Source organism: Antennarius striatus, chromosome 10 (genome assembly GCF_040054535.1).
Source record: "Antennarius striatus isolate MH-2024 chromosome 10, ASM4005453v1, whole genome shotgun sequence".
Classification (NCBI taxonomy): Eukaryota; Metazoa; Chordata; class Actinopteri; order Lophiiformes; family Antennariidae; genus Antennarius; species Antennarius striatus.
In genome coordinates, this window is record NC_090785.1 from 14,803,943 (window position 1) to 15,066,678 (window position 262,736).

The window sequence follows — 262,736 nt, forward strand, 5'->3', positions numbered from 1 at the left end:
TGTTTCAATGCCTCTCCCAGCCAGATGAACTTGTTTACTTCAACACGAAGCACTTTTCTGTCATGGTGACGGATAGTCATACTGGAGGACATGTATTAGCATGGTTTTAAGATGCGCCCATGAGTGCAGCTCTTGATGAAAATAACCCACGTCTTTTTCTGCCAGCATCACTGAACACACTCAACCTTAAAGTCTGTACTAAACAGTGATAGTTTGGCTCATGTGCAACCCCCCCGTCCATACACACACACACACACACACACACACACACACACACACACACACACACACACACACACACACACACACACACACACACACACACACACACACACACAAATGATGCTAGATTTGATCATTTCATTAATGAGGCTGTCATCAAAAGAGAACAACACATTCATTATTTAAGCGAGACATGAGAAGAATTGAGACGGGAACAAAGTTGTCAAAAACATGGCTTTTTAGGCAAGAGAACAACAAGAACAAGAAGTCAACTTCTGAGCAAATTGCATCTAGATTATTTTCTGCACTGGGGGACTTTGTAGTGATTTCCTGTGCTAACTAGTTCTCTCTGATATAATGGACTCTTAAATTTTGTATAATGCCAAAATGAAAAATATATATTTTATTTTAATTATATAATGATGTTAATAATTTAAAATGTCAGATATTAAAAAATTTATAACACACACTCTCTTCCATTAATCTTTTCCTATCTTCAGAATTATTTCCTCCATTTTTAGGAACAATCACATTCTTTCATCTGTTGAGGTCCAATTTCGGTGATAACCAGCCACACAATTTTGTGCAAATAAGATGAGAACGCTTTCATAGATAATCTCAAAGTTTTGTTCTTAAGCAAAATTCAGCTTTAGATTTTTTTTTTTTATCAAGTGGGTGATTTAGATAGCAAGCAGCGACTATCAGCTCAAAGGGAGAAACTATTCATCAAATGATTTTAATTCCTTATCCTCACTTAAAAATGTCAAACTGACTTTCATTTGAAACATCTTTGTCTGTCAAATGTCAAAAGTGACTCCCATTGTTTGACAGTATCTTCATTCTAGAGCTCTCTGATTAGATTTACTGCGTGTCAAAAAATATACATTCAGCTGAGCAGTGGCGGGCTGTGTTTTTCACACCTGGGCCTTCAGTAGTGCTCCGTCTGAATCAGTCCAACCCTCAATAACTATTTTTTGGCCACAAAACCTTAACTGCAGCTAAAGCTGCGACACAAATAAAAAAGCATCAATAGTAACCTCATAAAATTGCAATATTATTTCGGAATATAACCTCATTTTACTTACCAAAAATCCTTTTTATTTGTACACCAAAACCATTCTCCTTTATTTCCTCAAGAAGATTTTAATTACTCTGTCGTACAGATTATCCGTGCGTTTCAGTTCCATCAAGAAGTCCTTTTCTATCACCATTAAAGCTAATGCTGAGTCGAGCCTGCCCTGTCGTATGGCATTAGTTTTTATTCGATTTAGGGCAGAAAATGTCCGTTCGACAGAAGTAGTGGACATGGGGATGGTCCCCGCCAAACACACAAACGTGTACTGCCGCCCCATGCTCTCAATCAGATTTTTCTGCTGAAGGAGTCAAGGAGATCAGTGGGAGATTTTCATGCAAAATCATACATTGCATACAGTACAGTCATTTCTGTTCTTAGCCGAGGTAGATCAAAGACAGACAAAAAGTGTTCCGTGACTCTGCGTTAAGCTGAAGAAGGCAGCATGTAGGAAAGTTTTCTGGTATTCCCGAAACTTCTGCAGGTCAAAGAGGGAGATAAACATCAGTTTTTCGTGGTCGTGAAATCTGATCTGTGTCTAGCAAATACGTAATATTGTCCAGAACTCTGCCGTGGAGTTGGTGGTGGTAGTGCGCGCGGATCTTATACTTAACCTCTTCGTGCGCTTGCAGCGGCCGCGCTGCGTTCAGTGGCCTCGTATTGGCTCCGTTCTCGTTCAACTGTGTCACAAAACTCCTTTACCCTTGCCAGACCAAACTTTACATCCAGTTTTTTTGTCCTGTAGTATTGAAAAGAGCACGTATGAATGCTCAAAAATGCCATTAAATGTGTGAAGCAAAAAACAAAACTCAAAATCATACAGACGTGCTTTAAATCCATCAGGCCTTGCAGGCCCTGACGGCCCACCACTGCAGCTGAGAGACATTATGATTGAGTGACTCACATATATGGAAAAGCCAGTCCCATCATTAAGCTGTTAGCTCTCAGTGTTTAATGTTACTTTGTCTACTCCTCTCTTTGCTAAATTAAAAAGAAGGATTCAAGTTATTTGGTAAAAAAATAAAATAAAAATCACATTTTAGTTGACCACACCTCATTTTCCTGGAACACCAGCACCACTCATGGGGTGATTAGCCTTCTTTAGGTTTTTTTGTGCATATCTGCTAAGAAAGAAAGCAGCCACAAACAGCCTGGTAAGACTGCCGCTGGGTGAGAGGATGCTCATACAAACAAAGCCTTGTTAAAAAGTAATTATCTTGTATGAAAGTGCAAGGACTTCCCAGTGTGAACAGACTGTACAATGCAAGAAACAAGATAAATATAGAAATATGTGTTAAAATTATCCTAAAATGATATGTCAATTCCGAGGTGTTGTGCCAACGTTCATGGAAAGGTGACATGAGGGAAAACTTGAGCAGCATTTAAGGTCAGTGTGTAATTGAAATTAATTTAAGTTAACAAAAAGTAATTTAGACATTAGGTTGATAAATGAGTGCTGACTGATTGAGGAAATTAACAAGATATGTTAATTCTCTTATCTTTTTGGTGTTTTAAGGAATCATTGATTCCGCTGAGAAATGCTTTAGGGCCTCGCTGTCAATCTACTTGTCCAGAGACCTTGTGTAACTATCATCCCTAAGAAAGTCATTAGAATAGAAATGTTTTCATTAAATTACATATACTTTAGCCTTTTTGCATGAGTTTTGGACGTGGATTTGAACAGACTGCTTGCAATGCCACTAAAGTTGAGGGGTTGTCCTTGGGGCCTCGTACACCATGATATTAAGGTGCCACTAAAACTGGGGAGTAAAAATATTTTTTCCTTTCGCATAACAATTTTAAGGCACCAGTCAAGATGCAAGATAATGGGCAACTCAAGATGACAGAGCATCCCTTCACAGACTGCATGTTTACTCTGAGAGCTATTTTTTGTTATTTAGCTGTGTTTAAAATGATTAAACCTGCACTAGTAGTACTATATATTTAGAGAAATTATATTTTGTGTTTATACATGAGTACAATTCTGCAATGATTTTTGATCTATCTACATTGTTCTATAATGTGTTATTTTATGAGCTTTAAAATAAGCAAAAGTACCTGGGAAAGAGGCTAATAAGGCAATGAGACAGCCAGCAGGGCAGCTACAGATGTGATGGGAGTCCATTATAAAGCCTCAGCAGAGCTCTAACAGGTACCACTGCCAGGCATATGTCAGGTGCTTTTAGATCAATTTTTTGTCTGCATACTCTAATTACGAAATTTCTCCAGGCATAAGGTCTACATGTCATTGCTATGGTGTTACTATGGATGCAAGACAAGGGTAATGGTATACGCTGTCTGCCATTAAAGACTGAAAAGCAGAGATCTGCTGCACGCCTGACATTCCAGCATGATGCATTAAGCTGGAGACTGAAGTCACAATGGCCAGCAGCCCAATAAGGAAACTACAACACAAACCAGGACACAGAGCTACTGAAATCCCAAAATCCGAACCTATTGGATTTTTTTTTTATCTGATGCGTTTCAGGCAGAACCCCATCATTTTGAAGCTCCATCTTTCCTGCCAACTCAGAATGTTTGAAGACTGTGATTGATAGTATTTGATAGGGTGTGTGCCAAAAGAAACATTGTGTGTGAATAACCACCGGGATTTTTTGAGTAAATAGATCCAAGGACAATTAACTTTAAGATCTCTGATGAAAGCAAGAAAAGAAACACAACAATGCGTCACACTTTTATCACTTTAGATTCCTTTCTCATCAGGTGGAATCCAGCTTTCATTCACTGAACTCTTCTTTTATCACGCAAAAACATATACCATAGAAGCATTTAAATTAAACAAAGGTTCCATAAAAATATCAAAGATGACCCACTAACGTAGAAAAATGATAAGTTAACAAACGCACTGGTTGTTGCATGATGAGCAAAGTTAAGTAATTCTGCATTTGAGAACCAGGGCTTCTGTAATTTTGATTACAGTGCTCCAGTAATTTTCATTCTTAATATTCTTCATCATCAGGGGATTAATCATGCTGCTATACAACAAGTCAAAGTTTCACCTTTTCAGCAAAGTTTCATTATTATGAGCTGGGTGGAGCTCTTATCAAAAAATTATGCTAACAAACTGAACTAAGAACAAATGATTCACTGCTTTAATATTTCCTGCAGACTTTTGACTTCAGCTAGCGGCAAGATTTGTTGGAGGGAAGCCAAGTTTAAAACAATATCTTGAACTTAATTCATTAAAGCAGACCCACCTGTTAGGTTGTGGGGGTGCGGTAACTTAAGTAATCAAATAATCAAAGGCTTTAAATACATATTTATGGCCAGAGAGAATTCTATTAGCAGAGGAAGTGTTAGGGTTGTTTGTGTCTGGACCCCAAGGAGCAGAGACTGACTCAAATGAAAAAATTAACAGTTTTATTGCTAAGCCTGAAAAACACAAGTGAGCTAAGATATTCAAAAGCAGCAGAGCAAAAATGACAAAAAGTCCACAAACATGGGAAAGAACTGGCAGCTGAGAGAAAACTAAAAACACTCGCATCACTGGAACAGGACGGAATTATCTGGCACTCTCCTAAGAGAAGGCCAGGCCTTTTGAGCAGAGGCTGATGAGCAGAGTGAGAACTTGTTTGACTCGTCAGCTGCTTAGAGCCAGCCACACCTTCTGCCACAGCTTGACCTGTCAGAAGAAAATGAATTTAACATAAAAACAAACCTGTCGAGCATACAAAACAACAGAACCATGACAGTAAGCAAATATGAAGAGGTAGTATGAAGAAAGGATGGGTGTGATCTCTGGATGAATCATATCCATTGTCTTAGTGGTTTGGCAAAGGAATCATTTACGTCTAAAGCAAAACTTCAAAAGTTAAAACCCACAGAGCAACTAGCAAAGCTGTAATGGTTGTCAATGGAGAGCCGAGTGGTTAGTAACAGGGTCCAAGGATGTACGTGAAAGGTGGAGGAGGAGGCAAACAACTGAACCAACTGAGTGGAAGGGAAAATTTACTTTTTGTTTGACCCCCAAATGGATTCTCGTGTTGGTAGCCTTGTGGGAAAATAGGAAGTATATTTTTCTGTTAGGGCTGTAGTTTCCTTCAGGCCTAGCATTTACAGACACAAGGAGGTTGCTGGTGCCAGTGGGTTTATGTAGGAAAAGGCAGTAATGACGGAGGGACATGGAGGCAGGTGTTGGCTGGGGGACAATCTGAAAAGAGAAGGAGAACAGTGGCACAGGGGTTATGTACTGAAGGAAATATTACCAGAAGTGGAAGGCCCAAGGGGGGCATTGCCGTCCCCAATTTAAGCCCTTGCTGCTGACCAGTCAGCTGAAATTATCTGTCAATACTGCAGTAAACCGCAAGTCTCAGCATACATGTGAAATGACCCAGGGCACAGGGAAACACCCACAGTCAAATAAACTGAACTTCTAATAATGTACCATTATACCATCCTACATACCAATGTATGTAGGATTTCGCTGGCCTGCCTGTCTTAACAGCCCTCAGCCCAGGGAAGGAATTGTTCTAAAATGCCTCTGGACAGAAGAACAGCTGGGTTGGACGACGACATTTAGAGAACAACCAGAGGACTGAATTCCATTTAAACCATCAACAATGAGGTTCTGTGTAATGTTAATTGTTAAATATCAGTCGTTAGATACATATGTTAAATAAAGAAAATGGTGAGAAGTTTGTCATGACCTTGGTTTTAGTGTAATATTGACCTTTGCTGTATTTTGCTGTATTTGCTGTATTTTCATTCAAATCATGAGGTAGAATGCAAAAAAAGTTGTCTGTACCAGTTAAAAAAAAGTTACTTCTCCTCAATTAGTGATCGTAAAAAATCAGCATATACTGTACTGTATTTCTAGCTGTTCTGAAAGGAATCTTTTGTTTTCTGCCAGATGAATGAGTCGGAAGACACCAGAGATCTTGAGCACAGGAGACATTGGTTAAAATAATTGCCGCAAGGAAAAAGCATACCTATAACACTGAGCAGCAGTGTTTGAGCAAAATATTGTTCCTGAAGTGTAAAAAATGTAAAAGACACAATTCGTATAAGTATAATCACGTTACTCACATGTGTAAGTCATTATGTGGTTTCTGTCTGCTACTCATTTGTGAAGTTGTGACCCCTCAGACGTTGTTTTTATCATTTTCTGGTATTTGAAATGAACAGATCGATGCAGCTGCCCTCATTGACAGTTACTGTATCGCACCATGTTCAAGAGCATCCTTATCGCACTCTCGCTCTCAGGCATTAAAATCCACAATCTCAACTTAATTTGAATGTTAAGATGTGCGACAGCATGGGGCTAAAACTGTGACACCTAAAAATCCTGAAAGAGAAGTGACATTACTTTTGTGCACAGACAAACAAATACTCCATCCTCCTATGAGCAGATAACAGAGCGGGTGTACAGTATCTGCAATGCACAGATCACCAAAGAGATTTCAGGGTGATTACCTCCTGTCAGTCATCAATGATTGGCTATTTGTCCTTTTCAAGCAGGTAAAGCACATGTCATGCAAACGTTTGACCCAACCGGGGTTCTCACAAAAATTTAAAAATTTAGCAGAACAACTTGCTGCTTCATGAGCAGCAAATTTACTGCTGTTGCATCAGTTATGTTGACTTGCTTGGTGAGCAAAGATGCTTGCTGGTTCATCATGCAGCACTTATTCAGCTGAGGAGAATAATTTAGACATGGATTCCTGTAAGAAGAGCTGAATGGTGAAAAATAAGACATAATACAGGATCAGGTGGTTCCTTCGCTGAGGGGCAGCTGTGAGTTTCTATTTTAAGGAGTATAAATTAATCTAAATATGAATTTGGCCAAATACAGGTAAATGAACACACCCACCTCCACAAACAGGCACACACACACACACACACACACACACACACACACACACACACACACACACACACACACACACACACACACACACACACACTGCATTTCTAGAAGTAATCTTACCCAGGAGCACATTATCATTTGACTCAATTGGAATGTTTTTCTGACCTACTTATAGGGTTTATCCTCTGGGGTTTGGTCTCCTTGCACTTGTTAAGTGTGTACAATGGCATGCTCCTTTGATGTGCAAGTATTGATTGTACTGATACAAGAATCTTGGCTGACCTATAGACTATTGATTTGAGAGAGCTGTCTGTATTCGGCTCTCTAAGTTGATGAAACCATTTTTCTCTGAGCTCGCAGAGTAAACCTGAATCTCCACGGTACCTTTAGCAAATTACGAGTGGAGACATTAAATGTCACATATGACCAGAATGTTTAGACCCTCATTAGTCCCCACATCTGTTATTTTCAGTGTCACCATTCCTGATCGTTTTTCACCCAAATCTGAAAGCTGTGATTACCATTGCGGCCGGGTTTCTAAGCGATATGCTGGATTTAAACCTGCTGACTCATTTGTAGTTTATTATGTCATTGCAAATCAGCAGGTAATAGAGTTGAGTTCATCTGAGCTGTGTTCTTACAGCCTCAGGGACCCCGAGCCAGTCTGCGAGCGTCACATTGTAACAGCCTGGTGGTTTACAGAACACATGCAAAGAACATTATTGTGGGTGTGGGCTTCTAAAATTCAGCATCTGCATTATATTACAAATCTTATTAACTAAATGGTGGGAATTCTGGTGTGAAAAAATCCTCCAATTCAAGCATAGATATTATGAAATTGTGAGAGATTACTAACCCACTACAAAAAGAAAATATATCTGTGCAATCTGGAGTCTAGCCACTTAGATAGGAGCTGTCCTCAAAATATGAGTCCTATATTTTTCAATAAAAAGATTTTTTTTACACAGACTCCCAGCACTCTCAAGTTCATGGAACACAGTGGGGAGTGGGCATTCTGAGTTCAAATTAGAACCTGATGAGAGATTATAATGATGCTGCGCCATGGTTCACTCAACATCCAGAGGGGCCGAATAGCCAATTAAAACTCTCTCTCTCTCTCTCTCTCTCTCTCTCTCTCTCTCTCTCTCTCTCTCTCTCTCTCTCTCTCTCTCTCTCTCTCTCTCTCTCTCTCTCTCTCTCTCTCTCTCTCTCTCTCTCTCTCTCTCTCTCTCTCTCTCTCTCTCTCTCTCTCTCTCTCTCTCTCTCTCTCTCTCTCTCTCTCTCTCTCTCTCTCTCTCTCTCTCTCTCTCTCTCTCTCCCCCTCCTCTCTCTCGGCAAGGTAATTACTGGGATCCCTGCATGTAAATTCAATTCAAGATAATACGGCCACAACAACCCACCAACAGTCATCCCTGCTCTGTAATTGACATTATTCTAATCCAAATATAATCAATCAGTGTGTATTTGATATCCAGTGATAGATTTCAAATACACAGAACACAGATACTACAGAACACAAAATCTGTTTGGCTTTCAAATAATAACACAAAAAAGCTTGTGTGTGCCAGCAAATTCACAACTTGAAAGGTTGTTGTATCAAAACGAAGCTGAATCCACAACTGACAGCTGGGAAAGGGCAGCTGAGCTAAGTTGATAGGTAGTACAATAAGAGTGAGAGCTATATTCTATTTCTTGACCTTTTGCCGCTCGCTTTCATGCCCTCTCTCCTCTGTCAGTATCAGTGATCGGCTGCACAGCTGTGTGCAGGCCTGGTCTTGCATCCAGTGATCTCAACACACAAATCTGTCTCTGTAATATTCCCAGCCCCACACCCTACCTTTTCGTCTTCACACTAAGATAATTCATTGGATGTGGCAGGGCAACCAAGCAGTTCCGACACTTCCTTTCATGACTGTACTGTAGCTATCATTATGTATGTGCTGCAGCCGCAGAGCACGGACGGACAGCTTTGTAAATGCACTTTCATTTATTGGTTTATGACAATGGACAGGTAGGTCACCGTGCTAAGAATCTTTGTACAATGGTGGCCTTTCATATCATCATATTTGCATTGTACTTAATATTTTGTAGTTGCTATTGTTTGTGAGACACCTTCGTGTTATTTGCCTTCACGTGAATCAGTCTACCCCTCTAGCTCACTCTGGCAAATTAGCATCTTTTTTAATTGAATGACCTGAAATAACCAGAGTCAATGGCAGAGTTAAGATTATTTTAACACGTGTTTTGCACACTATAATTATACTTGGCAAGGTTTTGTTTGATGATTAGTCTGCAGGACTGCAGAAAAATTCCAAATTTAATTGCAAAGCCTTTTCACTTTAATGATATACAGTTGGATGAAACTATCTCCATGCAGATTTACTTCTTAGGTTGCAGAGAAACCTGAGAAACCTTAGAAAGACGCCTGGTTGAATAGAAAGCTGAAAGTGTGTTTATTCTGATTTGAAAATGGCACAGAACCACCTGCTGGAAGTCAATTAACGTAACCCTGACATACACCACTACAGCACAGAGATACAAACAACAAATTTAAATGTAGGGAACCTGCAGGCATTGAGATAAAACTGGTTTCAGAAGCTGCACAATTTACCTGCAAATAGGAAAAGTATGGATGAAGACATCCTTGAGACATTTCTACTTTAGGTTAGGGAGAAGTTGATCTGTATTCAAAATAATTTGAAATATGACTCTCAGTGAAGAACTTCTTAAACTTTTGGGGCATGTGATGTTTTGTGCACTTGGAGGGAAACAAATTTAAAAGGACCTAATGATAAATCATTCACTCAGCATCACAATGACACAAACTAAATAATCATTGATAATATGCCTGATATCTGTACAAAGTCAGATGGTAATAAAACTGTCAGCGCCTTAGCCTTGTAGCTTGAGTGATTCACTATCACTCTCTCAGGTACATCCTATAAAGACTGCCATTATTGTGTTTATACAGTGACAGAGACAAGGCCCTTGACTGTAATGGTTAGCTGGACAGCAGAATAGGCTACCTTTCAAGGCTTAATTGCTGCCGAACAGTCCTCTCAGTGTTTCCTTTATGTGCATCCACTGTTATTACAGTAGAGTACAGGTAAAATGGAGCCATTGTGTCCTTGGAAGGCCCTTTCAGCTCCAGTGTAAATGGAATTCAGTGTTCGCTGCAGATCATTCATTTTGAAGTGTGGTGACCAAACCTACTTTCAAAAATAGGTATTTCAGATTTAAATTTCACGACCAAACCATTGACCTGTTTGGCAGATGAACCGGTTGGTTCCTCTTTTCACTTCTGACCAAAGTTTTTGAGACTAAACAAATGTTGAACTCAGGATTCTGTGTCAATTTATTTCTTTATAATGATCAAATAAAGTATTTAGAAGAGGCAAAAGCTCATCACGAAAGAAAAATAATTTTAATGCTTTCTGACCAAATTATAATGTACCACTGTCCATTTGTTTTTTTTGGGGGGGGAGAACTTGCCCCACACAGTTCATCTGGACAGTGATGGTAATGTCCTCTGGCTGCTTTTCTGTTCATATAAATGGAGTTGGATTTTGTGGTCGATGTTAAAAGACCCTTTTACTTAAATGAAGCACATTCTGCAAAGGTCAGAAAATCATAGAAGCATGGCCTGAATATGCAGTTTGACAAGTGTTGCGGCTCCACGGATAACACTTCATGACATGATAAAGTAACTAAGCAGATTTGCCATGTGCCTCGCAGTCCTGTCCAACAGACAGTGTGAAAAGCCTGTACGTGTCATGTGCTCCCTATTGGAACCAAGAGCCAAGGCTACAGACTATAGACCATGAATTTGTCGGTTGAGATGGAATCCTATAGCTGCTGCTACTGTTCTTTTGTTGTCACAAAGCAGCTGATTGCGCCCTGCTGCTGTTAATCATGAGGACATTATGGAGAGAAGCGGGGTGGTAAGAATGCCAGAAATACAAACACATAGGCAGAGATACATCACACTTCACCCGGAACCTGCAGAATGACTAAACCTGTTAAATCTGTCATGCTGCTATAGTGTGAAATCCTTAAAAGTCTTCTTCTGCTTATTTTCTATATCACTAGTTGATGAGAAGATGATGAGTTTTCTCTTAATTTAGGCATAATTCATAAACTCATTATAAAACCTAAATCTGTCAAATGCATTCTCGAGAATTGAAAGGAAATTTCGACTTTTGTAAATTCAGTGATAGTAACATATAAGACGTGTGTCGTTGTGGGTATTTTATGATGCAACTATTTCATGTTGTATTTTTATTTCATTCTCTATATTTCTATTATATTACTGTTGTCATCAAAGGCGTAGATTTGGTTTCATATGTGAAGAGAGGAATTTAGTCAGCAATCCTATAATGTCAGAAATCAACATATAGATAGCATTTTTACAGCATTTATGACACATGAAGACAGCATGAAGAGGACAAGTCATTGCCTGGACCCCCCTCAGCAGCAACAAATTTCCTGAAGACTGTTTTGTCTTCTGTCTGCCATTCTCTTCAGTATCAGAATCATGTTATTATGCATCTCTTTCAATTAACACCACAACAATCATTGTGCACCTGTTGTAATTGAGGAATAAGTAACAGAATTTTCACTCTGATTGGATAAATTACAGGATAATAGTTTGTCAAAATTGAACTGCTTCATCAGAGACTTGTGTTACCTTCCATGAAGAGATGAATTTCAAGTAATTGCGTGAGAACTGTGATGTTGAAAAGAGAGCTGTACTGAAACTTTTGGTGTGAAATGAAAGTGCTGTGTCCTATAGCTGATTTTTGCACCTTTTATTGTTGTGAACACATTTTATGTGCCTGAAAACACAAAATCTGCTCATGTGGGCACTAAAAATGTTACGACTATACCTGAAGGATAATGCTGATATTATCTAAGTTTGGGTGAGCTCTGTGAAAAAGGAAGGTGAATAAAGTGGTGCAAGAGGTAGCGGTAGCAGCAACTGTGCTGGAAAAAGTGACCTGAACTTTAACAGGATGGAGCCAATCCAATTCCCTGAGGAGTAAACATTCAGTAAAAGCTGAGCAGCCCATATCTGTGGAGTAAATGAGCAGTGGAGAAGAGCATGTCCTTCCCAAGCCAGGCTATACAGCCAGGGGATCTGAACTTGGAATTCCCCTTCACTGTTTTATGTGTCGTTTGCCATAAAATAAGACCAAGTGTCTGGTATGGATTTCCACTATCAGATTGAAACCATGGCTGCACGTCCCCTGTGCTTTACAGCTAGTATAAATGCCACTTATAGTTTATTTGCCATATACATATTTTCTCTAACTTGTTTGCATTATTGATGTTCCATTAAAGTAATTTTTTTTTTCCAAAGACATTTATTAGGTATTAAATAGCGGTCTTAACTCTTCTTGAAGATACTCTCTTTTGGTCACAGCTGTTGTTACCTGATGTATTTTGAGTTGTTGCCTGGTCTTAATTCGCATAAAGTGTGTGAATATGAAGCTATATACCTCTTGATAATTGCAATTCTCTCAGGGAAGCTGAGGGCAGCCATCTGTGAATGGATGAAGAAATAATGGCTTGGCTAAGAGCTGCTTGGGGGAACCAAACACATTTACTTGTGTGAAGTGTCATGTTTTGAAAGCCAGAAGTGAGTCAGGGACCTCTCTTGTGCATGCATCTATTTAAAAGTGTGGTAACAAGGAGAAGCAATTCAAATATTTTTCTGTAAAAAATAGTAGTTTGTATATTCTATGGGGTTAAATATAGTCAGTGAATCCAGCAGGATTTGATACTCTGTGTGTGTAATGATGAAACTTTCCACATTTCATGATGCAGGGGTGTCTCACTGTTTTGGAGCAGGTGCATTTCCATCTGCCTTTCTCTGTGACACTCTGACAGTACCAATCCCGGCTTATCTGTCCTCTCTTTCTTCGCCTCCCTCCCCACTTACCCTTTTCCCCACACACCTTCCCCTTCAATCATGTCTGTTTGTGCCAGTTTCAAAGCCCCGCTGTGATAAGCACGCTGAATTAAAAATGATTTCTTTTTAATTACTTTCCATATTAAGTGCAATCTGAGGTGCATGCATTATATATGTACGTTTCCCTCCGCTCTGTATTTGGATTAAACTGTGGCAGGTAAACCTTGCTTGAGGGTAAAATACACCAATGCAATTAAATTCATTTCAATGGAAAAAAAAATACGCTTTTTTCCCACAGTAGACAGTTTTGGGAGAAAGAGGGAAAAAATCTATGTGAGGAAGTCAAATTTATTATTCCCAAAATAATGAGTAGAAACACACTCTTCACTTTAATTAGGGTGAGGCTTGTTTTGTACCTGTGCTTATAAGAGTCCTAAAAGGGATTGAAGCCAGCTGAGGAAAGCTATATACAGTAATTGTTATTGCAGCAGCTTATGGAGCCATTTGGCCACCTTGTTTTCATATTTAATTTCATAATAAATTAGTATGCAGGTCGTTTTCTCAGTTTCCTCAGAGGAATGAGCCGACTGTGATGCTTAACAAGAATCACCTATACGGCTGCCAATGTGCTCATACTGTGTGCTGTCTTTCTATTGCTAATTTCTATGTCCTTTATATCTTTAAAGCACAGTTCAGTCATTTGTCTGTTTGCTGTCAAGAAACTGGCAGAAAATAAACAAGAAAGTACGCAGAACAGCGATCAATTACAGAAGGCAGACCTTATGTCTACTAAGAGGGCAGTCTGCTCACCTACATATACCTGCCACTCCAGGCCTACGCTGTCTCGCTATCTGCACATCAAAAGCGCACTGCTTGAACTTGAAACTTGCTTATTTTCAGTCCCACAGACTTGTGTGTTTGAGTCTTTCTACACAAGAAGGGAAGAGAGCCAATCCACACACAGGGACCCACCTGACCCACAAAGCATTGCATGAAGTCGCCCTCTAATCTGTCATGCTCTGTTCTGACAGAAAAGATACAAAGACAGCAGGACGTGTATGGATTTTCTTTTAATGACAATAAAGCTGTCAGGGGGGATGAAAAGTTTGTGTGAAGATTTGCAGCCGCAGACGGTGGTATTTGAAACTGACAGGGAGTTGAGCACAATGACTCTGTGGATAACAACAATCATAACCCTTGTAAATCATTGCAGCAGCCCGTACAAAGTCTGTGTATAAACAAAAATTACCTGGGCCACAAAAATGTTATATTTTCCCACCCTCAATTATTGTTTAAGCTTTTTTGAGGCCTCGCCTGTACACCCACAAGTCCTGAGCTAGAAGTGTGGCATCTCCCCACCTACTGTATATATTTTAATAAGCTCACTCACCTCACGGTGTCACGCTTTAACTCCACCCACTTAAGTGCTCAACCAATCACAGCACATCTGCCAGAAGGAATCACGTGAACAAGAGCTCCTGAGAGCATGGTGGAATTAAATAAACAGCTGTCACCACAAAAATACTCTATTTTCTGTTTAATGTCTATTGTTATATAATGCAAACACACTGTACACAAGAAAACAAACGTTTCTCGTGTAGAAGAGTTAGCTCCGGTCTTCACATTTGTCCATGTCTCTCACTTACGGAGCCTTTTTGGGTTCGTCAAACATAGCTGTTTATATTCTCTGATTGTGACGGACCTCATTCACTAGAATCGAACTCACGAAGCCGGCGTCTACCCGGATAGTGGGACCGTAACGCCGAAGCGACCTTCGTCTTCATGTTTGTTCATCCCACACACACGGAGCCGTTACGGCTTCGTTGGACGCAGCGGTTTGTTTTCTTGTGACAGCGAAGAAAAACGAGAAAACAAATGAAGTCGGATATTTTTATTTTATCGTGGAATTTCCACGGGTCCCCGCTAATGATATTTAACGCCTTTATCTCCAAACCCTTCTGGTCAGCAGTGCTGTGTATTTGGAGACACGTCTATAATTGGAATATGGTTAACTCAGTAATAGATTTGACAGAATGAAGGTCAGTACTATTTAGGTTTAAGAAAGGGTAAAAAAATTGCAATATTCACTGATATTTTTATTTCTTCTTCCAGGTGTGAACATGAATTCTTTACCTTGAATTTAATGACTCGAGGATCTGTTGAGCTCTCAGGTTTTCTCGGATGTGGACCTTCCCAGTAGTAAAAACTAATTTCCTAGCTGGAATTACAAGGATTTGTCTGAGAGGATTTGAGAATTCAAACATTTTAATGAACTTCTTTTCCTCAGGTATTCGTTACTGAAGGGAATTAAGATTAAACTGGTGGAAGTCAAATTAGCTTAATTTTTGATTGTTACAAAAACACATTTGCTCTTTTGACTAATTCACACCTTGCCTTAAACTAATAATACAGTACAAATGAGGAGGAACAACTGTGTTGTGCAGTTTTTCTGCTTGCTAATGTCTCTCTGCCTGATGATCTCTTCTGCCCCCAGGGTTATTTCTTTTATACCTGAACATGACTGTTGGCGTCTGAGCTCTGAATAGACCCACTTTTTTTCAGTAACGTGCGAGGCAGTCGCAGAACCCAAATTAGAAGCTATAAAAATGACAAAAAGCCAGAAGCAGATCACTGAAATATTAAAGCACCAGTAGTAGGTGAAAATTTTCTTTTACTGCTGGTTGCATTTTTAAAGAATTACGGAAATTTTAAGAATTAATAAAATTGTTATTTGCAAATAGCATTAACATGAGCTGTCATTAACCTAAGCATTGCGAAGCATGCTAATCATCAATAAATAAATATTTGCTTTTCAAACAAGATTAAAATGGGATCCCATCTGGTTCAAGGGGTCAGATATCAAAACATTAAGTAAAAAACAACAACAGATGAGCGTAAAGTACACGTCTAAAGAGGTAATTCGAGAAGCACAAAACCACAAGAAAACAATGGTAAAAGCATTAGCAACTAAATTGCATTTAGTATTAAATCATTAAAAACAAAAACAAAAAGCAAATCAGGAGAAGAAAATTCACAACCTGGAACCTGAAGACAGAAATATAGACAAGTCAGTAATAAAAGAGGGAGGAGATAAAAAAATGCAAGTGAACTCAATCAGGGCAACCAGATGAAGGTGGAACCATTAATCACTGGAAAAACGACTGGTGAGTGACAACATAAAAAAAAATCCCAGTGGTCAGACATGAAAAGGGAGAAACGAGAAAAACAACAGAAAACATGAAGTCTAAACAGAGATAGAGGAGAAAAGGAAAACGTGACATGGAAAATAAATTACAAAATAGAACAGTGAACTAAAAACTCTGATAAATGAGTCAATAAACTACAAAATAAAACTGGGAAAACATCATCTGAAACCAAAGCAATCATCATATTGCTGTCATTGATAAGGTTTTTGATGAAGCGTCAATTGTTGGACTGGAACTCAGCAAGATTTCATGATTTTATTTCTGAGACTTTAGAGAGTAGAAAGATGGCAGATTGATGATGCAGGATATAATTGGCTGTCATGTGAACATTCTGAGCAGTGATTGGTGTAGGTAGAATCAGGTTTAAGTGTAACATTGCTACCAGCGGCTCTCCTTTTGTGTATTCAACTCAACTCAATTCTGTTTTTTCTTTGTTGTTGTTTTATTCATACAGATGTTACAATAATAAAATGCTGCAACATTGTTTGCTCTTATGTTAGCAATTATAGTTATTACATCATTGATATTTTAAAGCAATTGCAGCAACATTTTTTACACCACATTAATTCATATGAAAGTTGTTCTGTGCAAAGGAGTCAGTCATGCCTGCCTACAATTATGAAACATACACACTGCATTTGCGAAAGGAAAACAGCCTCTTTTCCACATTTCACTTTCAATTAATTCTTCGTTTTCATGAAGTCAAAAACTAATTGCATGTGATTCAGAGCAAACATCTGTCCTCATCATTTTCAATAAGTGAAAGCTGTCAGGCATGTAATCAGAAGATCATGTGCTGTCAGTCATTTTCCATTACAGTCAATGCAGCTCAATATTTGTAAAGATGTGGGTATTGAACGTTCCGTGATTGTTTCCTTGTGTGAGGAGACAGAAAAACATCCTGATTTTTTTGTCTGGTCTAACCAGCTGTTAATTTGTTTGTAGCAGTGGCAAGACAAGATACAAAGCTAACTTTATTTTTACTGCAAAGGGCTGTCTGTTTTTATTTTTCATTTAATCATATGAGATGTCCACAATTTATTTTTCTGTAGATGTGAAAATCCACAGGAAACTGTTGAGAATATCAACAGCATTCTGCTGGAAACAAAGTTAACAGCATCACAGCTTGATGTCGACAGATGAAAGAGGTGTTGAAATGTTATTATGGCTTGAGTGTGTTTGAAGGTGTGCAATGGATGGACACTCAAGGGTCAACTCTACTCACTTCACCTCTGTAGGCGAAATGTACAACTGAAGTGTCACATGCTTTGATATAGGGATGATTGTTGAGCCTCTGACACACCCACCCACCCACACACACACACAGACACACACACACACACACACACACACACACACACACACACACACACACACACACACACACACACACACACACACACACACACACACACACACACACACAAACATAGGTGTATGGACAAATGAGTAGTTTTTCCTGATCATTAAAACAATTACTTCATTTTTTTTTTTACATGAGTCTGTTTGTTTTACATGCTTAAAATGATAGTTTTTTGAATGCATTAAAATAATCAAATAAAAACATTATTGCCAAAACTTGTCATGCATTTAATCTGAGCAATACCACACTGACGTATACAGACAAAGTAGAATCCTGGGGAGATGTCACAGTTTCTGGATGCAGTGAAGTTGACTGCGGGCTAAAAGTCAACTTCGTAAGTAATGCGGAGTTATTCAAGTTACTTCTGTGGTTGGTGGTAAGATTCCAGACCCTAACCAAACCCCTCCAGTTGTTTCTAGGTCTCATTAGCCAGAGTAGAAGTGAAGACAAATGGTGAGAAATGAAATGGATACGCTTTAAAGTCCCTGTAATGGGTTCATGCAATGTCATGAACGCAGCTAATTAAGGTCAGGGGAGTTTTCTTCACAGCCATTCCTGCTGTTGTATATGTTTTCATCAAGGGCATTTATTATGCAGCTCTGATGAGGGCTGGGCTGCCTTGCTTCACCAGAGTGAGGAAAATGGTTTCAGCCCCTTATACGCCCAGCATTATTATCTCCCAATAACAGTGATACATATTTTCTCCAAATTTTGTTCAGACTTTTCTATGCCAATGTAACCTCTTTATTGTCACCTGTTTCATACAATTCAAAAAACACCTATGTATGGACTTACAAGGCCATGGATTATGCCGAATAGCCGTGTTTGTCCTCCGGATCATCTGTGAGCTCATCTGTAATTCCTGTCGGCGCAGAACAGGACATTGTCTGTAATTAATTTTACAAGGGTTTTATTGGTCGATTAGGAAAAAGCCACCTTAAAATACTTCAATGCCGAGGCAACTAACAGCATACATGATTAAATATTAGCCTGTACATCGACAAGTATAATCTTTATCTTAATAACAGATAGAGGAGACAGTATATTCTAGGACACTGCTGCAGAGGCAGTTAAAATTTTCGTAACATCACAACCTTCCCATGACTGAATAATATTTGATTTGAAATCAAGAGAGGTTAATGTTTTTGCAATAGATGCTGCAGTCATTTACGTGACTTAAATTGTTGGAAGGAAGTAAAAGCAAATAAACTCTTGCTGACACCACTGTGAACACACCTCTTAAAAGTTGCAGTTAATGGTAATGGTGTGCTCAAATAAAATACAGCAAGTACTGTAAATCAGGCCCTCTAAATTTCATATAATTATTTTATATTCTAAGTAATTTGTGATTACTACATACTGCAGGTCAGCTATAGTAATTGTTTAAGCAATCAATCACAAATTGTTGTACTTGCGGAATCTCCATGCTCTACGGGTGCATTACAGTGATGCATCGACACAAAAAGAAGTTTCTGGGTTTTATGATTTGGTGCCTCTGTTTGGCATCGGTATGTTTTCCATGTGTTTCCTGTGGAATTGTCTGTCCAGAGTGTATCTCTGTTTCTAAGAGAGGTGGAGGTACAAGTAGGATGTGCTAAAAGGACAAGCAGCTGGATGGATGGATGGATGGATGCTGAAGGCTGTAGCCATTCATTTTCTAAAAATGAGAGTGGAGTTCAAAATACAGTTTTATTTACCATTCAAATAATACAGGGCTGAACTAACGCATGACATGTTCAGATGGAGACTCTTGCGGTTTTTCACATACACTATGTTAGCAAAAGTACTCACTTGCCTGCCTTCACACGCATATGAACTTGAGTGGCATCTCATTCTTAAACCAAAGGCTTTAATATGATGCAGCTCCACCTTTTGCAGCTATAACAGCGTCGACTCTTCTAGGATAGCTTTCCACAAGGTTGAGGAGTGCATTCATGGGAATTTTTTACCAGAAGGGCATCTATGAGGTCAGACATGGATGATGGACTAGAAAGCCTGGCTCACAGTCTCCACTCTAATTTATCCCAAAGGTGTTCTATCGGGTTGAGGTCAGGACTGTTTGCAGGCCAGTCATGTTCTTCATCACCAAACATCATCCATCTTTATGGGTCTTGCTCTGTGTACAGTACTAGTGAACAGTCATGTTAGAAGAGGAAGGGGCCAGCTCCAAACTACTGGGAGTAGGAAATTGTCCAAAATGTCTTGGTATGCTTGAGCATTAAATGTTCCTTTCACTGAAACGAAGGGGCAAAGCCCAACTCCGCAAATTAGCCACACACCATCATCCACCACACCAACTTTACATGTATCACAATGCAGTCAGTCAAGAACCATTCACCTGGAGGCCATTAAATGCAGACTCGACCATCAGACTGCCAGATGGAGAAGCATGATTCATCACTCCAGAGAGCACATGCTTTACACCACTGTATCTGACATTCTGCTTGGGGATGTAAGGCTTGGATGCAGCTGCTCAGCCATGGAAACCCCTTCCACGAAGCTCTTTACACACTGTTCTTGAGCTAATCTCAAGATGACATGAAGTGTGAGATGTACAGCGACTGACTCTGCAGAAAATTGGCGACCTTTGTGCACTATGTATCTCAGCATTTGCTGACCCGCTTGATTAGTTTATGTGGCTTATCACTTTGTGGCTGAGTTGCAGTTGTTCCCACTGGCTTCCATTTTGTTATAGAACTACTAACAGTTAATTGTAATATGTTAAGTAGCGAGGAAATTTCATGGGCTTATTGCATAGGTCGCATCCTATCACTGTACCACACTGGAATTCACTGAGCTCCTGAGAGAGATTCATTCTTTCACAAAAGATTGTAGAAACAATCTTCATGCCTAGATGTGTGATATTATTTCTGTGGCCATGGAAGTGATTGGCGCACCTGAATTCAATGATTTGAATAGCTGAGCAAATACTGAAAAAAAGAGTATGTCTTCAGACTTGTATGTTGTATGTGATGAAAATGTACTTTGGAATGGTAGAGATTTTGAAAAACAATGTATTCACTTTCATTGTGAATGAGAAAAAAGATTCAAGACCAGTTTCATGCTTGTAATACTATTCAACTGGAACCAATAGTCAGTTCTAGTTCTAAGATTGAGATTATCTGTAACACTGTACTGACTTTGCATTATTTTAATAAGCTGGTTCATTGGATTCTGCCATGGTGTCATTCCACAGACCGTCTACACCTTGTGATTTTTCACTATGTGATGAAGCAACACTAAAGCTGAGACAGGTACTCTGTGCAACTTTCACACCATTATGGTTTGAAGAGGTTTGCAGGTAAAAATGTCAGAATATTGTGGTATGTAATGTTATTATCAACTTCATTTGAGTCCTCAATGCATTTAAGAGTGTTTTGATACCACAATAAGTTGAATAAATATTTTATGAGTAGATATTTGACATTGACTAACCACAAGAAACTCCGTGAACTGAAGCCATTACTCATCTTCTTATCACAGGCGTATCAACATCCATTTAAAATGCAAAGATGAGTCGATAAGAATATTTATAAAAGTATCGCTATGAGAATTGTAGATAGTTTAAATTACCTCCTTTGGTGGAATTTAATCCAGTTGATTCCCATCCTCAAATTGCAAGAGCTAGATATGCAAAAGTGTCTGTCATTGTGATATATCATATTTCCTGGAGGAGTTTTTGAAAGAGTTCAGCATCATTTACTTTGCTAGGGTCAGCAGGTGGCAGGTAACAGCTACACTGCACAACATGACAATCAAGATGAGCACATACTGTCAGTTCCATCCACAAAAAGTTTTCTTAAGTGTCATCTACAATTTATACACCTTTGGAATCAAGGAATTAGCTCTTTATTAACAAGCCTCTTAACCTCTTTTTTTCATTTGTTTCCCTGCTATGTCCATGGCACTCATCTCACTCTTTGGAAATCACCTCTTTCATCGAGAAAGAGAAAGAACCTCACACTCAAGTTGATTTAACACAGATTCCCCAAAATTATTTATTCCGAGCTCAAAGATCACAGTGTGGATATTTTGTAAAGTAATCCTCCATATCTTGTTTTCTGTTGAGCAAAACATGAATGTCAGACAACTTGAGATGTGGGGGGAGGGGGGGTCCCCCAGTTAACCAATGTTTCTGCATTTTCTTGTCTGTCTTGTGTCAAAAACTTGAAAACAACATCTAATGAGTTTGTGCTCTGCTCTTGTTTCAGGACGTTTGTGTGATATCTCAGCCTGTGCGGTCCTTTCGGTGACATCTTTTATATAATTTCATGTCTTGTGCAGTAAGTCAGATTTAGACTGCACATCAATAGAAATCCCTTTAGAAGTTGTCTCACATGTCATTTGAACTCTGCACAAGGATTTACCGTTTCCTCGTGTAACACAGTGATGGAGCAGCTCTGTTGCTGCGAGCAACGCACACACATACACACAGACTGCACGCACCGAACATATCCACACACGCTCAACAAAAACACTGCTGTTTTCTCTTTGCGCACACTCAAACACACACGTCACAATCACAGATAAAACAAAAAACAGCAAGGTTTTTACATTATGCAATCCCTCTAGACTTGCTCCAAATCTTCATCCTTATTATTGCTGTTGTCAGTTTAACACTGATCATCACAGATAATTTGTTGCCATCTTGCTTGCAGTCTCCTGGTGATATACATCTGAGAGACTTATTTTCATGTTCACAATCGAAGCTCGTATTATGTCTAATCTTGTGCTCTAAGAAGTAAAGCTAGATGAAGATCTGTGATTTTTTTTTTTTCTTTTTTCAATCCAGTCATTAAGATTGCTGTATTTGGTATTTTTTTGAATGCTCCTCACTTCTGATTTTCAACACTCTAGTGAGGGAGCCCAGCAGAAAGAATTTGGCTCCAGATAGGCATTAGTTCCTTTTGAGTCAGTTGTGTGCAGTGCTTAGAGGGCTTATAATACGTAAAGGAAATAATGCAGTGTGCTGGTTAGGCTTCAGTTGAATCACATATCAAGAAGTTTCTTAGTGCTTTTTAGACAAAGTCAAGTGGAATCATGAATTAGATGTTTTGATTTGCAGGTCTTATTGTTAACAACACACTGCTGCTACAGCGGTTTGAATCGTCAAAAATGTATAAAAGTGTTAGGAAATGCTTCAGATTTATGGATGTTAGAAATAAGACAAAAGCGGAAAAACAAATCAAACCAAGAGAAAACAAAAGCAAGAAAACAAAAAAAAAAAGTATTTCTAATCAATAGCCATAGACTCAATGATTTTGTGATAGCAGTTGGAGACAAAGGTCCTTTGGAGAAACCAACATACCTGCCCAAACAATGTGTTTTGAAATGTGCATGACACATTGTTCATATATTTTTAAGAAAAAGATAATAACTATTATAATAGAGACTATTATTATCCCCTTACTTGAGAAGTGACCTCATCATTGCCGATTAGTGGTTGGGGGGTAATAGCAAAGGAGGCTCCGTGGTTTGATTAGAACTACTATCGTGCATAAGGTCTAAGGGTCTGTGGGCTTCAGCTTTGTCACGGAGCTGTTCCTGTTTGCAACACTGAATAATATGATAGGAAAAAATAAGAGCAGTTTGTGACTTGTACTTCAATGAAGCTTGCTGTGCTTTGAAGCCTTTATGATGATAAAAAGATAAGTAAATATCATTCCATGAAAATATTCTGGCACCCAGCAGTTCAAGATTAAATGGATGAGGGGGGGGTTGCCCACAGATATTTTCTAAATAAACTCACAATGGAAAACAGGCAAGAGGAACAGACCAATTCTTCCCTCATTTATAACCACTGTGCGCACATGAAAGTAGTGTGTCACATTCCACGCAAAAGCCGTGATCTGTACAAACAGACTGGAGAATGTGCACACCATTTGTAAACCTGATCGACGCATGAAAATGTTTTTGAGACTTTGGTGAAGCAGATAGTGAAGTGGTGAAGTGAAGGCAGCTTTCATTGTGATGTCTATGATATATTTGCTTCACTTTCATTCTAATACATGGGTCCATGTTGCCATAATTATTGAAATGGGCAGCTCTGTTTGTGATTGTTGTAGTGAGGTTTAATTATTTCATGAGCTCCCCTCTTAAAGTCTGCATCAGGACTGTCTCACCATCAGGAGAGAGGAGAAGGTGGCACTGTGTGATAACCGATGTAATTTCCATCAACCATTGTAAATACTCATCATAAAACCAAAAAGAATCAACGAATTGCAGAATAGAGTTCATACTATACATGCATACTTAAGGGTTTGTCTGTAAATTAATGTCGTGAACATGTGTGTGTTGATGTGTTGCACATGCTGTACTCTACATATCAACACCAAAATAAAATTAACTTGTATGAATTTGTCAAACTTCCATTTCCCAAAGATTTCCCAGTGCATGGGACACCATTTTTTGGAAGGCGTAGCTTATACATACATGAGGCTGCATGGTTCTGGCTATGGTCACCCTCATTTCATTAGTTGGCTGCGAAAAATACCAATGTCGCTCTGTAAAAACTAGTCCTTGAATCGTTTACCCTGAGCTACTGTTGAAACGTTGTAGTGCAACACAACAGACTGGAGGAGGACTCACTCCCACTGTTGCTACTTTTTTCTTTCTGAGGTAACAAAAACAAAACAGTTCTTTGGTTTAGGTTATTATATAGTAATGAACACACGATCACGGAGGAACCTGGGGTCCCCACCTGGAGTCCTCGGAAGCACAGGTTCATTTGGGCTTCCGCTGCATGTCATCTCCGGTAAATCTGAGATGCCTTAAGATGCCCAAATATAATGTATATATACCTTATATACTGTATATATATAGTTCAGAAACGCTCACTGCTGGGCATCATGAGTCATGTGGGGTTTTGGTAAAATTAATTGACATTTATATATTTTCTACAGTGGAAAAATCTTTGATAAATAAAACAAGCAGTTGACTTTAATCAAAGCAATCATGTTATAAGTATTTTTAGATTCAATCCAAGCTTACCAAATATAAGGCCTTATTTTTAAATGTGAGTTAGCTTTAAATATTATAATAAATGTATTGGTTTCTTTCAAAGCACATACAGTATATACTGCCCCAGACAACAACACTAATATTTCACAGTAAATTATTGCAGAACAGGATGGATGCGTCTTAATGATCCCCCTATGCAAATAACCCTGTTCCCATTTTTGCATCTCATCTCTTTGTTTTCCTGCACACCCAAAGCTCATCAGCAGCAATGACCATGAGACTTCCCACAGTGAGAAAAAAATCTGACTATGTTTAGAAACTCCATGGCAGTGTTGGAAGGTATCTTACCAGGGGGTCTTTATAATTAAACTGGTGACCAAACGAAGGCTGTGGGAGATGGTGCATCTGCTATGCAAAGTGACTAATATTCTCCAGCTTCCCATCTGTAGAACTTTTCATCTGACATCCATCGAAGGAGGATGTATATTTGGAGAAAGCCTTTATTTTTCATAATCCCCCTTCTCTCAGTTTCCTTTCTTATCCATATTTCATGAAGAGCTTCGTCATGAAATTGTGTTAAACTAATCTGCTACTGTATATTTAGTTCCAGATTAAAATCACTTGCCTTTTTACCTGAAAGATCTACTCCTACTGATCGGCCAGGACCAAATATATCCAGATTGTACAGTAAATATTTCCTGACACTTTCTACTGTCTTATACTGTATATTAATATTCAGTCTGGACTAAATCTATGCAAATGATGTCAATCAGAGTGAGCATTTGTTTGGCTTTGCGCTGACTATATACTGCTCCCGGTTTTTTGAGGCACATGTTTACATTTTAAAGATATTCTGAACTCACTCTAACCCCCCAGAGGTTCAAGAAACACAGCTGCACACAAATGCATCATTCAAAAGATAAATCAACACATCAATGCTTTCATTCTTGACTGTTTTGTAAAGATGGTGATCATGTAAGTGTTTGGACATGGAAGGCACACTCAAGGATAAATCGATCCACAGAGTATAAATATAGAATATGTGTTATCAGTGTAGAATGTACAGTTTCATCATTTAAAATCCATCCCCTGTGATGTGCACATTGTTTTATGGTACATTTGTCACATTAGATACTGTCCCGAGGTTGAGACGTTATTTCAGTCACAGTTTAACATCCTATAAATCCTGGTGTTGACAAATCATTGAGAAACATTTCTCTAAAGTTTAACATTTATATGAAGTTTGAAGCGATCTGATTTGATAAATAAGAGGAGGGTCCACTGAAGGCGTGCTGTCAGGAGGGAGCGCTTTCCCACCTGGTGGTGTTTTCCTGTAAGACCTTCTCCAAGACTGTCCACAGCATTAAAGTTGGAGTTGACCTGATTTATGCTTGCAAATCACTTACCTTTTGAGTCACTGTCAAAATCCACATGCAGTTCAGGTGAAGAACTGATTGAAACTGTAAACCTCTGCAATTTGGTGCCAATATGTTACTTTGTTTATTTCATGAATCTTCTGAATTATCATTGAAACCATATTAACCTAACGGCATGATTCTTGGAACATACTTATTTCCATAATTAATAATAATATTTCTATAATGTTTTATGTTATGTTATGTTATGTTATGTTATGTTATGTTATGTTATGATATGTTATGTTATGTTATGTTATGTTATGTTATGTTATGTTATGTTATGTTATGTTATGTTATGTTATGTTATGTTATATGTGTACTTGATTAAGTATGGGAATAAGTATTTTAGTTTCTCTAAGACTTTGGTGCAATACAGTTTTATTCAGTCGCTAACAAGCGTTTTTCCAAACAGCAGCCACATTTTCAAAACTCTAAACACAATTATAACAGCATCGGCCTTTTGTGGCCATACCATTCTCGCATTTCACGTTGCTTTTACTCAATATGCAGTCAGTGAACATATTACCACAATGCTTTCATTGTCTTAACAGACAAGCTATACCCCCCAACAAAATGATGGATTGTTTTTTCATTATTTACGAATGTTAACATACAACATTCCACAATAGCAACAACAATATTCCAAACCTTAGATACAGTATAAAAATCTCTGCTTCTGCAATGATATCAGTTCAAAAACAACATATCACAACTGATAAACAAACAATTGAATATTTTGTTTTAATTTTTTTTTTTTAAATTTAATTTTATATACTCAATTAATCCTGAAAGGGAAATTAGTGGCACACTCTAGTGTTAGTAATTCATACGTGCATATATTAGTGTGCACAGGCCCTGAACACACACTCACACATACAAGGGTCGTACACACGCAGGGGGATGTAGGGTGGTGGGCAGCCCCTTTATGGTGCGTCCAACGTGTAAGGATGACGGCGCCTTGCTCAAGGGCGCCTCGGCAGTGCTCCGGAGGTGAGCTGACACCTCCCACTGTCAGCTCACACTCCGGGTATTTTTGGGTGGGAGCGGGAATCGAATTGCCGATCTTGGAACATTGGACGACCCGCTCTACCACTGAGTCACTGCCCCCCCCCCCCCCCCCCATTGACACACAGATCATTACCAAGGGTGGATCCGGCGTACCAAGCGGTTCTATCCCAGGTGCATCGCCTTGGATGATATCAGATCGTAGAGATTAGAGACATTAATTTTGTGTTTTTTTACGTTCCCCCCCCCGCCCCCTTTTTTTCTGGGCTTTTTGCTGTTGTTGTTGTTTTTTTTGTTCAGAATGCTCTTGTGTGTTTCATGGCAATTTTGTTCACTGTAAGCTTTTTCTGTTCTATCTTATTGTAAACAGTATTTTTACTGTACCTCCTGTAATAAACTGTAAAGGAAAAAAATGATTTGCTCTTTACTGGAATGCTTTTGAATGTGAACCTTACATGTGGACATAAAGTTCCCAAACAAGAAATTTTGTGTGTATTTTGCATGCAAATACCTGTAAAACTGAAACATAAAAGTCTATGCAATCTTTATAATGTCAACAATACCCAGTATTTTGAAACCTAGTGTACTTTGATTGACTGCATGAACCTTATGAAGTGAAAACAAGAATTACTGTTTGACACAGTAATTTCCTTTTGAGTCAAATATCCAGTGTTTTGGTAAAGTGTGTGTACAGAAAAAGATGTACAGTCAACCCCTCGGTTTTCAAACATAATCCATTCCAGAAGGCTGTTCGAAAAGTGAGTTGTTCGAAATCCAAAACTATTTTTCCCATTATAATTAATGTAAATAATTTTAATCCGTTCCAAGTCTAAAAGAAAACTTTTTCTATTTTTTTTTTTTTTTTACTGTTTTAAACCATAAACTGCACTGTATACTGTTTACCATAAATAAAAAAGGGGTAGAAATGGACACTGTGTTTTATTTTAATAAAAGATATCCAATCGAACTTTGAACACGAATGCGCTATGGAGGAAGCATCCTGGGCATTCGAGTTCGCTTGGCTCCCAAGTGAGTCGCGTTCAGGTACGCTCGGCTTCTTTCGGTTTGGTCGAGAGCCGAATTTTGGTCGAGTTCAGAGATGTAAGATTCTCTGATTTTCTGGTCGAAAACCGATTTGGTCGAGAACAGAAGCATTCGAAAACCGAGGTTTGACTGTATTCTATTTTGAAATGAAGAGTTAGTGTTTAACAAAATGTGTTTTTGAGAAGAAAATTAACCATTTGGTCAATTGTGCTTTCTAGGTGTTAGTCTGTGTTAAGAGTTTAGAAAAAGTATTTGAAGTATGGGTAAGCGCTTGCTAGCGACTGAAAAAAACTATAATCTGGCTGCAAATTGATTTTCAACAGGTGGTAGCTGGACTACCCCGTCTGGTACAGTATAGTACAATCCCTCATGTCTCCCAGGAGAATTCAATCTACAGTATGAAGATCCTGGCTGGTAAATAAAGCAACAGGCGGCTGGCAGCCGCAGAAGCACAAAGATAGGCCTAATACCACATCAGTACGTGGATCCATGTTTGTTTGTTGTTCTGAGCTCTCAAGTCACTGAGTCTGTGGCTGACAGTTATTAGCTGTCTTTCAAAGAAGTGCTGTTGTGGTCGTAAATTGTATTTTCCTGTTTCTTTTCAATATTATGGTTATTCCAGACTCCTTTACAAAACAGTAACCTGATTTTAAAAAATATTTGGTTTGTTTTTTTGGGAAACATACTTAAAGACATTCTGCCTTGAGCTAGAAGACAAGATCAATTCCTCATCTGTCTGCTAGGATATAACCTAGACAAGACTTTTATCATAGCTTTGCCTGAAGACTCACGTAAATTGTTTAAGTGTAGAATTATGCTTACACTTAGACTTAATTTAGCCAGTGAGCACTGGAGGAGGTTATGTCTTCTGTTCATTTATTTGTCAGCAATATCTATCTGTCTAATGGATTGTGATGGGTGAATCGTTGACCAGGAAAGAGATCATTAAAATATGAGGTGGGGATTCAGCTGTGAATTCTGGATGCTTTGTGACTTACCTCGACATTGCCAAATATCTTTGTTTTCACCATTGACATAAAATATAATAATAATAGACAAGTAATGAATTTGTCGGTTTAAACTTAGTCTTACATCCAATTAATAACAGTTGCATAGTTTTAAAAACCATTCATATGAATGTTATAAGTTATTTATCAAAGTGTACTCCCCAAACCACAAATCAACTTACGAGTGATTTGGCACAATTATTGGTGAGGAATCCATGGCCCAGAAGTGAAGAACAAGTTGTTTTGGAAGATAATAGTTAATACCTGGAGAGTTGAAATTTATATTTCTTGTATATGGTGAACTGAAAAGTGGGTCGGGAAACAAAGTCAAACATGCTGCCGGAACAATTGAAATAAATTACAAGGAAATAGTCACAAATAGCCACGTATTAATTCATCATTTCCATCACATTGTTCATAAGTTCATGTAAAGTTCACTGCAGGATTAGATGCAGAATTTTGCAAAACTGCAATCCCTTCACAACCAGCCAGAAAATCGTTTAAGTAGAAGCTGGAATTTTGTTTTGTGATGCAGTCATTTCCATGCCAAATTCATGATGTCAGTCATTATCTCTGAAGCATGACTTTCCACATAAGGCATGCTTAAGATCAAAATTAATTGTAAATTTGTTTTAGAAATGAGCCCCCTGGCCTACATATTCCAGAGGCTCCAAGCTGCTGCAGCACACAACCCTGAATAAATGAATTCAGATAGGAGAGCAAATAGCTGCTGTGTGTTCCTGTTGATTCCCTAAAGAGGAATGTTTTTAATGAGCACCCCAGTGAAGACCCCAGTCTCACAGCCCTATTTTTCACAAATCTTGGACTTTTTCCTGAGGCCAATCATTTCACCTTCATATTGGAAATTCCCCAGACAACCATGACTTTTCCTGAACCTGTGCTTCACTGAAAAAAATTACACTTCCCCTGCCACCATATTTCGGGGTGGTGGGATGGTGTGTGTGTGTGGGGGGGGGGGGGGGACTAATCTGAATTTGAAAAACAGCGTCTTGTGAGAAAAGAATTCCCAGGTGTCGTGAGCTTACCCTGGAATTCAGATGCATCAGCTTCTATTCCAAACACAACTCGTATCAAAGAGGGAGTGTGGATTATTTGCCAAACAGTAAGGAGTTGAAACGCGTCCAAGAAGCTCCAGCATTCCTCTAAAATCTCACAAAATAAAAAGATAAAAGATTGAAACAACATCAAATATCTCTAAGATCACTAAGATCTCTTTAGCCTTCAAAATAGACTTGACAGTATTTATTGATTTTTTTTGAAGTACTTCAATAATGAAGTGAAACACAGCTGCTGATAGGCTATATTTTTTATTTGTTTTCATACATTATCATAAATTAAAATCCAGTTTAAATAGAAAAATATGCATTCAGGAAATATCAGTTACTTACTTTTGGCAGCTGTCTCTACTGTTTTATCTTTCCAGTTAGTAGAAATGTCTGTGAATGCTAAAATGATGCATGCCTAGGGAAACATACCATTTATTACATTTATTTTCAAAGGTCAGCCTCTTATAACTTTTTTAGCCTCAGGGTTGTATGAGTTTGAGTTTCAGAAAGGATATTTATTTTTCTACCCAAAAACTAAGATTCATATTTGTTTTTAAGCATTATTGAATCCAATAATGTAATAACAGCCGATAACATAATAAATTGGCCTTTTTGAAGAGTAATGGGCAAATAATGTCATAACTTGAGTTCGGGTTAGGCTAAGGTTTTAGTTTATTTTACCAGGCCAATAACATGATTAATTATTACCTCATATATCCAAAAATTATTGCATAAATTTTATTTTTTATTGGCCTATGACATTTTAAAAAAAGTCAAATTTATCACATAATCATCTGTTATTACATTATTGGCTTTAACAAATATTTTCACTATAAAGGAATCCCTGATCGTTAGGAAGCAAAATCTAAATATGTCTAATATATCTCAATGTAATGAACTAACTATTTGTGGCTGAGGGTAAATTGATTTGAATGGGTTTTTTTTCCATTTGCAGGAATGATACAAACATCCACTGAAGAATTTCTTTTTTAAGCAACATAAACAATGACACTTGTCTAATAAATAAAGCAATTTTAACAGCAATTTAAAACACTGCAAAATGTTACAGTACAGATATCCGAATGTTGTTGTTTTTTTTGTTGAAAGTGTGAAGAAATATCAACAACTGAATCTTTCTGTTATAGTAAAGCACCATATTATATCCCTCATTTTGTGTCACAATGGCTGCCTCTAAAACGCTACATTGATCTCACAAGACATAGTTCCAATTTGGAAATTTTCAAGGTTTGCTTTTCATAATGGGGTTAAGTGACCTGTATCTAGCTGTAATGTGAATATATCTGTTTCTTCTATCCAGGTCACCAACTACGAAAAACTACTTTGTTTGTGAAACAATTTGTGGCACTCACAGCAAGAAAGCACACTGGTATTAAACATATGCATGACATCTTTCTCTGAAGCATGGCAAGTACCTCTGTACACTTCACACAACCTCCCCCTGAACAGGATATGATCTACCATAATGTCAACTCTTTACTGTAATGTGGTCGTTCCACTTCTTCCATTTGGCTAATGCTGGCTAATGATGAAAGCAAACCATTGATGCCTGTATGCAAAAAGGCACATTCATGTTGATTGGTCCCAATATAGAATATGTATCACGTCAAAGACCCCATATGAAAGTGACTCAAATCAGATCTGAAATAAACTTCTTCATTCATATAGACCAAAGACAAAACAACATACAAAAAAACAACACGCATATACACACCTTCTCATTCAATATGTTTGTTTCTATTTATTTTATTACGGACAAATATCATGAAAGACATATGTTTTATATTTTAGATTCCTCCAAGTAGCCACCCTTTGCTTTGAACCACTTTGCAAGCCCTTGGCCATCTCACTGAGCATCTTGAGGTGGTCTCTTGAAGTGGATTTTACTTCACAGGTGAGGTTGTCAAGGCCATTTGTGGACTTTCTTGCCTTCTTAATGTTGCTGGAGCCATCGTTTGTTTTGTGCAGAAGTCAGTTTGGTTACACAGTATACCCTTCTTCTAACATATCCTTGTCTTCTTCTAACATCTTCTTTTCTTTAAAGTTATTTTACTCTATCCTGATTCGGTATCTGTTGCTCACTTGCACCTGCCAGGACGCCTTTGCTATCAATAAATGTCTGAAATCCTCCATCTGCGCAGTGGTCTCTTCCCCTTTCTACTTTCTCACACTTTTGTAACTTTTTGATTTTATTTAATGGTGTATTTAATGGTCTAGTCCTAGATTATGATCAGCAATAGACTGAAAATGAAAATTGCCAATATCCTCTAGACTTACTTACCAAAGGCCTCTAATAGAAAGAGAATTGATAAGATGAAGTGATGGGAATAGTAACACGTCTCAATATGCTTTCTGCACAATTCTGTGTTTCCCCTATTTTTGCAGGATCTGCTGCCCACTCACTTGGGCCAGTTGTCAGACACAAACCCAGTGACTGTTTGTCCAATTTGTATGTCTGTTCAAATTAACCAGGCGGTAGAAAACAGAACACAGAATGTTATGGAATCCTCCAGATGGCCTCTGGGTGACACAGTGTCAAGATCAAATGTCTCCGGTGTAGCTACAGTGTTGTTAATAGCAGAAACATTCAACTACAGGGTTGAATGTCCTTTCTGATGTTTGAACTGCTGATAGTTGCTGCAGTCCTCTGTTAGTCCAAACTTGAACAAATCTTAGCTTGGGGCTTTCAGGAGTCAGCTATAAAGTGCTGAAATTCCATGGGTTTGTCACAAAACAAGGGTCACCAATGTCTGTTGGTGCCCCAGTATGAAAAAAGTAATACATAAAGTTGTCAACAGTTCATGTGCTGTTGAAAAAAAAAACAAGCCTTAAGTCAGGGGACAAATTTTGCCGTCAGACCAAGATATGAAACTAGGATACATTCGAGTTTTTAGAAAAAATCCTTCTTGACTTACTTGGTAGATTTTTATCCTGAAACAAAGACAGTGACTACTGGACTGCATGCTGAATCCACTTATGTATGAAATTCATTCTTGTCAGGTAAAGACAAAACACAATACTTCATTAATCTTTGCTACTTAACAAGAAAATATGACTCCACTTTAGTCTTAATCAATCATCTGTTTCTTTGTAATCAATATTTTTACGGTGGAAAGATTCTTGCAAAAACGAAAGGTTGAATTTAGGTAATAGATAATGGCAGCATAAATAACACAAATCACCCACAGTGTTTGTTTTTCATATAGTGTTTAGAGCCACTTGCAAACTACTGCGTTATTCTTTAACAAAGAAAACTGCTAGAGTGGACTTTTCGAGAGCTAATACATAATAATAAACCTGGTATTGTGGCACTGTACAGTTCATTCGTCATGAAAACATTTTCCACTTATTTTACTTTTTTTTTAATACTTTTTTTAATATACTTTTCAATTTTTACAGGGGATACAATGTCTTATTTTTAATGCAGGCTTTAACTATTCCTGGGCTCAATGTGAGTCCTGATGGATTGACCACAAGCTCAGGTCTGATCCCTTCATATCTGCCAGAATATATTTATGAAAACTGTACTGTATATAGTCATAGTCATAGTCATAGTCGCAGTCATAGTCAACTTTATTATCAAATGTACCATACATACATACTGTACGTACGACATACAGCACAGATCAAAACTGAGATGTGCAACTGAAGAGCACAGGAGTGTTGGAACTCCAATACAGGGAACATTTCAAAACTCAACCATTCTTGAATCAGATATTACAGAATGTTCTTATCCACATAAAAAAAACCCGCTTAAACTGTACAATCAGTCATAATGAGAAAGAAAGAAAGAAGAAATCAACTTTATTAATCCCCCATAGAGAAATGATTTGTCCACTCTAGCGTTAGTTAAATATGTTGTTAATCACATGTTTACAGACCCGTAACACACACATACACACACACACACACACACACACACACACACACACACACACACACACACACACACACACACACACACACACACACACACAGACCTGTAGGCATGCAGATGATGGAAGGTAGAGTAGTGGACAGCTCTGCAATGATGTGCCCCAAGTGCAACTTCTAAAGGGGACAGTGCCTTGCTGAAGGGCACCTTGACAGTGCTCAGTTAACAATCCCAATTTTTTGCTCCACTTGGGCCTTGAACCAACCACCCTCCAGTCCCCAGCCCAAGTGGATCTAGTGGACTGAACTACTGACGCCCCAACGTGGACACATGTTCACCTTACTTCCGTTAATTCATGAAGACTGTTCAGAAGAAGAAATACATACATACATGGGCGGCAGTGGCTCAGCGGTAGAGCAGAGGTCTTGAAGACAGATCGCCCAGCCATCGGTGGATCGATTCCCGCTCCCGCCAGAACATCTCCGGAGTGTGAGCTGACGGTGGGAGGCGTCAGCTCACCTCCCAGCCACTGCCGAGGCACCCTTGAGCAAGGTGCCGTCCCCCTTACAAGCTGCTCTATTGGGGCGCACTCCAGGAAGCTGCTGCCCGTCACTCTGCCTCCCAATGTACAGCTTGATGTTGTGTTGTGTTGTGTTTGTATACTAACTGCATGATTACAGGCCCCTTTGTGTGCTGTGGTTGTTTCAGGGGCCTGTACATACATAGTGTGAAAAACTAACACAAAAAAAATGTAACAAACACCTGAGTGACAAATGTAATTTCCCCTAGGGGATCAATAAAGTGTATCTTCTTCTTCTTCTTCTTCTTAAATATGTTGAATGATAGAAAGATTCAGTGTATGTGTGAGTGTGTGTGTGTGTGTGTGTGTGTGTGTGTGTGTGTGTGTGTGTGTGTGTGTGTGTGTGTGTGTGTGTGACTGTGTGCGTGCGTGCGTGCGTGCCTGTGTGTGTGTGTGTGTGTGAGTGTGTGTATAATTGACATGTTAAACACAAGAGATGTTCTCTTTTTATTTTGCGTATAATTTCATGTACATAAAATTTAGACCAACCATTGTCTTAACTAATTTATGACTCATTGTTATTGTCTGGATAAAGGATTGTGGGACTGAAACATCAGAAACATCACATGTAACATGTACATATAGTACATGCCACACATGCTGTCTATTCATCTAATAAAAATAATTCATTGGTTAACAAGGTGGCACATGTTATTATTCATGCTCAAACCCCCTCAGTCTGTGTACCAATATTTAAATAGCTGTTTTGTAATGTATGACAGCTGCTAAAACAGAGCTATCCTCATATACACATTGTGTGGCTCTGCTACCCCTGACTGCTTTGAGGTTAACAAGGTTAATGCAGGATGTGTTAGCTTGTGTTCTGAAGGGAGAATGATTATTTCTGGTGAAATATTGCTCAGAAAAACTGAAAAGATTTAGAAATTCTCATCTGACTAGTTTTGCCACCTGATTTTCATCAGCAAGTTTGACATCATGTGTGTCGTCCGGTTATTTATTGTGAAGCTGCCTCGCTGATGATGACTAAAACAAATCCATTAATGTTAGGCATCATACTGGGAATTCTAAAAAGTGATTTTCCTCTGGGAACTTTGAGTGAGGTGTGTACAATCAACTGATGGATGTCTGCCTCTGCTGATGGCCCTAAAAAGCTAACCTGAGTTTGTCCTAATGGCATCACGGTCTGATGAATACATATCCAGTAATAGCGTGTGTGTGTGTGTGTGTGTGTTGTGTGTGTGTGTGTGTGTGTGTGTGTGTGTGTGTGTGTGTGTGTGTGTGTGTGTGTGTGTGTGTGACAGAGAGAGAGATAGAGAGAGAGAGAGTGAGAGAGAGAGAGAGAGAGAGAGAGAGAGAGAGAGAGAGAGAGAGAGAGAGAGAGAGAGAAAAAGGGAGGGGTGCCGCATGAGAAATCCTCCACAGGGATGGGTTCCAGCAGGATGGGATACTGTTAGGGGAACCGTTGCTACATCCAAGAATTTAGTTCAGAGCCTAAATTTCCTCTCTGGGCGTGTGTTGGTGTTTGTTTTAAATCAACATTGTTTACTTTCTGGCTTGTTTGTTCACATTTGTGCTAATATTACATTTTCACTGATGAAACACTAAACCTGGGTGCCTGGCAGTAGTATAAATTAAATTCCTGTCAGCCTTCCATGAAAAATAGATCAACCTCGAGGTGGCTAACCAACAAAGTTTATGTCAGACATTTTTATTTCAGGTAATGTTGGAAATATTGACAGCCTGTACCAAACGTTGCAAACAACAAATGCATGCCAAGGCTACTGTTCCTAGGTTATTACCTGCGTGCAGAGGAGTAATTAATGCCATTCACCCTCATACCATATGAATAGCATGTAGTGAGTCATGTAGAAGATGCTGGATAATTACTTAGAGCCCATTATGTCAAGGTCAAAAGGCCATCCGAGGTTGTTTGTGTTCAAGGCTGCCAGCTCTGTTTGTTCACGTTTTCAAATATTTGCTTTTCAAACACTTGCCTCGTTCTCTGCCTGTGATGCCACTTTCTTCTTTGGCCTCATCAGCAAATATGAAAAAATAAAGAAGGAAAAAAATCAGCCCCACTGGGTTTGAAGTAGGTCAGACTGTTACTAGTTACTTTGGGTTAGGCTCAGACAGGCTTGAAACAGCACTTATGTTTCTATTCTTTTAACATGCTCTTTCTGGATAATAGATGATGCTGTCCCATGACCATATCTTTACTTTTGAAAATTCAAAACTTATATTTAAGGCACACACAACTTAATCGCAGAATGTGTAGTTCCTGGAACGCATTAACAGCAAGTAACGAGGGCGCACTGTATATGCACATTTTGAATGGACAAAACATGAGTTATTTGCCTTGTTTAAATGTCAAAGTTTAAACCTGTCTGAATATTCCCTCACCAATGAGCTACTTGACCAGTTTGAATCCTATCAACTAAGCTTCACAATACATAATTACTAGTATTAAGGCTAGACCCAAGTCCTCAGCCCAGAGATTTCCTTGGATAAATATTAATATTCACAGCTTTGCGGAGGAATGTAAGAAAGCAGAGCACATAATGAAATCCAAGTTTACTACATACATATACTACAATTTTAAGGTCTCATTATTACACTATTACACATAATTATGGGAACATAACCGCATAATCTCAGTAAAACTGATTTTTTTTTATTGAAGACAATTAACAATGAAAATCCAGCCTCTCCCAATGACTGAGCTGAAAGAAATACATTTTTAATGAATAGAACTCAGAACTTCTAACCCGATGGAACTTGCTTTGATGTAATTTAACCACAACACAATTTAGTTCAAACTTGAACTCATTAAACATCTTAATCTTTTGAACATATACGATCATGTGGTATTAGAATGTCGTCAAGACCCCCTGGTGTGATACTAACAAAGCTTTTGCTGAAAGCATTGGATTCTGTTGGGCTGTCTTTACTTTATGATTTTATAATACTTTTTCCAATCAGGGAATACTAATTATTTAATACCTTGCTTATATACTTGTAAATGTAAATATAGAATCAGCCTCTCTGCGAGGGGAAAACAGCATTTTGCAAAAGTCTCATCCTGTTTACCAGACATAAGACAGAACTCAGACAGCTTCATTCAGTGGTTGTTGATGAGTACATCGTCCTAACTTCTGGACCTCAACACAACCTTTGGTATTGATCACACCATCATTAGAAACGTTGTCGTGCCGATTTGCATATCTGTAGTAATCGTACAGAGTTTCATTGTAGCTGTCAAAGAAGAAGTTCTGAACAACATCCCTTAATAGGCTTCTTCTTGGACACATTCTTTGGATGCGTTTTATCCTTTAATTAACATGCAAATGACATGAAATTCTCTATTTTTAGATCCACAGGTGCTGGAGTTCACAAAACAGCAGCTTTTGTAATGTGCAACATTATATGTCAAATGATATGATTGCTAAATCTTTGTTGGAGTAAAAAAAAAAAGAGATATTGCAAAGCTGTTCCAATCTTGGTCTGTCAATTGACAGTAACAGAAGTTTAAAGCAGCACATCACAAAGTAAAACCAGCCTTTTTATCATATTAAAAATACTTTGGAAATCTGATCTATTTCAATTTTAAAAGCCACAGAGACCACTTTATCCCATCATGCCTGCATTACTGCAGCAGCCATTTTACTTACTGTTCATGAACCAAAAGTCTATTATCAACTCCAGTCTGTGCAGAACTCAGAAACCAGGCTTTTATTCAGAGGCAGGATCTCATCACTGTTTAAGTCTCTTTGGATTCTGGCATAATTTGGAGCAGATTTTTTTCTTTTAGGTTTCAGTGGTTGAAGAGTGGTTACTTTTCATCTCCAACCCTACTTTTCATGATTGTATTTCTGATCCATTTGTACGATATATATATGCATGTGCATTATGAGATCCCTTGGTCGAGGTTTTGTCTCAGTATTTGCAGTCAGATCCCAGTGCTCGGGAGTGATATTAGTTCCAATCACTACTAACACGAGGATATTTAATATCTCCACAAACTTAATTCAGCATGTGAACTTTGTAATGCATGACAAGACAGGGCAAGACACTGGAATAACACTAATGTTAAGGGACAAGTTAAATAGAAGCTTTAAAAAGGCTAGAAACAGCCACCCCACGCTGCTGCTGATTTTGCGTCACTGACTCCACAAATATGTTGGGTTTACTGGGAAAATGGAATATGATTACAATTTTATGTCATAAAATTCTTAACCAAGAGTAATATAACCAGAAGTGTATCCATACTCTGGAAGACTCAAAAACTATTCCATATAATATATTGTGCACTAATCTTGCCCTATCTGAACTACTTTGCTGAAGTATGGGGAAACACATATAAAAGTGGCTTGCAACCTTTATTTCTGACCCAGAAAAGAGCCTTGAGAATTATTCACAATGAACATTATAGAGCTCACACAAACCACTTATTTATTAAGTCTAAACTACTGAAAATACATGACATCATAAGCTATAAAACTGTACAACTTATGTATAAAGCAGCCAATAACAATTTACCTCAAAATATACAATCACAAATACAAATTAATGAATCCAATTACCAACTGAGAGAAAACACAGCATTTGTACAGAAAAAAGCAAGAACAACATTAAAAATATTTTCATTATCGTTCACTGGTGTCAAACATTGGAATAAACTGGATAATGAAATTAGGAGTGTGGGAACTCTATCTGCCTTCAAAAAAGCTTTTAAAAACATGATTTTGCAGGGCTATATTTCTGACATGAATGATGGTTAAAGGACTGCACTGTTATGGCGAATTAAAATTCATGTTGTCAATCCTGTGAAACAAATGTCACTGTAACCTTTGTGCAGTAACTGAGCACATGCAAGATGTTATGATGTTATGCTCCAACGGCGCTTGAATCATAAAATTGACCAGAAACAACCCTTGAAAGGAATAACAAAATGAACATTAACTAAATTTGGACGGATTAAAACAACAATGTAAAAGAAAAAATAATAATTGAAATTGATTTGTGACATGCAAAGTATGAATTGGCTGACAATGTGCTGCAATGAGAGAGATGTTGTTGATTTAGGAGACGGGGACCTTACAAACCAATGGCTTCTACCGTCAACCCTTTTTTTCTTTTCGGATGTTGTTGCTGATGTCTCAACACTGATGAAAGTAAAATCTGTTGTAATAACATGTATGGAAAGAAGAAAATAAACTGAATTTAAAAAAAATATATATATGTATATATATATGTGTATATATATATATGTATGTATATATGTATATATATACTGTATATATATACTGTATATATATATATATATATACTGTATATATACTGTATATATATATATATATAACCATGACCCCTACATTGTAAAATATGTCATTTTCAAAGTCAGAAGTTGTAGTGAGGACCATCGATAGCCTACTCACGTAGCAATGTCATTTAATGGAATTTTTCATGTTTTCACCACAATTTTGGATACTAGAAATGTGCTACAGCCATTTAACATTCAAACTGTTCAAACTGTTCGTAATTAATTTTACTAAACATAAATTGACTCAAGTTCTCCTAGAGGAAGAGGAATCTGCAAATAATTGAATGTGAATGAATTGAGAAATATGATTAAAATAATAATTTGCTCCTATTTTGATACAAAAAAGTCACAATTAGCAAATTGTGAAGATACGGCATTCATTTTACATTTACTAGAAGTAAAATTCGAACTTCAAATACAGTATATGTATTGAATGATTTGTCTTTTTTCTGCATACATTATACAGTAAATAATAATAAGTACTGTAAATTGGTTTCAATGCTTCATATTTTATGCAGTTTTTACATAAGACACACAAAACTATATACAAAACCATACGTTTATAGCTGTAAGGTGAATAGAGCTGTTTCATAAGGATTATCAAAACCAATTCAAATGACATCAGAACAAAGATCAGTTGCTTTCTGAAAACAGTTTGGTTGGTCATGATTATTTCCGGATTTAGGTAAATCAACAAGAACAAAGAGGAATCAACTGGACTTGCTTTAAGCTTGTCAAAGTCATTTCACCACTCTGGGCTTGCACCAGGAGGTAGTATGACTAAGCCACTGTGGCTCAGTGTAAACGAATTGAGTAAGCCGCAAAAAGCCACATTGCGTGTCCCAGAGAGCGCTGTAATAGAAAGTAAAACTTACAAGAAAACATTGGGTAATATTTTGTATGACTGTATCTTCACTTAGTGAATACAAGTTTTCAATTGTTGGGTGGTGTAAAACCACACCTGTTGTGGAGTGTGTGTGGGGGGAAAACCCCCCACAGGGGGGGTCCGGGGGGTATCCCCCTAGAAATTTTTTAGAAAGTGGAAACTGCATTCTGGTGCATTCTGAGGGCAAAATCTTCTGTTCAGTTTACCTACAAAAATACACTAAAGTCAGTAGTTCAAACTTAACTATCTTTATTTCTATCCTACTTTATGCAGGTATAAATGTGAGATTCAACATTTGGACGAGAGGAGGTTATGATCGGGAGCGTTCGGGTCACTTGGGCTATTTCCGCGGCGCCGGCGGAAATAGCGGCGCTAGTGAGCGACAAAGTTGTAAGTTTTAGCCTTTTTTCCGTAAAAGTAAGAACGCAACAGTGGCTACACAGTCTAAAAGCCTTGTAGCCAATCTGGAATTTACTTCGCCTATGCCGAAGAGGCGAATGGCTAGCGCAAGCTCAGCCACTCATTAAGGAGGTTGCCTACGTCTAGGACAAAGAAAACTAGCACAGATACAAACATGGTTATACCATGGGCTCACCTCTACCTCCTATAGTAGCCGAAGTGTATGTGGAAGAAGTGGAAAGCAAAGACTCTGTCACAGGGACAACACCTAGCCATTAGTTCAGATATGCAGATGACATCTGGGTAAAAATCCCGACCCAAGAAGTTCACTCCAACTTAGACAAACCCTTTGAATAGAGGAGGAGCATTAAGACACCACCCATCAACTATAGGTGCATTGACCTCCATCCCCAGAATCCACCACAAGCATTCACACCTGAGTGCAGCTCACCATCACAGCTGACATGAGGGCAGGTGGGACAACGATTTTGTTATGAATGGTAATAACTCCTAACAAGGTTAACTGGTTATCAATGGTCTCAGTCCTTTGTTTTCAGCTCCAACAGAATCAGTATCTGGATTCTACCAGTCAGTCAAAACTGAAAAAGCCTCTTGGATGAGAGGTGAAACATGTCCAACTCACTGAAAGCAAGTCAATTCCTTTTTTGCTCTTCTTGATTTACCTTCTGATTAGTTAAGTCATTCAGATAACGGCTTACCAAACCCTAACCCTTTTCATGTCCAGCTTTAATCAATAAGACACAACATACACTGAGGTGTATGGCACAGTGGTGTAGTGGTTAGCACTGTCGCCTCACAGCAAGAAGGTCGTGGGTTGGAATCTACCTGGGGACCTTTCTGTGTGGAGTTTGCATGCTCTCCCCGTGTCTGCGTGGGTTCTTTCCGTGTTCTCCGGCTTCCTCCCACCTCCAAAAACATGCACCATAGGTGAATTGGTCAGCCTAAATTGCCCGTAGGTGTGAATGTGACCGTGAATATGGCCAAGGCTCCCTTGCAAAAGAGGTCTGTAATCGCTATGGGACTCACCTGGATAAATAAAGGTTAAATAAATAAAATAAAAATTTGAATTCATCAAGACAAAAAAATAACTCGTTCTTCCAAAACACATTTATTTAATAACAAGTAGAATTCATTCAGTCTTCAATCATCTTCTTGAATACGAGATGACCGTAACCGTTTTGTCTTCAGCCTGTGGGTCAGATGTTTTGGTTGGGGCCCAACCCAGGTGGCAAAGGGCAAAGGCACATGACGGGGCCGCATATAGACAAACAAAGCTCTCTCTCACACACACACGCACGCACGCACACGCACACACACACACACACACACACACACACACACACACGCACGCACGCACACTTACACAAACGCACACACACACACACACATCTAGGTGTGATCAGTTCACCTTAATTGGATGTTTTTAGAGGTGGGAAGAAGCAGGAGAATCTGAAAAGAACCCACGCAGACATGGCACAAACAACACAAAACTCCACACAGAATGAAATTAAACCCAGAGCCTTCTTGCTGTGCAGCAGCACTACCTACTACTGTGTGTTACTGTGACCACCAGTGAATTCCAGTGAGGTACAAAACTTAAAAATCACACAGTTGAAGTTTTATGTAAGCACCAACTATATTTTAGAAATTCTATTGCATTTCAGAACCAGTTTTATTGGCCAATTTAATGCACACAAAAAAAATTTAACTCTGGTTTATGTCGCAAAGTATGAGTTGTTTGGAATTTGAAGATAACAAAAAAATCCAATCAATATATCAAATCAAACACACCACTTTTCACAGGTTTTTTTCCTCAACTTCAGTTGACTGACAGTAGAAAATGGTATTGGACTGCCTAAAGTAGTATTAAAATCAACATTTATTTCACAAGCATAACAACCCTGTGTCACAGATTTTTAGTGACACCTGACAGCAAGTAAAGACAGCATTATAATGAATGGAAAAAGACATAGCCTGATTATACCGTAGCTACAACAATGCAATACAGTAGGTGTTAGTGTGTGTGAACATATCCTATCACACAATATGTAGACAAATTATAGCAGTGCGCAATGTTTTCACTATAAACCATTTGAATCAACGTGATACGCTGCATACACAATAAAGTTTGAATCACCTCTAAAATCTGTCAGCTACATTGAAGTCAGAATGGTATTGATGTGATTTATGGGATACCAAGTTAATGCAGGCACCAGGGAAGCTACACAGATGGGCAGTAACTTAAACTTTAAGTGGCAGGTATTGGTTTTAATAGACATAGAAGTGTCTCTAACGGTTGAATCCTTTGATTTAGGGCCTTTTACTGCTCCAGGCCTCAGGTGTCGGTGTCTTCACAGTCAACATTAGTGAGGATGAATTAGACATTTATTTCTTCTTTTTCACAATGACATCAAAGACGACTTGTACAAACAGTTGTACAGTTTATTAACTTGCTAAAGGTGAAGAGGTAAAGCATTTCTTCCGCTTGTTTTCTACTGTACTTGGGAATACATTGTGTGCTATCATGTTCCATGCCAATGCTGCATGCAAAGACTACTAGTGAGATTAATTTAACCAGGACGTTAATTAGAGGCAGAACATGCATGGACATAATGTAAGTGATATTACCAAAGATACATTAATAAATCTTCAGTTGAAAATTTGGTAACACTTAAATTTTCAAATGTCCTTAAATCATTATGATTATGGAAGAATGAATGAATGAAAAAATGAAATGAATGAATGAATGAATGAATGAATGAATGAATGAATGAATGAATGAATGAATGAATGAATGAATGAAAGAAAAACATCTCTGGCACACAAAAGGCTTTTTTGTATTACTACTACAATTATTTTTCATTTTTGTTAATTTTGGTGATTCACATGTAATACCTTTGGTACAGTTTCTTCATGTTCATCCTTTGGAGCATGCAGAACAATAAGGTATCTAATCTGTGGTAATGTAACATTTATATACTGTAATATTAACATTGTAAAAAGAAAAAGGTCAACTTTGTTCCATTACATTCATACACCGGGTCAAATTCAACCCACAGATTTATTTAAGTTCCAACAGTGATGTGTTGTGAAAGCTACAGTTACCATTCTATGTATTATATACTCGGTTCTGGGAGGAGGAGACAGACCCTATCAGGACCAGTTCTGAAACCTTTGAAATCTCCAATTCTCTGCCACTGTTGATAGAACACAGCTCCTGATTTAAAATTTCATTATTCCTCATTTTTAAAAACCATTGTTTTTGTCCATGTCTTATCTCTTCCCCTTTTAGAATTCTGTGGTAAATTGTTTTCTTTTTCTCCGTACTGGACCCAATACCAGCCATGACCATGACAGAGAGGCCTCATTAAATTGAAAGTCTTTCATGACGATTTTCAAAAAAAAGTCTCATGCCAAGTATTGTTATGCTTTTTGCATTGCATTTAAAACCATCTGCATTAAGCTTTTTCATGTATTTTAGTCATAAATGTTGCAGAGAAAGAAAATGTAATGGGATGCAGTTGCAGGAGAACAAAAGTCCACACATGAAGGAGGCCAGCGGGGTGCATAAGTGAAAGAAATGCAATACTCTGAGGAGTTAAAAACAACTTAAGGTTAATGTTGGCTGTCCTTTACTTTGAAACCAATTATTAATATACAGTATTATTAAAGAAGAGAGATTTTGTTTTTTCCCAGGTGAAAAGCTTAAAATGCATGCATTTGGTTGTGCCATTTATGTCATACATAACATTGTTTGAGGGAAGTTGGTAGTTCACATGCATAGTAATATATGCCCGCTTTGAAAGTACAGTACAGTACTTAATATAACAGTCCTATATAAAGGCTGCATAAAATGTGAGTTGACAGTAGCATTGAGTTTGTGTAGTTTTACAAATGATGATCTAATAGTGCTGTTTCTTTACACTGCATGACATTGTGCAAGGGTTTTATTTTATTTCACTCAATCTTAATTATGTCTGTTTAATGCATCATAATGTAGACCTGTGAAACACAGTCACGCACATATACTACAACATTGTGTAACTTTGTTTTACTCCTGAGCAGTATAAAATGCGGCTGTAATTTTCATCCTGATACGTCACCCCCTCTCATAAATTCCCCAGCCCTATAAAGGGGTGTAGAATAGAGGCATGAGGGAGAAAAATGAACCCCATCAGGAAGCCGGATAAAATTTCTCTGACGCATACAACCTTGGTCCAGTAAGAATATCTCTGTATCCTGCTGACATGTGATCTTCAGAATCTATTCAGGACAGCTTGTCTCACTGAACTCTAAACAAGTCCCTTCAAGTTGCATCATTTATCAATTTCAGTCCCGTTTGTGGGCTACAGATGATACTCCACAAGTTCAATAGCTGCCAGACATTTAACAATATGTCATACAGGCATTCTCACACAAACCACACTTCAGGCTTTTACTAAACCAACCCTTCAGGTTTTGCTGACATTGAATGCCTATAGAATTGAGGAAGGCTTATAACATACCATTGTTACTATGACAACATGTAATCGACATCCTTCATTGGTGAGTTGAAAAGAATTGCCATCATAATTCCTGTGTACTGAGCCTACTGGCAAAAGCATACTGTTTCCTTTTTTTTAAGGCTAAATTTGTCTGAGTTTGTGATGATGGTACTGTACCACCAAGGCACTTTCCACTGATTGAGAGGTTCAGCAGGTAAATGATGAAAGGATTCTCTGAGAACTGCTGTTATGGCTCTTTTAACTATTTTTGCTGCCTTATTTTCCATGATTGCTTGAAGCGACAGCTCTTCTAAGACAACCTCTCTGAACCTGCTTACAAAATCTTGAGGCTTGTTTACATTAGAATGTCGATGCGGTGTAGTACTTGCACCTGTCCAACAGTTTTCTGATTCTGACTTGTTAACATATTTACTCTGAATTGCTATTCCCAAATCCACACTTCATTAATCCAATAAATCTGATAAAGTGTGATTTATTTGTTGAAAGATTGAACTGAATGTTTTAGGTGTTGAACTACTGTATTTTAATTGAATGGTATTCCATTTCTGCCTCCACAAACAGATGGGAACTGATAAGTCACCCAAGTCTGACAAAATTGTACACATGTTTCCGTTAATTTGTGATTGCTGTTTAATTATTTCAGAACTATTAAAAGTACCCATGTAACATAAATGAAAATAATTTTCCGGTACCTACCTGGAACAAAAGTTCTTTACCATGCCAACAGTCATGTAAAACGTAATTACAGTTAGACTTTGTAAAGACAGACCAAATATACCTAAATATTCATAATCTACATTTGCATGTTTTGGGCTGCTCCTCGACTACTGCTACATTTATTTGTCAGTAAGAACATGCTCTTTCTAGTCACCAGAAATTATTTCTGGCATACATGCTATTTCAATATGTTTTGTTGACAATGTTTACTTCTTTGTTGTTTTGGGTGCACAGATCTCATGGCAGAATGTGTAAAAACAGTTATAGTAATGACAAAATATATCTTATTAATTTTCTGACCCTGTCAGATTAAATACAGTGCGATGCAGTATATCTATGATGAAGTGGTTGAAGTGGTAACCCTTCAGTTTCCTAGTAAATATGCACATTAGATTAGATTAGTACAACATGTTGAAATTACACAATGATATAAAATTATAGGTATAATGAGTCCATTTTTCAAAAAGTTTGTTGCAGAAACTGCTGAATGTTACCGTACTGAGCAGTGTTACCTTTGTTGGGTCTCACTCCATGTTAGACCATCTTTTATTAAAAATGAAAACACAATTGAAAAAAAATAATGCTAACCTGTTTATTAGTTTTTGTGTAATCAAAATCAAACCAAACCATAAATTTTTCAATACAGACTTGGATCCAAAAGCTGGACTCAGATGAATCAAAACATGTGTAAGCGGAGAATCGCTGGGCCGACTCTGCAGAGAGGAGAGTAGAGCAGGCAGGTGAATATCTTGGGCAGACAGATGACCAACTCACAGACAACAGACTGATATCCAGGGCGTGACCGAAACAGACGGGGATGAGTGGATCTGTGGCAGAGACGAGCAGTATCAGCAACAGACGACCTAACTCACAAAGGACTCCACTCAGGTCTAACGCTGTTACCACGGAGCGTAACAGACGATAGAATGGATACTGGATGAGAGGCCCGGGCCTCAATGTGTCTCAGGTGGAGCTGATGAGGCGATCGTCTGCAGATGATCAGGAAAGGAGGAGGCAGGAATTCAGTCCAACCCTGGAGACACATAGTCACTCAGGTGGGTGGGGGTGGGGGTGGGGGCCTCCGACAGGAAGATGCTGTACAGGGAGGAACAGAGGAAACACATAGGGAGAATAATGGCCGACCTTCGCACTAAATCTGTACATATGTTCTCCAACCCTCCACATATTTCTGTAGAAATCAGTGCAAACAATCAAAACAACAAAATAGCCTTTATTTGTTACAGTGGTGCGGCAGGGGGAAAAATCTCACAAAACAGATAATCAAACAATAATTTTGGTGCTTCTTAATTTTTATTTGCATGTGTTTACTCTGCAAGACATGAGCTCTACAAAATGTGTCCCAATTTTTTCACCAGGATTCATGCATTCTTGCCTCAGTGCTTGGAGTACTTTAGTTTTCTGTGAATGTGCAAATTAACAAATAAACACTGATGAAAACCTCCCAGAAGGAGGTAATTTTGCTTTTTTGCTGTAACTGTAGTTTTTCACAAAAAAAATCGTCTTGATTTTAGCACTTTTATTATAAATTTTATTTGTTTCTTAGACCATTATGTGTTAATGGTCTAACATTACCGTTTAACAATAAGATAAGATAAAATAAGATATTCCTTTATTGTCCCACAGCGGGGAAATTGAGACAGTTTTTGCTGTGCTTCTGCAATGATACTGAGAATTCAGAAATAAGAATCAATAATCAGGTAAGACGTCCTCTACCCTTCACAGCTGAATCCAATGCTTTTTTTTTTAAATGACTTGATCAGTAATGCAGCCATCTGTCATTTTGGCAGCTACAGCGCAGGATTCATGAGTGCAGCACTCAAACGAATCTGTGGTTGTTTTATGAAAGATGCCATCCATACACAGTTAATAGCTCTTGCCACACAGGATAAAGATAATCACATGGCCTTGAGAACATCCTCAAGTCAGATATTTTCCCACACCACAGGAATGACGTGAAAACATGTGGTTTGTGTGAAAAGAGGAAATGGTGATCATTAGAAGCATTTAAAATTACCCTACAGAAAACAAATGCAATTTGGATTCTCTATTAGTTTATAAATGTAATTTTTCTATAGCAGTTCACGTTTATGTAGTGCAACTGAAGAAAGTGAGTTTGTCTACTTTCATTAGACTAAGAGCTTCAATCATATAACATTCCGTGTTTTAGAAAACATTTGGGGGTTTGCTTCATGGGAAAACATAACTTCATTTTTTCTCTATCTTTTTTAACTGGTGAGGTTGTTTGCTATAAATGTCACCTGGGATGCTGAGTGACAAAATAATGACAACTTTTTGAGGCAGAGCAATTTCCCAGAATTGAATGAGCAGGATGTGTGCTGCCTGAACAATACGTGTACTCGCCTCCTGATTTCCAGTCTCTGTCAATACCATTCTGACATCTCTCCAAGAATGTGTTCAGACAAACAGATTGGACAAATAGATGCTAAAAGACAAAGTAAAATTTTGAACTCACATTTGATTTGGGCACAGATGACAGTTTCCTTTGATGCTTCCTTTGGATAAATGTAATCAGAGGTAAATCGTGGACAACATTTAGGCAATGTCATAATATGATGAAGGCTTCAAAGACATGAATTTCTGCTGGAACATAATGTAATTGCTGCACAAATCTGATCACTTGTTAAAATTGTACACATTGAGAAAATAGTTAATTAATGTGTCATTGAACCAGGCTGACTGCCTGACAGAAAAATCCATTCATTCCATTAACATAGTAACTGTATCTACTTGCATGTCAAATGTCAGAGCATATTGAGTTGTGATGAGAATAATGTGTGTCTCATTTTTGTTATTTGACCCTTATTTTTGTTAATTGACCCTTGGACAACAAGCTGGACTGGACCAGCAACACGAGGCAGCTGTACAAGAAAGCACAGAGCAGGATGTACTTTCTGAGGAGGCTGAGGGCATTCAACATCTGCAGGAAGCTCCTTTGGATGTTCTATCAGTCTGTGGTCACCAGCGTCCTGTCGTTCGCTGTGGTGTGTTGGGGAGGGAGTGTGACCCAGGCGGATCTCTCCAGGATGGAGAGCTGATCACGCGGGCCAGCTCAGTGGTCGGGATGAAGCTGGACCCTCTGGCAACAGTGGCAGAGAAGAGAACCTTGGACAAACTGCTGGACATCATGGACAATGTCAGCCACCCTCTGCACACCGTTACCAACAACCTGAGAAGCCTGACCAGCCAGAGGCTGCGCCTTCCAACATGCAGGAGAAACAGACTGAGGAACTCCTTCATCCTCGAGCCACTAAACCGCTCAACTCCTCTCTGGGGGAGTTGAAGAAGAAGAAAGTCCACACGAGAGCTGTGGGATGACAGAGACAATACAGCAAAAACAATACAAACACTATAGACATTTCACTATACCCATACTTAACCAGGCCTGTTTATTTTATATTTCTATGCCTATTTATGATTTTCTATTTATATATTCTTGATGGGTTATTTATTACTCTTTCTATTTGGTGTTGTACTACTTTCTATGTGCTGGTACTTTCTGTGTGCTTTTTCTGTGTTTTGTGTACTTACTGTGCTGTGTGCGACGGAGGAATTAATCTCCCTGGCGGAACCTCCTTAAGGGATAAATAAAGTTATACTCTACTCTACTCTACTCTAAAGTAGAGTAGATTCATCTAAGCACTGAAAGTTTTGAAGTTGAAGAAAAATTAAGTTATTTTTTAGCAGGTATTTTTTTATATGTTTGCACCATTTTTGACATGTTCTTTTTTTAAGGGGGATGTGACTCTTCTCCCTTGATGGTTTTGGAGGGTTGACGTTGGTGCAGGTGTGTTTGGAGTCTACAACTCCGGTGTTAATTAAACATTTCACTGGGTTTTTTTAAAATGAATTTCAATTTAAGTGTCATGCTGGCTTTGCAGAACACCTTGGTTTGTGTGGAAAGTTACAAAATAATTGCAGCACCAATATATTTGCAGCATACAATAAATTATTTTATTCAAAGATATCTGATCATATCTCTACTTCAAAGTCTGGTCCAAACTAAATTAGCTTATTAAATAAACCATTTGGCAACTATATTGACAAATGATTAATTCTTTTGCAACAGAGAAGCCGATGCACCGCATCTTTGTCGTGATAAGCACACTTATGTCTCTATTTTATGTAATTCCAAGAGTATTATATTCAGAATTTGAATTGATCTCAGAAGAAATTTTTTTTTTAAGACATCACTTTATGTCTGGGTAATTACAATTATTCTGTGAATATTCTCTTTCATAATAGACTGAAATTACTGTCATTTCAGAAAGACTGCAAGATTGTTTTTATATAGGAGCAACTAAAATAAATATTACAAAACAAGCAAGTATAACCTAGATGTACTGGAGTAGAAGAAAAGGTCAGAATAAAATGAAAGCATTACAACGTAAACTGTGTTTAAATAGAGTAATCTGGTGACTGTATCATTTCTATTGATAATAATAGAAGACAGATGGCCTGTCTCTCTTTGGCATAAACAATACACAGTATATTGTTATGGACCGTTTGGCATTTCCTGAATATTTCAAGTTTTATGGGGCTACATAGAAGTACAAAAAACATTAAAGAGACAGGAGTATTACAAAAAACTGTTGTCATCAATTCAAACTTTAATACGATCCAGTTGACAGTTTCCTGGGAAAGACCTCCATGATGTGAAGTGTTGCTTTCCCATGTGTTGCTCCTCCTCTGCCCCCGGAGTTTCTGGTGAAGGTCTTGTCTGAGAGTCTCAGAGCAGCATGGGAAGAACTGACACAAAAGAAAAGAGTCATAAAACAGTCATCATCATTCAAAGTCCTCTCTCCCATGAATGCTCATGTGACAGTCAAAACAAGAAAATGTCGGTCCAGGTTTCAGCATTTTTTTCCTTAAAAAAATGAAATGTGGGAGGAAGAATGTGTGGGAAAAATTTGTGAGTTTATATATCTACAGTGTATATATATATATATATATATATATATATATATATATATATATATATATATATATATATAGAGAGAGAGAGAGAGAGAGAGAGAGAGAGAGAGAGAGAGAGAGAGAGAGAGAGGGGGGGGGGGGGGGCGTTGATTTTGATTTTTAATAACGTGTTTATTCATAAAAGCCAAATTACAAGAAAACGCGTTGACACAAAATCCAAAAGAGATGCACGTAAAAAGGAATTCACATCAAAAAAACAAACAATGGTAGGATTTGCAACAGTACTTTGGTCATTAGTTTCTTCAACATAAAAACCTATTTGTCCGAAAAACTGGTTGGTCACTTCCTCCTGGATTTTTTAAATAAAAACTGATGCTAACCAGAAACTTGTTGGGGTCAGGAAAGAAATTTTCTACTTTAGCCCCCGAACCCTTTATGTCTTGCAGGAATGTTTTTATCTTTTGCAAATCATATTTTTCTGTTATGGCTTCTTTCAAACTGTTGTCATTTTCATTCTCAGTGCAACTTGTATCTGTAGGTGTCTCAGGTGTTTCTTCAGCAATTTTCTTCGCTTTATTTATTCTTGTGTTAGTTGGCACCGGTCGTCGGCCCAACCGCGGTCACAGTCGCTCGCCCCCCAGCAGCCAAAGGCCGGCACTCATCCGCCTCCTCCAGACAGTGGCGGATGAGATGCCCCCCCCCCCCACACACACACACACACACACACCAAAAACATGTCATGGTCTCAGTAGTGACATAAACCTTGTAATCCCAGTAATTAATTTTAAAACTCAGCTTGATGTTCAGCTCTTCATTGATCCGTTTAGGAATCATCATAACCTGTCTCCGCAAGGCGAACAAATCCTGGTGTGGGTCACTGGTACCACCGACCAGAAACGTTTTTATATGACCCAGGAGCCGACCATGTCACGACAGCTCCCTCTCTAGGACCTTGTTGCTGAGGTCAGGTGGCGTGGTCGTTATGATCACCTTTCTAGAAGGGTTAGCCAGGGGGGGACTGGGGTCGAGGTGCCCTTAATCACCACACCGCTCGCAACTACCAGATGTACATTTTCAATTTCATCTAGAAAAATCACCACTCCTTTGTCCATTCGGGAGCCTATCTAAACACTGTTGTATCCGACCTTCTCTCCCACCGCCAAACACACCTCCCTCACTGAGCAGCTGACAGTCGGTGTGAGCCTTGTCCCGTGCTCGTGAGTGAGCTTTTCTCTTCGGTTGCCCATCTCGGGGCTACAATATTACCTCCTAATCCCTGCAAACGCTCCACAAATTACCGAATGTCACCGCAAAGTAACTGTAGGTGACTGAAACGTGAACATTCGAGCAGAAAAGAAAAGAATAAAGTATATAAACACAATAAGGCACCACACTCATGTCATGTCCACTTACCAACTCCCGGGACGTGACCGTGGTTAAATTATAGGATACAAAAGCGTGTTTAAACATATAAAAAAAGCAAAAAATAGGGTGATTAGATGCACAACGATGCCACGCACTCCTTCCTCTTTTCAGATCAAAGCAAGAGAGTTCAGTTTGGTGAAGATAGTTAGTTCCATTCATTTGAGTAATATTATTAATTTATTTTTGTCAGGCGTACACAATTTTGAATGTATAGGGTTCATTAATAGGATCTGGTGAAAATATTTTTTTAGCTTCTCTGGAAATAGAGTGCAAGAAAACATTTATTAATTTTCTTGTTTAATAAAGTCTTAAAAACCTAAATGCTTTTTATCCCCCCTCCTCACCGATTAGATCAGGTTTCCGGTGTTGAACTTTCATGCTAAATAGTGAGTTTGATGAATTACACATCAGTTAGTTTGCTGTCGCTGACACAACATAAATTTATTTATGACCCTGGGACAGGAAGAAAATGAAATCATCATATATTTCCAAACATTCGCACAGTGTTTTAGATTAGGGGAATCTATTTAGGGTGGAAACACATCCTATGAATAAATTGTTTAAAATTCCCACTCGAAACATCTCACAGAGTACCACACCTCGCCTGGATGAACAAGGTGAAGAATCTGAGCAAAAGAAATTTTTCATTTGAGGTTATGGGAGGACAGGCCTTCTTCCTCCCACTCAGGAGAGTTACCCTTTGAATCAACTGCACGAAATCAACTTTAATTTTTAGAGCGACTACTTTTGATTTATAGCATGGAATAAAAGGCAGTCCATTTCATGTGATTTTGTGGTTATCCCATTTTTACATTTTCATCAAATCACGTTCTCGGGCCATATCTGTAAAATTGAGAAACCGTCAGAGCTGAAGTGGTGGGATATTGGAAGTTCAGCTTCATCAGCAGTCTGTGCTGGTGAAAAGAGAACCCTTCAGTGGGCTCCTTCATCTACCCCCATCCTGCTCTCAACTGTCTCCTTTTCTGTTTTTTAAACCCTCTATCTCTCATTCTCATTTGGTTTTGCTCTTCACTCATCTGCACAAGCGAGCTCACTCTTGTTTTATCTCGGATGTGCAACATAATTAAATTAAAGTCATAGGGATTCCCAGAATATCCATTTTAAAGCGCATTGAGCGCTACGGATACAATGACCTGGAGTTAAAGATGAAAATAAGTTCTAACAAGACTCATCTGAAAGTTACACACCCACCAACCACCACCACAGCAAAAAACTACAACAAATCAAATTCATCGGTATATGACACATCCTCTATGGCTGTTATGAATATATGAGAACCTTCAAACTAACTGTAGAAACATTTCAGAATGACAAACCAAGGGAGATGGATTTTGTGAGATGTGATGTTTACACACATACAATATAAGATCAAACTCATGTAATATTCACAAAACCAAAAGGCACAGTGATTTATCATGTATGTGTAAAGTTTGATGAAGTTTGTAGGTTGTTTTCTGAGATGTGCTCTGGACAAAAAACGATGGACAGACGAACATACCGATGAAAATATCACCCTATCTTTGAACGATCAGAGCATACAAGTTGTGTACATACAGTGATAACATGTGTGTCTGTCATCTTCAGAGAGTCAGAGTATATATATAAAGCAACATTCAGTGCTCAGGTACAGATAAAGGATCTATTATGCTCTATAACAGAGAGTGGAGGGCACACTAGATATACTCAGGATGCCACCCCTCCTTCTTATAGCTCCTAATTAATTTTTCTAACCCCATATCAATAATGTTTAATTAAATTGATACACTATTGACGATCGTACAGTCATTTTTGCATGGTCTTTAATGAAAAAAAATGCTGCCTCATGCAAATCTGAACCTCAATTTCATTCTCATTGGACTGCGTCCTCATAAGTGGTTTGAAATGTAATATGCAATCCGCTGATGGCTTATTAAAATCTTTACAGTCATTTAATCTGAGACTGTGGTCAATTATATCTCTCTGGAGTAGCATTGCAGTTTAATTTGATATAAACAAAACAAAGAGCTGTGAAGCTGTGGTCATGGTGGAAGTTGATACACACTCTCTCCTTCACCCTCAAGTCTGTGCTGGAATGCAGACCGTCAGAGGCTGCACTGCATCCTCCTCAAGGGACAGTCTGTGTTGTTTGTAAACAATAAATAATATTAATTTCATCCCGGACACCTCCGCTGGATCAATATTTATCGACCCGATGAATCCGTTGTCTTTATAGGTTGCATATGTCATGAGTGTAATTGTGCTGCTTATGAAAGGACACAGGAACACAAACACCACCATGTGTAACATACAAATGAGCCTCATGTTTTCTTAATACTCATCGGTCACCGAGTCCAGTCTCTCTGGATCATAGCCGGTGTGAATAATTCAAGATGATACAAGAGAAAGGCTTTGGCTCTGTCTTAGTTTCATGATTGATTGCAGGAGAACAAGCTGCATCAAGTCTCGGGATATTGTGACTCAAGCCAATGAAGGAGAGAAAATTAATTACAACACTACCAATCGATGAACAACTGAATGTGTCAACTCCCCAAAGAGCTGTGATTGTTCATTGTAGTCTGATTGAGGGAGCAGAAGCTGAGCAGGATGATGGACCCAGAAGAATCAGTGGCAGACAAGGTTGTTGAAGAGGTTGCGCCCTTCTTTGACTCAGCAAACACATTGCAGCAGAAACATACTGAGGCCATTCATTTAGAGACTGCTGAACTAAACTCCCTCCTAACAGAATATAATTTAACTATGCATCTAACACACACATTCTCAGTTCCTCATTTGTAATGTAAATACCTTGTTTGCTATTGCAATAAAATACATACTGTGACTGGAGACCAGCTTCCACTTCCTGATAGCACATAGAGCAGATTAACAGAATGACAGCGGCCATTAAGCAAACCTCACAAGTGACCATGACTGAGTCATTCTCTGGTGTTTTGTGGATGCGTGTCTGCCTCATGTACCACTTCACATCCACACACATCGGATCATCAAGTATATGGCCGTGGGGTTGTGCTTTGTCTGCATGTGCGCTTGTGCATGCATGTGTCTGCATTCGAGCTGTCATTGTGACGGTGACTTTGACCTTTCGCAGGGGATGCTGAATGGGGGGAAGAGTTAATGAGTTTGCGTAATAGCCGGGCTCCATGTGAGGAATCACTCATCTACACGAGCCCCATAATTAGCTGGTAAGTCCACTTCTTATTGTGTCTCAGACTGTGGGAGTGGAGAAACGGATAAACAAAGACACCCCCCCAGTGAAGTGTATTAATAATCTACTGTCGATTCAGGCTGTTGTAAAAGGCATGGCTGAACAGTCTGGAAATCACTCCACTGACACTCCCAGAAAATGAGTGGAAGCTATCTGCAGCATAAGTCACATCATGGTCTGAGTTTGCTGACAGGTGTACACTCCCGTGGGAGCGCTAATCCTCATGCTTCTTCCTCTGTGTTTGTCCATCACTGATGTGCTGCAGCAGACAACCAAGAGCACCAGACAAAGCAGAGGCATATCCAACAGAAACACAATGACATGCAGATGTGATCTGAGTGAATCTGTATGCAAAGCACCAATCTGATTCCTATCATACAGGCCTGAATGTCATATCAATCATTTTCATGTAAAGAAGAGAATATGAAAAGCACATTTACAAGAGTACGGATTAAATTATTTCCATTTTCTCGTGCATTACCAATATGTGGTAAGTTATGCTTATTCAAGATATGTAAATTTTTGTCTGGGGGAAAAAAAAGAAAAGAAGAGGAAGGATATAACAGCAGGACGCGCTAAGGGCGCTCCATTCCAACTCAAGGATCCGCTCCTGGTTTTGCTGCTCCGCTCATCGCAGTGTATCCCGACTCCCTGAACACTCCAGCACTGCTGTGCAAGCAGATGTTCTTTCTCTGGTGCCAATTCTTACAATTTTCTCATTTGGAGATAGTATTCTTTCGCGGGAAGACTGCAAAGTGCCAAGAAGCTGCAGAAACTGCGTCCGTTATCTGTCCAGTGAGAGAGGTGAGACTTGTGAGCAGGTAGCGGCTTTTTTGGAGAGATATAGTGAAGCCGCCGACGAGCAGAGGAAGCAGTTTATTAGACTACCACACCTGTGATGCGTTGTTCTGAGCAACGAAGACGCACGACCAGGATACTGATGTCCGTGGTACGGCGGGAGGATATGTGCTGAGGAAAAAAGAAGGGGGACTGTGAAAAAAGGCTGTAAGTGCTACTGAGGACACTCTGCGGAGCTCTACAAGCCCAGTGTGTCAGTGTTTCGTTCCCGATCCTTACCTTTTTTTTTAAAGTTAAGTGATAAAAAAAACGTGAAGATGCCCTCACTTCTGGGCCCCTTTGTCCGCTGTGGGTTCAGCGCTGCGCTCCTTGTGCTCTGGCTGTTCGCTGGCTTCACCCGCACTGGTGAGTTTCACAATATTATCATCTCTTTTAATTAAGATGTTAAAATATATGTGTGTGGGAAAAATCAAGGATGGAGCTTAAATTTCCTGAAATACCGTCGCCAAGTGACAGAGCACGTTGTCTGCTGGCGTTCTTGTCTTTTAATTTGGGCGCACTTAAAGTAGTCATCAATTGGCCGCAACCTCACGGTTACGCACGGGGGTATTTTCCTCACACAAGGTTAAAACTTGAGGCAAACGTCCCCCAGTGTTCGGGTGCTTTTATATTTGATGTAATTCGTCTCCAGCGTGCGTTCATCTCCACAATGTGAGGGAAGTTGAGGCTGCACTTGATGCGGTTTTCTCCTTAGGTACCGACTCGGACAATCTCCAGCGCATCAAAAATCAAATCGGTTAATCCTTTAGATTTTAAATCAGTGAACATTTACGGGAGCGGACCGGATTCATTCATTCATTCATAGTGTGTGTTCATCCATCTGGCTCCGAGCAGGATCGTTGAACTCCACGTTTCCCACCGTGGACTCGTTCCTGCTGCATTTGCAGGATGCTGACAGCTTTACGGAGTTGCGAGACGAGTTGCTCCACCGTGGAGTTGCGTTTGAGTTATAGATCGTGCCGACTGCATGCAAATGGAGTACAAAACAACCTCAGACTGTGTGGTGAGCTGATACTCTGGACTGGGGATAAGTTTTCCTCTGCTGGTCCAAATAAACCATTTGTAAAACGGCCTAAAAGGAAGTATCGGATTATTAGTAGAGATCCTCACTCTATTGGATAAAGCATGCACAAATCGAATATCCTAATTACTCAAGTGGAAACTAAATAATTTCCATTATTGGTTATCTTATTTTGACGACCAATAAATTAATCGTTCGGTCTTTAAAAGTAGAAAATACACTTGGCGCCATTGATTCTGAGCACTGCTTCTTTTTTTTTTGCGCGATAATCTGTCAAAAGTCTCTTCATAAATCTTCACGCAATCTTAAAAGGCGTTCTTAATATAAGAACAAGCAAATGTTCTACAGCGTTCCCCGCGTCAGTAATCTCCCATATTACAAAGATAAATAACTTTTTTATTTTTATTTGTAGGCTTATTCAACAATACACTGCCGTCCAATTACCCGTAAAAATGCAGGTTACTCTCATGCCAAGTAAATCCCATTTAATGAGAACAATCATTTGTCCCGTTTCACACAAGGTCTCTACTTCACAATTCAGCCGTTTGACTATTTTCAAAACACCTTTCTCATTTTCCCTGATTTGAAATATCACTCTGACAAAACCACGCTGCTGAATTCCACACACCATTTGCCTTTCACTTGTTTTCAAAGTGTTAACCTTGCTTTGGACTGAAGGCGAACGTGTTAGAGTTGGTGTAATTGTGTCTCTTGCTTAAGGATACTGAGATGATGAATTAAGGGCCTTTCCTTTGCATGAATGAGTATATAATTATGAATATATTAGGATTAATTTAAAAAAAAAATCATGCTCCAGGGAAGTTGTAAGTACGCAGCATTGGGGTGGTATTTACAACTCATTTTGTGATGCATGTTGAAACTGGTGTACTTTGATTGGGTTTCTGTTATACGGGTGGCCTTGTGGATTAGTGGGTAGTAGCTGTTTCCTCCTTGCAGGAAGTTACTCAGTTCTGGAGTGTTCGTCCTGTCATTGTGTCAAGTGTAGATTCTCATGGGTGTGATATTGTTCCTTTCATTGGTCTGTGATGGATGCAGACTCGGCCCAAGGTGTCCCCTTTGCTTTTCAAACCAGTGCTTGCTGGGAGGAAGCTTCCCATCCTTCTTTGACCCTGGGTTACGAAAAGGAGTTCAGATCTGTTTTCTTTTTCTTTCTTCCAGCTTCTGTCCCTGTTTGCAGTTTGTCCCTCTGTCATATACAGTAGATCAATACATGCATCTTCATAGGGTTCCTTCACAGTATGCAGGCCTCTTTAAAGGACACAGTGAGACCCATAAATGGATCACTAAGGTAATTTGGTACCCGTTTCTTTCTACATCAGCGCTGATACAGTCTTGGCTGAGATCAGTCGAGCTACCCTTCGTTGAGAGGCAAGGCGCTGACTCGGCATTTGTCAGTATCAAAAGCCGACTTGTCTTTTTTGCAGAGAAACATAACGCAGTCGGTAATAAAGGTAGGCCTGTCAATCAAGATTTGAACTAGCAGAGCACTTTTCCTTTCACTGTGTTGTGAGTGATCTGACGGCTGGACGGAGGGGGTAGGTAAGCTTTCAGCCTCAGGAACAAAGAACTGTACTGCTTTGCCTGCTTATGTGCATGCCCCTGTATGTGTGTGTGTGTGTGTGTGTGTGTGTGTGTGTGTGTGTGTGTGTGTGTGTGTTTGTGTGTGTGTGTGTGTGTGTGTGTGTGTGTGTTTGTGTGTGTGTGTGTGTGTGATAAAGAGAGAGAGACAGAGAGAGCGTGTGTTTTTCCATAAGTATTCCCATATATACGTGTGTCAGACGGTATATGTTCCCTAATTCAAACATGCTTGTTGGTCTTTTGCCAGTTCTTAGTCCCTCATTAAGTCCTTGTGAAAAGGACTTCGGAAACCTGCTTATACATGTGGAGAGAATAAGAAATCAGGATTTTATTCTTTGTTTGTCCGTCTGCCAAATTAGTGTTGCCAAGCAATTGTTGTCTGGTTAAGCTGGGGAGCATGGGAATTGGTGTGAGGCGCCTTCTTACTTGTGTGCACAGTCACCTTTTCCGTGAGTTGTACACCATGTGATGAAGGAAGGAGTTGGTCATCAAATGACAGCAGGTAAAATGGTATTGCATAATACAGTAATTTGTGAGGTCCCATTTCTTATTAAAGAAACATTCATGTTTTTTTCTTTCCAAATGCCCCATCATTGTAATGTGAATCATCCCAGAGTTGTCTTTCTCGCAGCCAGTTTTGTCTCTCCTCATTGACTCATTAAAGGATGCGATAAGGAAAGTGAAAGCTGAAATTAACATAATTTATTGGGAGAAATTGCCTTCTGGTCAAAGGAGTTTAAAACCACTTCATATCTGTCCTATTGCTAATGCATGGCACATGATCACCATGTATTTGTGGAGATATGGTCTTTTACAGAGAACTGATATAATTTATTACTAGAAACAGTTATTGTTCCCTGTAGTCCTGAGAGATGAACTGAAATGACACAGACAACAGGAAGAATTGTAGACTGGGGGCAGGGAAATAAAAAAAGTATTTTCCCTACTACTAACACTCACAGAGTGAATAAGTAAGATGTGCAAATAAGGATTATATGTAAGGAGGAGACATACTAGTGGGGAGGGATCACTTCTCTCAAGCATAAATGAATATGAATTTTTATCGCTTACAGAATTAGAATTGGACATGCAGAATATAAAGAGCTAAAATTATTTAGTTACAGGACAGACTGGATAAATGTGTTACTTTTTTTTTATAAAATTGACTTTCGTTCATGTTAATTTCTGAGAAGAACAAACACAGACAAACTGAATGAATCATCTGCCTGCCTTAGGCTGGCAAAATGTAATTTCTTCAGTATGTGTTACTATGATTAATGAAGGCAGAGGTAATAGTTGAGCATAAATGAATAAAAGGTAAACAGTGCATGTCAACACTGGTCAGCTTTAAACAATGGAGAAACACGCTCCATTTGGTGACAAATGTTCAGGCACCTTATCTCTTAGAAGGCTATGTCCCTTCGCTTATCATTTGCAAATGGCAATCTTGAGGAGTAAAGAAGGACACGGGCGATGTCGAGGACACGTGGAGGGTGAACCTTACTGAAGGGAGGAGTTGAGTCTTTTTTTCCTGCAGTCTGTGCCGAGGACTCACAAAGGTACTACATCTCTGTCAAAGCCTGCCCTTTTATTTCAATTACTGCATTCTATGATTTGGTTCTATGTGAGAGCTCTTACGGGTTTAAGGCTGGATGTTCCCCCCTTGAAATGTTGTTCAAGGAAGCCTCAATCTGTGCTTCTCTATACAGGTATTACAAAACTGACCTTTCTTCTCTGACGTAGGATGAGATTAGCCTATGTTACAATGAGAACCTGGGTCGTAATTCATAGAAGACCTGCATTATCTGATGTTACATTACCAGTTGGGAGATTGCCATCGGTTTCTACTGTTGTTTCTGTTGCTAGCAGCCATCATGTGCCAGCACTCCTGTATCATCTCTTCTCGTATGGCCTCTCCACTGATGAGTCTGGATGAGCTTGTTGGCCTGAACGCTGAGTCTTTTCCTGGAGGGCCTAATCGAATGTTCTTTTTCCTGGGATAATCTCTCTCCTGCTCTTACACTGTCATGGAGAGAGGGAACATGCAATGCTGACCTTGGACCTTGGATGCCACTGCGTTCTCTTGCCAGGAAAAAAAAATCATCTCAGCAAAATATGTGAAGGTTTAGGATGATATCTTGAACGTCAGTTGCAGACGAGTGTACTAATGATGCCAAAAGGCACATTGCTGTAGTTTTCCTCCCCAGTGGTGTTTGTTTTTATTACACATGATGTGCTGTCTAGCCATTCACTTCGTACAGTGAGAATCGTGGTGTGTGAGGAGATGTTTCCAGATTCCTCCTGTTCTCCAGGTGATCAATACTCCTCTCCAAATGGTTAATTGGCCATCAGTCACTGTCAGAGGAAGAGCTTAGAAACCCAGAAGTGTCTCAGTGCAGCTCATAATAAGAGAGAGTATCTAGTCCTCTGGGTCCCCTCCTGGCCTTTACTTCATGCCGGTTGGTAGCTGGGGGGAAGCAGATCTGAATGCAATATAGACGGGCATAGATTAATAGTTCCTTAGTAAGGCCACCAGGGAGCGATGTGATGGCCACTTCCACTTAATCATAGAGTGGACCGGATGGAAAGTACACACTGCATTTTGTAGGACCTGGAACCTGGAACCTGGAAATACTCGTGCATTCGCACATCAACACTCGCAACTTCATTGTAGATTTTTGGTAGGCAGTCATGTGATACTGTACGCGCATTCTATTGGCTGACGGCATCTGGAAGTCCGCTTCGTTTCTTGAGTCTCGGACTTCCGTGAGACACAAAAGTACTTTAAACAGTCGATAAGAGAGTGGGAAAAGGTAATACAGGTAGAAAGTGGTTTAATATCAGTATGGGGAGGGTCTATAAACGTTTAAATTACCGTAAATTATAAGATATATAGTTTGTTAACCGCATGTGGTTCCTGAAACGCATTAACCACGAGGAACGAATGCGCACTGTAGTTTGAAGGTCATTTAATGTGAACAATCTTTGGCAATGTCTTGTCAATTTTTTGTGAATAATATATTTATGTATTCTTCATTAAAACATTTTGCTCTCCAAAGACGACAGTCTGGTACCTTTCAATGCTTTGATGAAATATTCTGGAGAAATAGTTTTGCTCTAATTTTCACAAGGCCATTTTTTAACAGCTTGTAGTCTAAAGTTACGAGATAATTACACTTTTGTCTGTTACCTCAACCTTGAAGAGAAAACACACCTCCAACCAATTATATGGCTCATTGTCATGCTCAGCCCTGTTTAGTATGGCATGTAAAAGACATAATTAGAAATCACCTAAGGCTACCCAGGCAGCCCTGCTGGCGCTTGATTGGCAAGGGTGTCTAAGAAAGGTCTGGCTCAGCCTGAGCCAGAATTTGTCATCTTGAAGTGATTTTGTTGACGAGACAGGAGGCACAGTGACCTTTCCTAATTATGTGTATGTGTCCAGGCACTGATGCCTTAGGCGAGCAATTCAACTGAGTCAACAGAGCAGTGACTCTCAGTGAACATTCAAGCCCAGACAGCATGTTATGTGATGTAAGGTTAGAATATGCTGGGTTTAGCTGCAAGCTTGTTAATAATTCACTATTGATACAACATTACGAATGTCACTGGTGTTACTTTATGCTTTCTAAATATTTAAAGGAATAAATTTTAAGGTCAGGTTGGAACCTCTTTGTGTCATCGTATTTTTCAAACCCAAAATCATCATCAAAAATAACTCCAATGTTGTGCAATGCTCGTCGATTCCCACAAAACACAAACCATTTATCTTTCACCCCAAAATGCGTAGCAGTGAGGGAACAGCCTCTCTGATCTATGTAGGTCCCTGTGTTATTGTTTTCTCCAAATAAACCATTTCCAGATTTGAAATGAGGTCTGAACATTACTGATTCAAAGCTTAAAGCTAAGCAAGACATTTTCTTGGCAAAGCCATCAGAAACACTGAGCTCACGGAAAACACATTCAAGTCCTTACTGCAATAGAATTAATCATGACAAATTCAGCTCAACATTTCCTTTTTTGCAGCGCACCTTACACTTCATTATGGCTTTTACAGATTCAAACATCCACTGACAATGTATTCATGTTGAATCAATGTGTATTATCATACAGGCATTTTCACCAGTGCTTGAACTTTGAATTTCAAATGACGAGCCTGTCCTGGTATGGTTTTAGTTTAGTCAAACATAATTAATATTGAATGTGTATAAAAGGAATATTCGCTTATGATTTGAAGTAATTACATGTAGAAGGGAAAAAAAATTGGTATAACAATGTCAAAAGCCATTTCCGACCATTGGTGTATGTTTTCAAAAAATGCCTCTCTAAATATAGGGTTTATTGTGCGCATTAGTAACTAAAGAATAATCCCAAACACTTTTAGTAATATATTGCACATGTAGATGCCATGATGTCACAAATGATGAATGCGAACACTATAACTAAGAACTCTGTGAATAAGTTCTGAGCAATTATTGCTTCTCCAATCAAGAGATATTTAAAGTGTTTTTCCCTGCTGTTTGTTCCTTACATGTTATCTAACTCTCGCACCATTCAGCATCCATCGAGTTATCTTTACATGTTGCTCAGTATTCAGGTAGGGAAGAATGTTCAAGTGTTAGATCAAGCACTTTTTATTTCATCATTAGATGCACATATTGGATATCTTCAGTTAAGCATTGGCAGGAAAATAGTTCTTAATATCATCCACATTTTTCTAACCATAGAGTGAAATTAGGTGAAATGAAATGCTGCCTTGTGAACTGTTTGTATGCCCATTTTCTTGCAGCAATTTGTGATATGACACTGCAGCAATTCAGGACTATTTTCTCTAATCAACAGTGAACTTAAGGCAACAAGCACACAAACAAGTTAGGTCTATGTCTTTGCAATATGTTTTTACATACAGTTGCTATAGTTTATTTGTTGCGCTCACTCTCACACAAGCTTTCCAGATATTTATCGTAGATATGTTGGATATATATGCAGATCCCTCAGATCTTCTCCAGCCAGCTTTTTTTTTTTCCAAGGATTAAAAAAATTTAGGGAGCCAGCCATAAGCCACTGTTGCCATAGTCTCCTGAACAGCTTGCCTGAGGATCTGAGAGAATCCTCCCCTGAGGACAGTTTTTTAAAAAAACCCCAAGACATATCTTTTTTTAGGTGGCTTTTACTTCAGGTGCCTTGTCATTTGTTGCCTTAGTCCTAACATTCGGTTTCACAGTTTTTAAAAAATTTTTTTTTATTGTTATTATTATTTTGACTTCCTGTTTTAATTTTGGTCTAGGAAGCCCTTTGGTCTGCATTTTTTTTTATGAAGACCCCAATGCAGTTGGGTTGAAAAGATTCCTTTAAGAATACGAACATAAACACATTTTAATTTTTGCTGAGAAACATTGATTTAAAGTCACATTACTCCATATTAGGATTTTGAGCAAAAGCTCTTTGTTAGTCAGTGAATGAGGCTATATTTTCAAGTGCTTCTTTCTTTTTTGATTTGTCAGCAGGACTACAAAATAAAAAATGCAAAACTTGTCTCCACGACAAGCCCAATCGAATTTGGGCCAGGATAGACTCCATTGAAATCTGGTGTGGATCCAGATCTTGCATTAGAACCAGAATTTTACAAAATATGGAATTTTTATGAATCTTCTTTAATTACTCAAAGAAACATCTAGAACTTTGGAAGAAACAGGGTTATTTAAGAGGTTGCTATCTATGAGTGCATGTAATTCGGGCCGGATCAAATGAAAATCCAAATCCAATATTGAATATGTTTTTGTTGGTGACACTCTATCAAATTATGCTAGCAGGATTTTTGGTTTTTGGATTAGGCCTGATTAAATTAGGATTGTTGATCCTTGGCTCTACTGAGTGCCGTTCTAGTTTTTTTGTGTGTGTCATTGTAATCGTCCTTCATATCTTATTATTTTGGGTGGTTGTAACCTTGTCTCAGGGTGTTGCTTTCACTATATACAAATTATTTTTCTAAAACGCTGGCTTGTAGTTGTCTGTGTACAGGCTGATCCTGTGCTGATAACAGATACAAAGTGCTGCTCATTAGGGAAGACATTCACATGTTCAGGAAACTTTGTTTCTCATTTCTTTTTAATTAAACAGCCCCAGTCATGTACACAGCATGTTGATATACCTTTCATTAGTACATAACAGGTTTTGGGTTAGGTCTGCTGTGTGCAGCAAATTGACGGATATGAACTGACATTTGCATAAAATTTGGTGTGAGTGTAAAGAAGATATGTTGTAGTTCTTGTTAGCGTTCAGGCCTCTTATGTCAAAAAGACAGTGTGATGTCATCATACTGCAGCGCCTCCACTCTGGTCGAACAGATGCTGCCTTAGTTCAATTATGTATTTGCTGGTCTAAGATTTACAGACTTGAAAGTGTCTTTACAAATTATTGATCGTATTTGTGTCTTTTGGGAGGCGGTATTCTTCTACTAATTCAGTAAAAACAAATAGCTCAGTCTAATGTGGTAATTTTAATTAATTTATCTAACATGTGGGCAGACATCTGGTTACCAATAAAAAGCACTGTATGAAGCTATTTGTTTGATGTGCCTGTCATCTAATGAATCGGAGTTGGTGTCCAATTTCAAGCGGTGATTGAATGGATGCTGGCCTCCGACCGGGCTTGGCTCACAGAGTATTGTTAACAGCTCCACTAATGACTGCCCCCATCCTTTATTTCAGTCGCTGTGCAAAATGTTGCTTGCAATTCAGAATATTTCAGAACTCATAAACTGAAGATGCTGAGAGAATTATTCAGCTCAGTAACTTCAGATTTGACGACACAAGTGTTACTGAAAAGCTGATTATGAAGGTGTTCTCAACAATGATGTAATTTCTGGCCAATCAGCAGGCAATGAATCTAGTTTTTCCGTCTGGATTCTTTCATATTAACATTCATTTACAATTAATGCTCTCTGTCTGCTTACTCATGTGTTACCAGAGTTATCAGGCATTATACTGTACTACCTGTATGAATCGAGGGGTGTACAAAATATTTTATTTGTTTAATTAAACATTCATATATTCATGCTGGAATCTATGCCAACTGACTTTGGGCAGGATGAGGGGTACATCCCAGACAAATTGCCAGTTTATTGCAGGGCCAGTTGAAAGACCTACAACCAGTCACTTATATTAACGTCTAAAGGCACCTATAAAACTAATCTCTGAGAAACACAATCTACGTTTACCTTGAAATATACTCCCACGCTCCAATCTAGATGAATTTCCAGCAAACTAAACTTCTTTGAAGAGAGACTCTGTCCTGTTCTAATTTATTAGCTCCATTAGCCTCATTAGGCTGGGACTGCAGAAGTGTCCTACTCGATGGCTAGTAACATTTAACTAATCTTATTTCACCAGTATAACAAACTACCAGCAAGCTATTTACAACTTAACGGATAAATTTAGCAGTAAACAGCAGTATTTCAGACTTTTTTAAATAGATCTCTCATTGAATAGTTCACCAATGATAGTAACTAGTTAGTGTTTCTGTTATTTTGCTGACAGACACATTTTTTCTCATTTCCGACTGAAGGATTATGGGGAAGTGTTCAAGTGAAAATCAATGTCTGAGATATAATGCTCTAGTCTAGTGTTTCTGATGTGTGCATGGCTTGGATAAGTCCTATGGATTCACAGATGATTCTAAGTTAACCCAAACTAACTGTGTTAGTTTTTATCATGGATGGTGAATGGCATTGTGAGCCAGTCTGCATAAGAGTTCCTGCCAAATTTTATAAATGTAATTGTGATGACAATGCCCAGTGGAGTTTTAAAAGGAATCATGTCCAGCTATTTTTCTTTTAGACAAGGTCAAGCAATGAAATCTGTGATCTTTTATGTTAGTCAGGAGTCAGCAGCTTACAGTATTTTCTGTTTTATCACATGCAACCACTTCATAAGGCTTTGTCCTTGCTTTAAAAAATTCAAAAGTAAGGACATTACTCACAGACGGTTCGATTTTTGAATTTCAAAGGTCCATTGTATCCACAACTGTACGGTCATCAAATAGGAAAATATGAGCCATGTTCTGTCAGAAACCACCAAACCAGAGATATTCTTACCATAACGGCTCTCAGAATATCTCTGTCGCACAGATACACACATTTCAGACATCAAGGAAAACCAGATCCTGACATTCTTGTCAGTATTACTGAGTTCTACTGTGTTGATTCTGGTATTCTTGTTTGGATTAGGATTATTAACATTTAAATAAATGTTTTAACATTAACATCTTGCCTCTGCCAGAGATTTTTGCTGGCATTCCCACCTGGTCCACTTTCTGTGGCACCAAGGGGTTTCACTGGTCAATGCTGCTGCAGCGCTACATGAGGAGTGAGGGAGATCCAAGCCCTTTAATTCTCCGCTGACATGAAAACTTTATGAAAGCACATTAATCCACAATGATCGGTCAATTTTTGTAGTTTGGAACATAATTTTTTTGAGTTGGAAGCAGTGTCAAACTTCCACTGGGGCTCCACCCTCCTGAGAGTGAGCCAGAGATTTGTCTTTTGCTTTCCTCATTAGTATCCAATGAGGGCCCAAAAGGAGGAAACTAAAAAATAATAAGGCAAGAGGGAATATTTAAAGAGTAAGGGGAGAGAGGGAGTGTTATTTCATTTTGTTATTTAGATTGATCCGAATGGACCTATCTGGGATGAGCCCCCACGCTCCCACTATGTAACTGTATTTGGGCCTCGATTAACTTACCTCCAGAGCCTCACCTTCATTTACCCTTTTTATTTTTCTGATATCATCACATCTATATACCTGCTACTAAGAAAGATTTCTGTATTTCATCCTTATTATTTTGTAAACCATAATCCACTTCTCTTACTGTTATTATTCACATATGTAAACACAATAAATCCATACATATATCCCTTTCAGAAAAAACTGTAGATTTTGTAAATTACTTGAATTAAAATGAAAGAAGGTAAGAGTTTCAGGTAGTTCTAGTCTGTGAGTAACCATTTCCTCTGGTGCAGTCTCAGTTCCTTGGTTGAACTCAGTGAATCATCTTATTTTCTGTCTTTCAGAGCTAGTCTTCAGACCACGTCCCTGAATCACCCTTATACTGTGTGATGAAGTGGGTATGGACTTGTGATATTTTTGTAGATTTCTTTTTTTTTTTTTTAATCACCTGACTGAAAATGAGGACAGATGTTTTCAGGCTGAAGCATGACATTAGGACTGAAATGATCCACAGAAAGTTAAATGCTGCAGGCAATTCATTAAACCATGAGCTTCTCACAGACATGCGCTGACAGTTGGACCCTGAAATGTTCCAGTTAATACAACAGGTCTGTGTTAATCCGATCACAGTGAGTAGGGTTTGTGCAGTCTTTAAAACCAACGAAATTGACCACATGAATGTCCTAAATGAGTTTTTTTTGTTTATATGAGTACAATATACTGTATGAGTAAGAGTAACATGAATATTTTTATAAAAACTTTTTTAGATAAATTAAATTTAGTCATTCATTCATACATTCATTCTTGGCTTCTTATCTGCTTCTTCTGGTTTCGTGGGTGGTATCACAGCAGACTCAGTGGCGAGAGGTGGGGGTCACCTTGGGCACCTCGGAAACTAAATACATGTTATTAGTTCATTTAAGAGACTCTTATTCCTTTATTCCATTAATCATCAAAAAACCTGTTAGAATAACTGATTACTGAAATACAGTAATTCATTACGGAAGCCTCATACCACACAGCCCGTGGCGTGTGGTATGAGGCTGAAATATGATTTTCTAATATCTCAGTTGGCAAACTATGTTCCATTATTTTCTCTCAATTAATTATTAATAACCACAAAACATTACTGGCTGAGTCAAACAATATTTTTGCTTAAATAATTGTCCTATAATGTTGCTCTGTGAAATCATGTGCTTCTTCATACAAGATCCTTTTAAAACCATTTGCTACACAAAAAATCTGTTATCTTTGTGTTGCGCACCACAGAAGTCATTCAGGCCCTGTGCAGAATTTAAAAAGAGGATTTGTCCCACTCGTGTTCTAAGGATGGAGATAAAATGAGGTGAAACAAACCAGTAAGATGTGTAAGAAAGGGACTTCTTACTTCTCGGATGACATTTCTTAGATCTCCCAAAGGCACATTTTACTTCCTGCCTCAGAGGCTTTCTCTTTATCAAGCTTTTTTTGTCTTACCTTTCAGTTTTCATTATATTAATCAATGTCTCTTCACTCATTAGAGGAGACTGAGAAGCTGACAGTACATCACTTGGAACTATGAATTTTGTCCACTCCTCTATGTCAGCTTTATCTCTGTAAAATTACAACTCAGATTTCAGATAGATAATGAAACACATTTTAGTGGAGATTCATGCGTCCCTTTTTTTCCCAACGCAAACATTATCTATGCCCATCCTCTGTAACAGGCTGCCATTTTGTGTTAAGCCAGCACTGATGCATTGAGCCTCCACAGCCTGGTGGAAATCGTCAGTGCCTAAAGCAAACAGCAGGGCCCAAGGTCCCACAAGTTTGATGCTGCCAAGTAAAGCTATTAACTGCCTATAGAGTGGTTTGTGGTGTTGTCTCCACATGACGCTCTCCACAAATGAACCACAAGCTGATTTATTGTTTGTTTTGGCTATGTTAGAATAACCACAGGAGAGCAGTGGCACCATTTCGCTCATTTTGCACCTACTGGTGGAAGAAATAAAATGTGTTGAAAATGCATGATTTCCATATTTGTGAATGGAAAATCCTTAGGGAAGTTAGAGACTCTGCAGTTGCACTTAATTTATACTGTAGAAATGTGCTGAATATTATGCAGTAATGCTGGTAAATCACAGCTTAAGTATTTCACATGGAAGATATAATTTGATAAGTCTTCAGCATTTCATTTCAGAGCATTGAGGCATGATACGTTTTTAACTCTGGGCTCTTCTAGTACTTCTCAAACACGTGACACCAAACTGTACAAAATATGTGAATCACCAGAAAGGGTTTTATTTATGCTGAGTCTAAGTTATCACCTCCAAACAGACCGTGCCGATGCTCTCTTATCATCCCACCCAGATGCTTGCAGAATTTCTGCATGTTTTAGAGCACAGCCCTAAATGTGACAAAAGTCGTGAACAGAGCACAAAGACAAAAAAAAACCTGCCAGTCACAGCAAAACTAGGGCCTTTGCCTCTCGCCTAATTTTTTGTGTCGGATTCTCCTACAGTATGTTTGACAAGCAGGCCTGGCAGCTCTACACAGTGGCACAGCTCGGGCTGTCGTGGGTGCTGCCCACCCCGACCTCTGTCACACAATTAGCTTCCTGCTTTTCACATAGCTGGAACAAAGGTGAACTTGGGGGGGGGGGGGGGGTTGAGGTTGTGTTCAGTCAGAATGGAGGGGTGTGTGTGACACTCTGATGACTTGAGGGCACTTCCTTGACCAGAGGAGTCGTTGACTGTCACTAAACATCACTGTCTCTGTCCTCACTAATGGCATCTCCAGATTGTGCCATGAGGACACAATCTGGAGATACTGAGGCAAAAATAGAGCGTCCCCATTTGGGCTGCAGGCTAAGGTCTGTGACAGTGGCTGCAGACCTATAGAAGTGTCATGACAGATATGAACCAAGGAACAATTATTGGGTGATGTGCTTGAAGCTAAGCTGCTAGTTTCTTCAACAATGGGGAGGAGAAAAGTGTCAAATGAATAGCAGAGTAAAGGCACTCCTGCACGCACAGACACACACAGACTGTACACACACATGGATGTAGCCATGTCTTTTTGCCTTAGGTTGCTAAAGCAATTAGGCAAGAATAAGGCTGTAAATGTTAATGTATTGTGGTTCTCAACTTTGTTGTTTTGTTCACGCTAAATATGAAGCAGTCAGCACATTAACAAAACAGTATTAAGAATGACAACAAATACAAATCTTCCTAGGAGGATTTTTTTTTTTTAGCTACGATTATAGATAAATGGAATTAATGGAGCAAACTATTTTTCCTGCTATTGATTCACATTTAAATTATTTTTCCATAAGGGTGAATTTGCTTTATCTTGCCAGTTGTCATTCTACAATAGCATTTTAAACACCATTTGGTAATGCATAATAAAATACAATTAAGTGCAGCCTTTTGTTTTTTTGTTTGCTTTTGATCCTAATGGTAAGAATGGCCATTGTTTGACAGATCCAAAACTAATTGGATTGAAAGACAAGCTCATTCAGAAAAATAATTCATTATCGTTCAATTTGATTATTACAAACAACACGTATAGACCGAAGCTAAGAGGAGAGAAGTGTCTGACAGATAAGCACCATTTTTACTGTCAGTCTCTACAGGATGTAGTCAGACTCCTGTCTACTAACCTCTCTGTGTTTTTGTCCGAGGCTGACTCATAAAACAAAAAAGTGTTTTTGTTTGTCGTTCTTCTCTGATGTGTGAAGACAGTGCTGTGTTTCTGCAAAGCATTGCAGGAGTACAACACTTGGCATCAGTGTTGTCACACTAAATCTCTGTCTCCATGACACCCTGAGTCAAAACATGAGCCTTGAAAAGCAAGGCCTCCCTGTGTCACGAAATAGTTGTTTTTTCCAGGATGCAGTTGCTTCTGATTAAAATGGAATTCAAAGTCACTTACATGCATCTTGTAAGAATGCACCACAGATATTTAGAAGTTTAAGGTTTTGATCTGTTTGCTTTAACAACACAGGAGTATTATCTCTCCACCCTCCCTGTTTCCCAGGTTGCAGCATGTGCGTCGGTCAAAGATCCCCTACAGAAGCTGCAAAGTCCCACAGGTTCAGCCGTAACACTCTGGTTAATTCTCCTGCATGATGGCTTATTGCTATCAGAGCTCCTGTGTCAGGCTTCATTGGTCTGTGTTACTAAGAACGCACACACATGCACACACACAAACACAGACACGCTGTTGTGTTTTCTATCCTTTGTAGCTCTATACCTTCAATAATTTTATCACCTCTGCAAGATTCCATTTGTTTTTCCACCTCAGCACTGTGCTCTTTTGGTAAAGATGCAAATGCACCTACCAAGTCTAAAAACATTTTAAGTCTTCTCTATATTTGTCAGTTCAAAGTCGTGTTCCTTATAGAAAGTGGATTGTTCACAGTCCACACCCACGCATGTTGTTATTCACCATCAACAGTTGGTCGTGCAGCAATAGAAATAGATGTTTCTCAGTTTAACTTTATCACCACAGTCATCCAAGTCTGCTGGCTTGAATGTCAGCTGTTGCTTTGTGAACCACCTCTTTAGTCATGTGACGACTGAAACACTTTTAACTGAAGTGGTTTATCTGGAGAAGAGACAATGTCAAAAGTGGGCTTTCTTTCTTTCTTTCTTTCTTTCTTTGATTTTTTTTTTCTTCATTTCTTTCTTTCTTTCTTTCTTTCTTTCTTTCTGTCTTTGTTAATGTAACTAATGTAACTCTTGTAATACCGACTTCATGAATAAATGTGATTTTAAAAATCAAAATCAAATCTTTCTTTCTTTCTTTCTTTCTGTTTGGCTTGATTCAAGTATATTTTGCCCACATTTCAAATGACAGTTTTTTTAAGAGTGTGTTCGTGTTTGATAGAATCTCTCTTAGATGTTGTTAATGGTTAGATGTTTATTAACCTAACTATCTTGTAATACCGACTTCATGAATAAATGTGATATTAAAAAAAATCACAAAATTCAAAATCTTTCTTTCTTTCTTTCCAATTTATTAATTATTTCTTTATAGTTTATGTGGTTGCTTAGATATTGAGGTTCATGGTCATTACGCCCAACATTTATGTGGCCCCAAGGTGCTAATAAATCAAAAATAATCAAAAATACAAAAAACCATGAGATTTACTAACAAAGGATGAGAAATGGCAGCTGACGCAGCTAAAATCTGCTCCTAGGTTGAGAGGCATCACAATCAGCAGTCCCCATTCTATAAGCCTCTCCCCAAGGTGAACTGGTGAGTTTGAACTGTCGACTCAGGCCAGGTGCCCCTCACTCAAGAACACCTGAGCAGAACTAGAGCGGAGGGAGCGGAGAAGAAACCAGAACAGAACATGCATCCATAACAGTGTTAACATCCATAATCATTGTTAATGACTGTTGTTACAAATAATTACATTCATTCAAATGCCATTTAAATGAATGCAGGCAGTATTCATATGACGTGTCCATTAAAATAAACGTCATCATGTGTTAACAGAATGGAGCGAACCTTGCTGATATGATTCATCAAATAAACCCTTGACCCCGGAGATGCCGTGTTGATATATTTCCTTCATGTTCCTTTACTTAACCAGAAAATGAGATCCCAGGCAGATATTTTGTCTGCACTATCTCCCCATCTTTAATTTAGAAATGACGGAGGACTGCACGCCTAAGATGGTTATCCACTTGTCTGTCTTGTTACTCCATGCATGTTCGCGCTGCAAAAGCCTCTTTTGGGAGAATATAACTTGCTGCTGGCTGTGTTGGGAGTAGTTTAAAATAGTTTTCTTTGTCTGTCCATTCCCCAGTGAACATTGACAGTTGTGATGATGTCAGAGATATTTTCTAAAGTCTTCCATCTTGATGCATCTGAGCCATCTGAGACAAGACGTTGGAGGCCTAACGAACCAAGAGAACAGTTGTGAGATTGCAACAAGAGTTTGGTGTTGTTTTGAAGTAAGCTTTTTTTGTGTGCATATTTTCCTCAGAGAGCATTGTGTTTGCATTGCAGCAAAGTGGTGAACACGCAGGGGCAGCCAGGAGCACCTCCCCTGTAGCTACATCTTGATCAAGGACACGTCTGCAGGGGTGTTGGTAGAACAAAGCAAAGATGATTTCTCTTGCCACGAGGCCTCCCTTGCCTGCACAATTATGTAGGAGGATGGGGGGCCTCTCATTCTGGATGACGGTGAATTATGTATTTGACATTTGCAGGAAGAACCACTTTTAATAGACCAGCACAGGCTGTACTCATTATCTTAACAACCTGTTTCTGCAGGTTTTTCCTGACTTAAATCAAGTACATGCTGCATCGTAATGTTGATTGACCAAGTTACTCACTGAATATGATAAGTAGCATTTTGTGTGTGCTAATTTTTGCCTAAAATCTTGGGCTCTTGGATCTGCAGAATGCTGAGTGTGTGGCTAAAGTTGATACAGGGTTCACGAAACATGATGGAGCATTCACGATGATATCTCCAGGGATTTCATCTTTGCTCTCCATGATGCCTCCAAAGCAGTTGAAAGGCAGAGAAAACAGTCCAATTTGTCTAAAGGGAAGTGACTCCGATCAATAGGATTTTCCTTACAGTTATGTTTTCACATTCCGGTTGAGGCAGGGTGCAGAGCTCTGATGAATGATGCATTAATGCTACCATCTTGTCTCCACCATGTCAGTCCTCGGCTCCTGAGTCCTGTCACTGCAATGATGCGGGAGCGCTGGGACAAGCATGTGCACTGGGACCTGATTCTCCTCAATGCCACGTCCCTAGTCAACAGCTGTCAGTTTTGTCATTGTAGATTTCAGGCAGTAGTGTAGCGTTGCAAGGGGGGATACCAGACTGCATTATGACTCCAAGAACTGCACTTTATTGAATTATCCCTCTGTCTGTAGTCTCACCATGAGAGGTGGAGTTAAGCAGCTTACCTTTGGCCCTGAAAAATATGAAACTACAGTTCAGTCCAGCGAGGCATGTAATTCTTCATTTGTAAATAAAAATATTAATATTAAATATGCGCAAATGCTCATTAATTTTTTTCTGAATCTGTTTTTCAGACATTTTGCAATTGATGCTTTTTGACTTCTAATATGTTGATAGATAGATAGATAGATAGATAGATAGATAGATAGATAGATAGATAGATAGATAGATAGATAGATAGATAGATAGATAGATAGATAGATAGATAGATAGATAGATAGATAGATAGATAGATAGATAGATAGAATAAATACTGGATAAACACCAGGAGAAAAAGAAACACTGACATCACAGGACATACCGTAAGACATACACTACACTAACAGACACATGCAGCACTAACAGGACTTATATACTAAACTATAACTAAAATATAAACAGTATAAAATTAAAATATAAACAGTTTAAAATTAAAATATAAAACAGTATAAAATTAAAATATAAACAGTATAAAATTAAATTAAATCCATTCAACCGCGTGCTGACCTCGCCACCTCCCCCCCGCTCCTCCTGAGAGAGTCATTGTACCCCCTGATGGCACGGGGCACGAAGGAGGACCTCAGCCTCTCTGTGGAGGCGCTGTGTGACAGCAGTCTGCCGCTGAAGGTGCTCTTCTGCTGGGAGAAGGGGGTGTGTAGGGGGTGGCTGGTGTTGTTCATGATAGCCTTAACTTTAGACATGGTCCTGCTCTCCAGAAGCGTATCCACAGAGTCCAGGCTCAGCCCGACCACCGAGCTCGCTCTGCGAATGAGTCTGTTCAGACGGTCCATATCTCTTTTCCTGGCGCCCCAACCCCAGCGAATAACCAGCGAAGCATGTAAATATGTATTCACCTCGCTTGCTATTTTTCATGCCTTTTTAAATTGAAATGAAAAATCATGTGATTGAATTAAAAAAAATTTAAAATAAAATAAACTATGGCATACCAATGGTGTTGGTGGTGGTCAAAGTTGAAATGTCTTCTAGTCTAAGTAAAACTTACAAGTAAACATTGAGCAATATTTTGTAAGACTATCTTCACATAGTGAATGGAAGTTTTCAATTGTTGAATCTCACATTCATACCTGCATAAAGTAGGACAGAAATAAAGATAGTTCAGCTTGAACTGTTGACTTTAGTGTTTTTTTGTCGGTAAACTGAACAGAAGATTTTGCCCTCAGAATGCAGGAAAACAACCCCATTCCCGGGGGAGCCCCCACCCCAATGAGCATTGGTCGTCCGCCCGTGCGCCACTGTCTTGGACGCAGAGTGTGGCTTTTTGTGGCTTGCTCAATTCTTTTACACTGAGCCACAGTGGCTTAGTCATACTAGCTCCTAGTGCAAACCCAGCTTTGGTGAAGACCTTTACTGACAATATGCCCGGTCATGGTGTAAACCTTTGGAATGAGCTTGAACCAACTGCGAACCAGATTTACATCAGCGACTGACTCTCGTGATTGAATGGGAGTACATCCCTGTCACTGGCTTCATGGTGTTGATGTGATAATGGAATGATTCATTCATCAAACCATTTAATGTTCATAAAAAATGTCCCAGTTTATTATTTTCACTTGCATTTGCTTATTAACTGGCCCACTGCATCACCATAATTGCATTGCATATACGTTCTCTATCCTAACAGACTGGATTTAAAGTGAGACACAAGAGAGGATACTGTGTAACCTGCACATACCAGACAGGACATGCCGATCATTGTCTGTGATGGCAGACGGTGTAGGTGCAAAGTGTGACAGGCTGGTCTCTGAATCCAATAAACCTCCTGTGATAAAACTTTGACAGGTCAGACAGATAGCACAACGCAAAGGGCAAAGTAGACTTACTCACACAGGGTGCCTATTACTCATGCCCTTGGCAATCACAAAACAAATGACCGCAGGGCCTGCAGGTGTAACTGATGTACTCTTTTGGCATACAGTCATTTACATTATCATCATTTATCATGTATGGTGTGGCAGTCCAATACATTGGTGTTTGGTTCGTGCGTTACACATTTAGAGTAAAGGGAAATTGCACTCTAATCAGTTTGTGGGCCACCACAGAGGTTTTGTTACTGTCAGTGCTACAGTACATTAGCAAGCTACCAACAAAATCTGAACACATTTAACATTAATAGTAAAATAGTTGTTAAGATTTACTTATTACTTACTCAGTTATTAATTAATTAAAAGTGGGAAAATATGTTTGGAGAACATTACAGCACATATGCATCCAAGCAGTTTCCTTGGAACTTAGCCAATCACCGGCCAAGCCACTGGTGATTGGTTAAGAGAAAAGGTTACATGATAAGAATCACTTGACTATCTTTTCCTGAACACCTAAATCTTGGACGATGTCAAATGACACACACTGAAAATTTAGATAGGACAAAATGAACAACTCTCAGGTATCACTTTGAGAATTGACATTCGACAGCGCACTAGTATTTTACAAGATCCAATGGGCCAATATTCGATCAATTGAAAAAACAACTGACAGCTTAAACAACAATTATGTGCACCGTTGTATGGTTGTGAGGCTGTTAGGGGTTGGTTATGAGGATGTCTCACGTACTGGGTGAACCACACAGCTCATAGTAGTATTGGCTAACGGAGCTTATTAGTTACAGAAAATATAATATAATATAATTTGTTTTGCAACATACTTAACTAGAATGGTTCCTCTGAGGCGATCAGTCATCAGCCCCTACATCTCATGTTCCCCTTGTCAATAACTCTGCCGTTGCTCATCTTCAGTGATTAATCATAACAAGCAGCTGTGTTTAAAGAGCGTTGTGATCCACATCCTGTCTCCGGAATGGTCTCATGCTCTATGGGATGTAGTGATAGACAGTTCCGTTACAGCAATACTTCATTTCCCCCTTCATCTAAAGACAGGTGAAACAGAAAGCTGATGGAAACACACATTTTTCATCACTGTCTCTTGGTGAAGTTTCTCTCCTTCAGCTCATTGCTGGTCAGACAGGAACCCAACTTCAAGAGACATTTAGTTTAGCAGTTATTATTAAGTGCTCAGTTTTTGTCCTTTTCCTGACAATAATTGATGAAACCTGAAAAATGCAAAAAACTACTGCAAAAAAGAGAATGTGTTTTATGCAAACTTCCCACTTATTCCCTATGAAATTAGCAGTGATTACTCTGAAGTACACTCTTAACATTCAATCCAAGATTTGAATGACAGCTTTTTTTTATTTCTAATGAAATCAGATTTGGATTTCATGGTCTGTGCAGACTAAACATTTGACTGTTTTAATGATGAACCAAACGTCTGCATTTTCTTTTTATTGCCCTCATCAGTTATTTATTTACCTTTTATTGTGGCGACTCGTCCTCGACTCAAAAGAGACATTACCACATTGTCACATTCTCAAAGACCCTGACAATAACTTATTTTCAGAAAGGATACAAGGTCTATTTTGCTTTTCCGCCACCAATCACCCATTCTGTGACTTTCTTCTACTGTATTTTGATGTCATTTAAATTAAAAAATCCGAATTGAATCCTCTTTAGCCTTTTATCTGGTTTTTTATTTTTTAATGGAATGCTTTGTCAAGATGTCTGTCTACTGAGTGCACGCTCATACAACATAAATATGCTGAGAAATTCACCTGAGTTGAGTTTAAGGAGTTGTCAATGTTTATTATGGTCACAGTGAAATGACTTCACACTGAATATGAAGGAAGAATATGAAAACCAAGAGTCCCATTTGAACACACTGAACACTGTAAAATGGTTTGTAGACTCCAGCATTACATCAAGTCATTTATCCAAATCTTTAAGAATTTTTTTATCCGCTGCATAAAATACTCAAAAGTTTGAAATGCATCAAAATGATAATCAGGTGCTCAGTTGTAATGACTTCTAAGCACATATCATTTAAAGACTCCTAGAAACACTAATCGGGATGTCATAATTTTCACCTTTTGTCATCACTGTGTCTCATTATCATTGCAATCACTTTTCTTCACTTTAATTTGCTTCGTGAATGATTATTAAAACTGTTGATCCAGTCTTTCAGTGTCATGTTTAAGACTTCAATATTAAATTAGTGACTAGCTCTTGTGCGTTAAATAATTTGCCAATCAGTTAAGTTTTAGTGCATAATTCACCTACAAAACTAAAATGAATTTTCGACTAATTGACTTGAGAACTACAGAAAATCTTTTGTATGTTAAGTCCTTTTATAATCTAGAATTTTGCATTCATTAATTCATTTCCATAACCCTGAGAGAACCCATGCAGACATGGGTTGGATGGGTAAATTCCACACAGAGAAGTCCTGGGGGGACTTTAGTCTTCTTGCTGTGAGGCAACAGTCTCACTCGTTTCGTCATCAATGCTACCCAAGGCTTTACTTTATTGTTTAAGCAAAGAATCCAGTGTCTGTTGTGGTTTTAGGAAATTGTAATCATCACTTTTCCTTTTTTTTTCTTCTGCACTGAGAGGTCTTGACTGCTGGTTGGTTTCGTCAGCAGGCGTACTGAAAAATAAATACTGAACAAATTTTCATAAAACTTGGTGGGCGGGTGGATCTCGGGAATGATCTGACATCATTAAATTACAAATTTGTTGGGGTGGATCAGCATTTAAGCCTTTTAACCTTTTCAACCTTGAGATGAGGTGTTTACTACGTGATCTTTAACTCCACAGAGAATAATGCATGGATTGAAAGAAAGATGTAATTATAGAGTTTTCTATCTGTGAATGTGTACAACTTGATGCCAATCCAAATGATGCCAATGATGCCAAGTTTTAGATGGATGCCAATCTAAAACTCACACTCCACCAAACTGAAATGTGATTTTAGGGAGTGTTCTACTCTTAAATTCTGTTTTTTATAATTTGACTCAGGGTACCATTGAATCAAGGACCTTAACAGAGGTATAACACTGAATGCCTTTGCTTCCCTAACAGCTAATTGAAAAAAGTAGACAGTTTGACCTAACTATAGGTCATATTGCAACAATCACAATGTGTAACAATCGTGAATGATTATTATATTTACTTTGCTATTCCAGATATTTATTTGAATTAAAAATTTCATGATTCCACAAGCAAAAGTCACCACAGTGTGCCGAACACTGCCTGAATTATCTGGTGCTAAGACATGAAATGAGCAGATAAAACAATTCTGAAGGGGAAATGATTCTGTCTGTAATCAGATTTATTTACGCAACCCAGTGAGGAAGATTGATGTCTTATCTTTGGCTGAGGATTTCAATTCTGTACCCTACGATGCAGATAAACAATCAGTCTGCCGTCTCTAGAGTTTTTTTTAATTGTGTGTGTGTTTGTGTGTGTGTGTGTGTATGTGTGTGTGTGTGTGTGTCTTCCTACTTGTAGGCTTTGCCTATCAGCATGTCTTTGACAACTGAGACAGTGACGTTGCAGACTGAAGTCAGTCTCTCCTTTCAGAACTATAGGTCGTGGCTGATAAATGCCAAACATATACTCTTACAGCTCACAGCTTATGATTGGAACTCGAGCAGACATAAACCTGTTGCTGCTGCTCCTGTCTCACTGAGACACATTTTTTCCTTTCTTTGCTAAAATCTATGTATTTCTCACCGTTAAATGTATCGTTTTTAATTCACCATCTTGAGCTTCCTCTGTACAGTGACTAACTGATCTGCTGATACGGTTTGTCAGTGAACAACTGTGGAGTACACTGTATCTGTTCACTAAGGGACAAAGAACTCATTACTTGTATGTAAGCCTATTATTCATGTGGCACATTATGTAAATGACTCAGTGAGCCTAGTATATCGACTATTTTAGTGTTTTCACTACCTGCTGCTTAATATAGTGTATGTATGCTGAAGTTTTGGGGAGTTTCCATGGTAGAAACTATATTTGATAGCAGTGGCTGTAATTTGTTGCACTGGGACTTACTATGTTGTTTTGGTTTTGGAAAGGAGAAGCTCTCCACATCTTAAAATAGACCAGTCAAAGAACAGAGATGTGAAAGCAGAAACTTGGCATCACCTGCTCAGGCTGTTACACAGAAGCTTACAAATTGCGCAAATTTTTTTTTTTGGCATCTCTTCCTTAAAGCAAAAGTTTGATCGACAGCTTTCACATTTTTCTAGGAATAAAGGATTTTGTGATTTGTTATGAAGTTGAATTGTTATTCGTGATGAATAGACTACAATAGCAGTAAGAGAGATCTGAGAACGCTCGCTGCTCTTCCTCTCCCCACTTCGACAGCTCATCTTATTATCTCTTGAAATGGCAAGGTTACAGCACCTACAGGTGCACAGGAAGGTGACTGTGTTAGCTTTTTATCTTTAAACCAGTCAAGCTTAACATAAAATCATAGCCGCTGAAGTCACATCAGACTCTGCAAGGAGTAAACATTCTCTTGTGCTCCAGTTTTGGCAATTCAGCTGAGCTAGTTAAATGAGGAAATGGGAGAATGTTGAAATATATTAGGTGTGTTTAATGGACCTGGAGAAATACTGGGAAAAACAACCTTGGTTACCTCTGGCATTAATATAAAATTTATGAGAAGGATTTAGGCCGATCTCCTACAGAGCCTTGGGAAGACGTTGCTTTGTCAGTCAGCTCACGTTTAGCATAAATCTCTCACTTCTCTTTTTATTCTGCAGCCACTTTGAATCTTGCTGCATTCGCTCTTCCCCACTAAGTTGCACTAAGGTTGAATTGTTTCCATTTTCTTTCTGTTGAGGCTTAAGAAGTATTAGTACATGTTTTTTGGAGCTTGATAAAAGGACACACATGTCTTTTAATCTTTTGTAATAGTGATACTGTTGTAGGTGATTGTTGTGCCTGTAAGTGAGAAGAAAGGGGGACAAAAGTTTCAAATATGTCAATCCTTAAAACACTCCGTGAGAGTGGTGCTTTCTCCTGTTGGTCATATTTGCTGCCCATGTCTGATTATTTTTCCCATTTACATTCTTTAGTGCTTGTATTATATTATTGCTTATGTTACTTTTTTCTTAGGCCACCAGTAAATGACTTCATGTAAATTGGACTTGCTGATTTCGGCCCATTTGCATTCATATGAAGACGGCCTTAAATTGAGTAATTTTCCATAATACAATAGTTAGGGTATCTGCTAAGAGAGGGGACCTCTCTATAGGTGAGGCAACTGTCGTCTGTCCTGCTCATGAATTTCGTGAATGGACTCTAATGGGCAGCATATTTCAATCAGCTTAAGGAGCAGGAGCCGGGCCCTCCACTGCTGCTTTTGATGGAAATTTCCATCCCCCTCAATTGGTGTGGAACATTTCCTTTCTTTAAAATTCACAAACCATTTTCAAAGAGGAGTTTTTTTCTCCGTGATTACTTTTGAAGATAAAAATTAGAGATGAAGGAATGCCTCAGATGTGCTACTGGTTTTCAGAGTCACAATCTACGTCACACGACACTAAAAGTAATTAAGAAATAAAAAATGATAGATGATGTGCTGAGATTGAGTGAATTCTCTCTTATTCAGTTATAGGTCTCATGGTCTTTGAATTCATTCAATTTCTTTAAGGCAAACAAGACAAACAGTAATCGTCTCATCTTCAGCCTCTTATCCGGATCCGGGTTTATACTGGAACCTAGCCCAGCTTACAATGGCTGAAAGTGGGGTACACACTGGATAAGTATCACAGGGCTGCATAGACAGACACCCATCCCCGCTCACAGTCATATCTATGGTTAATTTAGACAGACCGACTCATGGTCTTTTGGTGCAGGTTAAAAGGTTAAACATTTGCAAAGTCCACATTGCAGATAATTGTCCTTTCCTGTGGAACCCTCCTCCTATGCTGCCTGAAAGACCTTCTATCTCTTCTTCTTTTCCTTTCGGCTTTTCCCTTCAGGGGTTGCCACAACGGATCAATTGCCTCCATCTAACCCTGTCTTCTGCATCCTCTTCTCTCACACCAACTACCTTCATGTCCTCTTTCACTACATCCATAAATCTCCTCTTTGGTCTTCCTCTAGGCCTCCTGCCTGGCAGTTCAAAACTCAGCATCCGTCTACCAATATATTCACTATCTCCCCTCTGGACATGTCCAAACCATCTCAGTCTGGCCTCTCTGACTTTATCTCCAAAACCTCTAACATGTGCTGTCCCTCTGATGTACTCATTCCTGATCCTATCCATCCTGGTCCCTCCCAGAAAGAACCTCAGCATCTTCATCTCTGCTACCTCCAGCTCTGTCTCCTGTCTTTTTCTCAGTGACACTGTCTCTAGACCAAACAACATCGCTGGTCTCACCACAGTTTTGTACACCTTTCCTTTCATTTTAGCTGACACTCTTTTATCACATATCACACCTGACACTTTTGTCCACCTGTTTCATCCAGCCTGTACACGCTTCTTCCCCTCTTTTCCACACTCTCCATTGCTCTGGACTGTTGACCCTAAGTACTTGAAATCCTCCTCCTTCTTGATCTCTTCTCCCTGTAACCTCACTCTTCCACTTGGGTCCCTCTCATTCACACACATGTATTCTGTCTTACCTTCATTCCTCTCCTTTCCAGGACAAACCTCCACCTCTCTAGCTTGTCCTCCACATCCTCCCTGTTCCCCCTGCAGATCACAATATCATCTGCAAACATCACAGTCCATGGAGATTCCTGTCTAACCTCGTCTGTCAGCCTGTCCATCACCATAGCAAACAAGAAGGGGCTCAGAGCTGATCCCTGATGCACTCCCACCTCCACCTTGAACTCCTCTGTCACACCTACAGCACACCTCACCACTGTCTTACAGTCCTCATACATGTCCTGCACCGCTCTAACATACTTCTCTGCCACTCCAGACTTCCTCATACAATACCACAGTTCCTCTCTGGGCACCCTGTCATAAGCTTTCTCCAGATCTACAAAAACACAATGCAGCTCCCTCTGGCCTTCTCTGTACTTCTCTAACAACATCCTCAAAGCAAATACTGCATCTGTAGTACTCTTTTTTGGCATGAAACCATACTGCTGCTCACAAATGTTCACTTCTGCCCTTAGTCTAGCTTCCACTACTCTCTCCCATAACTTCATTGTATGGCTCATCAGCTTTATTCCTCTGTAGTTGCCACAACTCTGCACATCTCCCTTGCTCTTAAAAATGGGCACCAGCACACTTCTCCTCCATTCTTCAGGCATCTTCTCACTATCTAAGATCCTGTTGAACAACCCAGTCAGAAACTCTACTGCCACCTCTCCTAGACACTTCCAAACCTCTACAGGTACAGTATATCATCAGGACCGACTGCCTTTCCACTCTTCATCTTCCTCACCACCAGAGTCATTCTGCACACCACAGTCCTATGCTGTTTGGCTATACTCTTTGCAGTCACTGATCTCCTTCAGATTACACTGTCTATACAAGATGTAGTCTACCTGTGTGCTCCTACCTCCACTCTTATAGGTCACCCTATGTTCCTGCCTCTCCTGGAAGAAAGTATTCACTATAGCCATTTCCATCCTTTTTGCAAAGTCAACTACCATCTGTCCTTCCGCGTTCCTTTCCTGGATACCAAACGTGCCCATCACCTCCTCATCACCTCTGTTTCCTGCACCAACATGTCCATTGAAGTCTGCACCAATGACAACTCTCTCACTTCTGGGTATGTTCTGCATCACTTCATCAAAGTTCAGCCAGAATTTCTCCTTCTCCTCCAGCTCACATCCTACCTGTGGAGCATACCCACTAACAACATTGAACATCACACCCTCAATTTCTAGCTTCAGACTCATCACTCTATCTGGCACTCTTTTTACCTCCAGGACATTCCTAACAAACTCCTCCTTCAAGATAACTCCTACTCCATTTCTTTTCCTATCTACACCATGATAGAACAACTTGAACACTGCTCCTAAACTTCTAGCCTTGCTACCTTGAAAGACCTTCTATACTCCAGCTTTTCTTTTGTAACCCACCACCTACAGCTAGGGGAGTGTCCTCCACGTAGGTGGCTGCCTCAGGGTCACGAGACACCAATTGAAGGTCATCTAATGATTTCCAGAAATAACAAAAAAAAGGACTATGAAGTTACATATTTCAGCTATTATTGTTGGAAACGATAAACATAGATAAGTAGTTGTTCATCATAAAATAAAACCAGAAATGTTATGAATAAGCCATTAGTATGTGTATTTAATATTCACATGATTTAACTACCTTCAGCAATGTTGGGGGTTGTGACGGTCAGTCAGCGAGGGATGGCAGAGGTTCATTAATGATTGTTATCTTCAAACATGGAAGCTTTAAGTTATGTTACATTGTATGTTTCACAGGATTGTTGGATTTTACAGAATCATATCGTACTTTCCACAAGCTGGTCTTGAGGCTTGATGGGGTCTGTGACAGGGTGATAGGGTTCGTTTGCTGTTTATAATCACTTTTGCGTATTTTACAAATGTTGTACCTGATATGTTCACATAAAGTAATTGTGTTTGCCACTGGCTGGCTCAGGTAGTTATACTTAGATTGTGACAAAATAGGCAAAAGGATCTCAAAAGAGATGAGATTCTTGTTTTATCAGAAACTGTCATTAAAACTCTCTCCTTAATACAGTATTTATGAAACAGTGTATTTACCTTGAAGATTTTTGTATAACATACTTCATTCAAATTAGATATCAATGAATGAATATACAGTAGGAACCTGATTCTGAATGAAGATACAACCGTCCATCCATTCTTGAAGACTAAACGATGGTAATCATCTACAACTAGTATCCTTTTTGTCTGGAGCACATCTTTATAAAATATACAAACACTGACAATTTAATTTATCAAAAAACATGGGATTTAGTTATTTCCATTGAAATTTGTTTTTTTAACTTGACTCTGAAGGCTTATAGTCTTATCTGAGTAATATCTGAGAAACTGCATCACAGTTTCACCAAACTTTTTAAGTAAAAATAAAGTAAAATACCTTATTTTACTTGATGATGTTAACAGTGTAAATATTATTATTATTATTATTATTATTAATAATAATAATAATAATAATAATAATACACTGCAAGAAATATCAGAACACCCATTTGCAACAACATTAGACATTCCTGTGTTTCAATCTTGACCAGAGGTGATAAACTATATACATAATCAATGAGGTTCCAGCAGAGAAGATAGCTCTTAAATCTGAAGAGAACTGCTTTCATTTTTGTTATGTATTGATTTATTGATACGGCTAATGTGTGCTCTGGTTATTCAAGTACTTCAAATGACAAACAGACAGGCAGGGGCGATAACATCTAAAGAACACTCGGGCATGGCACCCGTATGTCAAGTGCGTTATTTTAAATGTATTCTAAATGGAATGTATGTTCAGAAATCAACACTGTTATCCATCGTAGTCATAATTAGCTAATTCAGTTCCATTTATTACCACCATTTGTATTATCCAGAGCACAAAATGGCTGCTGTCTGAGTCTTTGTTTGCACACTGTCTGTGCTGAATGTAATTGCACTCAATGGGTAGTAAATCCAACCTCGTAAATCAGAGACCACAGTTATGAATATGGCCTCTTTGCGTGGCCTCTGTGCACAAACATTTGCCCAGGTCTTGTGGACCATGATACTTCTATCCCGCAAAGACAAAGCAAGGATCAGGACCCCCTGTGGGATCCTCTGAGCTGCTGGAACCGGTTCAAGGGTTTCAGTTTAAAGCTATTATTAGGACCAGGCAGGTATATTCACATACTGTATATATTTACATGGGCTCTCAAAGTCGATGAGTGGATGGAAACAGGTATTAATACAAAATAATGACATGAAATAATGTAACAGTAATAGGAAAACAGTGGTTTAAACCAGGTTATTTTTAGTCTCGGTCTTGTTTCAGTCACCTCAGCTTTGGATATGATTTCTGTAATTTCACCTAAGCAATATGTATTTGTTATCTCATTATGTTTACCATGTCGTATAATAGTTTTTATAAGACAAATTGTGCTCAACTGGGCAGAGAAAGGGACTAGTATGAAACAGAAGTAAAGGTAATTGCTTCAGAATAAACCCATGTCTTTTAATTAACCTATTAATGCAAGCAATCATTTCAGAGTTGAAGGGGAAGCATGTCAAGAGTAAACCGTCAGGTTGAGAATGGAAAAGGGAAATGTAATCACAAGCTAAAGGATATCAAAAACATTGAGTTTATTCACTATAATGCTACCATACATTTTGAGCAGTAAACAAGCATCCAAGAGATGGAGCCATCATTAATTTACATCTATTAGAAAACAAAGAATCGTTTCAGACATCAAGGAAGAGCCTGTCTTTGCACTGAGAAATTGTTTCCAAACGTACATTAATGCATATAAGTCAGCTACATGAAATTACATATAATTAGTATAATAATGGAACGCCACAGTGGGTAGTGGTTTCGCCTGGTAGCATGAAGGTAAAAGGTTCGATATTCCTTCCTGTGTGGAGTTTATATATTCTCCTCGTGTCTGCCTGGGTTCTCTCTGGGTTCTCTGGCTTTCCCTCATATCCACAAACATGCAGCTCAGGTGAATTGGTCCATTAGACAATTTCGATCATCTCAGCGACAAGAAAATGGATGGCTGGATAAAAAAATAATAAAGAAATAAAATAATGAATCAAGGGATTCATCATATACTCTAAATTCAAGCTCAGGTAAATGTTGTTCATTATCATTGTCTTATAGCTGCCCTTTAGCTTGAGGGATGTTGTCTCAAGAGTGGAATACTATATATGGAATCTACCGCAAAATTAAGATTCTTCTCAGCAGCAATTGACAATAGAAAAACTAATAAAATCCGCCATTAGTGCGAAGCATATTAAAAAACTGAGATAATGTACAATGTTGTTGTCAAATACAAGTACAGTGCACCCTCACGCATTCGCACATCAACACGATCCGCGATGACTTCACCTCATCACAGATTTTTGGTAGGCAATCAAATGATACCATGATTGTCAGCCAACAGATGCTGTCAGCATTCTATTGGCTGACAGCATTTGGAAGTGTGCTATGTTCCGTGAGTCTCTGACTTATGTGAGACACAAAAGTGCTTTAAACAGTTTTTTAGAGTGTGGGAAAAGGTAATAGGAAAAGGTTTAATATCAGTATGGGGAGGGTTCATAAACATTTAAATTATCGTAAATAATAAGATAGTTTGTCGTTCTATCGCGGAATTCGTTAATCGCGTGTGGTTCCTGGAATGCATTAACTGCGAAGTTAGAGCGCATTGTAGTACAAAAGTTCACAAAGGATTATTGGAAAGTAGTGTCATACCATTCATGGAACTTAAAGTAGTATTGTGTTAATTATCACAAATGTCTCAGTCACTGTCAGCATTTAGTAGGGTTCATTTCTCAAATCAGGTAGAGCAGCACTGAATTTCATGTCACCCTAATCCTAAAAGCAAATAAAACAGATTACCTTTACTCACGATGATGCAGAACAACACCTCAAAATATTTCACCATGACATAAGGAGGTTTGGAGCTGTGGTTAATTAAATTTATTATTGATTAATCAGAAAAAAATATCTGTTCATTGATTTTTTTGTTGGCATCATCGTATTGCCTGTTTTATCTGACCAACATTCTTAATGACAATCTGTCTACAGCAGATTAGACCGAGCAAAGTACTCATGATGTAAATTTAGAAAATGTACAGCGTTATGTAATCAGTTTCATCATTGATGGTTGGAAATTATTGAAAAAGTTCCTTAAAGCATGTTTAGTTTCTTCCCTCCAACCATCAGTTAAACAACAGACTGTGTTCAGTTTGATGTAGGAGAAATGCTACATATACTGTAGTCACATTGGACGAACTGAAGGCAGGGAAGATTTTGCCCAACTGGTGGGCGATAAAACTGGAAGGGCTGCAAGCCAAGCTGCCGCTAATGTTAGCTCAGCTTTTTTCAAGGTCCTGAGCTTGTTTATAGCATAGTGTTCATCGTTCACAAGGATTTTACCTAGAGCTGAATTATCCAGAACACTTTCCTCCTCTCCTCAAGAAATGGAACTGGTATTTAAAACCAGCTGAAGGAAACAGTTTGACATTAATAATCTGTTTGTCGGACATCTTGTGGGCTGCAGCTAACTAAATATCGAGATACCGATGGCTAAAGGCTTTCATGCAGTTAAAATATGTAGCATTGCTTAAAATGACGCTGGTACTCGTTAAGTGTCTAGCCTTCCAGCAAACACATGGAAACGAATGATATAGCTGAGTTAAAATCTTCAAAATCCAGCAGGTGAATATTCAAGCTGTCTTAAAAAAGATCAATACCTTTCTTTAAAAGGTTAAACTTGGTTGCTTGGTTCCGACCCTCTTAAGTATCTTATCAAATAGTGGAAGAACATAATAAATTGAGTTTGGCCCTAGGGGAAAAAGCAAGCGGGACCTTTATGTGTTATTAAAAATGTAATTCCCACAGTTAAAGTATCTGGAGGTGAAAGGCTGAATTGGCTTTTTTCTGCAAATTTCACGGAAGAGCAATCAGAATTGACAAAACTATTGTCACCAGTGAAATAACCATCTGCTCAGAAAAATAGCTATGCAGAAGTCCGACGTATAGCAGGGACATTCCCTGCATTTCAGTTGTGATATTGCTGAGTTTGCACCTTTTTTTGAAAGTGCAATCTGCTTTGAGATGTTTTGATTACAATGTGGCTTCTGTGAATTAGTTATTCGCAATTATTATTAATTAAAAAATAATGATAGCGTATGGTTACATTTACAAGAGCTTATAAAAGGACATGGTGCCTCAATTCAAGAAACATACCTCTTTATCAAGAATAGAAGAAATATTTAAAGAACTCCAAATAGTCTCCAAATATGATATCTAAATATAAAAAGATTTTGTGGTAGCGACTTAGAAAACAATGATACCTGTGTTAAGCGTGTTACATACAAGAGGAAACAACTTATAAATTTTGCCAGATCATCTCTTTTATGTTCTAACATCTGCAACACTTTCCTTTTTGCTCTCTCATCATCTCTCAATTTTTTGTGATTCTCTCTTTGAGATGCTGGTTTTGATCTATTTTCCTTCCACACTGCCATCAGAGTTCTTCTACACTGGCAGTATGAAGACACTGTTTCAAAACAGAGGGGAAGGGTAAAATAAATGCACAGCATAATACTGGTCACACAGGAGTCACTGAGAAAAAGCATATTTGCTTTACACATCACATCTAGTTTCACTCAATGGGCCCAATCTGTCCCCTACAGATGGCTTGAGTCGAGGTTTGCCCAGTTGAATGGGTGCACAGGGCAGGTGGATTCAATCAATCCAACTAATGGAATGTAAATCTAAAATGATCGAGGCATCACATCCTGGGTTTATTCATAATCTTTGTATGGTGGCTGAGTGCAGGTGCACATGGGATGACACCTCTGTGACATTGGAACACAGAGTGATCCTCTACATGCACAACTGAAGAATCAAGTTAGAAAAACTGTACAGGGAGGTGAGATCGTAATCAAGACATTGCTGGCGGATCAAAAGAACAGCGTTAACTACTTCCTCCCTTTGACCTGTGAGCCCTTCGTTCTTGTTCCTTTGAGGTGAAATGTAATTATGCGATAGAGGTATAGAGGATTCTAGTTTAACAGAGGAGGGAAGTCAGCTTGATGTTGATCAGGCACATCAACCCCAAGCAGGCCTTGGGCCGCTTCAGTCTTTATGTGCTATTGAATATTCCTTCACACTTCAAGCCCAAGGCGATATCTGTTTATCCTGACCTGCTGGCAGCACAGCATCATACAGAGCGATTTGGAGACAGATTGGATTCCTCTCTGATGTTGAAATGCCTTTACTGAAATGTCTATATTTAAGTTGGTATATGTATGGCATGGAGCACCTAATGTGGCATGGTTGAAGAGCTTAGCGGCATAGCTAAATGCACATATCAAGAAGGAGAAGATGTGGAAGCTGAACACGCAAGATATTTCCGAGATAAATATTACATTCTAGACAAGAACTGTGCGTTCTTGAGATGCACGCTGCACAGAATGTTTCACTGTGGCATTTCTGTCAGAAGAATGCCAGGATCATTGTGCATCTCCACAACCACGCTGACACAACTTATCCTGTTTCTGGAAGAGGCAGATTCACTGTATGTGGGATCTTTAGCCATGACTAAACCTCAGTCATATTGAACTGGTGAGAAAATATTATGTCTTTAGATGTTTCCCCCATTTCACTCCTACTATTCTTAACACCAGTAGCTGACTTACTTAAACTGGAAACTAGAGAATGGTTTGAACGAATGCCTTTACCTACACTAACATAATCCTTCCTTGACCTCCAATAATGGTATATAAATGGATGTTTGTGTTTGTTGAGAACAAATGCTTATCATTTAAAAGTAGTGCATTGTTCGCTACTTTCCTAAATTGGTTTCAATCACACTGAATCAGGTCTAGTTGTCTTCCAAATAGAGATTTTGCATGTTCTGCCTCAGACCATGTATTTATCAAACAGACACACCAGGCCGAGGAGAAAATATTAGGAGAATTTGATTATAGTGGGTATATTTTGGATTTACTGGGATGAGACTAAAGCGACTTACATTTTTGTATGGAAAATTCTGATCCAGTGAAAGGGAGGCTGAAACTTTACACTGCTTGGATTTATGAAAACCGTACGTTGTAGTGGGAAAGGAAATATTGCACTGTATTAAATAGATTACTTCTATTAAATTATATTAGACTTCATAAAAACTTGTAGCTAATAATGAAAAAATAATAACATGTATGATAAAGATAAATTTATAAGTAATGTGTCGTGTAATAATCTTCTGAAATCATTAATTTCAGGAGATCATGAAATTTGGATGAGTTGTCAGTTGTGGTCCAGTGCCAGATTGTATCTGGTTGACTCGACCACATTCGGTTTAGCATGCTGACTTGACCGTGAGTTTTTCATTAATAGTTATTTTGAACATAAGAGCTTCCTCTTGTCTGATCTCCTTGAATGCACCTTTTAATTTTTGAGGACAATAATAATTTTCAGTGAAACCACAACTCTGTTGAATTACCATCATAATGAACTGACCAGGGTTTCAAAGAAAGTCTCTGTCTTACAGATATTTGCTTTATTTTATTAACATTGAGGCATTCTATTTGTCTATTTGCTCCAACCTTGAAGGTGGAAGAATTTATTATAATTTTTTTTACTAATAATTTTTTTCTGCGATGACAGCCTGACCAAGAATTATACACCACCTCATGGAAACATTGCTCTTTTAATGCTGGTACTTGTCAGAAAACTTATTTTTTTTAAAGTTTAGAGGTCATGTGGGTTTGTAGGAATAATGGGAGTGGAAACACTTTGTTGTTGTTCAAGCATTTGATGGCAGCTTTTATGTTCGAGAATGAACAGTGTCCCGCTTACTCATTTATTTTTAGTTAAGTGTTCTTTGTCACTCTGCTGTGTGCCGTTACTATACATCAATTAACTGAAGTGTCCACAAATGACCTTGGCTGACATCCAGATTCTTTAGCGATCCAGTCTAAGCTGGACACCTGCCAACTTCTTGTGCTCATTTACCAACCAGAACCGGGAACAACGTCAGGTCGGCCAGTCCCATTGCACATCTTGACAGCGAGCAATACACCAACAGTCTATGCTAATGTCCATATGTTCCTAATCGCACTCAGCGCTGGTCTCTAGACACTGACCTGTATTCAGTCAAATGACATTCAGTAGTCATCAGAACATAGCAGGGAAGGTTGGGCCAGTGATAGTCACCTGTAGAATATACACACCAGTTCTTCTGAGCGTAATGTTAAGTTTTACAACTCTAATTATATATTAAATAAATTTAAGAATGTAGCCACCCATTCTGTTTCCAGACCTTTCTCTCACACAACCCCATGGATGCTTCTTCATCTGCTTGTTCCTATCGGCCGCTCACTCAAGATACTGTTAGAGAACGTCGTTGTCTGCATTCAGTATTCTACCTTCAACTCAGAAAAGGGTAATGAGTTTCTCAGAGTGGTGTGAAAAACTATTGATGGTTATGGCATCTCTGTTCTCCTTCAAATGCCATGCTTGTAACTGTCATTAATTTCCGAACTGTAGATTTTTGTTAAGAAGTGAAGAAGTGGTCCAACTCTTGGTCCATGTACATCCAGATCTCTTATGCTTATAGGTGCATACAGATCTGGATTTGCTGCTCTGTGGCTAATTGCTGAACTTGAGTTGATACATTAGACAGATGTATCTTCCAGGTTGGATGACAATGTGGTGCAGTGGGTTGTTCTACAATAAATAGTTTGTAGGTTTGAGTGTGACTGTGCCTAGACGATCACAATGGATGGGTGTATGAATGTTCCAGGTTCTTGAACTGAACGTGTTCTCTTGGTTTTTGTATTCCTAGTAATTTACGATTCCTGGCACAATCATTTTGAAAAGCAGACAGATCTGATCGAAATGTAAAAAAAAAGATGTTCTAAGTATAATGTCACTGATCAAAGCTTTCTGGAATTTTAATGTCATCGGTATTTCCTTTTTTGTATGTATCCTTTGGTGCACCTCTGTGTGTGTTTGCAGGATCACGTACGTGAAGCCGGCCACAGGTTGGATATTGGTGAATTGCCCTCCTAGGAATAAGAGTTCATTTCTTGGAGAATGAGTCTTATTCTGCTGCTCACATATGGCTTCTCTGCACATATTACTCCCAGAGGCCCAATCAAATTGCACATTCATTCATGTTTGTGGGCTTTATCGCAGAACCCACATGCATTGTTTTTTCCCCTCATTCTGAGTTTACTCCCTCTATGTATGCTTCACTTGGTTGTAAAGTGGTGTCCATAAAGAACACAAATGCACCCGCAACGTCCCCATCCTCAGGTGATAAATAGCTATCATTGTTCTCCATTGTCTTGTATCTCAGTGCCCATTGGAGCTGATCCCTCACTGTTATTCTTACACGAGCAGCCATATGGTTAGCACTTAGTGCCACCTGCCTCTGGTCCTAACCAGGGGAGATGGGGAGCGGGATGCTGGATGGGGAGGGTGAGGGATTGGCAGGTTTGTGTGCCATGATAGCAGGAAATCACAAATTCTCCAAACTGACTTAATGGACTTCCTTTGGATTGGCTGCAGGATGCCACAGGAGAGCTTCGGCTTGAATGCGTGCTTTTCATCAGTAGGACTCTGCAGCGATTCTAATAGGGTTACGTTCTTATCTGTGCCTCTATATAATCCTACCGCTCACCAGTTGGATCTCATCCAACCCATCTCATCTATCCGCATATCTCTAAAATACAAACAATAATAATGATCCTGAAGCACCATATAAGCACAGACTACAGTTTTTTGTATTTGCACTTACGCTTTATACAGAATGATCATTTTACACCTAAGTTCCATCTGTTACGTGGATACGTCTTCTTCTGTGTTGGTATGTTAGTCTTCATTTACTGCACTTGTACTTTTGTTCTCAAAAAATTGCAGCAAAATCTTTATCTCAAAAAACTATTCGTTGGCTTTTAAGATGCAATCATATTAGCTGCTATATGAAACCATAAGTTTTCATATCTTGTATCAGTGTGTTTTTTTGTTAAATGAAGATAAATCTTGTTTTCGGAGTGCAAATGTAGCAGTAAAACAAACGTATTTGCCATTTTCTTTACATTCAACAATGCTCTCTCCAAGTATTTTTTCCACTGCCAATATCAGATTCAGTTAACTTTACAGTACTGTAATGGTCTCACTCCTTTCTGACTGTGTGAGCTTCGTTTTGACTCTATTCAGCAACGTTGCAAGTCTTAATGTGAGCTAAATAAATAAATAATGGGAACAGCAGTTGTCAGTCAAATGGCAATGTCATTGGTGAAGTATTAGTGTGTGTCAGCCCCTTCAGGGGTTATCAGCATTATGTTGACAAATCATGTCTGAAAAAAAGAAAAAGTGTGTCAATTGCAGTGTGCTTTCTATTCATACTAATACAGTAACTGTCATTATCACGGTGATTACAATACAATCTTTGTTTGATTCAAATTGAATGATATAAACCAAATTCTAAGGTGGTCCGGAATGGTATGCCCTCAGTTGTGTGTTACACAGAGCGGCCCTCAATAGTCTGCAGCAGTAATGAGCAGACTCCGGCCTCCTAATTGCTTGCTGGGCCTCTGCATGGCTCATCAGAGAGGGGCTTAATTGGCCATCACTACCCCAGGAAGCATGAGGCTAAGGCTAGCCCTGTTCCTGCCTGCTCACGTTAACAAAGATGCTTGCAGAATAACTAAGCAGCTTCATTCATTCTGCGATGCAGCCGCTAATGAACACAATTTAGCCCAGAGGTCTTGATCATTGTGTCCCACTCCATCTTGGTCTCACTGTTTGGTTTGTTTTAAACATTGGTTGCTGGTATTGTTCCAGCTTCAGATCTTTTTTTTTTTTTAGTTACTGTTAAGAATTGACATAATGAAGTGCTTCCCAGTTTTGGTATTGGGGTCTCCAGTGCAAAACTGACTCACTGGGAGATAAGCGCCTTCATCTGCTAGCAATCAATTTATTTGCCCTCTAATGTTAGGTACGTGTGTGGAATGAATCCTCAAAGATGTAGAAAGATGGAGGAGGGAAAGTGAGTTGAAATTGCCATCCTTGTGCATTCCTGGTCTCTCTGAGAAATGATCCTTTCACAGGGACTACACAACCCTTCATGGATCATTACACAATCCTGAAAAATGCAATCACATGAGAATGAAGAAGAGGTTTTGGAACCAGTTTCAGTAAACACACAATTAATGTTAAAACCTCCACATTTAATGACACAATTTTTGTAAAATTTTCACATTACACAGCATGTTTGTTTGTTTTTGTCATATCTATAAGAGGGTGAGAGTTTGTGGTTACATGACATTATGCATTTTACACCACACATGTTATTTTGAAGGTGAAGGACATTCCTGAACTTGTCCTTGAAAAAATTGCCACAAACCTGAAAGAGGAATGAAACCCAGACATAATGCAGTATTGATTGGTGCTTAAATCAGTTTGATAACAGCTTTGTCAAATCAGCTCTTTTAACAATCAGATTAAGGCTTTTAGTACAATCGATCAGGGAAGGATTTCAAATCTACAAGATGACAGATGCAGAGGAGCACATAGTGAGGGCCTGGCCATCCAATGAGAAGGATCTGAGCCTGCATCCAGTGTTCAAAATCACTTCTCCTACAACCCAGAAAGACAATTTGAAAATTAATTGCTGGAACAGAGGGGCTGTAGCATGAAATGACAACTAGCATTGTGACCTGAACCTCTATACAGCAAACTCTGCCTCTGTAACAAACTGACTGCTCTTTACAGTACATTACACATATGTGGTTGCATATATCAAAGGGGTAAGGGTAACATGATGTCACTCTGCTCCTGGACAACGGAGGATGTGCAGCAGGGATAAACTTGTCACTTTACCACATCTCCTGGAACAACTGCACAATATCGATTTTTACAGCTGAATCTGAATTAACGTCAAGCAGACAGTGTGTGGAGATGAAGCAAATGCCAACTGAAATGTCATGTACAGTAAATACCACAGTAGTTAAATAATTAAAAATAATGCCACTACCATTCACTCTTAAAACACACACTGTTTGTGATGTTGCATGTGTTATTTCGCTATGCCAAGCTAGCTACCATGCATTTGGGATGAAGTTTTAATGGCTATATTAGTCACTGCATCAGTTCATAGAAAATGGAGCTGGAAACGGCAGGTATTCACTGGTAATTGCTGGTATTTTCTTTATTCGATGTTGAAAGGTACTCTCTTGAGCTGTAATTCTGGTTGCCAAGTCAGCGAGAGGCGACTCTGAGGCTGCTTTAGCTTCTCTCCTGGGCTTCTTAATTGGCTTTGTTATTGCAGACCTGTGCAGGGTTAAGGCAGCACAAGACAGTGTGGGCTTTGGTATATAGGATGCAGAGCTTTCGACTGTGAACCTTCTCCCAGGGGCCTCGTGTTCACGGCTGCTCTCTATGGAGAAGGTGACCTGGCTTCGGATCCCTTCCTGCACTTCTCCCAGTGGACCCCACCATCGCTACTACCCCACCCTGACACCAACCATCCTCTTTTGCCTCCCTTATGTTCGCTCCTCTCCTCTCAGAGGTTATTTTTCTCCACCATAATGGAATCCCTCCCACCCCCTCCCACACAACTTTTTCTCCACTCCCATCCGTTTGTCCCAACAGGGAACCACTAATTCTTGCTGCTCTGCAAATTTCCTCACTTTTCCAGCTTGGGATGCCAACACCTCTTCAGCGCCTATAGTGAGTGCCTCTCCTGCCCACACAGACACTCAGGCTCATTAGACCAAATTCTTCACACCGACTCGACCCCGCTCTTATTGGTCTTTTAGAATCAAGAAAACAGGGGTGGTCGGATGTGGCAGTTATAACAGAATAGTCTTGTATTATTTCAGGTCCTGTCACAGAGGCAAGTGACATATTTACTAATAGTGATGTTCACTGAGCAATTCTTCTCCTGGCCAGTCTTTCCAAAAGCCTCAGAATAAATGATACTCTGGCACGAGCAGCGAGCTCTCAGTGAATGATGGGAGTGTTAGAGACAGTTGAATGAGAGAGGAAGCACAAAGCAGGTGCAACATGTGTAGTCAACTCCCTTTTGTATTTTCTGTAACATTTTCAGTGTAAAATCATTAGTGGCCGTTATACTTTATGTAACACATCTGTATATATACAGGGTGTGATTTGTCAAAAAAACAGGAAGGGGTTTAATCATGAAAAAATAAGAAATCAGTAAGAAATTAGTAATTATTTAGTAAAAGCTTTAATGCAAACTTAAAAAGACATGAAACATTTAATTTTCTGCCATGATGCGGAAGATGACCTACAGTAATTGGGCCTCAGGAACATGGACAAGGGCGATCACACGAGCATGGAATGAGGACTTAGCCTGATGCGAACGGTCAACACCCCATTGATTAAGACTTCACATCATGTCAAAATAACTCAGGAAATATCCGATTAAGTGAATAGTTTACTCTGATGTCAGACTTCATGTGGTCTTTTCAGCTTTCCTGTTGGCGCGTCACCTGCATCCTTTTGTCCTTTTTTTATCTTGTTCTATTATTGATGGGCTTTGGGCCCCTGAAGGAGACAATTGATATAGTGCGTCTCCTGGGGATAATTGGTGTACAGGTATATTTAGGAACCAATGTTGGCCGGGTTAGCTTTTAATTTTTTTGACTGCTGAGTATTGAACTCTGACTTTTTTGCTATTTGATGCTAATTATTGGTTGAGATAGCCGAGAAACTTAATGGAAATAAAACAGGATGCAAAAAAAACTGTCCTTCATCTTGTCTCGTTAGGTATGACCACAGCGAGTCATCCCTTTTCCATTGAGATGAACGCTCATACTTGTTTGGCAGTTTGTTGTTGTTGTTTTTTAACCACATGCCCTTTCTACCACAACCCTCTGCATTTATCTGGGCTTGGGACCGGCCTACGGTTAAACTGGCTTGTGCCCCCGTAGGTCTGCAGATGCTGGTCTCGTACTTGCGAAGAATGCTTTTTAACACTGAGCTACATCCCTGTAACAAAAAACTGGTTGAAAAAACATGGCTGGTCAGAGTGGGTAAAAAATTTGTAATGTGGAACCAACCAAACCCCCACATCAAGTGGTTGTACAAATCCATGGTTTTTTTTATTGATCCTGCAAACACACCAAACTAATCACCTAGCCTCCTTGGCAGAACTAAACGATGTATTCCATGTCATGTAGTGTGCTAAATGATACACATGTAGTAATGCATTTTGATCCCATATCTCTGTGGGCTTAAAACAGAGTAATCAAGGATAAAGTGGCATGTTGGACTGTTGATTACAACGATCAGCGCGTCATTAACGTAAATGCGATGGAATTCCTCAGTGGTGTAAAGTCTTAGCCTCTACCACCGAGGATAAAATTAATTCATTCATTCATATAATTAATTATTAATAATTCAGAATTCATAAAGTTTTATACATATATATTTATACATACACACACACACACACACACACACACACACACACACACACACACGCGTATAGAAAACCAGCCACGTTAGATGCATTTTTAATGCAACTTTCACGGACTTCTAAAGAGCTTTCAACAGACGTTAGTGTACATGTGACTTGATTATGCAGCATTAGCCTATTTATTACTAGGAAGCTGCTTTTGAGCTGTCAGAGCTCAGATTGTCTCACCCCTTGTAAACATAGCTTTGAAATCCATTTGTGGAATTAAAGTTGCAAATGAGTGTTCTCAGAACAGACCAAGAAACAAGATATTCATTTAACGTGCACTAATGCTTTTTGTCAAAGGTATTAAGTGAACTTGATGTCTCTTTCAGAGTTCAGAGCACCCTGCATAATGTGTCGTAGAACTTTAAAAGATAGCAGGAGTTGATTCTTATTTATTTTTTTACAGACCCCAAGAAAAAAAAATCACATAATTTTGAGATCTTTTTCAGTGAAAATGAAAGTTACTCCTCACTGAAATCATGAGTCACACTGCCATTTAGTCCATATAATAGGAGTCTTTGATAAAAGTGATATGTACCAGTCACGACGCCATAGTCACATCTCACAAAAAAATTTATTACATTCTAAACACTAAATTTCATCTTTGTCCCAGATGACTTGGCAACAAAAGACTTCAATGTATTGAATGTATTATAGAAACGGTCCGTTTGCAATGTTGAAAGATGGAAAGGAAAGACTGGTGTAGAAATGTGACATTCCAGTTGCATTAACATTCTGTGAGAGCCATCTCACTGGAAAATACAAATCAAATTCACCATACCCACAGAACTGGACAAATATTTCATGGTTTTTAATTATGTATGAATATGTATAGCCTAATCACTAAATTTAAATCAGTACCTCTTGAGCACCAATACCTAAAAACAAGAAGGAAAACATTCTCCGAAGTACTAATACTGCATATACAGTATAAAAGGAGTCTAAGACAAGAGTCAACTCAAGAACAGATAAATAAACAAACATTAGGCATTAAACATGTTAAAACAAGTTTCTGCTGCTTACAAGTTACCCTTTTCACTAACTTGTGATTTAACTAATTAAGTTTGAATGTAATAGAAGAGGTATGAAGGATATTAAAGTAGTTTTCACACTTTTGTTTCATTTATTTTGTTGGTCTGCTGGAGCCGCTGCCAGCTGGCTATGGGCGAGAGGCGAACTACATCCCGGATAAGACGATAGTTTATCAGAGGGCCAAATGAAAGACAAACAAGCACTCATGGTCATTCTCATGCTCACCTTCACATGTACAGAAAATTTAGATTAATCAGTTGACCTAATGCATGTCTGTGGAGGTGGGAGGAAGCTGGAGAACCCGGAGAGAATCCAGGCAGACACGAGGAGAACATACAGACTCCACACAGAAAAGAATCAAACTCAGAACCTTCTTGCTTTGTGGCATCAGTGCTTCCCACTGCACCACCATGCTGCCCTTAATCTAAAAGTATAATACAAATATAGTAGCACTTCATTTCCTCCATTTTTGTGCATGTCATGTCAAAACAAGAATGTTGCAATAAATAGCAATACATATCAGCAGAGGTAACAAGGTTCTGAAAACTTACCAAAAAGAAAAGCCTGCACTCACTAGTTGGTTATAAATCACAAGAGTCATAAGTAGTAATTACTGTACATATGGGTGAAAATGATCTCAGAGTGATGGCCTCTCCAAGTGTGGCTGCAAAGAGGTGCCAGCATTCATTTCCTTCCCCCAGTGAATGTGACTGCATCTGCAGAGTCTGAATACAGACAGATTTTGGCTGAAGGTGTCAGGGTGTTTGACTTTTCATTTGTATGGAGTGCATGCTGCATTATGTTAAAGAGCCAGGATTCTTTTAATGAGATCATCTGGAACAGTTTTGGTACATACCATAATTGTTAGAAATTTTGAAAACTTTATGTGTTTCATGCTTTGGGTCGTGTCATGCTATAAAACTATGCATTATATATTGTATCTGTGTAATAGTACACATTTCAAAGTAATCAGTACATCTAAAACATACTCTTCATTTTTACATCTCCTGTACTTGTTCTGTATAATATTTCAAAAAAATCCTTTTGTAATTAGGTTCTTGTGCTAGAGTTCCCATTTTGTTCTCCATTTCTTCAGCGGCTTCCTCCACCCATACCAATGAAACTGACCACAAAGGGGAAAGCAATCATTTGAAAGCACTCAGCGAGGCCAGAAACTTGATCATGTTTCAGCAAGGACACATTTATTACGAATACAGTATAAGTCTTCATTAATGAGCTGAAAAATGGCAAGCAATCAGATCTATGCGACATATGGAAAGTGATGCTTAGTCGTGCTGATTAGCTGAGTGTATAAGAAGAGGCTTTTGGTGGTGGTGATGGGGGTAGGATTGTTTGTGATATGAGACCTCTAGTTTAAGGCCTTAAAGCTTCATTTTGTTAAGCCTGACCTTTCGTTCACAGTCAGTCTTGCTGTTCAACAGCTTCAATATCACAGCAACATTCATTCATTTAAAAGTCTTCATAAAGATTCGTCATGTTGTGTGGTCGAATCCTTGTGTGAACATTTGGGTGATGTCGAGTGTGTTTTGGTCTTTTATGATAACTTTGAAGAACTACTAAAATTAGAGATTAAAGATCTCCCTGCTCGAATTGTCATCGCAAATTTTACCAAGTAGAGCTTTGTGTTATCACTCTAAAGTTTGATCACATTCATTTGTTCTGAAGTGTCTAAATCCTGAACTGTAGCCTTAACATTAAAGTCCTCACTGTTGTCTGGATTGTTTTTAAAGCAATTATTGAGAGATTTAGCAACATTTGAAGTTTCATCAGATTGACATTATCACTTGAGGTTAAAAAAAAAATTCTACCCTTTTTTGCGTATGGGACAAATTCCATACAGAAAAGTGTGGATAAAACAAACTGATGAACAACGTCACACTTACACTGTTCCCTCTCCAAAACCTATGGTAGTGTCAGAATACAACATAGGTATCTGCTGCTTATTAAATACAGTTTAAACACAGTAGTCTTAAGTTAATTTTAGGTTCATCTTTCATTCTACATATTTACATGCTTACATTTTACATATTAGACACATGTAGCAGTGAACATGTGTTCTTTTGTCAGCCTTTTTTTTTCTTCTTTATTTTGAGTGAAACAAACTGAAACAAGTTGCCAGAGAATCAGAGCGTAACTTTTCTGTCTGGTCGAAGCTGTGTCTAAAGGACAACTGAGCTGGTCCAGGATCAAGTGAGCCACACCATAACACTTTGTTATACATGAAATGTATAAGCTATAAACTATCGAAAAGAGATTTATTAGTCAGACCTACTTTAAGGAGCAGATTCATGCACTCGTATGTAATGCTAAACGCTTCATGAATAATCAAAGGAGTTCTGACATGGGGTTTGGTAATCCACTCAAATGAGAAGTTAAGTATTCTTTTTGTGTGTGTATGTGTGTTTTTTGGTGAACCTCCTGCATATATTTGTTGTGCAGAAAGTAAATTGGTGTGCGTATCACCTCCCAGCTGTGTTGTTGTCCGTATCGGTTGAGAGAAACCGCAGCGGGAGAGCCCATCAACATCATGGTACTAATTTGATTTATGGCACGGGTGTATGCTAATGCTTTTGTTTGAAGAGGATGTTTTTCTCCACCAAAAATGCTGAAAATAAAGCACTGTGTATTTTAACAACAACTTAGCATAATTGAGCATTTTAATTTTATTAGAAATGTTTTCTCACTTTGACATCAGCTGTTTATTTTTCTAATGCCTGAGACTCTTTGTCCCATTGTAGGAAGGACTTTTGTAGATAAGATGGCTGGGATGCACTGCATTGATTGACTGATTGCATTCCTCATTCATACAATGGAGCGCATTGGCCAACCTTCAGCTTTTCCTCAGAAGTATTTAAATTACTGTTTTGATTGTTAATTTCATGTTGGCGGTCTTGTTTTTCCACAAAACTGACATTCGCTGTCAATAAGATTCAATTCTTTATACAGCTGAAGCTGCAAAGAAAGCTGGGGTGCCTCAAGGCAGCGCTACATCAAACACTTACAAGGCTATCAATCTATGTAGACTACTGCTCCATCCTAACATTTATGTGCTTATATTTTTCACAGTCATTTATCTTTTAAGGTATTACTGTTCAATATGTTTAGGTTGACCAGATTTTAAACAAAAGTTAGATAGTTGGTGCACAAGCTGCATTTATTCCAGCAGTAAAGTAATCAATATTGTGTCAGCCAAAGTGCATTCTTGCACTTTAATAGCAGTGATTTTTATATTATATTGCTGTTTTCCGGCGATCCCCTCCATAAAAGTCATGATGAAGGTTCTGGGTCTCATGTCTTTTGATTCATGGTTTTTAATGTTTATAGTCAAAGCGGGGGAGAGAAGCGAGTCTTTTGAACTTTTTGAAGAATTAATTTCATTTCTGTGATTCCACCAAGTTACTGCTCTCAATAAGCGTGAGGATGAGGAGAGGTTTCATCTGCAGCTTCTATTTGGATTACTAGGGGTGTTATGTAAGGAGTTCTAATGTAAAGGTAGTCCAGCTAAACTACTCAGAAACCTCTCTTGAACATGACAAACCTTACTTGAATTACTCGCGTCCTACTTTTAGTTCAGTTACAGTGAAAACCTCTCGTGGTTAGGTTGAGTTTTTATGGATATAGTGTGCATTGATTCCGTTTTCCCAATTCATATGCTAACTTTAAACAGAATAAACAGAATAGTTTCAACCACTGACATTCTTCTGTGTATGATGTACCATATTATTCAGACTACTTATTTTTTAGTTGGGCACATAAATTTAGTTTCAGTTTAATGAGAACATTTTTTGAGAGGGGGGGACTGCTATAAATTGAATTTCAAGGATGGGTTTCAAATTTTAATAACAATAGAGTCGTCCATGCTGCAATTTCGTTAGCACCTCACAGCCCCTCATAGAAAATGGAATAAAAAAGAGGCAGCTTCACCTGTTGTACTTAAAGCAGGACTACAGGTCATCCTTAAGAAGTCAGTACATGGAATTGATTGTAGAGCTTCTTGAAGCATTGCCAGTCGCTCCACATTTTGTTTTGCTATGTTGACTTTGTAGCAGATAAGCTGCATGAAAGAACAATTCCTCTGAGTGATCGTGCCAATACAAAGTTGCTCTCAGTTCTGGACTGTCGATAGCGTCATGCTCGCTGTGAAAGATAAGTTCCTTCATGAAGGAGCAGCAGACTCTCCTGCTCACTGGGCGATGGGGCTGATTCAGGGCAGAGCCGGTGAGTAATACTGCATGCTGGCTCTCATTGCAGCCGATTACTTATCTATTGATTGAAGCCAGCGTTGTGCAGATGGATGCCTTTGGAGTGTGACAAGCGCTTTAACAATCCTGGAACCTAATGCTCCTTAATGTCACTCTGGGTCCATGTTAAATAATGTCCCATCTCTAAGTCACAGGATTCACTCATGGTCAATCCCAACAACGGAAAAAGGAATCTATCTTGATTGGTTGTCCTGAGGCCAAAAGATCTATGGCTGCAATTACATGTAGACACTCCTCACTGCAGCTGGTGAGATGTAATAAATAGCATTAGGGACTGTGAAAATCCTTTAAACACACTTCCCCCTTCTCTTCTGCTGCCGTACAGTTGGACAGAGCAATGAATTTTCAGCGATCGTTGCAGCAGCCAGTGAGAAGCTAAACACCATTTCTACCGCTTATCACTTATCACTTTAGCTGCTCGAGAGATTCAGTCACACATGTCCTCAGATGTGTACAGACACCATAGACACTCAATAACATGGTGCCAGGCTTTTTATTGTTCATACAAGTCTGGTAATAAACCATATAGCAGTGCAGCACCCAGCTCTTTGTCCTGTTAATGGTTGTCTTTACATATAGAAAGTCCGCTTTACATCCTGATGTGCTGGACATGTCCTGCCATTCTGTGACCCAGGTCCATCACAGCCCAGCAGGGAAAGTCAAGTCAATTATGCGGGTAAGCTCAAGTTGTTCAAGGCCAACGCAGCAGAACCCATGATTCAGATGAGTCATGATTCATCTAAAATGCCAGTCGTAATGTTTTTATATCTAGCAGTAAGGCAGCCGGAAGTGCTCTTCATTTTATTGGTATACTCAGACCATTAGTGATGGCTGTGCAGTTTGCGCCAAAAACTGTCTGTAAAGTTCTCCTCTTGGCTGGTGCCTCGGGCCAGTCAGAGGGTCAGACCTGGTCCTCCATGTGGCAGAGTGACCAGGCTACATGATTGGTCCAGCCCATTGCTGTCTGGTTCCTGATTGGCCACTGCGCTCCATGATATCAATGTATTCAATGTCACAGTTAGTTCTGAAATAAAGTCAGGCAGCATATGTCACTTTGATTGCATTGTGTTAAATTCCTATTCACACACATGCACACACCCACAAATATAACATAATATATGAATTATATGTATATATATATATATATATATGTATATGTATATACAGTATATGCATAAGCATATAGTTTATCTGTGTTTACATTATGATAATTTTACAATCCTGTTTTTTTCAATAACTTCTGTTCCAAACGGACCATATTTTCACACTTCCACTGCCATTCTTTTGGATTTGACCTCGTCGTTTCATGATATTGACTGTATCATTCGTATTCATACATAACCGTTTAACTCTTGTCAATCCCACTGCGCTCCGTTTTCCTGTGTTGTCTGAGCAAATAAATTACTTTTTTTTTTTTCATTGCTTTAGTTGGGTGAAAAAAGGCCTAGTGACAAAAGCAACACATTCACATGTCACATGAGAAAGTGTCGATCCACCCATTATCATCTCTGACGCTTTTGGTTCAAAAGCATTTCCATACCACGGGCACCCACACCCAGAACAAGGTGGTTTTTCTTCCTTAATCTTTATCTCCAACTGTCAGCATCACCACAGCCAGACACTTTATTCTCAAGTCTGCATGTTCTGTCATTTCTTGATGTGTTTTCCTCGCAATATTTACAATTTGACATTTGACGTAAAGTGAAAGATTTTTGATTAATTGGACTCCCTGACACCAAGAAATTTTGTTATTCAAGAGTGCGCACATGGCTTCAGATGAGGTATATGTCATCCCACAAAAGCACATTTTCTCTGCACCAAATTATACTTTCATTTGTGTTTGAATAATTATAAACGCAGTGTGAGCTGTTTATTTCACAAGGAAGATGTCACATCTTGCTGTGAAAAAAGACTGTGAATGTAAAATGTTGTGTATTTTAACCGAACTAGTTGTTCGCTCTTAGCCCCTTTATTAAATCTTCTAATTCAAACATTATTGAGTTTCAAAGAATTCATACGGGATTCAAAGGAGTAGCATATTTTTAATCAAACATCAAAGCAAATCCAAACCCACAATATGACTTCTGTTGGTTTAGCATCTTATTGCTTTCTCCTGTCACATTTTTATTTTAGGCAAGACAATTTCTTTCAAAGTCTCTCATACGCAATTTTGCTCATTCAAGGGTGCTTTCCATTTGCACTTCACTAAAGTGCAGGAACAAGCTTTCTCCAAGTGTTACTGGTCTTCACTTAAATACAACTTGAAAATAGCTGGACATTGTGGTCTGTCTATAAAAGGATGCGGTGATAACTGAATATCCTGCTGAACTAGGCCATTTGACATTTCCTCTCTCTCATTTACCTTAGATACGTCTTGATGATTTCCTGCTGAAAATCAATGATTCACTCTCTCCGAATTGCAGCTCCTCTGAGGTTTTTGGCTTGGTTCTCCCTGTGGCAATGATTTCAATCAAGAGCCATGTGAATTCTCAGGCCTTTCACAATGGAATTGAACGCTCTGTAATAAATTGGACAAATAAGTCATTTCTGTGTAGAAGATGGATTTAAATTGATTTATGTTGTGGCCTCTTGACATGCATGCATTTCCAGACACATGCTGCACGCATGAGGATATACAATCATCATTTGCACACATATTTACTCTGCAGATTCAGTCACAACAACATTTCCCTCTGTGCTTACAGCCAGCATTTGTTCTGAGTACAGAGGAGCTGAGGTTCTCTGCAACAAAATAAGGTGATATAATACTAAAGGCTATTTTCACATATATACTGATGATTAACAAGGTTGACCTTTATCAACTTCAGAATCATGTTTGCAGTAGTTGTATTTTATAGCATCACATGGAGAGAAATAGGAGGACAGAGAGCAGAAGCACCAAGAAACCAGCAGCATTTACTGACTGGAGTACAGGCTGTGTAAAAGCCTGCGAAAATCTGTCAGATATGTTGGAGTGGTTTTCTGCAATGGTGCACTGCTCTGCTCGAAATGTTTCAACCCAGTACAAATGTAATCTTATTATTTATTCATCAAATGTCCTTGTTTTTGACATTATATCTTATCACATAACTTCTTTGTAATGAACTCTGCCAGAAGTTCAACTTGTTCTATTGTGCTCTAAACCTTGAGCTACTGTTCCGGTATATGAATCTGTTCATTATGGTTTGATTTTCTCCTGATTCAACAAAGTCCTGAGCCTGAATTTAAAAGATCTCTCTCAAAAACATCTTCTTACAACATGCCAGCATGGTCCATTTTTCAGAAACCAATGATTTTGGATTTAATTCATCTGTCTGACATATTTGTCTAAAGGGCAAACTTGTGCAATTAATTTGACGGCAAAAGGATGACATATAAATGGCTTTTTAATCCTGCTGAACCACATCAAACTGCTTGTAATTTTAATCCCATTCAAAGAAGAATTTGTTATCCAGCAGGACTAATCTTCAGTCATTACCAACGTATTCTACATGTGTTTCTAATAACTAAAGCCTGAATGTTTCCTAGTTGGACTGTGGCGAGCTCACTGCTAGATGACAGATGTTATGTTATAAACATAATATCTACAAAAGATCTGATAGACTGGGATTAGCAATGCAAGTGTCTCTGAACTGTTGAATAGCTTCACTCGAATCAAAGGGGAATCTCATATTGTGCTATGTTTCAGGCAAAATGGTTGCTGACTCTAATTTTTACCAAATAGGTCATGCTGTCTTAACAGTGGATCAAAGCCTGTAGTCTTTGGTTTTGTGGAAATTCTGTTGCAGGCCTGACTTTTCTTATTAATGGGGGACTTAGCTGCTCCTAGCCAGGTGGAAGCGGGGCAGTAATAAATGTGGCCCAATATATCATCTGCAGAACATTACATAGAAGCTGGGGGTGATTATTCATGCCAGCAGGGGTATGAACAGACATTTCAGCGGTTCATAGGCTCATTCTTTGAAAAGGGCGTCTCCCTCATCTTTCTTAACAGGGTGGGTAATGTTTCCACGCGTCTGCTGTTGGATCAATGTGTCTTGTAAAAAAAATAGGACTTGATCAGCCTGGGATAATGGGGAAATTTGCAGTTTTTTTTTCTGTCTGATTACTTGATGAGTCTGGATTGGTTGTCACATTTATTTATCAAGGTCTTTTGTTTGTTTTCATGCACTTACTGTAATCATCATTGAATTCTTTAACCTTAATCATTGGCGTCGAACATCACAGCATTTGGGTTTCTAGTGTTTACTTCACGTTGTCGAATCATTTGACTGTGATCCTGCAGACCATGCTAATAAGCCTTCCTAAATCTTAAATTCTCAAATTAGCTTGAGACGGGTGTAATCAAGACTGCAATTACCGTAGAGCAGTAAATCAACTTTTTCCCCATCAGCCACATTCTTGGACTCAATTAAAGCCGACACTGTAGTCATTTAATCTGGGGCAGGGAAATGAATGCATTGTGAGCAGAGGGACACAGGGTGAAGGCGGATGAAGGGGCATTATATTCGGAGCAGCCTGTGTTTACTGTCTGTGACTATCAGGGCACACACACACAGACAGATGAGGCACAACAGCTGGCACTAATGTGTGTAGTGTTGGCTCAGCCCGGCCCAGTCAAAGCACATCAATAGACCCATACGTTAGCTGACAAGGAGAGCACGAAACTGAGCTCGTCTAGCAGGTGTCACGGGCCAGACCCCAACACAGGTGATAGAAATATAGGCAATCTGTCTTTCCGCTGGTCGTGCACGGGGAGGGGCTGCTGGATTGCCACCGGACATCAATGCTCTGATCCTTCAGAAAAAAAACCTTCTTTATACAATGGCAAACATTCATAACTTGAACCAGCAGCACTTCTTTCTAATAAGTGCAGGAACGACCCATAGATTGCAATGCCTCACCGGATCCCAAACTCTGGATCAGTGCTCATGTTACAGATATATTGAAGATTTTTTTTCTGTATGTGTCTTTTGTAGATCTATTAACGGCGTCAGACGTCACAGTTTCCTCATATATCTAGTCTCTTGTCACATTAGGATTTAATACATCTACTTTTTGGAATTAATCTAGCATAATATCAGATATTTATACTGACAGACTAACTTTGATCTTAATGAAACAAACATTTATTTATAAACAAAGTGCACATAATCAATTACTCACTGATTTGTTTCACAAGAAACAAGATCTGTTAAGCTTGAAGCCAAAAATAATTTTTCAACCTGTTTCCTGCTAGTATCTTAAAAATTAATAGTTAGATAATAAAGATAATAGATGATTTTGTGCATACTAGCACTGCCTTAATAGCAAAGTAGATCGAAGTCTCTTGGTATTTACCCAGGAAACTAAATTTATGCAGCCCAGAAAGGATAATAACTACAGCACCTCAATTATAAATGTAGAAATCGAATTAATTAATTAAGAACTAAAGCAGAAAAATAAAAACAACATTTTTTCATCTGTGAGGTTCATTAACGTTAAATGGAAAAACATTTCAATGGTTTAGGCACAGTGACAAGTGCTCTGAGATGCTGTTATTTGTCCAGAGGCTCTTGTAATTTGTTAAAATTCTGTCTGAAACTATTTTGCACTTTGAACAGGCTTGTTATTGAACAGATTCTTCAGTCAAAGGGTGGTATAAATCAATTCTGAAATTTTGAAGTTACTTCAGCTTATGATTTTTGTTAAATGATGCTTCCTGATTCATTGGTTGATTATACACATTGAAATATTACAATTTTGAATATTGAAATATTGAAATATATGTAGCAAATCATTCCCTCATAGGACTATTCAGAATGATAATAAAATTAATACTAAAAAAGTAATAATTTTATTGTGAAGCCTTTTAGATACACAAAACAAACATTTTGCAGATGACTGAAGATGTGTTGTCATTCAGCAGACATGAGCCAATAGGTTGTTGCTGTATTTGGGCTAAGCAAAGCAGATAAACACACAGCCTCTGAGTTCTTAAACTGGAGGCTATGCAATTAAATTAAAATTGATCAGTTTCTGTAACTTTATTAAGGAAGGGAGTTATTCACCAATTCTTATACTGTTTCTTCATTTACTTAAATGCATTCAGCAATTCTGCCTCTTGATTGTGAGCTTCACTCTTCATTGTTTCGTGGATAATGGCAAAAGGCAATTCAAAAAAATGGCCTCTTGACAAATTAACAGAGTGACGAACAATTTGACTGAAAGCTTTATGAGAGATAGATTTCACTATCAGAAATAAAGTGGATTGTTACAGCCTTTGTCACAGTTCAGTGCTACACATAAAAAAATACTCTGCATGAATTTTGATGCAGAATGTTTCTGTTTCCTTGCTGCCTTAAATCCTGCATAATCTGCTCTCGTTTCCTTTAATGTGTGTGAGGTAGTTACATTGGAATCAAATCGTGGACTACAGAATTTGGACAGGGTATGTATTTCTTAAGGTGAAATATGACCTGTCATTTCAAATTTAATGTGACAAATACATCCTATTCTCCACTGCTGTCATTAAAACGAAATTCACCAGGTGGTTCTTCCGTCTGTGGGTTGTCAGTCGCCACCTTCCATACACTTGAAAGCAGTTCTCAAATAACCTTGAATGCCATCCCATTATTCAAATTACATTAAAATGCTCACAGAGTAAGTCTATAGTTGAGCTCCAATTACAGTCTTTTATGTACCATGTACATGAAAGAATAAATAGACGTGCTGATTCACTTCATGGAAATTGTTCTAAATGAGGTGATTATCATTCTTGTGGTTTCAGAACTTCACACGATTCTTCACTCTTTCATAGCCATTAGTCGATGGGTCTGATAACACATCTCCACAAGCTCTTGCCTAGAACATTTGTTCGTATTTTTTCCTGGGGTCAATGCGCCTCTTTTCATATATTTATTGCCAGTTACCGAATGGTTTGCCTGTGTTATTGGGTTTGATGTGGAAGCCATTTCTGTCTCTGTAATGTAGAATGTGGCCATCAAGGCTTTTTATGGATTTGGAAAAGCAGTGAGGAAGAAAAACCCAGACCTGTTATAGTCGACATTGTTGAAGGAACTCTGGAGGAATGTCTGCTACTCTCAACATGCACATTATTGTAACAAAGAAAACATGCTGAATTTATCCTCAGAGTGTTTTTTTTGGTATTCACAATACACAGATGACAGATTGAAGACTCAAGTCTCCATGGGAGCTCAAGGACGGCTGTGAGAATTTGTGTATTGTTCATGAAGTCATAACTCTGCAGATGTGAGTGAGGTGAAAAAGGAGGTGACCATTGTGTTGATGAATTCCGTTTCCCTCAGCGTCTGACGAGCCAAGTGCGGCTCGACCCCTGTCTTCATCCTGATCTCACCAAATGGCATATAAATAACACCTCATTGTATTTAACTTATTCTGTATTATGATAACACATAAATGGCTCTTGATGTGACATTTGTTGGTCTAAATTGAGTGTTTCTCGTGTTACCTTAAGGTGTAAATATCATGGAGACAATAAGCTCTAATATGGCAGTTTGTGATATAGAAATTCCACTGATGGAAGTTGGAGTGAACTTGTGTAATAAATTCAGTTTTGTCACATACATGACAGAGGTTATGTCACTTACGTAACATAAACAAACCAATTATTCTTATCCAGAAGCCTTCATTTTGTGCGTGCATGGATGATATTAAATTACACAAAACAACAACCCATGAAATCAGTACCGAGGGCTGAAAATTTGTACGTTTCGGTGGAAAACTGACCATCCAAAAGAAAAATAGATTGATAAGGAATTTTTTCATTTTAATTTTACTGACTGCAGTAAAAAGACACATTTTTAATAATCACTATCACCTAATTTAAGTTTATAACGGGGCTAGTCTACTGCTATTGTTATCTGCTATTACTTACATGACAAATTAAAATCAATTTCTGTATATTTAAAAATTCAGCAGAATTTTTATCACCATTCAAGCCAATGACAGAACAAAAAAATTAAGGTTTAAATTAAGGTGTAAGGTTTAAGTTTCTTCAGGATGACTACCAGAGGTATCAAGAGTATGCCTATCATGCCATCTCTTTTCAGAAACATTTTAAAAGGTGACTTAAAATTAAATGAAAGGAAATGAGATTGCTGAGCAGAGAACGAGAAGAGAGACTGAAGATTCTCATACAATGAGAGCAGCTTCCTTGTTATCAGACCGTTCCTATCTTCAGCCTTTATTTGCGGTGAGGTGTTATTAGCAGCATAGCAGCGCTGTCCCACCTCATCACATCATCTGTCAGATGATCATCAGCTGCCGTAGCGGCACGGGAGGACGGTCTTTGTGCTGCTTATCTGCCTCAGAGACACAGGCTGGAAGGAGGACACTACAAAAGAAAAGTGACATACTGTAGTTTGCTTCTCAGGTATGACTGTGTGAAGGTGAGTATTTCAGTGCCTCTTGCTAATCTTGTGAAGAGATTTGTTTCCCTAAACTCCAAGTCTGCTCAATCGTTGCTTTGCAGAATAATCCTATACTGTATCTAAAACACAGTATATGAAAACACAGATATAGCGATTGTTAGAATTTTTAACTATCCAGCAGCATGTGAAATAGCACCAACTGAACCTGTTACATTATTATACTCATTACATAAATAATAAATATCATAAAAGACGCTCGTGTTCAGAATGACTCCAGCTTTCACAGATCATTTAATCTACATTTACCACTTGATTACTTTGCATATTTTCCTATTTTATATTATGTATTTGGTGATCACTCTGGTGATATTGTGAAAATTTCATTCTGCAATGAATTAATTTATCTACTTGTCATCTGCTCCGTTTTTTATCCCACACCTGACACTGTTGCTTTTCTCTCTGTGCTATAGAGATCCTTTGTCGTCAAAACGTATTAAATCCCAGTTTTCAGTCACACCCTGACGCTGTCATGAACGTAGACACTGTATTTGAAGAATCAATCATATAGACACCATATTTGGGTCACAAATACTCACCATTTCATCAAATGTGTTTTAATCCACGTTTAAAAACAATCTCAAACGAATGTCCTGTGAAAGTTATTTTAACCTAAACCTGTAACCTAAACCTGCACTGCCTAACTGTTTCAGGAGAATGCTCAGCAAATTTATAAACTCCATTTAATTATTTGTGACGAATAATTTTAACTTCAGCAGTGACAAGTGTTTGTGCTAATAAGAGGAAAAGGAAGACAGAAAATAAGTGGAGACACACTACCACATTGTTGGTTTTGGTCTTTTAATTTTTTTAATTATTGTATATATAAATAATAAAATATCCACAGCTAGTGCAGCACAATTAATCACAATGTAATCTCCATAATGATTTTGGCTTCCCACAATCAAATAAACCTAATTGAGGAATATTGATGTTGAAGCAAAACATTTCAAAGCAAATCAAGTGCTCCCTTACACCACTGCATGACCACAGCTGCTCCATGGACCACACTGCCTGCAAACATTAGTATTCTGGATGCATTCATGACAAGTGATATTACATTTAAAAGTACTTCTCTTGTATACTTAGGAGATAGGAGGAGCTGAAGGTGACAAGCTCATTCCTCGAAGCAGATCGTCATCCATTGTTTGGAAGTACTGTGTTTCGGATTTTGAGCAAATTTTAAACAAGAACAGATTATATTCAAAGAGCGCTTTAGAGTTGTGTCAAAACAACACAAGTACCTCACTCAGCCACTTGAAAATACACAATAAAGTGCTGCGTGATGCCAAAAAATCAGCCATCTTCGTAACAGCAACCCTTTACTGTACTTCAGTCACACAAACTGAAATCACATTACACTCACAGTCCAAGTGAAGACCTGTACACACAGCAGCAAAGCTTTTCTACAGAAGCCTACATTGATGTGTTCTATTGTATTTTCTTTCTGTGTTAGCATATTTATTTTTCATTACCCTAAATTTTGAACACAAATTTGTTTAGTTCAAGTTCAAAAGTTTGAGTGTCACATCCATCATGCAGGTATGATGATTGGAATGAAAGACTGCTTTTTTTCTGGGACACGACTGAATTAAGGCCATTTAGATCTGCAGAGAATGGAGCTGGAATGTTGCGTGATGTGACAGTGAAAGCAGTACCTCACTGATTTAACTTAGGGTTTACGGTCTGTCTTGAATTCACTGAGTACCGATGAAAATGGATGAGCAGTTTTATTTTGAGGCAATTTGAATATTAGGAGGAATGCAACACAACAGGGATGTGAAAGTGGTAAAACAAAAGTTTGTTATATTTGATTTTGAGTGCAGTTAAGTACTTTTCACTAAATAAATGTGTTGCTAAATAAAAAAATATAAGAATTTATTTTCCCCAGACAAAGTACTTGGAGTTGTTCTGTCACTGGTGTGGGGAATTACATTTTGCAGGCATCAGCAGTCTGAGCCCAAAGTAGCTGAAAGCCTATAACATTACATTTGATCTGCAGGGTTAAGGCAGAACAAGCACTATGCTCAAGTTCCTCTTCTTCTTTTTTTATACCAGCTTCAGTGTTGTTAAGGCAAAGGAAATTAGACTACCTGGGAAGAAAATAAAAAACACCATCAGTTCCATTTTAAGAAGAGGATAATATCTCCACTGAGGAGGTTAATGATCCTTTCCGATTGTTTGTCTCGTATTTTGATTACAGAAAAAAAGCACTTGACAGATTTCAGTGAAACTTGGTGGGAGGATTAGGTATGAGCTGGAGAAGAATTTATTACATTTTAGAGGCAATGTAAATAAAGGGTATGAGTCAGGCATGTATTCCGCATTTTCAAACATTGCTATTCCTTTATATTATTTTATTTTAGTTTACTTTATTTTAATTTAGGTTTATCTTCCTCAATTACACTGACAAAACTACAATTTACACTGGGTGGAAGAATTTGCAGTGTCCCAAAAAAGAAATCAGCGACTTTTAATAAAATCCAGATTGTAGGATGGGACCATGATTTGCTTCTTTTTAACAGCAGTCACTTCAAACTTATGCAATAGATGCAAATTAAAATAAGAAAACTCGTAGGTAAAACAGTTTGGAGGGAATATTTTGCCTTAATGCGTTACATCTTTGTATAATTTTGATCATTAAGTGAGCAACTAGTCTTAGCATCGCACCATTTTTTACAAAAAATGAAGTTTGTTTTTTTTACCTCACTGATATTTGCAGTGATTTGGTGATATTTTATTATGCACAGATATATGTTGTTATGTAGGTTCTAAGGGTACTCAAGTTTTTCTTTACATAGGGATTAGAGTGTTATAATTTGTCATATTTCAGTCCGGACCTGATTGTAAAATAAAATCCAAATCACAAAATGTGATATTGGCTCAATATTAACAGCATCATGAATAAGTAATGATGATGATAATGAGATAGTCTTCATCTTATTTTACAAAGTCCACAAAGACCTTCTTATTCTTGTTTAATTTTCTTCAGGCAATGAGAACCCTAATCACATCAAAATACACTTGGGCCCATTGCAGTCATGTCTCGATGGAGTCCTCAAATGAATTTGCAGCTCCCAACCTTGCCAACATGGAAAGCAGATTGAGTTTTTTCCATGTCTTGGTTGGACATTGTTGAAGTCTTTGTATTTAAACCTTGATACAGTAGCTACAATCATCCTCCTCCATCATTCACTGCAGTGCATCTCCAGCTCTTTATTTGGTATCATTTTTCTTCATACTCTGTTTGTTTGTCCCACACCGAGGAGCAGTAATTCACCTCTGGTACCTTTTCTCTAGCTGCAAGCAACATAACGGCTCTGTTCGTTCCGGTTACTGATGCTTCTTGAGTCAGTATTATAGCACCTTGTGGTATGTGCACCTTGAATTTTCCTCCATCTAGCAGTACTTCAAAGATGTCTCTTTGAATTTGAAGTCAAATTTGTGCTGAACTCTGTTACCGTTTGGTAAAATCGGTCAATAGAACTGAATGAGACACTCATTATGACTGTCAGGTTCAAGGTTGAATTCAAACCTGGGTTCTTCCTGTCCGAGGCTTCCCTGTTTTATCCACTGTGATACTTGGTGACCCTGTGTCTAACTTAAACACAATATGATTATATTGGTATGTGTTTAATAATGACTGGTTATAATATGAGTGATAGAAATGTGCATTATGCTGTACTGAGGAGAACATAATATGAAAGGTGCCAGGACTTTATTCTCCCCTGTTTTTCCTAATTTCGAGCTGACCTTTGTGTCAACCTTTTATAAGACGCCCAGCTTTTAGGAAATATGACACGAAACTTTTATCATTCTTAATATGGATGACTAGGTGAAGAGTCATTTACATATTACTGGCGTTATTACCAATTCACAGATAAAGGCCAAGTAACATTAGTCATTCTAAAGTGAGGAGGCTATGAACTGGTTGTCCTCACTGTCTGGTCACATACTTGTGTCTCATACATCACAGTCAGTCCTTAATGTCTGAATTTGCCTCCTTTAAATTGTGAAGAGAACACATTCCTTTTTAAGACTGATTTACCTGAAATGGAGGAGAAGGTCGGTTTTGAGTAATGAATGAGGTACTTCTCCCAAAACTGATTTGTATTCATGCATAGCTAAATCACATAATCCCATTTGTCTTTGCTTTTTGGTTGTTATGTCAGGAGGAGATGAATTAATAAAATAGATGGGGAGAATAATCCGAAAGCTGTTTAGGTCAAAATTAGTTTCCCACGTCTTCTGCTTCTACCTTTGACTGATACCCATACATATGGAGTTCAGATGTGCTTTGGTTTGCCTGGCAAGGGAAGTCGTATCAGATAGCTATCTCTGTCTTTTATTTCTAGACAGGTTCACTTATCTACATGATCCCAGTTATATTTCTCTTTCAGGTCCAAAGCCTCTGGTCTGATCCGCTTGTCAACATGTTATGTGGGGTAAACGTGCTTGGCTTGCAGTAACTCTTCTTCTATGTTTGCACTTCTTACATTTGCAGAATTTATTAATTTGTTTGTTTTATAATCATAGAGGCGGAACTTGCTATTTCTTGTTTTACTCTGTTGTGTTGAAGATGCAGAAAATGATGTTACAAATTAGTTCACACATGTATTTTTGTTTTCATGGCTTATTGCCTGAGAAAAAATAAATTCAGCCAACAGTGCCATTGCTGATGTGTCCACCACTGCTCTAGACCAAAATACTCTTGCATGTAAAAATTCTTTTCAACATCATTGTCCCTGGGTGGTACACCACAGTGACTTTGGTGATATTCAGATATATCCTCACATCAACCTAAACTGTAAGACATTGCATTTAATACTAATTTGCAGAAATTAGTATTAAATGCAATGTATTATATTGTGGGGTAAATACACCACTTGTGTACTAAATCTGCTCTTTTTTATCATCTGAAATGTCACATGCTGTCTGAGAGCTTTTCATTTAAAACTTTAAATAAGCCTTTTCCTCATCTCAATTATGCCCTCATTATTTGTTATATGTCAGTTTCAAAGTTAGTCATTTGGCGTTCAAAATCTTATTAGCTGCTGTTGGTATTTGTAGATTTTGATAGAATGAGGCGAATTGGAGTGACATCCAACTCTTGAGGCTTTTCTTCTCATGACTGTGGTCATGCACCTGCACCTTTAAACAGATTAATCTGCTAAATTTGATCTGTGTGCACTTACACTTATGTTAAAGCCAGATGTAAATTGTGTTGCAGTTTTGCTTTAAAAAAAAAACTTTCATGTTAAGAAATGTTTGAAATTCTCAGGCAGTGACATTTCTTTTTATACTGTATTTAAACATCTGTTTCCTTTATCTTTCCACCACACTGCTATGAGCCCAGTGGTACAGTGTCAGCACTACTGGAAGTGCTGGTGGCTTGTCATATTAGAAAGTTGGTTCCAGCATTTTGTTACAGTAATTAGAGTTGAACAGGTGATGCTTAATCTCAGCCTTGTTATGGATCATATCTTCATGTTGTGTTCTAATTCTCTGTCTGGTGCTGAGGAGCCTCCTTGCTCCGTCACACTAATTAGATAGAGCGAGTCATCCCCCTTCTCGTTGTACCCAGAACTTTATTGGGAGGAGAATAGATAATGAGATGAGGAGGAGGAGGAGGAGGAGGGGGGGGGAGGAGGGGGAGGAGGAAGAGTGAGAAATTGGCAGGTTGACACGGTTGACAAGTGTTGCAAGGGGGCCTCACGTTTACAACTCTTTGTGTCAAAAGCCTTTGGAATACACTGAAGAACTTTAAGGATTGTCTGCCAACATCAGCAGCCATATATTCCCCCTTTGCTGCTTCGACATTTAGCCAAATTGAGCATGTTTATTTGAACTGAACAGATGTGTATTTTCTGTGATTCTTTGGTTTATTAGCTGCCATGTTGTCGGCTGATAAAGGACGTGTTTTATGTAATTGTAAAACTCTCTAAGAAATAATCTTTATTTATTATGAATAGGATAGAGGTTGACTTTCATTTCAGCTCTAATATGCAATTTGTTGTGTTTTCTAGCATCAAGAGCATATACATTTTATTATTTTAATGATTATGGCTCTTAATCGTTCGGGAGTCTGTCTCACTTCCTTTACTTCAAATTGTTCCACAGCTGTAAAATGCAGTGTGTGAAACGTTTCATTTTAGCTGTAGGCGCATCCGGTAATTAAAGGATTAACGTGGTAATCTAAATTGTATCTTGTCTTTTCCTTCCTCCATCCTCCCATTATTTCCTAAGATCCATTTCAAAGATTTAAGAATACCTTCATTCCAACTCTGTCTTTATTTCTTCTCCCTCCCGTGCCGACTGTGCGTTGTGTAATCAGCTTGCTTTCGGATAACCTTGTTTCCGGCTGAGCGTAAGGGAACAACAAATTCAGGAAGATGTGCGTGCCTTGGGTAGCAAAGACCACAACTGCGTCTGCCCCTCCTGACAGCTCAGCATGTCTTCAGTTCCTTTGAGGATTGCATGTATTTATTAAGTCAAAATGTGTTTAAATCTCTGTGACTCTTGAAAAACGTCATGCACTGAAACGGCAAAAAGGTGAAGCTTTAAAGAATCTGAAGCATTTAAATTGAACTTTTTCTGCAAGGCATTTTGAATCTAGCTCAAAAATAAGCAGACTTTATCGTGTTCCTCATGTCTGCACAAGCTTTACAGGCTCTGTGAATCCTCCTCTTGAGATGAATTCATTTTAAGGACTTATGTGCTAATTATTCTCCATCATGAACGGGATGTAGGGATTTTTTTTTGTGAGTTCATCCATCTGTTTTGTTTCTGGAGCGTAACAGTTTGATGTGTTTTCACAAAAATAGGTACACAGAAGAACTAAGTACTAGAATTTGTGTCGGTGGTCATCTGTTTTGTTTCCAGACTAGATCCCAACTACATACAACAATCATGTACTGAAGACGTGTTTTTTTTTGTTATTTTTGTTATTTTGTTTGATTTTAATAACCTAATGCTGTAATGTTAAATAGCCAAAATAAGCTTTACAAAGCAAAGATGTTATGAAAGCATGAAAGATTCCTCTTCCTCTGCCTAATGCGCTGTTTTGAAGACTAGAAAGTATTTTTAGACCCAAACAAGAGGACACAACATCTCTAACTAATAATGCAGCTCGATCTTTGCCATCCTCTGGAGTTGAATTATGTATTTCAAGTTCAAACGAAGCTCTTAATCTCTTTAGGAGATGCTGGTTCATACAAGACTGTGATCAAAAATTGTTTTATTTTTAAAAAGGCTAAATGCTCTCAAACTTAATTTTTAATGTGGTAACATTCGTAATAAAAATGGACATCAAATATGTAACTTTTGTTAAATATACAAGTTGGTGTCGACATTGAATATTGCAAATCAGGATCCAAAGTTCATTGGAGAGACTCAGCCAGTGATTGAACTGCTGCTATAGAAAACTGATTTGATTTTGAGAGGCTGTTTCAGCCATGAAACTGGATAGCCTCTGGAAGCATCTGGAGGTGAATGAGGACAAAGCATCAGCTGTGGTACTTCACAAGAGATGAATATGCAATTTGTAGACTCTCAGTCCACAAAGTTTTAATGATGCTTCTCAGAATAGGAACACGCTTTTGTTTAATTTCTACCCTATTCTGTCTAATTATATGTGTAGTTTACATGTGTTATGTGGAACATGAGGGGGACAAACTTTTCAAGTTTTTATACAACTCAATGTTACATGAGGTTGAATAAATCCATAAGATCTTTCCATATAATGTCTTAAATCAAAATCTGCTTTGATTCACCCCACAGTGAGGAAATTTTCATGAATCCAGAATCCTAGCTGTTCATCATGTTAACCTTCAGTTTCAGCCATCTATTCGCTACATGTACATCTGCACAGACAAAAATCTTCAGACACACGCAGCACTCATCACTTAATGCATTTTTCAAAATGAGAGCTTTCAGGATGACATAGAACTTAAAATGTTCTCAAAGCAAATGTGCCTTTCAAGATGGCATCATCTTGACAGGCAAGCAAAGGTGTCTGGGAGCGTCAGCGCTGGTGGCAAAGATAGACAGTAAAGAGTCACTTGCCTGCCCGCGCCCCCCTGCTGGTCTGTTGCTTCAAATAGACGACAAAAGAAAATCTATAAAGTTCAGAATAAGCAAAAGTGTAAGCTGATTTTCAAATGTGTCAGGCTCATTAATAGTGGTTCTGTGTATCTATTTACTCAAGTGCTCCAACCTTTTATCTTTAGTTTAACAACATTCAGAAAACCACATTTAATAATTCAAAGTGATGTCAGTTTGTTTAGAGATGATGTTGGCAGCTACTGACATCAACAATGTGACCTGAGTTCTGGGAGAGCATCCATCATTGAGATATTCTCGTCAGGGAACATTGTAGGCTGCATGGCATAAGTATTCTGAATTGATGTGTGTTCACAGATGTACAGCCCTGCATTAATGTACATGCTTAGCAGCCAATTTTCTATTCATTCTAAATTGGAGAACATTGTAATCATGTCACATGTGGCATGTGTGACGCTTTTGTACTTCTTCATCCCATCCTTCCAGGTCCCTCCCCTCCTTCTGCCCTCCATTCCCCATCTCCATCCTTTACCACTGATGTTGACATGAATGTTAAGTTTTGGGTTTCACTGGGTGCCACCTGTCCTCCATGTTTATTTAATGATTCTGTGCTGTTACAAGTGTATCTTCAGTGCCAATGATTTTCGGTTTTCCAGACCAACAGGCAAGGCCAGGTGTGTTGTGTAGAATATGAATTTGTTCGTTTTTGATCATTTTTGATAGACTTTCCATTGATAGAGAGAAAGGCTGTGTATGATCAACTTTTTTTTTTTTGCCTGTGTGCTTATATTTCTCTCAGCTTCTTTTTGCTTGCTTCAGCTCAGTGCACGTATGTACTGTGTGTGTGTGTGTATACTATACAGAATTGTGTGTGTTTAGCAGTGAATGAGTGTGTTAGGTTGAGAGAGTGCTTGGTGAGCTGTGGTTGCCTCATTGAAAAATGTATTGTGAATCTCAGACATGTGAAGGAGTAAATATTTGTCATCTTGGGAGAACCATGCATCAGTCAGCCGTGCTCTGGATTATGTATGAAGGTGGATGGAGGGTTTTTTGTTTGAGCTCATCCAGTTTCTTTCCCTGTGTTAATATCAGAAAGGTATTTCTGACCTATAAAGAACCAATGGTCTTATTTCCAGAATTCTAATTTTAATCATTTATTATTTAAAGTGTAGGGCTGGGTGATTAGAATTAAAAATATTATTGTGCTTAATTATTCATAAATTATCATTTATAAATCATATTTTTTTTACTTATTTTTGCTTTTTGTGCAAAAGCAATTGACACCACCATTGTGCATTGGAACAATTTTAAGAACGGAACAAGAGTATAATTGGCAACAAATAGAAATCCCTAGAAATCTCATGTTATGCTCTCGTCTGTTCATTATGTATGAGGGAGGAGGAGATGGTGCAAAAAAGGACAACACACTTCAACAGCTCCACAATCAACACAGGTGACACAGGATTACATGCATAGAAAAAAACTCCATCTTCCAATTTAGCATATCCAATTTTTTTATTGCAGATTTATGATAGATAATAACATATGCGTAAACAAAAACAATTTCTTCATGACTTTTCCAAGGCAACCACATTGCCAAACAAAAAAACTGTTAACACATTAAAATAAGGGCATATGGAAGGAAATATCAATGAAATGAAAAATTAACCTAAAAGAATAGCCAACAGTCTAACAAAAATGCCATCATTGGGGAGTAGAGCATTAGCTCTGCTGAACATTTTACAAATAATGCTTTTATTATCCAGTAGTCTTGGCAAACAACAATTTCAATATATATATATGAGCAACTGGAGGTTGAAGCTAATGCAATAAGCCTTATCTGGCTTCAAAATGATCGCCAGGTGATGCCCAAAACTATGACATTGCACTTAGATTTGGTCAAATGATATTAATTACCAGCACATGTATCATTTACAGAAAAGCTCCAGTGTCTTGTTTGAGTTCAGAGTGACAGTCAGCTCAAAAGTTACGAGTATGGTAGTAAAGCTTTGGGTCCGACCTGTCGGTCCTGTGGACCTTCAGCTCTGGATGTCGTGAGCCTAGCCTGGTAAATTTCTGGTCTTTATTAATGGTGGCTACATGAGTCATGTGTGTGCTTGTGTCAACCAAGGCGGTTTTGCATGCTTTTTCATTTTGATGGACTAATACTAAACGTGGCTACAATGTGACTTAAATCAAATTATTAATTACACTTCATGTATGCGCACATTTGGAAAAGTATTAATCAAATGTGAGAAAGATCACATCATGACATGTTTGAAGCTGTTTTGGCATTTTTTTTTGTTAATGTTAATTGCCAAACACTGTCAGTGTTTAAACTCATCCAAAACGGATCTCAGTCAAAAACCCAAGAGCTCTGAAGAAAAAGATCAACCAACAAAGTGGTTGTGACATATTTGATCTTGGCTTTGTTGTTAAGGCAGCTAAACATGAAATGGTTTAATATTATGGACAGTAATTTTAATTGAATTTCAGAGGACATTGTAAGGCACTGATGGCATCATAAAACACTTGTTATAGCTGCTGTTCATCACGCTAATGTAAATTATGCCCAGTGATTGCTCAATGATGCTTTCCTTTAGAGACATGACATTGTTAAAAAAATGTAATTGGCTCTAAAGGGCAAGCGATGTGTTGCTGGGGGCGAACACAAAGGAGGGTTATTTACTCTCCAGATACAGAATCTCACTGCTGACAACCTCACACTGAATTATTCTCAAAGAAGACATGAGTGAAATTAAAAATTGAATGTATTTAACAAATGGCAACATACTAAGTCAACAATATTTGTCACCCTGGCACAAGCTTGGCAGAGGGGGGACGAGTGTGAGTATTTCACAACAAGACTTAAAAAAGATATTTACTGCTGTAAAATGATACAGTTAGAGACATTAAAGTAAAAAATCACTATGAAATATTGAAGATGGATGGTAACAAAAGATATTTACAAAGCTGCAACACTTCTGAAAATCTAATCCTGTGTGCTTTTTAACTGCGTTTTGGATATAGTTACAGTGCTTACAGGAAAATAATGTTTTATTTTTAAATGTTTCTTTGGAGATATTTCTGACTGCATCACAAAAGCCTCATCATCTCCTCTCGCGGATGTGCCGGTCTCTGATTTGGGACTTGGGGCGGTCATTTGGGCAGATGAGACATGGGGTCAGCACACAGCAGGAAGTCTGCCCAGGACATCATGGCTCAGCACACTGACACCTGGTGCACTCTTGATGTTCTTATGCATAAGTGTGTGTGTGTGTGTGTGTGTGTATGTGTCTGTGTGTGTGTGTGTGTGTGTGTGTGCGTGCGTGCGTGCGTGCATGCGTGTGTGTGTGTGCGTGTGATGGGGGTTGTTTATGGGTTTTAGGCCACTTGAACAGTCTCTAGAGAAAAAAGCAGCTGCGGAAAAATATTTTTTTGTATCCTGTGATGTGTTTCTGAAAGAGTGAAATCTCCACTTTGGATTCTTTTTCATGAAAATGCACAGGGACAAAGACAGTTACATAATGTGCACTCGACCACAGCAACACATCCAGCTTGATGCATCAATTAAGTTATATTCATTGACCAAATGATAAACAAGAGAGCCATTTAGTGTGTGTGTGTGTGTGTGTGTGTGTGTGTGTGTGTGTGTGTGTGTGTGCGTGTGTGTGTGTGTGTGTGTGTGTGTGTGTGCGCACGCTAACTAATCTTGCACTGACTCAGATGCATTGAACAATTAATGGCAGCTTTAGCCAATTAGGTTCAGTTGATTCTAATGCAGCGCTTATGGTGTTGCTATATGTCTATTTGATCTGTGCACTGACCTGCAAGAAGTCTCTTAAGTGGTTGACACTCCCTGTGAGTGCATGCATGTGTCTACGTCGGTACACGTTGTCATTGAAATACATTGTTGTGACAATAATCTAAGCCAATTTACTACTCATCAGCCCTCCATTAAGGGTTGATATAAAGCAGTGCATGACTAGAATACCCTTCCATTAAACGACAATTTACTTCTCTAAAGAAATTACATGTTTAACCTCATTAACTTGAAGCACATGTACTAAAATGGAAGACTAACTCCCGCCCCTTGTGACACACACACAGAAGCGCGCACACTTACTAACACAAATTGGAAAAACATCATCAAAAGTTGAGAGTTCATGTTGTGCGCGACCTCTGCAAATGAGAAGCCAGCAGCAAGTTAACAACATCAGGAGCTCATCAAGCTAACAACTCGTCAGCGTCTCAGATGGCTTTGTTCCATCGCCGTTAAAGGATCATCCGTCGTCTACGAGATGATTAACCTGGCAGGTGTGAGTTGGATCTCACCCACCGTTTTTGTGATCCATCTCCCTCAGTCTTCTGGGCTGCGTAAGGTCAGAGCAGCCGCGTAATCGCTACAGTCACAAATCTGGCTCATTAGAAGAAGCTTAGGACCAGCACACTTTCAAACAACCTGACCTACTGGTCCCACACTGTTTATTAACAAAGTTTTAGCTCCTCGTTAGAGCAATTATACTCACTATTTATGATGAACTGTGGCCTGTCCTCAACACCATAAGAGAAGAAAATAAACTTGCATCCATTGCGAGTAATGTCAGGCGTTTTGAGTTGAATAGGGAGCTGCCATTTTAATGACATTCTCTCCTTCGCAAATGCGTTGCCATAAAAAATGTGCTTGGAAAATGGAGAAAAGGGGAAAGTGTCAGCAAGTGATCTATGTCGTTCATTGGACACAGAACATTTAGTTTTCATTAACAGTTAAACATGTACACGAAACAGTAATGGGGTTCGGTGGCAGTGGCATGCTTCAACATATCTCATCTGATAAATTAGCAACTCAGCACACAAGGGTAAGAGAAAATCAGGAGAAAAAGCAAGACATTAATATAATGTGTTGTGGGGGTGGAACTGACGGATAATGTCCTTATAACGATTGGTGTTTATGATGCAACGTAATATTATCCGTGACCCGGGCATCAACGGTCTGCAAGGATGAACTAAGGCTGGATAAAAGAGAGGAGAGAAAGGTCAGTGTGATTGTTGCCGTTTCAATATGTGAGATATGGGCTCCCATCCTGTCCTGCTGCCCAGGGAGTGACAGAGACGGCCGTTAATGCCCAGTCTGTCAGCCATATTGGATTGAGGACGATAAATTAATATTACGCTCCTCTTTAGGTGGGTTTCATTTTGGGATTTACAGGCCTATCCTGAGTGTCGGTGTAAAGAGGTTATGTCCGTCTTACAACTCTGTTCTATGTCCTCATGCTGTTTCTCTCACAAGGCTAATATGTTTAGAGAGAGAGAGAAGCTGTGTTCATAGCGGAAGGATGTGTGCACTATGGGCGCCATTGTGTCATTTGGTATTTGTGTTCAGCTTCTTCAGTGGGCGAGAAGTTTTCCTGTAAGTGATTGCATTGTCCCCCCGAAGGACAACCCTTGTGTTCATATATACTGTACATATGAACACACACACACACTATATATTTTTTTTTATTTTGCGTGTGTTTATTTTGCAGGAGATACCGGACAAATAAAACAGCATCCACCATATACTGGGGGTGATTGTAGTTGAATGGCTATCTAGCTGTCGGCTCATCTCTAACCTCTCATCTTGGCTTGTCTGTAGAGTTACAGTCCTGGTTAAAGAGCTGTATAACACAGGGTGAAGTGGTCATTGAAAGGTGATTTATGGCCACAGGTCTATCAGCGGCAATGTTAACGGGCTGTGATTAAGAGCTGGAGTAAAGACATAGAGTCCACGACCACTTAAACCCAGCCAAGAGCTCACAAGGCCAAGCTCTGTGTCTGCCAACTCTCCTCCATACAACCTTTCTCTCTCTTTCATTTTCGGTCTACCTCCTCTAGTCGTCAGTTATGGATGAGACACAATTCACCTAGGAAGTTCAATTTGTGCATCAGTTTCAGCATTTTTTTTAAATTCTATGTGTGTGTGCAATTATTCATCTCCCTGCTACCATGACAACTTGAAAATGTAAAACCATTCATGTTTTTATTTGACATCCCTCTAAAATCCCTGCCATTTTCATTCTCTCAAGGGTCTGAGCACGCCGCGACAGCTACTCTTCCTGCTGCCTTCTCCGACCTATTACCCCACTTCCTTGTGGAACCTGAAGACGAGTACATCGTAAAGAACAAGCCAGTGACGCTGACCTGCCGCTCCACTCCAGCCACACAGATCTACTTCAAGTGCAACGGCGAGTGGGTTCACCAGGACGACCATCTGATTGAGCAAACTGTGGACCCAGCCACAGGTACGTGCAAAATAATGCCGCCTGCTTCCAAATAAAAATAATCAACACATTAACAGCATTTGAATTCTGTTACAAACTTGTGACTTGTTGGACTACATGGATGCTTTATGTATGTCTGCATGCAAAAAGCCATGTTTGAATTTTCCAGTGATTAGCGTGCCCCTGTAGGCTCTTAGCTCATCATCCAGCCTTTCAGGCTGTCAAGCCTGTCAGGCTCATAATAATCACATTGGTTTCAGCATCAGAAAACATCTTGATCACCTTGGAAACCTGTTTGTTTATTTCTTTGTTGAGCTACAATTGCCTGCCTCCACCATCAGTGTCACAAACATGTATGACATTGATGTGTGATTCAGCAGTGCTCAATGAATTCAAACCACCCTTTTGCAGCCTGACAACTGATTGTTGATGAGACCAGTGGAAATTACATGTTTTTCTCGGCACCAGGAACACACATTAGTGAATGATCTAATTTGAAATGACGAAGGCATAAATACATATCACGCCATGCATATGTTAAAAAAAAAGACATAGGGAAGGTGTTTAGAACAGGACAGTGAAATTCAACTAGGAAAGTATCAATTCAAATGCACACCTTGCCCCTTTGTTTAAGATAAAGAGCTCATTGTGCTAACATTTATCCATCTGGTGCTCAGCATTTGGAATTAACATGCAGCTGCTCACCAGGCAACTGGAATAAATAGTGTAGAAAAATTTGGGTAGCTGACAATTCCGCTTACACCTTCATAGGTGAGGAACCCTGATCTATTTTGTGAATGAACACAGAGTCAAGTATCTGTTGAATACACTTGAAAGAATGGTGTTACATCTTGTTGTGGCTCACACACAGTATTCTGTTGTTAGATTTATTATACTTCTTATATTAGGAATTGTTTTAGACTCACACTCTTAAAAATAATAACAATAAAAGATATGAGTTCCACCAATGCTAGTAAGAAAATGTTAATTTATAATGTAATTCTAACAGTTTTTACCTGCATATCGTAGTTGTCAACATGGGTAAAGCAAGGGGTACCAGTATTAACAATCCTTCTCAGAGGATTTATCCAGTGACATTTTTACCATTTGGGGCACCATCCCAGATACATATGCATGATGTGGAAATGAAAATGAATGCAACGACAATTACAATAGACACTGTCTTGTGTGATATGAGATTAATTATTCAAGCTACTGCTATCCAAAGCATTTTGAGGGGCATGTGTCCACGTACCCTCACTCATCTGATTCCACGGGCTGCTTTCCTGCTTAAACACTCATGACTAATATCTGATCCGTGTCACATGGGAGGGAAGAAATCTGAATTGAATTGAATTGCTTTGAATTATAGACACACACACACACACACACATATATATATATATATATATATACATATATATATATATATATATATATATATATATATATACACACACACACACACACACACACACACACACATACAGTAATCCCTCGCTTGTTTGTGCTTTCACTACATCGCAGATTTTTAGTACGTAGTCACATGATGCTATTGGCTGACAGCATCCGGAAGGGCGCTTCATAAATGTTTTAATTACCGTAAATAACAAAATAAACAGTTTGTCGCTATATCGCAAAATTGTATTTTTCATGGGTGGCCCTGGAATGCATTAACCATGAGTAAAGAGGGTTTACTGTGTGTATATATATATATATATATATATATATATATATATATATATATATATATACATATATATATATATATATATATATATATATATATGTATGTATATATATGTATATATGTATATACTGTATATATATCACCAAGACTATTCACATCAAGACTGATCAGATGATATCTCATTACATTTAGGAGTGGATCCAGATCAGTTTGATATGTTTTTCACTTTGTTTAGGACTAAAGGATAGGGTTTTTCCAATATCTTTATTTAGGCACATGAACTGCTCAAGGGATTACTGTGAAACTTGGTTGAAAGGTTGGGCATGTGCCATGAAAGAAAACTGACTAAAAAAAGATACATATACAAGAAAATAATTTCTGTAACTTCCTTTCATTTCATATTGGGCTTTCTCTAGCATTTTTAGTAGTTACACACAAAATGCTTGACAGGCGGTCATGAAACTTTGTGAGAGACGACACTGTTAAAGTTTGGACTGGATTCGGATTAGAGTGAAAACTTTTTTTCTAACCTAACATATACCTTAGTGCATCCATTTTGATACAGCTTGTTTTATTGGAATGTAGATTACAGTTTAATTAAAACTATTAGTGTTGGCAGAGCCATTTGGTCCATTACATGGTCTTTGTGGGGTTTTTTTTTGTTTTTTGCACTATGCAGTGAGGAATTAAGGAGTTGGAATGGATATGAATTGCGTTTTGTTAACAGTAACTTTTGTCAAGAACATGATGTGCTCCATAAACTGTGATGGGGTTTATGAGAACATCACATTGCCAAAACGGTGCTCTGCCAACATTTAATGATGATGGACCATTTGCCATGTGGTTATATTAGCCATTACAATCAACATTTATTTGTCTATGAAACAAATCTGTCATCCCAGAGCGTCTCAAACCGCTGCAGCAGCGAAGGGGCTACATCTTTAGAAACTCTGTAAAGTTCCAAGGCCTTGAATGATGCATATGTGGTGCTATGCAGCTCTGAAGGACACGTGATTGTCTGGAGGTGTAGCTGCTCCAAGGCACCTACATCGATCTCTCAAACACCAGGTGCTGTTTAATGTCAGCGCTGCCCAGAGGAGGTTACTGATGGCAGCCTCTAATATCCCTATTCCTGAAAAAACATATGAGGCACACACACTCAACTGCACTAAAGGTCTATGTGCCCTGATGTGTGTGTGTGTGTGTGTGCGTGTGCGTGTGCGTGTGTGTGTGTTTGTTATAGGAACATACTGTATGTCTGTTTACTTAAGCACACTGTGGGGACTTGTCTTTCTTAGGACACAGGTCCCCCATAAAGTAGTCTTTATAATGCATTTTGATACAATGTCCCCAAAGCCGATAGAAGTAGATGTGATTTCATGTGTTTACATGTCCACTACAGACGTGTCAGGTTGTCCTCGCACTATCATGGTCACTCCTGACTCTGAGTCGTAGCAGTTGCCAAGCAACCCGGACTTATGTCACATCAGAAGCTTCTTGGTATCGACATTGTGTCTTCAAGAGGATGAATTGAAGTTCACAAAAATTGATTGATAAAATATACCTGTGAACAAATATATCTCGTCTTTGTGACCAGCTAATAACAGCCAAAAAAGCATGTGAGATTTATCCATGATTTTAGTGACTGTAGTGTTCAAACTGACAAAGATTTCCATCCAACATCCTTGGTAATTGTGAAAATAAAAGATGAGTTGCTATTAATTCTGACAATAATAAAACAGATTGGCATAAAAGCAGATCAGATTGGATATGCATATTAATCTGGTGTTATCTGTTCAGGATGATGATTTCTTTTTCTTTCCATGTTTGATGGTTAAGTGACTTCAACAATGCAGCATGCAGGTATTTGATCAAACATAAAGCCACATGTCTCATATCTCAAAATGTCATTGCTAAATTTTGCTACATCACAGTTATAATCTTCCAGAAATGCAATCATTTTGTAGGATTGGCCTCTAGGTTATTGCTGCTTTTGTAAGAAATTTGTTTTAGTTAAGAAGGAAAACTATTCTGCAAGCCCTGTAGGGTTTTTTAGTTTGCCTGATTGTTGTTAAAATTGTTTCACAAACCCTGGAGTTGCAGAATTATCTTTGTAATCATCAGAAAAATAAGTCATGCCAAAATAAAAGCAGAGTAGTGTTTGCTTGTATTTGATCTTTTAATTAATCAAGTAAATAAACAAAAAAGGCCAAATAAATAAAAACATACAATTCTTAAACAATGTTTTTGTCAAAGATTTTATCGCAAAAAAAGTTTAATGAAATTGTGACAATAACTCAGACAAAACAATAACAAGGCCAACATTTTGAGAATCTTATAGCTGAAATGTATTATTTCTAGATCCACAGTTACTGTAGATGGTTTCAGGCAGATCGAGCAGCACAAAGAAAAATTACACTCATAGAATAGAATAAGGATCAGTTGATCTAAATCTATTAAATAGAGTAACAATTCAAATTTATTCAAATAATGTGATGCACTATGAGCAATAAGACAATGTGCTGTATAACACGAGGAAGAATAAATTTGTAAAACACATTACTGATACTCACCTGGATGTAAAGACCAATGGTGACGTACATTCATGCAAGTTTTGAATAATTTCATCACAAACTATGTGTGTCAAGGCTTTCTTCAGGTAACAGGATGTTAGGACAGAAGTTGTGGAATACTAATGACGGCAGACCAAACTACGGAGCCTGAAACATCATCATTCCCACCATTTAGTTGAAAAAAAAAATTATTTGAACCTATGCACGGTTTAATACATCAATGGGAAAAAACACATTCCTTCCAAATAATAGTTCTGATTTTTTTTATCACCATTATATCATATTGTATTGCATGTTCTTGATTATTGATTTATTTACGTATGTATGTATGTACAGTATGTATGTATGTATGTATGTATGTATGTATGTAATTATTTATTTATTTATTTATTTACTGGTCCAGTGGCACAAGCAACATTCTCCGTCATCTACCCTTTAAAATATTCTCTAGACATGGACAAACACAAATACTTTAAGTCACACCATGAAGGATTTAAACTATCAAAAATACGACATCTGATAATTTCTTGTGCATGAGGAACAGATTCTGATTCTTTTGTCTGTAACCTGAACTGAAATTCAAACTCTGGCACATTTCTCAATCCCTGCCTGATCACCAGCTCGTTTGTGGACAACCTTCCATCTGCTGCTGTATTACCTATGCTGCACATGTCAACAGATTCCCACCACCCTAATGACATCTGCACATGTTTGCCGTTAGTAATGGATATCAGATGAGTTAAAGCAACCAGTCAAAGAGACTAGTCAAACAACCTGTCAAACTGAGCTGATATCATGAATATGCCTGCTCTTACAGAAGTAATTGGCCCAGTTCTCCAGCGTAAAGGCAATATCCATATTCTTTCCCAGCAGACTCAGTCAAGCATCACAGTAACTAGAAAGTTTGAATTCACAAGTGGCCCAGGTCTGAAGGGCATCAATTAAACAGCTCAATGCATGAAATTCAGGAGGCAGAAAAAAAGATGTGGATAATCATCTACAGTAGACGTCACCTCTGCCGTGACAGGTGTAATGGACAAACACAAGAGCTGCTCCAGGTGTTACTATGCAGTTACATTTTGTGACACCCTTTATATCGTCCTAATACTTCTCACATGAACCATGAAAGATAAAGGAGATGTCACATTTTGCCCTTCCCCTCCTGGTATCAATGTCCGATATTGATCCATCCATACAAGTCTCTGGATTCAAATTACCTGTCCCAAGTAACTTATCTCAATTGCCATGGGTGTGACTGCTTTTTTTAAGTCCTTGCCAGCTCTGTGTCTTTGCCAAGTTATCTCTCATAGAACTGGAAAATAAAGATGTCTGGCAAGGCCTAATAAAGACACATTCCCCTCCGAACAAATCAATGCTGACAGGGTGTTTGCATAGATCAGGAGATTCTCCCACACGATGATTTCTCATCAGACATATGATGAGGAGAAGTGAGATTGGCATTTGAGAGGATTGTTGTATGGGCCAGATTGATTTGATTGTGTTTGCATTTCACCTGCCAGCGATGATGGAAGCGATTTTGATCCATGCGTGGCATTATCACCTCTACAGCAAACCTTCTGAAGTGGAAAATACATGCATTTCACATTTCTATTTCAATAAACCTCAATAAACTGCTTTATAAAGATGGGGGAATTATATTTTTTCATGTTGATTGAAGCAGATGTTGACAATGACAGTGGAAAATGATGACAGAAATAATGCTAAACATTTGCTTTTGACTTGATGAAAGTGAATTCTTATGTTTAGAGTGGAATCAACTGCAACTTATTAAAATCATTATTAGGTTTTTGCACCTTTATATATTTTCAAACCCCTGTAAGGGAAACTAACCCCTTACTTTAACCCGGTTATTCAGTATTAACTCCCATCCTCAATCTCCTGAAGTCTAAATACCACGTATGACGCACTCAGCAAATCTTTAAAGCCATCTATCACTTTCTGAACTAATAATGTGTTACAGCACCATGGGGCTAACCCCAGCATCTGCCAACCAGCGAGGATTCTTTTGTGTAAAATATGTATTTTCTGATTGACTAGATCCTGGATTGTAATGCGATGACATATTTAATTTCTGATCCAAGGGGGAGATAAGCTAGGCTTTGCTGAAATGATCTGCAACCTTTGTTTTAATACCTCAATACTTATCCATGGTATTATAGCAGCCAATCACCTCTCTCACATCAACTTCCACCCCCCTCTGTATGTGGCTGTACTCTAAAAAATTTTCCCTCTGTCAGTCCAGTATAGGTCAGCAGCATGAATGCAGATAAATACCTTTTACCTTTACAGGAGGTCCCTTAACATGACTGACATTTAGTGAAATCTGCAAGTAGTCAAGAGTTCTTTGTCATTTGTTGTCGCCAAATTTCAGGGGATTTGAAGGCATTTTCTTCCTAATAGTTCCGGGCCTAGACAACAGTGATTAAACATGACCTCTAATGGAATATTGAAGAACAGTCCTGCACTCTAAGCCAAACCTGATAGACCTGAGAGCCAGAGACTAATGAACAGACAAAAATAAGAGAATCAGGTGGGAAGAGGACAATGCAGTCCTAAATGAATAAAATGGCCTTGTACCACCTGCTAAGCATTGATCAGTTGCCAAGGTGACTAATTGATGATGCATTATCAGCTGCTTCCACATAATAGAACTTATATATTTTATTCTGTCCTTGATTGCTGGATGGAGAGGAGAATAGTTGAAATGAAGTCCAAAAAGCAGATGGCAAGGTGAATTGTTCCCGTGACACATCTGCCAAAGAGTTCAATTAGGCTTCTCAGGCAGGTCATCACAGTGTGTATATTTGGCTGTGGTTGTGGGTGTCTGTGTGGTGCAAGTAGACCTGTTTCTAAGCAAAGCAACACACCTCGAAGTGAGAGGGGAGCCAAAGTGGATTTAATTGAAACCCATATTTGTACTGGCCTTGAGACAATTGCAAGTGTATTTTAGAGCAGTGGGAGTAAAGTGAGACGAGCAGGTTTTTTTTTTAAAAAAACAGCGGTGTTGATTGGTCTCGAGGACAAACTAATATAAATTCTACACTTCTTAGTTCCTCTAAGTAAGTAAGTTGTATTTTTTATTTTGATATTTCAAGCCCATGAGATCTGTTCCTCTGAAGTTGATTTTGACGTGCAGGAATTAGATTTCAAAATTAACTGCAATTAGAGGAACAAATTGAATGATAATTACCATTTGTCAAACAAGAACGTTGGTGTTCCAATCGCCCACACACTCACTTTGTCCTCCCACCAAAACATATCCTATGTTGCTTTCTCCAGTGTGATTTTCTGTTTGTCAGCCTCAAAAAAACCATGGCGTATCATGAAGTTCACAGAGATTTAAAAAAAAATGTATTATTATTTAACATCCTGACAAGCCTGCATTTGTAATTTATGTAATTTATTATGAAAAAAACCCAAACATGATCATTTTGAATTCCCCCGAGAACTGCCATCTTATCGTGGTGGGGGAGTTTGAGTCCCCAAATTATCCCAGGAACTATGTTGTCAGGGGCTTTATGCTCCTGCTAGGGTCTCCCTTGACAAACAGGTCCTGGGTGACAGGCAAGACAAAGAGCAGTAACAAAAACCCCTATGGAAAGTAAAATAAAAAGGACCGTGATGTCGCCCGTTATGGCGCAACCAGGGCACCACTCTGGAGCCAGGCCCGGGGTTGGGGCTTGTATGTGAGTGCCTGGTGGCTGGGCTTCTGCCCGTGGGGCCTGACCGGGCTCAGCCCGAAAGGGCAACGTGAGTCCAACCTCCGGCGGACTTAATACCCACCAAGGAAACCATAGGGGACGGGTGCAGTGTGGATTGGGTGGCAGTTGTCAGCATGACCCAATCCCCAGACAAAGACTCTAACTCTAGGACATGGAATGTCACCTCGCTGAGGGGAAAAGAGCCAAAGTTTGTGAGGGAGGTTGAGAGGTGCCAACTAGATATAGTCAGGCTCACCTCCACCCACAGCTTGGGCTCTGGAACCCAAACCCTTGAGAGAGGCTTGACTCTCCACTTTTCTGATGTTGCCCAAGGTGAGAGGCAGTGGGCTGGTGTGGGCTTGCTTATAGCCCCACAGCTCAACCGTCACATGTTGGAGTTCACCCCAGTGAGCAAGAGGGTCTGCGCCTTCGGTTTGGGGACAGGTGTCTCACTGTTGTTTCGGCCTCCAGGCCAAACAGCAGTGTGGAATACCCGGCCTTCTTGGAGTCCCTTTGAGGGGTACCGAATAGTGCTCCAACTGGGGACTCCATTGTTCTCCTTGGGGACTTCATCCCAATCACCCCTTTCCAGGGTTGATTGGGATGAATGGCCTCCCCGAACTGAACACGAGTGGTGTTCTGTTATTGGACTTCTGTGCTAGTTACAGTTTGTCCATAACGAGCACCTTGTTCAACCACAGGGATGTCCATAAGTGCACATGGCACCAGGACACCCTAGGACGGAGGTCAATGATCGACTTCCTTGCCGTATCGTCAGACCTCCGACTGCGTGTGTTGAACACTCGGGTGAAGAGAGGGGCAATCACCACCTGGTGGTGAGCTGAGTCTACTGGCAGAGCAGGGGGCTGGACAGACTCGGCAGGCCCAAACGTGTTTTGAGAGTCTGTTGGGAACATCTGGCAGAACCCTCTGTCAGTGAGGTCTTCAACTCCCACCCCCGGGAGAGCTTCTCTCAGATCCCGCCAGAGGCTGGGGACATTGAGTCAGAGTGGATCATGTTCTCCACTTCCATTGTTGAAGGGGCTGCTTGGAGCTGTGATAGCAAAGTCTCTGGTGCCTCTGGTGGTGGTGGTGAACACCGGAAGTAAAGGATGCCATCAAGTTGAAGAAGGAGTCCTATCAAATCATGAATTTGAATTGTGGGACTCCGGAGGCAGCTGACAGGTACAGGCAGGCCAGGCGTACTGCAGCTCGAGTAGTCGCAGAGGCAAAAACACAGGTCTGGGAGGAGTTTGGGGAGGCCATGGAGGAGGACTATCAGTCAGCATCGAAAAAAATCTGGCAAATTATTCGGCGCCTCAGGAGGGAAAGATGTCCACAGCCAACACTGTTTACAGTAGAGGCAGAGAGCTGCTGACCTCGACTGAGGATATTGTCAGGCGGTGAAAAGAATACTTCGAGGATCTCCTCAATCCCACTACCATGTCTTACACAGAGGAAGTAAAGGCTGAGTTCTCAGAGGTGGATTCGTTTATCATCAAAGCAGAAGTCACCAAGATGGTTACCATACTCCTTGCCCTGAGTACCTCAAATCTCTGGATGTGCAGGGACTTTCATGGTTGACACGTCTCTGTAACATCGCATGGCAGTCGGGCACAGTACCTTTGGATTTGCAGACTGGGGCAGTGGTCCTTCTTTTTAAAAAGGGGGACCAGTAGGTGTGTTCCAACTATAGGGGGATCACACTCCTCAGCCTCTTGGGTAAAGTCTTCGAGGGTACTGGTGATGAGGATTAGACGTATAGTAGAACCGCAGATTCAGGAGGAACAATGTGGTTTTCATCCCGGTCGCGGAACACCGGACCAGCTCTACACTCTCCATCAAGGGCTCGAGGGTTCATGGGAGTTTGCCAACCAGTCCAGATGTGTTTTGTGGAACTGGAGAAGGCATTCGACTGTGTCACTCGTGGTATCGGGAGTATGGCGTTTGGGGCCATTTGCTGAGGGCTGTCCGGTCCCTGTATCACCAAAGCCAGAGCTTGGTTCGCATTGCCGGCAGTAAGTCAGACCCGTTCTAGTTGCATGTTGGACTTTTGCAGGGCTGCCCTCTACAACCGGTTATGTTCATAATCTTTATGGACAGAATTTCTTGGCGCACTCAGGATCCGGAGGGAGTCCGGTTTTGGGACCACAGAATTTCATCTCTCCTTTTTGCAGATGATGTTGTCTTGTTGGCCTCATCAAACCTGGACCCTTAGTGTGCAGCTGAGTGGGATGAGGATCAGCACCTCTAAATCCAAGGCCATGGTTCTCGACAGGAATAGGGTGGTGTGTCCTCTTCAAGTCGGTGGAGAGTCTTTGTCCCAAGTGGAGGAGTTTAAGTATCTTGGGGTCTTGTTCACGAGTGAGGGAAGAATGGAATGTGAGATTTACAGACGGATCCGTGCAGCTTCCGCAGCGATGCAGTCACTATATAGGTCTGTCGTGGTGAAGGAGCTGAGTCGCAAGACGACGCTCTCGATTTACCGGTCAATCTACATTCTTACTCTTACCTATGGTCATGAGGTTTGGGTCATGACCCAAAGGACAAGATCCCGGATACAAGCGGCTAAAATGACTTTCCTCCGTAGAGTGGCATGGCATACCCTTAGAGAGGGTGAAGGGTGAAGAGCTTAGTCACCAGGGAGGAGCTCGGAGTACAGCCGCTGCTCCTCTGCCTTGAGCAGAACCAGCTGAGGTGGCTCAGGCATTTGTTCCAGATGCCGTCTGGACGCCTCACTGGGAAGAGGTTCCGGGCATTTCCTACCGCGATGAGACCTCAGGGAAGACCTAGGACACGCTGGAAGGACTATGTCTCTCGGCTGGTCTGGGAACGCCTCGGGATCCCCCCGGAGGAGCTGGAAGAGGTGTCTGGGGAGAGGGAAGTATGGGCATCCCTCCTGAGACTGTTGCCCCCTCAACCCGGCCCCAGATAAGCGGTTGAAGATGGATGGATGGATAGATCATTTTGAAATAATTGTTTATCTTCTTTCTTTCTTACTTGTCCTGATTTTTAGTTTTGCAATAAGAATGATAAGGTAAAGTGTGTTTTCAGCCATATTTCATGAGTCTGTGTGCCTTTTGTGGAAAGAAGCTTTGGCCTCAGAGCTACATGGAAAGATTTGCTTGGATTCAGCTAAAGGTAATTCTAAGCTTTCTGTACCCTGAGCAAAATGTTTGAATCAACTGCTGTCGGCACACTACAATTGAATACAGCAGATGCTTCACTTCCCAATCATTTGTGCTGTCCTTGTGCCGAGAAAATAGAGGCCAAAGTTGCCAATATGCTTAGATTCCTCAGCCTGCCTCCAAATGTGTCGTTTTAGCACTTCAGCGTGGAGTGAAGACAAGATGCTAAGCTTCTTTGGTGTGTTGCTATTTTTTGATTGTAGCCAATGAACTTTGACATTTTTCTCATTTTAAATTCTCTACTGTAATGTAATTTTATCTTTCAACTTACCTTCACCTCCCTTGGAAATGAAAAACTCAAGTGTTCTGCTGACAGACAGAGACGGAGTGGGAGTTTGCAGTGTCAATCAACACCTGCTCTGCTCAAATTCGTTTAAAAATAGTGGAGCTAGGAGATGTAGTGAGGGAGCTGACAGCTAAATAGTCCATGGAGATTTTTGATAGGCAGAGGAACTCGGTTGCTGACAGTTAATACTTTGTGAGTTTAGCCCCAAGGAGACTTTCAGTATAGTATTTTACACACTACTCGAACAAACATCAACTCACTGCTCTTCTCCTTTTAAAGTCGAAGCTGCGGGGTGTCCTGGTATGAGTTGCTGCATCGTGGAAAGACTGTATTATGTAGTGAGGGATGAAGAATAGTTTTAATCTCCTCATGAGTTGCTGTGAGATGTATGAAAGGTGTGCACACCATTTTCTCTGGAAGTGTCACAAATGTGAGTTGCATTTGGGATGCTGATTTTACACCCAAAGTTAAAAACTACTGGTTTGTACACCAAACCCCCCCAAAGTTATTGGGATGTTCCTGCTCACATAAAACTATTCTATATTCAGTATGGTCAGATGCCTCAACATCAAACACAGGAGATAGAAAATGAATAGGTGCCTCTGCACGTGTTTGAGGAAACCTTCCTGTGGAGCTGTTGTGCAGTGAGGCGTGCTGACAACAAGAGCAGCGGTCCCGGTCTGCGAGCCACCGGGCTGCAAACCTGGGGATTTAATGCAATTCAAATTAATAATTCATTTATTCACAGTAGTTTGTTTTCAGAAAATGCTCATCATTTTTTCTTCTGTCTGTCCACGTCTAGATTCAGCCTGTATTATGTTTATATTATATAAGACATGGCATTTAATAGCCATATAATTCAGTGTATTTATATGAAAATTGAATAAAAGTTTGAAATTGTTGCTGTCCTTACAGTCACCTACCCTTAAAGTGGGATATTTTTTAAATTTAATTGAGTCTCTTCAAGGAAAGACGTTTAATATTTGTTGGTAATAGCTTCTGAAATGATGATCTGCCACTTTTCTCTGTGTTATGTGATATACTGAATGGCTTTGAACTCCTATTTGGTTATAAGTTTTGTAACTCTGCACCTTTGATGTTTAAACATTCATGACTGACGTTTTAAAACTTAAAACCAATTAATCAGCAAAAAAAATCATCAGATTAATTAGATATTGTGTAGAATATATATTAAGATTCTTTGTCTTGTTTTTTATAATCCAATATTTCTAATTACCATCTGTGTTGTTAACAATCTCTTTTATATCTCAGCCCTTATATTCCTTCACCACTGTCCGACTTTTGTAACCTCTCATCTCAAAGGAACCTCAGTGGTCCACTCTGTGCTGTCTCGATTTCTTCAGTTTTCCACGTCAAGTTATTTATAAAGTCCACAATTCTGTCTTGCATATGCTGCACAAATAATGAATAGAGTCACTTTGAACAAAGAAATTAATATTTAAAGGCTCAATCCATGTTCAGTCTGCAGCACTTCATCCCCTTGTGCTACAATGTAGATGGACTCAATAGCAAGGCCCATGTCGGAATGGAAACTACACAGTCATCATCATGTGATCCATGCTGACAGCAGGCATATAAACAGATTACATACCAGGGTTATGAACATTTTCCCGGTATTATTGTTTTAGGATCCTGCCATTCTTCCTTTTTTTTCATTAATTACTATTTTATTTCTCTGAGTGATTTCAGTCCTCTTTCAGCTGCTGGAGGACTTCCTGCATGTCATGGTTTGAGAGTTATAGTCAGTAAAGCTTGGGGAGTTGTATTACTTTGTCCTGTATATCTGCAGGAAAGGGTCATTGTGAGGCACACTATACTCCAGCACACAGGTTGTACTTACTACTTGGAGGTTTCTCATGATGCTTGCATGATGTAAACACAGCAAAGATACTCGTTATCCACCATAGGGAGTTAGGTTTTTTTCATTATTTGCAAGGCAAGAATTCACAGTGGTGCTAGAGAACAACTTTTTTTTAGCCAAGCAAGAACTTTTACTTAAAATTTTACTGTGACTTGATGAAATTGTCTGAGATTTTGCAAGATTGTCATTTGTTGCGTACTGCAAATTTTGCATGACTTAGTTATTAAATAAATCAGTGAAGTATAGCTGATACAGATATTATCATATGATGATCACCATGGTATGGCAAAAGCTGCTTATTTTAAACAACACTTAGTCTAACAAGTCTCACAAGTCTTCGTGCTATTTTTTTGGGATGCAAGTAAGGAATTTGCCTATTCATCACCAGGTTTCAGTCAAAGTGCATAGCAGATTTAGTGCCATATATAATATGCTAATTGTAAAGGTAACTGATGTTAATTAAATTCTTCATGCTTTTACAAATTTAATATTTATTTAGGGACAATATGAGTGATTATAATATAATAGCAGTGCATGTAGTTTTAAGAAAAAATGTAAATTGCAGTATGCTGAAATGCTTCCAAAAACAAAGAAAAATCCACTGAGTGTTGTAGAAAGTCTTTCATAGCCTCCATTTTCCTCTAGGATCTTTCCTGAATGTTTGTTGTTGAGCTGAATATTTACATTTGCCCACACTCCTTCATCGGATTACCAAACACCTCTGCCTTCTGACTTGGACCACAGTGTCGGCCAAAGGCCCAAGAGGCATTAAACGATCGTGAGAAGGGAGGGAGTACACCTTAATACAATTTGAATGGTGCACAGCACACTTCAACCAGATGGGAACCAGGCTTACTTACCTAAAGCACTTTTCCTTATTTAGTTTGGAGCCCTAAGCCATGTCAGACAAGCAGGAGAGCAACATGTTAGCCTGAGCAAATTATCAGGGCTTTCATGTGGGTAACTTTCTATCAGATCCTCCCACTCCGCAGAATTTATTGGAGGTAGAGGCGAAGTGCTCGGAGCCCTCACCTCCCATCCCATGTTCCCATCCCACATTGGACAAGGTGTGTGTGTGAGATAAAGAAACAGGTCACAGACACCTCCAGCCTGAAGACCGTGGCATATAGAATGCAGAACTCTTGCCAATCACCGAGGTCAGGATATTGGATACAAAGTAATTACAAGGAGGGCACTTTGGTGAAGGCACTGTGGTAAATCACAAAGCGTGTTTGTGTGTATGCACTATTAAGGAAAGGTTGGCCAAAGTAATTATGGGAAGACAGTGTAAATAGAAAAATCCATTGCTTTGAATTAATGTCCACTTGATGTAATCAGTAGTGACTCTCCCATGGCGGCTGGTGACCAGATATAAACAATATCAATTGAAATACAAGTATACATGAAACCAAGGTAATCGTATGACATCTGCATTCTGCAGCTTAGAGATGCTATTCTAAAGTTTTGTGGAATAATTCATTATCACATTCCACACTTGTGAAAACCTTTGCAAGTGGAACACATGTGCCATTTCTGCATCCGGTGAAATGCATCCTTGTGAATGCTGTGCGTACTTGTGTAGTGTTGTGTCAATGATAAAGCTGGTCGTGATTTTTTTTTTTTTTGATGAGTGAAAATATCAGGATTCAAATTGTGTGTGCACCAATTTTCATTAAGCTCAATTTCCTCTCAAATTTGTATTCAGACATATTTGATGTTTTGAACCTCACATTGTGACATTATTTCTGAAGTTTTAGATTAGCAATTGAATCACTTATTTGGAGGAATTTAAGGCTTCATTTATTGGTGTTATTATCGTTGTTATTGTTGTTACTGTTAGTAGTAATGACAATTATTGTTTTTGTTGTTATTCTTATTGATTTATTGAATAATGTACTATTTTTTTTAACCATGAAATAGGGGCTACTAATGACCATATATTTCCATCTATCGTAAAAGTGTCATTACTCACTGCAGTAGTCATTGCTATTGATGTTTATAAATCACTCCCAATATTATAAAGCTAATATTCGCATAGTTGTTGAAAGATTTATAGAAATTATGCCAGTCTATTTTGCAACATATTGAATACATTTTAATAAAAGTCAATTCATTCCTTCATTCATCTTCTTGAAGACAAGACGAACAAAACCGTTTCGTCCATTTGTCTTATCTGAATCTGGGTCAGGAGTTGTACTGGAAACTATCCCAGCTGGTAACAGGCAAGCAGCGGTGTACACCCTGGATGAAATGAACCTTCATCACAGGTCCACACAGAAAGACAGACACACGGGGTGGAATCAAGCCAAGGACCATCTTGCTGTGGAGCAACAGTTCTACCTAATAATGCCTTTAAAAAATACATTTAAAAGAAATAAAAAAGAAATAAATATAACGGAAAAAATAAAATAAAAAACAATTGAATAGTTGATGTCATGATAAACTATATATGGGGCCATTGAAGAGTAACTGAAATCTGCCAGTCACTTACTAACTGAAGCACAGTTGTCAGGCAATGTTAGTCCACGACTTTCATCAGTATTTCTTCTGTCCCACACCATTTGCTTCCTATGGCTCCACCTGAGTCTCCTTGGAATGGCATTGAACTGAATCTTGCTGGATTGATTGGAGCGCTACCTTCTCGCCTGTTTGTCTGCCATGAATAATCTGTAACGACATTCAGAGCATCAGCAGGGGCCTTGCACTGTGCATTCATTGTGGAAAATGGACAGCTCAATCAAAAGAAGCTTTCGAAAGGCTTGTCATAACCGGAGGCAGAGCCTTGACCCGGAACACTGTCCCACTGACACGAGGCCCAACCTCAACAGCATCTCTGAATGGGAGGCCTGACTGCTGTATTCCCTGTGAACTCTGGGCTTCTGTTTTCCTCCCCCTCACTCTCTTGTTCCCATCTTTTGCTCTGTAATAGAGCCATGCTTCACTCAGAAGGCCACGTTATCCTTGTTTGGAGATAGACGCTCGTGGCGCCACATGCCTTTCGCGGCTTTGTATGTCAGGTACCCATCACCGCACTGCTTGACATGGTAATGGAAATCTGGAGACTTGATGATAAAGCATTTATGCCCTTGGCTCTGTGACCGAGGGTTAACTTTGGATTATTGACACGTGGTAATTCTATGTAGGTTGTTAATACCTACAGTATATTTTTAGACACATTTCAACAGGCTGCTTAGCTTCAAAGTTGCAGAGACATCTTAACATGATATATCGTAACATGAAAGCCCATCTTCATATTAGGGTTTCTTTGAACCAGAGCACATTGAATTGATTTGTTGGTGAAGTGAAAAGAGGCCCCAGATACTTGTGGTGCTGCTCATGACACTAATGCTTTTGGACACAAAGAAGAACCACAAGAGGAAATGAACACTAAGCGCATGCTTTTGACTGGTTGATGGGATGAGCAGACAGTGCATTCATGAAAGTGTTCATTTCTGATGTACCCCTTCAACCATTGTGCACTCTCTCTATGTTGTAATGATGCAATCAGCTGTTGTAGAGTCACCAAACCCTAATCCTCCTCTATCCACCCGTGGATTCGGGCCTCACACACAGTAGGGATGCAGTCTAATTGAATTTCCTTGGTTTCAATGAACACACACTCTGGACCTGCAAGTTCCAGACTTTGCCTTTGATAGGCAAATGACCCCTATGGAATTGAGGTCACAGTCTGCGAAAACAAGAGTGAGGGAGAGAAAAATAAAGTCCCACACTCAGACAAGCCCAATATCGACTCACCCGGGATTGAGTCCAATGATGTTTACCCTGTGCGTGTTGATCCCCTGTTGGCTCGAAAAACTCTTCCTGGACACTCACAAAAACATTGTCTGTGTTCTTGGCTTTTACAATGTGATTTCTTCCCTTTTCATGAAATACTACCCCTCTTTTTCTCAAGTTAGAATAAAGATCTGTATAGTCTATAGAAAAAGTGATAGCTTGTATTATACTTCATTGCCTGAAGATTTTACCATAAGCTCCATCACACCATGCTAAGGTCAGTCAATTCATGAACTCAGCCACTCTGTGTTTCCTGCAGCCTCATTTCGTTCCCTCAATTCAATTTGTTGAAACTCAGTGTGTTTATGACACATAAACTGCTCGAGATTAGCTTAGTTTAGGTGAAACATGCCGCCAAGGATGAGGTATAATGCAAGGAACTTTTTGTGACCTTGTGGGGTACAGAGATGCTTGAGGACATCAGTGCAGTAGTTACACCACTAGTTTGATAGGATATCTATAAAAATGCATAGAAGTAGCACTTGTCTCAGGTATTCTGTGATTCTTCCCCTTCTGTAACTCCAGACCTATAGTCTTACAAGACAAATCACTGAAATTAAACCAGAATTGCTTTTATGAAGCATTATTTTCCTGATTTCACATTTTTAGGGTTTCTGTTTGGTACATATGGGAAAATGGTAATATTCCACGACTATGTGATATGACAAGATATTTACTTTGTTTATCGCCAAAGTGAAGCAGATTTGCTGCAGTGGAGACAAACAGCAAATGCTAGCAGAGACATTTACAGAAAAAATACACAAAATGAAATCTGTCAGTGGCAGGCAGAATTGTGAAAAGGAAGGATGTGGTTTCATTGCAAAGGTAAAAGTCAATGTTATAATCAATAACTGTTACATCAAGAACAAAAAAATAACAAACAAGTGCCAGCATTGCAGTGTGCAACAATGCAAAGTATGAAAGAGTAAATATTAGATAAATATTTGACCTTGCAAGGAATATTGGCAGCTCAAGTATGCCATTAATTCTGCTTGTTTTATTCTCAGGTTTGTGAATATGATGGTTAAACTTTAAGTTAGTCATTGACTAACTCTCTATTAAGTGCATGTTAGGAAAATAAATCTTAAGACAAGGCATTCATACTTGTTGAACTATTTGTATAGTCACAAATATGATAGCAACCACCTCATCCAAAGAGAGAATCTGCAACCATTTGATTAATTAATATTTTTTCAAGGTCTGATTTAATTCTGTATTTTTATTGATGTTCACGTCTTTGACGGAGGCTGCAAGGCTAGGGCTTAATGTCTAACTGGCCACCGTTGTCAGTGGATAAGGAAGCATGCAATGAATATTTATTAGCCCTGACTGAGACTTTGAGTGTCAAAATGGTATCAAATTATCAATATCTAGGAACAAATTTATATGGTATTGGTACGGAGTGTTAACTCTTATGTTTGTCCGAATACAAGCCTGCATCCCTCTGTCAGTTCTGCACCAGAGACGTGTGTTTTCCAATAGCATGGTCAAATGGTTAAACAAAGTTGGCCCGTTGCACTCAAATAAAAATAAATTCACCAGGGTTCCAGCTCTAAGCTTAGGATTCACACGGTGTCAATCACATAATCACCCCTTAAAATTCAGACAAATTTAATGAGATTTGGGATATGAGCTTGTTTATGAACGAGCTGCACATCAAACTGAAAGCTGGGGGAATTGCGTCATGCTTTAATTATCGTTTAACAGGAATGTTAAGTGCAGCATCAGTATCTTGAAGGAAAGTAAGTGCACATTTCCTTCTTCTTTTTAATTCCTCACACCTTGGAGGCAGATATCATTAGCAATCAATACTGATATAATTTAATTATATTTTGAGCGCATCAATTTTCCTGTCTCAAGAAAAGTACTTTAGAATAAACACTGAAGTTGTTTCAGTCTTGTTTTACTTTCCGTGGTCCCGGTGGAATAGAGTTTGCTAAACAACAGTAAACATCCTGCCCGATCATTATTAAGTGCTCTAAAATTACAGTCCTATTTTGCTCACAAAGTGATGATATTATTGTCCTACTTATTAATTGGAGGGAAATTGGACAGAATGACTCACAGCAGTGTAACTGGAAGGTGTCAGGCACAAAAGCAGGTAATTATGGAGACAGGAAGAGATAAGGAAACCGAATGCAATTACTCTGGCAAGCAGAGCTTCAAATTGCTCCTCTTTAGATTTCTCTCCTCGGGTTTCCATTGTTCTCCATACTGATCTTTATTCCTTTCACCCTTTAGCTCAATGAAGACAGTAGATTTTCATTAATCAAACACTTTTCACCTGTACTGTAAATACAGCCACATAAAACACGCGATGCAACTTATTGGCAAATTTCAAATGTATTTTCTCAAATCATTTGTGCATATGAACTGCTGCAAGCCCAGGGGCAAGCAGGGGCATAAATGCTCTTAAGATTTCATGTTTCATTTAACTTTATGTTTGGAGGCAGACTTTAGATTTTTTTCTTCTATTTGTCTTCTAAGCTTCTGTCAGGATTTGTTAATAACTAATAAATAGCATAAAAAATCAATATAAAAGCCATTTAGACATACAGTACTGGAAAATAAAAACAATAGATAGATGCCATTTTTGCAATTCTGTAATGAATGTATAAGAACTGCAAGAATGTGTAAAGAATCTTGATGTTTCTGTTCTTTAAGGTATGTGTTCATGTTTCTGCCAGGAGAAATTCAACAACGCCATATTACAGGGACCAAAGAAGGTTTCTTCTGCTCCATTTGTTCTTCCCCATAAGTGGTTTTTCTGACTCTGACTAGCTATTTGTTTTACCATTTAGGTGTTCTTTCTCTCTGTGCCATAGTCTCACTGTTGAGTGCAGAACAAAGCGTGTTCTACAAGTCAAAGGTATTCCTGATGCTCAGAGTGGTCCCTCAGGGATGGATTGACTTCACATGTACTTGCATTTACCAGGTTGTATATTGAAAAAACCACCAGTTTTATGAACTAATATATGTGGTGTGGGGGTGAGAGGGTGGGGTCTGTCAGTGACCCTCTGTACCACTTATCACTGTATGGCTGTATGACTTCCAGCAGTGGAGCCACTTTGCTTTTCTCCCAGACATTCCATGTTACAGCTGTTAAATCACGCATGCCTCTGCAGACCAATGCACAAATACTTTATGAAAAACATTTTTCGTTTTTGATTTGATGAAGTGCTTTACGTAACTGTGTAGGTTAGATGACTTGATAGGTGGTACTTATTCAAGCTTCAGTCTGAAACTGGAAATGATCATTGTGGATGGATCAAGGGCTTGAGGGAGTGAGATGGTGTCACAAAGTGCCTTTTATGTAAATGCAGTTTGAAGAGAGATTCTCCATTGAGACTTAAATGCACAGCTGTGTCTGTGCTGCACTGTCAGTCTATTGGATGTGTCCTCTGTGACTCTGAGATGTTATGTGTTCATATGAAAGGTTTAACACCTCTCTCCTGAAGACCCCAGACAGACAGAGATGAGAGAGAGCTGAGAGCTGAAGGGAAAACAAGGATCACTCCATCAGAGTGAAGGGAAAGTAGGGCACACGGTCGGCATCAAGGTCGTAACTCATTATATAAAAAAAAGCTGCTGGATTTCATGTTCCCAAATTAAAGGTCAAAGGAAAATAAACATGTGAGCGCTGCTCAAATATCAACACAGAGTCTGACAACACTCCATTGTGTGGAAGGTTTAGAAGAATGGATTTCATCCCGATTATTACTTCGATGATTGTTTAGAAGAGTTATATTTACTCACTTCTTGAAAAGTAATGAAGCTGATTTTGCGTTGCATTACAGCAGCATCATTCATGTGAACAGCGCTGTGAAAATCCTCCATAGATCGTGAACTCCTCCTTCTGGATTTAATACCAGAGAAGGAGGTCGGGCTGGGGATTTTTGTTTGTAGAGCACTTCTTTGTTGCTTCCCAACTGTTGCTGTTTTAAAGCCCTTCAAATTACACAAAGGATAGCTGTAAGGCTCTCTTCTCATTTTCCTCAGTTAACAAGCCCTCTGTTTATATATGATTATGGTTCTCTTTTTATTTATTTTGTCTGTTTTTAAGTTACTTTGCTGGCTTAGTTCAAGGTAGAAAATCTACTGGGGGATTCATTTAAGCTAATGTGTTTTCTTCTTTGTAGAAATATTAATGTTCATTTCACTCGTGGCTTACCATCAAACAAGTTGATGGAGATAATGCTGTGCACACACAGCTCTGGCATTCTCCATTTTAATAGTTATTGTTGTGTTTCCTTTGCAGCGCTGCCAATCATGCAGGTGACAATCGACATCACCAGGCAGCAGGTGGAGAAGATCTTTGGTCTTGATGAGTACTGGTGTCAGTGTGTTGCCTGGAGCACCACCGGTACCCAGAAGAGCCAAAAAGCCTACATCAGAATTGCATGTGAGTGCACAATTACCGCCATTACAACTGCGCTTAACAAGGTGTTTACATAAGGCCTATCAGTTTGTAACAAGAAGATATTGAGGAGACAATTTTTTTCGCATTAGGTGCTTGAGAGGGACTAACTTAGATGCAACAATTAGCCCGCAGGCTGGTGGGGTCTGGTGCATCACAGCATTACTGTGATTACAATTTAGTCAAATCATCCTCCTGTAAAGAAGAAAATACCAGACCCTGGGAGGGAGAAACAGCGAGGTGCTTCTGCCTAAAAGAGGTCTTAAAAAGTGGGACGCTATATTTGAGTATTCATGAACATATTTTTCACTAGATACAATACATTAGCAATGATCCCTATGAAAGTAACTGGAATAAAAACAGATTTTAAATTTATTGCAGTGCTGCAATCATAAATCTGTCTGGGGATTGCAGACAGATCCCTCGCTGCAGCCTAAAAAGCTTTATTAGAAGAAGCCATTTTACATTTGAGTATTTTAAAGCATTCTGCCAATTCATTCCCACATAAATATGCATTATTCTAGATGGAGTCGAATGCAATGCGTCTCCAAACCACCAGGCATTTTGAAAACACACATTCATTATCCAGCCTTGTTTTAAAGCTCCACAAAGTCACAAAGATGTAAGATAAAGACACACACACACACACACACACAAACACACACACACATACACACACACACACGCACACACACACACACACACACACACACACACACACACGTTTCAATAAGAATGCACACATACATGATATTCATGTGCATGCACACACACACACACGTGCACGCACACACACCTTCACAAACACGCACACAGTTGCACTTGAATATGTTTGAACCTTCCATGATTGTTATATCTTAAACCAGTCTCATTGCATCAGCTTAAATTAAATTGAATGTCATGAAATGTTCTTCTTGTCTTAATGTTTCTCTTGCTCTGATTGGTCAGGACAGGCTCAACATATATTTAAAGGATTTCACCAGAGGCTTCCAGAAGCATTCAGCCACCCACAATAAGGCATTGCTTCACTCACTCCTATTCAAAGTCAGGGGTGAACGCATCAAATTTGCACCAACCAGCCAGCCACCCGTCTAGCCTGTCAGATACAAATAGCCCCTTACCTGTAATGCACCGCCTGGGTTTATGGATAAATATATAGCAGTACTTGTGTGGTGGTAAGAGTATTCACCGAAACATAATGTGAAGCCCTATGCAGTCAGCCAAGCTTGCTGGAGCTCTTGTCCAGACGCCTCAGGGCTATGTTTTCGTGTGGCTGCTCCAACCCCTCATACAGATGGAGGCTGGAGGCTGGCGGATGCTGGAGAGTAGGAGGGAGGGGAGGAGTGAGGGATAATGCAATTGCTTTTGCTTGATGCCAGTCCCCTCTGGCAGCAGACAAGCATCTCTGAACCAGCCAGGCAGCCTGTAATAAGCAAGATGGTCGGTGCCACCAATCCCTGTGCAGCTTAGTGGCCAACTGGAGTGCGGCACGTTCAGTGAAGCCATGGGTGGGCATTTCAAGAGTGGAACATTGTATTTAATTTAGGGCAACATCAACAGGTGAAGTTTTGTAGCTAGAAATATTGACATGAAACTTCACGTTTTCTTACAAAAATCCTAAATACGTAGCTGTTTGCACTTCACAATATTTTTCCCCTTCAGACCTGAGGAAGAACTTTGAGGAGGAGCCACAGGGTAAAGAGGTGGCATTGGACCAGGAGGTGTTACTGCGCTGCCATCCCCCCGAGGGAGTGCCACAAGCTGAGGTGAGACACGGATACAGGAGATATTTATGGGTGCACATCCAGCATCCATTTACCCTTTCCTCACCAGCAGGACACAGTGCAAAAAAAAACAAAAACGGAGCAGGATGAGTTTCCCTGCTCCACGAGGGAGCACACAGATAAATTACACCTCTAATTATTAAATGTTATTGATTTATTATCTCTCTTGGAAGTCATATATCACACCGTCTCGTCACATCACTCAGGATAGGCTTGGAGGCTTCACTCCCCGTTTGGCATCTGTAAAGGCCTATCAATAATTAATGGGCGAATTTGCCTCACTCACTCCCAATCTCGTTCTCTATCTCGCTGCCATCTCCGCACGCCTGCGTTTTTCACACACTGTTGTTCTGCATCGCTCTCGCTCATGTCCCTCAGTGGCGTGTGTTTGTGTTTAGAGGACCAGACTGGGGCCAGCTGTTTCACCTTGTCTGCTGCTTCCTCCCGGTCCCAGATAGGCACTAACTGCTCTAATAACAACACAAGAGGTTTGGCCAGCCTTTTTAGACAGCCCAGAGACAGAGATAAGCAGACGACGTCATCACATCTCAACAGTGTAGGGAGTGTTTGAAAAGGAAATAGGAAGTAAAGTGCAGTTCAACAGAAAAGAACTTAAGAGCAGAAGTCACTATGGGTGTATACAAGGATATCATACACAAGAAAGCCCAATTACTTGCAGCATCACTGCTGGCAGTAACACCAACAACAGCGATGCAACACAATACCAACTCTAGATATGGCCCCAGGTCAAAGGAGACCAAGTAAACAAGAAAATGAATGTGAAAGTAAAGTGAAAAGGAATAAAATTAGTTTCAGCTTCTGCAACAGGGTGCGCACACTGCTCAAATCACAATCTGTTTCACTCACAGACTACCAGCAACTAAAAAAAATAAAAATGACACTCCTCGTATGAAAACATAAAATCAGAAGTGCACATAGTTCCTTCCCTGCATCAGTGTCATGCCAAGCCACATTTGGTCCTTTGTGCCACATTGATTGCATCAAAACAGTTGTTTTTTTTTTTCCCCAATAAAAATCCACAGCGTGCAGCACTGCATGGGATGGGGAGACCATTTCATGGAGATGAAATATATTCTGAACGCTGAAACTTATTTTCAGGTGGAGTGGCAGAGAAACGAGGATGTCATCAACCCATCGAGTGACCCCAATTTTTTGATCACAGCTGACTATAATCTCGTCATTGAAAAAGCCCGACTGGCAGACACCGGTAACTACACGTGTGTGGCCAAAAACATCGTTGCTCGCCGCAAAAGCACCTCCGCCACAGTCCTGGTCTATGGTAGGTGATGACTTCTTTCAGCAGGTGTCAAAGCTGCATACAAGCAGGCTATTGAGAGAACTTGATTGGTCAGTAGCTTCAGAATATATACCCAAAATCACATCAATTCTGTTTTGCTGGCATGTTGTGTTTGTTATCCCACAGATTCATGTTAATGAAAGCACACTGTCTTTTATTCAAGGTGACTCGGTGCACGTCTGTCAGGTAGCTATAGTATATATTCAGAGTCTACACATAAATATTCAGTGTTACACACAAGTGACATATGGTTCTATTTTTCATATCATAGATAACATAAAATAGTAGATTGTAGATAGTGGTGTATCTGCACAATAATTAGCACAACTTAAAATGTTACTGGCAGCCGTCGCTGGCAAGTCTCCGATCTCAGGGCTGCCATCCTTCTCCTTTTCTGTACTGGATCCAATATAAGAGAAATTAAATTAACAGCAAACTGTAAATAATGACTTGGCTTGATAAATAGACTGATCTTTATTAAGATGCAGAGGAAGATCATATTTTCTGTGACGGGGTCCTTGGGTTCTAGCACTACTAAGATTTTGGATACATGACAGCCAGTCTTCATTCACAGCTCTGTGTGTGTGTGTGTGTGTGTGTGTGTGTGTGTGTGTGTGTGTGTGTGTGTGTGTGTGTGTGTGTGTGTGTGTGTGTGTGTGTGTGTGTGTGTGTGTGCGTGTGTGAAATGTAAATCATGTTACTGTATATTATTCTGTTCAGCTACTGTATATCTAACATAACAGAGGAGAAAACACACCATATGCCTCAATTATTCAGCACTATGTCATAGTGTACTCTCACTACTTCTTTTTGCACAATTGTATTTGCTGCAGACTTATTTAAGAATGTTTTTGTGTCAGATTCATATAATAAAAACAAGAATTAAATGTAAAATGTAGGCCTTTCTCTGAAGATATTACATGTATAAAACATGGAAGTTACAGTAAAAATTAAGGAACCTTGTGGATTGGATTGTGGTTGAAATATAATTTCTAACGTAGGATAAATTCAACATTAGAACAGCACAGAACCGTGGTGCAGTGGGTAGCGATGTCACCTCACAGTAAGAGTTCTGGGTTGGGGTCCAGTTCTACTCTGAATTTGTATGTTCTCCCCGTGTCACCATGGTTCTCCCCGGGTACTCCGGTTTCCTCTTATCTCCAAAAACACGTACTTCGGCTAGATTGGTCAGTTTCAAATTGTCTGTGGACGTGGGTGTGTGTGTGAGTGATTGTTTGTCTATCGTGCGCTTCCGCGATGCTCTGGCAACGTATCCAGAGTGTCTTGCCGTCTCATGCCCCTACGTCCGCTGGGATAGACTCCAGCAACCCCCGTGACCTGCGAAAGAGGAGGAAGCCGTATGGAAAATGAATGAATGAACAGTGCAGAACATTTATTATTTTATTTTCTTTGCAGCATGCAGTCAAAACACATCAAACACCCCTCTAAGAGTACAGCGAGAGAGAAAAATGCAAAATCATTCTTACTGTTGATTATAATTGATTAGCGTTTTGTTGAAATACTTGTCGAAAGATTGTGGGGGCGAGAGTGTTCACTTTCTAATTATTTGCCTTTCCTTATTGTCAAACAATAGTTTTCACTCTCAGGCCTGAGAAATTGTGAACTGATTTCTGGAGATTTAACATGAGTAATTTTATTCCATCTCCTCCCTCTACCTGCATGGCAAGATGACAAATTCATCACCATTTCTGTAATTGAGGATAAATCACAGTAGAAGCACTCTTATCCAAAAAGACCTTTTATTTCTACTGAGTCTGGAGCACAAGAAAAAAAAAAGTGATTTAACTGAGAGCATCACTTTTCACAGTACTAGCTGATAAAGCTAGCTATAGCGAATAATAATAACCAGTATTTCAAAGCAAGTTCAGCGGGGGGCCAGTGATGTATTTCAGCAAGGCCTGCCTGGTGCGACTGCACTCTGTGCTAAGAGGTAATCAAGGGCCGAGTTGCTTGGCAATTTACCTCACTATGGCAGGCAATCAATCGAATAGACAAGGTAAGGAAATGATTCAGCCACGGGAGAACTGGGGAGAGTTAGAAAGAGGGTATGTTCACAGAAGGAACGACTGCGCCATTATTGTCAATAAATCAGGAATTTTGGTTTCATGTAAGATGAAGCAAACATGGTTGAAACAGGAAATGGGAGCTGATTAGAATTAAAGCAGCCTGATTTGATGTAATCATCAGCCATCACTGAGCAATATAGTGACATTTATGTTCCAGCGGAGTGTGCGGGTTCAGGGCATGGGCAGCAGTACAGCAGGTAGCTGCCATCATATCAATGCAATAGAAATTTGTGTCTGAATGTTATGTTTAAATATGAAAAGGAATAAATTATACACGGTTTTCTCTCTACAATCCAAAGAACTGTTGGCTTTGAAGAATGAAATGCAATAAGTAATGGATACGTGAAAGACATTATCTGAATTTTTGGGACAGCTATTATGGTTTTTTTTTTTAGTATTGAATACATTTTCTAGGAGCAGACATTGTTTTCTTAAGAGGTTTATGCCCTTATGACTGAGAGCATTTTTTTCAAGGATACGTTCTTACTATATTATGAATGCATTTACTAAAATTTGGAGGCATGTTTCAAAAGCGACTGCATCTTCTTCAGAGGTGAGATCAAAGATGGCAAGCTGTCATGTTATTTCTGCTCCTTGTTCAAGTCCTATTTTCTCTGTAGTTGACTGTGAATCCACTTCAGACGCAGGAAGCAGCCTCCTTGTCTCTCTCTTTCATTAGTTTGCTTCGCAGCGCTGGACCATACTCTATAACAGCAGTTATTCACAATTATTCTTGCGCAACACATCAACTTTACGCATTGCATGTCGGGTAATCCTGGCTGCTCTGTTCCTCCATCCCTCCCTCCTTCCCTTCAACCTTCCCCACTTCCTCACCCATTCATCCCCACTGGCGCTGGTCTGACAGTCAACGGCGGCTGGTCCACGTGGACCACCTGGTCGTCCTGCAGTGCCGTGTGTGGGCGTGGCTGGCAGAAGAGGAGTCGAACCTGCACCAATCCCACACCACTGAATGGAGGCACGTCGTGTGAGGGGCAGAACGTCCAGAAAAGTGCCTGCGTGGCCACCTGTCCAGGTAACTCCCAGGCAACCTTGTTTGTCCGGTGGTGCTTGGCTTCATTTGGCTTCCCTTTTGCATTATTTTTGCATCTAGAAGTCATCAGTTCATCTTTATTTTGGCTTCTTTTTGTACCAAACACCTGGGCCTTTTCTTAGATGTCAGTGCTTGTGCTCTTTCTTGCAATTACATCGCTTACTCAGCAATGCCAGAGCCTGTTAGTCTTCACTTTAAGGCATCATTCTGACAGTGATTTTTATTATTGCTTTTTGTTCAAATCTCTTTATCTTCTGGGCTTTGCACAGACCCTGCTTTTATTAGAGACCTGTCTGTTTTAAGAGACAGGGTTCCAGCCATGACATTGTGTCAAACCAGCTAGTACATTTATTATTGTTTGCTGGTCAAGCTCTGCAGTAAATATGTGCAATAAAATGCTGAATTATGGCAGCCTGTGTGTGTCATGTCTACACTGGAGGAGTTGAGAGCATTTCATTTGTCTGTCCCATTCTCCCTCGCGGAGAGAGCATCGGAGTGGCAGAGAGGGTCTGCCCTGATACTGAGCAACACATATCGATTTTTTTTCAGTCTGACATGGAAGTCAAGCTGCTTCATTTGCAGTTCCACATTAGACCAAAGGGAGATGGAAAAGGAGATGGTGGAAGGCAGGAGCGCGGGATTGGGAGGAAAGTTATGTTTAAGGTGAAAGCAGGGGTGGACAGATGAAAATAGATAGTGTGAAGATGGCGGGAACAAAGAATTGAGTGAGAGAGAGGAAAGAACTAGAGAAAGCCAAAGCGTATTCTAAATCTAGCTGTTAGCTCTTAGTGCCAGCAGATCAGTCTGCGTATAGCTAAGGTTCTGCTGCCGTGCTGACCGCAGGAGAAATCTCCCACACTCAGTAAATAGCAAGGAGGGAAATCCAACACCTCTGGCAGTAGCAGCTTCTCCTTGCTTTAAACAGAGGTTATCTTCCTCAGTGAATCCGAGTGTTGCGTTACACATCTCTTGTGTAAAGACATCACTAGATGTCAAGAGTGAATGTAAGTAACATGGCCCGTTGTAATACAGCAGGAGGAAGACCACGAAGGAAACATAGAAATGCATGACGCTCAATAAGGACGCTATCTGAATGGATTTGGAATTATTAGCACCGGAGCAGTGAGTAATGGAATTAGAGGAGGTGTCAAGGGATGCTTGACATTCCCCCATAGCGAAGCAGGATACTGACCTCCATGAGCTTAAAGAGATTAATGTCAGCCCAGGCAGCTATTGTTAGACTGAACCCCGCCCTCCTTTCTCTTTCTCTTACCCCACAAGGAAAGTGAGTGTAATTTAGACTCTTGGGGTGCTGTGACAGAAGTTGCATTGTGCTCTGTGAACACAGTTTGCAGAGACTTTGGGAAAGAAAGAACTCAATTTTTTTCCTTGATGAGAGACAAACAGTGAAGTGACCTCTATCAGTCATGTTCTTTGGCAGCAAGGGGTGGCATGTGGTTCCTTTTCCCACTTGATTTCTACCTCCGACAGAACACTAGAAGTACAATCAGTGCCAGTTTTTGAATCTCTAGAGGTCAGAGTTCACTGCACCACAGCCAGGTGGTGACGACTGCTTTTCCAGTCATAAGTTTCGATAGGTCTATGTAGTGCACACAAAGATATGTCTCTGGAGATGAACCGACTGCCTTGCATAATTTGTCATCACCGGAAAAACAACCTGATGAAATACATCTGAACAATTTAATTTCATCAAATACCTGATGAATGCATTTTTTTAATCATCAGCCTGAATGAGTAGATCTCATATGAATCCTGGTTAGTAAAGGAAGGCAGCCGGGCATCAACACATACCGGATAACAACTTAAATTATCACCGTGCTCAGCCTCTGCTGGTCTAATCCACTAGATGCACAGTAGATGTTGATTTCAGATTATTTTGAAGAAAGAGACTGCAGAATGAATTACATGGGGAGCTGTTATGCTGCAGATAAGGCATCATGTTATTTATTTAGACATGGCTGACATTTAGATTCAAAAGTAGTTGTATTTTTTTTAAAGTCAGCCTTCAGAGACTTTTCTCCTCTGCAGTGCCTTTTGTTTTGGAGCTGCATTTAAAATTGCATGATTCTAATGCTGGTCTTGTTCCAAGACTTCATTAATTATCTAGGCTAGATTCTTTGTTGGTTATTAGCTCTCTTGTGCATTTAACTCAAAGCATTAGATCTTTGAAATGGATTACAGAAAAATTTATTGTATTTTTTGGCTGCTTATTCTTTGTAGTTCACAGTTCCAGTGCTTCTGTTTCATTTCAAACACACTGATGACTCACAGATTTTCTGTGCTCCTCCTTTGAGGAGAAAGAAATCCTGTTGAATGAATATTCCCAAGAAACAAATCGATGCAATTTGGAACCAACAACATGGAAAGGCTATAATTTGTCTCTCTTTGCCTGCTTTAGTCAATATGTATTGCTTGTTGAAATGCCATTGGCCATTTGTTGTTCAACATTAAAAAACATAAGTAACATTATTTCATAGGAGCAGAGCTTGGCTACAGCCACGGAGGCTTATTTTCATGCACACTATTCACGCAGACTTCCACAGACTGACTCTAGCTACAGTCGCTTATTTGGCAGCAGCCTCTTCTATATGTGCTATATATCCACAATGACTCTTGTGTCAAAATGTGAGCTCCCACCTCTCATCTGGAAAGTGTGAAGCTAGAGACTCATCTGTATTTCTGTGTTAGTCTCCAAAGTGTTTAATGAGAGTTGGCAGAGGCCTGTGTGGCAGATCAGATGGGCCCCATGCTGGGAGAGAGGCAGGCAGCTGAGGAGGAGGAGAGGACGCCGAGGCTAAAGCCTGAGGCTCCAAGCAGAGAAGATGAACACCATAGAAGGCCTCAAGACAAACTATGCAAAAGCTCATCTCCATTTCTCTCTCCTGTCTCCGTCTTCTCCTTTTTTCCTTTTGTCTTCACCTCATCATATTCTGTCAAAGTATCCAGGTGAATCTGTAGTCTATCCTTTACCCCTTCATTGACTCTATTCTTGCACTGACTCCAGATCCGAGCCAACAGTTGAGGCAAAATGTCAGCTCCTGCCAACATTAGAGGGGAAAAAAGCACATTACCTGAGTCAACAGCAAATAGCTGCCCATCCTGGAAGTGACAACTAGCCCACACAAATGAAAGGAGATGTTGCTGATGTTTTAAAGAACAGCAAACACCCTGAAAAGACTTCTAACTCATATGAATTATTTAAATAATGTACTGATCCCTCAGGCTTGCCAGAGGAGTCATGAGAATTCTACTAGATGGAAAATAAACAGACTTTGGGCTAGTGTATTTGTGCATGCGTGCTTGTAAGCAAGTGTTTGCTGATGTACGTGCCTCAACGTGCAAGTTATCACCCATATGTCTGCTGCCTGCACTGCAGGCAAGTGTGTGATTCTATTTTGGAAGATATTTGTGAGTCTCTCATAATCAGAAAGACTGTATTTTGTCCACGGAATTAATAAAGTTCATGGATAATAAATAAGACAGAAATAAACATTAATTTAGTGTGAACAGATTCACCCTTCAGTCATTTTGCTTTCTAATTAGTTCTAGTGGTTTAGTTAACATTTAACTAAAAACCAGAGCTTCTTTTACGGCAGTAAAAGAAGCTCCCAGCATGCTAATAAAAAAGTATCAAAATTGTTTATAAATGCAGATTACTGAATTATTACTAGTCTCTATTGCGTCACCTATGTGTTTGGCTAAGTGTTTTACCACTAGCACGAGTCTGTGGCTTCCTGTGTAGCTTTTGAACACGTATTGTGAGTGGTTGTCATGCACACAATGTGTTGGCAGGACAGTAGTGGGAGCAGTGGGCAACCTGCTGGTCTCTACTGCCTTGTATTCCCCACAAGGATGTTAAAATCATAGGTGTATGATGATCCCTGGCAATGTTCGTCAGCAGCCATTGCTGTTTTGAACAGCAAGGCCTCAAACAGACCCACCCACTGACCTGTACAGAATGGTAGGGTTCCCTTTTTTTCTCCCCTTGACAAAATCAAAATGGGGACTTGCCACTGGGCTATTGTATCAGTGTTCCTCCTCAGAGACCTTCCTGACCTAAAACCTGTGGTGCTACATGATTGAAAATCAGCTGTGCACCCTTTTTGCAGCAGCACTAACAATTTCTTTCTGCGAATTTCATAAGGAATACTGTGGCTGTGGATGACAATTTCCTCGTGGGGGTTCTGAAAAAGTAAGAGGATGAGGTTTTGGTTCTGATTTTATCCTTAAATGTGAAAAAAGCAAATCAAGGAAAGTCTTATCTTTTTTTCTTTACTGCCCTGCCTGTGCATTTTGTGGTATATGCTTCTGAGGAAAGGCTGTCTGCTTCTAAATTATTTGCAACATGTGTTCAGAGTCAGACAGGTCATCAGGAACACTTTTTCATCTCCATCTTTTTTTGATTTTCCTTGGCCTCTGGGTCACATTGCTTGCATCTCATACAGTTTTGCTGAGCAGCATCCTTTGTTCCACTGCAGCCTTCTTGTTTGACAATTTTATTTGCATGGTCATTAGTCTTGCCTTGTGGTAGAAGTAGAATTTCATCAGTGCAGATGTTGATCTCATCTCTTTATTTCATAGTGGTGTGGAAAAACTGAGGAGCAAAATAATATATTCATTAGAATGTAATTCGCTATTCAATCATTTTCATACCTATCCTGGATAATCAACCTGCTGGCCCACAGATGGGTCCACTCAATGCCAAACAAGGACACTTATCTGATTGGTTCTTTTCTGTCTGCCAAAAGAATCTGACTACAAAGAGGCATTTGCTGCTTCAGCATTATACCGCACACACAGAGACAAAATCACAGTCATATCCCCAGCAATTGTTTGAGGACATGCAAAATATAATCATGCATTTGTGTGGGGTTAGGGTCATGGTTATGGTTAGAGGTTGGGGTTAGTAGTTTGGGTTAGGATTAGGGTTATACACCTTTGCCTCTGACCTAGTGCCCTCAGGAGCCTTTTAACTCCTATTCCAGTTGGGTCTCACTGTCATACCAAATATCTTCATTACTTAAGAGAGTTGTCCGATGATGGGTGTCCTACCTTCAGAAACGTTTCACTTTTACTAACCAAAGCTGCTGACTTGCAGGAGGTCTCACAAGGTCAGGCCCTCTGCACTCTTCATTGCTAGGATTAATGAACACTAAGGTTTTCTTGGCCCTAGGTCAGTCAGGAGGAGGGTTATTGTGTGTGTGTGTGTGTGTGTGTGTGTGTGTGTGTGTGTGTGTGTGTGTGTGTGTGTGTGTGTGTGTGTGTGTGTGTGTGTGTGTGTGTGTGTGTGTGTGTGTGTGTGTGTGTGTGTGTGTGTGTGTGTGTGTGTGTGTGTGTACATTCTGCTGGTTCTTGTCTGGTCCCCTTCACTCTTACATTTGGGAGAGAGGAAGAGCGAGACGCTGGTGTTTTTCTCCCATGAGAGCTCATTACTGCTCCTTTTCCCATTAGCCCTATGGTAACCTTCCCCAGGCCTGACTGTGTGTCATTGTCAGTATCACTCTCAACCACTGCCCCACCCTGGTCATGGTGCCAAAGTACCCCCATCACTGCAAAATGGCCTCCCTGCTCTGCGTGCGGTAAAGCTGCTGATATTTCTTGCTGCAGGCCCCCTCAGAACTATAACCAGCCCATTTCCATTTGTTTCATTTTGCTCCTGCTGTTGGGGCTAGTGGTGTGTGTTTTTGAAGCGATGGTCAACATAAATGGGCACAAGTGTAATATACAGTAATGTGCAGAGTAATAATACCTGTGCTATGGATTCAGATACAACACAGGCGATGCGATGCCCATGTTTCTATAGTGGCTGATTTGTTTTGACAAACAAATCACAAGAGCGGATTTATTTTCCTCCCACAAAGCTTCCTTTTTTCAGGCAAATGTTCAACTAGAGGTATTTGCGTGAACATCAGTGTTTGACATTAGGGGAGAGGGCCTGGGGTTGAAATTCTCCCTGAACAGATTTGGGGGGTTTTGACAGCTACTAGGCCACAGCGCCCTCCCAATAATGGGCTTTATCTTAGTTGCATCTTATTTCCATGTTGGAAAGAAACACAGAAAGCAGAACAGAGAAAATATGGCTCTCCTCAGCAGTTTTACATGCATTGGTTTCCCTGTGCGTCTGCTGGATTTGAGTGTGTGCAAGTGATTTGCATGTCTTTATGATGCTTTCCCTACCAGGTTTCCATCTGAGAGCGAGTGGATTTGCACATGATGGCAACAGAGTATTGTACCAGTTGTTCTCATCTTGCACGCAAATACACCACTGCTGCTACACTGCTATTACCTCCACACTTGAGAGACTTTTGTTATTAAAATCATGTAGCTTTTATTTAGCATGTTTTCCAATCAGAATATTTTATTGTGAAATAAAATAGAGGGGTGTGGAGTGCATAAGTTTGCTGATATTCATGTATGTGTTCTGAAAGTTGTTGGGGTTTTTTTTGTTTTTGTGTGTCTGCAGTAGACGGAGGCTGGAGCGAGTGGAGTAAGTGGTCGGCATGTGGTGCGGACTGTTCCATGTGGAGGAGCAGGGAGTGTACACAGCCCTCACCTGGCACAGGGGGCAAGGAGTGCCAGGGACTCGACCTCCAGTCGCTCAACTGCACCAGCGAGCAGTGTCCACAGAGTGAGTGCACCACCGCCCACAAACTACAAACCACACACTCGACCGCTCAGCCCACTAAGACAATAGAAAACACAAAGTAGCGTAAGGTGTTTTTTTTACCACTTAATCTGGTGAAGGATTAATGGAATGCATCTTGGGTATATGTCTGCTTATTATAACTTAGTTGATGAGAAGCAATAGGACATTTTTTAAAATCAATATATGTGTTCAAAGCAACACCAGAGCTGTTGTGAGACGAACACGACTTATTTCATTAAAAGACAAGCGAAGCGCTTTCAAGGTCAAGACCTTTATTAAATACAACAAGCAGATATCTAACAATGCATGGGAACGAGTGTACAGGATTAGAATCAATTAGCCTCTGCACTAAGGTGGGGTGAGAGGCTGCAGAGAGGCTTTTCCTACAGCTTTTCCTACGAAGCTTTATGCTATTCTGCTTTTGGAGGATGCATTAGTTCCACTCTCTTCTTTTTGTCAGACCAAGTAAACATTTTTCTCTCAGTAAGACATCAGTCGTCAGTGAAGGATTTTGAATATAACTTAAGAAATGCCTTTCTCAGTGGGGGTGCTGTCTGGCTTTGACAGGAGTACAGCATTAAAAAAAAATGCAGATCCTCACCTGATTCAAATAGGGAAATTATTATGAAAATTGAAATAATTACCTGCTTTGTATTGCGACATTTAACTTTCACCATCTCACATACCAGTGTGGTGGTATTACAACTTTTTTCACACAAAATGATGTGTCACATGACTGCTGTGCCACTAATTTGTGTGGTGCTTTCAAACCAAACAATGACTGACTAAATTTAAGACAACTAATGACAAATGATCCTCCACTCGCTGGCAAGGTTTGTATTTCAAGTACTTAACAAGCTGGCACAACCAAAACAATGGAGCTGATAATGAAGTGTACAAAAGTGTCAGAGAAAAAGTTGCCACTACTGTTGCAGGAGTGCACATTGAAAATAAAATTTAGAGACGTGGCTTCGTACAGCTTCTGGATATCTTTGGAGATGAGCAGCCAACAGTGTCAAGTAATGCATTCTGCAATTCTGCATCTATTCTCGACAATGTCGGCGTTGCCTGTCAGATGCAGAATGAACATCTTTAAGTGCATTTTACTCTGTGCTGGAATGAGGTTTCGCATGCTTTGAATGTTGTCACTGAAAAAAGATAAAGAAATGACTGCCATAGAAAATATTCATGAAAGAAAGATGCCGTTCCCACAGGTCGCTGCTGACTATGTGACCAGTATTCACTTGTCTCTACCCGTGTGACCTTTTTAGTCAATGCAGTCTAATAAACACTGCTGTATCGGATACCTCTATGATTGTCATGTGCTTGTGCTGTGATGCCCTCTGACCTCCTACAGCTTAGTTTAACACTACAGAGTGTTAAACTATTTCTTTTCCGATTAAATGAAACCTGCCAGATAAAGTGATACAGACCAACTCAACCTTACACAAGCATACTCCAAATCTGAATGTGTGTAATTCTTTGTGTTACGGTACTACATGAATGTAGCTGCATTAGTGCATTGCTATGTCGTGTCGTTGTTGGTGCTCCCATGTGTCATTAATAGGTCTGCTGGGTACTATCAGGATAAGAACGCATCAAAGCTCATACAGCCTGACCCAGCAACTGAGTGGAAAGTGATATAGCAGTTTGTTGCTGACCAGATGGACACAAAGGGAGGGCTCCTTCACAAAGACAGAAAGATATTGCAGCTTGCCATGCAGAAATGATGAGTCTCAGGCTGGCATCTTGACGAAAAAATGTTATAAATAAAACACATTTTGGCTGCCATGCAAGGATTATCAATGGGGATTCAGTTGGCATCAGCCATTGAATTAAAAAACTGAATCATGGATTTCTCATCTTATTGACTAGATTACATAGACGGGTGCTGGGCTAGATTGGACTACATTTGTGGTATGTTCATCATGCATATGTGATATTGCTATGCGTGTGTGTGTGTGTGTGTGTGTGTGTGTGTGTGTGTGTGTGTGTGTGTGTGTGTGTGTGTGTGTGTGTGTGTGTGTGTGTGTGTGCATATATATGCATGCATATGCATGGTAGCCATTAGCTGACATTGGCTGGTTTAGTGAACCAGGAACCTCAGTCGGCCCATAATGAAAGGTCAGCAGCTCCTCCCCAGAGAGGTATGATGTATACACAATGATCCCAGTCATTCTTGCACACACAAACACACACACACCACACAACCACACACACACACACACACACACACACACACACACACACACACACACAGTATTTAATACACTGACTGCACAGAGTGAAGCGCTGGCCTCTGAAGAATGCCTGTCCCAATCTGTTGCCAGCAGATGTCTTTCCATAGACAATGGCTGTGCGAAGTATTATAATAAGCAAAATAGAAAGATGCTTTTGGCTTGTCAGCAGCTCTCATACTTCAACCGTGTCTGTAGACTATTAGCTGAGATGAAAAACTTTCCCCTGAAACAAAACACACACTTCCCCTCTCCAGTGTAATTACATCCCATGAAGCGGTGATGTATTGTAATTGTCAGAGTTTGTGTGTTCGTCCGCCCGTCCGTCCGTCCACCAAATATCTTCACAACCGTTGCAGATAGAAAGATGAGAGAAAAAGCACATTACTTGGGCAGCAAAGGGGATTAAATTGAGATGATGACCTTGACCTTGAGAAAACTAGTTCAAGGTCAAATGTGAACTTTTGTACCCTCAGGAATAGAAAGATAGAAAGATGAAGAAGGCCAGTGTGAGTAAGTCCATAGATCAAAGCTAGTTCTTTGATTTACCTATGCACTAGCTTTGATCTATGGTGAAAGCTAGTGCATAGCTTTGACCCACCCTGAAAGGTCAAAGGTATTCACTTGTCAGGTACTACTTTCAGAGTATCCTGACCTACTCTTCGTGGGATATTGCGGACTCTGACTGCCTTGGGGTTGTTGTTGAACTTTACATCTGCACAGAGCGAGTTGTAGTTACTTTGTTGCCACAGAAGATGTCCTCTGTTACAATGTCTAATCGCCCTCATTAAGCTAGAATTGTAATTGTTTTGGCTATTGCTGGAATGAAAATGAGTACTTTGTGCTGCAGCTTAAAAATAAACAGATCTGACCCAGTCAGCATCGTTTTCAGTAAAGCAAATATGTGAAACCGGAGATGGAGCTATGTAAAATCTGTCTGGGGAAATGGTAAATGTGCTGGCAGCGTGCCAGAACCAAAATGGCTGACGGATGTTAGAGGGCACAGAAATGATGAGAAATATATTACTCCCCACGTTATCAGGCACGGGAAATTAGGACAACATAAAACAATTATTTGAATTAATGTGTAATGGAGGCAATGAACTTTCTGCTGATGCATCTTATTTTTAGGGTTTTACAAATGATTCTGCTGAGGCCATCAAACTATTAGCTGTTGAATTAGAGAGCTAATTTAGTGCCGAAGCAGCTTACATTTTTTTTGTCATGAGATTGTTTGTCAGAGCTGGAGTCACAGTCTTTTTGAAAAATGGCTGAACGTTTATTTTGAACTATATTTCACTGGGACCAGCTGAGGGATGGGACGACTGTATTGTGGAGATAGTAATGGTCACGTTCGCTTTGAGAGTTTTAGTAGCTATATTTCCCTGACCTTAAGAACTCCAGTGTTATTCATCTTCGGGCAAGTGACTGGGATTGGCCATGGGATGAAATATATTCTCAGGTCTCTTGATAAATGCCCAGGCAGGAGGCACAGAAGGCTGCAAAGCTTTTATTTATCAATGCGGGTGAGAAAAAGGATCAGGTAGAGAGAGTTGAGAACTTTCAGGTGCAGACATTGTGCTCCAACCTGGTAAAATCGAACAAGACCAAACTAGCTCACCTCAAAGCAAAATCTAGTCCCTAACCAGCAAGGCCTGGAGAGAATCTGAGAACCTCAAACCTCCAGGAGCGAAACAGAGACCATCCCATCTTCAACTCGGAAATCAGCTCATCACAAGAATGGAATCTATGGAGACAGGTGTTAGTCAGGAAGAGAGGTCGCACACAAGTTCCACACCAACAATCACGTCAGGTGGAAATGAATGATGGAGTGATGGGAAAGGAGAGATAAATAGGTCAAGTGTATGCTTAAAAAGAGGAAACAAGAGGAGAGCCAAAGTACAGCCCATCCAATTACAAAACCTGATTAGTTATGCCAGTTAAAGTGTGATGGATGTCCTTTCAATTATCGGCTGGCATCATGAAAATCAATGAGCGAGGGGCAAGGGAAGCCGAGAGCAGCCCTTGGTCAGGTTTGTAACGAGCGTTGGGATCGTTTCGCTGTGACACCTGGTAGGTCAGATGCTTCGATAAGCCACCAGAGATTACACAAAGAAAGGAAGGAGAGAGGGGTAGAGGAAGGATGAAAGAGAAGGAAGGTTGTTTGATTGACTGGCCTTTTTGTCCCGGCTCAAGAACGGCGTGTGCAAAGGAAACTGAAGAGCAGAGATACTGGATCTTTGGATCTGATGATTGCTCAGGTGCCTTTGGTTTGCCCTTAGAAAGTAAACATCAACCAGCCAATCTAGGGCGATGTTTATCCAATTAACAGAATCCGGTAGGCCCGTCTACTTGCTGACGAGTGTTGTTTTGTCTTTAGTCAGCCTGCGCTTCTCTCTGTAGACTGCAATACCAGATATAAGTCCAACAATCGCAGCCTTGCTTGGCCTTTGACTCACTAAGACAATTGGATTTGGAACTTTAATGAGAGGCTCAGCAAAAGTCTCTCCACCTCTTTTTAGAGCTCATTGTGGAAGGTGGAAGGTTTAGCAAGGCTGCTTACAGTTAAGTACCCCTATGGTTCCCAGAGGAGATAAACCGACACAGGTCTTTGAGGGGAGAAGCTCAGGTGAGTAAATTGACAGGATGACAGACGAGTATAAGAAAAGTAAAAAACACTGCTCGTAAATAAACATGGAGCATCTGTCCAAACAAATATGATTCATACAAATGTGTAATAAGTAGGGAGCATACGTAATAAATACCTATACGTAAAGTCACATGTAAGTCAGTAACAGCAATAACAAAGTGTAATAAATTTAACTTACATATAAAGTGTCAGTATGAGATTGTCTTGAGTGTCATTTTATTCTGCATGTGTCTTGCCAGGATGTTCAATTTGTCTGGTTAACGGCAGGCTCTCAGTGGAATGACAACGTTGCCAGCTACACCAAGCATACAATCTGAGGGAGTGCTCATAGCGTTCATATAATTTCTGGCGACCTTTCACAGGCGAAGGAGGGAATCGAACCACCACCACCAGGCAAATGGATCCATGTGTGAACTGAGGGCTTCCTCCTGCTTATATGTCACACATTCAAAGTCTGCACGGTTCTCTTGGGACTGAGAGCAATGTTCTGCTCTTTCAGTTTTCCAAGTAGGTCTGTGTGATTCATTTTTTGAAGAGGAAGAGATATTACACTTGCAGTGGAGGTGCAAGTGTAATATCCAAAAGACGTCTGTCAGATGCATTTCAGGACTCGCTGTGACGGAAGCAGTTTTGGTCGAAAGTACATGTTTATCAAAACCCTGCAGCAGGATGACTAATTCTGAGTGATCTTGAACAAGATAAATTTCCTTGTAGCTTGGTTACTCTGCCCCACACATGGGACATGTTGCTTCATTCAGTTTCAAGAGCTGCCCCTTGCTGTCAGCCACAAAACCAAAATGTGTCCAAATTCCAGACGTTAAATTTAGCTAACGCCAGCTGTACTAAGTCTTTCTGTTTTTATGTCTGTATTTTGGCTGCTTATATAATCAATTGAACATGATCTGTGGTTATCACAAATACTGGAGCCTAGAAGTAGTAATTCATAGCATTGTTCCTCCATGAACATAGTATTGCAGACAATGACTATGAATTACAATGACTAAACAATGACCATTGGGTTTATGTCATAGAACACACCTTATGCATCATATTCAGCTTCCAACGGTATAAAAAGAAACACATTCACAAAAAGTGTGACAACTGTAATGAGCTCAAGCCCAAGCCCATTGTGTTCATCTCATGACTGTTGTATTGCAGTATTGTGGTTATTGTCATATTTTTATTGTATATTGAGCCTTCATGCCATAAGTATGTCTTGCACTTATGTGCAGTGTGATTGCAAGAACAAAACACATGATCTCCTGTTTATCTTCAGCCAGTCATTCACAATTGATTACATGTCAAGAGATCTGGGGCATTACAAAAGCCGCCACAGGGCTTGGATGCATATAATCCTGCTACTTAAGGTATCAGATTGTACTGAGATAATCACCCAGGAAATAGATTCTGGCATTCCTCTTAAAGACTTGGGTATGTTGGAGGGTTTGTACAGAGAAATTGATTTTACGAAGCAAAAGAAGAAGGTAAAACACAAATAATGGTGAGAGTAGACAGAGACACAATGGCTATGTGTTTAGCCATTCTTCCTTTTTTTCCCCAAATTTGATTGTGAGCACTCTGCTAATTTAATTGTGTCATTCACATGTCACAGATTTACTAACACCAATTAAAACCTGTCAAATCTGTTTTTTCAAGGTTGAACACAGTTCCTGTCAAGCGGTAGGCTGGAATGTGGTGTTGAAATAACACCACATACACTCTGGAGATATTCATCAAATTTGTTGAATCCAATGTTAATCAGCTCAATTTTTTGAAACAAACTCTTGGATGTGTTACTTCCATTCTTTGTTGGAATGCAAATGACACAATTTGTCTCCCAATTTTTTCTGTCTTTTTTTTATTTTTAATTCCTCTTGATTTAAAATGTTGCTCCGTAGATGTTTGCGCATTTTTCGCTGCTTCTATTTTATTTTTGTGAACTCAATGCCGCACACCTGCAGCACTGTAACCTTTGCTGCTGTTCTCCGACTCTCAAAGCTCTTCTGCTTGACACGGCTCCTCCTTGGCTGTGTTCAGCTGACAGCACTACACCCCCATGGCTCCCAGGGACAACAACCCCCCCCCCCACACACACACACACACACACACACACACAAATGCCCAAGGATCATCCTCCACCTCCACCACCAAATTCCCACAGTCCTGGTTGACAGCCATGGCAAATTTCATTCTCCTGGGAACACACACGTGCGCAATACATACACAAAAATGTACACACATGTTGGTTTTTGTATGGGCTTCACTCTGAGTTTTTTCTGTACTTTTGGGAGAAATTGTGCTGTTATGCTTCGGAGAGAGAGAGAGATGGAAAAAGAGAGAAAGGCATTCGGTAAGAAGTGTTTGAATTTCATAAGCAAATCCCTCATTTTTCTGCTGTCTCTCATGGGGGTGTTGTGTACATAGAGACAGGGAGAAAAAGGGAGGGGAGTGAAAGGACACGGTAGCACAAGATCTATTTATACAGCACAGAATCAAGTAAGGTAACACTGAAAACCTTCCATTACCATTGCCTACAGGTTGACAATGACTCTCTACTTTAAAAAATCAAGGTTGCTAATAGCATTTGCTAATGTAGCCTCTGCATCGCACAATCAGGGACAAAGCCTGTATGCATTAGTTGCATCCGTTGGCAACAGGAATGTTATTAAAAAGATCCTCAAGAGAGACATTCAGACCAAAGATACTAAAAGATTTCCGAGCAGATTTCATTTGTCACCTGAGAGAGTTTTTTTTTTATTTTTTATGTGATTAATTATCAATCCATTGTTTTCCCTTCTAGCCGTGAGTGGCGCCGAGGACGTAGCTCTCTACGTGGGCATGGTGGCTGTCGCTCTGTGTCTGACGCTGCTGCTCATCGTGGTGGTCCTGGTCTACCGGCGCAAGAAGGACGGCCTGGATGCTGACGTTGCAGACTCCTCCATCCTCACCACTGGCTTCCAGCCCATGGGCATCAAGCCCAGCAAGCCAGGTGTGTGGGCACCACGGCCACGCAGGCCCCCCCCCCACAGCAGTAGGATACTGTTCTTTGTTCTACCCTCCTCTGTGCGTCTGTTGGTCTGTCCGTCTGCCTGCCGTGATCGTGCAGCGCTCATCTACATGTATTGCTGATCCTGTTTTTGTTTGTGGTAGCAGAGGTAGTGTGAATATGTTTATAGTGGTTTGTATTCTAAACGGGACTTATTACATTGTGTGTGTTTGTGTATGTGGTAGGACAGGAGCTGTTTATTTATCTACCTGACAGATTATGTTTAGCCACCACCTCATTGTCAGGAAATTTACCCACTCTGTTTACTGTCTGTGGAGCCTCTGAGCTTCACCAGCAAGTAATAGAAATACAACTGTCTGAGTTGGATGGAGATGGAGAACTGGGTTGCAGTGCCTGTGATTCACCGTGAAGAAAGCCTTTATGCATTCTGAGTGCTAAGCTGCATCCGAGTTCTGTTTGGAATTGATTGTGTGTTTACTAAAGAGACAGAACGTCAAAGATAGAGAGCGGAGAGGAGAATAGACTGGCTTTCACTGGAGGAATTTGTGTATTGTCAAGATTGTGTGTGTGTGTGTGCGTGTGCGTGTGAGTCTTTTTTTCTGCACCATGTGTCTTTTCCTGTTTGTTTCAGTGTTGTGGGTGTGTTGCGACAGCTTTAGAGAGTGTGAGGTCTGTCTCTGATGTCTGTACCACCATGACTGCCACTGATGGAGATTCACACATTTGCTTTTGTGTGTGTTTTTTTTTTCTTCCTCTATCATTTAAACAGAGAATTCCCATTTGCTGACTATTCAGCCTGATCTAACCACCACAACCACTAGTTACCAAGGCACTCTACGCTCTCGCCACGATGCCACGGCAAAGTTTTCCATGACCAACGGACCTCTGCTGGATCCTCTTCCTAACGGCTCACATACGTTGCACAACGGCAAGCTCAACTCAGACCAGAATGAGTTTGTGAGCAGACTGTCCACTCAAAGCTACTTTAAAACGTTGCCTCGCGATGTAGCTAATACATCGTATGGGACCTTCAACTTCTTGGGAGGGAGGCTGACGATCCCTAACACAGGTGGGTTCCTCAATTAGGTTCTGTAAATTTAAGTTGTGACTCCTGTAGTTTAGGTCAGGCGATTTAAGGTTGTGCTGTAACTGTGAGTAAAACCTCTTATGGAACAGTCAGACAGTCAAAGCAGCTTTCACTCAGGTATCATTTTTGTAGACGCAGCATTCTAAGTATGGGGAGATTTTAATTATTCTTTGAAAAATGATCTGTTTGCCCCTGCGCAACAAACAAACAAACAAGAAAAGTTCCGTGTAAACAGGCTAACAGATGCTGCTGAATGTAGGAACAGGGTGTGAACAAAAGTGTCTTTTTTTGTTGCACATATTTCATTCATTGCCCTTGTCTTCGCATAAAGTCTTTATTACACCTTTTTAACGACACGATTAATCTGACTTGACATTAAAAGGATAGTTTATCAGTAGCTAAGAAGTCGCATAAACATCTCTTTGAAACTGACCTGAAATCTTTAAACCCTTAAATCTCATGTATGTGGGTTGCCGAGTAAGTTAGTGCCCTGGTTATACACATAAAAGGGCTTCAGTATTTCATACAAAATGGCTTTGAGCGGACACTTTACTGTTATGGTTTATAAGTGTTGTAACAAACAAAATGAGACGGACAAAAATGCATGAGGAGCTTGTTTTAGCTGAACGATCAGAGAAGATTGCGTGTCAAGTGTTTCTTCATTTATCTGAAAATTAAATCATCCAAAAAAAAAAAAAAGCATTTTGAGATTGTAATGCATAAAAAGAAAAAAAAAAAGAACATATTGATAAGGTGCCTCTACATATGTATTCAGTGCAGTGATGAGATGAATAATTATAAAATCAGGAGTGTGCATTAAATAAATTTAAATTAACAACAAAACCTAAAATAAATTATTACAATACATCTTACCCCCCCCCCACCCCCAAGCCAGCCACCCACCAATCAAACACACACACTCTAGTTGAATAAAGATTGTGTATGATTATGCCCGGACAATTGGATTTTCATTAATTCCAGGTTGTCGTGTTGTGCTAACGACAATACAGGTACAGCAGGACGCAGATTTTTTTATTTATTTTTTTTACTTTCCAACATTTTATTTTTCTGTCTCTCCTCCACCCTCTAAAAGATATTTTCTTGGATTAATTTAAAGCCAACACAAAGATTATACCCCACATCGACTGCCATCTTCTCAACGGGAGACTGCTCTTAAATGCAACCACTCGTTGTCATTTTGCACAGTTTGACAGTTAGCGAAGAAGAAGGCAGAAGGTTGATATATTCAGACGAGGCTGTGAGCATTAATCCTTCAAACTCGTGTGTTCTTGGTGAAAATACTCCATTTACAGTCTAGAGGTTGTTAAGATTGTGTCACTTTATCATTGTTTGTACATTTTTAAATAGGTTTCCAAATGTATCATTTTTGGCATGTGTGTTTCGATACAAAAGCAACAACACTCCATCTACTTCAGTAGCTCGCTCTATTCTCCAAGGTGTGTTCCTACACTCCCCTGGGGTTGCACGATTTTCCTGGAGTAGTCTGTTCGACAGTCTTAATTATCTACTCGGTGGCAGACGGAGGACATTTAAACTGCAACACAGTGTGCGCTTTTGTTTCAGCTAATTGTTGATCGCGGGGACGCGTGCCACCTCAGCTGCCAGTGCAGAGATTTGCATCTACTGTACCTGACGGAGGCTGCCTCTGACCTTCAGCATAAATCTGCTTTTTTGTTTTTGCAGTCACACAGTTTTGTTGAGCGTGCCCGGGTTCTTTTGTGAGACGACAAAAGCGTTGCTCCGTCAGAACAAATGAGCCTGTCCCCTCTCTTCTTCACCCCACCCCCCCCCACCCTTCCCTTTGTTGTTATTTGCATTAGGAATCAGTCTGCTCATTCCTCCCGAGGCCATCCCCAGAGGAAAGATCTATGAGATTTATCTCACTGTTCAGAGGAAGGAAGATTTAAGGTGGGTCTGTTTAACACTGCCAAACTGGCAGTCTTCCCTTGATGCCACTAGGCTGTTTGTTTTGATGCTCTACTGTTCCATTAGGAACGGCTTAAGAGTCTGTGCCAGGGCTGTGGAGGAATGGTGTGAATAAATAACGTAGCCTTTAACCAGGAAGTGCACTATTTAAGTTAAATGAATTGTTTGGAAAACACTGTTTATCTAGACTGCTGCATTCCGACTGAGAAGCCACTGTAGCGTGTTGTGATAGTGTTAGTCATCACAATTTGGTTCCGCTAGTCCGGGAGTCGATCAGGCGGTCTTTTATCCTGATTACAAGGGACCAGTAAATTCTGTGTAATAACTAGGTGAGTAAAACCACAGCATCTCCATTCATCACCGTCTCTCTCTCTCGCTCTCTCTCTCTTTCTATCTCTCTATCTCTATCTCTATCTCTATCTCTCTCTCTCTCTCTCTCTCTCTCTCTCTCTCTCTCTCTCTCTCTCTCTCTCTCTCTCTCTCTCTCGGCGCTCCTTGGTGTAGGTTACCCCTGGCTGGCTGCCAGACCTTGCTCAGCCCCGTTGTGAGTTGTGGCCCTCCAGGGGTGGTCCTGAGCCGGCCAGTTATCCTCAGCGTGGACCACTGCTCTGATGCATGCCTGGATAACTGGGCCATCCGCCTCAAGAAGCAGACCTATGAGGGGACTTGGGAGGTGAGGTCGCACTTTACACAAAATCTCCACAGGAAGACAAAGTTGCCACTCAGTGAGTCTTTTCTGAACTCACTGAGTACAAAGTTGCTCTGCACAGATTTAAAGCACGCACCAGAAAGCATTCGTTGCTGTACTACTGTGGTAGTCGTGGCCCAGCACTCATCGGCATCATGGGGTATCAGAGTATCGATCATCAGGTGTTGTCTCATTGGACATGTACAAAAGTCTGGAAGCAACAATTCTATGCAGCTCAAGAGTTGCTAGGCAACATATGTGCCTCAAAACATAAATTCTCTAAGCAAATTATTGATCCTCAAAGTACCCTTCAGAGTGCTCCTTGACCATTTTTGACCGCTGCTTCCAATTACAAGGCTCCCTCCCCGTTTTCCTTTCCATGAAATTTGAAAGTAGTCACAGCTACCAGACTCCACAGTAGAATAGAGTCTACACACAGACACACACACACACACACACACACACACACACACACACACACACACCCTACTGCAAACAACAAGCTTTGAGGCGCACAATCCACAGAGATTGGAAAAGGTGCTGGTGGGCTTCGGAGTGTTAGTAGGTCTTCTTTCATGTTCGATATTGTGCATAAATTATTCAGCCTCCCCGTGTGTGGCAGCGGTGGGGTGTCTATGGGATGGATTGGCCTGTCGAGGCAGAGGTTAGACCAGCACTTTTAATCATCCGCCGGACCAAATATAGCCTGACGGCCTGACCGCATGTCCACCAAAGGAAAAAGAGCTAGGTGGACGAAACGGTTGGAGACTGGAAGCAACCACTGAGTGAGAAGAGAGGGAAAATGAACAATAACAAAACTGAAAGCAGAGTGGACAAGTAGGACATGCAGCCAAGGAAAGAAGCTCTGACAGATGATAAAAAAAACGGACATTCAGAAGCACTCAGTGGCGTATTGAGCCACTTCATACTGGTTCGTGTCAAAGAGATATTAGGACGAGGAAAAGGTGAGACTGTATTCTGTAAGGCATAGTAAATGAATTGCGTCAATACTAACTGTATCAATGTAGGCGGTTTCTGGTCGAATCGATCCCAGAGTCTTGCTGCGTTTTTGGCAAAATGTTCTCTTCAGCTTGATCGGAAAAGTCAGCACACTGGCATGCTGGGATTTTAGAGAAAACGTTGTCACCTTGGGATCAATTTGTCCCCATCAAACTAGCTGTGAAAGCAGGAGAATTATCTTATGAAGCTATGTCATACTCTGATGGGATAGGATATTGGTACATGTCATTTTTGCTAGAGATGAATTTGTGATACAACAAATCAGCTCTGCAACAAAACAAGTAAAATGAAATGTTTGAATCTTGTCTTTTTCTTCCCTCTGCAAATTAAAGTGCCAATTAATTCTTGCTCTGCTTGTTGAGGTTTTTAACACCTCCCACCATCAGCAGCAGTGTTTTTTGCAGATAAATTGGCAAGTTGTTTTCACCTTTCTCAACAAAATCTCTAAGGCTGAAGCAAAATCTGAAAATCCCAATAATCCAATATTTACTGCACCTCCAGTCTTTTTTCTCCAGAACCATCTGTTCTTGCCAGGAATCTATTCGAGTCTCCTTTCATGTCAATTGAGTACCTCATTCATGCATTATTAAGTAAATTGATGATGTTCTATAGGATGTGTGTCTTTGTATGAGGGAATATGTTTTCATGTCAGCACGAACCAGATTCACTGCACTGAAAGGGGAATTTGAAGCAAGAACAAAGTATTACTTTTTTCTGATAGAAATGATTACGCAGACGCAAATGTAATGTTATTGTAGAGGTTAGAGTTCAGTGTTACTTCGTCTGACCACAGGATACATTAACCACCCTGTCACAAACACAACACACGTACAGATGTCAAGCACTCAAAACTCGAAACATCACTGCTACATAAATGGGTTATTACCATTCCATTCACACTTTGCACCCCCTTTTTCCAACCTTCACCTCCTCCAGGATGTCCTGCTGATGGGGGAGGAGCCAGTGTCGGAGCCCTATTACTGCCAGCTCGAGGCCGAGACGTGCCGGCTCTTCTCGGAACAGCTTGGCACCCTTGCCCTGGTGGGTGAGTCCCTGCACATGGGTGCTGCTAAGCGCCTGAGGCTGGTGCTCTTCTCCGACGCTTACTGCTCCACGCTGGAGTACAACATCAGAGTCTACTGCATGGATGACACACAAGACGTGTTCAAGGTAAATCATGACACAGTTAGCATTGTATTTCCCATTGGAAGGTTAGTGGGGGGTGCCCGTGGTAAAGGCTTTATTAAAGTGTGTGTGGAGCTGATGTGCTCCCTCCAGCATTCATTTTAAGCAATGCACATGTCCACATTAATAATTACATACAGTACAATCTATGATTGTGTTTTTGTGTGAATGGCTACAGAGATTCACTCCTTTCATGCCGTCAGTGGTTATGCTTGTCTGCCGTGGGCAAGAACTTTCCCATCACTTTGTTCAATAGCATATTTCGCTTCTCTTTAAACAGAGCATAATCAAGCACTAATGCTTTCCTCGCTCCCTCGAGGAATGCCTCTGAGTAGCCTGTTAAGATTACATTTGCATGGTTAATTAGTAAATTAAAAGGAGCGTCTTCCCTAATCTTTTCACACCAACCCCTGTGCTCTCGTTCTTTTCTCTCACACCTCTCTTTCTCTCTTCAATCTGTTCCTCTTCATCTGACGCCACCCAAATACCACTCAAGTCCACTTTTGCAGGATGTAATGGCTGACCTTCGTGTGCAGAGATGCTCCACTCGCGCAATCTATGGATAGCAATGGGACATAAACAGTGGAGGTCAATGTGGGCTGAGGGTGAAATTAACGCTCTCACATTTGGGGGGAGCTGCAGATGAAGTGCATGTACTCCAGCTGTGTGAAGAGATTCTCTGGAATACTGTCCCAGCGTACATATATTTTGCGGGTCAGTTTTGCCCCTGCTGCTATATTTCTCAGCTTCTGAAAGCTATTGCATGATAGCAGGTGTGCTCAGAGCAATTGCTGGCTGACATTAAAGTGTTTGTATTGTAGAAATGAATGTAAAAATTTGGCAAAGGGAAGGTGATTCAGGATGTGCGTCCGTGTTGGATGTAGGATTGCTGCTGGTGCCCAAAAAACTCGTTCTGTCTCCGCCCATCCCTGTGCCTAGCTCTTGTTCTGTCATTCTCCCTCTCTCCTAGACTGCAAAAAGGACATCTGAGCTTGTTGACTCCAGCACTTGTGCTGCCACACTCTGCAGCTCCCTCGGCGCCCTAGAGTGCATTAGCTCCCCGCGTCTCGGACAACCTGGTGCTGTGGTAAGCCACGGCATCTCCAGGGCTTTGTAGTTTTTAGTGAGTGATTTAGAATGCGGTCCACACTGTTTAGTAATCTCGACTTCACACTGATCTTGGTGCCATTATGGAGGGAGCAGTTCATTTAGCAAATACATTAACCAGTTTGAGTGGAGATTAAACTTCCCAGGAGAGGTTCAGCATAATCACTAATCGCTGTCTTTAAAATGCACCATTTATGATTAGACTTTCACTATGGCTACCATTAAATTTAATTGTCGAGTGTAACAGTGGTGGAGTAGCAGTAGGTGGTGCAATGGAGTGGCACAGCAGCGTTTTCTATGTGTGTGTTGATGTACAGTATCCCTTTTACTCTGAGGAATTTTATGACAGTATATGCAGCTTGCTAAAGCAAGTGCACCTCATTTTTCCAGACAAGAACTCAACTTTTCATGCTTTAAATAGGCTGTACTTTTGATGGGAGATGGGGAAAATGAAAAAAAAAAAAAAAAGCATTTCCCCACATTTCTGCGGGCTCTTCACTGGCAGGAAGAACTAAAGAAACCAAAAGTGATGCTGAGATTTCCTCCACAGTCCCCTTGCTGACTGTCAGTCTCCTACAAGCTCCCATCAACAAGAAGGATTTGCACATACACAGACATGAGCACACACAAGCCCACACTACATTTATGCATGCTGTACCATGCAATCTCTTATCTCCCAATTAAAGTAGATTAGAACCAGCGTTATTGTCTTTGATCCTAAGTGTGCGGGGGCTCAGGGGAAACAGTGACATTTCCATTTGATGCTTGCCGTATGTTAGCAGGGCTCTGCCGGGACCAATTAAGTTAATATTTAGTGTGTATCCCACTCTTGATGGGCCCAGCCAAGGCTGGCACAACAGCAGAGGGTACATGATCGGCGTTTGCTCGTGCCCTCACTGTGCACTCGATTGTTCCCAACTAGACCTATGGGAGAGAACCACTGATGTTCTGCCATCCCAGAATTGATTGAAACACCTGCAGTGAATCACGTCTCTGACTCCGAACAGAGACAGACATTAAAACGACATCTAATTAAACTGGAGGGGTTCTGACAAAGGTGTCCAGAATTGTCAAATGTGATGCAGCTGTTTTTATGTACCGTGTGTAGCTGAAATAGCCAGCCTGTTTTCCTGGGAGCATAATCTACATTTGAATAGTAAAACAATGGAAAATGATCTGGTTTTTATTGATAACTATTACGCCCACAAGGTTGTGTTTGTTGTACAGTTTTTAAAAAAAAAAACAAGTTAAATGATTTATAATCCACCCACTTCCTTCCACATTTATTTTTGACAGAGGTGGAAAACCAAGCCAGCTTTTATTTGCTGTGTGATTATGGGATTTGAGGACCACCATCATTGCTAGAATAGTTTTTGTTTCTCGGTCCCTAGAGATTGAATAACGTCAGCAATCCCTGATTTTTTTCTGCTGTTAAATTTCAGGTTCCGATTAGGCTTATTAGCTAATCTAAGGATGGTGACATGCATATCATTAACACAGTTAATATTATATCTGCTCAATATAAGTTTGCTGGCGTGTTAATGTGAGCAACACATGAGCATGCTGGTGTTAGCGTTTAGCTCAAAGCTGTAGATGCTTTAATCATACTGTAATGTGTTAAAGTGACATTTTATAGCCATAAAACTTTCCAAATCTAATTTCTTTGCACAAATGGTGAGAAAATGTTTTAGTTAACTACCTTTGTGCTCCCAGTGTTTTACTTCAGACTACAGAATTTATGTTTTCATCAATATTCATGTAACAAGGCCAATACATTCACCTTTTTTTCTCTTGATTGTAAAAATGTATGCTCCAATGTTAAACGGGTGTTAAATTGATGTTGAATTGGTTAAACAGTGGCTCCTGGATTGCTTTGTACATCGTTTGACCTCAAGCTATTATTCTTATTTGCTTTTAAAAGGGCTCATAAACTGTTTATGTGCTTCCTCTACTGTGAAGCTTTTTCGGCAGCTTCCTGAGCAACAAGCAGCATTAGAGAAGAACGTTTTTTACTTTAATTCACCACAGGAGAAAGTCAGTGCATATAAGAGTGCAATACAAACAGGCTACATCAGGATGGTTAATGATAATTGTTGACATTAAGTGAAAGAAGACAGTCAGCTTTATCATTTAGCTCTGTTGAGAAATTGTTTCCTTATTATATTTCTATGTTCCCGGCTGCTGTTTTTTTCCTGGCCTGTACTGTGATTTATTAAGCAGAATTCGCCTCTTTTCCCTGGCAAACACAGTCCCAATTTATAACTGAGCAGACAAGTCCCTTCTATTTGTAGTTATTAATCAGAGTTGACTGTAGCGGGCACGGCCACTGGAGCTCAGACTGATAGACTCTCAGTCAGAGAGGAAAAGCCTGTCACATCCTGCTGACAGATACACAGATTTATGAAGCACACATAGCCAGTCTACTTTCTCTAAACAAATGCGTTTGCCTGAAAAAAGCAAGCCCTGAAGATGGATTGTCGTTATGAATGCATATTTTTAAAAGCAATGTGGACCCAACGTTGCTGAGAGCGGAGGGGTGAAGTTGAGTTTATGAGGAAATTAAAGTCCGCATATCTCTCCCTGTCTCAGATCACATGTAGCTTGACTAATTAACTGATCAAATGCTAGTTATAATCCCCAACAGAGATAGTTAAATTAATCACTTTAATTACATACCAAGATGAAGTCCACATGTAGCAGTTTGACCTTGCTGTTTGTTTGGACTGTGAGACAGTGTTTCTCCCGTGCTTCCGATGGCTGACTGCTGGAGTTTGGTGCAGCCGCTAACCTCTTTCTGTCAGCGCCAGCCAGAAGAGATTAGCTGCACGAGTGTCTCTTGTTTCCCGGTGGAGCCCCCCCACCCTCCCCAGTCCATCATAGTCCCAACTCTGGTCCAAGCTGAGAGGATGGGGGAATGGGCAAGGAGAGGGGTGGATGATGAGTGAGTGTGGGAAGGTGCTTGAAGTCATAAAACTGTGGCCATGATTGCAGTAATCCTGTTATCTCTCCCGCTAAAGCCGACCACTCTGTTGACCTGGACACACAAATGTTAAGCTGCCTCCATCTCTCGTCTGTCCTGCTTCTTTTACTCCTCCCTACTCCTTCTCACTCTCTTTAGCCAGCCTCATTGAATGTCACGGGGTAGTCTTGGCTCAGCCTGACTCTAAATTCACAGTCTTGACACACACACACCACAGGCTATCTGAAATTCCAACAGAACAAAAGGGTTTTTTCTCTAGCAGTGGTTGAACTTTCCCCCATCTCATGCATCTTAATGTTTCCACAGTTGTACAGGGTCAAGGTGTCTCTAGAAGCTGCTCTTGTTATCTCCGCAAAAATGGAAACACAATTTAGCTCAAGGTTGAGATGATTAATATATGATTTGATAAACTAATTCAAAAACTTGCATTGTTTTCCCCCCAGAAAGAGTAAATAATACGGTCAAATTTAGCTTCTCATCCATTAGCTCACTCACACTGTCATTTGTTAACAGGATAATGGGGCGTAAAGAGGGCCATTATTCTCGCAGTCCAGAACATATGCTGAAACCCGGCACAAAAATCACACTCTAATAGACTCACACACAGGCTCTCACACCAGTAACACACACAGACTTTTTCATTCAGAAGTGAGTACACACGGGCGCTTCATTCAATAGTGTCGTTGCAGGTTGTGTAGTTATCAGAGTCCCTGTCAGGTAGTGGGAGTTTCGTGTCCTACACCTTGTTTGATGGTAATCCCATCATGTCAGCTGTGAAACCAGCAAACCGTTAGACGGAGCAGTTAGTATTCATTTGTGTTGCTATATGTTGATAATAAGATAATTGACATTCTGTGCTCTCACTTGCCAGCAGCCTTATAGATTTGCTGTTATAGGTCAAATACCCAATCAAAGACCAACAGCCCCTATTTGCAATGCTAATCACCTTCAGCAAATAATTGTTCTTAGGAACTGTTTTAAATAAACCTCTCTGGAAGCCCTCCTAATGTGACTTTTTGTCTGTGTAACAGAGAAAATAGAGGAGGGCTTTTAATTCTGTGGAGATTGTGTTGCCCCCTGTCATTAACTCATTAGACCTCGACGCTTTGATTCAGCGCCATTGTCTGACCTTCCCACTCTGAATAAGTGGGTTGGGTAGCATCACAGGGCTCTGGGATGGAAGCACAATGGGAATATATATCAAACAGACACACACAGTCAGAGCATCGTACACACTTGATGTTTTGTGGTATTTGGATGGAAGGTAATAAACCAATGTACATGTGGGAATTGAGATGGGTAATGGCACAGGGATATAATATTCATGCTAACAACAAGATAAGCGCTGAGCAAACATGGAAATTCAATTGTCACGCTGAACTGGAAAGCATTCATTCGGCAAAACAGAGAGCATGTCAAATAACAGAAACAGGTAGAGATTCCAAACGGATAATTAACAGCTTCCTCTCCATTGTAATTGGAATCAGTCTAACCCATTCCTGGGGAAGAGGGCATAAAATTGAATCAGTATTGTGCAGATAGAAAAGCCTGCCATTCTCCACCTTAATTAGATGCCTTTGCTGAAATCGTACCATGGGCAACCACACTGGCATGCAGCACACAACATATGGCCATAATCAATACACACATCTCTCTCTTGGAGCTGGCATCTTTGAGATGTCTCAGAGACAAGTGCGTTCTGGCTGCCTTCTGCCACCTTGTTTCCGTCAGACAGATTAAGAGAACATATCTCTTTGCTTTGCTTGCCTATTTCTTACTAACTTCAGAGGTTCCCCCCCCCCCATTATAATGCGCCGCTCTGATGTTCGAGGTACAACATGTGAAATCCTTTCATCCAAAGTATTATTTTCTTAAAGACTCAGCACAAAGCATCCAGCTAAAAACGAACTGATAGATCAGAGAAAAATGCAGCAGATATTATTATCCCATTCCAGATGGTCATTTAAATGGCAACAAATGGTCCACCAAGCAAGTCCCACAGAGATTAAAACATTAAGCATGCATTTACAAATCTCTCCTGGCACAAAAACAAAAATGAAATTAAGGGGATTCACCATGCGAGAACAATGAGCAGTTGACTAATGGCTTGTTCACTTACTTCATCGCAGCCCAGGTAGCTAGTAGGCTGGGATGGCTGCTGTATGATGCATGCAAATGCAGCTGCTGAAAGATGGGTGCGACCACTGAGGCGAGGGGGAGGGGATCAACCTTGTGGTGACATTAAAACACTGTGGAGACAAGTTGGTCCAACCCGCTGTGGCTGCATGCAGGGAAGCTATCTTCCTGTGTAAGATGTACCGTATCCCTGCCTCCAGCTTGTGCTGTGTGAAAGTGTGTTTGTGCGCACAATTTCTGTACAGAGAGGAAAATGTTGATGACCCTCTCTCTCTCTTTCGCTCTCTCTCGCCCTCTCCGTCTTCAGGAGGTGATGCAGATGGAGCGTCAGCTCGGAGGCCGGCTGATTGATGAGCCTCACATCCTGCTTTTCAAAGACAGCTACCGCAACCTGCGTCTGTCCATCCACGACATGCCCCAGGCGCACTGGAGGAGCAAACTGCTGGCCGGCTACCAGGTGCGTTGAGCGGCCCCTCGCAGGGTCTCAAGAGCAGAGTGTCACCTCAGATCGGAGATGGAGCACTGAAATGTAATGCAACCGTACGGGTGTCAGATTTGTGCATTAGCATTTTTGGGTGGTTTTTCTAATGTGTTTGCCCTCTCAAATTAAAATCCATTTTGTCTTGGCTTATTTTAAATTAGTCAACCAGAGAGATGTTAGAAAAATGGAGTACATGTCAGCAAAAGTGATGTTTCCAAGTTGTTTCTGAGGAGCAACTTTTTATTTTTAATGAGGCTTCATGCTCTAGTTATCTGTCGGGAAACTTGTTTTAATTATTTTACTTGGTTCATAGTTTTAATTAAGTATGTTTTGGTTTGGCTTCAAATGATCACTGAAGATTCCGGCAAACCTTTTTTTTTTTTTTTAACTCTTACTACAGAACTCTGCTGTCCAATAATCTTCCTATTGTTGTTGTTATCTTTTGAAAAGTGCAAAGTGCTTGTATCAGGCTGTGCTTTTGCAAGATATTGTACGCTGCATAGGGAAGCTGGGTTGTGCACGTTAACTCAGTACCGCAAGCTGATTGATTATCCTCGCTGCCTCTCTTTCAAAGCGAGCTCAGATAGAGTATGGAGCAGTATGTAAATATGTGGAACCTCTCCACCACTACTGCACTCCTCCAACCTGTATGGGCCACCGCACTGCAGCCCGGCAACAAAGACAAGAGGGCTGTTCAAAGAGAACTAGAAAATGTTCTAGCTGCATCTATTGTAAGCGTTGAGCACCAGGTCCCTGAAGAGAACCACACAGGACGTGCCAAGCAACAATGCACCCAGAACAGAGGCTTATTCCTCTGGACTGTATCTGTTCATTTGGAAGTGTTATTCCCCCCTCAGCAGTGCGGTCAAAAAAGGCTTTTAGTCTCCAAGGGCTTCAGACTTTCTTGAGTAACACCCGGCTCTCGCTGTCATCCATCTCCCTGAGTAACAGCGCCCCTGTTTGGTTGGCAGTATGTACTGCAGTCCCACTTCACTGAAGTTCTTGACAGCTGTTGAACTGAGGGTGAAGTAAAGAGTTACCCCTGCGTTTCTCCTGGGATATGCAAATGAAGCATGAATATGGAGCAATAGAAAGGAAGATGTAGAAATTTTAAGCTTTGAATAAATTCTAACTCGCTCAGGTAGGTGTTTGCAAAGGAGCTAGGGTTGCACAGCCTTTCTTTTTAAATCCATTATGTATTCATATAGTTTATACTCAAATGCATCGTTTGTCACTCTGTGCAAAAATGGGTGCAGAAGCACATCCCTAAAAGAAAGGATGGGAAACAGGCATGAATAGAGAATGCATACCAGAGAGAAAGATACGATGTTTTCTTTTAAAATCTAAATCTGAATTATTCCTGTATTCATCATACCACCAGGAACTCCACTGCCTCCCTTTAAAGATGCTATTTATCACGTCAGTCTGACATCTTGGATATATTTAACAATCTATACATGACAGTGACAACTTATATCAGTCTAATTAATGACAATTTTGGTGTATTCCAGGCAGGCAGTCTTGTTACGGTTTGCCTCAGACATACAGGTACCGACTGTGCTGCTGCGTTAACGCTTTTCTTTTTCTTTTTTGCATGCATGTTCTGTGCTGCAGGAAATCCCGTTCTACCACATCTGGAATGGTTCCCAGCGGTACCTTCACTGCACGTTCTCTCTGGAGCGACTCAGCCTCAGCACCTGCGAGCTCACCTGCCAGCTGTGCGTGTGGCAGGTGGAGGGGGAGGGACAGAGCTTTAGCCTCGACTTTAACATCGCCAAGGTAACATTCAGTGCAACTGTTTGTTTGCAGCCCAGGTAATGCTGTGCACTATTCAGCATTTTCCTGAGAACTTGTTTCTAAGCACTGGGAAGAGGGTCAGCATTCTGACGTCCATGTTTTCTGGTGATTATTCCGAGCAGGACACCCGAGCTGTGGACACTGAGTTCATGCTAATGGACAGTAATGCTACAGCTTTGGCGGGACCCAGCGCCTTTCAGATCCCATACCTCATCAGGCAGAAGATCTGCAGCAGCCTGGATGCCCCCTGCCCCAATGGAGCTGACTGGAGAATGCTAGCACAAAGACTTAAACTGGAGAGGTAAAGAACGGCCAAATATTATGAAGCCTTGATCTAAGGAACAGGCAGCTCACACACAAAGGATTTCAGAAAATGCAGCACAGCTATATTAATGCTGCCACTCCTGAGATACAGCATGGTGATACATTTACACAACATTGCTATAATGAATATGCATGGACATAAGGAGTTCATAGGAAGTTAATTGTACAGTAAGAGTAAGTGCATCACTAAAGTCTGTATTTCCAAAAGTTTGGGTAAACAAGGATATGTCGAGGCAAGCTAATCCCTTATTTGACGCTGCAGACATTACAGGATTTACGTGGACTTGAAGGATACAGCTATTACTTCTGTTAGAAAACACAAGCCTCTTCTTCCTTTTTTACCCTCAGGAACAGGTAAGCAGCTTAGAGGCAGTAGCTAAACGTGTACCTGTTACATTCCACTTAACAGTTGTAATTGGAAAGGTACCAAGATAGCTGCCCATCATGACGAAAAATATGGAGTCGGCTTGGTCGAGTGCCAAACTGAGAGATGCTGCACTTCATCACGATAAGAACTGTAACAGAAAGCAGCCAGGCATTGATCTTTTGTCCTCTGTTACATTTTTATACCTCCTAATGAAATCAAATGGGTACACTTAATTTATTCAATCAACTTTATTTATCACCATTAATCACAAATTTGAATTAATGCATTTCGGGTTAAACTAGCATTGTTTTTTTTGCTCATCATAATCAATTCTCATTTTAGTTTCAAGAAGGAAGACGTTTGAGCTATCCTTAACAGCATTCGTTCCTCAAAAGGGAGCAGCTCTTTGGTTTCTGTCATACTGTTGTTTCTCTGTTGGTTCTCGTGTGTGTAAATTGTCCAGACCAGACGGAATGAGACCAATCAATAAAACTTAAAATGCCAAGTACCTTTTCATTCGATCTGTTTCTCTTAAGACTGTGCAAATGGCTGTGTCTGAGCCATACAAGATAAGCTTGTGTTTCACACGCCAGGGTGAATAAGCAGGGCTGACATGTCGGACACTAAGCTCTGCCTTTTCTATCTAAATAATGACACAGAGGATTGTTCCTGAACTATTTTTGACCAACACTTTGCTTTTGTGGTGGTGTTTGCTGTGTGAATTTAAAACCTATTTGACTCAAAATAGAGTGGTGCTGCGTTCTGGGCGCTTGTGCACTGCCACGTTTGTAACCATCAACAAAATGCTTCACTAGGCAAACAGAAAATACAAGGAAGTAATGGCCCTCTGACCTTTCTCAAGGTGGAAAGGACTTGGTGGCATTTGAGCTCCTTGTCTCAACCCCTCCCATCGGCACACATAACACAACCCCTCTTTGTGCCAGGAGCTAAAGCGCTCCTCTCTTTTCTAATGCCATATGTGCTCTACATAACGGCTAAAGCCCCAGACATTCGGAAGACAGAAAAAGGCCATTAAAATCAAACAAGCATCTTCAGGTACCGAGGGGATCAGGTCCCACTCAACATCAAATACACAGCTGGCAGGGGCACCGCTTTGTTGTCATTGATTGGGTTTGATCGTAAAGGTTCTGCTCCTAAAAGGGAAAAGGTCACTTCCGACTTAACTGTGAAAGTACGTATAGGATTTACTATATGGTGGATTTAGGGTCAATTTTTACATCATAGACAGACAATAGCAGCTTATGCTGTTAAGCTTCCAATGAAAATTGACAGAGATTCTGTATTTGATGGTTTGAAGAGCTAAACTGGGCTCATATCTTTTTATCGTGTTTTTTTACTTACTGCTCCAATATAACACAATAAAATTGACATTGACAGAGTTACAAGAGGCAGCAGCACCATAAAGCACCAGCTGAAAAGCTTTCCTTTGACACGATTTGAGGAGAGAATATGAGGCTGTTTTCAAATGTGAAAAAGAAAAACTTGATTTAATAAAAATGTCTTATCTCTCCCTAACGGTTATTTTTATACTCCTCTCTCCTCAGACACATGAGTTTCTTTGCATCCAAAGCAAGCCCAACCTCTGTGATCCTGGACCTGTGGGAGGCACAACATTTCCACAGCGGCAACATCAACCAGCTGGCCACGGTCATGGCTGACATTGGCAAACAGGAAGCCATGATATTCCTGGTCTCTGATGGTGAATGCTAACCCAGAAAAGGGGAAGAGACTGGTGCAAAGGAAAAGTACAGAACACAACAACACAGAGAAATAAAACAATAACTGCAGCGGGAGTCAGAGAGCAGAGCTGGTTCAAGGTCATCCTTTGTTTGCTTCAGAGGATAGTAAAGAATTTGTGTATGATTCCCACCAAACAGTGTAAAAATCTTTAAACTGACCAAATTAGGGAGATGAAAGCATTTGGGCGTGTGGAGAAATGTAAAAGAAAATACCCTTTATTTTACATCAAAGATTGAAGTTAAATCCGTCATACGCCATGGTTCTACTTTGAAGATGACATTAAATTAATTTCATACGTTTTATATTAATAGCCCATTTATGGCTATTATGGATCAATATGCAAACATAAGGCTATCACTGAGGTCCAATATTGAAAATTCAATGAATATTTTTAAATGTAGAAAATTATTTACACATGAAAAGGGTGGTGACAGATGGTGCCAGGTTCAGAGAACAGTTTGCAACTGGCAGGTTTGTTATACGACATCATCTCAGACACTGAGCACATTTTTCAACAAGGTCATCAGGGTTTGTCAGCAATCCCATCCGTCCACAACCAAACTCAGTGATGCTGCACAGATGTGTGTTTCCCTGGAGTGTCATCATACGCTAAAAAAACACACACACACAAACACACACACACAAGGCTTGTAGCACATCCTGGACCTGCAGGGTTAAAGTAGATTGTATGTCGAAGACCTAAAAATTAGTTTCATGTTGTTGTCTTTTATTTAGTGTTGATATCACTTATGTGAATGTAACATCTTAATTCAGTGAGACACTCTGCAGTTTTCCTGCTTCTGAATATACAAAGTTTGAGCTCTTTTGCAGGAGGAGTAACAGTTTCACTGTCTATTTCTGTGGAAATTGTGTGATTATGATCCGTCCAGTTTATTATACACTAATGTGCAGTGCCCCAATTGTTCATTGTGACATTTTTCTGTTTTAAATTCCACAGCTAATGACGGAGCCATAGGGCCGAAAGGCGTTTGCAGCTATGCCAACACTGAATATCGTCAGAACTCATTTCTAAAATGACATTTTCCACCTGATAACATTAATTCTGTAGCAGAGGTGTCAGAAAAACAAGGCCAAAAGGGTTATTATCCCATATGAATAATGCAGAGCACTTTACCCACAGAGGATCTGACAACAAATTCCTTTAGTGGTGTAGAAAGGCTAGCTGTACAGCTTAGTTTTTTTTAGTCATCTATAAAGCACTGTCGGTGGGGATTCTTTATTTGCTGTGTGGCTAAACAGTATTTCCACATCAGAGCAGCGCCTGTCTCTCAAAGTTAAGCATCGCTGAAACGTTCTTTTATTCTTTTCTTTCCAGGCTGGCACAAATGATCCAGCAGAATCATACAACAAATTCATTGCTTCAAATGTTGCTCGTCTTTACACCTTTTTTAATTGTTATTCAAAAAAGGTTCTGTCAGGTCAGGCAACATGAAATACACACAGTATCTCTAAAGTCCAGCAGTTAAGTAATTATTATTTGAAAGGTGCGAGCAATCCGAAACTAGCCATAGTTCCTCCGTCTGCCTCAGGGTTGCATTTGAAGTCGTCTTTTAAAGTTTAAAGAGAGTCCTTTTCCATTCGATCCCTTCTTATTCAAACAGTTAGTACAGCCTGTCCTCCTGTGGCTTCAACTTTTAACATTAACTGGAGCCTCTTTTATGATTGTCACATATTTAGAATGTATACATATCTTCTCTTGCAGTGGAAGAAAGTGGTTATTTTTTCATGTTCTTGAAGTTCCCACGACACATCGGCTGACACGGTTTTCCAAATTCTTGTACTTTTTCCATTTAGAGATGTCATGAAATACAAACGTTACCTTTTTAATTTCACTTTAAGAAACCCTTGGATCAAGGCCCTTTTAGATAAAATGGCGAAATCACCTTAAATCAATCTTTTCATGTTGAAATGGATCTTTGTCACGTGTAATATGTAAATACTTTTTGTATACCAACCTTGTGCTGTCACTTCGCTTATTGTATATCAGCAGAATTGGTAACCAAAGTTTTATGAATATCATGAGACCACTAAAATCCTCACACTCTATCCATTTAATCTTATTTCAACATCATTTTTCTTTCAGCTAATAAGAATAAGTCAGTTACTGTCTCTTCTAAACTGCGGACTCAAAGTCAAAATCATTTATGTAATGTCCTCACTTTTGTCTTTGAGCGAAGTTTGTTTAAGCAGTAATATGTGTCTTTTTATTTTATCACTTTGTAAAGAAATGTACATTATATTTTAATATGAAACCAAAAAAATACACTTAAGTGGCGCAGCATTTGTCAAGTCTAAACAGTGACGTGTTTGCCTATATACTGTTCTTTGGCGATCTAGCAGTGAAGACTTTTTGCAGTGTTATGGGTTTAGAGACTGTTTTAAAGGAAGTTTCTATACATATTTTGTCCGTCCTTAATCTGCATATGTTTCTTATTATTTCTTGAACTGTAAGCATTTACAAACAAAGTGGAAAAAGTCACTATTGCTCAGTGAATCACTATATGTGGTCTGTGTGGAGGATAATTGAGGATGTCAGTCCATGGACGCAGACAAGCCAGTGTTAACACAGTGTGTTTCGATGAGCCATGGCAGTTGTACAGTCAGACTGTGTGTGAAACTCGTATCACTCTTGTCATTGTCTGGGATTTGTTGTCTGACCACATTTCAGTAATGTAGTTCACCAGCCGCCAGGATGTTCACCATCTATCTTCACTTCTATCTTGTCCAAAAAAATCTGCAATTACTGTGTGTGCGTGTGTGTGTGTGTGTGTGTGTGTGTGTGAAATTAATACAGTCCCCTTCAGGATGAAATCTTGGCCTCACAGTTGTGTTACGTCAGCAGCAAGTACTTTGTTCAACGGTTTAGAAGGTATGGGGGGAAATTGTTACATTTCTACTGTTATTTTTTTGTGTCACTCATGAATATTTAGTGTCGAGAACATTGTGTGTGTGTGTGAGAGTGTGTGTATGTGTATGTGTGTGTGTGAGTGATCAGATTTCTCCCTTCACTGATTGAGCTGTTTTCGTTTTGAACTAAGAACAGTAGACTTCAGTACTTGTGAATGGTTTTTCTATTTAGTTCCTTGCCTTTCTGCAAGTCAAAATGCTGTATTTATTACATGCCACAGCGCTTATGCAATTGTCTAATCCTTTTTTTTACCTTTTGTGTTCCTTATTGTCAATGTAAATTGTTGTCAACATTTTTGTGGCAATGGAAAAACTTCTGAGGGAAGTTTTCTGTACTATTTTGGACAATGATATGGATTTGTGGGTAGAATTTTGGAAATTCGTTTCTAAGTGCTTTCAAGTATTTACTTGGCCTTATGTATATATATATATCTATGACATTTCAGAAAGGTATGTATAGTAATTCAGCCTGAACTGTTGTAAATAAATTATATATTGTTAATTCAAGGACTGAATTTTTTACTTGGTAATCACCGTGTGGAGCTTTTGATTTATTTTTAAAAAGGTGATTGCTAAATGTTATTAGTCAAGCTTTAAAGACTCAACATCACTCTGGTCCTAAAATATTTACTTCACAGGAATTGTCTGACATTTAGGAAAATATGGTTAATCGCTTTTCTGGGGAGTTTCAGAAAAAGGTCAGCATGATTAGAATACCAGGACAAATCTAGAGTAACACAAAAAGTACATTAATAAGATGGCACATCTCATTGGACTGATCGAAACGCAAATAACTAAACGTTATTTCTCATTCTAGAGGCAATTAAACAGTTTAGAATCCACCCAGCAGGACTGAGCAACATCTCTGCCAGTACTTGCAAAAAAGAACAATCTCCCTACAAAACGTTTCATTTTTACTGTACCTTATTAAACTGGTCATTATTCAATCTAAACTCATAATCTATTGAACAAAATAAGGTTTGAACAGCAGTTTTAGTTTGACCAACAAGGTCACCTGTGATATACAGTATATGAAGTAAACTGAGCTGTTCAGGTTTAAGGAGTACTGCTTTGACACATTTATGGGCCAACTGACTTAAAACTATGCTCTTAGAAGTTCTTTTTTTTTTTACAGAATACATTATCGGCTGCCTGTAGTGAGGTTAAGAGTTAGTTAGGAGCTGCTTTCACTGATTAATCATTATTCTACGGTTATTCAACTAGAAGCAGGAGATAGTCCAGATATTGATCTGTTCAAGTGGTTTGCATGTTATACTTGATTCAGTTGACCTACATGATTAAATGGATACTGTAAAATTATTTCTGCACACAGCAGGATAATGCAGAGATTGCTAGGATCTTTGTAACAGCAGCAAGGCTGACTGGGTAAAAGTTGACTTTAAGCACATGTGACTCACAATATAGAGTTAAAACATCAGTTTTCAGTCCATTGATCAGTCTCAGAACACGGTAGTACTGATGAATTTATTTCAAAATTTGAGCAGCTATAAAAACACTTGCAGACTCATTCTGAAGCAATATAAATACTTATTGAACAAAGTATTGAAAGTACTCTAAGGAACAATCACAACATCATAGTAACATAAGGGATACAATGCATAAAACCTTTGAGATTTTTTTTCTACTTAAAGTCCAACAAATGATAAAACTTTAATAAATCACTTTACTTGAATAGAAAGATGTTTTAGGGAAAAAAATCACACTGTCATTATTGAAATTGGATCAATTAGGGATTATTACAGGACACAAAAGTTAGTCATTAAATGCAGTGTGAGCTTTGGATTTGCCAGAACTGAAGTGATGAGCAGTTAACGTTTCTGTGGAGTGGTGCAGGGCTCCTGTCAGCAGAAATGGGACACCACCTTCTCTACTCAACTAGACCCCTATTATGTTAATAGGCACTGCATGCAGTAAGAGTTGGTGAGTGGGCCTAAATGGGGCCACCTCTTCTCTGCATTAGCAGATGCACAGCAACAGATCATTACTGCGATGTGTGAGGATATTAGAGGTTCAGTGACTTCCTCCACTTGCAATACACCAACTTCAGACTGAACAAGGAGGAGGTTAGTATAGTGGGTAATGTAGTACTTGATGTTCTCAAAGTCACGCATACATCGTGAGTTAGTGATGGTATGAATAATTCCTTGACTACTTCCAGTTATACAGAACAGCATTTGGCATTACAGGCAGTTTCATCTCAGCCCTAATAAACAGCAAAGTAACGTAACAGTACGTGAAGCTAACACTAAGCCTCCAATGCAGAAACAAATTCCGCAGGATAGAAAAATTTTAAACTAGGTGTGAAGTTGGCAAAGACGAGACCCAGACGAGTGTGTAAGTGGACCGGAGGGCAGAATGAGGTAAAGAAGAGGGAGAGCGAGAGCGAGAGAGAGACGAGCCATCCTTCCTCTGAAGATGGAGCTCACACCGGAGCGAAGGCATGGCCTTTGCACAGGGGTTTATCCTTCTTCGAGTAGAACGTCTTCCCCTCCAGGTTGATCTGGCAGAGCTTGAGAGATGAAAGGAGACAGACAGTCACAGACAGATCGGGGAAACCAGGGCAGAGCAGATATCAGACCTCAACATTACCAATGTGACTGTACACAGTTTTGCGCCAGCCAGAGCACAAATTATTCACCCCTCTGCATTCTCTTTCAGTTTTGACATGGAGAGATAAGACTGCAGGTGACATGGTAGGTGAAAAGAGAGTGACAGGGAAAACTGGAGACCCAAAAGATGGAGGCAGGTTTTTCAGGTGGCACTGGGTCGGGATCACCAGACGAGACGGGCAAAAAGAGCCTCACAGGGAGTCATATCAATCAAAATGACTTACAGCACAGACGAAGCACGTATCGTGCCAGCTGTAGCCCAAGGCCTCCAGGAAGCGATCCCCGGCATCAATCTTAAAGTCACAGCCATGACATTTGGTGCCAAACATCTTCTCATAGTCTGCAGAGACAAAGTTGATGGGAGAGACAGAGAGGGGCAAAGACGTGTGAGATAGTCGTCAGAGTAACTCGACAAAATAAATTCCAAAAAGCTTTTATTGCCCCGCAGATCAGGTCAAGCATCCTCCGTGACCTCCACAATAATTGTATGTAAACATCACTTAACATCTATAAGATGCTCTGGAGCACAGAGTGTGAAATGGGTTTCCACCTCTTTCATCTTTTTAAGAACTGGAGGCTTTTCTTCTTAAGTAGAAGTAATATCAGACAACACACTTTAGGACTTAAATGATGGTAATAAAGATAAATGAAGCTGTTTTGAAGGCAAACATTAACTCCTCTTCTCTCTGCACATTTGATACTTGCTGTTTAAGTAATTTTGTCCACCCACTGTACATCAGTGCCTTTCCAGAGTGTGAGGGAGGGATTAGGATGAGGGGAAATTGCTCCAGATACTTAACTGGATTTGCCAGTCTCTTTCATCACAGGGACTCTGGGAAAAGTGTCAGGTTATAATGCTGCTTCTCAAGAGTGGAGTGGGTGAGCGCTGCACAATCCCTGAAAGATGCTGAGGTAGCACAATGTTTATCAGAGCTAAAGGCATTATTCAGAGTATGAGTACTCAGGTTCTGGCTTCGCCTCTAATAAAGGAACGATCCAAGTCAGCCTCAGAAGCGGGAGAGAAACACGGCGCCCCGCTAAATAATTTACACAACAGTAGAAGAGCGCACGCCACTTATAAAATCTAATAGAGAAAAGTATGAAGTAAACTAGAGCTAAACAGATTAGAGCAGATGAAAACATCACTCCATGATGGGCTGATGCATGTGGCATGAGATTCATGATGTAAGCCCGTGACAAAGCCGAAAGCTACAATACAACAATGCAATGTTTCACAAAGAGCCTAATTTAAAAATATGGAAATAACAAAGAACTAGACATGTTAATTATTTAAAAAACCTCCACCAGTGTGAAAAAGGTCAGCATAATTAGAATATAAGGACAAAGCAACACTATAGCAACACTAAAATAATAAAATAGTGAGATGGCCCATCTCGTTGGACTAATCGAAACACAAATAAATGTAAATGTTTTTTGTGATTCTGGAGGCAATTAAATAAATTCACCCTGCAGGACTGAGCAGCCTCTCCCACTACGTACTTGCAAACGAGAAGAATCTTTGCAAAACTACAGCTTTCATTTTTACTGTACCCTATCAAACTGGTCATTATTCAATGTAAACTCATGATCTATCTTAATCTAACCTGTGGATCGGTTAGATTAAGATAGCTGCAGCCTGCAGGTTTGCACCACAGCTTTGGTATTAAATGCCGAACTGCACTTTATTAGCAAAGGCATCCATTGACACTAACAACATTTGATTACCTCGACCACAATGTCTCTTCCATTTGGTCATGAGGCCTAGTCCAAATTAAGATAAACCTGGCATTATCAGTATGGAACCAATTAATTTGTACACTCAGGCTTTTCAGAGCGCTTGTTCTTTTGTCAATGATTTATATTTTCTGCTCAGGCATGGCCTTTAAAAATTGCCTTAACTCAACTTTCTGTTTAGTCTTCACCAACACAGATTTCTGAGGTGTCTATCTTCATTCATCCACAATAATATTGTCAAAGTGATGCTTTAGGGATGTTTAGATAAGGTGAGGCAACGTAAGTAAAAGACCCTTCAGTACAACAGCAGTAAGGTGACTCATTCAGAGAGGTTATGTCACAACACTGACCACTATACGAGATCCTGATCCACTGAATCGAGCAATGATAAAACCACATTTATGTCATTGTAAAACAATGGATGACTAATGTAGTTATCTCCTTTAACACGTTCTACTCTAGCAGAAGGTACTTCTGTCAGTTTCATCGTAATTTGTAGGAAATTAACAGATTTTGGCTCAAAAACTGTAGGTTTTATGTTAAAGTTGGAATGTAGCCCTGAGTGTAGGGTTGAACTAGTTGGGTCATTTCCAAAAGCATTTTATTCATATTTTATTTTCACCTGTCATCAGGACAGAATGCATTAACTGCAGTGTTTCAGTTTTTCACCTTTTTCACAGTAGGGTTCTCCCTCCTCCATGTAAAAGGCTTGGTTCCTGATGGGAGTCTTACAGGCTGCACACTTGAAACACTGAACATGGTACGTCATTTTCAAGGCATGCATGATTTCCTGATTAGGGAAGAAAAAGGGAGAATAAGGGAGTGAAAACAGCCTCAGATGTGTAATGTCAAATGGGTCTTCTCATTTACAACCATTCCAGGTTTCCTGTTTGTACTTTGATTTTGTAAAACACAACTACTCAGCTCTTACCCCTGTGATCTTCTTCTTGCACTTGGCACAGTTTGGAGCGTATCTGTTGTCATGGCACTTGGTACAGTAAACAGACCCTCTTTCCTCAAAGAAGCCCCCCTCCTCCAGAACCATTTTACACTGTGAACATGTGAACTCCTCCGGGTGCCAAGAACGTCCCAGTGCCACCAGGTACCGACCCCTGGAAAACACACACACACACACCAACACACACACACACACACACAGAGAGACAAAAGCTGCTTCATATTTTTCAGTTGAACATGGAAAAAAAATGACAGTTCAGAAGAAATGTGAGTTTACACTGAGGAACGTTTGTGCCTTACAGCTCCACCATTTGTGACTGAAACACTGAGGTTTCTCTTCTATCTCTGAAATGTGTGAAATATGATTGTATCATTGCAGAGCCAACGTACAGCTTGTCTCTGATGAAAACAAACTATCTCCACACTGTGATAGTTGTGCAGACTGACATAAACCTGTCACTGAGTTTATTAACATCCTTAAATTATTTCCTGTCATTTTTTTTGAGTATTTTATTCTGGTAAAATGAATCACAGGTATCTCTGTAGAAGTGGCTCAGTGGGCTCACCTTATGATTTTGTTACAGGCACCGCAAACAGGGGTCCTCCCACTGTGCTCTGGTGGCTGCTGTGCTGCCTGCAGAATGGAGCTGCGGTTCTGCATGGGCGTCGGATGGGCTGGCTGCTGGTGCTGAGTCACAATGGTGCTGGTCTTGTCAGGGCGAAAACGGTCTGCAAAATTAGGGTCGGTGACCCAGGGCGGTCGACAGGAAGGACCTGATCTGCCTGTTGCGGCAGCTGTAGTCTTGGAGCCTGAGGCAATTTTTTAATTTTTTTTTAAAAAACAACAAGATAGTTTTTTGTTATTAGAGTGGCCGCTCCACGCTGTGACTTTGAATATGTACGCAATGGGAGATGGACACTTTTATGTAATATTCACGATCACGCCAGATGTACATTGCAACAGTTTTGCTTGTCATGTTGTTGCTGCTGATACTCATGTATTGAAATTGAATCAGATTCCATTAGCCAAACTCTACTTGATGTGGTTCAAGTTCTTTTTACGCATCAGCGGGAGCAGACACTCACCATCTGGTTCATCTGCTGCCCGGGACTTTGCAGGTGAGGAGGCTGGCTCAACGCTGTGGGGAGAAAATGGCTAATTAGGAAAGCCACACACACACACACATACGTTTGTGCACACACCTTTCAGTAACCATGGTCACTACTGAGAACATACGTTAGGATTTCACTGGAAATAACGGTCTCCATTTCCTAGTGTCACAGATTAACCTCTGTGTGAAGAACCACAAGCATCATCATTATTAATAATGTTCAACAGGCAACAAGAGTTTCTCACCTGCTGTGGCGAGAAGGAGATTCAGGAGAATGTCAAAGAAAACACACAAAATAGAACAGAATTTCAATTGATTTGTGGGACATTTTACTTGATTACACAAGTCTTGGTGAGAGAAAATCAATTATTTGGTTCAAATGATCAACACTATGCAACCAATACCGCAGTGTGTGTTCTGCATGACATTCTAGCTACGCATCAATATGCTTCTACAATAACACGCCCGCACATCTCCAAAAGATAGACGTGCAAAGTTAGAGGACGAGAAACCCGAGATGTGCTACGCTCTCAGATTTGGATGCAGAGGAGTTTTGCTTCAAGCCTGCATGTGCAGAAGTTGTGGAATAAAGAGTTGTTTCTATATTTCAAAGTGCCATTACCCAAAGCAAGCATCACAATACTCTGAAAATCTTCAAACCGTAACCAACATGGAAAAACAACTTCTGAGCCAAGACATTGAAACTCTGGAGACGTCTAATCTTGAGGGGGAAAAAAATAATATAATACCGCCTTTGGCATCTATCATGTTTACATCTTCAACTGTGGCATCTACAATATACTAATGAAAGATGATGAAATAAGTTTGCCTTTGCAAAGATGAAAATGAAGAAGGAGTTATCCTGTAACAGTCTTGTTGCGTAGCATCGCCCGTATCCAGTTAAGTCTGCCTATCAATTATCATCAGCATGTAGTCAAAAAAAATAAACACAAGTCAGAGCGTCAGGAGAAGTTTCTGACTGGAGGCTATCAAACAAAAACATGAAGAATATAAAAAAAAGTTGACTACAGTCTATATAGCAAGAAGATGGCTTACGGGTGTAGTCATGAGGAGGAAGTTGAATCTTTCTAAATTAAAGACAGTTATTCCCTCATGCTGGGCTAAAGGGGAGAGAGGAGGCTACATGAGGCAGTTCTTTGGTATTTGTGTCAAACACAGGCAGACCAAACCAGTTTCAGCCCTTTAGACACCTAGATCCTGGGTCAGCCACCCTCCATCCCACACACACTGGCCGGCCTGCCTTCAGGGACCCCTAACAACCCTCAAAGAACATCCTGGTAAACAAGAGCAGCCCCGGACGCACGCCCTACATGACTCCGGACCAGCAGCACCAGGTCCTCACACACCTTTGAGGGTTGTTTGAGTGCACCTCGCTCTGGTGAAGGTTGCAGGTGTAAATTAGAGTGCAGCCTCTACAGCATCGTATTCCCACCTGGAGCAACCTGGATGATGTTAACTTGACATTTTCACTGCTTTCAACACCTTCCTCCCCCCAGCCTGCTTAGTGAGAGGCTCAGTCTGAGACTGCACATTTCCTGCATCACAGACGGGACAGGATGGAGCTTTAATTACTGTTGCAATGAGTGTTGGACATGCAGCAGATCAACACCCCATGGAACATTTCTTGACATTTTGGGTACATTTTCACACCTCAGATTTCAGATTTACCATCTTTCTACTTTTGTTTTTGCCTTCCTTCTCCTGTGGGATGCCTCAATTTGAGGAAAAGGGGAAGTTTGTTGCAGAGAGGAGCAGGTTTTGATTTCACATGGAGAAGGAAGCCTCTGACATGTGTCACCCTCCTCACTGAGGAAGCCAAAGGCTTTGGAGCTCTGCATCGGGCTGAATCTGACAAATGATGAAGTGTCACACTGTGACACATCTCTGAGAGCACAGGGACAGGAATCACTGTTCTTACGTGTGCAACACGCACTTCTTGTCATCCTCATTATTTGGTACAAGGTAAATTATACTAACAAACAATAACTTTACAAATGAATGAATCAATGCTGTTATATGTATGTATGTTATACCGAACATTTTATCATTCTTTGATTCCCACGCCTCTGCTGCTGATATTTTTCCTGTCAAATACAACCACACCTCTTTGGCTTAGTGTTTAGTCATTTTCTTTACTTGTTCACTATGACTGGTGGTTCAAGCATTGCAAATAGAAAACGTAGATATAAGGAGGTTTCTCTTCTACTTCTCTAAATCAAGGTAATGCCTACTGCTTTATCATCAACACATTTGCATTTTGTTTTGAAGGATCTCCCTTTCTCTCTGATGAAGGTCACTGTGCTGCAGTGCACTCAGATGAATAGCAGTTATGCTAATGGTGGTTATTTAATTAGGGTTTAAATGTTCATGGATATATTAATATCAGGCGAGTGAAACAGACTAAAGACTGTACGTTCTCACTGTGCTCCCTTGCATTTTATGATTGTATACCTCATGTGTGCCTATTTGCTGCTTTTATGCCTGAATGCACAACAATTTCCTCTCAGAGGCAACAAAAGTAACCTTGAACCCTGATCTTTGAAAAGGGTCCGTTATTAATTCAGAACAGCAAGGATACAGAAGAAAACCTCTCCTTCCCTGTAATCAGTTTTCTTCAGGTAAGCAGAGAAGTTCTTGTGACTCAGCTAAAGAAGGCGAAGTCAGATAAATAATAACTATACGAGAGATGCAGCCTTTTAAGCTTGAATGGTGAAATAAGTCAAAGAAAGGAAACACAGAAGGACAGGGAAGCGGGAGATTGCTTTTTCAGACGTTTTATATTTTTGATGACAGCAGAAAAAAACAAAAGTACAGATTAATCTTCCTTTTCTTTTGCAATGGTTAGAGAAGAATATGAGATGGGGAGATCAGAAATGAAAACTCTAAAGGGATGAAGAACTCAATAAATGGAAACAGGCAGAGAGAGAGAGAGAGAGAGAGAAGGTTTGACCTCATAGGAGGATAAGGAACACAGAGGCCCTTCCCACCAAATAGCAAAGTGTGATATGGAAAGTAGGGCTACAGACGTGGTGGTCCACAGCGTCGTCAACAATCATCAAGCCAGAAAGAGGGAGTTCTTGTACTTCGGCTCAGTATGCAAGGTTCCACTTTGGTATTTGTCATCTAAGCTACATTTCCTCTATTTTTTTTTTCAGTTTGTTTTTCTTTTTTCCCAAAAACTTCTTCATCACCCCCATCTGTAAACTGAAAGGTGACTTTGCTAACTGCCATTGTTCGGCCGGTTATCTTCATCGTCTTTGTCACAGTCGTTGCAGTGTGGCTATCACTAGCAGGTTCTGCGTCCCGTGGCATCCAGGATGTCGCTCAGGATTTGATATTGAGGGCACGAGCAGACCTGTCATGGTGCCAGTCCCTCAGACGGGCATAGCGGGGACTCTGAATCTCAGTGAGGAACTTTTCCCTGATGGCAAGAGATGTGAAACAGAGATAGAAAGGAAGGGGATAGATTGTAGGGAAGACAATGAATTAGCAGCAAAGACTGAGAGGTTTGGAGGGTGAATAACAACTAAAAAAGAAGAGTTTGATATTTGAAATATTATGAACTTATGTCTCACAACACACATGCTAGAGTTAGAAATGGATCGCTGGATCAAGGAACAAATAAAATACCTAATCTAAAACATTTTTTAAATGGTGAGTCAAACTGATGTTTTTAACACACGAACGGACAAACAGACGATCAACAAGGCAGCACAAACATTATCTACACTCAAGTCTTTACCTGGACTTCTTCATGTTTTCATCATCTGGGTCCTGCACTGAGAGATCCAGGAGAGACACACATCAGCATGTCGTACCGATAGAACACACACGACTGATCACAAACCAACTACATTACTAAACACAACATTATTTTAAACGCCGCTGTTCCTACACAACCTCTCTGATAATAAACAATGCAGAGATGAGCAGTCAGATCGACCAGTTTGTCAGATCGGTTGTGCTTTGAGACCAAACAGATGTCAGTGAAGACAGCAGGCAGTTAAAGCCCCCCTTCACAGCTGAAATATGGACCCCCACCGTTATCCAGCATTTCAGAATGCCTCACAGATCCCATCAGATCAGCTGCTCGGTAACACCCATCCACCATTTCTAAGTCCAGAGAAACCCACCCCTAAACCCGCCACTCCTCTGAGCATGTCAGGTCTGGTCCCCGACTTACTGAAGTCGGTGCCTGTGAGCTGGGCCAGGATGCGGAAGGAGCGGGACTGGGTGGTGCCGGTCCGAGGCTGCCAGTCCTCAGTATCCTGGATCAGCCTCTTCTTGCTGCGGTCATTGGGGATAAAACAGGGCAGGTTCTCCACCCTGAGGCTGTGCCTGCACACACACCCGGCAGCAGCACAGGGCAGGTGCAGGTTAACACAACCCCATTTAGGGAATACCCATTTACACCAACCCAACTACAGTAAATCAAGTAACCTTGAGACTAGAGGACATCCAGAACAAATCATGCAACATCTAATGGTGAGCATCACATTCACGCAATAAGGAGCTAATGGATACCCATTACCAAGATTTCTCCTGGGTGCACTATAGATGCTCATAAATGAGCATTACCACATTAGAGATCATATTTTTAACTGTCACTAAAGTCAATGGGAAAATTCTGTTGGACTACATTATGTGTAAATATTTTACTTCATATTGAATTTGATTTGATAAACAACCCAAGCAGCAGAAGAAAAAAAAGACTTTTCACTCAGCACACCACTTCAACACCATTGAAGGTTAAATGCGGCGCGTATTTATCAAGAATCAAGTGGGTAATGAAAGATGGAATGAGTGCTAATGAATTAGCATCTCTGAGAATTTCTCCACAAGCATCAGCTCGTCTCTCTTGTCACATTCACCCACTAAGTTGGCAAACCAGCATGCATGCAGCTGCCGCTTACTTTGACTGTTCGTACATATCATAGTAAGTCGCTTCACCCCTGCACAACAGATCAGAGATGAAAGGAAGACAGCTTGTATGGCATTTACAGAAGGAACTCAGATAACAGAAAAGGGTTTGCCAAGCAAAAAGCTTTTAAATGTTATGTCACTAGTTTCTTTTGGAGGAAATTGTTTCATTTACACAAGTTACAACAGATGCTTGCATTAACCATTGCAGAGCAGTTTTTACCCAACCCACAAGGAGTTACAAAGGGTTACAAAATCAATCAATGCACTAAAGTATATATTGATCAATTCTTATTTTGAACAGTCTCTATGTAAAATATTGAGAAACGTTAAATTGTTATTAACTGCCATGTGAAGAACACTTGGTCATGAGTAGTAAACACATGAAACCCAAAGGAGGTTCAAGCACACGCTGCAAGTATTTAAAGAGTACACAAGACAAAGGTTGAAACCTCTGTAATTATCTAGAAATGGAATGAAAGGCAAACAAGCCAACATTATTTGCACTGGACTGTGAATGAATTAAATAAATATACTAACTTGTCAAGAGTTTCCATCTGCAGCAGGAAAAAAAGAGAAAAAGAAACAGAAGAGGTCAGAGTTCAGCTGAGAATTTTAAAGAGGGGAAACCACAACATGTCAATATATGACACCAGTTGCACACAACAGAATTCCAAAAGGACTGTCAGACAAAGAAAACATCCAAGCAGCGGCACTCGACATGCTGTTAGTGTCTCTGTGAGAGAAAGAACCCATTGTTTAGTTCTTAGTCTTTTGTTGCCTTGACCCAAAATGATCTAGTTGATGTGGAACAAGTCCTTTGACCAACATTGCTCTCATGAATGAGAATGAACGCTTTCGCAACCATGTATCTGGCTGTGGCATTGACCTACAATATTTCTTACTTTTCCATTCAAGTCTCGCTTATTTTATGCAGATATGCAGTAGGATGAATCATGATGTCAGTGTTAGCGCTGCGCAAACGTCATCACCTGAAACCTGTTTCAACACGGCGAGCCTCAACACATTAGACAGACGCCGTCTGCATTGAACCGTTTGCTCTCAGGAGAAAAACAACAATGTCTTCATCAATAGGCAGCTGGCAGATACAATTAGGCTCAAGTCTTCACAGAGTTGTAACATGTTTTTCGTCCATCTGCACAGAAACTTCTCAACCATGTGAACCCTCTCTCAAGAAGGAGAGCAAAGCCGCCTCAATGATGCAGCGGAAGAGCAGGAAAAGCTGTGTGAGAACACGATACAATTTAGGAGCAAGGCTAAGAACAGAAAGTCACCACTGGAAGCGGTAAAGCCGCTACTATGATCCAAATTATAGGATTCCAAATGGTCTACTGTTAAAAACCCATTCAAGCCACACTGCTACTTTCAAGATCCATTCCTAGAATCCTCACAAAGTGGTCAAGAAAACATGAACTTTATCTTGATACACATCAAAGATGACAGCAGCTTTAAAAGCAAGGTTCCCTTTCCCCACACAACAGATCCAAATGATAATTGAAGGTCAATATAGAAGAGGGCCTTCACTCTTAGATCTGGTATGACATCACTTTAACTTTCAGCAAAGAAAAGATGTTTTTCATAAATTTTATGCCAACTGTGGTTAGATTAAAAAAAATTGCACCATGATGAAGACTTTCTATCATCACTGCAGCAATGGACCTATAATTTCTGCATTACGGTCAAAGCAGAGAGAAAGACGGACTCTTTTGAAAAATAAATTTGAGAATGTATACAAGTTTCTGGTGACGTCACCACAAAATGAAATAAACACAAGGGAGAAGTAAAATGAAATGTCTCGTTGGAGTTTAGACACCTGACCTATGTAAGAGAGAGAAATGACTCCAATAAAAACAAAACAGAACTATGACGGATTGTTTCAAAACAAAGTGTGAATGTCATTATGTATTTTCCATTTACCATTAATCTATCTTTTTATTGTTTGTCCATTTCTCTTGCACACACTCTCTTTTAGTGAGCATGATGGGAGCAAAGAGAGTAAGATGAGAAGAAAAAAAATCAGTCAGATCTTCAGTACAACATCTACACACCCTGCTGGGCTAACAAAGTGTTTGCTGTCTGATCTATGATAATAGTTGGCAATATTAATTGGGTCTGTTTTGACAAAAGGCTGACAAACTCCTCCTGTTCCCTCTAAATTACTCCGCTGCCTCCGTCTATCATGGCCAATTACAATAGAGACTTACTACCATCGGTGCATTAAAAAAAACACAACTTTGTACTAAAGTTGACAAATGTCTGCAATCATTTCTGTTAAACTGTTGACAAAAAAGGCAGTAATGAAGTTGTTCTCAGCAGCAGGTCGGTGTTTATTCATTAAGGTCATCTTTTATGGGAAAAACCTGCTATTCTCATTTGCTTAGCTTGGTAAAATACAGTATGGTCAACCTAAAGCAGTTTTCTCTTTAACCAGAAAGAAGAATATCTTTAAAGCAAAGTTAACAAAGGTCAAAGGTAAGAATATTTATTTCTCCACCTACCCATTCTGTGGCTGCTGCATGCCGGCTCTGCCCTGTGAGCGCAGGGTGTTAATTTTAGGCGAGTAGGCCACAGGTCTAATAGGAGGTCCTGAGCTTTCACTCCCACCCCCTGCTGAAAATGGCCTGGCCATCTTGTTAATTGTTGTGCTGGGAGCAAAGGAGTACTTTGGCTGAACAGAAGCTGGACCAAGTGAGTCCTACAAAGGCGTGGGAGAGGAAGACAATGCAGCACAGTGCACAACATGCAGTGAGACATTTCTGACACACAGTAAAAAAGTTAAGTTCCTTTAGGAATTGCATAATCCCAAGCTTTATGTTAAGAGAGCTTCCAGTTTGGCCAAATATTTCCTGGTAGAAAATGATTATTCCAGCCTGTAACAGCTGCTCTGTCAAAGCCTGCTGGATTTTCTCCGCACGCAAAGAAGCGCTTAAGAAGTGTGAACCATTCTATTTGTGTTGGCAGTCTGTCACAGAGCAGCTAAAGTAATCTGCCATTTCTGGTAAGATTCTCAAAGTGACAATGTTGTCATGTTTGACTGACATGTCTCACTAGTGAGATTTCACATTGAGCATTATGCATGAACTGCAAAAGAGCACCCACTGAAATGGAACACCGACTTAATGTCCCCGCTGCTTTTCTTAAAACAGTGCAGCACAAAGGAGTTCATGATCATCGGGCTGTTCAAGTCAGTTGTGCTCTTGAGGCTACTAACAATGAATCTGGGTTGATCTAGTGGTGAAGTGCAGATATAGTGACTCTGGGATTGTACAGGGCCTCACAAAACATACCAAAAGGGAAAATTCCAAACACAATATTCACTCAATCAAGCAAGCTACTCATCTGGCGACTCGTTCCGCTAAAGGACTGTGAGGACAGGTGACTCAGGTCACACACAAATCATAACACTGTTGATGCCAATTGTGAGCAACGTTTAAAAGGTGTAATAATCAGTATTACTACAGTCCAGTAGCAGACCATGCCAAAGTGTTCACACAAAGGAGAGTTAAATGTGTGGGACAAATGTAGTCGTACCTTCTGGTCTTCACCCGCTTTGAAAGCTCTGTGAAAAGGAGAAACAGGGACAGTCGTAAGCACACACAATAATCTGACTCACCAATTTTATATGCATTATAGGGGATTAACATATTCGAATAAGTCTACAACATCTCAGTGGAAAGGCATAGTTGTCCTTTATATAGACAGAGCAATTTACTTAAGTACTTAAGTGTGATTTAAATTTTTATTCAAATTAACAAAAAGAAATACTGCAAAGCAACATAATTCACACACACAATTATGCTGGTTAATTATGCATTCAGGTAAATTGTCCTTAAAATGACAGTAATCTGATTACATCTGTACAAGTAAATTGCTGGAATCACATATGATACATGTATGGTTTACCCTATACAGATACAAGCACTCAATAAGTAATTTACTGACATCTTATTATTAGATCAATGTCATCGGATGCATCAGAAAGCTAAAAGTGCTGAAGCAAGAGGGAGCCCTGCAAATTGCACTGTTGGATTCATTTGTGCTCCACATGTGGCTCTGGTGTCTAGATTGAACTAGACTTGTTTGCTTGAGAAAGCATTACAGTGAAATCCATGGAGTAAAAGCACACAATCCTCTTAGGCTCATATCTCAACAGTAAAGAATATCAGCACAGATGCTACCAGCGATAGAGGTGATGGGAGAAGAAGGACTGCGTCAGGAAATGGTCGATATTTTCTCGGTGGTGTCATTAGAAAACACCAAACCCTCCCTGCATCCCACTGCCTGCAGATTCATCCAGTAGGATGAGAATACCACAAGTGCCACAGCGCTATACACTTCTTAAGTCTAATCCCTGGATTCGCATTACTGCAGCGCCTTCCCTGACTGGCAAGAGGCACCAGACAGTTCATTAAAATGTCTTTACGCATTAAAACATGGAGACACCCAGCTTTACATTGCTGCTGGCTCACAAAAAGTGTAAATATAAACCACTACCGGCACCTGATGAATGTTTGCACGCAACACAAAGCTACAAGGAAGAATAACTCTGCCTTGCAGAAGCCCATTGTCGCACACAAACAAAGCGATGGAAGCTTCCTCTAACAATGACAAATGAGTAACCGCTGGTTGGTATCTGCTCAACCACTGATAGAGAGACACTAAAGAGTGATGACAGCAGGGTTCAACAGACATGGAGACAAGCAAAGAGAGGGGAAACAGACATGTCTGTGCATGTCACGTTTCTTGGAAAGACAAGCAAACTTGATGCTCTACGTTTCGGTTAATGTTAACTTACAATTTGACTGAGATATTCATTTAAGGAATGTGTGTGACAGCTGCTGTGCACTGTATTTGTTTTGGCAGCCTCTCATGAAAAATGAGGCTGATTAAGTCACCTTTTCTTGGAATAAATGAGCTTGTTTGGAGCAAGTCTGAGCTGTGCTGAAACTGAATATCCATGCTCTGAGATCATTTCCTGCCTGCCGCATTTCATGGGTCACTTATTATAGCTGATGCATGCGTAGTTTTTTTCAAGCTGATGTTAGATAAAATCAGAAATTTCTGCAATGAAGAAAAATGTCCTTGATTCTGCATTTAGCTTTGCACACAGCTCACAGCCCTCTAGGCAAATCTGTGACAGCATGCTTTGAAATGTGGACCATGTGTGTTCCTGTAGGTGCAACACAACCTCCTGCCCACTCTCCAGATTCACTATATTCCGCTCCCTCCACAATAATCTGGATAAATCTAAACTATAACCTTAAAATGACAGAGGATGATCACTTGTGTCGAACAAAATGAGGCTCTAAACTAAGCAATGGACCATATCTCATGATCGCGCAGCTGCCCTCCTTTATAGATGTAAAAGAAAATTTGGATGACAGCCAAGGCATGAATAAATAAAATTGACAATCGTGTTCCTCTGGGAAGTGTTTCAGAAAAGAAATGTTTGCTTTTCTTCCAACATCAGACATATCTGATTGCAAAAAACCTGGCAAAAGCCATAAAAAAGGATGTAATGATTTGCAAAAGGACCTATATTGGCTTAAAGCATTGTCGAACCTACGAGGTAATTTCCTTTTTTCAATCACGTGCTTCACAAAGTGTTGAATCTCACTCCATCCTGGCTTGACGAGGAGTGAACTTGATGCTCTTTTCATAACTGATCTTGATATAATCACATGTTACCAATAAATCTGATTACCAGTGGAAAAGCATTGTTTTTCCTGTCTTCCATTGTTGAAACAGGCAATTATTTTTTAAAATCAGTGACATTTATGGAGGTAAATATATGATATTTGTTCTATTTTTTTATGTTGCTTTGTGATGAATATGTGTGGAAATTAAATGCACAGGAACGATTTTTCTGCCTTTCATTTTCTGTTTATGTCCTTACAAGAAAAATATGGTCGGCCAACTTGATGGTATACAATATATACCTCAAAAGGAAATAATCACAGCACCCTACAGTATGAGAAATGAATGTTCATTTTCCATCCATCTTTTTTATTCTTACTCCAAAACATGCACCCATTTGAGGGATTTAGGAGGTTAAAATCTAGTGTGACCACTATCTGCAGAAAAAACTACATGCCAGCAAGATCTTGATCTTTTCAGATATCTTTTGGTACTTTCAAATCTGCTTTTGATCCCGGCGGTTTAACATCCTCACCCTCCATCCACCCACGATCATTCCTGCTTGTCTTCTTCTCTCTACTTAGTGTTTTTTTTTCTCATCGGTTATATCAATTTAGGCTGTACTATAGTACTTTTTTTTTCTACTGATTAATGTGCCCATGTCCAAAAAAAATGGGAAAATATTCTTACAATTTCCAGCATTTCCAAATAAAGTTGTCTTTTTTGTCTGACTAGGAGTCCAAAGCAGAAAATATCCAGTCACTTATCATTTTTGACAAAGAAAAGCACCAAATCCTCACATATGAGAAGCAGCTAATGTTTGGCAGAGAAACATGAACTGGTAAGACCCCCTAGATTTAGAGATGTGTGCAGAGATAGCTGTAAACTACATGAATGTGAAAGGAGCCGGGCATATGGAGAACAATATGAAGCAAATCTCCACCTTGATCTCCAAAGCTGAATGTAACAATTTATGTTCTGGCTTGTCTTCTGGAAAAGTCTTAAATAACCTGCAGCTGTTTTGATTCTCAATACAATTAATGAACAAAGAAGATGTTTCATAACGGTCGAGTCTCTGGACAGGCTACAAGTAATAAAGGCGATGTGAAAATAGAGGTGTTACAGCTGTAAACACAACCTCTTTACCTTTGAGCATCACAAAATCAAAATGAGACACGATGACTTGACATAAACCTTCCTGTTTTACGGCAAAATAGTACAATAAAAAATGTCTCCAAAGACATTAATGTGTGTTATAATTTGAAATGTTGGCACCCTGATGCAATATCTAGTGCCAGTGAATGACATATCAGAGGAACCTTATTTCTTATAATTACATTCCTGATGAAACACTTTAGCTTGTACTCCAAATAATTTAGCAGTCAAGAATTTGTGGCGTAAGTTATGTGAGTAAATATACACCCTGTGTGAAGGTTATCCAACGATAATTAAAGTGAGTCGAGCAAATTAAAGACATTGATTTTTCCCAACTCATTCTTCAAAACAAAGTGCTTTCATTTGATGGAAAATTGCTGAACCTTCATATAATGTTGTGGACTACCTAGGGCTGGTCTCTCATCCAGAGGATGACAGAACCAGATTATCATGGTAATATTAAACTATCAGGAATAGAGACACTGGGTATCTTCAAGAAAATTTGAAAAAAGCAACAAAACACAATCACTGAAATATTTTAATATTGGACAGCATTTATTCTGCTTGTAAGAGCAGGGAACAGGTGGAGGAGAAGCTAGAGAGGTGGAGTTTTGTCCTGGAAAGGAGAGGAATGAAGGTTAGCCGCAGTAAGACAGACTACATGTGTGTGAATGAGAGGGACCCAAGTGGAAGAGTGAGGTTACCAGGAGAAGAGATCAAGAAGGTGGAGAATTTTAAGTACTTAGGGTCAACAGTCCAGAGCGATGGAGAGTGTGGAAAAGAGGTGAAGAAGCGTGTACAGGCAGGATGGAACGGGTGGAGGAAAGTGTCAGGTGTGATGTGTGATAGAAGAGTTTCAGCTAAAAAAGGAAAGGTGTACAAAACTGTGGTGAGACCAGCGATGTTGTTTGGTCTAGAGACAGTGTCACTGAGGAAAAGACAGGAGGCAGAGCTGGAGGTAGCAGAGATGAAGATGCTGAGGTTCTCTCTGGGAGTGACCAGGAAGGATAGAATCAGGAATGAGTACATCAGAGGGACAGCACATGTTAGAGGTTTTGGAGATAAAGTCAGAGAGGCCAGACTGAGATGGTTTGGACATGTCCAGAGGAGAGATAGTGAATATATTGGTAGAAGGATGCTGAGTTTTGAACTGCCAGGCAGGAGGCCTAGAGGAAGACCAAAGAGGAGGTTTATGGATGTAGTGAAAGAGGACATGAAGGTAGTTGGTGTGAGAGAAGAGCAATTGGGAAAGACAGGGTTATACGGAGGCAACTGATTCACTGTGGCGACCCCTGAAGGGAAAAGCCGAAAGGAAAAGAAGTTTTATTCTGCTTGTGCAAACCAAGCATAAGTTAAGGCAGCCAGTTAGTTTATAAAGAAGAATTATTACACATTATTAATCCCCAGTGGGGCAATTGTTTTTACACTCTAGAATATACGTATATTACACACATAAGCCAGAGAGCGTGCGCACGCAGACACACACACACACACACACACACACACACACACACACACACACACACACACGGCCTACAGACATGCAACTGTGGAGAGAGATGGTGAAGTGATTGACAGCAGTTTGGGGGGGGGGGTTTCAGTACTTTGCTCAAGGGCACCTCTGCAGTGCCAATTTGACATCTCTCCAGGTACCAGTCCACTCTCTACACTTGTCCACAAGTACTCGTGGACTGAGCTACTCCAAACTGTACGGTATCTATCTATTAAATGTGGCTGCAATCTATTTCAGGTCACAGCGTTACAAATTCAGAACAAACTACCTAAATGCTCTTGAGATGGGAAGAATTCTGATAAAAACAAATTGAAGAATGAGTATTAAAAGTTTAGTGGAGAAAATGTGGCATCTTGAATGATTTGGTAAGTCTTCATGAAAATTGCAGGTTACACCAGGAATCCAGGAAAACTGGTTACAAAAACATCTCAGTGTCCAGAAACACTGCTTCTTACTTAAGCTAACTTTTCACCAAAATCCACAAAAGTCTGTATGATATATAACTATTGTAATAGACAAAGAAAGGAAAATGATTTAAACCGTCACCAGCAAAAATAATTACATTATGACAGCATTTAGTATTGGAACTGTGACTTATGAGTAAAAAGAAATTCAAGCCTAAATCTCAGCCAAAAATCAATCTAACTCAAAGAAGGCATGAAATAATGCAATGTGTGTGGTGATAACTTGAATACCAATGTGTTTTGCAACTATCTGTGGTACAGAGACAAATTTCAAGGACATTAAGGTATTCTATCTCTCTAAAGAATGAAGGAGGATATGCTTTTTGGTGATTTATGTGGCTCCGACTGATCGAGATAAAAAAGGAGGGTGAGTGATCATGCAGGGGGTTTTTTGCATCATGCATTGCCAGATGACTTACTTGCTGAGGGTGAGGGTGAGGGAGTCTGTTGCTGCTCTAATCTTGTTCTGTGCCTCCACATGGGTCATGTCCTCTGCATTAGAGTCATTGATAGACACCACCCAATCGCCCACCCCGACACCAGCCTGAGCTGCCTTCCCTCCTGGGGTCAGCTGGAGAAAAAAACACAGGAAGAGCACCAGATAGAAGTTACAGGCACTTATAGAAGTCTAAAAGAACATAAACCTTTAATCAGTCAAAAAATATTGAACTGACATTTCAATTCTGCAATGTAAAACTTTTGTTTTGTTAACCAAGTTGGCAGGTCATGGTCTCAAAAGTATTCAACTTTTTTATTGTGTGATTTCATTACTTTCTGTTATCTTGACATATCAGAAATTCCCAACAAAACACAGGAAATGCAATCACAAAAAAGGCAAGTCAAGTCTCTTAAGACCACTTAATGATCAAGTCGGGGGGACTCAGTGTCTGTGTCTGACAAGCCAGGGAAATATTTCACTCAACACTATCAGGAACAGGCATTATAGGTCATCATGATGTCATCAGTCATCAGCATATGATTTACTGCAGATGTGACTTCAGACTATGAAAAGAACTCTTGTGAGCTGCAGACAGGAACCATATGTTACAAATAAGCACATAATTTACTGGAATGGCTTTTCCTGTCTCATCAGCACAGGTAAGTCATCGACTAGTTTCACTTACAGAAGAGTGACATCATCCATTCTGGGCTGTCATGTAGACATCAGACAAATCAGAGCAAAGGTCTGGATTCTGGTTACAAACAGGTGGATCTTAATGCCTTTCTACATGCTACGCTTTCCATTGTGTATTTTACTATGCAGAGACGCTGAATAATGTTTAGTAAGGGATTACTCAGGTTCCCTAACTGGGTAAAAGAAAGCAGATAGTAAAGGCACAAAGGGTTCAAAGTGAGATAAGTCAACAAAAGCAAGGATTTATGGAAAAATAAAAACACTCAACTTAGATTATTCTGGAGTCACAAATCCCTGAAAATGTTAGCTCATCAAAAGCGCCCAAGACTCAGCAGTTCAATAAATATTCAGCTTAGCTATCATGCTTGCGACTATGATTCTGCACATTAAACATAAACACTCGCATGAGTGGTGAGGTAATATGCTCCGTAAACTGATGACAGCTGAGACTGAAAAAGTACCCCGCACCCCAATGAAGACAAAGGCGTACCTGCCTTGAATGAAAACAGAAAAGAAGGCTAAAAATAGGAAGAAATGCATTCCCAGAGGCATTCCAAGAATTTCCATTACAGCCAAGTTCAAGTATTGCCTTTGATTTGCACTGAGTGAAAGCAATTGGGAAAGAACATTTCTTTAATTTGGAAAGAACTTAAAAGTTGGTGAAAAACAACTGTGAATGAAAATGAGTGACATACCCTGAAAGGGGAACAACCTGGCATAATGACAATGAGCTTGACTACAGCAAACTACAGCAGCCTTTTCACTGCTTGTACTGAACTATAACACCTTGTTATTTTACCCACAACTGGAACAAAGTACATACTTTCACAAAGGCCCAACAGTGCCTCTTAAATGAAACTCTGCTGCTAATCACACTACGTGAGAACAATTAAGACAGCTGTCCTCAGGTTTTGTCCCTTTTTCATCATTTGAAGAAAACCCATTAAGTTTTTTATGTATATGAAAAAATATACCGGAAAAGTTCAAAATGGTCATTCATCTGCTCCAAAATGAAATGAATTCCTCCATGGGACATGTCCCACCCTTCCACCCAGTTTAATGGTAATCCTTCAAGTAATGGATGAGTAAAAATGGAAATGCTAAAAATGACCTGTCCCTATTTGATACGGAAAGTGAAATTCCATGAAATCTGTATCCATTCTAAAATGTAATAAGTTCTTTTTAAAGTCATATCCCCAGTCTGAAGACAACTTGTCTGATGGTTTTGGTGTAATCTTGCTAACAGGTAAAAAGGGGAAATCAAGGAAAACAGTAATTTCCATTATTCCAGACATAGGTTCACCCGTTGGTGTGATGAATAGGAAAATTGTCAGGCATACAGTCACTACACCTCCCATGGGAGATTATGGAGATTACTCACACTACCATCAAGACATTTTAAATCAATGAGCATTTGTCTGAGGGTGGTTCACTGAGAGGATTCAGTTTTATGGAACACATAAAGAAGGAGCTTTCGATTTGTTACTAATTTAAACATCGTAAAACCATTACTGAATTATATTCCTCAATGTACAAGAAGAGGTAAAAAAGAAAAAGAAAGTGAATATGAAGCGGCTGCAACTGCAGCTGGAACATAGACTGGAAGAGCGTGTGTGTGTGTGTGTGTGTGTGTGTGTGTGTGTGTGTGTGTGTGTGTGTACTGATGGACACAGACACCTGTGCTCCTGGCTCAGGTTCAGAGTGCAGCTGCTCCCTCACTTGAGAAGGCAGCAATTAAAGTTGCTGCGCTCAGACGTTTGGTTGGTAGGGGGCCGACAGAAACCCGATACCCCCCAGAAGTTTGTCAATAGGCCGAAGGACATTGGAAAATATGTTGAATGCAGTGTTCTAAACAAGCAGGGAGATTACATGACTGCACAGCCACGAGCTACAGCAATTTCATGTAGTATTAAAGTGACAATGATGGCTTTCTCATGTGGTATTCAGCTGACACGCGTAACGACCGTGAAGCCGATCCATCTTCTTATAAATGATCCTGTGCGAATACGATTTGCATACTCGGATCACATTAATAGCAAGACATTTGCAACTGCACGGCTAGCCTTCCTTTTAATCAGCCTGGTCTGGAGGTCTTTTCTTTTGCAGGCCACATGTACAGAGCTGTGTTAGTACGTTATTGCAGCCATGCAAAATGCAATGGTACCAAGTCACAATGGAAGCCATTTCTTTTGACCAAGCCAAAAATTGTGCCGTAGTCCACCCTAGAAAATTTTGTTTTTAGGTATTTTAATAGTGCACTAAAGGTTATCAGCAGATGTAACCATGTAACTCTGCACCAGCTCACTTTTATTCTTTCCACAGCTATTTGAGGGCTGAGAGACACTCTGTCCTTACATCATTCACACGGCGCAGCTGATGCAAGCCATAAATATCCCTCTGAGAAATGGAAAACTGAACCTGCAAGTATGTGCTCCCCCCCATAGACTGCTGTAAAACAGTTGCAATAATTCCCCTCAAAACATGGCTGCTCTGATCACAACACAACACATTCACATCCAACTAGTCAGACAAAAAAATGCCCCCTGTGGGCAATCTATCAGTAAGGACTGAATTATTAATTAACCCCTATGAGAAGAGCTTGGGTGTGAGAGAGAGAAAGAAGGAGAGTTTAAAGCATATAAGAGTAAGATCAATAAATGATCTGCAGGTCAGACAGAGAAGCAGGAATATTAGGCCTGAAGACACATCCAGCTGTGGTTGTGGAAAAATCATTATTAACTCACTCGTGAATTGACATGACATCATCTGTGATTTCCTCCAAACGTTTGATTTCAGCATTGCAGCATGTGGTTGCCAACGGAAACCAGATGATTCCTGGGATTCTCAGTTACGGAATTGTAATGTTTATGGAATCGACATGGCATGAGCAATCTGGGGCAGATAGATTGAAGAATTCCTCAGATGAGCTGCTTCATCTGTTGCTTCACACCGGAGTTGATTTAAATGAGACAGCATTAAAACTCGTGATGATGACATCTTGCCTCCAACCTTTTGTGTTTTTCTGGTTGAAACTGGATATCTGAGCAGATGTGCTAACACATATACAATTTTACAGATCTCATCTTCTCAAGGTCACAGATGTGCAATAAAAAAAAAAGATGAAACAACTCTTTGAAAAGGATAAATTCACAGATGCCGTTTCTGGGGTCGGGCTTGAAATCAAATCAGGCAGCTCAAGATTTCCAGAGGTCAACTTTCATAGATGGAAATGTTGATGAGGGCCTGCTGGATTTTGAACCTATGTTTGACCCATTCATATGGGTTTAGTATTTATTTAGTATTTATCCTGACCTGTGAACAATGTTACGACTTTTTAATCAGTTACTCATCATTATCATGTTTTGTTTCAGTCAGTGAAAAAGGGTTTTGTCTATTCCATGACATCATGGTGATATGAAAGGTTTCAGTCCCTCCATAAAGTTGTAAAGTTATAATCATAACGGTTCAAATAAATTCAACCGATTCACATAAACTCATGTACACAGCTTTGAAATTTTGTCCATATCACCGTGACTTATCAGCTATTTTGACCTACCTTTGTAGTCGCCCTCATGTTTCACCAAAAATAGCAGTCCCCCATTTTTACCCTGCAACGTCCTGGTGCGACCAAATCAAAAACAATATTTTTTGCTTATCTTATTTTATTAAGAAAAACAGACTGAATGACTAAAATTCCTTGTCAAAAAGGTCTGTTTAACGAAAACATTACGGGTTTTGAACATTTGCTAATGTGCATTTTTATCTTGAACCATACCCGAGCCCCCTGAACAAGCTGGGCTTCTTGCCCATTTAAAGTCTGAGGCTGGGTTGAGATCATTTTGGCCCCAAAACCTCTAATTATTCACTTTAGCAGATAAAACTGTCAAACTCGGAGTGGCAGCTATCCTGACAGATACGTTGGAGAAAACCAGTTACCAGATAGATCGACCGATACCCAGGTCAGACAGGCAATTTACATGTCAGGATCTCCAATTTCCTCTGGCTTCCCATTGACCAGGCCTAGTTTACCATTAAGTGCTATCACGCCCTCCACCTCTGCACCAGAGCCAGTGAGATGAGCCTGTGGGGCGCCAGTGGCTCCTACATCTGCCGGCGCAACACAGGAAATTAAACGGCTACAGACACCAACACCAGAATAACTTTTGTGGATGGCAAGAACAAGAGAATTTGGTAAAGTTTTTGTTTAGAACAAAACATGTGTTTTTTTTAGCCATGATAACGCATATTGATTCAGGCTCAGAGTTTAATGATAGCAGTTTTGTCTTTATCTCCTTTTAGTCACGGACAAAACAATCATAGTTAGACACTTTTCATCATAGGCTTTATTAACGAAGTTAAATCGAGAAATTAAAAAGTGAACAACAGCACTAGGATTATACCATGGAATTACAATGGATGACCGAGCTAATAGTGTCTTCTGCTAAGAAGAGGCTTGGTGGTTATTATAAAACAAAGTATTCCTAAAGTTTGATACAAGCAAATGCCTAAACTTCACGAAAGTGTAAATTGTGCCCTTTAAAAAGCCACATGACTGCCAATAACATTAAATTCCCAACAGAAATATCCGTTCTCCACTGCCAGGCAGCATCAGTGTGTGCTCATTCCAGCCTGGGAGGAGGGTCAACAAGTCGGGTCCACTGACACATACAACTGGGCCCAGTATCGCTGTGACCGTCTGAAAAAGGGATAATGACATTCAGTCAAAGAGAAAAAGGCATTGCTTTCTCATTATTTCATGTCCCTTTCCTTTGGGATGGTGAAAAGTCAAGAGAACGCTTTAATCATTTTGCTGGTCAGAAGATTGTATGCATCTACCGACACAAGAAATAGGAAAACTAAAAGTTGTGTACCAACGTTGAAAAAGGTCAAAAGTTATGTACATATATTTTCAGATGATAAATGGGTGTGTACATATTATTCTAAGTTTCTTTCACAGTGGCTTAGCAGTTTGTGTTGGCATAGTCTGCAGTGTTTTCCTCTGTTGTTCCTGTTAAATATTCCAGTGAAATTGGGAGGGGGGGGTGACCATCAGACTCGCAATAAAAGAGTGTAGAAGGCAAATTTGACACACAAAGGAGGAAGAGGATCGTCTGTTGGCAGCAACGGGGTGGATATGAGAAAAATCTCTGGAATGCTGAGAAAGCGCAGCTTTCCAGGCTCACAGACATAGGTGGGACAGAAACTAGAGCATTCATGAAGCGTGGAAACATACGCCAACTCACACTTAAGAGGCAACGAGCCACAGACACACACACCTTTCTCAAATAATACAAAAAGGACTAGGAACTCTAATATTACAAATAACATTTCTGGCAAAGTTCTCCCAGAAACAACTGCAATAAACAATATTATTGTCTACTTCTGAAATGAAAAATTCATAACGCCTAATGATAATTGATCAGAAGTGAACTCATACTCAAAGATGTTCAAATAATGGAATCTTAACGAGGTAAATATTATAATATCATAAATATCAAATTAGGCACAAACACACAGTGTCATTCATTCCTAAGGCAGGCAATATATAACCAGTCATGTTTTTCTTCTTTCTCAAAGTCACATTTCCTAAACATGGACTACAAACTGGTTTTTTCAGGTAAACAAAGTCTTCTCTGTTTTTCATATCGAAGCCAAACTGTTCTCACACCAATCTAAGGCAGAACCGGAGATATTCTTCCATACCTGGATTCATGGAGGGATTCATTGTTGAAAAATCCATCTGAGAGCGCTTTATCTTCACCTCGTTCACCGTCTCTGTGAGTGTAGGACCTGCCTACGCAGAGAGCAAACTACAAGGCCAAAACAGCAGCTTCACCATAAATTGCAGCAAATAGTCTCAATATGTCTTGATATTTATCACTTCATTCAGCTTGGGCACTGAGGTCTTAAGTCTTATAATGACAGAGAGAACATCTTTATTGTGGCTTCATGTTAGTTAAGATGTTGGTGTCGTCTTTAACTAAACAGCCACACATACAAATCTAACAAGAAACATAGAAGTCATGTCATGTTTGAGGTCATGTCCACATGTGACACAGTAGTCTAATAGCATATGGTGAGAGGTCTATTGAAACACTAATAGACATCTCAGTCATCTCATCTAATCAAAGAAACACTTAAATGCATTGATCTTGCAGGAGCTATCAATGTCAATCTCTTGGGCTTTGGCTTAAACCGTTTCACGGAGCCCTTCGTCCCCTCAATCCACATTTTCTTCACTGTGCAACTGCTTTTCACTGACTGGCTAGTCTGAGATACTTATCTCATCAGCTACAAGCCAGTAAAGACAGACCGCCCACTAAATTCATCCAATGTAAGTCCAGAGAGCAGAGGCCTGACTTTGTCTTCCTGTTACTAAAGGGATGCTGTAAATCTTTGAGGTTTACATCCCCTCATTGGGTTGTTTTCGTCCTCTGTGACTGTGATTCACTGTCCAGTCTTTTATGACAATTGCAGAGGAGAGCCAACAGTCTCAGAGGCAGAGAAAGATAACCTGTCATGTCTTTATAACTCATGCACCCCGGGGCCCCGCAGACTGCTGGAACAAGCCTCATAGATATTAGACACCCACCAGTCGCTAAGACTCCAGTCTTAAAGGAAAAATAGTGGTAAAGTCTTTGCAATACAAAAAATTCAAGCCATATTTATATCAGTTTGGATGGTAATCCGCGTGTGTAATGTACCTGGATTGCAGAAAAACTTGCCTCCCACTAGTCAAGCTCATTAACTACAGTCACACCCAATGAATTCACTCCACTACATGCCCTGCATGCCTTGAACCAAAGTTCCCCAAAACTAAGTTTTGCATTCCATTAAAAACACAGATATTATTTGGGACTGATCATCTGATAAGGGTTTAAAAAGCGTTGGGACTTTCATAGAAGGAATAGAAGGAAATGTTTCTTGTCTATAACCCAAGAAGAACATTGTGTTTCAGACTGATGCCTGCCAGAGAAGACAGCAGATACTAGACATGTGCTGACACGGCTGATGATGGCTGCTGCCTTCACCACAGGATGACATCACCTTGACTCACAGTTCAATGCACTTACAACATACTGTAAACACTGTAGGTCATACTAATCAGGGCAAGAGAAAATAATGTCTTGTTTTCTCGGTGCATTTCATCTGAAAGCTGAATGGTACAACTGACTAAATTTTGACATGAAAAAAACAAGAAATCAAAGTGTCTGGGAGACCTTGTGAGACTCATATATTTACCTATTCACTCCTAATTACCTCTAAAACAGGAAATTACACATTTTAAAACAGAATTGATGATACAATAAATGTAGCTCTATTCTAACATTCATAGATCACCCCAGACTCCAAGGGAACGATATAACAATGTTGAGTGGAAATGAGTGCAAGACAGAATACGAGATGTTTGACTTGGCAAAAATGTTGGAATGATTTTATGTGTATGCAAGAGTGTGAGGCTACATGTGAGATTCTGTGCGTTTGCCAGGCAAAGCAGCACTGAACTGCACTTATAAGGGCTGGAAAGTGGCTGCTGCACTCTTCTAAAGCGACAGCAGTTTATAGAGTATTTGAAAATTCATTCAGTGAAGAGGTGATGACCTAACATGGAGATTTAAAAGCACTGTGAAAAAACAACAGCGTGTCCTTGTGTCCAAGTATTGCTATGAATACAGACAAACTAATATGATTGGTTTGCACCATACATAAGGAGTGTACATATCACAGGGTGATCATCCACTTTAATCTTCAAGAAAAAGGCAACGATGATGCAGAAACTTACAAAAACTCAATCTAAAGACAAATTGTTTCTTACCCTGGACACAGTGAGGGGCATGCTGAAGTCCTTGCCACCCTGCAGCCTGAAGCCCCAAGGTGCTGGGCCATCCAGGGTTATTGAGTATACATTCATAGCCTTGAGGAAGAAAAAGGAGGAAAAGGTCTCAATTAGGCAGGAAGGCCTCTTTCCTGCATTTTTCAAAAACACACGATCTATTTAGAATCTGACAATAAAATAGTTTGGAAATTGCAGAAAACCTGTGCTTCAGAAATAATCATGTTACAAATATTCAAACTGAAATTAATGAAGAATTTCTATATATTTTGCCATATGACCAAACATACCAGTTGCCACTGGGATGAACTCTCCTATATTATTCAGCACACACACTAATAGGTTATTACCCTTGTCTCATAATTTTTTAACAGAGCACCAACTCAGAGTCCAACATTATAAATCATTGAAAACCCCTTTGTTGCAATTGCACAATCAAAAGAGCAGATTCATCATTCAAACAAGTTTCTTTCTTTCTTTATTTCTTTCTTTCTTTAGGCAGCGCTGGCTCTCAGCCACAAAATTTTGGAATACCAAGGAAACCGCTTCATGGCCAGTAACCAAAAACAGGTCATTTTAAGACGCAGAGGCAACTTGAGATGAAAGGCTGTGTCCCTCGCTCGTATAGTTATTACCATCGCTTCCTGTACCTGCAGCTCTAATTCACTAAAACAGTTCCTCCTGTCAGGTGTCATCACACTGTGTCATCAGCAGCAAGCTACCCAAGACGCCATGGAAACCTACCTTGTCCTTAAGGGCCAGCCAATGGCCCTAACCGGGGTGAAAGCTAGAAAGTGAGTAAGCTGGGGCAAGCAGATTCTCTCTGTGTTGGCAAACCCTACCCCCCGACAGCGTCTGTGACACAGGCGAGCCCTCGCCTCTCCTCACTCCTCAGAGGCTATATAAGGAATGTAAAACTACACCAAACTATTTCAGCACAACACCCACATGAGTCACAGAGAAGAAGGGGGGGGGGTGGTAGAGGAGGACGCAGAGAGGGAATGTCAGCTACCCCTATATCCTGGCTAAGGCCTACTACATAGGAGAAAATTGATTGTTGTTGTTTTTGTATGTTTTTTAGGACAGGAGAGGCCAGGGGCCGCGACAACTGAAGCAAAGCTTATGGAAATTTACATTCCATCAGGAAAGCATGAAGTGCAGTACCACCAAACCCACAATTATATTTAAAGATCACGTTCTTAAAGCAACAGAGGAGCTTAAAGATGGTGAATAAGATGAGTTCACACAGAAAAAAAGAAACTCGTCCTTATTTTAAGTAAAGCAGATCAACAAGTAAATAACTCCAAATAACACCCGACCCATAAAAATGTGCAAAGTTGCTAATTCAATACAAATCCATGTAAGGGATTTGATATGCATTCTTTTTTTTTTTTGTACTTATGTGCTGGTGCCAGACTCCGAATCATACAAATGTAGTTTTCTGTCACTTTTCTTATATTACACCTCCTCTAATAGAAAGTCAAGGAGTGCATAAATTCAATTATAGGACAGACAGTTCCAGACAAAAAACAAATGGAAAGACAAATAGCAGCAGCGAGAAATGCAGGTGAAATTTTACTGAGGGATACGAACTGCAAATTGAATTTTTTTTTGTGGTTATTTTAAAGAAACCAATAGAAGAAAGAGGCATGAATCCAGACGCATTTTAAGTTAATTAAATATCATCTTCCCACTGAGCAAGAGGAGCAATCATCAGCGTAAACCAATAAAAAATGAAAGTGTGCCTGTGGCATTTATCTAAGGGACGCCCCTGGTTTTAGAATAGCTATTTATAATCTCCCGTGGTTCCACTGTAATATTCCTATAGGAAATTGCAATGCCAGTTGTTGCATGTCCTCAAATACACAAAAAATACAATTACGAGCTCGTATATCTTACATTTAATTGATTTCCAAGACAGTAATTTGCAACAGGTAATTAAAGAGTCCACTGTGGACAATAAATGGTGGTGAAGCCGCAGAAGCGCAGAGGAAACATTCAAAACAAGTAAGAAGAAGAGACCAGAAAACTAGACAGCCCCCGAACAAAAGAGGTCTGCAGCGCACTGGATGGATGGTGCGTTCAAAGCACTTTGTCCAGGTCACAAAGTTGTACGAGGAAAAGAGCCCGTAGAAAAAGTAACACTAAGAATAAGTTGGGTAGAAACCAGCTCCGCCAGACGTCCGTCCTACCTCTTCGTCCCGTTCGCCAGACATCACGACCCGTCCGGGAGAAACAAGTTGCTCGGCAGGAAGACGAAACTTTGAGACTTCCTCAAAGCGGACGTCAGGAAGCCGCAGTCGATCCCCTCGGTGAGCAACAGGATCGTTCCTTCAAATTCTTTTTTAGTGCGAGTCGGCTGAAACGTCACGAGTCACGTGGCTCGCTGCTTCGTTTTACACACGTCTCAGCTGTGGAACGTCCTGACGGGCGCGTGCGCGTCAACGACTGGCTGTTCGGGAGCAGGACCACGACCTGACATGACATGACATGACATGACATAACATGGCATGACATGGCATGACATAGGGGTTCAATGCAGGTTTGTACTGGAGAGAAGCCATTACGTTTTGATCGGGCTGAGTCTGATTGTTTTTTTGCTTTTTAACATTGCAAAACAGGTTTTTTTGTCAAATACAAAAACAAACTACTTCTTGCTATGAAACTGTGTAAAATCCTGAGTTACCTGCCAAAGAAATCTTCAAATTCTTGAGTGGATCCAAAGAATTTGACCCATGAGTTCTTTTAACATTTCAAAACAGTGTTGTTTTTTTTAGTATTTTTTACAATAAAATAAATAATAATTTACTTGACTTAGTTTCATAAGAAAGATAGTCACATGTGTCAAAAATGGACCTGTTAAATTTTAGAAGTACATCTGTTTGAAGAGATCACTTTTTATCACTTACAGTCAAGGAACTCTGACCCACAGCCAGCATTATGAAGGTGCTCGTCTTTTTGGACTTCACATAAGGTGTTAGTCTAATTTAAAAGAGAATGTTCGTTACACGAAACAGCACCTTTTTGGTCTATGTTATTTTTCTGCAGGTGTAGAAAGTATTCAGGTCTCTGCTAAAGATTATGAGCAAATACACTGTTAAAACACTGTTAGAAGAAAATGACTCATTGGAACTGTTATTTGGAAAGAAAAAACTGTCTCTGTCACTGCAAATAAAAGTCAGGAAAAGCAAAAACATTGTCACAGATTGACCTCAACTGTTTTATAGACAAAAAGCTTAATTTGTCAAGAAAATTTCTGTAAGGTAAGCGTCCAATTATTTCCCTCTGAAATGCAGTGAAATAATTGTAATTCTTTTTTTACTCTCAAATGATCCGACAGTTGTTATTTTCTTACTATGAATACCATCATTTTACACAATTTGCCACCAAAAAGTGCAATACTTTGTTAAAGAATAAACCAGAGACTGGAACAAACACATCAAAGCATCTCCATAAAAATATTGAAAAACGTCTTCCTCATCTTCCTGTCCTTTCAGCTTTACCCTTCAGGGGTCGCCAGAGTAAATCAGTTGCCTCCATCTAACCCCGTCTTCTGCATCCTCTTCTCTCACACCAACTACCTTCCTGTCCTCTTTCACCACATCCATAAACCTCTGCTTTGGTCTTCCTTTAGGCCTCCTGTCTGACAGGTCTAAACTCAGTATCCTTCTACCAATATATTCACCATCTCTCATTTGGACATGTCCAAACTATCTCTTTCTGGCCTCTCTGACTTTATCTCCAAAACCTCTAACATGTGCTGTCCCTCTGATGTACTCATTCCTGATCCTATCCTTCCTGGTCACTCCCAGAGAGAACGTCAGCATCTTCATCTCTGCTACCTCCAGCTCTGTCTCCTGTCTTTTCCTCAGTGACACTGTCTCTAGACCAAACAACAACGCTGGTCTCACCACAGTTTTGAAACTTTTCTATCACACATCACACCTGACACTTTTCTCCACCCGTTCCATCCTGCCTGTACATGCTTCTTCACCTCTTTTCCACACTCTCCATTGCTCTGGACTGTTGATCCTAAATATTTAAAATCCTCCACCTTCTTGATCTCTTCTCCCTGTAACCTCACTCTTCCACTTGGGTCCCTCTCATTCACACACTTTTATTCTGTCTTTCTGCGAATAACCTTCATTCCTCTCCTTTCCAGGACAAACGTCCACCTCTCTAGCTTCTCCTCCACCTGTTCCCTGCTCTCACTGCAGATCACATTGTCATCTGCAAACATCATAGTCCATGGAGATTCCTGTCTGACCTCGTCTGTCAGCCTGTCCATCACCATAGCGAACAAGAAGGGGCTCAGAGCTGATCCCTGATGAAGTCCCATCTCCACCTTGAACTCCTCTGTCACACCTATAGCACACCTCACTGTCTTACAGTCCTCATACATGTTCTGCACTGCTCTAACATACGTCTTTGCCACTCCAGACTTCCTCATACAATACCACAGTTCCTCTCTGGGCACCCTGTCATAAGCTTTCTCCAGATCTACGAAAACACAATACAGCTCCCTCTGGCCTTCTCTGTACTTCTCTATCAAATTCCTCAAAGCAAATACTGCATGTTTAGTACTCTTTTGTGGCATGAAACCGTACTGCTGCTCATAAATACTTACTTCTGCCCTCAGTCTAGCTTCAACTACTCTTTCCCATAACTTCATTGTATGGCTCATCAGCTTTATTCCTCTGTAGTTGCCACAAGTCTGCCCATCTCCATTTTTCTTAAAAATGGGCACCAGCACACTTCTCCTCCATTCCTCAGGCATCTTCTCACTATCTAAGATCTTATTGAACAACCCATTCAGAAAGTCCCTGCCACCTCTCTCAGACATTTCCATACCTCCACAGGTATATCATCAGGACTGAGTGCCTTTCCACTCTTCATCCTCTTCAATGCCTTCCTCACTTCATCCTGACTAATCTTTGCTAATTCCTGGTCCACAACAGCCACCTCTTCTAGTCTTTGTTCTCTCTCTATTCCTAATTCATCAGCTCTTCAAAGTACTCTTTACAACTTACCATCACACTACTGGCACTTGTCAATAGACTTCCATCCCTATCCTTAATCACCATAACCTGCTGCATGTCCTTCAAATCTCTGCCTCTCTGTCTTGCCAACCTGTATAGATCAGTCTCTCCCTCCTTACTGTCCAACTTAGCATACAAGTCTTCATAAGCCCCTTGTTTGGCCTTTGCTACCTCTATTTTCACCTTACACTGCATCTCCCTGTACTACTCTCCCAAGTCCCCTCAGTGTCCCACTTCCTCTTAGCTAACCTCTTTCTCTGTATACACTCCTGTACCTCCTCCTTTTCCACCACCAAGTCTCCTTATCTACTTTCCTTCCAGATGACACACCAAGTACTCTCCTACCTGTCTCCCTGATAACATTAGCTGTAGTTGTCCAGTCATCTGGAAACACATCCTGACAACCCAGAGCTAACTCCTTCCTAAAAGTCACGCAACACTCTTCCTTTTTCAGCTTCCACCATTTCGTCTTGTGCTCTGCCTTTGTCCTCTTCATCTTCCTCACCACCAGAGTCATCCTACACACCACCATCCTATGCTGTTTGGCTACACCCTCGCCTACCACTACTTTGCAGTCACTGATCTCCTTCAGATTACATCTTTCTATCTTATCTAGTTCCTGAGTGTACAAAAGTTGAAATTTGACATTGACCTAAGGTCAAGGTCATCATCTCATTTTCATCCCCTTTGCCGCCCAAGTAATGTGCTTTTTGTTTCATCTTTCCATCTGCAACGGTTGTGAAGATATTTGGTGGACTAACGGACGGACCGATGAACGGAAGAAGGAACGGATGAACACACGAACACTGACAATTACAATACATCACCGCTTTGAAGCGGGATGTAATTACACAAAGCGATATACAGTAGCTCCTGGTACTTGTTTATTTAATTAAAATTCTAATATTACTTTTCAAGACATCCTGTCCTTAACTTTAGTTTACAGTAATTTCATTGACAGACGAGCAAATACACAAAACACCAACGAAAAAGGTTAAGAAGCCACTTGGAGCGAATCGTAAACCAGTTTAATGGAGTCCGTTCGAACTGTAGTGACACAGCAGACCCAGCAGGTGGAGACAAACAGCAGTGGAACGGAAGTGGTACCCTGACGGGCGGCCCTGCTCCATCATCACAGCGGCTAATCAAGCGAGGAAACGATGAATCATCAGTGAGGTTCGGAGCTTCAGTTGTTCGTTACAGACGAGTAAACTGTTTACACTCTACTGTTGAAGAAATCCTTTGATATTCAGTTTCCTTTTTAAATTCTTTTAAGTGTAGGTTGAGCAGCTGGTGGCCTGACTGTGGGTTAGCAAGGTAAACCTACTAAAATCAGTTAGCTAAACTTGTAAACACTTTTGTGGAAAAATGGCTGACAACGGAGCTCACTCGACCGAAGAAGACCCAGCTGCAGCTTTTCTGGCTCAACAAGAGAGTGAGATAGCAGTAATAGAGAACGATGGAGAGGGGTTTGGGGCGCTGGAGGAAACGGATGACCAGGAGCCGCCACAGCCGGAGCCGGATAACTATGGCAAGTGTGTCACTGAGCAAATGTCAGCCTCGACCAGCTAGAAGGCATGCTAACTACGGCTAGCTTTAGCCACTGCTACTTTGACTGGTGTGACACTGGTTAGCAAAGATTAGCTTCATGCTTATTGGCGTGAGCGGCTGTTTTAGCTAGGAGGTGTACTGTCTTAAACTGTGATGTTAGCTTCCTAGTGTAGCTACCGGAAGCTCTGCTCATAAGTTAGTAAATGTATTACAAAATCCATTCTTGTAACGTAATGAGCATCAAAATACGTAGTATTTCCCCGACATTAATCAGGACATGTTAACGCTATGTAGCAATGACTGAGCTAAGGTACCGTTGACACCTAACTGGAAAAACCTGTTCACCGACCGGGGTGGAGGGACGACATGAGAGCTCAAACAGGTGCAGCTACATTCTCTAAGATCTTGATGTTAGCGTGTTGCTGGTTTAACAGACTGTCACTGTCGTTGTTTACACGGCTGAAGGAGCACAGTTAACATTCATGGGAACATTTAAGAAAAATATCCTATTGAAAAAATCTGTTTTCTTCTAATAATGGCAGATTTTTTCGGTGAGCAGCCTTCCACGTTGAACGGGGATATATTTCAGGTGAGCATCAGGTATTCAAAATCTGCATCCCAATTTATGCATTGTATTACATAACTTTTTTTTTTTAATGATTTTTTTAAATACTGTAGTTTTGCTTACTTTCCGTATTTGCATGCAAATATGTAATGACAGGATGGATTTCCTAGTTACATGTTAGTAATGAAGTGAATGTTTTGCGTCTTCCCACAGGAGTCCAATGGGCCAACAGACAGCTATGCAGCCATCGCCCAGGTGGATATTCAGAGGCAGGAGCCTGAAAGTTTAAGAAAGTGGAGGGAGGAGCAGAAGACACGCCTTGAGGTTTTGGGTGAGCAACTGTAATTTCTTTAGGGCAGGGGTATCAAAGTCATGTTCACCGAGGGCCACATCAGCATAATGGCTGTCCTCAAAGGGCCAGATGTAACTTATTAATGTAACGAAATGTAACTCAGTGAGTTTTGACACGTGTCTTAGGGACTGTATCCCAGCAACAGACCACAATCCCAGTCCCATCCCTATTAACACGGATACATAAACATGTAGATCTCATTGCATTCCAGTTTTCCCCTGATACTAGGACTGTATGGACTGTGTGGCTTTGAGTTATGCTTACATTCACTCATGACTATTTTGTTTTGTTTTACTGTAGCTTTTTAATGTCTATCATGATTATACTGTAATTTGTCAACATATTTAAATTATCAGAGGGTTGGGTGTCCCCATAATGTAATGATTACTGTACTCCCCTGTCTCACTATGAAACACACTCCCCCCTTTACAGCTGTAGTCATTTTGAAATGTGTCTTTTTTTGTATGTCTTTTTTACATTTTGTGATGCATCTCTTTGGAGTCTACCATTGAAGACAAATAAAAGTAGTGAATAATCTAATTGGGTCATTGGCCTCTGACTCTTTTATTCGCTGCTTTCGCATGCTGGAACAGACTCTGCATCGAAGGCAGCAGAAGCAGAATGGAGAGAGAAAGCCAAGAAGGAGCTGGAGGACTGGCGTGTGCACCAGAGTGAGCAGATGGAGAAGAACAAGGCCAATAACAGGTTTTAGTCTTAACATATCCTCTGTTAACTTTCACAGAAGTAACAGTTTATCATTATGATGTGGTGATACTCTAATCTGGACTCAGTCTACTCTGGTGTTTTGGTTGATTGTAAATATTTGTCAGTAGCAGTCATGCAGTTCAGATACACTTAACAACTGCCTCAAGAATAATGAACTTTGAAGTATTTTTGCTGGACTTGATGCACCTACAGGTCAAATGCTTCAGTAGAGTTGTTGATCAGAATATTGACTGCTTACTTGAGGACTGTATCTCAATTTAATAACTTATTTTAATGTGATAAAAGTCAGTGTTGTACATTATTATCACAAGAATTTTGCCGCTTTTCCTTTTTCTGACTACACTAACTCTGTCTTCTCACACTTTCCAACAGACTCTGTCCAAGTTTTTCACGGTATCACTCTGCATCTGTGGCTCTAGACTTGCCTAGTTTTTTTCCTGTGTGTCTGTGAAAGCACTGAGAGACAATCCTCTGATGAGATATTAGTCTACAGCTGTGCGCACGCACGCACACACACACACACACACACACACACACACACACACACACACACACACACACACACACACACACAATGCCTGGAAACCAAAGCAGGAAGTTAGCTAGCTAGAAGACATACCAGCAGCACAGAGCAGATGTCAGTGTTTGTCCACAGCCTCGCACCAAAGCAAACTGTAGTTGACTAAAATGGATTGGCATTCCAAGCAACGTTTCAGTTCAGTGGGACAGAACGACTGTACTTAATGTTAGAGGAGATTTCCTCATTGATTTGAACCTCATTAGAGTTGTTTCTCAGTCATTTACACAATCCCTGTAATACGGACCCTAACTTCATTCTGCTTGTATAACTGAAACTGTTCTCCTCTCTCCTTCTCTTTCCTGCTTTCTTGGCCTTGCCTGCGTGCTAGGATTGCTGACAAGGCTTTCTACAAACAGCCCAACTCAGATGTTATAGGCTTTGTGTAGGTTTAGAACTCTTCAACTTCTAGTTGCTGTTTGAACTACCCAGTGATTTTCACCTCATGCATGCCATTACACTAAAATTACCTTTTTGTTTTTGTAGGCTTAGTTTGGTAGTTCTGGAATTTGTATTTGAATGTCCCTTAGGTCAGAACTTGTAATAGATATCAAGCACGTGTCCATCGAAGTGTATGACTGGGTTAAAGTGGGGGGGGGGGTGCAATATGTGTTAGTTAGCATGACAAAGCTACCACCAGCCTCGCCATCCACATCTTTAGACTGCACCACTGGATGTGACTCCTCCTTTCTTGCGTGGAAGTTTGGGTTTGAAAAGACGGATCTTCCCGAAATGATTGATGTTAAAAATGATATAAAAACACACTCAGAGTTTGTCCTCCTGACAACAAAACCAGTAGAAGAGGAGATGAAACTTGTTGTCAACAGTATGTTTCTGACTTGCGTACTTCAGTTCTTAGTAAATAATGTTTATTTTCCAGACATTTTTTTTTAATTGTATACTTTGTAGGCAACATTTAAATAGACTGTTAAATTATCTCAGCTCCCACCTTGATCACCCACTCAAGAAGAAATTTTATATCTCAATGGAAACAGACCTGGAAAAGGATGTATAGAAATAAAAAACTTTTTAAAAAATGTACATGAAGGAACTGATGAAATATGAGACATGTTAAACAAATTCTGAAGAATGTGAAATATCATCTATGGTTATTGCTGAAATTCCTTGAAATACCAAGATGTCAGATTTTGTCAGTACTGCACGCTCCTAGTATAAAGAGATGCATGACGTTTTGCATATCTGTTCATCTGTGTTTTTTATGTGATTGAATGTCGAGTGCCATGTTTAGCTCGGATGAATTTGTGGTTCTGGAAACTATTTTGAAATCTACAAGATTTTCTAAGTCACTGTTGTGTTTCTCTGGTGTTCCAAACTGCAGAGCATCAGAGGAGGCCTTCATTGCAGAGACCAGTGACGATAACCCAGGAACAGAATGGGAGAGAGTAGCCCGCCTCTGTGATTTCAATCCAAAAACCAACAAACAGGCTAAGGATGTTTCTCGAATGCGTTCTGTCCTCATCTCTCTCAAACAGACGCCTCTCGTTCGCTAGAGGAGGCTGAAGGGATACGTTTGCTCTTGAAACTGCCTTTTCAATTTTAACTTTACACAAAATCAGAAGAGTTTGTACGCCCTTTTCCATGAAACTTACAGTTCATTCAATACCTTTCAGAAGTTACTGCCTTTCTTAATGCTTGCTCGAGTGACTAGTAAACTTAATCCTTGTCTCTGTTGAGAAGATGGACAAATGTTTATGGCATCCTTGAGATGGTCAGTTTTTGACTGCTACACTTAGGAAAATATTGTTACTGTAAGAAACACTTTTCCCTTTAACTTATAATTAGGTCAAGTTCATTGCATGTATTTGCCAATATTTCAAATGGACTACTGTATTTTAGTTGTTTGGTCTTTTTTTTTTGGTCAACCACTTATTAATACTGTTGTACATTAGATTGTAACCACTTATGCCTCTCATCAAAGTAGAATTACAAACGCGTTAGTTCACATTAATTATATAATTAGCACATTTAAAGTACAGGTAGTTAGGGTGTTTTTCCTCTTTGAAATCCTTAAAGCCAGGTTCAGACAGGAGGCAGAGCGCTGCAGCTGGGGAGCTACAGATTTATTCTATGTCTGCTGAACTTTTTCTGGATGTTTTCAGCAATGGCCAGCAAAAATAAAATCATTCTAAACATTATGATAAAATGTACACTCAATGCTGTCCATCTTGAGATTGTCCTGTCCGCCTCGCTGCTGTTCCCTGTGATGATCCTGCATTGATTCACAAATGTTCAGCATTAATCCTGTTAATGTTTTATTGATAATGGAACGAACAAATGAACTGCTCACACTGCAAAGTTTAATAACGTAAACCATTCACCTCACCTGAGAAACAGTCGTAGCAGCTTCTCCAGCATCAGTGCTGCAGCAGAGACATTAATGTTAACACATTAGCGCACCTCTTTTTATTATTCTCCTATAGGCATATTTAAGAATCATCAAAAACTCATCATGTAGCCCCCTGAATCTTGAATGATGACATCTGCACTGCCGCCTCCTGACTGAACCCCCATCAGCTTGTGGCCTTTTTGATGGAGCTCTTACTCCAGGTTGAGTATTTTTCCAGGGGGATTTCCTTTTTAATTTGGCAAGAAATTCACAACCAAAGAATTCTCCTATCAGCAAAAATTCCCTCGATTAATGGAGCGTGCGATTTCTCGTGTCACTGGTTTTCTGCAGCAGGAGATGTGAGCACCACGTATGTTGCACCAGTACGTTGTAGATTTTTTTTTAAATTAAAAAGGTGTCAATTTGAAGAGTGAACGTCTGCACAGTTTCACATGTTGCCTATTTGAATATTATGAACCCTGATAAAAAGTGAATGTGAAAATGAACTGAAGAAATAAACAGTGGAGAATGATCACTGGGTGTTTTGTTCTGTTTTTCTATGTGGCCAAGGTTTTATAAGTGCCATTATTTTGTTCTCAGTCAAGCCTTCATTGGCTTTAAATCAGCAGGTTAGAGGAATCAGCAGATGACACTGTCTCAAAGACACAGAAAACCAAGGCCATGTTGGAAACATTTATTTCAAACATCAGTAGCTGTGAGGATCATTTCAGTGAAAACAGGAACATTTGAAGTCCGTCCCCTCCATAAGAACAAAGAACGAGTATTTTCTGTGTACACAATAATTAGGGCTGACTGTGCCATAAATCTGAACCGTGGTGGTGGAAAATTGGTTATTATTGAGTAAATTTAAACACGATCAGTCCAAGAAAGGCTCTACAATGCATCTGGACTGAGGCACGGGATCCATCCATCTTCACTGCTTGGGTTTCAGGGCTGTAGCAATGACTCCGACAACCAGGGCGACTACCGTGAACCCCTGAGCCAGAACACGTGTCCTCATTAATGCCTGGGACTTCTGGGTTTTCCCTTGATAGAAGGCACGGAGACCATACATCAGCGCGCCTGCTGTTCCCAAACAACCTGGAGGGCACAAAGTAAATCACGAAACAGGATGGAACAGTTCAGTACAAACACACAAGACACTTTGTGAGGGGGAGGAAAAAGAAAAGTAGGTCCACATGGGGAGAAGGGTGTAGTACTTCTGGCCTGAACACCTTTTGCCATTTTCAGTTTTGGAAGTTTCTTTTAAAATAAAAAAAACTTGATGCAAAAGTACCAAAATAAATGTTAAAACTTGGGGAAATTCAGTCCATGTAACTAATTGCACTTCAACTTTCATAAAATAATTACATTTAAAAACATTTCCATGATTTCCAGCCACTGCTGTGTGAACACATGAGTGTTCCATTTCGTGTGGACCTGAGGTCAGTTACTCCTTCATAGATAAGGTGTAAAACATCCAATAATGGTGTCGCTACAAGCTTTTAAAATATCCTCTTTAAGATACTCTTAATTTTATATACACCCTGACATCATGCGGGGGCAAACTGAGGCCCCGCAGGTTCTCTTCCCTGGAGGGGCAGCATCTGCTGTGATATTCTAGATAGGAAATCATTCTGATTGACGAACAAAGCAGATGAGAGATGGGTGCTTTTATGAGGTTAGGGTTCATCACAACCTCATCTCCATTCAACATTTCTTTGTTGAATCTTCTCTGCCATCATCCATAGATCCATGAGGATCCATCAGTGCACATTGACACATACATTGACTTACATGCAGCTATATTAGAAATGATCCTTTACTGGGATCTGCCTCACACTAAAGTACCACCACCTAACTCCATTACCCTGGAAACTTACCCTCCCAGGTCTGCAGTTGTTTTATCCCAACTAGACCCAATTATTTTTTTTGAAGCTGCATCAAGTTGCCTATGTGCTGATATTCAGGTTTTGATTACCATATTACTTGACCTCACTGTTAATTGTTAAGAATAGGCCACATTTCCGTGTTGAAAACAATTAATGTTAATTATGTTCCACAATTTAGCGAAAGTTTTAGTTTTTGGAAACACAAACCTTAAAACTTGGAACAAAAACAATAACCCTATAATCTTTTGGTGTCACTGCTTTTATCACTCACTGAAACAAGAAACGAATGTACTGCATCAGTTCTGCAGCGTTCTGACCTGATCGATAACTCACCTATCGGGACGAACGGGTTCTCTTTGGTTTTCCGCATGAATTTTTCCTGAAACGACTCTACTTTGTGTTTGGGTAAGGGTCTGAAGCCTTCGATAACTGGTTGCTGGGATATGTCAAACCCGTCCTGTCCTGGTGACGCTGTTTTAGATGTCTGGGCTACAGGCGCTAAGGGGGCCGCCATGTTTCCCTTCCACTCCAACCCAGGCGATCAAGTCACGTGTTTCCGGAGGAACTCTGCTCCCAGACTTCAGAATAAAAGACGTCTGCCGCCTGAGACGCACCGCGGAAACTACTACTGTATCAGTAGTTCCACTCAAGACCGTGAGAGGGGAAGGAAAAGTTCAGAAACCTAATATGTGAAATGACCCGCACACAAACAAAATGGTCTTCCGTTAATAAAAAAGTTTAAAGTAAATTTTATAATTAGTGTACTCATTCGTAGATTTTAATTTCTTCTCTGTAAATACCTATTCAATCAGCTTTTATTTGTGAAGCGTTGAATCACAAGATATTTCGAAGCGCCTTTACAGGCAGAGAAACCCAACGGAACCCTAGAACTACTGCTCTTTCAACACGTAAATACTTCCGTCTGTAATTTTTTTTTTTTAAATCTACATTACTTGTTTTTAAATATTCCGTCATCTTCCACTAAGATGTAGATTATTGGAAAAAGTGATTAAGCGATATATAAATAAAAGTTGACTGACAAAGCAGATTAATTGAGCTATTTTTACTCCCTCCTGCCTGCCACTAGGTGGCAGCATTGAGCAAACGGTGACCTACCTGGAGAAACTCGACAGTTCTAACAAAAAACTGAAGGAACAGCTTCAAAATATTTGGTAGTCAATAACATGTGTTATATGAAATTTTAAGCGACGATAAATGCCTTCATAAACTCCTTGTATCAACAGCATAGTCAGTTTCACTGTAACCCGATCAAATGTCACCATCTTGGAAATTTAAGTTGTTCCTTTGGGATGCATTGATGATTCCTACTAGTTATGGAGAGCTTTTTTACATTTCAATAACCTTCAGACTACAAAAAAAATTTCAATCCTGCTTTACTGTTTATGAAGTAAACCTGATGCCACTGGATTTCGTCTGCCCCATAAAGTGTTTATTTTTAATTTTTCTACTAGATCTTTTGCACAACTTGGTTTTGTAACAACAAAAATTAAACAGTACACTAAAATGTTACAACTGTCCCATTTTCAATTTAAAAGTTGTCAAGAACTGTTTTACCTTTAAAAAATAATGGTTTTGCTTCTGATTGCATGATTTTAAAAAAGCACTAATGTACCCACCAATGTACTGCATATACATATTTAACACTTGTGATTCCAGTGTGACAGTGTAGTCCTTCCAGGTAGTTCAATTAGATGTTAAAGCAAATTTTTTTTAAAAACTTATCTAATTAAAAGCAATTTGCACCCAAAAAGGCAGGCATGGACATTCCAGCTGTGACCTGCCAAGAACAGATTTCCTTAAGAGGCGGGCAGAAGTGAGAGAAATTCACAATGAAATTTATACCCGATGTCAATTGAAGTCAAAACACAAAGTAAATGTTCACAACAAAGCACACAAATACTTTTCAATCTTTTTATTGAATATTAAGGTAAATATTTCACATTAATACAGGCTACATAAAGTAGAGCCACTATACGACATGAAATTTACTCTCATTTTTAACCCTTTTTAGTATGTAAACAATTATACATGTATTTACCACTCTAAAAGGTTCTGATTTCTCTTCCTCTTTAGGTAATCATCATCTAGTTCTGGGCCACGTTTAAATAGCTACTTCATGTTGAGCCCCCTGTAGCCCAAGAACGCTGTATGTGGGTTTTAAGTCAAAATCGCTAAACTATGTAGAGAATGGATCCTGTTGAACAGGTGATCGCACATTTGTTTGCATCATGGGAGCGCTGATAACAGCTCTCGCCTAGTTTACTCTTTCCTTGTTTGAGATAGGCACATCAAAGAATGGTGTCAAGAGAACCTCCAATTCTTCAACCTCTGCTTTGCCATGTCAGATCTCTATTTAGGTAACAACATGTAGCGTGGTTTTAATTTTATCGTTTGTCTTATTCCGTCATATTAGTCAGTTGGTATCATGTTTGCACTGTGGGTCATGCTGTGCGAGTCTGATTGCGGTGGACGCTCTCTAGTTGACGTGGTTCAGGTGCACATTACCCACATGAGGTGCCCAGGTACCAGGCCACACCTAAAGGGAGAAGAGACTACGTTAGAATGTCAAGAACCAGAAGAGACAAATGGCAGTTTAACTCTAGAGGAACTCTAGATTGCCTGCTGTTGTGGGTCGGAGTTATCTCCATTATTCGGGACCACTTTGATGATGGAGCTCCATGCAGGGTCACCAGCGTGCAAACCATTATACATGGGCCCCCCCGGCCCCTCTGCCATGGGGGGATGAGGGGGCAGCATGGTCCCTCCGTACATTGACATCGGCATCCCCTGTACAGACAATGAAGAGCAGCTGGTGAAAATGTGTCCATTGGAGGAAGTCGGCTACAGATCCTCAAAACAGAGCTTTGTGTTACCTTTGGGAAGTCCATGTAGCTGTTGGGCAAATGCTGAGGCTGGTGGTAGTTGTTAGCAGGGTTTGCAATGCCTGTGTCATCCTGCTCCATAGGCTGGTGCTGAGAGAAGGCAGACTGCTCCGCCTGCAGCTGAGGGTGCATCATGTGACTACTCATCAGTGGCTGGGACCAACCAGACATGGCCTCTGCAGAAAAACACAAAGGTTAGAATTGTGAATGGACGTCGGCTACAAGTGCGGAACTCCTGAGGTCTGTATTCAAACATCACAGCGCTTACCTGATGCACTGCCGACCCCGAATGACCAGATGCCTCCCTGCCCAACAGATGCTGTGTAGCTGGTGGTCAGGAGAGGTGGGTTGACAGAACCCGTCTGCCTGATCCTGGCCAGCCGCTCCGTGCCGATGGGGGGAGGCACCTTCCGGTCCTGCTGCGATGAGCTTCCTGGCTTAGGCTGGGGAGGAGGAGCCACAGCGGAGGTGGAAAGGGCTGAAGAGGACACCGTAGAGGGAGGAGGGACGGGAGATTCACCTAGTGGAGATGACACCATAAAGAGGCCGTCAGGGAGCAGATCATCAAAAGCATTACTTCATACATTCATTGGTAGTGACTCAAGCATTTGTACATAGAAAAGTTACGGAATTCTGAGTCGAAAACTGAAGATGGTAAAAAACAGAAAGTGCGTTTGGTACCTGATGTGGATGCACTCCACGGATGAGGGGAAAAGTGCTGTCTGCTGAATGAGGGCGTGCCGACCCCCGTATGACCATGCAGATACACAGGGCTGCCAGAGATACTGGTGGCATAGCTGGTCAAAGCTGTGAGTGCAGAAAAGACAATGTGTTGTTATTGAACAGGTAGGGAATCAATATGCATCTAAAACCTTACAGCATAAAAACAAATGATCAGAAAGGAACTAAAATGAAAATACAACTACCGATGGGGCTGTTCACCATCCTCTGGGAGGCAGAGCGGTAGCCAGGGGCCTTGGAGCTGTCTGGAGGAGGAGGGGGCATCATGTTCTCCATCTGGCCCATGCTCATGTAGGCTGGGGGGGCCGAGTACGACTGCTCCGGGGGTGACCGGGCTGGCAGATGGCATGCACCCCACACCTGATTGTTTCCAACCTGCTAAGCAAACACAAAAACACGACCTCCTGCTGTAAATCATTACAGAAACACAGCTTAAATTAGAACACGATGTCTGGAAATCAATGAAATGATTATTGATAATTGAACTGACCTGGCTATTATTATCAAAAATGCTGCTGAAGTTGAAGAGACCTGCAGGACCAAAGTTGGGGGGTATCTGCTGAGGCTTGCCCGCATTGGCCACATGCTGCATCTGTGAACCGTTCATCATCCCCAGGTTGGCAGAGACCTGAAGGGAGCCTGGCACCTGGGCTTGGGCTTGAGTCGGGACTTGAGGGGGCAAACTTGCGGGCTGAGATGTCTGGGTCTGTTTCGGGGCGTCCTGCTGAGCATTGAAGGGCACAAATACAGACTGCTGCTGTGCCTGCTGCTGCTCAGGAAGGGAATAATAAGGCCCTGGTGGCTGCATACGATGGGAGACGCGGGGCGCGGGGGCTGAGAAGTGGGGCACGGTGTTGTTCGGGTGTGCAATGTTGTGTGACAGGACAGTGGGAGGCGGTGCAGGAAGGTGGGAGCTGTGCTGGGGGTTGAGGAGGGGTGGAGCAGCATCTGAGGATGGTACAGAGGAAGAAGGAGGAGGAGGTAAGTGCTGTCGGAGCTCTGGCTTGGGGGGCAAAGCCATGGCTGGGGCAGTGAAGCCCACGGTGTTGATGCCCTCGCTGACAGAGATAGACTGGTTCTCTGCTGGTACAGAGGGTTTGTCCTTCCCAGGAAGTACAACAGCGCTGGGCTCTGCTTTAGAGGACTTGAGGGGGGGCTGTGAGACGGGGCCGACCGGCTGCTGAGGAGCAGTTACAGCGGTGGTCGCTGTTGAACTGTGATGCGCAGGCGAACCTGTGCCTCGCACTGCGTTGCTTCCACTGGTGGAGGTGGCAGCCAGAGATACGGGGGTAACACCAGCAGGTTTGGATTCAGAGGCAAAGAGCTGTTTCCTGACAGACGAAGGCGTGGGGGCGCTTGGCGGGGCGTTGTAAAGGGTAAGGTTGGAGGTATGATGCGCGCCTAGAGCTGCAGAGGTGTTAGAAACAATGGTGTTGGTGGTGGTGTTGGTGATCGCAGCTGAAACTCCAGAGCTGCCCGCGTTGCTGTGCTCGCTGTGGGTGGGGTTGGCTCTGGGCTGGCCTCCGGTGGCGTTGGTTCCTCCATTATGTTTGGGGGAGCTGTTCGCACTGCCTGGACTAACGGGACGCACAGGGAAGGGTCCCCAGGTGCTAGCAGCAGGAGAGAAGGTGCCACCAAACTGGGCCATGGGGAGACGAGGGTGTCTGATCTGGTGCATGGTCTGTGCGGCCAGCAGAGCGAGTTGAGGGTGGGCGTACGCCAAGGGCAGCGACACCGGAAACGGCTGTCTGACATTTGATGACAGCCCTTTTCCAATCTTTCCCCCTACCTGAGAGGAGGCTGAAGATGAGGATGAAGAGGGTTGGAATGAGACGCCTGTGGGGGTGACATATGAGCTGAGTGCTTTTGGCCCAGTTGTTGAACCACTAGAGGCTCCTGTGGTACTAGCAAATGAAGCTGAGGTTGTTTTAGAACCAGGGGCTCGAATGTGATTTCGGGGAATCAGATCTTCAAGCTCTTTGGCTGGGTCCTGGATTAGAGCATTGATCAGCTGGACTGCATACCTTGTGGACTCTGTGCCTCCTCTGTAACAGCAAAGCACACTTTACTTAGACCATGGATTAGAGCTACAAGTTAAAAACAAAAAAAGAGATCATTTTGCTCAACCAGAGGTGTTTTTAGTAATGAACCTTCAATGTGCTCCTTGTTTGACACATTTCCAGTATTAGTGAAAAATCTGGTCAAAGTCTGCATGTTTATCTATATTTCTGGTCATTATTGACTTTTGAAGTACACTGTACAGGCCTGTAAGCACCGCTGGTTTTATTTGTAAAAGATAATTAAACGCTATTTTCATTGCGTATTATATAGAGTCACTAGTTTTTAAGAAATTGAGAAAAAGATCTACTGCACTTTCATGAATTCTATTTGTACCACACCAAACGCCACAATATCTTAAACTCAGGGCTAGACTGGCCCTGGAGAAATGAATGACATCATCCAAATGCTCAGTATCTAACCCTCCTACAGTCCAGCTGCAGTGGCATTTACTGTCCAGCAGAGGGCGTTTCTTTTACCTTATGGTGATCATCCTCTCCCCGTTCTTGTCCTTCTGCTTGTCGACATCGATGTGAGCTCCCGTCACATCCTGGATGGCTGTGATGTTGCAGCCTCCTCTACCCATGATCCGGGACACGACAGAGGCCGGCACAGACAGCTTCTTTGATCTTAAGAACAACCAGTGACATTTCATTTATCACTATGCGTTATCAGGAACATGATAACACTACTTAACTACCAACTCCTGTGTCTTTCTGTTAGAAATGTATGCACATTAAGACGAACTTTGTCATCGGGAGTTGACTGATGTAACAGACTGCACCGTAACCAGGTTTATTCACACAAACACTGACCTTCTGACCACCTCCTTCCATCCTTCTTCTCTCTTCTGGCCTCTCTTGGGGCTTGTGAGGCTGAGTTTACTGTTGGGTGAGGTGACAGGAAGAACCATGGTCTTGAATGGAGAGGGCAGGGAGTTGGAGGTGGAGTCAATTGTGTCCGAAGCTCTGTGACAAAACACAAAATGACCAATTTCAATTGATCAGTTACAAATAACGAGGGTGCAATTTGCTACTGGCTGAAAACACAGAAAAGGTTAAAGTGAAAAAGTGTCAAACATAAAAATGAAATACAGCAAAAAGTCCTCGAATAAAAATTACATTTTCAACCCCTAGATGAGCAACGACACTGGTGCTCACGATGATAAAAGTACATGAAGCCAACAAGAACTCACTTTTGAATTGGTTTTGAGATGGAGACTGTGACCTTGTTTTCCACTTTTCCATCAGTCTGTGGCTGAGGACAGTGTCTCTTCTCTGGGCCACGCAGAAGAATCTGGGACTGGGTTGGCCCTGATGGGAGGGCTGAGGAAGAGGAGGAGGAGGAGGAGGAGGAAGAGGAGGATGCAGATGAGGGGAGGTCAGGGAGGTAGCTGAGCTCCTGACTTTTTCCTCCGCTGCTGCTGCTCTCACTGGCACAGTCAGTACTATCCAATGGGTCAGAATCACTGTTGCCACCCGTAACTCCCCCTCCTCCGCCCCGTGGCTCACCGTGGATCTTGTTCTTGTCAGCCTTATGCTGTGCAAGCGCAACCTAGAGAGAAGACAAGAGAACTTTCAATGTGGATAATCAGACACAAGGAGATGAGGAGTGAAACTCCAAAGTGAAAAGCTGGACTGACCTGCGGATCCTGTAATATGATGGGCTCATTGGGCGTGGACTCCTTAGTCTTGTTCTTTTTGTTCTTGCGATTGGTGCTGGGGGTGGTGGCAACACTCGCTCGCTTTTTACCAAAAGCTGTTGTGAAAGTGGTGGAGGTGGCAGATATTCCAATGGTGGTGGTGGTGGTTGCACTTGGAGGCTCAATGGGCACCTCTGTTTCTGAAAGTGGGGAAAGGATGACTGTCAACCACTTCATTCTACTGTAAATGGTAGATAAGTGTAATTAATAGAAAAAGTACCATCAGCTGAATCCTCCTTCTCCTCCTGCATCTCAGAGGAATCCTCCTTGGGTTTTTGCCCCTCCTCTTCCTCCTGCTTCCTCTTCTGCTCCTCCTTCTTTTTCTTGCGTTTCTCCTTACGCTTCTCACGTTTAGCAGCCAGGGCCTGTTTCTTGCTCTCCTCTCGGGACTGTCACACAAGAACAACAACGTGAAAAACCGTGTTTATCCTCACCTTGTGTGTGCAGTAAATACAGAATACATGAACCACCAAACACAGTCACAGAATCTGACATTACCTTCTCCAAGTCTAACTCCTTCAGGAGAATGCTAGCATTCTTGTTGGCCTCGGCTGCCTGCTGGTCTTTGGCTTTGACAATGGTCTCCATGCACTGGTGGCACTTCTTCAACAGCTCCTGCAACAAAAACAAATGTAGAATTATGACTCTGCTAACATGTCCATTAGTTTTGTAGCCTGACAATTTAAAAAAAAGAGAAATATTTACCTTGTCAGCAATGGTGGCAATATATCTCATGCACTCAATATCTGATGGGAACTGGTTGACCTCCTTCACAAGATACTGAACCACTTTGACATGACCCTAAAATATTAAATTTAACTTGTCAGGAGAGGCTTGCCAAAGGACTTTGTGAACATTTACAATCAAGGTTTTTGTAAAACCATACCTTGCGAAAGGCAGCCATGAGCGGAGTGATCTTGCGGTTGTCTGCTGCATCCACATCAGCACTAGCATGCACTAAGAGCTGGACCACATCAAAATGACCACCGTTTGCCGCCAGCCAAAGAGGAGTGTTCCCTTTCTTGTTTCGTACATCAATATGGGCACCCCTGCAAAGAAGCGAAGGAACCACGCAAATGCAATTTAGCTTCAAGATTAAACACACTATTGCAAACAACTAATGAGTTCCAGATCCTGCTTCATACCTTTACCTCACTGGCACTCAAAGTGTAAAACATTGACTCTGAAACGCAGACAATAAAAACTACGACAAAGCTCAATACAGGTAGACGTGTGAGAGCTCTCACCTGTTTATGAGCAGCTCACAGAATTTGTAGTGCCCTTTATCGGCAGCAATGGTGAGGGCTGTATCTCTGGATGACGGAACAGGCGGAGCATTTACATCAGCACCTTTGTCGAGAAGCACTCGGCCCACCTCTGCGTATCCTCCTGAGGCTGCCTCCATCAGAGGAGTAAGGCCGGTCTGCAAGAACAGAGTTCGTAATAAAATTCATTTACGAGTCCTGAAACTGGAGGTCTGTGTGTGATGAATGTGATCAGATGTCTCACCTTAGCCCGATGCTCAACGTTGGCCTTGCGATCAAGCAGCAGACTGACAACCTCAGCTCGCCCCTGGAAGCAAGCTAGGGTCAGCGCTGTGTTCCTGTTTGTCTCGATCTGGGCATTGATGTCTGACCCCATATCCAGTAACAGCTTCACTGCTGGTACGTGACCGTTCATAGCTGCCAGCATCAGAGGTGAGATCCCCAGCTTGCTGCCAGTCCTGTTGAGAATGTAAATAATTTTGGTTTTTAATCTCTAGTGTGCAGTCACAAGAGCACCTCTATCTCTGAATATAGGTCTTGGCTTCACTTAATGTCATTTTACTACAATTCAACAAAGCTGTTGCTAAGAACTCTTGGTTTTTGAGTTACTTCTTTATTGTTTTAGGTACTATTCTACTATAATTTAGGGTGTCTGGCACAGTGTAGCTTAAACTTGTCTACAAAGTAGGGGGGAAAAAAACTATTTTCCTTAAGTTTGTATTAACGTTGTTTGTATTAACGAGCAGGTAAACCTAATACGAGCGGACAAGTGAATACTCAGGACCTTGATCCCCACCTGGAGTTAATTTCTGCTCCAGCATTGAGGAGAATCTTGATAATGTTCACGTAACCTCCAGAAGCAGCTAGGCTGAGTGGTGTGTAGTCGGACACGTTGCGATGTTCCTTATTGGCTCCGCGGAGCAGCAGTAACTCAACCACCTGACAAACAAGTGGCGGTTGTACAGATTTGTTTAAGGGAACGGAAAAACAAAGAATGAATGTGGATAGTCAACACTGGAGGCAAACGTACCTCCTGGCGGCCCCCAGAGCAGGCCAGGGAGAGGGGCGTGTCTTTGGTTCTCTCTGACTGAGCCTCAATGTCGCCTCCTTTGTCCAGCAGCACTTCTACAACCCCAACATGTCCAGCAGTGGCTGCCAGGATCAGAGGAGTGAAACCTGTCCAGAGATGGTGGAAGGATTTTCAGTTATCTTCCATAAGAAAGCACTGAGGAATCAGTCGAACCTCTCTGCGGTTTACATCACAAGTCTTCATCGTCATGCTTTCACACCTTTTTTGTCCCGATGCTCAATGTTGGCTCCCCGCGCAATAAGGACAGACACAAGCTCCTCATGCCCTCCTGCACACGCCAGCGTCAACGCTGTGTCATGATTACTCTCCGTCTGTGCATCAAAAAAAAAAAAAACATGCAATGCTTATGATCACTTTTCAATTTCTAGATTTCTTTCATTTTCAATTTGCATCATCTTACATGTGCGTCTATGTCAACAGAGGGGTAGAGGGGCAAGACTGAAGGAGGCGAGGCAATGTTAGCAGGCATCTGTGTGGGCGGTTGGGACAGGGGTGTGGGTGAGGTTGTAGTGTTCAGCATGGGCACACGGCTGCTCACAGCTGCAACAGTGAAAGAAGGGGAAAAGTTACATGATGTTTCAGATTAAAGATTTAACGGACGCTTACATCCAATGAAAGTCAACAACAGCCACTGTTCAGGTGCAGCAGTCTACTCGCCTGCCATGATGTCATCCAGCGTGTCCGTGAGCGTTTGTGCAGGTGTGGCTACCATGAGCCCGTCTGGGGCCTGCTGAGGTATCATTCCTTGGCCTAACCCAGCTAACTGCTGACCCTGTTGCTGTTGGCCCAGCATCTGCTGCCCCACCAGTACTCTCTGTAGCTCCGGGCTGGTGCTTCCGGGGTAATCTGCGGGGTTGTAGTCAGGCAAGGGCTGAATAGGGACGAAGGCGGCCTGAAGAGGTGGAGGAGGCGGCTGTGGCTGGGCCTGCGGTGAAGGGGGAAGCGGAGGCTGCTGTGGCGACTGTGGCCCATCCCTGTAGAGGATTGTGCCAACCTGAGGCAGCTTGGGGTAACTGTCCTCTTCTCCATCTGCCTCTTCTTCAGATGTCTCCACATCATCATCCTCCTCTTCTTCCTGAAAATTCACAGAAAACAGGTTTCTAGAAACAACAGGTCAGAACTAGGCTATAAGCGTAAATATTAGAGTTTCACCTCCTCTCCTTCCTCTCCTGGCTGCTCCTCTTGCTCCCCATCCTTGTTTGCTTCTTCATCTGTGTCAGAGCTGGTATGTGCTAGGGCACCAGGCGTCACGGGAAGGGGTCCTGGAGCAGACGTCACACTTCCAGGCCCCGGTCCTGGACCCTGGCTCTGTCCTGCCTCCTGCTCCTCCTTTAAACCCTTTGCCTCCATGTACTCTTTGGTGAACTGTTGCTGTGTTTTTAGCTGCAGCTGGCGTTCCACCTTCTGCAGCTCCTTCAAGATTTTCTTCTTTTTCTGCACCTAGTTAGTAGACACTTGTATCCTTATTTGACTTCTAATGCGTTGCTAGAATAGGTCTGATGATGGATAAGTTGACTGTACCTGCTCTTCACGGCTTTTCTTCAGCTCCTCAATCTTGTCTTTGGTGAGCGGCTCCCCCTGAATGAGCTCCAGCGACTGAAGCTGGGCTTTCTCAATAGCACTGATTCTCTGGCCCAGCTCGTTCAGCTTTCCCTCCGTCTCCTCCACAATGCACTCCAGAGGCTGACATAAGTGAAAGGGTGGCAGGGGCTCTGTTTCAGGGCCACGGCCAACTGAGCTGGGGACACCAGACTGAAGGGCTGCCTGTCTCTGTTTGGACACACCTGCATTAGAGAAAAAGAATTTGAAGATTCAGAGAATTGGGGAGAGTTTCCAAAACAATTCCATAAAAATGTAGACAACAGTTTCACTTCCTTTGAGAGCCAGGTTTTGTTAAATCCCTCAGTGAGTGATGAGACATGTGGATACCTTTGCTGGAGATGGGTGGGGGCGTGGTGAGATTCGATGGGGCACGGTCGGGCTCTTGAGGGGGCACTACCATCGCTAAAGCTTGGAATGGGACGCGAGGAACCTGTTACAGCACAAATGTGTTAGTTTAAGTCAAGAGATTTGACTCGTACTTAAACCATGTCCTTTCTCCAGGATGCTGCGCTCCTCTTACCTGAGAGGCATCTTGGGAGGGGGGAGTGAGTTGGGAAAGGTCAGGCGCTGGGACAGATAGAATGTTGTTGGGGTAGTCCAACAGGTAGGAAACCACATTTGTGTGGCCACCCTTAGCAGCTTCTATCAACATGGTTGAACCATCCTAGAAAGATAAAATATACACGGTGCAAACAACATGTTTTTACTACCCATTCACACATCAACGGATCTAATGTATATATATATGTAAATATATATATATATAATGTGTTACTTTGAGTCTGTGTGTGGGATCCGCTCCGTGTGCCAGCAGCAGCTCCACCACAGCCAGATGTCCACCAGCACAGGCCAGAGACACCACCGTATGATCGTTGTTAGCAGTAGCTCTGTTCACATTCGCACCTGGACAAGAGAGACACATGGAAATCCATTGTATGAAATATCACACCCATTACATAAGCACTAGCAACACAAGTCTGTCAGGAAGTGTAAAACCTTACAGAATGCAGAATCTTCCTTACAAATTACTGTTTTCAACAAGTAACAGTTTCCAAATAAATTTGTAAGCTGTCAAATTCCCATCATGACACGGCAACTTATCTAAAAGTAGAAAATTTAACTCTGATCTGAGCAGCTCTTCTACAACGTACCTTTGCTGATAAGGAACTGCACTGTACACAGATGGCCTGCCCTTGCTGCCTTCATCAATGGTGTCCGCCCCCCTTCAGACTCGTGTTCCTTGGAGGATAAAGGTGATGTTGTTATTGATAAAGCTTGGGTTGCTGTAGAAAACTTTAAAACTACAACAGAGGGTTTAACATTAATGACAGAGAAATTAGATCACGGAATACCAAATTGGCTCCGGCCTGCAGCAGCACATCTGCCACATCAGTGTGTCCGTTCTCACATGCGTATGTCAACGCGGTGTCACCCGTTGCTGTGGTGGCATGAACATTTGCCCCTGGATGACAAAACCAAGAGATCTAAACTGTTAAAACAGCATTCAGAATTTTAACAATGCACCTAACCTTTTCACTTTGTTTTCCCTGAACCATATCTCCATGCCATCATTCCTCTTGCTCACCTGCAGCCAGTAAGTACTTGACCAACTCCAGGTGGCCTTCCTGTGCAGCCTCCATTAGTGGTGTGGAACAGCCCAGTTCGATGTCAGCCCCTGCTTTGATGAGGAAGTCAGCCACTTCCAGGAAACCTCCGCAGCATGCAAGAGTCAACGCGGTCTCCTGGGTCTCCTCTGTTTGGGCATTAATGTTAGCACCTGGATGACGGAACAAAATCAGTTAAGGCTTAGCGAATTCCTGATTTTTGACACATCCTAAGCTTATATAATTGAATAAATCAGAAACATAGGAATAATAGGAACGTATATAGAGGTTGAGAGGTACGGACTAGATCTAGTCTAGTCCGTACCTCAAGTGCAGTTTCCATTCCAAGATGAGGGGTTAAAGCCTTCTTACCTTGAGCCAGCAGCAGTGCTACCATTTCCTCATGACCCTCTCTAGCTGCCTCCATCAGAGGAGTGTAGCCCTCATCATTGACCTGGACAAAAACAGATGTTTCACAGGTATAAGAATGACTTACTGCAGGCTGACTACATAAGTTTATTGTGTTTGAGTCTCACTTAGGTAGGAAAACAGTAACTATTTGTGTGACACTGACACTGTGTGAGAAAGATCTGTCAATGTTGGGGACCAGGAGAGACCATAAAAACATGAGGCAGTACTTTTAACTCTGGCATTCTGTGATCTTGTGCTAAAGCAGTTAGGAACTTTACTGTGAGCTGAGTGTATTTATTTTAAATAAAAGTAAAGGACAAATAAATAAGTTTTTTCCCCTAATATAATGTATTTAGTGTTTTAAACATCAGTTTTGTTGCTTGTTTTAATTAGTATTGGTGTTAAATTTTTTAAAAAAATTAACTTTGCCCTTTCTGACGCACAACGTTCTTACCTCCTGAATTCTCTCTGGCTGATGTACTGCAGCATTAAAACAATATGTATGAACAGTAGCGTAGTAGTACGACTGCTAGAAAGTTGAAAACTACATGAAAATTAGGTCTACAGGGACACTATTAATAGATGCTGACAGAGCTTCAGAAAAACAAGTGTAAACTCTTTAGTCATCTGTCTCTTTACACACCTCCTCCAGGTTGGCTCCTCTCTCGATGAGTAAGGCTGCCAGCTCTACGTGTCCTCCACAGGCTGCAAGGGTGAGGGGCGACTCAAAGGAATCAGCTGGCATGTTGACCTGGGCGCCGCTGTCCAACAGCAGCCGTGCCACCTCCACATGGCCGTCCTGGGACAGCGAGACACACGGAGGATGTAGAGATAAGGACCTGAATAAATCTAGAGGCTCACTTTTCAATTTAGATAATAGAGTCGTGTACAAGTCTGACAGACTCTAGGTCAGTGGTTCTTAACCTGGGTGAGTCGGTCTCAGGGGTTCGGCGGAGACTGAGGTCAAGACAAAACACCCAACACGATGTGTCGGGTGTTTTTGCCGAACATACACGAATCACTGTGTACGTTTGACACATTGTGTCAATTTGGCATGACATGCCACCCTTAGCCATCGCTGGCTGCGGGTGATCACGCTACATTGATTAGCCTACCTTTGCTACATGAATTTTGCGCACTCAATTGTCGATTTATGCCTGTCATGATGGTACGTCATCTGATTGCTTTAATATTTTAATTCATAGTAACTATGTTGAGCAAAAAAAAAAGTGGTCGGACTAATATGTTTAACGTGAATTTACATGTACTGTATAACAGAACGTGATGGGAGTCAGTGTTCTGCATGATTTGCAATGTCAAGTTGAGCAACTCTAGTCTCGCACTGGCAAAAATAAAGGAACACTTCCTTAAGCTGCGTGGAAAACAAAAGAAACAGACTTTGCTGTGAAAATGACATAACATAAGAGTAGCACTTGCCAAGGTGAAGCCACACATATCTGAACTGGTCTCTCAATAACAACAGCAGAAGTCACACTGATTTGCAGGTAGGTCATTTCATGTGAGTTCATGCACTGTCTTGGTTTAGTTCTTTGGAAAAGGTGGCATTAATGCACAATTCATTAAATACAACAGTAAACCATATACTTATGTCTTAAATTTGAAGAAGAAAAAAAAGTTTCTTTACTAAAGAAGGCTTCGGTGAGCATATGAAACCGGCAGAGTTCGGTACCTCCAACAAGGTTAAGAACCACTGCTCTGGGTTTTTTGAGCTGGCATTAAAGTTATATCTCTAATCTGACAGAGACTAAATGTAATGTGTTAAAAAATAATACATGAAAATAAGAAAAGAGGTGGAAGCACCACCTCCAACTTGTATACCTCCTTTGGACAGTCCAGTTGAAATAAACATCCACACTTATCTAGCATTATGTTGTAAATTATTTGAATGAATTCAAGTTTCAAGTTATTTTGTTTAAATCTGTGATATTATCCCAAAATTAAAGTGTAAGATGGTACAAAAGATGCAAATCAAGAATAAAACTCAAAGCAAAATAATAAGAAAATTATTCTGAAAAATGCTGAAATAGTTTTTTCAATAAACCAAAATGTGCAGGGAACCACGAGTAGCAAAAACAAAATGTCTGGAGGTTTGGGTCAGATCCTCACCATGCACGCCTCCATCAACGCTGTGTGCATCTCATCAGTTTTATGTTCTTGATCTGCTCCAGCCTCCAACAGAAAACGCACCATATCCAAGTGACCTGCGGGACAAACAGTAATCCATATGCTGAACATTGTATTGTTATTTTAAGTATTACGAAAGACTAAAGCATGGAAAGGAACCTAAATATACAAATCAGCAAAGTCTGACCTTTATAGCAGGCAAGTGTGAGAGCACTCTCCTTAAACTCATTGGAGTGTGTGTTGATTCCAGCACCGTATTCCAAGAGTACCCGAGCCACTTCCACGTGGCCGGCACTGGCCGCCTCCATTAGAGGTGTGTGTCCGTTCTCATTGTGGTCCTCAATGTTAGCACCCTCTTTAAGCAGCACCTTCACCACATCGACAAAACCACCGGCACATGCATACGTCAAAGCCGTGTTACCTGGAAGACAGCAAAGAGAATCATCTGAATGCAAAGACGAGAGACAAGGAAATAATCTTAACACTATAGAGATGTTGAGGGCTTTTACCTGTGGAGGATTGTGCATTAACGTCTGCCCCATGGACCAGGAGCAGTTTGACAATGTCCACATAACCTCCACTGGCAGCAGCCATGAGCGGTGTTATGTCCCCTTTGATGCCCCGGTCTTCCACATTAGCATGCATGGCTAACAAAACCTATGGATGAAGGAAAAAGTTTTGAGTTTTAGAGTAGTGGAAATAAGATATGACATTCCCTAACAATATGTACTGGTGAATCACAATTACTTTCAAAGTCCACTACTACATTCCTTTTCATACCTGTGCAAGTTCATAGTAACCTGCCGAACAGGCGAGGCACAGCAGGCTCTCTCCTTCCTCTGTGTGCTCGTTGACGCTCCGCCCTTCGTCCAGCAATTTGCGAACAGCATTGACATCCCCGTCTGAGCACGCCTCCGCTAAACTACGGCTGAAAATAACCAAACTGCTACAATTACTGCCACTGTGACAGGTGAACACACATACGCCTCATTTATGCTATGAAATTCAAGGAACACACACACACACACATGCAACAACACTGTATACGCAAATCAGATTTGAAAGAAAGTCATTACATTAAGGATGATAAGCTGTTTGTAAATACATGGGATTGTGAGGCCCTGATCACACAGAGACTCCTCTACAGATTCAGCCACCTCAAAAACGCCTTAGAAAAACATGGCATCGAGCTAAAGACTCAAGTCTAACCTGAGCCATTAGCCACACGTCTCCACCACATTCTGTCCTGCACTTCCTGTCTCACCTTCAGCTGTTCTCTTACACATTAAAAGGGAAAAACATTCCCCAAAAATAACTTTTTTTAAAAAAGCATGAAAGACAAAACAGAGTGGTGTGCTTGTGCAATTGAGTTTAGTCCCCAACTCCTACGCATTGAGATCAAAGGTTTACAATATTCATTTGTTCAAACACAATATTTATGTGTCCAAAAATGTGATTTGAGGCACAAGGAAGAGGAGTACACAAGATGCAAAATACCAGGAAAACACTCTTCACTAATATGCATTCTTAGACATGGATCTAACTGTACAGAACAAACTGGCATGTGCCAGGGTCAGTATGGGCGAGATACATACTTGTCAGCTTGACCGGCGTTGAGTGTGTTTTCAGCTCTCATACGGGTCAGGGCTGCTGCAGCTTCATCCAGGGCGCAGCTCACAGATGATGTCAGCCGCCGTAGCACTTCAGGGTCTGCAAAAGCTTTACCATCGGCAGTGGACAGTTTACCGATGCCTGCCGAACACCAAAAGGGTAGAGGTGCATAGGGCAAGGCAAACGACAGGGGAGCACAACCACACCAGACCAGATGAAGAAGCAAGTCCAGTCCAGCCAATCCAATCCAGAGTTAGTAGCAGCATACACAAATAGGAAAAAGAAAAAAATAACACACGCAGAAAACACACACAAGCATTTGTTAATATGGCTTACAAACTTTTTTTCACTACTTTAAATACACCATCTATGATTCTTAATTACTTTTGCCAAATACTGAGTGAAGTGGTACAAAACACTGTAGATGGGATGTCCGTATACAACTAAACCAAGAATGACAGAGGAATGTGTTAGTTCTGTAGACTGATTGTTTCAGGCTTGGACATGAATGTATAATGTGAATTATAGATGGGTAATATGCAGTGAATGTGGGAGAAACAGAAACTAGACAGAATTTAACAAAGAGAAGCACAGCAAGGACAAAAGCAAAATGCCGTCCGAGAGTAAAAGTGTGATCACCTATGTGTGTTTATCATGAAAAAGAAAAAAAAAAGTAAGAGGGGAATGAGAGGGAATAGAACAGGTGGAAAAAAAGAGCTGTCGCTATGAACCCACAGTAAAAGATGAGAAAAGTGAGAGCTTCTTTGTTTTAAGGACATTCCTAAAAAAATTAAGAAAAAGGGAACCACTAGAACAAAAAAAAGGGGCTGCTTTTGAACTTTCCAGCTTCAGCCTTCAGCAATACATTAGTAAGGAAGAAGTGAGCTCCAAGCTTTGTGGTGCTCCTGTGTTTTGACCACTAGGCCTATGACGCAAGCTAAACTTAGCAATGGCTTTCAGACAGATTTCGCAATGGTTCTCAAGTTAGAAGAAAACAAGAAGTTGAGGAAGTTGATCATTAATGTTTATGTCAGAGAAGGCAAGAAGCTCCCTGACCCGTAATAAACTGATCATACATCTGGGATTGATACACCGCAAGAAACTGATGTGACATCATCGGTTTGAGTTTATTTTCTAACTCTTAAGCAAAAGGAACCGTGAGCACACAAGAGTTAAGGATAGACAGATTTTTGTTTTGACTGAAACAAGGAGACACTGAGCTACCTACAACCACTGGAACACCAATACAGCATACAATCTAAATAAACACTTTACTCTGGATGCTGACAAAAGCATTACCCAGTGTGTTTGAAAACAGTCCATGCAATACTGCAAGCAAGTTAACATGAATCAGAATTCTTGATTAAAATCAGCTGTCCACTACCATATTCAAAATTTTAAAAATCATTTTATCTCTGAAATAGCTTAAGTAATGCCATTATTTCATCAAATTCTCAACATCAAACTAGAGTTTGATGTTTTTCATTTGAAAAGTGGCTAAAAAAATGTCCTCAGCCCCTACATGCAACTGACGTCTGCTGTCACACAACAGCAAAAAGCTGTTACGACCCACAGAATTTGATGAAGATCCAGGGTAAAGGGGATATTGAGAGTGTTTAACCATAAGCACCAGTTCCTGCACTGCTCCTAAAACTCATGTTTACACACATAACACAGTCTATCTAATGATTCTAAAATAAAATGTTGGGGCAGGTGAAAATACCAAATGCTGATTCAGGACATGCTACTAGCATTCACTCTATTCTGTTAGCAATGCTATGAAAACATCTGTAAAAAATAATGTAGTGAATTTTCTTCCCACTGATTACATTTTACTTCAAATGAATTCGTAGTTTGATATTAAAGCTTAGTATTCAGAAAGATAAAGGTAGAAAATGAGAAATAAAGCTATAAAAACGAAAAATGTGGATTTTGTTACGGCAGGAGTGTCTGACTTTTCTGACAAAGAAAATTAAAACAACTGATTAAATTAGACTACCTGCGCTGCTTGCTCTGGTTTCTAGTGTTTGTTCTGAACAGTAGTTATTTTAAGACATGTGTAGGAATTACAGGAATTCAGCTCGTTCTGTTTTTAATAAAGAACACAAGTCTAATTAACAAAAAGCCACTCTGTTTATACAGAAATAAACAGATTTTATTATAGTTCAGAGCCAGATCTTCATTGTTTAAGATTAAATGCTGCACAAAACACATTTTGAAGGTGAAAAAGGTCATTCTGATTGAAACTTTTTCTATTTGTCTTAGTTATATTTTGAGAATTGGTTATTAAAGGATTACTGTACTTAAGTGCTGGTATTTCTCACTGTTTTAAGGCTGCTTTAATACTGAACTTTCTGGAACAACCCTGTAGGATGATCATTGAATTAATTGATTAGGGTCCACTGCTTTGTCTATGTTGATGAATCCTGTATAATTAAGACTTTATGTATCTGCTATGATAAACACTATAGCTGCCTTAACAATATGTGGTCAGGTGGGGATTTTCCTTTGGCTCTTTCTGCAAATTGTTTACTGATGCAATTAAAAGTGACAGGTTGTTGGTTTACACACAAACCTGGGCCAGCAACATTAGCCGAGTTTGACAAAGTCAGGCTCATGCTGCAGGGGATTTGAAAACCTGATGGATTACAAAATAAATTTTCATCACGCGCATGAGAAGCTCTACCATTTATCTTATCAACAATCTCAAACATGCATACACTACAATATTAAAGCACCAGGGTTTGACACACTACAGATTTTCTTTGAGGTTTCTTGAGCCCAAGGGAGAAAGGAAGGTCCCACCTCAGGTGATCCCTGGAGTAGCTGCTAAGTAACAAACAAAACTACTAAAAAAATTTTTTTAGCACCTGGCTTATTTTAAAGCAAGAGAAGAAGAATACATGAGGAAAAGTTTTGGAAAACGTCCTCATCAGAGGTTGTCTATTATTCAGTGAGCATGTAAAATATAATTTAACATAAACTAAAATTAAAAAAGCAGACATTGCTTCCTTTACGATACATGAAACATTCCATAAAAACATCTAAATTGTGACATGTCATTTAGCACTAGCACTTTCTGACTCTCAACAAAGTAAAATAAATACAATAGTCAGTTTCAATGTCTCTGCTGTTGGATTAAAAGTCAACCCTCTGTAGTTGTAGTCCTTTTATACAGCCTATTCATGGCAGAACAAGTGTACTGTATATTTATTTCACTTGTAATGGAGAATTGGCATTGTAACGCCTGCGAGCCAGCAATGGAGGTAGTGAGTGAGGCAAATCAGTTAGCTGCGAGGGGGAAGGACAGCACAGGAGTGCGACGCTTTGATAATGAGTTATGCAACCCACAGCCAGAACATTTAAATGTCAACTATTAGCTGTTAGCAGCTAACTCAAGAAGAAAACTAACAGAAAATGTCTCCTAATTTCAGGGACAATGCAAGGTTCAAGAGCCCCTGAGAGCAGAGGATGAGCTCAACCACCATCTAAAAGGTAAGTTGATTGTTGTTGCCTTTAATTTCATTGTTGACTAAGCGTTTTCTCAAAGCATAGGTATAACACCACAGTGGAAAAACAGTGCTGTGTTACACACAACGCCTCTTTTCCCTGTTGTGAGCTGGCTTGATATTAATAAAAAAATATATATATCACAATATATATATCACACATTGATGCCTCATCATGCCACTTTTTATTACGTTTAAAAAAGCAAAGCGATCTAGGAAGTGTTTTAATTGTGACAGCAATGCATGACGTCTACGTTGAAAGGGTTTCTTGAACGAGCATGATTCTCTCCAATAGGCCTAAATCGGAAAAATTATTCTACTATAAATTGTAGCCTGAAATTGTAATAGTATGTCATCCACAGAAAATACAAATATCCATTTATTTAGTGGGCTCTATTGTAACCACCTTTGTTGGGTATTTTATGTTTAAGCAAATAACTGTACATTATTTTATGTTATTAGAGTTAGATTTGTGTTCTGTGCATCTGCTATTTTTGACATCTTGACAGTGTTTCAGATATGAGCACAAGACCACTGAAGTAGGGTTTGCAGCTTCAGAAGCTTACATTAATAATCCATACATGACATGTTGAATTTGAGGTAATTTTGTGAAGGAGGCTTCGCAATCTCTTTGCAACCACTGGAATCAGATTCAATTAATCAGAAATAAAAAAACACCAATATAAATTCTGAATTGACATTGTTGAAAGAACTAAGGTGTCAGTGTTTTATTGTTTACTGTTGAAGTTTAAAATTACTGTTCACTGGTGACTGTTTATATCAAATCTAACCTATTTACCCCTTTTTACGGGAAACAATCTGGCAGCTAAATATCTGCCTAATACATAGAACTAAGACATACATTACAATCAAACAAATGACACACCTTTCCTTTAATAGTTTCCTGAAACATAACAACCAGCTACAGAACTAATTTAATAAATTCATGCTAAGGGGTGTCAGTCAACTTATGTATGGAACTATGCAGCTTCTCTTCACCTCCACATGAAAAAAATCAAATGAAATTCATCAAAGTCCAGTCAGCAGCAGAAAACTGTCACGTGTTCTCATGGCTTTTGACTGCTGCAAAATGAAAACAATGGACATAATATCTTAACTCACTGCTGCCAATGACGTCCATACACATCAATGGGGAGGGCTAGGGACAGTCTGGTGGAGCTTGTCATTAAAATCAGGCTTCTAATCATGGAATTTAGTATCATGACGACTGATCCAATTACGGAACAGAAGATGGTGAATCAGGAAGACGGAGAAGTTGCGGTATCTTACGATGCAACAAAGTTTGCGTAGGTCAGCGCTCACCCACGATCTCAAGAACCTTGAGATCGGCCAAAAACAGAAACTGAAAAATGTCCGGAGCGTTGGAAAAAGTCTGTTAAACGAGATCAATTGCTATAAAGGCTTGGCAACGCATGAGTTGAGCACCACGTCTTAGCTCTAACCTAATGGGTGTTCAAAAAAACCCTTAAATTAAGAAAATTTTATCAAATAACAGCATAATTAAATTAATATTTAAAATAACTTCCAACAATGTCACCATGTTTAAACATGAGGTTGCAAATTATTCACTGATATTGGTCTTAAGGACCGATATTTGGCTAGTTTGTTCATAAAAGAGATAGCGAAGCTGTCCTAACTTCAGTCACAACTACCACAGTATTCAGTCTTGTCTTTGAAAATACTATACAAAATCATTATAAGACACCCTAATGTAAGAAACACTATTATGCAAGCAAACAGACAACGTGAGCTGCCATGTCTTCTGTTTCAACTAGTGAGGTAGAAAGGAGTATAGAATGAGATTAGCCATTAGCCATTCAATTCTGCATGTTGTGGTAGCTCAAGCAGTTACACCGTTAATCTTCCCTGTAATGTTCATAAACCTAAATGAGGCCAGGCCCTGATGAAATACTCTACACATACTTATTTACACTAGATTACAAATTCTTGTATTCATTGAACCAAATCACTTAAAATTATACACTGATATGATACTGGTAAGACCAACAGGATATTGTACTGCAATTTCAGGCTTTAGCCTTATATAAATGAACACTTCAATCTTTGTGGACTTTAAAATGAATGAAGAGGAAATGCTGGAATGTTGGAGCTTAAAGTTACATGTTAAAGAAACTGAGGATAGATGAGCTAAAGAGGTGTGACTAACAGAGCCCTGCAGATGAACACCTGTCATGTTCTAAGGTGAATCAAACACAGGAGGGACATTCATACCTGCAGCTTCCAGCAGAGCTTCAAGTCGGGCCTGCGTCTCCGGATCAACAGTCCTCAAATCTACTCCATCTGTAGCACTGGACAGCAGCAACTCTGATGCCGTCTTCATGATGGGGTTATCAAGGTCCTCCTGGTCCAAAATAAATGACTCCACCTGGAAGAGGTACACAAAAGACAGCAAGAAATCCTTTGACCAGCTGTCAAGATAGTCTCTTATCAATTTTCATTACCTTAGATCTGGACAAGCAATCGTAATTTAGCTCAACCAGAATTACTTGTGAGAAATTGTGACATTACAATAGTTAATGGATACAAACTAATGCATTAATATATTTTCTCGATAAGTGTTCCCAAAGACACAAGCATAGCACCAACAATAAGACTCGACATTGCACCTTTGTTTATTTTCGTTTTCTTTTAATATTGATAAAAACAAACAAGATAACAGTGACCAGTGGGGTCAAAGGACTGGAAGTGTCACCTGCAGGAAGTGGAAATCCTGCATACATGCCGAGTTTCAGCTAAAATCAACAAAACTACAATCTCACACCTGAGTATGGGCCCTGTTAGCTCTCATGTAAAACAGTCCGTGCAATATATGTTATACCAGTCCTCAGGGAAGTCAATATTATTAAGACAATTGTGCTTTATTTACTTAGCTGTTATGTTGATTACTGTTATAAAAGGTCCCATTTTGGGCAGTGTACCACCCTTTAAAATAATCAGGGAAGACAGGATTGATTTTGTACTTCTAAGCTTTGAAAAACATCAAGTCATTCTGAAGCAATTTTCAATCACAGAGGTGTGAATCTTATCAGTGTCAGTGCACTAGTGGGCATTCTTGTTCCAAGATCTAGAAATGCTGATGAATGGCTGGATGACATTGTACGTCATACAGGCAAGTAGGAAAAAAAAAACTGTTTAGTCGAGAGGGAGAGCTTGTGTGTTTGTGTGTTGCTTTACTTTAAGAGGCTTGGCTAGAGCATGAGCTGAAAATGAATGCAAAGTGTGCTCCATTTTTATACACGAAATAAATTTCAGAGGAGATAGTTTCTCCATGTTGGACAGCAGGAAGACCACAACCATCTTTCTCTCTGCATTGAAGTGTTGCCTAATCTTTCACAATCATCAACACCAGATTACTTAAACCAAGATTACTGAGGATGGCCATGTATGGCATTTGAACTGTCTGGTCACTAAAAGTTTATGTTACAGGTGCTGCACCTGTTCTTCGTGAAATAGAACTTGCTTGTGTGCCGGCTATACAAACATTTGAACTACGCTACAATTGACTGTAAATGATCAACTGAAACCAACATAAAGTTGAGCTGGTTAAAATGTGAAAATCTATCAGTTGGCACATCTCAGTAATCCTACCAAATGTGTTATTCAGAAATTAGTATCAAAGTCACAGTAGTGACAGTGACATTAACAAAATGTCAAAAATGAATCTACACTGTACCCAACAAATATCTTCAGCATAAATATTGATTACAGCTGTCTGCTATAGCTGAATAGAACTATGAGATTAAAATAGCAATGACACATTGGAAAACAAATATTAACACAAATTTTGAATAAACTTTTATCTGACTTGATATTTAGTCAGTTTCAACAGCTGGTCCAATGCCAATAGATGAGACTACAGGCAACTGACATTTGACATCTTCGGGGTAATTTACTACCTTCACCACAAGGTTCTGTGCAAATTACTCAGGATGTGTTCTGAATCAGATGTCACATTGCTGTTAGTGGCGACATCAAATTAAAACAAAAGATTACGTTCTTTAATTAAACATTGCATCCTTCTTAGACTTGATGATAGAAAGGGTAGTTTCGCTTTTATCTTGAGGGATATCCCATTACTCTTGTGTCAGTATTTGACAGTTTTGGTGAGAAAAAAAAATATTACAAGCACATGGTAAGTCATGTACTGTATATAGTTTGAGTACCAAGGGTGGCATATGTGGTAGACATTCCAACTAACTGGTACACGTTCTACCAATATGGTATGATTTTATTATAAGATTAAGAATAATCATTAAACTGTCATCATTGAATAATTGGCTAAAAACCTGTGACAAAACTAAACTCCAACATTTGGTGTCTGTGTCCATATATGACTTGCAACCTGGCTGTTAGGGTCAGACTGATAGCAGACTTTAGGTGAAAATTAGAAAAGTAGGGGAAGTCAGCTAAATGACAGAAACGCAGAGCAGAACAACCCATGGGGAATTTAGTTCTATGAGAGCCTACATAATCAACAATGGAGATCAGTCTTCACTATTAATGAACTACAGTTGCCTGAGTGTTGGTATCCAGAGAGCTGGAAAGGCCTGGAATGGCATTTGCTTAATCCTGGGACTCAAATTTTAGCTACAGCCCAGAGCAGCGAGTTCTCTGCTGAAGTGCAACACCACAACAAAGGCAGTCTTTCAGGCTTATCTATCAGGTTGAGTGAGCATACATTTGGAGTTTGATACCACTGCCCAAAATTTTGTTGTAAAAATTAATGTTCAAACAATTGTGATCAAATCATATTGAGGCTGGTATCTGCTGGGATCCTTAATGTTATGCCTGTAGTAGGTTTCAAATGGATAGTATTTGGACAGATATTTATGAAGTAGAAGAGAGACATTTCAAAAGGTAACGTGCATTGCTCACATATACCTTAATGGCAATGTTTTTGACAGTACATCACAGCTGCCTTACCTTTTGGAGGATTATCAACTTGACGTTACGTTAAACGTAAATATCACGTATTTACTATCTCAGTCCAGAAAGTTCCACTTTAATGTCTGCTGATAGCCATGCCAAGATTAAATTACTTGACAATCGCATATCTAACAAATGTTAACATCTTTAAACTAACAACTCACACAAGGTATGGTATACTAAAAAAATATTAGCTTAGGATGTAGCATTTAGCGAGTCTGACTAACACTTAATTTATTCCGAATTACTGCAGACCGTAGAGGCGATTTGAAAACTATAGCAAATAAGTGACGTGAAGACAATATTTTCTCCAGTCTATACACTCATTAGAACAAACGTGGAAGGAACATGTTTAAAGTACGGTTAACAAAGATAGCGATGCTATCACACCTGCACCCGTATGTCCGCCTTTCACATGCGAAGTTGGACACCTTTCTAGGTTAACGAAACGCTCTCGATAGTGTCAACGCAAATTAAGTTGACATAGGGTGGCGGAGCCCATCTGACCAACATAGACGAGTTACAAAAAGAACCCAAAAGGTTTATTTTGTCCACACAAGTGTCGAAAATTCGAGTACTTCCCTAAAGGTCGACTTGATCTGAAGTTAGCTAAGGGAAAAATCGGGGTTAATTAAAATTATTTGGACAAGCGACGCCACGGAACCATAACTTCGAAATAGCAGGTACTCAGATGACCGTGTACTTTCATGGCTTTACGGACATCTTCTATTTGCTGTGGCTGCGAGAGCTGCTGAAAGAGCTGCAAACTTGCGATGGGTGTTTCAAGACGGCAGCACCGAACAAGGCCGTCTTCGCTTCCACCCGAACTAGGCCTCGGTCACAGCCTGCGCTGCATAAATAAAACATTTCAGCCGTTTATCGTAAACACTTACTTTTTTTAACAAAATATTATCGACATCAACATTACCTAAACATATAATTAGCAAAAAGTGTCACTGTTTTTCAATTCCAGTTTATTTATGTAATTTCAGCGGCCTGGGAAGGGGTGGTTGCCAACTGAGAGCTAACGTGCTAGCTAGCAGCCAGCTCGCGCTAGAAGAGGAATGTTGCCTAACGGTGGCTCTCTAGTTAGGCTTAGCTAACTAGCTTAGCGTAGCTACCTCTGAAACCTCGTCTTCGTCGCTGCCGGATCCTGGACCCGAGGAGAGGACGGCCGCGGCTGCTAATTTGAAATCCAGTCTTTCTGCAGCAGGTCCGCCTGGTTCGCCGTACAAACGCACTTTCTTTCCACCGACACCAATACCAATGCCCCCTAGTCCGACTCCTCCTGGTGTCGCTCCTACCCCCATCCCTGCCACTGGGGAGCGAGGAGTCACCGAGTCAATCTCGTCCTCGAAGCCGTCCGTCAGCATTGCCGTCCCGGCTACTGCATCCTGCATACTTATGTTCACGATACGTGTGTTAACGAACTAGTTGTTCACTTAAACGTCCGTCCAGGCTCTTCGTTGTAGTATATCTGCTTGTTTTACTTCAGGGAATCCAGAAACTCTCCCGAAGCGAGGGTTGAGGAGGATCTCTTTCCCCCAGCCATTAACTTTCTAACAACCTAACCCGATACGCACCGTTTCTCAGAAAGGCCGCCTCTGTAGTGAATCCTCGTCACTCTATTGGTTCAGGATAAAAGCGCTTACTTTTCAATTGGTTGATAACAGTGCTTGTCAAGTGCGAGACCGCAACGTAAAGTTAGGTTTACCAATATCACGAGGCTGTCGAACGAACGTCAAGACATGACATGGTAGGCCAACTTAACTAGGAGCTAGCTTAACAAGTTCATATCAACTCTTACTTGGAAATCACATAAACCGGAGGGCAACAGTGGGACTGCATTGTACTTGAGCTGAACTTTAATCACTCATTTAATGAGATTTTAAATAATAATCGGTTTCAGTTCAGGCCTGTAACTGAACGTACAAATAATCAAATTTATTAAATTAGAGAGTTTTAACATTAAAATCAGGGGGGGAAAATTTAAGGAATTTTAAGGTGAATGATATCAGACAAAATTCGCATGCAAACTGGAAATAACAATAAAAACAACAATATGACAATTTATATAATAATCACATTTCGTATGTGATGTTAAAATATTGGTACAAATAAATTCTGCAAATAAGTACCATGTAATCTCATATAAGTCAATATGTTGTGCATGCTTACAGAACGTGGGTAGTAGAGTACAAAAGCATGCATTGCTTTCGTAAGTAATAGCCACAACAAACATTAAAATCTTAATTTCATAGTCATTGTTGAAGCATCATCTTAACCTTAATGTGCAAAATTAGGGTGCATACTGACAATTTTTTTTAAAACTGAACTCATCTGAATATCTATGCCACATAAGTAATTTCTTTGAGGGACACTAATTTGGTTGAAATCATCTGATTGTACATTCAAACCTTGTTTGGTCTCATTGTCTCTCACTGGGTGATGCATTTCAAAGATTGGTACAGTATTTGCACGAACTGTGTGACACTTCAAACCCCTGATTCAGAACTGAGAGGTGAAACATCTTCAGCCAACCTTAAAGTAACCTTGAGCAAGTCCAGCTGATTCTTTTTTCTTTTTTTTCTTTTTTTTTTTTGTTCTTCTTGATTTACTTGGATGATTGAGAACCTACACAGTTACTGATAATAAAAACATTAGGAGAATGTTGCAAACAGAAACATTTTTAGAATCAATGACCAATTATTATTTTTAAAATAAATGCATTATTCACATACATATATTTGATCCAGCATTGAACTTGATTATGAAAATGTTTTACATGTAAAGGTATTGTTTTGTAAAAATACTCAAGAACTCCGACAGTTGAAAGTTGTGAATATAAATGTAAACATAATTTAAAATAAACTTTACTCAAGAAACAAAGTAAATGTACTGGAGAATATGTATGTAAATATTTGTTAGTAGTTACAAAGCATTGTTTTAAGTGCCATTGCCCAAATAATGACAAGTACAACAATATTCTACACAACATGCACTGTGTATACAGTATATCCTTACATACTGTAGTAGTTTAATACATATCTAAGTATCTTATTTTATGACTTGATCCAAAATAACAAAAAAGTCATCATCAAGGAGGGAAACAAGAATGCAAGAGTTCTCATGGACCCTGGCCACTGCCAATGTGCCCTTGAGCAATACAATGAACTCCGAAAAGCTCCCAGGGTGTTGTCACATGGCTGCCTATCCTTCTACATTTGTCTTTTGTTTTGTATAGGCCCTTCATGTGTGTTTGTTTGTATGTGTGCATGCATGCCTGTGTTTGTCTGTTTGTGTGGTACTGTTTCATCTAGTTTGTTGTCTTACCCTTGCTTCCTGAAAAATACAGTGAAAAAAAAAATTCCCAGGGAATTAATACATTTTCTTAGATAAAATATATTTAATAAAATAAAATCCTTTATTAATCCCTATAGGGAAATTACTTCTTTACCACTCCAAATCTTCTTCATCTGCTTTCGGCATTTCCCTTAAGGGGTCGCCACAGTGAATCAGTTGCCTCCATCTAACCCTGTCTTCTGCATCCTCTTCTCTCACACCAACTACCTTCATGTCCTCTTTCACTACATCCATAAACCTCCTCTTTGGTCTTCCTCTAGGCCTCCTGCCTGGCAGTTCAAAACTCAGCATCCTTATGCCAATATATTCACTATCTAGTTTCAAGTTTCAAGTTTATTTATTCTTATATAGCCCAGATTCTCAAAGAATGTCTCAAAGGGCTTTACAATCCGCACATGGACGATATCCCTTTGACCTTTGTGTACTGCGAGCAGTACGACCCTCACATCGGATGACGTACATCTCCCCCCGAAACCCTATTAACGGGAAAAAACAGATTGGAGAAACCTCAGGAAGACTACAGAGGAGTGACCACTCTTCCAGGAACGGACAGACGAAGCAATAGATATCGCATGTACAGATTAACAACACAATAATAATAACAATGGCAGTAACAATAACAATAACAAATGTATGACAAAAACACGCTGATCCATCCAGTAGAGTGAGTCACCACCAGCGATGAAGCAGACAGAGGTCACCAATTGCCGACGATCCACCACTCTGAGGACAGACCAAATATGCCTAAGTCATTGTTCTCAAAAAAGTTACAGTGTATGATTACCCCTGCCACAACCCAAAAACCATAGCTGAACCAAATGAGATGGAACCAGACTCTCCTATGGTGAAGCAGGTCCATTCTGTAGCTTTTCATATTGCCAGCCAAGGAAGCAGAGAGGTCGCCGATTGCCGATGATCCACCACACAAAGGCCTGAGAGAGAGAACAGGAGAGGGAGGGAGAGAGATAAAGAGAGCAGGGGCGAGAGTGGTGCTAGAGGGACCAGAATGACAGAGGATTAATGGGAGACAGGAGCCTAAGTAATAAATCCTACGGCTCATCGGCAGGACTAGGCTAAACCTAAACATTGAGACTGCCCCCCCAATATTAGTTATATGTTAGGGAGAACAGATACATTTTGAGTCTAGATTTGAAGATATCTACGGATTCAGACTTTCTAGTATCTATAGGGAGATTATTCCACAGGAAAGGGGCACGATAAGAGAAAGCCCCCCGGCCAGCTGACTTCTTTTTAACTCTGGGAACACACAAGAGACCTGTATTTTGAGAGCCCTCATCGGAGTGTAAGGTTTAACCAGATCAGACATTTAGGTGGGAGCAAGCCCATTAATGCTTTTATACGTGATTAGAAGTACCTTAAAGTCAGATCTAACATGAATTGGTAGCCAATGTAATGCAGCTAATACTGGGGTGATATAGTCAAATTTCCTAGTTTTAGTTAATATCTCTCCTCTGGACATGTCCAAACCATCTCAGTCTGTCCACTCTGACTTTATCTCCAAAACCTCTAACATGTACTGTCCCTCTGATGTACTCATTCCTGATCCTATCCTTCCTGGTCACTCCCAGAGAGAACCTCAGCATCTTCATCTCTGCTACCTCCAGCTCTGTCTCCTGTCTTTTCCTCAGTGACACTGTCTCTAGACCAAACAACATCGCTGGTCTCACCACAGTTTTGTAAACCTTTCATTTTAGCTGAAACTCTTCTATCACACCTGACACTTGATCATCGGTTTCAGCACACGCACTTCTTCACCTGTTTCCCACACTCTTCATTGCACATTAAATATGTGTACAGGCCCAGCCACACAAACACAGGGCCTGTGGGCATGCTTATAATGGGAGATGAGCAAGACATAAACAGCCTGTAGAGGGGGTGGTGTCTTGCTCAAGGGCACCTCCACAGTGCTCAGGAGGTGCACTGGCACCTCCCACTGCAAATTCACAATCCAAATATTTTTGGCCCACCTGGGTCTTGAACTGGCAACTTCCGGTCCCCATGTCCAAGGCTTGGTAGACTGAGCTACTGACACTACAAATGTAATGTAAAATAGAGTAAAATATAAATATCCAAATTAGGTACCAGAACTTCAAATGTATACGTAAATACATTAGTTGTGTTATTGTGTAACTTTGAGGAATACACAAGATAATTGCAGATGAAATTATTGAGAAA

General features: G+C 40.2%; 5 protein-coding genes across 11 annotated transcripts; 2 read left to right on the plus strand and 3 right to left on the minus strand.

Annotated features, from left to right (window-relative positions):
- Positions 1-56,651: 56,651 nt before the first annotated feature.
- unc5a (unc-5 netrin receptor A) lies at positions 56,652-189,849 on the plus strand. Its single transcript, XM_068326235.1, has 15 exons — positions 56,652-57,190; positions 127,030-127,245; positions 148,619-148,762; positions 150,440-150,543; positions 151,681-151,861; positions 161,502-161,666; positions 169,372-169,560; positions 170,348-170,647; positions 172,507-172,594; positions 173,117-173,285; positions 175,257-175,490; positions 182,036-182,185; positions 183,824-183,988; positions 184,129-184,307; positions 186,263-189,849. Exons 1-15 carry the CDS (start codon positions 57,103-57,105, stop codon positions 186,426-186,428), a joined length of 2,538 nt encoding a protein of 845 aa, XP_068182336.1. The 5' UTR covers positions 56,652-57,102; the 3' UTR covers positions 186,429-189,849.
- Positions 189,850-190,841: 992 nt separating this feature from the next.
- pdlim7 (PDZ and LIM domain 7) lies at positions 190,842-220,870 on the minus strand. Of its 4 annotated transcripts, none has more exons than XM_068324906.1 (11): positions 220,712-220,870; positions 218,502-218,600; positions 209,970-210,121; positions 204,313-204,340; positions 201,301-201,317; positions 195,794-195,846; positions 195,274-195,517; positions 194,682-194,862; positions 194,420-194,540; positions 192,241-192,356; positions 190,842-191,916 (listed from the first exon to the last, which is right to left on the minus strand). In XM_068324906.1, exons 1-11 carry the CDS (start codon positions 220,733-220,735, stop codon positions 191,830-191,832), a joined length of 1,122 nt encoding a protein of 373 aa, XP_068181007.1. In that variant the 5' UTR covers positions 220,736-220,870; the 3' UTR covers positions 190,842-191,829. The 4 variants fall into 4 exon arrangements, with proteins under 4 accessions (XP_068181007.1, XP_068181005.1, XP_068181006.1 ...); XM_068324904.1 differs by lacking the exon at positions 201,301-201,317 and adding an exon at positions 203,280-203,476; XM_068324905.1 differs by lacking the exons at positions 201,301-201,317; positions 220,712-220,870 and adding exons at positions 203,280-203,476; positions 219,264-219,421.
- Positions 220,871-224,612: 3,742 nt separating this feature from the next.
- On the plus strand, positions 224,613-230,208 carry cltb (clathrin, light chain B). 2 transcript variants are annotated; one of them, XM_068326242.1, is made up of 8 exons: positions 224,613-224,734; positions 224,840-225,089; positions 225,652-225,698; positions 225,888-226,005; positions 226,620-226,731; positions 227,125-227,145; positions 227,661-227,714; positions 228,669-230,208. In XM_068326242.1, exons 2-8 carry the CDS (start codon positions 224,927-224,929, stop codon positions 228,838-228,840), a joined length of 687 nt encoding a protein of 228 aa, XP_068182343.1. In that variant the 5' UTR covers positions 224,613-224,734; positions 224,840-224,926; the 3' UTR covers positions 228,841-230,208. The 2 variants fall into 2 exon arrangements, with proteins under 2 accessions (XP_068182343.1, XP_068182344.1); XM_068326243.1 differs by lacking the exons at positions 227,125-227,145; positions 227,661-227,714 and having other exon boundaries at positions 224,656-225,089.
- Positions 230,209-230,364: 156 nt separating this feature from the next.
- higd2a (HIG1 hypoxia inducible domain family, member 2A) lies at positions 230,365-232,129 on the minus strand. The gene is made up of 2 exons (XM_068326065.1): positions 231,902-232,129; positions 230,365-230,777 (listed from the first exon to the last, which is right to left on the minus strand). The coding sequence occupies exons 1-2, from the start codon at positions 232,080-232,082 to the stop codon at positions 230,611-230,613; spliced, it is 348 nt and encodes a 115-aa protein (XP_068182166.1). The 5' UTR covers positions 232,083-232,129; the 3' UTR covers positions 230,365-230,610.
- Positions 232,130-233,492: 1,363 nt separating this feature from the next.
- Positions 233,493-258,742, minus strand: ankhd1 (ankyrin repeat and KH domain containing 1). 3 transcript variants are annotated; one of them, XM_068325122.1, is made up of 39 exons: positions 258,299-258,742; positions 254,463-254,616; positions 248,685-248,808; positions 247,870-248,017; positions 247,599-247,746; positions 247,277-247,510; positions 247,072-247,166; positions 245,588-245,743; positions 244,906-244,987; positions 244,515-244,706; positions 244,282-244,391; positions 244,081-244,168; positions 243,705-243,832; positions 243,450-243,593; positions 243,257-243,359; positions 242,849-243,111; positions 242,480-242,767; positions 241,985-242,402; positions 241,728-241,867; positions 241,527-241,638; positions 241,268-241,413; positions 241,034-241,176; positions 240,482-240,695; positions 240,220-240,395; positions 239,859-240,021; positions 239,678-239,773; positions 239,471-239,587; positions 239,193-239,361; positions 238,913-239,112; positions 238,466-238,824; positions 238,086-238,238; positions 237,750-237,899; positions 235,703-237,257; positions 235,398-235,590; positions 235,153-235,278; positions 234,740-234,991; positions 234,463-234,647; positions 234,209-234,376; positions 233,493-234,125 (listed from the first exon to the last, which is right to left on the minus strand). In XM_068325122.1, exons 1-39 carry the CDS (start codon positions 258,575-258,577, stop codon positions 234,066-234,068), a joined length of 8,031 nt encoding a protein of 2,676 aa, XP_068181223.1. In that variant the 5' UTR covers positions 258,578-258,742; the 3' UTR covers positions 233,493-234,065. The 3 variants fall into 3 exon arrangements, with proteins under 3 accessions (XP_068181223.1, XP_068181222.1, XP_068181221.1); XM_068325121.1 differs by having other exon boundaries at positions 248,685-248,841; XM_068325120.1 differs by having other exon boundaries at positions 247,870-248,032; positions 248,685-248,841.
- Positions 258,743-262,736: the final 3,994 nt, after the last annotated feature.

Excerpts from the sequence above, each read along its gene's own strand:
- cltb (XM_068326242.1), top strand. The coding sequence starts at position 224,927 with ATGGCTGACAACGGAGCTCACTCGACCGAAGAAGACCCAGCTGCAGCT. Across the intron at positions 225,090-225,651 it reads GCCGGAGCCGGATAACTATG|ATTTTTTCGGTGAGCAGCCT; the intron begins GCAAGTGTGTCA and ends TAATAATGGCAG. Across the intron at positions 227,146-227,660 it reads CTCTGTCCAAGTTTTTCACG|GATTGCTGACAAGGCTTTCT; the intron begins GTATCACTCTGC and ends CCTGCGTGCTAG.
- unc5a (XM_068326235.1), top strand. The coding sequence starts at position 57,103 with ATGCCCTCACTTCTGGGCCCCTTTGTCCGCTGTGGGTTCAGCGCTGCG. Across the intron at positions 57,191-127,029 it reads CGCTGGCTTCACCCGCACTG|GGTCTGAGCACGCCGCGACA; the intron begins GTGAGTTTCACA and ends CATTCTCTCAAG. Across the intron at positions 151,862-161,501 it reads CGCCACAGTCCTGGTCTATG|TAGACGGAGGCTGGAGCGAG; the intron begins GTAGGTGATGAC and ends GTGTGTCTGCAG.
- ankhd1 (XM_068325120.1), bottom strand. The coding sequence starts at position 258,577 with ATGCAGGATGCAGTAGCCGGGACGGCAATGCTGACGGACGGCTTCGAG. Across the intron at positions 237,258-237,749 it reads GAGAGGATGATCACCATAAG|AGGAGGCACAGAGTCCACAA; the intron begins GTAAAAGAAACG and ends TTGCTGTTACAG. Across the intron at positions 234,126-234,208 it reads ACTCCGACCCACAACAGCAG|GTGTGGCCTGGTACCTGGGC; the intron begins GCAATCTAGAGT and ends TTCTCCCTTTAG.
- pdlim7 (XM_068324904.1), bottom strand. The coding sequence starts at position 220,735 with ATGTCTGGCGAACGGGACGAAGAG. Across the intron at positions 204,341-209,969 it reads CTCACCCTCACCCTCAGCAA|AGCTTTCAAAGCGGGTGAAG; the intron begins GTAAGTCATCTG and ends TCCTTTTCACAG. Across the intron at positions 192,357-194,419 it reads AGAACCCTACTGTGAAAAAG|ACTATGAGAAGATGTTTGGC; the intron begins GTGAAAAACTGA and ends TTGTCTCTGCAG.
- higd2a (XM_068326065.1), bottom strand. The coding sequence starts at position 232,082 with ATGGCGGCCCCCTTAGCGCCTGTAGCCCAGACATCTAAAACAGCGTCA. Across the intron at positions 230,778-231,901 it reads GAACCCGTTCGTCCCGATAG|GTTGTTTGGGAACAGCAGGC; the intron begins GTGAGTTATCGA and ends TGTGCCCTCCAG.